The sequence below is a fragment of the Prunus avium genome, chromosome 3, assembly GCF_965620075.1.
Source record: "Prunus avium chromosome 3, drPruAviu1.hap1.1, whole genome shotgun sequence".
NCBI lineage: Eukaryota > Viridiplantae > Streptophyta > Magnoliopsida > Rosales > Rosaceae > Prunus > Prunus avium.
This window is the reverse complement of record NC_142286.1, coordinates 1,108,273-1,386,126: the sequence shown is the minus strand read 5'-3', so window position 1 is coordinate 1,386,126 and position 277,854 is coordinate 1,108,273. Positions and strand designations below refer to the sequence as shown.

General features: G+C 36.4%; 29 protein-coding genes, 3 long non-coding RNA genes, 6 other non-coding genes and 1 pseudogene across 59 annotated transcripts; 24 read left to right on the top strand and 15 right to left on the bottom strand.

Moving 5' to 3' along the window:
• The first annotated feature begins 12,744 nt into the window (after positions 1-12,744).
• Positions 12,745-17,062, top strand: LOC110752343 (glucan endo-1,3-beta-glucosidase 2). The gene is made up of 4 exons (XM_021952975.2): positions 12,745-12,935; positions 15,200-16,453; positions 16,570-16,597; positions 16,714-17,062. The coding sequence occupies exons 1-4, from the start codon at positions 12,854-12,856 to the stop codon at positions 16,862-16,864; spliced, it is 1,515 nt and encodes a 504-aa protein (XP_021808667.2). The 5' UTR covers positions 12,745-12,853; the 3' UTR covers positions 16,865-17,062.
• A 1,365-nt stretch (positions 17,063-18,427) lies between these two features.
• On the top strand, positions 18,428-20,905 carry LOC110752365 (small ribosomal subunit protein eS7z-like). 2 transcript variants are annotated; one of them, XM_021952998.2, is made up of 6 exons: positions 18,428-18,585; positions 19,159-19,247; positions 19,340-19,410; positions 19,487-19,610; positions 19,933-20,115; positions 20,455-20,905. In XM_021952998.2, the coding sequence occupies exons 2-6, from the start codon at positions 19,173-19,175 to the stop codon at positions 20,572-20,574; spliced, it is 573 nt and encodes a 190-aa protein (XP_021808690.1). In that variant the 5' UTR covers positions 18,428-18,585; positions 19,159-19,172; the 3' UTR covers positions 20,575-20,905. The 2 variants fall into 2 exon arrangements, with proteins under 2 accessions (XP_021808690.1, XP_021808692.1); XM_021953000.2 differs by having other exon boundaries at positions 18,498-18,585; positions 19,163-19,247.
• A 162-nt stretch (positions 20,906-21,067) lies between these two features.
• Positions 21,068-38,521, bottom strand: LOC110752364 (disease resistance protein At4g27190-like; annotated as a pseudogene). The gene is made up of 9 exons (XR_015834440.1): positions 38,250-38,521; positions 27,961-28,447; positions 27,551-27,645; positions 24,873-27,453; positions 23,780-24,205; positions 22,798-23,044; positions 21,785-22,606; positions 21,627-21,717; positions 21,068-21,534 (listed from the first exon to the last, which is right to left on the bottom strand). The product of XR_015834440.1 is annotated as a disease resistance protein At4g27190-like (transcript).
• LOC148295418 (uncharacterized) lies at positions 29,496-31,777 on the top strand. The gene is made up of 2 exons (XM_088250149.1): positions 29,496-31,255; positions 31,339-31,777. Exons 1-2 carry the CDS (start codon positions 29,496-29,498, stop codon positions 31,775-31,777), a joined length of 2,199 nt encoding a protein of 732 aa, XP_088106275.1.
• An 11,494-nt stretch (positions 38,522-50,015) lies between the features above and the next one.
• Positions 50,016-58,269, bottom strand: LOC110765098 (putative disease resistance protein At4g27220). Its single transcript, XM_088250238.1, has 9 exons — positions 57,580-58,269; positions 57,172-57,267; positions 54,440-57,075; positions 53,948-54,067; positions 53,229-53,526; positions 52,144-52,662; positions 50,706-51,539; positions 50,543-50,633; positions 50,016-50,440 (listed from the first exon to the last, which is right to left on the bottom strand). Exons 3-8 carry the CDS (start codon positions 57,034-57,036, stop codon positions 50,601-50,603), a joined length of 4,401 nt encoding a protein of 1,466 aa, XP_088106364.1. The 5' UTR covers positions 57,037-57,075; positions 57,172-57,267; positions 57,580-58,269; the 3' UTR covers positions 50,016-50,440; positions 50,543-50,600.
• Positions 58,270-63,299: 5,030 nt separating this feature from the next.
• Positions 63,300-65,062, top strand: LOC148295416 (uncharacterized). Its single transcript, XR_015834804.1, has 2 exons — positions 63,300-63,692; positions 64,767-65,062. It is a non-coding gene; the product is annotated as an uncharacterized LOC148295416 (long non-coding RNA).
• LOC148295417 (small nucleolar RNA Z122) lies at positions 64,201-64,278 on the top strand. Its single transcript, XR_015834933.1, has one exon. It is a non-coding gene; the product is annotated as a small nucleolar RNA Z122 (small nucleolar RNA).
• LOC110765105 (SGNH hydrolase-type esterase superfamily protein) lies at positions 64,526-66,477 on the bottom strand. The gene is made up of 6 exons (XM_088251276.1): positions 66,084-66,477; positions 65,857-65,984; positions 65,652-65,778; positions 65,418-65,530; positions 65,061-65,310; positions 64,526-64,974 (listed from the first exon to the last, which is right to left on the bottom strand). The coding sequence occupies exons 1-6, from the start codon at positions 66,322-66,324 to the stop codon at positions 64,763-64,765; spliced, it is 1,071 nt and encodes a 356-aa protein (XP_088107402.1). The 5' UTR covers positions 66,325-66,477; the 3' UTR covers positions 64,526-64,762.
• A 1,581-nt stretch (positions 66,478-68,058) lies between these two features.
• On the top strand, positions 68,059-72,089 carry LOC110765070 (alpha/beta-Hydrolases superfamily protein). Its single transcript, XM_021968119.2, has 5 exons — positions 68,059-68,965; positions 69,078-69,136; positions 69,262-69,390; positions 70,477-70,612; positions 71,566-72,089. The coding sequence occupies exons 1-5, from the start codon at positions 68,267-68,269 to the stop codon at positions 71,893-71,895; spliced, it is 1,353 nt and encodes a 450-aa protein (XP_021823811.1). The 5' UTR covers positions 68,059-68,266; the 3' UTR covers positions 71,896-72,089.
• Positions 72,090-74,924: 2,835 nt separating this feature from the next.
• On the top strand, positions 74,925-76,881 carry LOC110765114 (TPX2 (targeting protein for Xklp2) protein family). 2 transcript variants are annotated; one of them, XM_021968171.2, is made up of 7 exons: positions 74,926-75,075; positions 75,164-75,223; positions 75,780-75,821; positions 75,912-76,010; positions 76,077-76,136; positions 76,263-76,357; positions 76,507-76,881. In XM_021968171.2, exons 1-7 carry the CDS (start codon positions 75,043-75,045, stop codon positions 76,631-76,633), a joined length of 516 nt encoding a protein of 171 aa, XP_021823863.1. In that variant the 5' UTR covers positions 74,926-75,042; the 3' UTR covers positions 76,634-76,881. The 2 variants fall into 2 exon arrangements, with proteins under 2 accessions (XP_088106185.1, XP_021823863.1); XM_088250059.1 differs by lacking the exon at positions 75,912-76,010 and having other exon boundaries at positions 74,925-75,075.
• A 1,118-nt stretch (positions 76,882-77,999) lies between these two features.
• Positions 78,000-80,468, top strand: LOC110765110 (Adenine nucleotide alpha hydrolases-like superfamily protein). The gene is made up of 4 exons (XM_021968167.2): positions 78,000-78,368; positions 78,482-78,591; positions 79,869-79,987; positions 80,145-80,468. Exons 1-4 carry the CDS (start codon positions 78,194-78,196, stop codon positions 80,233-80,235), a joined length of 495 nt encoding a protein of 164 aa, XP_021823859.1. The 5' UTR covers positions 78,000-78,193; the 3' UTR covers positions 80,236-80,468.
• Positions 80,469-80,786: 318 nt separating this feature from the next.
• On the bottom strand, positions 80,787-85,523 carry LOC110765085 (glutamate decarboxylase 1). Its single transcript, XM_021968136.2, has 7 exons — positions 85,219-85,523; positions 84,878-85,082; positions 83,119-83,319; positions 82,604-82,818; positions 81,920-82,173; positions 81,748-81,800; positions 80,787-81,483 (listed from the first exon to the last, which is right to left on the bottom strand). The coding sequence occupies exons 1-7, from the start codon at positions 85,302-85,304 to the stop codon at positions 80,986-80,988; spliced, it is 1,512 nt and encodes a 503-aa protein (XP_021823828.1). The 5' UTR covers positions 85,305-85,523; the 3' UTR covers positions 80,787-80,985.
• A 4,642-nt stretch (positions 85,524-90,165) lies between these two features.
• On the bottom strand, positions 90,166-94,652 carry LOC110765083 (glutamate decarboxylase 1-like). Its single transcript, XM_021968134.2, has 7 exons — positions 94,417-94,652; positions 94,069-94,273; positions 92,355-92,555; positions 91,853-92,067; positions 91,440-91,693; positions 91,246-91,298; positions 90,166-90,872 (listed from the first exon to the last, which is right to left on the bottom strand). The coding sequence occupies exons 1-7, from the start codon at positions 94,650-94,652 to the stop codon at positions 90,375-90,377; spliced, it is 1,662 nt and encodes a 553-aa protein (XP_021823826.1). The 3' UTR covers positions 90,166-90,374.
• Positions 94,653-98,393: 3,741 nt separating this feature from the next.
• Positions 98,394-98,479, top strand: LOC148295415 (small nucleolar RNA Z103). Its single transcript, XR_015834961.1, has one exon. It is a non-coding gene; the product is annotated as a small nucleolar RNA Z103 (small nucleolar RNA).
• Positions 98,480-98,637: 158 nt separating this feature from the next.
• Positions 98,638-98,740, top strand: LOC148295414 (small nucleolar RNA Z103). Its single transcript, XR_015834959.1, has one exon. It is a non-coding gene; the product is annotated as a small nucleolar RNA Z103 (small nucleolar RNA).
• Positions 98,741-100,272: 1,532 nt separating this feature from the next.
• On the bottom strand, positions 100,273-100,734 carry LOC110765099 (uncharacterized). Its single transcript, XR_002527984.2, has 3 exons — positions 100,607-100,734; positions 100,471-100,524; positions 100,273-100,399 (listed from the first exon to the last, which is right to left on the bottom strand). It is a non-coding gene; the product is annotated as an uncharacterized LOC110765099 (long non-coding RNA).
• A 198-nt stretch (positions 100,735-100,932) lies between these two features.
• Positions 100,933-105,020, bottom strand: LOC110765100 (ABC transporter E family member 2-like). The gene is made up of 12 exons (XM_021968152.2): positions 104,900-105,020; positions 104,433-104,535; positions 104,260-104,345; positions 104,057-104,154; positions 103,857-103,974; positions 103,629-103,718; positions 103,093-103,397; positions 102,762-102,957; positions 102,480-102,665; positions 102,102-102,359; positions 101,741-101,986; positions 100,933-101,612 (listed from the first exon to the last, which is right to left on the bottom strand). Exons 2-12 carry the CDS (start codon positions 104,533-104,535, stop codon positions 101,493-101,495), a joined length of 1,806 nt encoding a protein of 601 aa, XP_021823844.1. The 5' UTR covers positions 104,900-105,020; the 3' UTR covers positions 100,933-101,492.
• Positions 105,021-105,287: 267 nt separating this feature from the next.
• On the top strand, positions 105,288-116,621 carry LOC110765101 (Protein kinase superfamily protein). Of its 3 annotated transcripts, XM_088250742.1 has the most exons (17): positions 105,288-105,583; positions 105,700-105,783; positions 105,974-106,114; positions 106,247-106,317; positions 106,925-107,018; positions 108,161-108,238; positions 110,120-110,186; positions 111,496-111,581; positions 111,682-111,732; positions 112,925-112,972; positions 113,679-113,799; positions 113,901-114,081; positions 115,282-115,419; positions 115,584-115,696; positions 116,074-116,145; positions 116,229-116,298; positions 116,473-116,621. In XM_088250742.1, the coding sequence occupies exons 1-17, from the start codon at positions 105,416-105,418 to the stop codon at positions 116,540-116,542; spliced, it is 1,653 nt and encodes a 550-aa protein (XP_088106868.1). In that variant the 5' UTR covers positions 105,288-105,415; the 3' UTR covers positions 116,543-116,621. The 3 variants fall into 3 exon arrangements, with proteins under 3 accessions (XP_088106868.1, XP_021823847.1, XP_021823845.1); XM_021968155.2 differs by having other exon boundaries at positions 106,251-106,279; positions 110,117-110,186; positions 116,229-116,621; XM_021968153.2 differs by having other exon boundaries at positions 105,289-105,583; positions 110,117-110,186; positions 116,229-116,621.
• A 6,571-nt stretch (positions 116,622-123,192) lies between these two features.
• On the bottom strand, positions 123,193-127,826 carry CICDH (cytosolic NADP+-dependent isocitrate dehydrogenase). Of its 4 annotated transcripts, none has more exons than XR_002527986.2 (17): positions 127,600-127,826; positions 126,717-126,760; positions 126,499-126,608; positions 126,110-126,147; positions 125,929-126,006; positions 125,794-125,847; positions 125,621-125,722; positions 125,376-125,467; positions 125,169-125,272; positions 124,998-125,066; positions 124,782-124,897; positions 124,650-124,684; positions 124,384-124,526; positions 124,174-124,296; positions 123,959-124,051; positions 123,537-123,611; positions 123,193-123,438 (listed from the first exon to the last, which is right to left on the bottom strand). XR_002527986.2 is itself a non-coding variant. In XM_021968158.2 (16 exons), exons 1-15 carry the CDS (start codon positions 127,646-127,648, stop codon positions 123,973-123,975), a joined length of 1,236 nt encoding a protein of 411 aa, XP_021823850.1. In that variant the 5' UTR covers positions 127,649-127,826; the 3' UTR covers positions 123,193-123,611; positions 123,959-123,972. The 4 variants fall into 4 exon arrangements, 2 of the variants coding, with proteins under 2 accessions (XP_021823850.1, XP_021823849.1); XR_002527985.2 differs by having other exon boundaries at positions 123,963-124,051; XM_021968158.2 differs by having other exon boundaries at positions 123,193-123,611.
• A 5,549-nt stretch (positions 127,827-133,375) lies between these two features.
• LOC110765121 (DNA repair protein recA homolog 1, chloroplastic) lies at positions 133,376-142,852 on the top strand. Its single transcript, XM_021968179.2, has 13 exons — positions 133,376-133,758; positions 133,947-134,038; positions 134,186-134,261; positions 134,755-134,817; positions 134,895-135,024; positions 135,192-135,277; positions 135,365-135,490; positions 135,799-135,903; positions 136,035-136,091; positions 136,634-136,696; positions 136,774-136,850; positions 139,394-139,466; positions 142,409-142,852. The coding sequence occupies exons 1-13, from the start codon at positions 133,525-133,527 to the stop codon at positions 142,514-142,516; spliced, it is 1,290 nt and encodes a 429-aa protein (XP_021823871.1). The 5' UTR covers positions 133,376-133,524; the 3' UTR covers positions 142,517-142,852.
• Positions 142,853-144,649: 1,797 nt separating this feature from the next.
• HDG8 (homeodomain GLABROUS 8) lies at positions 144,650-149,420 on the top strand. The gene is made up of 10 exons (XM_021968121.2): positions 144,650-145,632; positions 146,272-146,389; positions 146,492-146,683; positions 146,819-147,283; positions 147,399-147,500; positions 147,593-147,799; positions 147,987-148,167; positions 148,298-148,566; positions 148,669-148,758; positions 148,849-149,420. Exons 1-10 carry the CDS (start codon positions 145,514-145,516, stop codon positions 149,218-149,220), a joined length of 2,115 nt encoding a protein of 704 aa, XP_021823813.1. The 5' UTR covers positions 144,650-145,513; the 3' UTR covers positions 149,221-149,420.
• Positions 149,421-154,186: 4,766 nt separating this feature from the next.
• On the bottom strand, positions 154,187-156,238 carry LOC110765076 (transcription elongation factor SPT4 homolog 1). The gene is made up of 5 exons (XM_021968128.2): positions 156,005-156,238; positions 155,811-155,902; positions 155,653-155,708; positions 155,234-155,295; positions 154,187-154,337 (listed from the first exon to the last, which is right to left on the bottom strand). Exons 1-5 carry the CDS (start codon positions 156,095-156,097, stop codon positions 154,287-154,289), a joined length of 354 nt encoding a protein of 117 aa, XP_021823820.1. The 5' UTR covers positions 156,098-156,238; the 3' UTR covers positions 154,187-154,286.
• Positions 156,239-157,568: 1,330 nt separating this feature from the next.
• UGP1 (UDP-GLUCOSE PYROPHOSPHORYLASE 1) lies at positions 157,569-165,636 on the bottom strand. Its single transcript, XM_088250337.1, has 22 exons — positions 165,487-165,636; positions 165,291-165,378; positions 165,158-165,205; positions 164,906-165,000; positions 164,701-164,791; positions 163,407-163,467; positions 163,242-163,319; positions 163,112-163,162; positions 162,932-163,005; positions 161,643-161,715; positions 161,492-161,549; positions 161,312-161,358; positions 161,161-161,226; positions 160,438-160,470; positions 159,317-159,369; positions 159,176-159,251; positions 159,049-159,105; positions 158,852-158,935; positions 158,667-158,765; positions 158,480-158,584; positions 157,907-157,978; positions 157,569-157,802 (listed from the first exon to the last, which is right to left on the bottom strand). Exons 2-22 carry the CDS (start codon positions 165,356-165,358, stop codon positions 157,776-157,778), a joined length of 1,416 nt encoding a protein of 471 aa, XP_088106463.1. The 5' UTR covers positions 165,359-165,378; positions 165,487-165,636; the 3' UTR covers positions 157,569-157,775.
• Positions 165,637-169,876: 4,240 nt separating this feature from the next.
• RVE1 (Homeodomain-like superfamily protein) lies at positions 169,877-173,280 on the top strand. Its single transcript, XM_021968147.2, has 6 exons — positions 169,877-170,421; positions 170,794-170,913; positions 171,024-171,135; positions 171,315-171,376; positions 171,547-171,960; positions 172,056-173,280. The coding sequence occupies exons 1-6, from the start codon at positions 170,377-170,379 to the stop codon at positions 172,791-172,793; spliced, it is 1,491 nt and encodes a 496-aa protein (XP_021823839.2). The 5' UTR covers positions 169,877-170,376; the 3' UTR covers positions 172,794-173,280.
• A 1,325-nt stretch (positions 173,281-174,605) lies between these two features.
• Positions 174,606-177,296, top strand: EXPA13 (expansin A13). The gene is made up of 2 exons (XM_021968170.2): positions 174,606-175,257; positions 176,593-177,296. The coding sequence occupies exons 1-2, from the start codon at positions 174,764-174,766 to the stop codon at positions 176,897-176,899; spliced, it is 801 nt and encodes a 266-aa protein (XP_021823862.1). The 5' UTR covers positions 174,606-174,763; the 3' UTR covers positions 176,900-177,296.
• A 2,867-nt stretch (positions 177,297-180,163) lies between these two features.
• On the bottom strand, positions 180,164-181,977 carry LOC110765115 (Pmr5/Cas1p GDSL/SGNH-like acyl-esterase family protein). Its single transcript, XM_021968172.2, has one exon. It carries the CDS (start codon positions 181,694-181,696, stop codon positions 180,587-180,589), a length of 1,110 nt encoding a protein of 369 aa, XP_021823864.1. The 5' UTR covers positions 181,697-181,977; the 3' UTR covers positions 180,164-180,586.
• Positions 181,978-187,679: 5,702 nt separating this feature from the next.
• On the top strand, positions 187,680-195,557 carry LOC110765074 (Regulator of chromosome condensation (RCC1) family with FYVE zinc finger domain-containing protein). Of its 6 annotated transcripts, none has more exons than XM_021968123.2 (9): positions 187,680-188,016; positions 189,074-189,160; positions 189,639-189,728; positions 189,847-189,933; positions 190,062-190,256; positions 190,940-193,024; positions 193,411-193,557; positions 194,488-194,849; positions 195,242-195,557. In XM_021968123.2, exons 1-9 carry the CDS (start codon positions 187,966-187,968, stop codon positions 195,447-195,449), a joined length of 3,312 nt encoding a protein of 1,103 aa, XP_021823815.2. In that variant the 5' UTR covers positions 187,680-187,965; the 3' UTR covers positions 195,450-195,557. The 6 variants fall into 6 exon arrangements, with proteins under 6 accessions (XP_021823815.2, XP_088106943.1, XP_088106945.1 ...); XM_088250817.1 differs by having other exon boundaries at positions 187,681-188,016; positions 195,268-195,557; XM_088250819.1 differs by lacking the exons at positions 189,639-189,728; positions 189,847-189,933; positions 190,062-190,256 and having other exon boundaries at positions 187,681-188,016; positions 190,940-190,983; positions 191,103-193,024.
• Positions 195,558-195,984: 427 nt separating this feature from the next.
• LOC110765075 (putative glutathione S-transferase parC) lies at positions 195,985-197,286 on the top strand. The gene is made up of 2 exons (XM_021968127.2): positions 195,985-196,348; positions 196,619-197,286. The coding sequence occupies exons 1-2, from the start codon at positions 196,037-196,039 to the stop codon at positions 196,961-196,963; spliced, it is 657 nt and encodes a 218-aa protein (XP_021823819.2). The 5' UTR covers positions 195,985-196,036; the 3' UTR covers positions 196,964-197,286.
• A 3,103-nt stretch (positions 197,287-200,389) lies between these two features.
• NAC028 (NAC domain containing protein 28) lies at positions 200,390-205,119 on the top strand. Of its 4 annotated transcripts, none has more exons than XM_088250286.1 (7): positions 200,390-200,579; positions 200,722-200,997; positions 202,347-202,624; positions 202,751-203,098; positions 203,292-203,750; positions 203,985-204,066; positions 204,209-205,119. In XM_088250286.1, the coding sequence occupies exons 2-7, from the start codon at positions 200,841-200,843 to the stop codon at positions 204,922-204,924; spliced, it is 2,040 nt and encodes a 679-aa protein (XP_088106412.1). In that variant the 5' UTR covers positions 200,390-200,579; positions 200,722-200,840; the 3' UTR covers positions 204,925-205,119. The 4 variants fall into 4 exon arrangements, with proteins under 4 accessions (XP_088106412.1, XP_021823858.1, XP_021823856.1 ...); XM_021968166.2 differs by having other exon boundaries at positions 204,203-205,119; XM_021968164.2 differs by having other exon boundaries at positions 202,347-202,630; positions 204,203-205,119.
• A 1,837-nt stretch (positions 205,120-206,956) lies between these two features.
• LOC110765080 (plant/protein) lies at positions 206,957-210,505 on the top strand. The gene is made up of 11 exons (XM_021968133.2): positions 206,957-207,291; positions 207,395-207,500; positions 207,597-207,610; positions 207,797-208,015; positions 208,414-208,485; positions 208,582-208,668; positions 208,980-209,018; positions 209,380-209,484; positions 209,569-209,734; positions 210,103-210,212; positions 210,326-210,505. The coding sequence occupies exons 1-11, from the start codon at positions 207,049-207,051 to the stop codon at positions 210,410-210,412; spliced, it is 1,248 nt and encodes a 415-aa protein (XP_021823825.2). The 5' UTR covers positions 206,957-207,048; the 3' UTR covers positions 210,413-210,505.
• A 654-nt stretch (positions 210,506-211,159) lies between these two features.
• On the bottom strand, positions 211,160-215,601 carry LOC110765116 (putative ALA-interacting subunit 4). 2 transcript variants are annotated; one of them, XM_021968175.2, is made up of 9 exons: positions 215,354-215,601; positions 215,056-215,169; positions 214,477-214,535; positions 214,293-214,367; positions 214,071-214,187; positions 213,874-213,944; positions 212,357-212,654; positions 211,972-212,261; positions 211,160-211,462 (listed from the first exon to the last, which is right to left on the bottom strand). In XM_021968175.2, the coding sequence occupies exons 2-9, from the start codon at positions 215,129-215,131 to the stop codon at positions 211,393-211,395; spliced, it is 1,056 nt and encodes a 351-aa protein (XP_021823867.1). In that variant the 5' UTR covers positions 215,132-215,169; positions 215,354-215,601; the 3' UTR covers positions 211,160-211,392. The 2 variants fall into 2 exon arrangements, with proteins under 2 accessions (XP_021823867.1, XP_021823866.1); XM_021968174.2 differs by lacking the exon at positions 215,354-215,601 and adding an exon at positions 215,282-215,347.
• Positions 215,602-216,158: 557 nt separating this feature from the next.
• On the bottom strand, positions 216,159-222,186 carry LOC110765091 (sucrose synthase 7). 3 transcript variants are annotated; one of them, XM_021968145.2, is made up of 16 exons: positions 220,535-222,186; positions 220,225-220,448; positions 219,966-220,120; positions 219,569-219,761; positions 219,350-219,468; positions 219,056-219,272; positions 218,865-218,960; positions 218,595-218,768; positions 218,370-218,486; positions 218,122-218,288; positions 217,806-218,030; positions 217,150-217,716; positions 216,894-217,032; positions 216,716-216,795; positions 216,563-216,592; positions 216,159-216,465 (listed from the first exon to the last, which is right to left on the bottom strand). In XM_021968145.2, the coding sequence occupies exons 2-16, from the start codon at positions 220,408-220,410 to the stop codon at positions 216,450-216,452; spliced, it is 2,481 nt and encodes an 826-aa protein (XP_021823837.1). In that variant the 5' UTR covers positions 220,411-220,448; positions 220,535-222,186; the 3' UTR covers positions 216,159-216,449. The 3 variants fall into 3 exon arrangements, with proteins under 3 accessions (XP_021823837.1, XP_021823836.1, XP_021823835.1); XM_021968144.2 differs by lacking the exon at positions 220,535-222,186 and having other exon boundaries at positions 216,556-216,592; positions 220,225-220,527; XM_021968143.2 differs by lacking the exon at positions 220,535-222,186 and having other exon boundaries at positions 220,225-220,527.
• Positions 222,187-222,524: 338 nt separating this feature from the next.
• LOC148295413 (small nucleolar RNA Z103) lies at positions 222,525-222,610 on the top strand. The gene has a single exon (XR_015834960.1). It is a non-coding gene; the product is annotated as a small nucleolar RNA Z103 (small nucleolar RNA).
• Positions 222,611-222,767: 157 nt separating this feature from the next.
• On the top strand, positions 222,768-222,870 carry LOC148295412 (small nucleolar RNA Z103). Its single transcript, XR_015834958.1, has one exon. It is a non-coding gene; the product is annotated as a small nucleolar RNA Z103 (small nucleolar RNA).
• Positions 222,871-222,874: 4 nt separating this feature from the next.
• On the top strand, positions 222,875-223,399 carry LOC110765094 (uncharacterized). The gene is made up of 2 exons (XR_002527983.2): positions 222,875-223,217; positions 223,334-223,399. It is a non-coding gene; the product is annotated as an uncharacterized LOC110765094 (long non-coding RNA).
• On the top strand, positions 223,081-223,183 carry LOC148295411 (small nucleolar RNA Z103). Its single transcript, XR_015834957.1, has one exon. It is a non-coding gene; the product is annotated as a small nucleolar RNA Z103 (small nucleolar RNA).
• Positions 223,333-227,987, bottom strand: SDG40 (SET domain group 40). Of its 3 annotated transcripts, none has more exons than XR_015834476.1 (8): positions 227,722-227,987; positions 227,479-227,635; positions 227,258-227,389; positions 227,017-227,157; positions 226,577-226,849; positions 224,164-224,742; positions 223,497-223,667; positions 223,333-223,398 (listed from the first exon to the last, which is right to left on the bottom strand). XR_015834476.1 is itself a non-coding variant. In XM_021968146.2 (7 exons), the coding sequence occupies exons 1-7, from the start codon at positions 227,853-227,855 to the stop codon at positions 223,581-223,583; spliced, it is 1,503 nt and encodes a 500-aa protein (XP_021823838.1). In that variant the 5' UTR covers positions 227,856-227,987; the 3' UTR covers positions 223,333-223,580. The 3 variants fall into 3 exon arrangements, 1 of the variants encoding a protein (XP_021823838.1); XR_015834477.1 differs by having other exon boundaries at positions 223,502-223,667; XM_021968146.2 differs by having other exon boundaries at positions 223,333-223,667.
• Positions 227,988-234,989: 7,002 nt separating this feature from the next.
• PAO4 (polyamine oxidase 4) lies at positions 234,990-240,739 on the top strand. The gene is made up of 10 exons (XM_021968169.2): positions 234,990-235,667; positions 235,800-235,915; positions 236,043-236,131; positions 237,133-237,246; positions 237,578-237,665; positions 237,759-237,844; positions 237,925-238,027; positions 239,176-239,273; positions 239,551-239,980; positions 240,155-240,739. Exons 1-10 carry the CDS (start codon positions 235,616-235,618, stop codon positions 240,467-240,469), a joined length of 1,491 nt encoding a protein of 496 aa, XP_021823861.1. The 5' UTR covers positions 234,990-235,615; the 3' UTR covers positions 240,470-240,739.
• A 3,008-nt stretch (positions 240,740-243,747) lies between these two features.
• Positions 243,748-246,004, bottom strand: LOC110765078 (trans-cinnamate:CoA ligase, peroxisomal-like). The gene is made up of 2 exons (XM_021968130.2): positions 245,673-246,004; positions 243,748-245,550 (listed from the first exon to the last, which is right to left on the bottom strand). The coding sequence occupies exons 1-2, from the start codon at positions 245,883-245,885 to the stop codon at positions 244,039-244,041; spliced, it is 1,725 nt and encodes a 574-aa protein (XP_021823822.2). The 5' UTR covers positions 245,886-246,004; the 3' UTR covers positions 243,748-244,038.
• Positions 246,005-277,854: the final 31,850 nt, after the last annotated feature.

Genomic DNA, 277,854 nt, shown 5'->3' with positions numbered 1-277,854 from the left:
AAGTGCATCAATCATTTCAGATTTTATAAAACAAGTGTTGTATGCATTAGCCATATTGAATTCAGATTTTCACTTCCCCTAGGCCTATAAATAGGGAAGTTCTCTAAGCTTGTAAACACACCCCAAGGGGGGGAGCTCTCAAGCACTTCTCTAGAGCTCCCTTCCCTTCTCTCCCTCAAATTCTCTTAGTTTCCCTTTGTAGTTCTCAATTGTTGTAATAAGATCATTCTATTAAATTTTCTTTGTACTAAATATCAAACACTTTTCCTTTCTCTTCTTCTAAATTCTTCAAATACTCTCTTCTCCAAACACTTCCCAAACACTTCTCCCATTTCCTTCATCAAATTCTCTAAAGCTTTCAAACACATGTTCTTCCAAAATCCTCAAAGTTCTCAAACATCTCTCTACTTCCCTTCTCTTCCAAAAGTCTCCATGTCTCAAACACTTCACAAACACATTTCTCTTCCTTCCCTAAGTTCTCAAATTCTCCAAGTTCACAAACATCCTCCAAGTTCTCAACCACTCTCTTCCAAATTCTCAAAGTTCCTAAACACTCTCTTCCAAAATCCACAAAGCTCTCAAAACACCTCTCTACTTTCTTCTCCAAATCCTCCAAGTTCTCAAACACTCTCTTCCAAATTCCCCATGTCTTAAACACATTCCCTTCCAAAATCCTCAAAGCTCTCAAACACATGTTCTTCCAAAATTCTCTAAAGTTCCCAAACACTTTCTTCTCCCTCCTCAAAGTTCTCAAACACTTCCTTTCTTCCTCAAAGTTCTCTTAGTTTCCTTAATGTTTTCTTAGTTGTAATTTATTTTTCTTGGTTATGTAAATTCTTTTCTTAAGTTTTCAAGTTGAATTAGTTTCCAAGTTTCAATTATGGTTTTTGTTCTTATTCATTATGCTTATAAGTTAATATGCTAGTTTGAATGATTGATCACCATTTAGGCTTGCATGTTAGCTATCTTGGTTTGAATTAAGAGTATACACCATGCTTTAATTCGAATTGAACTATGAATAGGAAGAGTATGTATGGACATTCGACAACAGGGATTAGATACATACTTGGTTGTTTAAAATGTTCTTCTATGCTTAATGGGTTCCTAATGCTTAATTTTAGGTTAGACAACAAATGATCAAATTAGGGAATTAGGAACACAAGGTTATGACCACACACCATGGCTTAATCATACATTAGCTAGAATCAATCCGTTAATCTAATTGAACTTGGGAACTTATCTGCTTGAGTTAGTTATTTTCTTTCTTCCTTGTTTTATTTATTTCCTTTCTTTTTCATTTCTGTTTTGTGTAGGAAAAATGAATTGAATCATTCAATCACCAATCCTCGTGGGATCGACCTCGCACTTACATATGCTATACTACCAAACGGCTCGTGCACTTGCGAGTATCACAAGTTAAGGATGCAACTGAATCCATTTTGGTGCAGCTGTATCTACACAACAAGGAGAAATTCAGAGATATCAGAGAAAGAGAAATGGAGAAGACTAGAGGATTTCTGTATTGTGATTTCAATCAATTGTCTCTTACAAAGCATAGCCCACTCTTATGTAAACAGATTACAGAGGGACTTAACTGACTAACCACATAGCTTAGCTGCCTAACTAATACATGTGCTAAGTACCAGACTTGTAACAAACTTACTGACTTTCTAATCATAGTTAACATACTAATCATAGTTAACATTTTCCCTACTTAGGTAACTCTCTTAACCTAAGATAAGCATAATGTTGTGCGAAGATATGACCACATAGAACCTTGGTAAAGACATCAGCTAGTTGTTCATCGGTTGAAACATACTGAACCCTTTTTCTGCACTCGCTCCCTTACAAAATGGAAATCAATGTCCAAGTGTTTAATTTGGGAATAATATACTAGATTTGAGCTAAGAGCCAAAGCAGACAAATTATCACAATATGCAACTGGAGGATCTTGTAGATAAAGCTTTAAATCTTTTAAAACCTGTCGAATCCAAGCCAAATCAGCAGTAGTATTGGCTAGAGCCCTGTACTCTACCTCTGTAGAACTTCTTGAAACAGAGCCTTGTTTTTATGATTGCTGCCTAAAAAAATCACAAAGCCCGTTGTAGACCTTCGAGTGTTGATGTCTCCTGCCCAGTCGACATCACTATTTGCAGAGAGATTCATATCACCAGCTGTAAAACTCAGGCCATACTCTAGAGTAACTTGCACATATCTGAGAATCCTTTTCACCAAATGCCAATGAAGATTAGTAGGTTGATTTATGTATTGGCACACTGAGTTGACATAATAAGCAAGGTATGGTCTTGTAAACGTCAAATATTGGAGAGCCCCTACAATGCTTACCCAAGTCCTTCATTTCAAATACAGAACTTACTCATCAATCACAAGTTGAACCATCTTCTCATTAGAACCTGTGAGAATGATATCATCAACATAGAGTAAGAGAATTACAACCTCTGAATCTGAATGTTTGACAAATAAGCTAGGATCAGACTGTGAAGCTTGAAAACCTATAGCTGGTAAGTATCCGGTGAATTTGGCATTCCAAGCCCTTGGAGCTTGCCTCAAATCATACAATGATTTCTTAAGCTTGCATACAAAATCAGAATAACGTGGATCTGCAAACCCATGTAGCTGCCTCATAAACACTTCTTCTTCCAATTCACCATGTAAAAACGCGTTCTTAATAACAAGTTGTCTTAACTGCCATTTATTAATTGTAGCTAGACTCAATATTAACCTGACATTGGTGTGGCGCACTACAGGACTGAAAGTTTCACTAAAATCAAAGCCTTGCTCTTAACTGAATCCCTGAGCCACTGATCGGTTCATAATTGTATATTATTTCTTACCCTTCTAGCTTATGATTTGGTTATGTTTTTGAGTTAAACTTGTGCTTTTAATCCTTTTTGTGTTTATCTTTCAGTTAATTGAGCTTTAGGTAACAATGATGGCTTTGGAGAACATAATTCATTCAATTCAAGCATGTTAAGGCCTAATTTGGATGAATTGATGAAGAGCTTAAAGACAAATTCATTATGGCTACAGCCCCCTGCCAGTCCAGTTCCGTAGGTCATATTGAAAGCTTTGTTTCAGCAACCTACATAGCTCGGATGAGGCCGCATTCTTCATGAAAGTTGTTCCAATGGGTGTGTACTATAACATATCCAAAATTCAGCCCCATTGGATAAATATGGAGTCTGTTACCTAGCAAACACAGAGCCATGCTCAGGATGGATTTTATCAGCGCGCAAAATGAGTTAGCAATTTGTTTTGGCCTTAACTTCCTCCTCCGACCTTGGATTGGCCCAAATAATATATGGCTGGAAAGAAGACATTCTGAACTTCAATTTTGAGTGCTTAAAGTCCTAATTTGATTAAGAGAAGCCCAAGTTGTAAGCCCTTGAAGTTGCTGGTCATGCTGACCTCAGCATGTGCTGGTTGGATGCTTGGTCATGGTGAGCTAGGTATGAGCTATCATTTCTGGTTGGAAGCTTGGTCATGGTGACATGAAGATGAGCTAGGGCTGCTGGTGGGATTTAGTGGTGAAGTGCATCAACCAATTCAAGATTTTATAATACAAGTGCATCACCCAATTTAGATTTTCTAATACAAGTGCATCAACCATTTCAGATTTTATAAAACAAGTGTTGTATGCATTAGCCATATTGAATTCAGATTTTCACTTCCCCTAGGCCTATAAATAGGGAAGTTCTCTAAGCTTGTAAACACACCCCAAGGGGGGGAGCTCTCAAACACTTCTCTAGAGCTCCCTTCCCTTCTCTCCCTCAAATTCTCTTAGTTACATTTTCTAGTTTTCAATTGTTGTAATGAAATATTTGTGCTGAAATTCTCTTTAAGTCTTTCCAAGTTCTACTTTAATTTTCATTGTTATGTAAATTCTTTTCTTTAGTTTCAAGTTTGATTAGTTTCCAAGTTTCAATTATGGTTCATGTTCTTATTCATTATGCTTATAAGTTAATATGCTAGTTTGAATGATTGATCACCATTTAGGCTTGCATGTTAGCTATCTTGGTTTGAATTAAGAGTATACACCATGCTTTAATTCGAATTGAACTATGAATAGGAAGAGTATGTATGGACATTCGACAACAGGGATTAGATACATACTTGGTTGTTTAAAATGTTCTTCTATGCTTAATGGGTTCCTAATGCTTAATTTTAGGTTAGACAACAAATGATCAAATTAGGGAATTAGGAACACAAGGTTATGACCACACACCATGGCTTAATCATACTTTAGCTAGAATCAATCCATTAATCTAAATTGAACTTGGGAACTTATCTGCTTGAGTTAGTTATTTTCTTTCTTTCTTGTTGTATTTATTTCCTTTCTTTTTCATTTCTATTTTGTGTAGGGAAATGAATTGGATCATTCAATCACCAATCCTCGTGGGATCGACCTCGCACTTACATATGCTAAACTACCAACGGCTCGTGCACTTGCGAGTATCACAAGTTGAGGATGCAGCTTAATCCATTTTGGTGGAGCTGTATTTACACAACAAGTTTTTGGCGCCGTTGCCGGGGATCGGTAACATTGTTTGATTCTATTTGGTTTTCCTACTTTTTATTTATTTTTATCTTTTTCTTAACTGGACAGTTTCATGTTTTAAAGTTAATGATGTTAATTGATAAGTTGTGTTTGTAGTCCAACGGACAAGGACAATTGCCTGACAAGCAAGAGAACTGGGTTTGAGTCCCAGCTTACACAACACAAAAAAAAGGTTCAAGTAGCATGTTGATTATTTCTAGTTTATGGTTTCATTCACTTGCTCTTAATTAAATATCTTGTTCAAGTTTACATAAACACCATATGACTCTTGGACTGATTAGTGAATGAATGGGTAGATATTGAAGACAAACACCATGTTTAAATTCTACTTGGTTCTCTATTGTTCTTCTTGTTCTTAATGGGTTCGGAATTTGTGTTTAGACTAAACACCATAGCTAAATGCTTTTTCTGAATACTTGATTAAAACCACACACCATATGGATAATCATATTCGAGAAAGAACGAACTTCATAAGCTAGTTTGTTTACTTTGCTACTTGTTACTTTGAAGCATGAAATTGGACGTGTGTTGATTTTCCTTTCAATTTTAGTTTTTATTTCCTAATCCTTTAATTCTGTTTCAAGTTTTCTGTGTTTGTTTTAGCAAGTAATGTCAGCTTAATAAAAATGGAGAGAGATGGTAACTTCAATCATAAAGATAAGGAGTGTGGAGTAGTGGGAGAAGTCGCGACCTCCAAATGCATCATGCTCGACCTAATCGCTTCAAGGGGGAGTATTCCAATCTTTTCTCTTTAGTTGTTTTGTTATTATTTTAGTAATTTTAATTTTCTATTTCTTTTATTAAAAAAAAATTAAAAAGATTTTTTATATTAGCTGACTCGTGGTAACTCCAGTGAGCGTCTCCGTCAATACAGTGTCTAGGAGTTCTTTAGGCGACACCTTCGGTGTCTAAGAAGTTTGGGTTTTAAGTGGGACCTTTGTGACCCCTCCAACCTTCCCGGATCCCCTGGCTGTGTTTTCTGAGGCCTTAACTGGTCATCCATGAGTTGCTTGTATATTTGTGTGTTTTATAAAATAAAAAAAATACAAAATAAAAAAATTTAAAAAAATTGAAATTTGAGTTTTTATTTTTTTTATCCTTGTAAATTGCAATTTGGAACTTCTTTTTTATTTATTTATTTATTTTTCTTTGTGTGGTCAGTTAGTTGTAAATAATAATAAATTTAAAAAAAAAATCAATTTGGAACTTCTTTGTTTTCTTTTTTTTGTTTTGTTAAGTTAGTTTATGTATTTATTTACGTGGTGAATCTTCTTGCAAAGGCAAAGGAAAGAAAATAGGTGGCATTGCTACTGGAGGTTCAGAAACAGAGGCAGACATTGATCTGAGCCGTAATGACTTGAAAGGCCAAATAGATTCATCATGAATCACATGTCTGGAGATGACAAACTTGTCAGTGACTATATCAAAAACTTGCCAGTGACTATATCATAACACAAAACACCTTTATACCCTGAAGAATAATCCAAAAATACACATTGAGTGGTTCGAGGTTGAAACTTATGCACATTATACGGTTTGACATAAGGATATACAGTAGTGCCAAATATTCTTAAAGATTGTAACTCTGGTTGCTTGCCATACAAAAATAAGGAGCTTGCTGCTTTTAGGACTGACTTGGCATTCTATTTATTAAGTATACTGCATTTGTGAGAGAATGATACCAAAACTGTCCAGGCATATTAGCAGCAGTCAAGAGAGTTAGGTCAGTCTCTACAACATGTCTGTTTTTCCTCTCAGCCATACCATTCTGCTGTGGGGTGTATGGACATGTAAGCTAATGCAAAATACCATGACTAGTAAGGAAGTCAGTAAATGCTTTGCTAATATACTCGCTGTTGCATTCCTAAAAGGACACAAATTAATGTGCAAACAACCAATTAAAAAAACCCGCAAGTGCACGAATCTATCGAAGTATAGATTATGTAAGTACGGGGTCGATCCCACGAAGAACTTGTCGGTTTCCTATAAGTTCTAATTCGAGTACAAAGAGAACACTTAATTAACACACCACAAATGCACAAATGAAAGAGGGAAACTAGAAATGAGTAAAGAAGTGTAAAAGAAATTAAACAACACAAGAAAACTAAAGAAAAACACAAACAGCACTTTCTATCGCCATTTTATCACCACTTTATCACCTGTGAACAGTTCCGTGAACAGTGAACAGTGGCGACCGGTCGTGAACAGTGACGGCCGGTCGTTTTTGGGCAGAGTCGAAACTCAAATTCTGACGTGATGAGCGACCGGTCGTGAACAGTGACGACCGGTCGTTTTTGCACAGAGTCGTTTTCTCTGTTTTTCAGTTTCGACCTCTGTCCAGTTTTTGACCTATAACTTTCCAACCGTTTATCCAAAATTCACGATCTTTATACGGTTGGATTCAGCACAGAAAATGCAAGAACACAGCGCGGACCAAAAGTCCAAAACAATTACAGAAACAAATAAAATTCAGTAACAAAGACACATAACTCACACACACATTGGGGGGGGGGGGGGTTTGATTTGTTTGAAGTGACCTATTTCTATTGCATGAAAGTAAATGGACTTTAAAATTGAATAAGAAAGGCAGAGATGAATTATCAAAGAGTGGAATTAAAATGTAACAAACACTAGGGTTTCGGAATCCACCCTAAACAATTCTACCCAAGTTCATGAATACTCAAGTGATGAACTCTAAACGTGTTGATGAAGATGTTCGCAATCAAGACCAGTACGAGTGGCTCAAGACGCATTGATTCTCTCTAATGTACGTAAAGTGCAGTACGAGTGCTACAATACTTGTGCCTTCCCTATAATCGAATCTAGGTGTGCTTAGTACTTTGATTCAATTACAAGAAAAACCCATTAAGTTCAAAGAGAATATGAACATCACAAGAACCCTAATAGCATGGTGTTTACATTAGGTATTCAAGAAACCAATTCACATGGATGATTCTTACTTCATCCATTTATTGCTTAGGATAACATGAAGATACACATAATCCCAACAATCTCAAGAAGCATGCTTTCAAAGGTGATCGATCAAAGAAGAACATACATCAAGGATAGATTAATTTGGTGAATTGGAATTCATCAACAATAAGGTAATCATGTTTAGGGCTTCAACCTAAGCCCTAGCTATGGAGTTTAGTTCCTCATAATCATTTCAAACACAAATTCGAAATATAACTAGAAAGAGTTTACAGATTTGGAAATGATGAAAGCTTGAAGTCTTCAATGGTGGAAGTCTTCCCCCTTCTTCCTGCGGCTGCACCTCCTTCTCCTTCCTTAGCTTTTAGCTCTCCAATCTGCTCCTCAATTGTAGAATGATGGAATGACTTCCTTTCCCACGTTCAAGAGCCTCTCCAATATCAGATTGCACTTCCTTTTGCTTCCCTCTCTCCTCCTTTCCAGCTTTACTTTTAGTATTCTAATGCAAAGTCTTCACCCATTGTCTTCTTGTCCCCTTGCAAATGATGAAGCCTTGTCCTCACAAAGATGCCAAATGCTTCAGAAAATATCTCATCTACTAAGGTAAATTCTTGTTACCAAGTGTTATGGTAACAAGAATAATCAAGATGACACAATGGAGGTGAAAGCTGGCCAAAATCGGATTTCCAGATCTGTGGTGACATGCTGGATTGGTTGGATAGGCAATACTTGTCCAATGGAGCTCAAATTTGGATATGTTGTAGTTAACATCCATTGGAACAAGTCTCATGAAGATCATGACCTCATCCGAGCACCAGAGCATGTTGATCCCAGGCCAAGAAGTTGACCTACGAAAATGAACAAAAACAAAGTTTATAACCAATAATGCACTTTTAGCTCATTTTCATTCCAACCAAGGTAAAATCTAAGAAAACACAAAAAGGAAGTAAAAAGCTATAAAATGTCAAGAACTAACTCAAAATAGTGGGTGAATAACATGAAAAATCATGTGTAAAAATGAACCGAACACTCGCCACCACCATCACTTTGAAAATTCTGAATCTTAGCATTAAATTAAGTATGAACCAATGCAAAGAATTTGAGAAATTTGGAGAACACCTCAGATTTATTAAAAATGGGATATATCCATACAAAACTAGTACACTCATCTAAGAAGAGCACAAAATATCAAAAGCCATGAATGGACTTAAAATGGGAAGGCCCCCAAACATCACTGTGTGTCACATCCCGGATTGGCTCAGCCGTAGCACGATATTATCTGCTTTGGGCTTCGCCCTCATAGTTTTGTTTCTGGGAACTCACGAGCAACTTCCCAGTGGGTCACCCATCTTAGGATTGCTCTAGCCCAAACTCGCTTAACTTCGGAGTTCCCATGGAATCTGAAGCCAGTGAGCTCCCAAAAGGCCTCGTGCTAGATGGAGGTAGGCATGTACATATAAGGCACATTACCCCCTCTCCGTTGGTCAATATAGGATGTTACAATCCACCCCCCTCAGGGGCCTGACGTCCTCATCGGCATACTCGTACCACAAGACAGAGTGGCTCTGATACCATTCTGTTACATCCCGGATCGGCTTCGTTGTAGTACGATATTGTTCGCTTTGGGCCTCGCCCTCACGGTTTTGTTTCTGGGAACTCACGAGCAACTTCCCAGTGAGTCACCCATCCTGAGATTGCTCTAGGCCAAACTCACTTAACTTCGGAGTTCCCATGGAATCCGAAGCTAATGAGCTCCCAAAAGGCTTCGTGCTAGATGGAGGTGGGCATGTACATATAAGGCACATCACCCCCTATTCGTTGGTCGATGTGAGATGTTACACTGTGTATCTTAGAAAAAGGAATATATGTCTTAAAATGACTACTAGAAAAAGGCAGCTTGTGCATCTTGCCTTGAAGACATGAAGGACACAAATCAAACTGTGCATCTTCTGAGACAACCATGTTAGAATCTCTAAGCATAAGCTTTACCACCTCATTTGTTGGATGACCCAATCGCTGATGCCATGTAGTAAAACTCACACGCTGACCAAGATAAGCGGTTGGACTAGAAAACGAGAACCGGGCATATGGAACTTTACAAGGAATCGGATATAAGCCATTACAGCTAGAGCCTTTTAGAAGAATTACCTTTGTTATCTTGTCCTGTATACAGAAACCAGCAGAATCAAAGCTTATGATACAATGATTATCTTTGCATAACTGGTTCATAGATAAAAGATTTGTAGAGAGCTTGGGAACATGAAAAACAGAAGGCATTTTAAGGGAAGTAGAAGCACAAGACAAAGCAGTACTGACAATATTGTTATATTCAGACATTCACCATTCCCCACGGTCACTTGATCAGTGGAATCACAGGGCGTAACATCGTGCGGAGTAGAGACATCAACAACCATATGATGGGAAGCTCCATTGTCTGCAATCTAAACATGATATTCCATCTCTTGTCTCAAAAGAGTTGACATATGAGCATAAGCATATGTAGGCATATAAGAACTGTGAGCTGCCATAGCAGAGATAGTGAATGGTGGAGCTTGACCTTGATAGACATAATTTGAGTGATGGAAGCAATCCAAAGCACCATGACCCTTTTTACCACAAATTTGGCAAGCAATGATTGACCCAAACAGCTTAGAATTGTCATAATCATGACGATGATAACAATTCATGGCAGTATGGCCACGTTTGCCACAAATCTGGCATTCCGGAACAACAAAGAATTTGGAAGATGACCCCCTAAATCTTGCTTGATTATCAGAAAACCCTATATGAAAAGTGGAACATGGATGCTGAGTCTGTAAAACCGACCTCGTCCAGAGGCAAAACCTCTACCGTTACCATAGGCAAAACTGCGACCATTGCTAGAGAAAGATTGAGAACCAAAGAATCGATTATTAAAACCAGAAGCATCATGAGACCCCATATAGGCAACATGAGGAGTAGGAAGTAAACCTATACCAATAGAAGAAGAACCAGGATGCAGCAACCCCTGACCGTGAGAAGAGTTAGAAGACATATACAGAGCATGGTGAGTATGAAAAAAAGCTTATGCAGTCTGTTCAGCAGCAAGCAACCGAGCACGAAAATCTTTTAAGGAGATCAAAGAGTCACGAGCAATTAGAACAGTCTTGATCATGTCATACTCCGATGGCAAGCCATTTAATACTGTGATCATAAAATCATCATCTGAAATTGTCACCCCAGCAGAGGCCAACTGATCGCGAATGTGTTTAAGCCAAAGAAGAAATCGCTCAATGGAGTCGGCATCTTTCTGAGCAGTCTGCAACTCAGTTTTGAGATGATTAATCCGAGCCAGCGACATAGTAGCATAGCAGTTAGAAAGTTGAAGCAATGCCTAGCGCATGGTCTTGCTGCCAATGACATATTCAAGTGCCTCATCAGAGAGAGTGGCAATCAGAAAACTCAAGAGAAGTACACAACCAATCCCTATAAGCAGTAGTGACCTCAGAAGTGACGCCAATTTCATCAAGAATCGTGAATTTGGGAGGATGAATAATCGAGCCATCAAAATGGCGGAAGAGATCATAGCCTTGGCGCAGAGATTCAATTTGAAAGCTCCACTTAAGAAAATTGGCATCACGAAGACGAATTGTAACCATACCCAAGAGACCTTCAACCCTTATTGATGAAGACGACGCCATAAGAAGTGTTAAATCCCGAAGCGCAGCAAATCCCTAATGTCAAGAAATATTTGAAGAAAGAATTGAAGAATTGAAGAATTGAAGCAGGAATTGAAGAGCGGAAGTAAGAGAATCAAGAAAGAGCTTGAGTGATGCTGGCTCTTGACACAAGTGCTCCACGTCACCCAATATGTGTTGTCCACGTGCTAAGCTTGAAAATTCGCCACACGTGCGGGGGTGTGTGAGAATGTAAAAGTAAAAAGTCCCACATTGGAAAGTTATGAAACCTAGCGAGGGCTTATAAGGAGTTGAGCTACTCCCCCCCATTGCCAATTGGTTTTGGGGTGGAACCTCAACTTTCTTCATGGTATTAGAGCGGGTTAGTCCACGTGTGAAAGCCCAATGGCCACACATACTCCACGTCATCCAATATGTGTTGTACATGTGCTAGGCTTGAAAATTCGTCACACGTGCAAAGGTGTGTGAGAATGTGAAGGTAAAAAACCCCAAAACTAATTGGCAATGAGGGGAGTAGCCTAACTCCTTATAAGCCCTTGCAAGGTTTGAAACCTCATGACTCCAACTTTTCACATATTTACTCCTTTTTGCTATGTCTGTTCGGTTTGGGTTATTGTTGGTTCTTTAGGTATTCAAAATTGATTTGATAATCGATGTAGTTGGATCAATCCAAAAAATCGCCCAAATACTAAACAAGATTGGAGACAATTTTGGGCTCAAAAGTTGGGTTAGATAAGTCGGTTTGTTGGATGAAAATTCCAGCCATACTCATAGCACCTTCATAGTGTGGGGATCTAATTTATAATTCAAAATTTGAATAAGTAATTAAAGATGCATTAAATTAGGAGTTTTTTAAAATTGCTATATCTATTTTAAATGGCAAAATGAGTAATAAAATAGGAAAATTTTGAAATAAATCTCAATGAACCATACATTTACGGATCGATTCGAATTAATTGAGCATTGGATGGAATGAGTTGAACGAAAATGATCAATGAATTGAATGGAAAGTTGAAAGGACGGAAAATATGACCGTTGGGACCAGACCAGCTAACTGGGTGGGTCATATATTTCGGGGTTCCCGCTGCCGCTGGTGGGTGTCCTTTGTTTGTATTGCATGCAGATACAAAAAGCCAACAGAAAGAGACAAATATCAGTACAGTTCTACAGTACAATAATACAAAAATTACAAGACAATTGCAACAAAAACAACGTCGTCTGCAGTGAGTGCACAAAAGCAAAAGCAATCAGCTTATTTCTATTTGATTTCACAACGGTACCCAACAGCAACAGAAGAAAGAAAGATTCATTTAATTTCCAAAAAGAAAAAAACAAGAAGATCACTTCCAGGTCGTCCTTGGGCTCCTCCTCATTAACTTGGACTACCAACACCTCCTGCTTGCTTTTACTGTCAACTTTGCACTCATCATCATTACTGCTATCAGATGATTCCTTGACCGTTCGATTTGCTTATATTATTGCCACGTGATTTGTGGGCCCCCCCTCACTCATCCGTCAGAGTTCCCGAATTATATCATATATTCCCCTGCAACTTTAATCCATTCTTTGCTTCACTTTACTTCTTCACTTGGGCTTCTTTTGTTTCCACTCTAACACTCATCTCTCTCTCTCCATTGTTGGGTTTGGGTTTGCTTCAGATTCTTTAATGGGTTTTCTGGGTGGTAAAGCTACGGCTGGGTGGCTTCTGCTTCTACTTATAGCAGTTTCAGCTGCTACAGCTGATGAAGGTTGGATCTTTATTTGCTATTTTACTTTGCCGTGGTTTCTCTGAATGTGTTCGGGTTTTATTTGAAGGATTGGCCTCCACATTTCTCAGCATTGTTGGTTTTTTTATGTGACAATTTACTTGTTTGATGTTAATATTTAGAGTTCATGAATCTATGATGCTGATGTTTATCTAATTTATCTTCATATGTTCTCCCGGAGGCATTCTTTCACTTCCTCCCTCAAAACCCACATGAGTTTCTGTTCTTACAGGGGAAATTTAGTGATGTTCCGGAGGCAAAAAGAAGAACACAGTAATTTTAAAATCTCCCTCTTACAGGAAGAGAATCTGAGAGAGGAAAGTTAGGGTGTGAAGTGTCCTGTTGCATTTTGTTTTGTGTATGAGTTTGCTCTGCTTCACTTTGGCAGTGACAATGCTCCTGATGTTGTAGATAATCTTCCAACAACAATCCTTGCACTATTTAATATGCCTAAATGTACTGAAATTGCATTTTCACCATCTCATATTTGCAGTTGTTTTCAAATAAAAATCAAAGGCACATATGAGATTGTGCACATGAAGCTGAAGTTGTGCCATCTTCAGATACAGTAGTGTATTATAATAATAATATGACATTTCCATTGTCTTCCAGCTCATGGGGTAGTTTTTGTTACCCTTTTTACCTTGGTTTTAGCGCAAATGGTCAAAGTTTACAGAATTTGGGCACTTCTGCTTAGAACTTTGTGGATTATGGAGACATACCCTGCTGTATTCAGTTACTCAATATTATATAGCATATGGCCATAAGTATTGCTTCCTAAGTCTAGTGCCTGCTTGGATTAGTTTAGTGACACCTCGGAATAATGGTCTACCTAGTTTTTCTCAATAAAGCTAACCAAAATACACCCAGTCAATTTGCTTCGTTTTCTTTTGTTCCTCACAAGGCTCCCATTTTATTGCAGAACACTTTGTGTCTCTTATGACACAGGGAAAACATTTGAAACACGCCACAGGAATATTTGTAGGACCGAGTGGAATGAACAAACGGTGTTAAATTGTTACTTCACTTTGAGTTTATAAGGGACTTAGAGGGTTAAATTGTGCCTTAACATTGTATACTCTAAAGTGAATCAGTAATTCAAATTTATTTTTCTTTGTATATTCTTAATGTACCATTACTTTTTTCTTTTCCATATATGGTAAGAACGGGTAATTTATGAATTTTCACCCTGTTTCAAAATTTTGTATTACTAAGAGAGACAAAAGATAAAACTAGATGCATGACATAGTCATCTTTTGATTTTTCTAAAGTGAACGGATGATGATGTTTTTATTGTTTATCGTGTGGACACCATTTAACAGATTTTTGGTCTCCTATCACCATGATCAGATTATCATTAGGCAGTTTAATGAGAAATGCTAGATTCATGTCATGTAAATCTTTGTCTGGGTGAGCTTTGAAGACTAGATGTCAAGTTACGGTCTCCTATTTGATTCATTCTAGTAGTGCACTCCATGATCATAATAAAGGCTTGAGAATCTTGAATTTTTATTTGTTTATTTTCTTTTGGCATTATGATGTTTTATTTGATTCATTCCAGTCGCGCACTCCATGATCATATAAAGGTTTGATAATCTTAAATTTTTTGGCATTATATCAACCTAAATGGAATGTTTACTTTCTTTCTTGTACAATTTGTTCAGTGACTTATGCTACTTAATCACCTCAATTAGGTCCACTACCACTTTGGGTGATCATGGTGTTCACTACTACAGTTTTAATATGCGAGGGAAGGAAATTGGCAGGTCCTAGTGGATTTTATATTATCCAATCTTAGTCACAAAAAAAAATTGCATATACTTGATAAAACAAATTTCTATATAGTCATTCAGTTAAAACAGTCTTGAGTTCTTATACAGGTGTGCCTTGTACTGCATGCAAATCCTGGTCAATGGCTGTGTCATTTTGACATTTGGTTGTCTAGTTCTTGAAGATAATCTTCACAAACCAACCCAAACTTTCACCAAAGAATCTCTTCTCCTTCTCTATTAGACTTAGGCCTATTTTCGAAACTTTTGGAAATCATGAGTATTTGGTTCTCAAGAGTACTAAAGCATTCAATAGTGTCTAGGTTAAAATTTAACTAAGATTTGAAAAGAAGTTGAAGTTGTTCTGCTAGATGCTGCTTTCATTTCCTTCCATCTGTGTGTTATTACTTGAAACTTGAACTTAGATTTATGTTTTAGATTTATAACAAATCAATTACCGTGAATTCATTTTTGCAGATGTATTTATTGGCGTGAACATAGGAACAGATCTGTCAGACATGCCACACCCAACACAAGTAGTAGCCCTACTAAAAGCTCAGCAAATTCGACATGTCCGGTTATATGATGCTGACCGTGGCATGCTAGTTGCACTTGCAAATACTGGCATTCAAGTTATGATTTCTGTTCCTAATGAACAAATCCTTGGAATTGGTCAATCTAATTCCACTGCAGCCAATTGGGTATCTCAGAATGTGGTAGCACATTACCCAGCCACAAACATCACAGCCATAGCTGTTGGGTCAGACGTTCTTACCACCCTCCCAAATGCTGCAAAAATTCTTGTCAATGCTCTCAAGTACATTCAATCAGCCCTTGTGGCATCCAATCTTGACCGCCAAATCAAAGTTTCAACTCCTCTTTCTTCCTCCATTATCCTTGATTCCTTCCCACCTTCCCAAGCCTTCTTTAACCGTTCATTGAATCCAGTTTTGGTCCCCATGCTTACTTTCTTGCAGTCCACAGGATCGTTTCTCATGCTCAATATATACCCATACTACGATTACATGCAATCAAATGGTGTCATTCCATTAGATTATGCACTCTTCAAGTCCCTCCCTCCAAACAAAGAAGCTGTTGATTCCAATACGCTTCTTCATTACACTAATGTTTTTGATGCTGTGGTTGATGCAGCATATTATGCCATGGCTTTTCTTAACTTCACTAACGTTCCGATAATAGTGACAGAATCAGGCTGGCCTTCCAAAGGTGATTCTAATGAGCCAGATGCAACATTAGAAAATGCCAACACTTACAACAGCAATTTAATAAGGCATGTCCTGAACAAAACTGGAACTCCCAAACACCCTGGACTTGCTGTTAGTACTTTCATTTATGAACTCTATAATGAGGATACGAAACCTGGACCCATCTCAGAGAAGAACTGGGGATTGTTTGATGCAAATGGGACACCTATCTACATTTTGCGTTTGACAGGATCAGGAGCAGTATTATCAAATGATACTACGAACCAAACTTTCTGTATTACAAAGGATGGCGCTGATCCAAAGATGCTTCAGGCTGCACTAGATTGGGCTTGTGGACCTGGCAAGGTGGATTGCTCAGCTTTATTGCAGGGAGAACCATGCTACGAACCTGATAACGTGATTGCACATGCAACATATGCGTTTGATACCTACTATCATAAGATGGGGAAGACTCCGGCGGCATGCGACTTCAATGGAGTGGCTGCAATTACCACAACAGATCCAAGTAAGACTTCAACTGTACAGCATGCAACATTCTCCGAGTTGTAGGTTCTATTTCAATTTATTAAAAACTATTATCAGTTATGCATCAATGTTAACAATTCTGTTCCAATTATGCAGGCCATGGATCCTGCATATTTCCAGGAAGGTAAAATTCTGCTTATATATTACACTTAGCTAGATGAGCAATTAACTTATTTTTTGGTGGTACAAAACAATTATGGCACCATTTGAATCTTGATTATTATTATTTTGTGCTCGCAGTCTTGGCAAGAATGGCACCTTGGTAAATATCACAGCTCCATCATTGAATTCCACAAGTGTAGATTCTTCCGCCTACAACCTTCACAGCAATGCTTTTACAAGCATTGTACTGATAATTGAAATTTTCATCAGCGTTGCAGTTTTCTTGTAGGCAGGTTGGTATGTATATGTGGGTCTTGGAAGCTTTCAGAAATTTTGAGATGGTGCTCAGAGGGTGTGTTTCCCTTCACTAGGAGAAAAAGGGTCTACTTAGCAGGTAGTTTTAGGGATTTGGTTGACTCAATTTTGTAAAAAACAAAGCCGAATGGCCTGAGCTTCAACTATTAATTCATATTCTTTTAATTTGAAAGTTCTTTTGAAGTTCTACATTGAACATTCCTCAGCTGGATTAGATGTTTGACCCAAATTGCTCCTTGCTGCAAGAATTGGTTTTCCACTAGAATCTTGTATTATAAACTTCACTAAAGCATGATCTTTGTTACTGGTATGGTCATTGGAGCTTCAAATGTCCGCAGTAAAGATATTTCATTCTTCGACTAAGTGGTTAGAGAAAGCAGGAGGAAGCAGCTAGGTAGGCCATTCTAGCTTGATGTAAACATCCCATAGTTTCCAAAAAAAGCTTACAACCTAAACTTCTACTGATAAAAACATTCTATAGTTTCCAAAATATCTCAAAATAAGCAATTTTTTTGGGGTGCTTTGGAGGCCATGACAAGAAGTTTTTGGATTAATATCTATAGCCGGGTTGTTTCACAGCAACCACCATTACCAACCAATCTATCACATTTTCTAAGTAGCTGATGAAGATAACATGAATTTTTTACGAACAAGAAGCAATGCCTTGGGTTGGGGAACTTTACAATAACGAACAAACTACTCTGAATACAATTTTTCACTAATATTCACGAGGAACAAAGGTTTTTATTTATTTAAGCTGGACCAATTCAAGATAAAGTATCTTTTAATTACGACCCCTTGTTATAATTGACACAAATAAAACACATTTTGATTAAAATTACAAAGGTGCATAGTCGGGAATGTGAATTTGTTTGATTTTGTGGCTACACTTATAATGGATTCCTTGTTCGGTACATGTCGTTTGAATGAATCAAGCCTATTTATAGCTCATTGAAATTTATTTGGTATTTTTTTTAATGGTGGAGATTTGGATGCAAAAGTTGTGGTGTTGGGGGCTGCGGTATGAGTAAAAGACAGAGCTTTATTTTGTTACCTCTTTAAAGTACTAATTTCATCGAAAGTTCAGATGAAATTTAATGATATGGAACAAATTTTTTTGTGGACTAGATTGATTAATTTGCAAGTTTGCGAATTGAAAAGAGAACTTCTTGTTACATGTGCTTCTAGTTGTTGGATTGGGGATTTAGTTATTATTTTGGTTGTGCGTGATTCTCTTTAGATCAATTCAATATATTCATATTCAGTACATAATTACTTTATACTTTTGTTTGTTTATCAATAATATACATCGTTTATTTTCAAAAAAAAAAAAGAAAAAAAAAGAAAAAAAAAGAGAGCTTCTAACAAATTCACGGAGCATTCATGAGATATAAGTTATAAAGTGAATTTTTATTGGGTAATTTATCACTTGTATTAAAAAAAGAATTTTGTTTAATGTTGACAATTTGATGTTTATTCTAACCCCAAAATATATATGTTTTTTACCATGACACTCCAAAAAAAATATCAGTTGATCGCAGCCGTTCAGTTGTGCAAATAGACCACCCAGTCGTCCTTTCCATCCATCCGAACCATTTTTATTTTAATCGCTAGGGATTCTCTTCTCTGCCGAAACCAAACTAGGGTTTACAGCCACTCTGAGCAAATCTCTCTCGGCCTCTTGATCTCCTCGAGGTAAATCCAGTAACCAATCCGTTTTATTTTATCACCTTCAAATTATTTCCCTGTTTCCAGAGAAAGTGCAGGAATTATTTTATTTTATTTCTTCCTCTGCACCGAAGGAAATACTAAAGTTTGAATTCTTTAGCAATCGTACGGGATGATATATTGTTAGAAACTATGATTGGAAAATGTATGTTGGTTGGTTTTTGTGAAATTTAATTTAGAAGAAATTTTAGGTTGGAGCCTTTTGGCGTTGTCTCTGTAAATTGTGTTGATTGCTTTGTTTTCTTTCCGGGAAAATGTGATAAACCAACTGGCGTTGTCTTTGTTTGTGATTGAGATTTTGAAGGAGCTAAGCCCTTTGCTATTGCTTATACTGATACTGATACTGAAGCAATAAGCTAACCAGGGCTCATATTTTGTTATTCTGCTGACTTTGGAATTGATTTTAAACTTGATTCAGTTGGGTATGGGTTTTGAAAATGATTACTTTGTTTACTCAAGAGTGGTTGGTTAACCTACATTGTATTCTCGATTTTCATGTCTTTAAAAAAGTTGTAATTATGTTTCATTCCTATTGTTTAGTCAGATTTGTCAAGATGTATACGTCAAGGAAGAAGATTCACAAGGACAAGGATGCTGAACCCACTGAATTTGAAGAGTCAGTTGGACAGGTAAGATATGCAGCTTTTTATTGCGCTTTCTATTGATGAAATTGTTGCTATAATGTTTAGATATAATCATGAGTTGTTTGTTGTCTGTGCAGGCAATCTTTGATTTGGAAACAAACTCGGACCTGAAAAGTGAACTGAAGGATCTATATATAAATTCAGCTGTGTAAGAACTGTTTACTGAATGACTATTTATTGTAAACTGTTGCCGATTGTATGATTAATATTCCTCCTTTCTCCAGTCAAGTTGATGTGGCTGGGAACCGGAAGGCGGTTGTTATCCACATACCATATAGACTTAGGAAGGCTTATCGCAAGATCCATGTTCGGATTGTGAGGGAGCTAGAGAAGAAATTCAGTGGAAAGGTGATTATTTAAGTTCTTTGGTTCTCTGCCATTTATGAAATCTAGATTTAACCCAGACTAGGTGTTCTTCGTGATGTTTTTCTGTACTTGTTTCTAGGCACTACATTTTGTGCCTTACAATCAAGGATATTTTATTTTTATCTTTTAGTTCCTAGTTTTGATCTTCCTAGCTGACTTTTCTTATAGTCAACCCATTTTATTTTTTCTTCTCTTATTTCATTTTTGCTATAATTAAAGTGAGTGGATCTCTGATTCAGACATGTATTTATTTGCAAATAGTGGTTTTCTTTGGTGGTGTTTATTTTTGTTTGTCATGTGGTAGGATGTAGTTCTGATCGCCACACGGAGGATAGTGAGGCCTCCAAAGAAAGGGTCTGCTGCCCAACGGCCCCGCACTCGTACTCTAACTGCTGTGCATGAGGCAATGTTGGAGGATGTTGTTTTGCCTGCTGAGATTGTTGGGAAACGAACTAGATATCGACTTGATGGGTCCAAGATAATGAAGGTGAGCTGTCGAAGGAAAAAAAATATTGTTTGATATATAGACACACACACACACAAACACTTGGAAATGGAAAAAAAAGGGTTGATTAATGTTTGAAAGATGAAGGCTAAGAACCTTATACCAAACAGAAGATTTTGTTACGAAGATGTCCAAAGCCTGCCAATGGAATAGATGAATTGAGAACCTAGTACATTTAGGTGGGATGGATATTATAATTGATTTATTATGGATTTTGTTTGTTAAGTACCATAATTTTGTTTGTAAAGTACATGCATGGGTTGTCAGGGGCAGGATTTTGTTTGTTAAGTACCATAATTATCTATCTTCAATGCTGGGCAGGTTTTCTTGGATCCCAAGGAACGAAACAACACGGAGTACAAGCTGGAGAGCTTTTCTGCAGTTTACAGGAAGCTTTCAGGAAAAGATGTTGTGTTTGAGTACCCAATAACTGATGCATAGAAATATTGTGCAATGGCGCCTTCCAAATACCTGTCCCTTTTCTTTATATTTTCTAAGATTTTCTGCTCATTAGGCAGTCAACTCAAAATTTTGATGTTGAGGGCGTGGTGTGGGGTGCCTTTGGAAGTATTTTGGTCTCTTCAATATTAGCACATTTAAGTTGGGTGATATCAGTTAATATAGCATTTTTTGTTTTCTCTTAGACGTGCTTCTTTTCATTATGGTCATTGACAAGTTTGCTTTTAGTCTGGTGATTTTGTTTTGTTTATTTTAGTCTATTGACAATTTTTATCAATAAATATGCACTGGAAACTAAAGAAGTTTCTATGAACTAGTTATGGTTCTTTGTAATACAACCTCAGTATGTTTGATTCAGCATATTATGCCATGGCTTTTCTTAACTTCTCTAACATGCAAAAGTTTTGGTTACAATCTCTCAAGAAAATGTCGTTGAGATAAACTTCATGAGTTTGAGGGTTCAACAAAAGAGACATGTAAAAAAGCAGAGTACTGGAAGAAATACCAAGATTTATGAATTTAATTACAATTTATTGAATTGCACAAATCACAGAGTAAGCATTTCCCAAGCACTTGGTGCAACTGAACACAGCAGGAAAAAAACATTCAACAAAAGAGTTCACAGATGAAGCCTCCATTTGCAACCAGCACAATAGCAGAGCTGAGAGACAAACAAATCTCTAAAGCCAAAAGTAGAGACTAGAGAGGTCCCAAAACCAGCAGAGCTCCGATATAAAACACACTTCTATCACAAAGCAGTTATAGACATGGCATTGGAAACACAAGCATAACACAACAGGAACTGGAATGCCTCTAAATGCCAACACAAATCACACAACCATTTCCAAATTCTTGGGCTTGTGCCTTGAGGCGGCAGCTTGCAAGCTTGTATCGAACAATTAACATTAATCAGATCGGCAATGGCGGAAAGGGCAGGAACAGCTGGGTGAGGGTGGAACAGAGAGAATTGTCAGAACAAGTAAAAATGTATTTATTGAATGGTACCCACTACATACTTATTGAATGGTACTTACAGTGAAACTAATTAGGAATTGATGTAGTTCAAACTATGGAATATGGAGTCTTCCAGCACTAATTTGTATGGGCAATCAGCTGCTTTCCCCCCTGGAAATATATAGCATTACAACCAAACATACAACCAAACGTTTTATTAATATGAATGACAACTTACCGTTTCATTGGCATCATCTTCTTCTTCTTCCACTTCCTCTGTTATTTGTTGTCTTTCTGGTCTTGAACCACTTTGGATCAGTGACCCGTCAGGGGAAATCTTCAACTCAATCCGGCAACCGGAGACATCTAAAGAGTTTAAGGATGGGACTCTGACAGTGCAATTTCCTGATGAGCAAAAGCCTCGCAGACTTGGTAGATCATAAAGTTCCAAATGTTGCAAGGAACTGAAAGCAATCTCGTAATAATTTCCAGAATCTTCTTCATCTCCGTTGATTGCTACTATTTCTGTGATGCTTTCACAAGACCAAACTTGCAAGGTTTTGAGTTGGTGTAAACATTTAGCTACCGAGTAAGTTACTAAGTATTTCAGTCCCATACAGCCACCCACGTCTAAAGTCGTTAGATTGTGAAAGGATATTGTGGATGAAGTTAGATTCTTTAATCTGCCACAATCGTACACATTAAGAACTTCCAAGTTTGGAAAAATTAATTCGGAGTTATCATTCCCCAGATGCATCAGCTCCTCCATTTTTGTGAGAGACAAATTCTTTATGTGTGGGAGGGTCGTCCCAACTGCATCTATTTCCCCGCTACTAGTTCCTTCATACACAAATATTTCTTTCCAAGGAACACCACGAACATCGAGCTTTTCAAGATTATGTAATTTTTGGAGGAAATGAAATGACTGGGGGTGTGCACAAGAAAATTGAATCGCTTTTAGATTGATAAACAACTCTGCTGGGAGTGGATCATGCGCTTCGTACCAAATCTCCGTGTTCAAGTACAACGTTAACGTTTCCAAGCTGGGGAATGGATTACCCTGAAATAATATCAACGTCTGGATGTCATTGTCAACCCACTTGGCCAGTTGCATAACTAAATACTATATTCAGTGGCGTTAATATACAAAATGAAAAATATAAAAAAGCAACTCTATTTGTTAATAAATAAATATAGAACAAATCCGGATGTTATATAGAAATGCCGGGCAAATGAAACCGCAAAACGTACCTCCCCATTCAAGAAAAGTTTCGTAGTTGATGTGTCATATGTTAGTTCAAATACCGCTTGTAGTGACTTGCATTCTTGTATTTTTAAGCATTCAATCTTCCCATCATACTTGGCGCAAAGATATTAATTAGAGTGTTGCATCTCAAAACTTCAACTTTCTTGAGCTTGCAAAAGGAGCTTGCAAAGATATAGTCCTCAATACAGGTAGGCGACGGATGATCAAGCTCTCCAAGCTAGGAAATCCTACCTGTATATATATTCATCTCATAAACCTTTTGTCGCTAACGGCGGACGCATTAATTGGAATTAAATGCATAAAGAAAGGGAAAGATATTATAGATTGCAAAACATGTTATTTGTATGCTCTTGATTGTATCCACTTGTTGATACTATCTCTTTCATGATTTGACAACTATCTATCTCAAGATGTGTGAGTTGGACAATACTTCTAGCTATAGAAAATGAAAATAAGAATCTTAAATCTTCACATTGATCCAAGATCAAGCGTATTAAGTTGGTAATAAGATCCTGTGTATAGTTCACAATTTATGTTTAATTACGGAAATGACAATTTACATGCTAATTAGTTGTATAAATTCCAAAATGAGTAGACAAAAAAAAAGGTCTAATATGACAATTAACTGAAAAAGAAAAGTTGGCCTCAAAGTTTATTAATCTATTAATTTAAAATATAAGATATTCTAGTTGAAGTGCTATAGATAACACATTTTTATTGAAGATCATATTTCATTATAAACAGACTTTCGAGAATGGATCATGCTTTCGTCATGATTCATGAATATTGTACACTAAATAAAAGCTAACACCTTTTCTTTCTCAATAAAAAAACTAATAAATTAATATACCGTTTAAATGAATGGTAATTTGGATATAATTTCAATCCTAGTAAGAAACAATATGCATGAAAGAATAGCGAGAAATAAACGCTGAAAGAAAAACGAGAAATAAAGTCATTACTTACCTTGTCGTCAAAAAGAAAGTATTGTGCATCAGTCCCAATATTCTCCGTGGAGTCCCTGATCTCTTCAATTGCTTTGTTGATTGTGATATTTGTACTCATGGGATCAAAGATGAATGTCTCCAATTTAGAACAATCCTCTAGACGCAATATCTCCAAGGAATGAAAATTAATAGAACGACGTGCTGAGCAGAATCTGGTGAGGTTCGGAAGGTTTTCAAGAATTAGATTTCGTAGCTGACTAAACATGTTATGATCTGTATCTTCCTCACTGGATTCGTTTGTTGATGCTATCTCTTCCATGATTTGACACTTAGATATCGTAAGATTTTTGAGTTGTACAAGACTTCTGGCCATGGAAGATGAAAACAAGAATCTCAAACCACCACATTCATACACATCCAACCTTGTTAAGTTGGGCATCAGAACCTGCTCACCAGAATTCATGTTTAGTAAATAACTTAATAACATTTTTAGTAGTTGAATCTTATACAAAATAAAAATATGGCAAAATTGTAGTAATGGTCCATGGACTAAGACCAAACTTTACTCCCTGGACTAAGATCAAATTTTACTTTTCATCCCTCATATTGTTAAATTGTTACGGTGGTACTTTAATTGTCCCTCCACTTTCAAAAATCGTCCTTTCCGTTATCTTAGTCAACTTTTTCATGCATGTTTAATTACGAAAATGCCAATTTACATGCTCATCAGTGGTATAGATTCCAAAATGAAAAAAAAAAAAAAAATCTCTCTCAATAAAAAAACTAATAAATTAATATACCATTTAAATGCACATTTTTATTGAAGATCATATTTCATTATAAATAAACTTTAGAGAATGGATCATGCTTTCGTCATAATATGAATCATTGAATATTGTACACTAATTAAATGCTAATACCTTTTCTTTCTCAATTAAAAAACTAATAAATTAATATACCGTTTAAATGAATTGTAACTTGGATATAATTAAATCCTTGTACAACATAATCCCTGCAGAAAGAATGACCACAGTGAAATATATACAAAAGCAACTAATTTGTTAAGAAATAAATATAGAACAAATCCGCGCAAATGAAACCGCAAAACGTACCTCCCCATTCATGAAAAGTATCGTGGGTCCACCAATTTCATTCTCCAAAATGATTTCTTCGGCCTCTGTACTTTCGACTGACGTGCTGCCTTTGGAGGACAAACCAATAAGGTTTGGCAGTTTCCGCAAAGTCAAAGATCGTAACTTTTGAAAAGGCTGAGCTATGAGTTGGCCACAACATACAGTTTCCAAATTAACAAGGTTGTCAAGAGATAGTGACTCCAAGTTGGGGAAGGCATGACTCGAGTTAATGACAGCTGTAACTTCATCATTGTTTTGGACATGGAGATTCTTCAATTGTTTACCACCGTCACTTGCTAATATATAGGAAATAATATTTGCAGCCTCCATCCCATCCAAGTCCAAATGTTCACATCTCTTTAGCAGCAATTTTATACCTCGGCCGAATTGATTGTTCGTAGTGAGCTTGAGGTTTAACATGTTAGGGGAGGTTCCGTAAAAAAAGGAATATCTAGGCCAACAATCACCAATAAGTATGGTGTATATTTCTAACCTTGTATCCGAGAACATGTTTGCTGGAAGAAGCTTGGCATCTGGAATATGTAGATGTAATGCAGTTAGTTGACGCAATTTTTTCAGTTCTGACACGCTCGCATTACTTCTTCCATCATTTAAACCTCCTTCCCATTCCTTAAAGCTTCCCATTCTCAAGTCTTCTAGACTTGTCAAGCTTGATATAACGCCAGGTGAGATCCGTACAAGTTCAGAGCAATAACTCAAATCCAACAATTGTAGACGAGTCAATTGCCCTATTTCTTTGGGCAACTCCTTAACCTGGGATTGTATAAGGCTAAGAATTTTCAAGTTTGTTAGCTGTCCAACTAGAGCTATGTCCCCCAACACGCACCCATCTAAACACAAAGTTTGAAGATTTGTTAGGGATTGGAGAGATGGAGGCAGTGATGGGAAATGAAGTCTTGTTAAATCTAACACTTTGAGTTCCTTCATCTTTTCAAAAAAGTTGCAAGGGATTTCAAGCGAGTTGTCACTACTCCCCAAATAAAAAAAATTCAGTTCTGGGCATTCCCAAGGTACATCGGGAAGCTTGGGGATAGTACATCTTCGGAGAGAGATTAGAGAGCAGTCTTTACTTGGACTTTCATCCAACTCTGTATAAGCTCTTGATAAGACATGTTGATCTCTATATGCAATTCGGACAGCAACATCTCGTACAACATCATGCATTCTAAGAATCTTTAAGTTTTTTAACCAATGAATGCAATGCATTCCGTGCCTCTTCCACTGTGCGATCATCTTTAAACAAACCCAAACCTATAGTATATTTCAACAAGTCAGAGAGAGAAAAAGCATAGTTACTTTGTGCCATTATTCCACAGAGCAAGAACAACCACTTAAACTCCTTGCTATGCAATCGATTGTAACTCCACTCTATTATCAAGAATCCTTTTTCTGTCAATCCTTTTTCCTCAAAATTTTTGAAGTGCGTCAAGGTATGTTTCCATTCTTCTAAAGAACCCTCTCTTAAACCGCTTGCAACTGCAACAACTAAAATAGGCAAACCTCCGCATTTTTTGGCCAATTCTTTTGCTACTTCCTCTATACGGTCATCTTTAATAACAGCACCTGCCCTCTTCTCAAACAAACTCAAACTTTCTTGTTCAAATAAAAGGTCAAGCGGAAAATTCTTTTGTGTACCCATCTCATAAAATAAAACTTCCTTATCTCTAGATGTCAACAATAAATTACAAGTCCGGCCAACGACAAGTCCCACAGCCTCCAAATCAATTCTTCTCAAAACATCATCTAAAATTAGAAGAGTCTTCTTGTCTTTTATCCTGCTCCATAAACAATTTGCCATACTTTCCTTCACTTCCATACCTAACTTTACAGCAATTTCTTTTTGAATTTCCATGTCCTTTTTTTCTTTTACATTAAGTATTATAACCACATCATCAAATGACTTCTCTTCTTTAACTTGCCTGAAAACTTCTTTGGCGAGTGTTGTCTTTCCAACACCCCCCAATCCGTACACCCCAATCATGTTGGTATCAGGATTTTTCAGTTCCTCCATGATTTGCTTCAGCTTTGAAGTCCTTGATTCAAAGGCCATGAATTCTTGAGAGGGTATGGCACATATATCTTCTACTGGAGCTTCGTAAGAAACACTGGGAAACTCTTTTTTGTCATGGTGGAGTTTAATCTCTTTTGCCAATTTTGCTGATTTCCTGCTAAACTGATGATATGAAACCAGATTAGGACATACACCACGGAAACACTTTGTCTCTGCTTGGCCTTCATCTCCCAATAATTTATTTGCCTCTTGACTCATCTCAGCCGCTTCTGCCAGCCACTTCTGGACATCATTATGGACTATTTTACCTTTTCTTTCTTCTTCATTAACGGTTTGCATGATCCTGTCTTTGGCAGCATCTAAGTTCTCCAATTGGCTCCTCAGATTTTCGAAGTTTCTTTTATAGTGAATTAGATAACCCACTTGCCGCCCAACTGGTTCAACTGTGTACTCGATTATTTTAGAAATAATTCCAGTGAGGATGTCCATGGTTCTTTTTGTTTTGCCTTTGGAATGAGACCCTTGTATCTGTTGAATAAACGAACCCAAAAACAAGAAAATGAAAAAGAGTAAAAGAAAAAATATTAAACCAATTAAAATTAAAGAAGGAAACTAAAGGGCATACCTTAGCTTGTGAGACTAAGCTTAAATAGAAGAACACAGCGTATCAGCATGCAACACTTCTTTTTCGTTTCTTCAGTAAGCTTCTTCTGGAAACAACTGTAAAGTGAAAGTGTAATGAACATAAGTGAAACAAAATGCATGACTCTCAAATCTCGAAACGAAAAGAATAGTTGGGCCACAGTTTTCCTTTAATTTTTTGTTTTAGTAGTGTTTTAATTTTTGTAACTTTTTTAAATTTCTTTAATCGAAGGGTCAAATTTCTAAAGGAAAAAAATTAGTTGTATTTAATTCTGAAATATTTATTAATTAGGTTCAAATAAAGCTACCCATAACAAAATTAAGAACATAAAATTGCAGAGGAAATATATGAAGAAGGAAAAAAAAAACAAATAAGGAAATAAAAAGACGCACCTTATACCTTTCTCTCTGTTGGTTACGAATGAGGTCAGTTCCCTTCAAATTGCTATGGTTATGGAACCCCGGAGCACAATCGGTTTGGTGAATGAGACAAAGCTGAACTGCCACAACTTTTTTTTTTTTTTTCCCTTTGAAAGTAAAAGCAAAACGAAGGTGAAAATAACAGAACGAAATCAGGGTGTGAAACCAAAACCAGAAAATCTGCTTCTTTTTTTCTTTTTTTATAAAATGAATAAGGTTTTTTGGGAACAATGGCAAAGGAAAAGCGAAACGAATTGGAAAGAAATGACACAATGAAATCAAGGGACAAACGAAAACCAGGAAATCTGAAGGCAGTACTCTGTTTTTTGGTTTTTTGATTGGATTTTTAATTTGGAAGTAAAGCAAAAGAAATCTAAGCAGAAGCTGATTGCTGCAATGAAGAAACTGAAGGTGCGCAGGAGACTCTTAATCAGAAAAAGCAGTTGCTGCAATGAAGAAACTGAATCAGTGAGGGGTGGCAATCATGAACACAAAGAAACAAAGCGACTAACTGTCTTTCAGTACTATTGTTGTTTGGCTCTCGCACTCAATTATTGTTTTTCAATTAAACCCAAAACTGTGTTATAATTAAATGTAATTGCACTTCAATCTTGTTTGCTTCAGCTAACAAGAGTGGTAAAATGTGATTAATTTTGTTAACGTCAAGTTCACAACGTGGCATAAATTGGATGATGTCATATGTGTCGTCATCCATAAAAGAAGGCATGATGTCATGGTCACGTGAAGAAAAAAGAGAGCTAAATGTGGAACCAATAATTCAATTCTTATTATGATGCTATAGGGAATCCAATGAAAAACTTCAACTTATCGTAACCCAAAAAAGAAAAAAAAAAAATCAACTTATACAAAATAAAATGTATAAATAAAATGGTGTTATTTAATGAGTACTGAACCAACTTTATCTGACCACATTTAGGCATAAATTCTTATTTAATCATCATCACATCGGAATTACAGGTTGGTAGTTCTCTTTTGCCTTTGCTGATAGTTATGAGATGTCAACTACCACGTATTATTTAATTTCAACTATCATCACATGGGAATTTAATTCTGACCACATTTAGTTGGATTTACTTCTGAAATAATTAAGTTCAAATAAAGCTACACATAAAAAAAATAAAAACATAAAATAGCAGAGCACAAAGAAGGAAATAAATAGACGAAAATTAATACCTTTCTCTCTTTTGGTTACGAATGATATCAGTTCCCTTCAAAATGCTTATAGAACCCTGCAGCACAATCGGCCTAATGATGAGACAAAGCTGAACTGCTACTAGTATTTTTTTTCTTTTTTCTTTTTTCCTTTGAAAGTAAAAGCAAAATATTAAATATCCAAAATTTGTACGCGCCTCACGCGCGAGCGATTTTTCTTGGCTTTTCAGATCTCGTCCGTTCCGATCGACTCTTGCTGGAAACTGCCAGTGTGGTGGTTTCCAGGCAGTTTCTCTTTCATTTCTGGTTAATTCTCCTCTGATTTTCTTCTATTCATGGCAGAAGGCTCACCTGGAGTTTTCTTGAATCACCATCGTTTGCCTAAGCGAAGTCGAGCATCAGAGAATGCTGAACTTGAGTGCGATGTGGCTGATTCTGATTCACCTATGATGCAGGACCAGACGCCGATTGTTGACTCTGAGCAGGTATCTCGTTTTCACCTTGGTTCTGATAGTTTTCGTGATAAGCTTATGAATAAGGTGAATTTGACTAAGAATGTGGGTATAGATGTTAATTGTTTGGATGATGCTTATGAGGATCTCAATGATGAGGAGGATGTGATTATTTCTCGGGGTGATCGAGGCCCTAGTATTCAATTCTCTGATAAGGCAATGGATAGGTTATGTCGACCTTGGAAGAATGCTCTGATTATTAAGCTCTTGGGCAGGTCTCATACTTATAATTATTTACATGATCGATTACACCAGAAATGGAGTTTGAGAGGGGAGTGGAAATTGATAGATTTGGTGAATGACTATTTTGTGGTAAAATTTGAGCTTGAGGAGGACTTAAATTTTGTTCTCACTGGTGGTCCTTGGATAATAGCTGGTCAATATTTAGTCATGCAAAAATGGAGGCCTGGCTTTTGTCCAGCTACTGCACATATCACTCGAATGGCTGTTTGGCTTCGTGTCTCTGTTATTCAACTTGAGTGTTTCGATGTTTGGTCGCTGAAACGAGTTGGGAATTTATTGGGGAAATTGTTAAAGATTGATTCTCTCACCACTGCTCAAAATAGGGGCAAGTTTGCTCGATTGTGTGTGGAATTGGATCTCACTAAGCCTTTAGATGCTTTTGTCCAAATAAACCAGAACTGGTATAACATAGAGTATGAGGGGCTGCCTGATATATGCTATCTATGTGGGAGGTATGGCCATAAACGAGAGAAGTGTGAATTGAATGTTAAAGATGCTGAAACCGTTAATGGTGAGACTCCTACTGCTATGGGTGTTGATGTTGTGGGGGGTAGTTCGGTGGGAATTAACACGGCTCACTATGAGTCTGACCAGAGCTTGAGAGGTCCATGGATGAATGTTCCCCCTAGGCGCAGGCCTCAATCTAATTTTAAGGGAGTGGGAGGCAAGGATTCTGGGGTTAAAAATAAGGGCTCAAGGTTTGATGCTCTTAGGCAAATTAGTGAGAATTTTGGAAGGAATGAGGGGAATAGTAGTGAGTTTTTTGATCAGACTGGTAACAGACCAATGCAATCTTTCGTTACTGATTTGAATATGGGAAATAAGGTTTGGACAAAATCTAAGGGTAAAAAGTCTGTTGCTAGGCAGGCTTTGGAGGATATTTCGAACAAGAGCTTGCCTGTGAAGAACCGTGTGAATGATAATTGTCAGAATACTGGTGTGGCAATTAGAAATACCCCTGGAAATCGCCAGGCTGCTAGTGTGGCAAGTAAAAGTACCATTGGCACTTCTGATTCTATAGGAAGGGTGGGATTTCAAGGCAAGAAGAGTGTTGTTACTGGTTCTCTACCTGAGCAATTTGCGAGTTGGGACAGTGGACAACTAATTCAAAAGGAAAAAGGGTTGTATATCTTTGGGCATCAGCCACCCAATATAGGGGAGTTCGCTACTAGTAGGGATGACAACTCTGGTTTTGACAGTGATGATGAAGTGCTAATCCCTTCTGACAGTGAGGGTTTGGCTCCCACAGAGAAGATGGACCTTTCAGAAGGACATATTAGTTCACATGGTGGACAATTGGCAAGTAATGCCTTCACTCCTAGTGAAGGTATGGCTTTTGAGTCTTAATAAAAGGGTTTTAGCCCTTAAGGTTACTTTATTCTTTAATTGGTGTTTTTATGGATATTTGTTGCTGGAATGTTAGAGGAGCAGCAAGCTCCAAATTTAAGTCTAATGTGCTTGATTTGATTCGCACTCATCGGTTGGATATGCTTTTTATCTGTGAGCCTCGTATAAGTGGAGCAAAAGCTATTTCTGTAGTTAAGTCTCTTGGCTTTCCTTGCTTTGAAGTTGTTGATGCTGTGGGTTTCTCTGGTGGTTTGTGGCTTTTATGGGATGATTCCAGAGTTCATGTAGAAGTTGTTGGTACTTCTGATCAAACAATTTCTGCTTGTGTGGCTCGCAATGGTCAAGACCCTTGGCTTTTTACTGGTGTTTATGCTAGTCCTAATGCTGTCAAGCGAGTGAAATTGTGGGACTATCTCTCCTTTGTTGCTGCCAGTCATAATATGCCTTGGTTGATAGCTGGGGATTTTAATGAGTTGCTTGCTGTTGATGAGAAGTTTGGTGGAGCTCTAGAGTGAAAATCTAAAGGTTTTAGAAACTGGATTGATGGCAATGAGATGATTGATTTGGGTTATTCTGGACCTAAATTTACATGGAATAATAAGAGAGTCTATGCAAGGTTAGATCGAGCTATTTGTAATATGCAATGGAGAAGGTTATTTCCTGAGGCTAATGTTCAGCATTTGCCTAGGACTACTTCTGATCACAATCCAATCAAGATTACGTTACACTCTCGTTTTATTGTTTCTCCGCACTTAAGGCCTTTTAGGTTTGAAGCAATGTGGATGCAACATGAGAAATTCAATGAGTTTATTTCTGATGTTTGGGGACAAGCTGTTGGCTCGGCCTTGGATAAAACTTATCAGTTGGTTCAGCCTCTAAAAGATTGGAATGTTAATGTTTTTGGACATATTAAGAAGCGGAAGGCCTATTTGTTGGCTCGTCTTAATGGTATTCAAAAAGCTTTGTGCAGGGGTTCAAATGTTTTTTTGAGTAACTTGGAAATTTCTTTGATTGAGTATAATGGTGTGTTGGAGCAAGAGGCTATGTTCTGGAAACAAAAATCCAGATTACAGTGGCTTCAGGAAGGTGATCGAAACACCAAATTCTTTCATCTTACTACTATTATTAGGCGGCGCAAGAATAAAATAGAGAGATTAAAGAATAATGAGGGTGCCTGGGTTGAGGAAGCTCGAGGAATTAAAGGTTTGGCTATGGCTTATTTTGAGCAGTTGTTTTCTCAAGAGATTGTAGAGCAAAGAGACCTGACTTTACCTAAGTTGTTCCCTGGTATTGATTCTGCTGATTTGGAGTTGCTTGAGAAAAAAGTTGATATGGCTGAGATTAAACGAAGCTTGTTTGGGATTGGAGGTTTGAAAGCTCCTGGTGTAGATGGGTTTCCAGCTTGTTTCTATCAAGCTCATTGGAATAAATGTGCTGATGATATTTTTGCAATGGTGTCTCAAGCTTTTAAGAAGTGCAACATCCCTGACAAGCTGAATTACACTTTAATAACTTTGGTGCCTAAAGTGCAAAGTCCCCAGTCTATGGCCCAGTTTAGGCCTATAAGCTTATGCTCTACTCTGTACAAGGTTATTTCTAAAATCCTTGTGGCTTGTTTAAGGCCCATCCTTCCTGATCTTATCAGTCCCAACCAAGTTAGTTTTGTCCCTGGACGACATATTACAGATAATATCCTTATTGCTCAGGAGTTAATGCATAAATTTAAGTTGTCTAAAGGGAAAAAGGGTTTTGTTGCTTGGAAAATAGACCTCTCTAAGGCCTATGACAGGTTGAATTGGCGTTTTGTTGAGTATGTCCTTCTTGAATTGAGGCTGCCTGCTCCTTTTGTTAAGTTGATAATGAATTGTGTTCAGTCTGTGAGATATCAGATTAATGTGAATGGGGAACTGACTACTCCTTTTAGTCCAACGAATGGTATTAGACAGGGAGATCCGCTATCTCCCTATCTCTTTGTTCTCTGTATTGAAAAACTCTCTCATGTTATCTGTGATGATGTTAGTAAAAAGAAGTGGCGGCCTGTGAAATCTTCTCAGTCTGGCCCTGCGATCTCCCATCTTTTTTTTGCTGATGATCTTGTGTTGTTTGCGGAGGCTAGTGCTAATCAAGCTAAAATTATGAAGAGTTGTCTGGATTTGTTTTGCTCTGCGTCTGGACAAGTAGTCAATTTTGATAAGTCTGCTGTCTTCTGCTCTCCTAACACTTGTAATAAGGTTGCTAAGGAGATAAGTTTGATTTGTGGCTCTCCTCTTACTAATAACCTTGGCAAGTATCTGGGAATGCCTCTTCTGCATTCTAGAGTCGGAAAGCACACTTATAGTTCTTTAGTTGATAAGGTGCACAATCGCTTGGCATCTTGGAAGAGTAAGCTTCTTTCTTTAGCTGGCAGAGCTACTTTAATTCAAGCAGTTACAACTTCTATCCCTGTTTATGCCATGCAAACTACTAAACTGCCTATTAGTGTTTGTAATGATTTGGATCGGCTTAATCGTAATTTCTTCTGGGGCAGCAGTGAGAAGAAATATAAGATCCATCTTTGTCAATGGGATTTGGCTTGTAGGCCTAAAGGTAAAGGAGGTTTGGGGTTTAAAATGACTGCTAGTATGAACCAGGCTCTTCTTGCTAAGATTGGGTGGAGATTGCATTCTAAAGATAATGGTTTATGGGCAAAAATTTATGAGGCTAAGTATCTTAAAGGGACTTCTATTTTAGATAATTCTCTTGGAGCAAGGCAGGTTTGCTCCACTACCTGGAGGAGTATTATACATGGTACTCAGTTACTTATGCAAGGAATGTGTTGGAGAATAGGTCGGGGAGATGTTGTAAAATTCTGGGAGGATAATTGGGTTACTGATGTCCCTTTAATGCAGCAGGCTGGAGTTCTCACCATTCATGATAGCAAATGTTCTGTTTCAAGTTTTTCTAAAAATGGTTGGTGGGATATTGATAAGTTGCGAGTTGTTCTTTGTGAAGACCTTGTTCAACAGGTCATTAGTGTCCCTATGGGGTTTTTGGGCTCTTTACCTGATACTCAGATTTGGAAGGTTAGTGCTAATGGCAACTTTTCTGTTAAATCTGCTTATAGTTTATTCTTTCAAGGTTGTTCTTTTCCTGACTCTTGTTGGAAATCCTTGTGGAGTTTAAATGTTCCTCCTAAGCTACAATACTTTATGTGGCTGGCTTCTCAAGGCAAAATTTTATCTAATGATCAGCGGGTTCGAAGGCAGTTAACTTCTGACCCTTCATGTGGCCTTTGTTCTTGGCCTACTGAAACTGTTCTTCACATTCTTCGTGATTGTGAGCGAGCTTGATCTACGTGGAATGCTATCCTCCCTGCCTATGCTCATAATTTTTTCCTTTTAGATGCTCAGCCTTGGATGAAGGTCAATGTGCTTTCTACGGAGAAATGGAATGGTGATGTTCCTTGGAGTACTGTTTTTGTGTTTACTTGCTGGCATTTATGGTGTTGGAGAAATAAGTATATTTTCCAGAATGAGGATACAGTCCTCTCTAGTCCTAGACAAGTTATTTGGGGGGCAGCCCAAGAGTGGATTAAGTCAGCTTCTAATCGCACTAAAGGGGTAAATAAAGTTCAAATTCATGTTGCCTGGGAGCCTCCTAGGCTTGGACAGTTCAAACTGAATGTGGATGGCTCAAGGAGAAGTGTTACTGGTTGCATTGGTGCTGGGGGAGTCATTCGTGACTCTTCTGGTGACTGGGTAAGTGGTTTTGCTGTTAATCTAGGAAAAGGTCAAGTTCTTGAGGCTGAGATATGGGGTCTTTTCTTTGGTTTGAAGTTAGCAATTGAGGAAGGCATCAATTGTCTCATCATTGAAATGGACTCAGCTACTGCAATCAATCTCTGTCAGAATTCTTCTATGCTTACTGTGCATCCTTTAGCTACTCTGGTTAGGAGCTGTTGTGACCTTATGCAGCAGGTTCCCAGTTGTGCTCTTCAGCATGTTTTTCGTGAGAAGAATGGTGTTGCTGACCAATTGGCTAATTGGAGTTATCAAGTGGATCTTGGGCTGTGCGTGTTTGAGCATGCCCCTAGTTGGTTAAGTGCTTATCTTGTTGATGATTTGCTTGGAATTGTTCATTCTAGATTGGTCTGTTTAGACCTGTGTGTGTAGTCTGTTTCCTGGGGCTTTGCCCCCCTTCTTAATAAATAAAAAAAAAAAAAAATCAAGGGTGTCAAACGAAAACCAGAAATTCTACTTCTTTTTTTTTTTTTTTCTTTTTAAAAAATATATAATGAATACGGTTCTTTTGGGAACAATGGCAAAGGAAAAGCGAAACAAATTGGAAAAAAATGGCACAATGAAATCAAGGGACAAACAAAAACCAAGAAATCTGAAGGGGATATATATAAATATTTTTTATTTATTTGTTTAAAATTTATTTTTTTGGTTTTTTGATTGGATTTTTAATTTGGAATTAAAGCAAAAGAAATCTAAGCAGAAGCTGGTTGCTGCAAATGAAGAAACTGAGGGTGCGCTGGAGTCTCTTAATCAGAAAAAGCAGTTGCTGCAATGAAGAAACGAAAGTGCAGAGACACAGTGAGGGGTGGCAAGGGACACGTGTCAAATGTTGAGAAGAGTGGTGAGAGTACACTTTTGGTTAAAGTGGTGAGCAAAAATGCACCCATTATTTAATTTCAACAATCATCACATGGGAATTTCATTCTGACCCGACGTTGAGCTGGGTCTTTTAGTCTCGAAGTTTTGTTTTCCTTTTAATTTTGGTCATGGAATATTTGCAAAATCAATTAGGTAATTATTGTTAGATTTTTCAATATCCGTCAAAATCGTGTTGTACGCAAACGTCACGTTGTATTTGGTCACTTTGTGATGGCAACTTTGTCATTGTATAAATGAAACATAAATTAATTGATTAAAAGAAAGAAACTAGAAAATAAGAAATGTCAAAAAAGCAAAAGAAAAATATCCCTATAGCTCTTTCTAATTTACCAAGTGGGCTAAAAGGAGTAGTTAGTGCCAGTTTGGCATTGCTTATTTGGGATAATAAGTGATTTTTAAAAATTTTGAGAAGCCCAGTCCGTTTGGTAAACTATGAGAAAATCACTTATTGTTAAAAATTGCTGTGAGAGAAAGCTATAAGGGAAAGCAGCTAATGAGGTGCTTTCATTTTCTGATTATGCTGGAATCAGTTTCGAAGAGGCGCTAAGTTAAATGATTATGCCAGAATCATTTTCTGATTACGCGGAAATTAGTACCAACAACACTCTTAACAAAAAGTTTACCAAATGCCAAACTGCTTTCTCTCACAGCTGATTTCTCTCACAGCAAGTTTGACAGCGATTATTTTCACAGCACAGCAATGCCAAACTAGCAGTGTCATATTAATTTAGCTTATTCTTAAAAAAAATTGTGAAGACAAGACACCCCTCTAATTTGAAATCCCGGTTCCACCAATGCATATGGCAGGTGAATGTTAAGCCTGGTGTATTAAGTCTCACAATTAATACGAACTTGCACTCCAAATTATTCTCATATGTCTTCCAAACATTTGCTTGGAGGAGTGGAAGTTCAAATTCCATTATTACTTGCACAATTTTATTTCTTTTTTCCAAAGAAAGAGAGATAAATTTAACTCTAGTTTTATAACTATGATTTTTTTAAGGTTAAGTTTAACTAACATTATATGAGCTGTTGTTTTACATCATTATAGACCAAGACTTGGATATGTGGAATTGAAAATTCAAAAGTCATACGAAACAAAAATATTATCTAGAAAGCTTCTACCAATTGAGACTTGCGAATCAACCACCTATAATCTAATTCTAAGCACCATCCCATACGTTACGTATTTGATAACTGACAGCTGATGCTGATAATTATGTGTCCCTATTAATTTTCGATGTAATACAGTAAGCTAGAAAAGTATAAAGGCTTGCTGCTACTTAGCTATATAGTGAGCAAATAAAAGTTACCAACAGAATATGGTTGAGTCTTTGGTGAAAAATCTAGTGGCGGAGGAAACTTGTAGGCTTCGTTTGGTATGCATGACTATCATAGGCCATGGGATATATTTAGGGATTGTCATGAATTCGCTTGGGTTAGTCTAAGCTAGATAAAATTTGTCTTGTGTTTGGTGTATTCACTTGGCTTGGTCTAAGCATTATATCACACTGTGTTATCAATCAACTCATGTTATATTACGTGTATTTGTTTATTAATATTTAGTTGTAGGTTTATGAAATATCAACTTGTAGGGCTCTCCTATGGGGCCATTGACACATGGTTTCTTCTGTGTTTCTTTTGATTGGCTTTTATAATTTGAGAAGTGAAAGAAAGTAAACTTAAGGCAAAAGAGGTTGCTGCAATGAAGAAATTGAAAGTGCGCAGGAGAATTTTGATCAAAGAGGGTGGATGGCAATAATAATCTTATAGCAGGTAGTTTTAGCGAATAGTCCCTAAAAAAGTCTTATTGAACTTTTACTGATCAAAACATCCCATAGTTTCCAAAACACCTCAAAATAAAGAATTGTTTTGGGGGGGCTTCGGTGGCTATGACAATAAATTTTTGGATAGTTTGAAGCAACTACCATAACATGCAAAACTTTTGGTTACAATCTCTCATGAAAATTTACTTCATCAGTTTGAAGAAATATCAAGATTTATGAATTTGATTACAATTTATTGAATTGCACAAATCACAAAGTAAGCATTTCCCAATCACTAGGTGCACGTAAAGCAGGAAAAAACAAAATTAACAAAAGAGTTCGCAGAGCTGAGAGACATTAAAAATAAAAAGGCCCATTTCCTTTTAATTTTTTAGTTTTCTTTATTTCTTTAATCGAACGAACAAATTTGTAATTTACTAAACGAAAAAAATTAGTTGGATTTACTTTTGAAATAAAATAAAGCTACCCGCAACAAAAATAAGAACATAATTAAAATAGCAGAGGAAAATAAGAATAACAAAGGAGGACATAAAAAGACGCACCTTATACCTCTCTCTTTTCTTTTGGTTATTATGAATGAGATCAGTTCCCTTCAAACGAGACAAAGCTGAACTGCCACTAAATTTTTGGAAAGTAAAGAAATATATCTAAGCAAAAGCTGGTTGCTGCAATGAAGAAACTGAAGGTTGCTGCAATGAAGAAACTGAAGGTTGCTGCAAGAAACTGAAAGTGGGCCACTCTCTACAGGGAGGGGCGGTGCTTTTGCAATGACATCCAAAAGAACAAATGGAAGAATTTTACCAATTGAGACCGAATGTGAAGCAACATCCTCTTATTATTTCATTTTAAGCATCGTTCCATGCGTACTGTCAGATGTCAGATATTTTTTTAACCAAACACCTTTTATTCAATTTTAGGCATCATCTTAAGGTATTTAAAAGTTCACAGATGATGCGCGGATCGGAAAATTAAAGAATTGAGTGAATCATAAACCAAAGGAGGTTCATGGCCAAGGGTAAAGATGTCCTCGTTTGGCTTTTCTTGAACGAATCTCATGATCCTCTACCACACTTTCCTCGGTTTCTCCCTCTTGTTGTTCTAAGTCGTTGATTAATTTGTATGACCACAGATTTAAGGTCATTTCTTCAATTTGCTCTCCATTTCTAAGTTCCTAAGGTCGTAGCTTTCGCAGAAACAGAATTTATTCTAATAAAAAAGAATCTTTGATTTACAAACTAGTAGTCTTATGTTTGAATCGAACATAGTACCTTAGTAGTGTGTGTGAAACCTCCCTCTCTCTAGTTTAGATCATCACTTGTACTACAAAAACGTTTATAGAGGATGTGGTGAAATCTCTCCCTCTTTTACTGGAGTGTTTTCAATAAACTCTTTTTATATAACACGTTTATATGTTTATTAATAGTTTGTAGTAGGATTATGAATATGAACTTGTACCCCCACTTATATTATATTACATGAACTTGTAACACCTATGTGTTTGTGACACAACTTAAGACCCAATCTCTAAAGATTTTTAATTGTGCAAAAGGTTATTGTTAGAAAATGAAATGTTTAATATTAATACTAATATTTATATTTTTTTTTCAATTTAAATGGAATTCGGATACGAATCTAGTTGAAAATGAGACCCATTTCCGTTTAATCGAAGAAGTGAAAACCTAAAAGACAATACACAGTTCAGTTATTGTTTTAATGTTTCAATTTTTATATGGATAAGTATGTCATGCAGTGACAAATCCAAGAATATTTCTATGATTCAAAATTTTTAAGACAAAAAATACGAGTAAAAGTAAAAAGATACTATATTATTATTCATGATTCGTGGAAGAAAATATCTTCCGATTCCACTCTCCACTAACGAAACATCTAATTTTCAAAACTCTTCAACTTTTAGCATAATCATTTTGAACAATGTTTGCTTGGAGCATTAGTTTTGAGTATGTTTTAAGTTGTAACACATTCACAACCCGAGCTAATAAGATTATCCTAAAGCACTTGGTCATATGGGAATTTGTAAAATCTCATTTTTATTTAGAGATAATGTATTCCTACTGGCAAATTTGCTCTTTACCGTCAACATAATAAGATGGTCATCAGCCAATTGCTATAAAAGATGAGTAGACTTCCACTTAGACACAACTAGTTATATTCAAGAACCGAATCTTCGTTTCCACGGTCCATTTTGTTTGGCCTACATATGGTCAGTGTCAATGGTCCATACCACGAGATGGAAAGTCGCGTGTTGATTGGTTTGGAATTGAAAGGTTGCAATATTATTTATACTTTATGAAAATATGGAAATGCTATATGGAAATTTGAAATGCATTACGAAGTTGGGTTTTAAACGTGGATTAAATTATAGAATGATATGGTAGTACCACGTTGTTGTGTGTATCTTGGAGCTTGCCAATCCCAATATATTTCTAATTTGATTATTTTGTTAACAATTTTATTCACAAAAGCATATAGGATCTGAAAACGAACCAATTAGTCCAAAATAAACTGAATAAAAAAAAGTAGCAAATATAATTAGAGTAGATGTAATAAATGTGGCATATAGGTCACAGAACATACAGGGTGTGAGTAGTAGAAAAAGGGTGGCCGAATGAAAAAGCTGCGCACAAATTGAAGCTGGGTTTGAGGTCTCTCTGCTAATTAAATTGGGTATATGATAAAGTAATTGAAGCTATTCTCTGAGTAAAGGTTGGAAGGAGATGGCTGAGTCCACTTGTGCTGTCAACTTGATCAAATTACTATCTGCTGATGTGAAGTGAGAAATAAGAACCACATCTTCTTTAGAGCCTTATCAATAACTGTTGTTTGTTAGTACTACACTAGCACTCGTATGGGGCCATCGACACATTGTTTCTTCTGCTTTTTCTTTTTCGCATTAGCTGAGCTGTTTTTTTTTTTTTGGTCGAATGGCAAATTCATTGATAATCCACAAAAGGGCATGGAACACAACAAAAGGGTCAAGCAAGGAGCACCCGCAAAAGAAAACGCAACAGCACTACAGCAGGACCAGATCTAACTAAAACCCAAGCACAGGCATAGCATGAAGATCATGATCCCGCCGAAAGAAAATTAAACGGGCATAAGGCCAGCAGTAAAACGAAATCCACACATAACATGTGGTAGCAACACCAAATTGAAACAAGAAAAATTACAGAATATACAGACCCACATCACAGATCTACCACAAAAACCAGTAACTCTCAGAGCAGTCCAAAGGCACAAGAATAGTAACCAAGTAACAGGAAGGAGGTGGTGCAGGCACCAGAGTCGGAACGTTGTCGCGGCTCTACACACCTTCCGAGGGGTACGCGAGAGCTCGCGTTTTGGGTTGGCCGTTGAATCCGGATGATGAAGTCGGTTCGAAAGGGAAGTGGGGGGATCTGGGTTTTGACCATCAACAACCCAAGAAATCGCATCTTCGCCGGAATCGTAAACACCGACGCACCAAGGGAAACCCAGCAATCGAAGTGACGACGGCCAAAGGACAGCTCTGTGAAAGATGGAATGGTGGAGATATGAGGAATCTAAGCAATTAGGAGGCATGGAGCCCAGGCAGATCCAGGAATTTTCCTTACAGGGATCAACATCTAAAAGGTAAAAAAATTCTATACAAAATAGAAAAAAAAATTGAAACTATAATATTATAATTCTTAATTAATAGAAAAAATCACATTACAATTGTCCACATAAAATAATAAAAAAATAAAAAAACAACAACAATATTCAACCACACCATTCACTTTTAAAGTAAAGAAATCAAAGCTTCATTTTTCCATAGCAGGAGACTTTAATTTGGTCCTCTCGATATCTTCTATTGAGTTTTCACGCACAGCTCCATATATTCGATCAAAAGCTTTATATATGGTCAAAAACTTAATATGTTAACTTGTTTTTTAATGAGGTAATATTTTCATTATTATATTTTAATAATGTCTGCTTGCTTGCTTAATGAAAAAAAAAACTATCCTATTTTCTTATATAAAAAACTATTTTGTTAACAATTTATAAATTTTAAAAATTCAAATTCCATGGCCGGAAATCAATATCCTTCGTCAAGGCAATGAATTTGAAAACTCCAAATTCCATGGCCGGAAAAAAAACTATCCCATTTTCTTGGATGCACTACACAAGGCAATGAATTTCATTGCTGCTGTGCTCTATCCTTCGTCGTTTTTCTATATAGGAGAAGTACTAGTAAGATTACAAGGAAACTAATTTAAAACTCAGCTTATGCAGGGCTTACTTTACATATAGAAGCTCTGGCTTTTCCTAAAGAGAAATATAATTTGGATCAGTTAAAAACCAAAACTTATAACCAAGTTCGGTGTTTCAAAATCCCTTCATTTGTTTCCATCTTCACGTTTTAAAAAGGTGGGGGAAAGCAGCTTCTCCAATAAGTATCCCCTCCTTTTAAATTAACCCCTTACTGTGCGTTTTTTTTTTTTTTTTTTAAAACATGAGCCAAAACGACGTCGTTTTGGCCAGGTCTTTAAAAAAACCACTTAAGTGGAACGACGTCGTTTTGACATCAGTATAAAAAAACAAAAATTGAAGCTCGCTGGGCAACAAGCAAGCTTGCTTGCTCTTGGCTATGGCTGCTCCCTCTTTGGGGCATTTCATCAAACACCTTCTGGGCATTTGCAGGGGTCAAGTTTTTGGGTTCCTATGGCGGATTCCGAGCTTGCGGGGGTCAATTGACCCCTCTTGACCCTATGTGGATCCGCCACTGATGGAGCCTACGATACAAGCAGGGTATGCTTGAACGACGTCACCTGCTCTCATCCAAGGAGAGAGCATCGGAACCAGCAAAATGGGAACACCAAATGCCCGAGAGAAGACCTCGGTAGACCAGCGAATCACAGCAGGGGGTGAGGGGGGAGGGGAAAGGCCCTCCTCCCCCTAACAAGAAGGTGTCGGCGCTGGCTAAGCGAAGAGCAAAATCGCCAAGGCAAAGAGATGCGGCCCTAGGGTCTACAAGCTGAGCTGTTATACTTACACCATCTCCAAACGATGCCAAACCTAAATTTGTCCTCAAAAAGTACAGCTTTTCTATTCAGGAGTTCCACAACAATACTTTATGTCGTCTTAATTTACTTACGAACAACATAGTAATCAAGAATGATTAAACATTGAATGATGAATTACAAAGTGAATGGTTTTTTTTCTTTCTTTGTTCTAAAAATAAACGGTTTTGTTCATGAGATGACATGATGAAATATGCCCAAGTGAGTAGTTATTGCCATGCCGTATTAACTTACTAACCGATTAGTGCTTGAGCATCCTCATGCTTCTCATTAAATGGTCAATTTGATTCATTTGATTTGTTTTTCAAGGTACTTTGATTGATTAAATTGATTGCACAATCAATTTGTTTTAGTCTCGAAGTTTTGTTTTCCTTTTAATTTTGGTCATGGAATATTTGCAAAATCAATTAGGTACTTCTTGTTAGATTTTTCAATACCCATCCAAATCGTTGTACGCAAGTGTCACGTAGGTATGGCAATTTTTCCCACGGGTAAGGGTCTTCGCGGGGATTCGACCCTAATGGGTCGGGTATGAAGGACAAAAAACAGGTATGGGGATGGGTACGGGGAATTTTTTGGGTATGGTGTTCGGGGAGGGGCGGGGATGGTATTTTAATCCCCAACCCGAACCCTCCCCGTTTAGAATATATATTAATTTTTTGATGAGGTATATATATATATTATAGTATATATAAATATGCTATTAAAGTAATTGTACTGACTAAATTTTATATTATTATATTATGTACTTATATAATTTATACAATTCTTAAGTCAATTTTGTTATGTTTAGTCAATTTTGTTGGCTTGAATCACTTAATCACAATAGGAATTAGAGACAATTACTTTCATTATAATTGATTTGTAATTATAGGAATACTGGTTTGACCAGGATTGTATTTTATTTCCTTTTTCCTTATTGTAATTACTTCCTAGATAGGCTTGTATTTGTATCATAAATACCTCCTTGTGAGAAGAATGGAAATATACTGAATTATTCATAACCCTAAATTCTATTTGAGTAGTTTCTAATGGCAACTTTGTCATTGTATAAATGAAACATAAATTAACTGATTAAAATAAACTAGAATATAAAAAATCTCAAAAAAAGCAAAAAGAAAATATTCCCCCTCAGCCTAGCCCCTTCCATCCTCTCTGTTTTCTTCTTCTAGCACTCTGTTACTTTGTTTGGGGTGTTCTTCGTGATTGGGATGTCCTTCATTATAAGGCTTTCTGGTTCATCCAATCACACTTATTTAATGAGCCTTGCTATTTGAACCAACTTATCTGACCACGTGAGGGAGGAGGAGATATGAAAGGGACCAAGAACAGATTTAATGGGTCATTTAAAAAATAAATAATAAAAAGAGTTATAAAGATATAACATTTTATTTTTGATCTTTTAGTTCCTAGTTCTGATCTTCCTAGCTGGCTTTTCTTACGGTCAACCCATTTAATTTTAAAAAATATTGTTTGATATATAGACACACACACAAACACTTGGAAATGGAAAAAAAGGGGTTGATTAATGCTTGAAAGATGAAGGCTAAGAACCTTATACCAAAGAGAAGATTTTGTTACGAAGATGTCCAAAGACTGACAATGGAATAGATGAATTGAGAACGTAGTACATTTAGGCGGGATGGATATTATAATGGATTTATTATAAAAGTACATGCATGGATTTTGTTTGTTAAGTACCATAATTATCTGTCTTCAATGTCGGGCAGGTTTTCTTGGATCCCAAGGAACGAAACAACACGGAGTACAAGCTGCCAGCTGTGTTAGTGTTTTCAAGTATATTGGAAACAGAGTGAGAAGAAGAGGAATAGAAGAAGGAAGAAAGAATTGACAAAATCTCTCTCTGCTATTCGTGTAGCAGAGAACCTTCTCATTCTTTAGATTGCAAGAATTGGTACAGTATAGCTTACACTCTTGGTGTGAGAATATTACTGTTAAACAATGCCAGCTGGATGCATTACATCACAATGCAATCTCAGCCTTCCATTAAACTAACCGATAAACCTATGCCACTTGGATTAAAACCAAAATTACAAGAAAACAGAAAACAACCAACTTATGAAATCAGCTTGAGCATTTATAATTCAACACTCCCCTTTAAGTCTTGAGCTGATTTCACTCCAAGCATGCCTCTAAGATAATTGAATCGATCTTTGGCCAAGGGTTTGGTGAAGATGTCAGCCAGTTGCTCATTCGTGGGACAATATTCCAGATTAATAACTCCTTCTTGCAAAGCATCCTTGATGAAATGGTATCTCCTGTCAATATGCTTTGTCTTCTGATGGAATACAGGATTCTTAGTGATTGCTATTGCTGAGATGTTATCACAATGCAATGGAGTAGCTTCGGTTTGGAGCTCTCCAAAATCTTCTAGCACAAAACGAAGCCAAATGGCCTGTGTAGTAGCCTCTGCTGCACTGATATACTCAGCTTCTGTAGTGGACAGTGCAACACAGTTCTGTTTCACAGAGGCCCAAGAAAACACTCCACTCCTAAAAGTAAAAGCATACCCTGATGTACTCTTGCTATCACCAACTGATCCTCCCCAATCACTATCACAGTAGCCGATCAGAATTGATTTCCTGCCTTTCACATACTCTAAGCCGTAGTCTAGAGTTCCCTTGACATATCTCAAGACACGTTTAGCTGTTCCATAATGCCTATTTGTAGGACAGTGCATGAATCTGGCTAGCAGACTTGAAGCATACATGATGTCAGGTCTGGTAGCAGTTAAGTACAGCAGACTACCAACAATGCTTCTGTAGTGTTCTTCATTTGCAGCTCCACTTCCATCTTCCTTAGCTAGTTTCTCAATGCCAACAAGAGGTATGGTTACATATTTGCATTCAGTCAAGCCATATTTGTTCAACAAGGTGCTAGCATACTTCTTTTGATGTAGAAATATACTAGACTCAGTTTGAATAACTCACATGCCAAGAAAATGATGAAGTAGACCCAAGTCAGTCATCTCATACTTAGCCATCATATCTTCTTTGAATTCAGCCAACAGTGCTTGACTACTCCCTGTATATACAATATCGTCTACATAGATAGACACAATTAGGATCTCCTTATCTCCCCTTGCCTTGGTGTACAAAGTTGCTTCACTTAAGCTTTTCTCGAAACCACATTGAGAGAAATAGCTATCTCTCTCTCCATACCAGGCCCTAGGTGCTTGTTTCAAGCCATATAGAGCCTTATGCAGCTTATATACCTTGTCTTCTTGACCTTGAATCACAAAACCATCCGGTTGATCAATGTGGACTTCCTCTTGTAACACTCCATTAAGAAAGGCAGACTTCACATCAAGTTGATACAATTTCCAGTTCTTTTGAGCAGCAAGAGCAATAAGTGTTCTGATAGTATCCAATCTGGCTACAGGTGCATACGTTTCATTGTAATCCAGCCCAGGCTTCTGAGCATATCCTTTGGCAACTAACCTTGCTTTATTCTTTTGAACTGAACCATCCAAATTTAGCTTTGTCTTGTAAACCCATTTAACTCTAATCACTGGTTTTTCAGATGGTCTGTCCACCAATTCCCATGTTCCATTCTTTTCAATCATCTGCAGTTCATCTTGCATAGCCTTAAGCCAAGATTCATCCTGTGCAGCATCTGCATAGTTTTCTGGTTCCATGATGCACAAGTTACATTGTGCCAACACATCATCTAGTCTCCTCCACTTTAATGGAGAATGATCATAGGCTTGAGTTCTCCTTTCTTCACTACTTATATCATTTGGAGTGTGATGTGAAGTTGACAAATTTCCTTCCTGCAGATTCTGAGTTTGAGGTGTAGCCACATCATTGTCATCTGAATTTCCAGAATTGGCATCAAAGTCTACTTGATTTCCTACTGAGTATGATGGCATATCCGAACCATTGTTATCTGTCCAATTCCAAACACCTTCTTCATCAAATGTCACATCCCTTGACAATATCAGCTTGTTAGAAATTGGATCAAAGATCCTATAACCTTTTTCACAAATTGCATATCCTACGAACACCCCTTTTTTACTCTTTGGTTCCAGTTTGAGTCTCAATTCATCCGGCACATGAACATAACACAAAGAACCGAATATTTTCATATGTGCAACTCCAGGTTTCCTTCCACTATATGCTTCAAATGGAGTGATGTTGCTGAGGGCTTTGGTAGGACACCTGTTCAGCAAGTAAACAGCTGTATGCACTGCTTCAGCTCATAGGAAATAGGGTATTCCCTTCTCATGCAACATTGATTTGGCCATTTCAATAACAGTCCTATTCTTCCTCTCTACCACTCCATTTTGCTGAGGAGTATAGGCCATTGTGAGTTGCCTTTGGATGCCTTGAGCTTCACAAAACTCCACAAATTCTGCAGACAGAAACTCTCCACCTCTGTCGCTTCTGATGCATTTCACTTTGTGTCCAGTTTGTAGTTCAATCATAGATTTGAACTTCTTGAAACAACTGAAGGCTTCTGACTTGTTCCTCAAGAAGTATACCCAAATCATCCTTGTGAAGTCATCAATAATCAACATGAAATATCTGTTCTTTGAAACAGATTCATTTCTCATAGGGCCACACAGATCTATATGCACTAATTCAAGTGCCTTGCTTGCTCTTTGAGCTTGTTCCTTTGGAAATACAACCATGTGTTGTTTTCCCAATTGGCACCCTCCACACACACCACTTTGTTCTTCCAATTGTGGTAAGCCATGCACCATGCCTTTTTCTCTTAACTGGTTCAGACCTTTAAAATGCAAGTGACCTAGTCTCTTATGCCACATCCATGTGCATTGAGTGAAATTGGTTTTCATGAGCAGCTGGTTGTCAGCAAGAAAGGATACCGGATAGCATCTGTTACTCTTCATTGGTACTTTGATGATTAGATAATCCATAGATGGACTATCAAACACCCTGCACATTCCTTCTCCAAACACCAAACAGTATCCATGTTGATCCATCTGCCCAACACTGAGTAGGTTTTCCTTCAACCTTGGCAGATACATTACCTCTCTGATGTATTTCCTGCCCTTTTCTGTGTCAATCATCAGTGAACCAATGCCTGCTACATTTACAAGTGCACCAGTCGGTATTTGTACCTTCCCAGTCACATTAGTTCTCACATCAACCAGCAGTTTTAAATCTCCTGTCATATGATTGCTACAGCCGCTATCAACATACCATTCTCCATTGGCTTTGATTTCAGTGGTTGTGCAATTAGCATAAAAAAAATTCCCTGTCACCTCTCTTTGATTTACATAATTTGCCTTCTGCACATTCTTATTCACAGTACAGTCCCTAGCAAAATGTCCAAATCTATCACAGTTATAGCATTTTGGTTTTCCCTTGTATCTGCACTCACCAAAATGATGCTTGGAACACACCTTGCATTGAGGTTTAGCATTCTCCTGGTTTGTGGAATTGACATTCTGTGCAGGATAACTGCTCTGCTGTGAATTGCCTTTTGATTCCCATGGCTTTCCTTTAGAATTCCAATTTCCCTGTGACTTGGATGAACCAGACTGAGATCCATTTTTATTCTGACCTTTGGAATTCACAGTGAATTAGGCAAATGCTTTTTCATGTGTATCAACATTATGCATTTCAAACCGTTGTTCTTGACTCTTCAATATAGCAATGATCTCCTGCAACTCAATAGTCTCCAAACTTTTTGTATTTTCAATCACTAAACAGATAGGATCATACATTTTATTAAGGCTGATTAACACCTTCTGAACCAGCCTCTCATTAGACAGCACTTCTCCAAATGTTTTTATTTGGTTTATCAAATCATTCAACCGGGTGAGATATGCAGTTAATGATTCACCCTCATGCATCCTCATATATTCAAATTCTCTTCTGAGATTCTGAAGTTTTACTGACCTGACTTGATCACCACCGTGATACTCACTGTAGAGCAGACTCCACGCCACCTTGGCTGAATCGGCGTTGGCAATCCGAGGGAAGATCTGGTCAGAAACTGCATTTTGTATGATTCCCAAGGCTTTCGCATCCTTCATGAGGATTGCATCTGCTTTCTCATCATCTTCTTCCTCTGAGGTCTCCTCAGTTGCCTTCTTCTTCTTCTTCGAATCTGAAACTGGAATTCCCTTCTCTACCAAATTCCAAAGCCCATATGATTTGAATATGGTCACCATCTTAATCTTCCAAAACTCATAATTTTCACCAGAGAAAATTGGGGTTCTCACCTCTGAGCTTCCAGATCTAGCCATGATTGGTCTCTGATTCCTCCAAAAACGAGTTGGTTTCAAATTTAGAAGAAAACCCAAATTTCCCGATGATTTTTTTCTTTCACAGATTGAATGCCCAGCTATTAGACAATCCAACTTGGCTCTGAGGCCATTTTAGTGTTTTCAAGTATATTGGAAACAGAGTGAGAAGAAGAGGAATAGAAGAAAGAAGAAAGAATTGACAAAATCTCTCTCTGCTATTCGTGTAGCAGAGAACCTTCTCATTCTTTAGATTGCAAGAATTGGTACAGTATAGCTCACACTCTTGGTGTGAGAATATTACTGTTAAACAATGCCAGCTGGATGCATTACATCACAATGCAATCTCAGCCTTCCATTAAACTAACCAATCAACCTATGCCACTTGGATTAAAACCAAAATTACAAGAAAACAGAAAACAACCAACTTATGAAATCAGCTTGAGCACTTATAATTCAACAAGCTGGAGAGCTTTTCTGCAGTTTACAGGAAAAATGTTGCGTTTGAGTACCCAATAACTGATGCATAGAAATATTGTGCGATGGCGCCTTCCAAATGCCCGTCCCTTTTCTTTATATTTTCTAAGAACTTCTGCTCATCAGGCAGTCAATTCAAAATTTTGATGTTGAGGGCATGTGTGCGGCGTGCCTTTGGAAAGATTTTGGTCTCTTCAATAGTAGCACATTTAAGTTAGGTGATATTGGATAATGTAGCATTTTGTTTTCTCTTAGACTTGCTTCTTTTCATTATGGTCATTGACAAGTTTGCTTTTAGTCTGGTGATTTTGTTTTGTTTATTGTCTATTGATGATTTTTATCAAAGAATATGCACTGGAAACTAAAGAAGTTTCTATGAACTAGTTATGGTTCTTTGTAATACAACCTCAGTATGTTTGATGCAGCATATTAAGCCATTGCTTTTCTTAACTTCACTACGATGCAAAAGTTTTGTTTACAATCTCTCAAGAAAATATCGTAGAGATAAACTTCATCAGTTTGAGGGATCAACAAAAGAAGCATGTAAAAGAGCAGACTACTGAAAGAAATACCAGGATTTATGAATTTGATTACAATTTATTGAATCGCACAAATCACAGAGTAAGCATTTCCCAAACACTTGGTGCACTTACCAAATGCAACTGAACACAGCAGGAAAAAAAATTTAACAAAAGAGTTCACAAATGAAGTCTCCATTTGCAACCAGCACAATAGCAGAGCTAAGGGACATGAACCAATCCCTAAAGCCAAAAGTAAGGACTTAGAGGTTCCAAAACCAACAGAGCTCCGATATAAATCACACTTCTGTCACAAAGCAGTTATAGACATGGATGGCAACACAAGCATAACACAACAGGAATTGGAATGCCTAAATGCCAACACAAATCACACAACCATTTCCAAATTCTTCGGCCTGTGCTATGAGGCGGCCGCTTGCAAGCTGGGTGAGGGTGGAACAGAGATAATTGTCAGAACAAGTAAAAATGTATTTATTGAATGGTACCCACTACATACTTATTTAATGGTACCAGTATATACTTACAGTGAAACTATTTAGGACCTGTTGTGGTGCAAACTATGGAATATGGAGTCTTGCAGCACTAACTTGTATGGGCAATCAGCTGCTTCCCTCCCTGGAAATATATTGTTGAGCATTACAACGAAACATACAACCAAACATTTTATTAATATGAATGACAACTTACAGTTTCATTGCCATCTTCTTCTTCTTCTTCTTTTTTTTCTTCCACTTCCTCTGTTATTTGTTGTCTTTCTGGTCTTGAACTACTTTGGATCAGTGACTTATCAGGGGAAATCTTCAACTCGATCAGGCATTTCTCGACGATTAAGGAGTTTAATGATGGGACCCTGATAGTGAAAATTTCTGATGAGCAAAAGCCTCGCAGAATTGGTAGATCATAAAGTTTCAAATGCTGCAAGGAACTGAAAGCAATCTCGTAATAATTTCCTGAATCTTGCTCATCTCCGTTGCTTGCTACTATCTCTATCATGCTTTCACAGTACTCAACTTCCAAATTTTTGAGTTGCTGTAAACATTTAGCCACCGAATAAGTTGTTAAATATTTCAGTCCGCCACAACGATATACATCCAAAGTGGTTAGATTCCGAAAGGATATTGCGGATGAAGTTAGATTCTTTAATTTTGCACAGCTGTACACCTTCAGAATTTCCAAGTTTGGGAAAATTGATTCGGAAGTGTCATTCCCTAGATGCATCAGCTCCTCCATTTGGTCGAGACACAAACTCTTTACGTGCGGGAGGGTCCTCCCAACTGCATCTATTTCCCCGCTACAAGTTCCTTCATACACAAATATTTCTTTCCAAGGACCATTATAAACATGGAGCTCTTCAAGATTACGTAATTTCTCAAGGAAATGAAATGACGGGGGGTGTGCACAAGAAAATACAATCTCTTTTAAATTGATAAACAACTCTGCTGTGAGTGGACCATGCGCTTCATACCAAATCTTCGTGTTCTCGTCCAAGTCCAATACTTTCAAGTTGGGGAATGGATTACCCTGAAATAATATCAACTTCTGGATGTCATTGTCAACCCACTTGGCCAGTTGCTTAACTAAATATTATATTCAGTGGCGTTCACCTGGTCACCGGGGACCAAGGAATACTGTGGTCACCTGCCGTTAGATCTCATCCAAGGGCAAATAATGATTCAAGCCTTAATTAAATTAAAAAATATATTTTTTTTAATTATTTAAAAAAACTTCAAATATAATTTATACCGAAGTGAAATTACGCCTCACCCTTGCTCAGCCGCTTTCACTCTCCAAGAATTATTCATCTGATGTCACCGACTGAATTATTTTAACTTTCAAAAGTTTTTTTTTCTCTATTTAAATTTCCAAGTCTATATTTTGCTGTATACATCGGTTGAATAAAAACAATAGTCGAGATTAAAGGGAGTAGTATATATATATATATATGTCAGTAATTACTATTGTTTTTATTCAATGGATGTGCTTTAAATTTTTTGACAAGGTGGAGGCCAAAAAATCATTTTAATAAAAGAAAAATATGTAATACTTAATAGTAATAAAAATTGCAAAGAAAATATATGAAGAGGAATTTCGCTACAGGAGCAAATAGTGCAAGAGAATTATGTACCTTGTCAACTAACAAAAAAGGTTGTATGATTGATGCACCCGAATTAAATATTTTTTGGAATCTTGAATATTCGGAAGCAAAAATCTCCACTTTACCACATTGATCGAATCTCAACTCTTTGAGTAATGGCCACTTGGAAACATGCAGCCCCGGATAGAAACTCCTCATTTGGGGAAGATGTTCAAAGTGCACAAATGTTACATTAGGAAACACAAACTCCTCAGTTGGTGTCATTTCTACTCCTTCCTTGGCAACAATTTCCTCCAACTGAGTAGTTGATGTGTCATATGTTTGTTCAAATACCACTTGTAGTGACTTGCATTCTTGTATTCTTAAGTTGTCTAAAGCATTCAATCTTCCCATCATACTTGGCGCAAAGATATTAATTAGAGTGTTGCATCTGCAAACTTCAACTTTCTTGAGCTTGCAAAAGGAGTTTGGGGCAAGTTTGTTGTGCCATATAGTCCTCAATTCAGGTAGGTCACGGATGATCAAGCTCTCCAAGCTAGGAAATCCTACCTGTATATATATTCATCTCATAAATCTTTTTTCACTAATGGCGAACACATTATAATTGGAAATAAATGCATAAAGAAAGGGAAAGAAATTTATAATGCATAAAGAAAGGGAAAGATATTTTAGATTGCAAAACATGTTATTTGTACGCTCTTGATTGTATCCACTTGTTGATACCATCTCTTGGAAGGGAAAGATATTTTAGTTTACAGTTCATCTTTAAATACGGAAATGACAATTTACATGCTAATTAGTTGTATAATATGACCATTAACTGAAAAAGAAAAGTTGGCCTCAAAGTTGATTAGTCTATTAATTTAAAATATAATATATTCTAGTTGAAGTGCTACCGGTAACACATTTCTATTGAAGACCATATTTCATTATAAATAGACTTTCCAGAATGGATCTTACTTTCGTCATAATATGAGTCATTGAATATTTAAAAAACTAATAAATTAATATACCGTCATTGAATATAATTTCAATCCTAGTAAGAAGCAATATGCATCAAAGAATAACGAGAAATAAACGCTGAAAGAAAAACGATAAATAAAGGCATAACTTACCTTTTCGTCAAAAAGAAAGTATTGTGCATTAGTCCCAATATTCTCCATGGAGTCCCTGATCTCTTCAGTTGCTCTGTTGATTGTGATATTTGTACACATGGGATCAAAGATGAATGTCTCCAATTTAGAACAATCCTCTAGATGCAATTTCTCCAAGGAATAAAACTTAATAGAACGACTTGCTGAGCAGAATCTAGTGAGGTTCGGAAGATATTGTAGCTGACTAAACATGTTATGATTTGTATCTTCCTCACTGGATTCGTTTCTGAGTTGTACTATCTCTTCCATGATTTGACACCTGGATATCTTAAGCTTTCTGAGTTGTACAAGACTTCTAGCCATGGAAGATGAAAACAAGAATCTCAAACCACCACAGTTCTCAACACTCAACTTCGTTAGTTGTTCAAGACTATTGGCCACCGAGGCTGGAAATATATTTATCAACCTCTCGCACGCATCTATGTCAACAAAATCAAGATTTGGGCACTCAAAAGTTTTCAACTGAGTGGTTGACGTGTCATATGCTTCAAACACTCCTTCCAGTTCAAATACCACTTGTAGTGACTGGCACTGCCATATCTGTAATGTGTATAGAGCATTCAATCTTCCCATCATACTTGGTGCAAAGATATTTATTAGATTTTGGCATCTGTAAACGTTAACTTCTTTCAGTCTACAAAAAGAGTCTTGAGCAAGTTGGTTGTGCCATATTGTCATCAGTGGATATCTCAAGATGTTCGAGTTGCTCAAGACGTCTAGCCATGGAACAAGAAAACAAGAATCTTAAACCATCACATCGATTCAAGATCAAGCGAGTTAAGTTGGGTATCAGAACCTGTGTATAGTACACAATTCATGTTTAATTACGGAAATAACAATTTACATGCTCATCAGTAGTATAAATTCCAAAATGAGTTGACAAAAAGTAAAGGTCTAATATGTCCTTGTGGAGTAAAAATGTATCTGAAAAAGAAAAAGTGGCCTCAAAAGTTTATTAGTCTATTAATTTAAAATATAACACATTTTTATTGAATCATTGAATATTGTACACTAACAAATAGACTTTCGAGAAAAGTAGATCATGCTTTCGTCATAATATGAATCGTTGAATATTGTACACTAATTAAAAGTTAATACCATTTTTTTCTCAATAAAAAAATAATAAATTAATATACCGTTTAAATGAATTGTAACTTGGATATAATTTCAATCCTAGTACAACAAAATCCCTGCAGAAAGAATATGCATTATTTAAATGGATTATTTTCTCTGCAGTTACAACTGACGTGCTGCCTTTGTAGGACAAACCAATAAGCTTTGGCAGATTCCGCAAAGTCAAAGATCGCAATTTTTGAAAAGGCTGAGCTATGAGTTGGCCACAACATACAGTTTCCAAATTAACAAGGTTGTCAAGAGATAGTGACTCCAAGATGGGGAAGGCATGACTCGAATTAATGACAGCTGTAACTTCATCATTGTTTTGGACATGGAGTTTCTTCAGTTGTTTACCACTGTCACTCTCTAATATATAGGAAATAATATTTCCATCCAAGGCCAAATCTTCACATCTCTCTAGCAGCAATTTTATACCTCGGTCAAATTGACTGTTCGTAGTGAGCTTGAGTTTTAACATGTTAGAGGACGTTTCGTCTATATCAGGAAATAGCCAACAATCACCAACAAGTATGGTGTATCTTTGTAATTTTGTATCCGAGAACATGTTTGCTGGAAGAAGATTAGCATCTGGAATATGTATATGTAATGCAGTAAGTTGACTTAATTGTTTCAGCTCTGACACGCTCGCATTACTTCTTCCATCTTTTAAACCTCCTTCCCATTCCTTAAAGCTTCCCATTCTCAAGTCTTCTAGACTTGTCAATCTTGATATAACGCCAGCTGGGATCAGTACAAGTTCAGAGCAACCGGTCAAATCCAACAATTGTAGACGAGTCAATTGCCCTATTTCTTTGGGCAACTCTTTCACCTTAGATTTTACAAGGCTAAGAACTTTTAAGTTTGTTAGGTGTCCAACTAGAGCTATGTCTCCCAACACACACCGATCTAAACACAATGTTTGAAGATTCTTTAAAAACTGAAGAGACGGAGGTAGTGACGGAATGCTCAGATCAGATAAATCCAGCACTTCGAGTTCTTTCATCTCTTCAAAAAATTTGGAAGGGATTTCCCGAGAGTCATGAACAATATCCGTCTCCAAATGGAACAATCTTAGTTCTGGGCATACCCAAGGTTCTTCAGGAAGCCTGGGAATACTGCAAGAGTTTAAAGACATCCAAGTGCACTTTCTTAAAATATCCTTATGTGGCCATTCTTTCAGCTCATCTCCATATGATCTTGAAAATGCGTGTTTATCTTTAGAAGCAATCCATATAGCAACATCTCGAACAAGCTCATGCATTTTACCATCTCCTTCATTATTAATGTCTAACAACAGACAACAATCTTTAAGTTTTTTAGCCAGTGAAATCAGTGTATCCCGTGTCTCTTCCACTGTATAAACATTTTTAACCAAACCCAAACCCATACTATATTTCAACAAGTCACTGAGACAAATTGTACAGCTCCCACCTACAATAATTCCACAAAACAAAAACAATGGCTTAAGCTCCTCGTCATCCAATCGATTGTAACTCCATTCTAAAGCCGAGTATGCTGCTTCTTTCAATCCCTTTTTGTCAAAACTTTTGAAGCGCCTCAAGGCAACTTTCCATACCTCTAAAGTACTCTCTGATCTTAGAGCGCTTGCAACTGCAACAACTAAAACCGGCAAACCTCCACATTTTTTGGATATTTGAGTTGCTACTTCTTTAATAGGGTCATCTTTAACAACACCACCTGCCATCTTCTCAAATAAACTCCAACTTTCTTTCTCGCCTAAAACATCAAGCTGAAACACTTTTTGTGTACGCATCTCAGAGACTAGTTCTCTAGACGTCAACAATATTTTACAAGTTGCCATTGGGCGAAGTCCCAAAGCCTCCAAATTAATTGCTTCCCAGACATCATCTAAAATTACAAGACTCTTCTTGTCTTTTATCCTATTCCAGAGATGTTTTGCCCTTGCTTCCATATCCTGACTTTCCTGAACATCCATATCTAACTTTTCAGCAATTTTCTTCTGAATTCTTTCCCTTTTTTCAGCTTCTGGAAACTGCTTAACATCCAAAACTAAAACCACATCATCAAATAATTTCTCTGTTTTAGCTTGTCTATAAACTTCCTGGACGAGTGTGGACTTCCCCACCCCACCAATTCCGTACACGCCAACCAAGGTTGTAACAGGATTTCTCAATTCCGCCATGAGTTTGTTCACCATTGAAATCCTTGATTCGAAGGCCATGTAGTCTTCAGAGGGTGTGTCAAATATCTCTCCTAGGCGAGGATTGTAAGAAACACTGGGAAACTCTTTTTTTGCATGTTCTTCAATCTTTTTTGCCAATTTTGTTGATTTCCTGCTAAGCTGATGATATGAAACCAGATTAGGACATAACCCACGAAAACACTTTGTCTTTGCATGCCCTTCATCTCCCAATAATTTCTTTGCCTCTTGAATCATCTCATCCGCTTCTGTCAGCCACCTCTGGAGGTCATTATGGACCATCTTACCTTTTCTTTGCTCTTCATTAACGGTTTGCGTCTTCCTGTCTCTGGCATCAGATATGTTATTCAACTGACTCTCGAGATTTTGAAGGTTGCTTTTGTAGTGAAACAGATAACCCACTTGACGTCCAACTGGAGCAACTGTGTACTCCATTATTGTTGGAATAATTCCAGTGAGGATCTCCCACATGGTTCTTTTTGTTTTGCTTTTGCAATGAGACTCTTGTATCTGTTGAATAAACGAACCCAAATACAAGAAAATGAAAAAGAGTAAACAAAAAAAATTAAACCAATTGAAATGAAAGAAGGAAACTAAAGGGCATACCTTAGGTTATGAGACTGAGCTTAAATAGAAGAACACACAGTATCAGTATGCAACACTTACTTTTTCTTTTTTTCAGTAAGCTTCTTCTGGAAACAACTGTAAAGTGAAAGTGTAATGAAGATAAGTGAAACAAAAAGCAGGACTCTCAAATCTCGAAACAAAATGAATAGTGGGCCACAGTTTTCCTTTAATTTTTTGTTTTAGTAGTGTTCTAATTTTTGTAACTTTTTTAAATTTCTATAATCGAAGGGACAAATTTCTAAAGGAAAAAAATTAGTTGGATTTAATTCTGAAATATTTATTAATTAGGTTCAAATAAAGCTACCCATAACAAAAATAAGAACATAAAATTGCAGAGGAAATATATGAAGAAGAAAAAAAAACAAATAAGGAAATAAAAAGACGCACCTTATACCTTTCTCTCTTTTGGTTACGAATGAGGTCAGTTCCCTTCAAATTGCTATGGTTATGGAACACCGGAGCACAATCGGTTTGGTGAATGAGACAAAGCTGAACTGCCACAACTTTTTTTTTTTTTTCCTTTGAAAGTAAAAGCGAAACGAAGGTGAAAATAACAGAACGAAATCAGGGTGTGAAACCAAAACCAGAAAATCTGCTTCTTTTTTTCTTTTTTTATAAAATGAATAAGGTTTTTTTGGGAACAATGGCAAAGGAAAAGCGAAACGAATTGGAAAGAAATGACACAATGAAATCAAGGGACAAACGAAAACCAGGAAATCTGAAGGCAGTACTCTTTTTTTTTGGTTTTTTGATTGGATTTTTAATTTGGAAGTAAAGCAAAAGAAATCAAAGCAGAAGCTGGTTGCTGCAATGAAGAAACTGAAGGTGCGCAGGAGACTCTTAATCAGAAGAAGCAGTTGCTGCAATGAAGAAACTGAAAATGCACAGGAGACACTTAATCAGTGAGGAGTGGCAATCATGAACACAAAGAGACAAAGCGTCCAACTGTCTTTCAGTATTATTGTTGTTTGGCTCTCGCACTCAATTATTGTTTTTCAATTAAACCCAAAACTGTGTTATAATTAAATGTAATTGCACTTCAATCTTGTTTGCTTCAGCTAACAAGAGTGGTAATTTGTGATTAAATTTGGTAACGTCAAGCTGGCAACACGGCATAAATTGGATGATGTCATATGTGTCGTCATCCATAAAAGAAGGCATGATGTCATGGTCACGTGAAGAAAAAAGAGAGCTAAATGTGGAACCCATAATTCAATTCTTATTATGATGCTATATGGAATCCAATGAAAAACTTCAACTTATCGTAACCCAAAAAAAAAAAAAAAAATTCAACTTATGCAAAATAAAATGTACAAATAAAATGGTGTTATTTAATGAGTACTGAACCAACTTTATCTGACCACATAAATTCTTATTTAATCATCATCACATCGGAATTACAGGTTGGTAGTTCCTTTTTCCCTTTTCTGATATTATTTAATTTCAACTATCATCACATGGGAATTTAATTCTGACCCGACTTTGAGCTGGGTTTTTTGGCCCCATGACAACTTTTATTTGTTTTTGTGTTATGGGTTGATGTGAACTGATCGACATGGTAATATAACTACTTTAATGTGGGCCCAAAGCTGCTCTATGAATTGCGAAGAAGTTTACAAGTAAATTCTTTAGAGCATGACATCCTTTTTGCCCGGCAATATATGTATATGGGTGTAAAAATAGAGGAATCGGCCTAAATGCGAAAAAAAAAATAGAGCTTTACATCTTTTTTTAACATCTATGAAGCGGGCCGTGCATAAGGTAAAGTAGGAGAGATGAGAGGGAAATGCTGCAAATTTTCCAAATTTTCCAAATTTACACGTTAGAGCACTTCCACCCGTATGGGCAAGGGCAAGGTAAGTGTGGTCATTATTCATGTGAATAGTGGCAGCCCTTGCATTTTTGTTTTCACCTATATGGGCAAGGGGCAAAGGTAATTACTATTCACTTTAATTTATTTTCTATTTTTTTTATACTAAACGATTAATTTTGGTAAGATTTTCGATCGCCACGTGTCACTATTTATTATAAAATTATCATCTCAAATTTCAGATAAGATTTTCGGTTGCCACATGTCTATATTTATTATAAAATTCACATCTCAAATTTCATATAAAATTTTCGGATAAAATTTTTGGTTGCCACATGTCCATATTCATTATAAAATTCACATCTCACTGATCATACAATTGAAATATCTACTCACTCATCATGTAATTGAAATACTCTCGGTCCTCATAGCCCCACTTGGTTGAGTGCGTTGAGTGCCCCTATGACATCAGCGCACTAACCACTTGGTCTCCAAAAATCCCAACGTCTATATGATAAACGGTAGTGCTTCTCTCTCCGTTCAAAATCAACGGTTCAGATCTCGAGCAATTGAAATGCACTCATTCACAAAATCACAATTCCTCCATCACTACCAGTTCTTGTTGGATAAAAATCATTTCTTTTCTGAATTTAAATTTTAAAAAATCCATTAATAAGAAAAAATAAAATAAACTTAAACACACATAATTCATTTATAAAGTTAACACAAGAAAATTGAATATACATAATTGTATTTACATCTTCTCAATTTGAGTAAAAAAAATCACATTTACACCATCTGAATGTGCAACAAGAATGTAAAAATGGCCTTACACTTTGGATTTTACACCTCCCATTGTGAATGCTCTAACAAGTTATAAGTGAGCTTTGAATGTATAAATAAAATCGTATCAAGTGAGCTTTGAACTCCATCTATTATTTGAAGGAAATACTATAGTTGAATTCTTCAGCAATCATACGAGATGAGATATTGTTAGAAACCATGATTGGAAAATATATGTTGGTAAATTTGATATAGAAAAATTTTAGGTTGGGGTTTTGGCGTTGTCTCTGTAAATTATATTGATTGCTTTGTTTTCTTTCCGGGAAAATGTGATAAACCAACTGGCCTTATCTTTGTTTGTGATTGAGATTTTGAAGAGCTAAGCCATGGCTTCTTTCTATACCATATGTTGTTATACATATCTGGTTGGTACTAGAAATATCCTACCAGAAATGTCCTACCAGAAAGGGCATACCAGAAATAGCCCACCAGAAATGGCTTACATGATTACGTGAAAGTTCCCAGTCAAGAACTCGTTCTCAACTAAGAACTTGGGGGCTTGTTGTTATACATATATGGTTGGTACTAGAAATGTCCTACCAGAACTGTCCTACCAGAAATAGCCCACCAAGAATGGCTTACCAGATATTGCCTAGCCAATATGGCCTACCTGCAATGTCTTACCCATTTCAATATTGCCTAGCCAATATGGCTTACCCGAAATGTCTTACCCGTTTCAATATTGCCTAAAGCCAATATGTCCTACCCGAAACGTCCTACCCGTTTCAATATAGCCTAAACCAAGATGGCCTAGCCGAAATGTCCTACCCGTTTCAATATTGCCTAAACCAAGATGGCCTAGCCGAAATGTCATACCCGAACAATATGTCATACCCGAGCAATATGTGCTAGCCAACTCCTACTGCCTCAGCCATGTGCAGACCACCACGCACACCTTTGATAACAGATCACCACGTGCGTCCTGACATTTCACCAGGCCACTACCCCCTGTCTCCTGACAGCCCATGCCTTCCCCACGTGCTCAGCCTATACTCCACTGAGGATGACCCATGCCTTCCCCACGTGCCCAGCTCATTCTCCATTGAGGCTGACCTATGCCTTTGCCACTTGCCCATTAAACAACGGCAAGTGGCCCTCCTCTCCTGCCTATATAAAGGAAGAGACCCCTCTCCAGCAAGGGCTCGAATGCTCCTGGCCAAACCCATATCCGGAGACACCCAAGCTTTCCCTCTTCCTCTCGTATTTAGGCTCTCAAGCCTCTCTCTATGTATAATGTAATACCCGTCTATAATAAATACCAAGCTCTACCGTGGACGTAGCCCTATTCATGGGTGAACCACTCTAAATCTGTGTAATGTGTGTGATTGTCCGGATACCCTTTACCCGTACTAAATCACTCGTTAACACCATACAGTATTGTTTACTCAAGATGACTTTGGAATTGATTTTAAACTTGATTCAGTTGCGTATGGGTTTTGAAAATGATTACTTTGTTTACTCAAGAGTGGTTGGTTAACCTACATTGTATTCTCGACTTCTTCATGTCTTTAAAAAAGTTGTAATTATGTGTCATTCCTATTATTTGTAAAGAAATGACACATAATTACAACAATTTCATTCATATCATACGTCAAGGAAGATATGCCGCTGTTTATTGCGCTTTTTATGGATGAAATTGTTGCTATGACGTTTAGATATAATCATGAATTGTTTGAAACAAAAAGATGCACCTTATACCTTTTGCGCTTTTGGTAATGAATGAGGCCAGTTGCTCTTCAATTTCCTTTGCTTATAGAACTGCGAGTACGTAGTACTAAGAACTCTGATTCTTTCTCTGATTATAGCTTGGAAGGAGATGGCTGAGTCTTGAGACCACTTGTGGTGTACAGTTTTTTTTTTTTTTTTTGGGTAAAAAAAATGGTGGCAAAGTGTGCAATTACTTCGAGCCGGGGAGGGGTTAAGGTTAAAGCTCTCCCCATGGGGTTCTTTACACATGCGCAGCATCGAACGCAGGTCCTCACTGAGGAGCCTGCTAACATTCGGCCAAACATGGTGGACCTAGCCCCAACACCAAACCCACATGGGTACTTGTGGTGTACAGCTTGGATGGAAGGAGATGGATGAGTCTTTGAGCCACTTGTGCTGTCAAGTCGATGAAATTACAGTAAGCTCATGTCATGTGAAGTGAGAACCACGCCTTGTCAATAACTGTCGGTTGTTACTGCTACACTAGCACTGGTCGGATGCAGTATGGCCCATTGACCCCAGTGACACTTTAATGATCACGTTCACACATTGCTTCTTTTGCTTTTCTTTTTTGGTAGCTGAGCCTTGATCTTGGCAGCAGGCCATGCGATGCTTTGGCACAAAACGATACCTGGACTGGACTCTGGCCCGGTGCTACCTGGACACTCATTGGTTGTAAATGGATTTTCAAACTCAAATATAAATCTGATGGCATCATTAACCATTACAAAGCCCGACTTGTGGCCAAGGGCTACACCCTAAAGCCTTCCTCAATGGCGATTTGCACAAAGTCGTGTACATAGAACCTCCTCTCGAATTTCGCCAACATAGGGAGAATACAGTATGTCGACTCAATAAGTCCCTTTATGAACTTAAATAGGCTTCCAGGAAATGGTTTTCCAAATTTTTTGGTGCTATTCAACATGCAAGCTTTCATCAGTCAAATGTCAATTACTCATTGTTCACCAAGGTTCGAGATAATTCCTTTACTGCAATTCTTATTTATGTGGATGACATACTTCTTACATGGAATAATTTGCAAGAAATGGAGCATCTCAAATTTTTTCTCCTCAAGTATTTTTCGCATCAAGGACCTTGGTGATTTAAAATACTTCTTGGGTATTGAGTTCTCTCATTTCAAGAAATGTATTTTCATGTCTCAAAGAAAATACGCATTGAACATATTATAGGATGCATGTCTCTTAGGCAACAACACGTATCTCGTTCATCCGCAAAAGTAGATTATTGAGCCATGGCTAACACTTGTTTGGAACTCACTTGGCTACGATACATACTGCATGATTTGAGAGTCCCTTAGGGTAATACGACTCCATTATATTGTGAGCGCACTAAACATATTGAGATAGATTGTCACATCGTTCGAGAAAAGTTGCTTGCCGGACTAATCTCTCCTTCATATGTTCCTTCCCATGGTGAGTTCGTAGACATATTTACAAAGCCTTTGGGAAAGGACAACTACACTAAATTAAACAGCAAGTTGGGACTTCATGACATTCATTCTCCAACTTTGATTTGTAATCTTCTAGATTGCCATTTCTTTCTACGTTATTTTCACATTAGGTGGCACAAAATTTCGATGGAACAATAATGAATGCAGTCTCCTTCACTGCAGGCCTCGGGCTGCTTGATCTAGCCGAATGGGTTGATATTGTCCCTATTTGGGCTTTGAGCTCCGTTGTAAACTTTGGGAGTAAAAAAAATAAAAAAGGAAATTATATTTGGATAAGCAGATAGTGTCGAACCCAACGGCCCACGCAGAGTGAGGAGGTGATTTTGTAATTCTAATGAACATCGCGGACAAGAGATGAAATGCATCCATAAACCCTAATTTATGCTCCTATATAAAATCAACCACAAACAACTATGCAGCTGCTCAACGTCTTTCATCTCTTTGCAACTTTTCTTTATAAAATTTTTGGGTTATAAGATCTTAAGAGTCTTATTATTGGTATTTTTTGGTTTTCTTTGAATAGGAATTGCAGAAGGCATCTACTACTATGAACCTCTCTGCTCTTCTCTGTAGCCTAGAGGCTACGAAACGATGCGAAATTAAATCCGAAAGGATTGGTTCTTCTGGACTGGCAGGCTCTCATACTCTATTGGGTTCTGACCTTTTCTCGTAAGTCCCACAATTTTCTCATCTCCCAAACACCCACCCACCAGTCTATTGCTCGATGATGATTTCATTTGCTTTAACCACACCGAACTGAGAATTGAAGGCTTGGATTTACCCTCTTCTGATTTAAGTCAGGTAGATCAATGGCGGTGCTTCATGTACTTGGTATTGCCTAATGACTCTTTTGTCTAAGAGTGGTGGTTGATAAATATTTTTTTTATCTGACTCTTTCTTTTAGGGAAGAGAAGAAGGCTTTGCCAAGCATTTGAAGCCCTTCTGTTATTCTCTTGGCTTAAATCTTGAGATGGTTTTGCCCAACTCTTTTTATGTTCTCTTATGTGGAAAACTTTGGCCCTTGACTGAGAGCAACCAATCACCATTTCTATGCTAATTTTTGTTGTTTGGGATTTTTGCTCTGAATTTTATCATGAATGTTTTAAATTGTTTTAAATTTGGATGAGTAATTCAATTGTCTCATAATGTACTTTGTATTTTATGTTTGGCATGGAATTTTGGGGAATGATGATTAAACTGTGACATAGGCTTCTGCTATGCTGAGTTATGTTTTGCACGTCAGTCTGATCCCAAATTCTCAGTATAAAAAAAATGTGATTTGTGATTGCGAGTTTGGCAGTTAATTACCAGAATTCGTTGCGATTGTCTTATGAAAAAAAAAACACTAGGGGCTATTTGATTGGGGATTGCAAATCTCTGTTAAACTACGGGCTATTTGATTGAGGCTACTTGATATTTGTTATAGTTATTTGTATTGTGTCTTTTCCCTCTATTAAAGAAAATTTATACTAATTGTTTTGTGTAAATTACAAAAAAAAAAATTCCCTCTGAGAAGAGATTTAGAATAAGATATTCACCATTGTTAATTTGGACCTATAAAGAACCGTATTGTATACCCAACATGAACAAGGTGGACATGATTTTGGGCACACAGATGCCTTTTTGCATCAGTGTGCCGATTTAGAAACTCTCTGAGTTAGTGTGAATCCCTTGGTACATTATTGCCTGACTTAGGTCTATACTACTAGCAATATATGCTTTAGCATGACTGATGCTAATCAGTGTGAAGGTGCCGGTGCAAGGGAAGGGGGCTGAGGAAATAGTCTTGAGAAGAGTTTATCAGCAAGAACTGCGTTTGCTGCATCTGAAGGGTGGAATGCATCCCAGAATACGTAGTCTTTCCGGTTTTTACACATTTTTGAATTAGGCAAGCATAGCCCTCCGAGTGATGTGTCCACATTGCAACACGATGTATTAGAGACCTTGAAACCTGAAAGACAATGGATCGATTTGTATATGTTGTAAATTAATTTTTTCTGTAATTAATCTACCATTGAATATTTCTGTTTAATTTACCATATGCAGTAGGGTTGTTGATCAAGTCAAAAACATCTCCGTATGTATCTGCAAATGAGAGTTTTGCTTTTGGGAGGCGCCTGTTGAGAGTGGCAACGAGCTTTTGTACTTTGGAGTTGAATTCTAGCACCCACTCATTCACTCGCTTTAAGCATTGTCCTGTCTTTGATTTCACCCGCTGAGAAGGAATGCAGCCAAGGGGGCCGAGACCATGGAAGACCATCTTTCGAGCACCGAGTTGGTAGAGCCTCTTAACACAAACAATTAGGATAATAAACATAAGTTTTCTGGTTCTCCAAAATGTGGAATGTTGTAAACATGAACCAGAAACTCAGGAAGAAGAGAAATATTACTAACCGTAAATTGCCCCTCTAATGTGGTGATTAATAGTTCCACAAATTCATCGTAAGTGTACTGCTGACCATCAGCTAAAAAGGGTTGCAAGTAATTGTTGACATAATCATTGCTGCCTGAAAAATAAATAGAAAACAGTAGAGAAATTGAGGAAATGTTACAATATCCCCTGAAGAAAATGAGTTGTTTTCATGTAAAAGATATTTCATTTGGGTCATTTGTGTATTAACAGATTACCAATTCCAATGAAGTAGACGGCTTCACTGCAAAGCTTGGCTGCAGCCTCTCCCCCAATCTTAGCCTTGATGGCTTCCTTTGTCTTGTTGAAATTTTGTATTTGATCATCAAAGGACAATCTCTGAATCTGTGGCAGAGCCAAAAAAAACTCAATATTTTGCAAACTCCAGGGTCAAAATCTGATAAACAAAAGAAATGTGCTTACAAAATAGAGCCCAGTGTCATTGAGAATTCCTGCGCCACCAGATGCATAATTTACCCCTTTGAGCAGTGCATCATCATTTTGTGACACAGAAAGATAAGGTGGCGGTGATGGAATTCCAAGCTTCTCAGCTACAAAATTTCCAAAGGAAAAAATAAAAAGAATTATGAACTCTTGAAATAAAGGAAGTAAAGGAAAAGAAAAATATGGATGTGGGGTAATTGGACTACATATTATATCTCCAATGGTCCTTCCATTAGTGAACCTCCCAGTAGCTTGACCACCAGCATAATCCACCCCATACCATGGATAATTTGACTTGGCAAGAGAATACTGCAGATAATTGTTGTTCCCTACTTCTGTTAACGAATCACCGAAGACGAATGTCACGGGAGATGCTGCCGATGAAGCCACTGCTGCCATGGTTGTGAAAATGGTGATGGCTAAAACAATCCCCAACATTACTTCCATCTTTGAGCGAGTCTCTCACTCTTGTTAGTAAATAAAGTGGCAGTCTGTGAGGAGAATTTATAGTAACTTCAGAGGCAGAACATGGCCTTTTCCCTTTTCAGTGATGTCTAATTCCCTCAAGTTTGCACATATTAGGTGATTGATAATCCAAAACCATGGGAAACACTTGTTGTGTGAATGAGCTCAATTTTCTGAGTATTTGATTTGGTGGTTAGTGTATAATCTTCAGGGGTTGGCCAACTCAGCTGCTTTAAGTCAGCACCAATTTGATTTGGTTTGGTGTTTCCTTCAGGGTGGCTGTGAATATCATTCCAATTGCCTAGTTTAGTCAATGCTCCTGGTAAAGATACAAATAAGAAACCTCAAAGCAGAGAGCAAGTGAATTTGGAGACCCTTGCACTCTTCTCTTAACCATTTGCACTAAAAAATAAGGATTTTATATATTTTTTTATGCACTCACAAAGAGTGCATATATGAATGTTTGATTCTGGCAGGAAATGCAAACGAAAACCTGATCAGCTTTACTCATAAATTCTCAATAACTTGTAAGGGGCTTATATGGTTAAGAGCATTTACCTCTACACCCGAGATCCTCAATTCGATTTCCTCCCTCCCCAATTTGGTTTTTATAAAAAAAAAAATTATCAATAATTTAGCAATAAAAAATAGTTTAACCAACACCTCTTCGCTTTATTTGTTATTATAATATATTTTTAATCAACGGGAGGGATATGGGTTTAGCCTTTGGCGACAATTAGAAGATATGCTAGCATGTCATATCTAGAGAACATAGAATAGACAGAAACTAACTATGTTTGGCTTCGAGAACAATCGATGAATCATAATATTCCCACGTAAATGAGTTGTTGTTGAACGTACCACTTCCAAAAGCTATACACTTTCCAAGAGTTTCAAGAAACCTATAACTATCCCGTTGAACAAACAATCTAGAAATATATATATATATCATTCCATGACTATAAGCATTCGTCACAACAAATTTCAACCACAACCTTAACAAATATCCTTTAGGCTTTTTATTAAGATACGTTTCCAGTGATTCTCACATGACCATACCATACCACAATGATCATTTTTTTAATTTATAGGAAAAAAAATTGCAATTAAAAATCACTTTTCAAGAGGGAAGCTCGAACTTGAGTGCAGGATGGCGGGCGCTCACTACCCTACCCAACTATCCCACCTACATATGCTCCTCTATTGTAGATTTATTGAGGGAAAACCGAATAATATTTCATGCGAATTTCTTTAGCATGTTTTAGGTAGCAACGGCCAAAAATTCAAAATTTTGAATTCAAATTCATGGCTGTTGCATAAAATTCATATTTCGTGATAGTTTTATGTTTTAACATTTGTTTCTTTGTGTCTAGAATTGGTAATATTCTTTATTTAAATTTAACTAAAAATAAGAAAGATTAATTATGAAATAATGAAATTTGAAGGATGAGTTAGAGTAAGAAATTTGTTCTGCCACCGAGATTTGTAAAGTAGAAATAGAAAATTGAGGCATGGTTGGAGATTCTACCCAAAAATGAGAATATCTTCTTTTCTTTTTCTTCAAAAGTATGACTCATCAATCAGTGATGAGATGCCATTCACATTTATTTATTTTGTTAATGTGATCTTACATCCCTTTTTCCTTTTTCTTTGGTCGGAAATTTGGTCTTAAATATTAATCACGGCTTAGCTTACGTGTCCTGCCATTTGAATTATTTTTTGGTTTTTCAGAAGCGAAAAAAAGACACAAACGCATGTTAGCGATTGCCTAAGCCTTAAGACACGCACCCATTTCTCACTGTTTCACTGTCTCTCCCGCGTGAAATCCTCCATCGTCAAAATCTCATGAGCTCACAAAATTAATCGCAGACAAAACACAAAACCCACTTCACCAAATCTTCAACCTTGCCAGCTCAGCAGAGCAATGTCGGTGGCGTGCGGCATGGAGTGCGTGGTGATGGTGGGCTGTATGCGCTGGGTGTGGCGGCGCTGCACCTACATCGGCGCCGACGACAGCGCCACGTGGACCTCCGCCACTCCCCACGAGTTCGACCCCGTCCCCCGCATCTGCCGCTTGATCCTCGCCGTCTACGAGCCAGATCTCCACCACCCCCACTTCATCCCCACCGTCGGATTCCGCCCCAACCCCGACTGGGTCGTCAGGCGAGTCACCTACGAGCAGACCCACGGCCACGCGCCGCCCTACCTCATCTACGTCGACCACGACCACAAGGAGCTCGTCCTCGCTATCCGAGGCCTCAATTTGGCCAAAGAGAGCGACTACAAGCTCCTGCTCAACAACAAGCTCGGAATGCAGATGTTCGATGGCGGGTACGTGCACCATGGCCTGTTGAAGTCGGCGATTTGGCTGCTCAACGAAGAAGGCGAGACTTTGAAGCGGCTGTGGCTCGAGAACGGCTCTAATTACGACATGGTGTTTGCCGGCCACTCTTTGGGGTCTGGTGTGGCGGCTCTGTTGACTGTGATTGTGGTGAACCACAGGGACAGGCTGGGTGGGATCCCCAGGAGCAAGGTCAGGTGCTACGCGCTCGCTCCGGCGCGTTGTATGTCGTTGAATTTGGCCGTCAAGTATGCCGATGTTATATACTCTGTGGTTTTGCAGGTGGGTTTGTGGAGTTTTTGTCATTTGTGTTTGTTGAATGTGTTTTGTTTTTGTTTTGTAGATGTTTGTTATGGTTTTCTTGACTTGTGGGGTTGGTGATTGTGTTTTGTAGGATGATTTCTTGCCAAGAACTGCCACCCCCTTGGAGGATATTTTCAAGTCAATTTTTTGGTTGGTATTCTTTGAATACTGTATATTTTAATCTTATAATGTGACAAAAAAGAAAAACAAATATAATTAGCATTGTAGATTTAGTGGAGTGAATTACTAAGTAAGACTTTTGTGCTTTTGGACAGCTTGCCCTGCTTGTTATTTTTGGTTTGTTTGAGAGATACCTTCATACCAGAAGGTAGAAAGCTTAGAGATCCCAGAAGGCTTTATGCACCCGGCCGGATTTATCATATTGTAGAGCGCAAATTTTGCAGGTACCGCACCATGATCCTCACATTCTTATCATATTTTTTTCTTTGTTTATTGCATGATGCTAAAAATGTTGCCAAATTCTCATCGGAAATGAAACTTCCATTCCATTCAGTACTTATGGAGCCAATGGTAATGACCTTATTTGCAGATCCAGAGTGAATGTAATTTGCCTTATTTGCATCCTTAGCGTAGCATAGAAATTGTCACAGCTCTGTAATTCCTATACTTGGATAAAGTGAGGCATTCCCTCTTTAGGTTCTATCTAGGATGCTTAGTGCCTTTTCACGTGCATGGTCTATCTCACGAGAACATTAGTCTTTAGACTCATAGAGGCTTTGAAATCAATATCAGATTGTAAACTGGAACCAGATTTTTCTTAAATGGTAGAGTCTCAGTCAACGTCCTAGAGTTTTTTTAATTATTTTTATTTCTTATATGTGAAGTTCAAATCAAAGTGGGGGTGTGTTGGGCAACTTTAAATGCTGATTTTGGTTCATAGATTTCTTATATTGATACTTCTAGTACTATCTTAAGCCACTGGTTGTTTTCTGCTTTTGCCCCCTTTTCAGCTACAAAATAAAAATAGCTTTTCTGACTCTTAAATGATGCAATACCCTTCTTTTATGTCTCATAGGAGATGAGGAAGAAAAAAGGAAAATGCAATGATAGTACTTTGATCTGTCATGATGCTGCAATATTTTTTGTTATAAAAAATATTACCACTCAAAGCTTCTTTTTGTTGGCACTCTATGTAGGAGTATGTTTTGGTAATTATGATGAACTGTTGGCTTATCTATAACCGTGTTTGCATTTCCGGAAAAAATCCATTATAAACACCAACTATGAAGCTGGATTTTATACCTTACTTTGAATCGAGCAAATCTTCCTAATACTCATTTGCAAAGTTTTAAATTTAGAACAACTCTGTATGTATTGAAGGGCTTTTCTATGTGGGTTTGTGGGTGTGTGTGTATATGTATGTTAAACTAGTGTGAAGTCTACTTTTTTTATAAGACATTAATGTCATATTGCAACCAAAATTGTTGTGTTCATCCGATGATTGAGTTCCTCACCTCTTGGTATACCAGATGTGGGAGGTATCCTCCAGAAGTCCGAACTGCCATTCCTGTTGATGGGAGATTTGAACATATTGTCTTGTCATGCAACGCCACATCTGATCATGGAATTATCTGGATAGAAAGGGAAGCAGACAAGGCTTTACAAGTAAGTGGAGCATAACTTTCAACCTTTTACAATCATTATCTTCTCTGTTCTCCTTAGATTGCCGTGAATTAACATTGTTGATAAATAAAGTAACATTCATGTTCCAAATCTTACCATCTACTGATATTTTTGGTAGTTTCTTTTATTATTATTTTGGATAAGCATTATTTTGGGAACTGTTGGTGCAAAATCTACAATAGAACTATACAATACAACCATAATGCCTTGGGAAGGTAGCTTGAAAGTTTTGTTCCTATCTTTTTGCTGTGTTAAAACAAATTAAACATGCTTCTAGCTCAATGAAGATTCTGTGATTTGCACAGGAATGTAAAGAATATAAACATTCTCTTTATTCTCCTCCTCAAAGCCTCAAACTAACATCATCCCTAAGTTAGCCCTCTATAAGTGTTTATTAACTATCAGAAGGGTCCTAATGTTTGCAACTTTCTTGTATGGACTAAACCCATGTGGTGGATGCGTGTGCCTTAAGACTGTCTTTGGTTGTTGGAAACTGGACAAGATGTAAAGGAAAGAAGGGGTTATGCTAGTTTAAGCAGAAGATAGTCTTAGAGACCATCTTTGGTCTGATCACTCTTGCCTTCTTGGCAATTCAGATTTTGATATTGTGCCTTCATTTACTCCAACTGCTCGAGCAAAACGCTTTCACTTTCCTTTCCCTATAATTTGTTTCCTCCCTCCTTGCAGTACTGGACTTTGTTCAAATGCCAACCCAACTCCAACCCAACGCATGTGAAATTATTCAATTGTCAGAATGTCTTGCATTTTTTATGCTTGCTAATTCTGGATCCTTTTTGCCCAAGCATTTTGTATATGTGAACCATAATTTAAAGTAAAAGGTTGATTTGAGATTTGTTTCCTGATTGCTATTGGATTGTAAATGGTTAGTTTTTTCTGTTGAATAATTACTGAGTAGTGATGGAATTTCTCTTCAGAGAATGAAGGAAAGTAGTTCAGAGACCATAACAACTGCTCCCAAAGTACAAAAACTAGACAGGTTGCAGACCATTGAAAAAGAACACAAAGATGCATTGGAAAGAGCTGTCAGTTTGAACATACCTCATGCGGTAACATCCGATGAGGAAGCCGCCAAAGACCAAGAACCAGAGGGTCCAAAGAGTGAGACTGAGAGTAAAGACCCTCTGGACACAAAGTCAAAGTCCACCGGGGGAAGGGCGAAGTGGGATGATGTAATTGAAAAGCTTTTCAAGAAAAAAGAGTCTGGGGATGTACTGCTAAATAGAGATTCAAATGCGCCAGAATAGTGGTATTTTTTCTTTCAGTTTCTATTTGTCTTTCGTATTTGAGGTTTAGGTTTTTGTGAATATTTCATGATTCATTCTTTTGTAGTTGTTTACTTTCTACTTCGTTTTTTCGGGTACATTTCCTACCCGCTTTACAGTATATTAGAATTAGGATTTGTACATTTTATAGGTAAAAGAGTTGTGATTACATACAACTACAGGGTCCATGAGAGAATTACCATTGCAGAAAATACTCATATTTAGTCCTCTCAAACTCCTCCTTAAGATGCAGGCCACATCACATTTTTAGTCCTTGGGTTTTGGCTCATTTTTACTTCGGTTTTAGCAATTTCAATCATGTAGTTTTGTTTAGTTAGCAATCGAGTCCTAAAAGTATAACATTGTAAAAATAATAATAATAATAATAATAAAAAAAATAATAAAAAGACGAAATTTTTACATTTTGGGTTGATTGCAAATATTTTGGAGAGACAAAAGTACCTTCCATGTGGTGGTTGTATCTTGCCATGTCAAATTTCATCTATTAATTTTTAACGAAATCTATGATTTGGTCTCGGTTGCAAGCGTAACATGACTAAAGTCGCTAAAATTGAAATACTACTCAAGTTTTGAAGCAATGCATTGATGGCGATACCCGTAACCGAGGTTGGACTATTCTTCCCTTGATTTTGGAGATTAGGCAATTGGCAGTAAATTTCGGTTCTTTGGAGTGGAGTTGGATCCCTTGTACAGCCAATAGAGCTGCTCATGAGGCAGCAAGGATCGGAAATGGAGCGGTGGCGCAAGTTAGCTAGGTCGATAGACCACCACCGTCTCTGGTCAGCATTTTTGTAGCAGATAGTCTTCCTGGACCTCCAGGCTTTTGAGTTTCTTTGTTTTGCTGTCACGTTTAGATAATTTCTCCACCTAGCTGGCTTGTGGTTAGGTGGTATCTTTCTTGGCTTTGTTCTTGTCTGTTGTTTGCCCAGGGTGTTTTTCCCCTGTTCTTGAATGAAGATGCATTTCGTCCCAAAAAAATATATCTTGCTATGTCAAATTTCATCTATAAATTTTCAACAAAATCTATGATTTGGTCTCGATTGCAAGCGTAACATGACTAAAGTTGCTAAAATTGAAATACTACCGAAGTGTAACATGACTAAAGTTGCTAAAATTGAAATACTACCGAAGTGTAAAACAATAAGTCAAATTACGGAGACCAAAGATACAATTTGTCAATCCAACAACCAAACACCCACATAAACATTTAAAATCAATGACACTTCTAAGAATTCTATTGGTACTAGAAGCAAGGATGAGCAGGATAAGAATTGGTTTGGTCGATTAATCAGCTTGAAAGTCCTGTACAATTAAGGTAAAATGGGTTATCTTTTGCTTTTTCCATAATGGTTTGATAACTTGGATTTGCACACCAGAGAAACATCAAGTATATTTCCACTAAGACCTCAGGTGATCGAACCTAAGACCTCAGGTGATCGAACCTAAGACCTCAGGTGCACAAGTAAATACTTTTAATCACTTGAGCTACAAGCGATATTAGAGTGTTGCAGGTGTTGGTCAAGCCTTAGGGAAAAACTTAAGCCAACACATATGCTAATTTTAGGTGTTAACTTAGAAAGAGTTTAAACGTGCTGGTCTCTGTTGGAATGAGGTAATAAAATATGGACACCCTGCCAATTTTGGGGGTGGAATTATGTATAGAAGAAGCTAATAAAAATATCTAATGATGGAAACCAAAACTTCAAATTAAAGCATTGCATTAGTAGTTCGCTAATTAATCTTGGATCCATGACCTAACTAACTTTGTGACATGCTACTTAACGAAAAGCTGAGAATGGTTTTACTTCCCAATGCAATCAATCAAAGTAGGCCTTGTGTCTTTGGTTGGTTAACGGCTTTAATAAGAAATGCTTGAAAGTTTGGGGTTAACAACCTTTTGCTCATATTTTGATCTTCTTCTTTGGAATTGGAGGGCCATTGCTTTTTGTAAAACAGTGACATAAAAGCAACCCTGCAACGATTCATATTTGTCTGCAACGGTGCAACGGTACTACGTGCACTCACTGTGACTGATTAATATTAATGAGTCAACTCGATAACTCTACCAATTTTTTCCCCTTTTTTCACTTATATATATTCATATTTTCTATGTAGAGCATCATTTTTTTTATTAAATAAACATGTTTATTGATATTATCGAAAATGTGTCGGTAACGTGTTGGTATTATTAGTGACAATAAAAAATATCGACAATCCTTTCTTTAAATTAGTATTGTTAAATTTTTTAACTTGGACCATACATGAAATCAACTTAATCAATATTCAAGATTCAAGATTCACAATTGAAAAAACAACACAAGCCCTTATAAGATTAGCCCAAGTGGAGTGGTGAGGGTAGATGAGGACATGGGTTAGGTTTAGACTAGATCAAGAGTTGAATTGGCTTCCATTGTAACAAAAAAACAGCAACACATAATCCATGGACATGGGTTAGGTTTATCTATATACTATGTGTAATTTATATAATATATTGTTTTCATATCTCTTTGTCACTATTGAGTAATTCAGGCTTTTGATCACTTGGCTACTTCATTTAGCTGTGTTTTACCTCTGGATCATTAAAAAAAGGCTGACCTAATTCAAAGCTTGAGGTTTCGATTACCGCTAGTTATAGTAGCTAAGGCAGTAAAATTGCAACAAAAATTACTGAACGAAAGACTGGTCTGGCTTACTTGACCATTAAAATGTACTAAAACAGTTCATATTTATGATGATAGAATCAAGCAGTCAGCATATGATCATTATCTGAGTAAATGAAGTGAATTACTCTCGTATTAACTAAGTTTTTTAGTTAGCATAGACATTAATGATGTGAAGCAAAGGCAGAATTTTTGGATTTATTATATGTTTAGTTTACACCAAGAGGAGATTTGAAGGAACTTAAAACTTAAAAGGGTTTGACAATAATTTGCATGAGAGGGAGATTTAATCAGAATGTTTGGTACCTGAGATTGAGAGAGAGCATGCAAATTCTTTGATGTTGCAACCGAAACAAGCACTCAAGACAAGTACCAATCTCCAAACCTTGTTATATATAAACTCATCACTTCCATTAATTAGCATGCACACCAAATATATTTACACATTATGTTGAAGCCATACACCAAATCTACTCTTAAGGTAGTCTTGCTTCTTTTTTAATTTATTATTCTCTTTCTTTTTCTTTTTCTTTTCCTTTCTTTTAATTGTTCTCTTTTTGTCAATGAAGTTTGTGAAGACTGCTTCTCAGTCTCCAACAAGTTCATGGAGCTCAAATTCTGGAGGAATGGTGAGATCAGACATATATTACTTCTAATAGCATGTTCACCTATTGATTAATCAGCTTAATGAAGGTTTAAATACTCTCAAGTGTGAAGAGTGTCTCCAAGTGTGAACTTGGTCTAGCCTCTTCTTAAATATATTCATTATGTTTACTATTTAGATTTTCTTATAAGTGATATTAGAAGAGCGGAGAATCAAACACAAGACCTCGAGTGCATGTACTTTAAACTAATTAAGCTACAAATTCCTTACTATTTAAAACAGTATTGAACAAATAGCTAACTGGCAGTGTACTTCCTTAATAATTTTAGTAATAAAGCTATTTTGTTGGGGTCAAGTGGCATGAAGAATATGGAAAGTTCTTTCATTTCTCCTAGTTAAGATTTCACGAGGTCACATCCTCAACAGAACAGTAAAATTATACCTACTTTTAGTAAAATTTATCATTACATATGCATGACGTACTTTGCTTTCTTGGATCCTTTGCTTACTCTACGGGCTTTAAGGTCTTTGGTAATTATTCCTCCTTGTCATTATCACTAATAGCCTATCTTACTTTACAGCCAAAATATGAAGGCAAAGAGCGGCTCCATGACAAATCTAAGGTAAATTTTGTAATATAAATCTCTCTCTCTCTCTCTCCCTCTCTCTCACTCTCATGGTAATTGTGGTACCTTGTCTATTATTATTACTAGTCTTCTCAGAAGTCTCCTACAAAAGAAAATACCAAACCTCAAGAAATTAGACTCCACACTCAACAAAGAGCAACCAGACGAGCAACGTTCAACTACATGGTGAGTCTAGATTAGACCCCCAACTGAAGTGTTTCTTGAAATTTAGCTAACGTGTAAAATACACAGGTTGCAGCCAAGCTGAGCATCTTGGAGCAGCGGAGAAAACAAGAAGAAATGTTGCAGAAGGTATATGCATGCCGCGCATAGATCAATTTTAATGAAAACTTTCTTTCTCCGGTTATCTAAAATTATGTAAGCGCATGCAAGAGAGAGCAACATTCTGACGCAAAAGTGTTATTATAAACTGAGCAGATGATAGAAGAGGAAGAGATTCGCTTACTGAGAAAGGAGATGGTTCCAAGGGCTCAATTGATGCCCTTTTTTGATAGACCTTTCGTTCCCCAAAGGTAAAAAACAAAACAATTTATTCCTTTTGTGCACGCCTTTTTTCTTCTATTATTCAAAACGACTCTCATTTAAGCAAGTCCGGTAAGCATTTCTCGAGATTTAATTGCCATATACCAAATAATGCGTTTTCTTTTTGGTTGGATTGCAGATCAAGAAGGCCCTCGACAGTTCCTAGAGAACCAAGTTTCATGAGCAGAAAGTGCTTCGGCTGCAACTCTAGCAGTGGCTTCTACAATTTCCAACACACAACTCAACCTATGAACCCCATCAAGTAGCCGACCATATATACTCTAAGCACTACTGCGAATTAATAGATTATTTCTTAATTAGTATACAAACTCCTCCTGAGCATGCTGCCTTCATGCATATAACGCCTTTAATTTCTTCTTTTTGAGATCCTTTTTCTTGCGTAGTTGCTAAAATTCCAGTGTAACTGGATAGCTGTAATCTAGTTGACCCTAAAGGGGAATTGCTAGTGATCATATTCTCCACAGTAATCAATAAAGTGAAAGTATTTCTTGTTGCTTTGCCTTTTTGTTTTCTTTAACAAATTAATGAATTGCAAACATAATGGGATCTTTTCAAAACTATTGTGTAAATAAGTAACTAATTATGGCTTGCATGCATACAAAAATGCTATGCCTAATGTGGATCAACACACCTTTTTCAAAATATGGTTGTTTAACAACACATCCAAATGATAACCATGCTCAACAAACACTAATGAAACCTCCGTCATCAAAATGCACCATCCCTAGTGGCCGATCCAGGATTTGAAAGATAGCTGGGCAAAACTTACATACTTGGAAAGGAATAAGTTGCCTGTTATTTTAATTTTGGACCGGGCCATAACATATGTAGCTTCTTTTCTTTTGGAAGAATTTGGGCCGGGCTATAGAACTGCCACTGGGCATCACAACAGATGTAACATGAGGATCCAGCCGTACAAGCCAGCTAGCCCAAGCAAGCAAAGACCAAGGCTGACTCAAATAGATGTGAGGCATATTCATTCATATAGATGAACGGATACATCAGCGTTTGTTTTATTCATTGTAAGTTTTAAAACGTAGGTTTTTATCGTTATCATAGCATATCTCATCTAACAAAAGAAAAAGTTCTTGTCTAAATTAATTTGTTAGTATATTTATATTCTTTGAGATTTAATATTTCCGATATTACAGTTCTTTTTTTTTTTTTTATAGCTAATCGACATGCATGCACAGTGTTGTTTGGATAAAGAAAAAAATAGAGTTACTTTATTAAAGAAAATATGATTACGAAAAGTCATACATATAATTACATGTATATGTTACAAATCACGATAAATTGTGACGAATAAAACGTTGACATTCGAGATGCAAGAATTTATACATGGAGAAGCTTGTTGTGCTTGTGAGTAACCATTACAAAAGTATATAAAAAAAAATATGTCTTGAAATTGAGCATCGGTTAAAGTATTTTCCACCAAGAAAGATTCTAGGTATTAAAGCACAAATCAGTGGGAGCATCATGACTAATGGATATTAATGTAAAAGAGCAACTTGCACAGGAATTTTTGCTTTATTCTTGTACTTCGACTAGAAGTAACGTTTGTTTATAGGTCTCTCTATGTGTATATATATATATGGTAGGATATATATTTCAGAAAAAGAAAAGAGGCCAACTAGAGAGAGCCTTCAAGAACCTTCTTCCACCTTCTGCAACATGCCAACATCCACGGTAATACTACCTAAGTATTATAGATAGGCCAAACTATAACCCAAAACAGAAAAAGAGAAAGAAGAAAAAATTCTTATTATTGAGAGAGAGAGAGAGAGAGAGAGAGAGAGAGAGAGATGGGGAAGGCACGTAGTGTTGGCATAGGCATGGATTATTCTGCAACAAGCAAATCGGCCCTACGATGGGCAGTCGATAATCTGATACAAGAAGGAGATCGCATCATATTAATCCATGTTGAGCCTCCCAAAGCTACCAATACCAGAAAGCAGCTGTTCGAGGACACTGGATCACGTACGTATATATATGTCTCTCTATTAATTCTCATATGTAACAATACACATCAATCAAATTACATTTATTCTCTGTTTTATTTTTTTGTTCTTCTTCGTTTTATGTGTTGGCAGCTTTGATTCCTCTAGAAGAATTTGTAGAGACTAATGTCTCAAAGCAGTATGGACTTACTAGCGATCCGGAGGTTCTTGATATTCTTGATACAGTTTCTAGAACTAAAGGGGTATGTATGCTCTTAATCTCCTCTTTCCTATTGTAAATGACATTTTGTCTTCGGAGCAATTTTGTATAGCCCAAGCATACATATACAAGTATAGAGAAGTATATGTACAGTACTTGTCCTTTATTTATTTATATATATAAAGAATGGATTGCCGATATTGTATTGATAACTTTGATGTCATTGTCAAATAACAAATGTACCAACATGTTATCGATACATGTTAATTCTTTAATAGTAAATTGAGCTTAGATCCATAAAATTCATTTTTAATCACTTACAGCAATTCCCTTTATTTTTCTATTTAAAATATCCATTTTTTTCAAATAAAACCCGATGACTAGGATCCAACTAAGTAAGTTACCTAAGATCCAACTAAGTAAGTTACCTAATCTACCTTAAAATATGTTTTATTATATTTTTCGGATTCCAAAACTACCCCTATTTACAAGTTAACGTGTTATGCGGTAGGTGTATATTAAGTCTTGGTTTCTGAATTTATTATTTTGATTTTCTCCCAACGAATTAGCCTGCAATTCAATACTATTTTTATTTGGGTAACTGCAATTCAATACTTTTTATGCATCAGTTTTGATTATGAATTTACTTATTTTTTGAATAATATAACCAACTTATTTAACGCATTTTTGAAAATAATGTACCTAATATTTTATAAAATAATTTACCTATTATCAATAAAAGATAATAGGTAAATTATTATCAATAAAAGATAACGTACCTCTTTTTTTTAAATACATAGTGTACCTATTATCAATAAAAGATAATAGGTAACTGTGTGTAGGTACATGTCATACAGGTAAACTATTTTTATTTAGAAAATTGTAGGTACATTGTAAAAATAATATACATGCCATTTATATATAATAAAAAAAATCCCTATGAGTACAGTAATTATTTTTATTATTACTTGTTATCATATCCAAGAGACTATAGACTGTTTATTAGGAAAAGAATCAATGTACAGTTACAAAAGAAGGAATTAATGAAGGTTAATGGCACATATTGTAATTTAATTGATAATACTAGGAGAATTATTATCTTAAATGACAGCATATTTCAAACTTGGGTTTATCTTAAACATTTAGAAATGGTTGAATTTATATCTAGAAAATAAGAATTACTTGGGTGTTTCCCTTAAGATACGATATGTTATCGATTTTGACACATCTTTGTGCATGCAGTACAAAAGTTATAAGATAACATTTTCTATTTTATGTGTGTATAAATAAGCACTTAATTTATATTTGGAATGTGAATAGGCTAAGGTTGTGGCCAAGGTTTACTGGGGTGATCCAAGGGAGAAGTTGTGTGATGCTGTGCAAGATCTCAAGCTTGATTCGCTTGTTGTTGGAAGCAGGGGCTTAGGCCTCATTAAAAGGTGACCACTCTCTAATTTCCACTGATTAAAGTTAACTCACATTCTAAATTAAACCCCTACAGAACAGAGGTCTCTTAAAACATCAGATCTGGTCAACATTTTAGTCAAAGGAATGTACTATCTGATTAATTGGAAATTTGATGCCTAAACCCTGCAGGGTGTTGCTTGGCAGTGTTAGCAACTATGTGGTGACTAATGCTTCATGTCCAGTTACAGTGGTCAAGGGCACGACATCATCCAAACCCTAAATCGTACTCATTTCATGATATCTAAAAGCTTAGGTCTCTATCTGCAAAGAAGGAGTACTTGTACACTGGAAACTTCAAGGGATATAAGGCCTTTGATCGATGTGTTCTTTTTCTTTTGTTATTTTAGTTGTTTTTATTTTCTATTTTTTGGATTGATGGGAGTGGACTTTATGATTGTTCAACTTTATTTACGCTCTTTGGCTAAGTTTTTTTTATATATATTTTTATAATTACTATTATTCCCTTATAATACATTTCAATTTATGTATTCTTTTTTACCCAGAATCTCGAGTGTATTTATTTACCTAGAATCTCGAGTGTAGGGATAATTTTGAAGAGTTTTCGGTGTCTAATTAATCAAGCTCACAGTGAGGCAACATGGGCCAAATGAGTCAATAAGCCCAAATTTCTCTATTTCACAATTTGGTTGCTTTTTTTCATCAACAGAAGAAGGAGACTTTGAACTCAAGGCCTCTTCACTATTTGAGAGAGAATTATGTTAGACGAGGAACTAACTTGTCACAAATTTGATTGTTGATTGCATCAACATATACAAAATAAAAGGAGGTAAAAATACTCATTAGGCATCAAATTTGAGCAAAAGAATTTGTCACATGCAATACAAAAAGGACGCTCACTCTCATTCCAACTGAAAGCACATACAAGTACAGTTATAATCGAAAATGACAATTACACACTCAATTTTAGCAAAGTTAATAATTAATTAGAGTAGCAAAAACCAGACACTTTCTAACAAACAACATTCATCTTCTGCTTCCTGGCCGTAACAAACTTCCTCCAAATTGTTGTGATCTCCCTTGTCTTTTCCAAATCACTCTTCTTACTCTCAAGTGCCCTCGTCTCTGCAGGTTGCCCATCCTTTTCGTCGGCAGCCTTCACATTGGAGCTAAGCTTAGATGGAAGTGTGTCTAGTTCATGCAACACTTTCTGGATATCATTCACGAGGCGCTCCGCCAAAGTGCGAGAGAAGTCTTCTCTAATCACGACGCGCAAAACTGTGACATGTTGCGCGTCTGGGGGCATGGTGTAGGCAGGGACGATCCATCCGAAGCGGCGAAGCAAGTCAGAGATTTCAAACTCATCATGGCGGTGGTTGTCCCTCAAAGAAAAGGCCACCAAGGGTACCCCTTCATCTTTAGAGACTATGTTGAAGCGCTCTGTCTTCTCCAATCCTTCTTTTAATACTATCATGTTTTCACGACAATTTTCCATGACATTCCTGTACCCCTGGTTTACATGCACAAAATTCAATTAATAATGTCATACATATCTAAAGATGATATGATCACCAAGCTGTTTTAATGGATTATCGATAATTCTCATGAAGTGGTTACTGTAAGCATTGCATTCGTGTATTTATGTTATCACAATTAGATGTCTTAATAGTTTTCAATTAGTCTATTTACAAGAATAATATTTGAATGAAGATCACGAAATTGACCATTTCTCGACAAACTATCTTATTCATTTATAAATTATTAGTGTACCTACCTCAAAACCCAAGCGAATCAGTTGATAATATTGAGCAATAACTTGGCTGGAACCTGCATTATGGAAAGCATGAAAACTCAGTCTACAGTTGGACATTTACCAATGTGAATAATGTATTAAAACTGCTATGATATATCAATAAAATAATGAAGACAGTTTAAAGAGTAGGTACCTTTAGAGAAGTTGAGGGTGAAGGTAGGTTGATCTGCTCCGAGATAGTTGATATGGAAGATGAGTTCCTCAGGCAAGTCCTCTTTGTTCCTCCAGATGACCCACCCAATTCCTGCATACACAAGTCCGTACTTGTGCCCACTAACATTGATGCTCTTCACTAAGGGCAAACGGAAGTCCCACTCAAGTTCTGGGTACAAAAATGGTGCAATAAACCCACCACTTGCTGCGTCTACATGGATTGGAGTATCCCATCTGCGCAAGCGAAAAAAAATTTCAAAGTTAGGTGTTGTACACATGACATGAGTAATGTTATTTAGACTACATCAACATTACAGAGTCAGTAATAGATACCGGACCTGCCTGTGTAAATGAATCCCGTTTTCTTTGAGAAGAGAGGGTTGGAAAAATGATATATGTGTCGACTCGATCCAAATTGTCTTAATTTGTAAATATATATATTTGAAGAGCTTTCTCATTAATTTTAAGAGCACCGACTCTTATTCTAATATTTTGAATTCCAACTACTGTGACAACATATTTCATTCGATTATAACTAAGTTTATTACCATGTGAATGTCTTTTATTTATGCATAATAAGTGATGGTATGTGTCACATCAGTAAATAAGATAAAAATTGAGAGAGAGAGAGAGAGAGAGAGAGAGAGAGAGAGAGATTATATACCCAGTTTCCTTGTTCTTCTCTACCAAGAGATCATTCACGCGCTTAACATCTTCGAATTCTCCATTGAGAGTGGAGCCGAGGATAGCAGCGACGCAGATGGTGTTCTCATCAACCATCTCCACTGCTTTCTCAGGGTCCATTACATAGTATCCTTCCTTCAACTTCACCTCCTTCAACTCCACCTCAAAGTACCTTGCAAATTTCTCCCAGCACACCTTCAATCCATAGGAGTAACAATATTAGTTGGATTGATTGCAATGTTAAAGGTACTAAATTTTTGTAACATTCGATTACTACTTAAATCACATTACATTATATGTGATAGATGATGTTTTAATTATCAACTAATCATAATAAATAATCAATGTAACAAGTCGATTACGTACATGTCACATAATTCAATTCACTAATGTAACGATGTAGTTTAAAAAAGAGTGTCCCTCCCTAACATCAATCATTGTTGAATTTTATTTATTAAAATTGATGAAATAAATATGATGAGCATATATAAATACCTGGACATTGGCTCCGGTGACAATGTTGGGGTTGTCAATGGGCTTGCCCTCAGCTCTCCTCTTGTTCTGCCACTTCCTTTTGAAAGCTAAGCCGGCCAACATGATGGCTTCAGAAGAGCCCACAGTTCCCACTCCAACTGCTGACTCTGACTCCTCCAATGGGGCATTGAATAGATGAGCTATGATGTTTACGCACCGATTCTGTGTGTTCATGTATATCATGCGCAAAAATACAACACATGATTAATTATCTCTAAATAATCTGTAAGTTGAGATTAATTTTTAATCAAGATACAAAGCTCTCTTAATTAATCTGTGTTTTGAGTGGTTAATCATATCAATTAACATGATGATTGATGACAGGCACCGGTGTCATCCATCAATTGGAATTTACACAAAAAGCTCTTTCCTAGAGAAACGCTACAAAAATGACAGCCTAGAAGTTGGAAGATACAATTAGTTTGTCGAATTATGTGGTAGATAAAATTCACTTACTACATCAATTATTATGATCAACTCCTTAATTAAGACGAAACATGCTGTTTTTAGGACTTTGAGATTTCCAAATTCAAATCATCCTCTTTGTGCACTACTAAAAAAAGTGGCAACACTCACCATTATTTGATGACATTTGTGGCCGCTATAAAAGGCACATTAGTCACTTTTTGTTGACTTTTTTGGTGACTAAAAAGGCTTTTAGTCACATTTTTTTTGCTTTTTTTAGTAACTAAAGCCTTTAGTAACCTACACAACAGTCACGGTATCTGTTGCCACTCTTTTTTGTAGTGGTGTCCATTGAATTCAACAGTGGTGTCCATTGAATTTAACCGATCAAAGGGGAAAGGCGTTGCTTTGAGGAACTTAAAACTCTGTGTCAAAAAGGTAAAAAGGAAAGAAAAGAAAACAGGAGAGAGAGGGAGAGGGAGAGGGAGACAGAGAGACAGAGAGACAGAGAGAGAGAGACATTGTCCCACACACTGATTGAACGATATGGACATCGTCGGCCAATGAGAGAAGAAGAAGATATGCAGATGAATGGGGTTGCCGCTAGATCCAAATGTGATGGATGGAGAAATCAATGTACGCGTCTAAAGGAAGGAGATAATAGTGTGTACGTGGTAATAAGAAAATTATCTACAACAATATCAGAAATTTATGGACCATCCATTCCACCTAAAATTTCTACAACGAGTGCCAATTTATTCCACACGCATCTCGGCATAAACTGTGGACCCAATCAACTCTAATTGTTTTCCTGCCTTTCAACTTCATACCATCCGTTTTTCTTACCGGAAAACAATATCGATTTGATGTGTGGTACGGTGATGGTGATTCAGTCTTATTTGATGTCAAAATCAGTCGGTCATTACCGACCAAAAAAAAAAAATCCGTCAGCCTACCACATGGGAATATTAGGTACACAACTCAGAAACTGAAGCACTTACCTCCAATGCATGTACGTACGGGTAAATAAGGCAATTGATTTTAGAGTTGTCGCCACAAATCAGGCCTTAGCATGTGGAGGATGGCTGGCATCTCACTCCTCCTCATTTCTATAATCTATTTTTTTTTATCTTTATGATATTATACGTTAATTAACACAAACATGTATAATTGTGTATTAATTCTCACCTACTCCACTCAGGGTACGTTTTAAATTACGAAGAAAATGTGATATTAATGATAAGAAATTGTAAAACGGGAATGGATCCAAAACAACGATGATTTGATGAGGATGAAAAAGAAGATATGGGGTTACCTGGAGCTCAGTGGTGACAGGGTATTCATCCATGTCCACGTAGTTCTTGTTGATGGAGGCCATCATCAGTTTGTCGCACTCAGGCTCCATCCACGTCGTTACGAACGACGCCAAATTCAGCCTCGGGTTGCCGTCCAACATAAGCTCGTCGTTTATGATCTGGTATGCTGCCTCCTTTGGGATCGAGTTTTCCGCCATTTTGAACCTGCATGATCGATAAATATCATCCATCCATCCATTTAATCAATTCATCCGCAATGACATCGATGATGAAACTAAATATCGAGACTTTTGTTGTTGTTAAAGTGTTTTATGATGTCAGACTATGAATTTAAAATTACCTGGGAAGAGAAGTTCGAACGTATCGAGAAGCGAAGGTTGAGTGGACGAAGACATCCGACTCCGATGCAATTTTTGAGAGAACCATGGTGATGGATTGATAATGGTGTAGTAGTTTCAAAGGGATCTAGAAATGCGACTGTGGGTATGGGTTTTGAGCAGGGAAGAAGATCAATCTAAAGAAGTCACAAATGAAGTAGTAGTATACAACTATGGAAGGGAAGAGTGGACCCATGGTTTTGGACTTTTTGAACCCATTCAAAGTCGGGAGTCAGCTCTATAGACTCTCCCACATCAGTATTCAGTGCCGCAGGAGTAGTTGGGAAGGTTCGTCAAAAAATCTAATAATTGCCCAATTCCATTTAAAATTTAGTTGAATCATTTTTTTTGGTTACATTGGAGTTAAAATGGATTCGAACTGCTGGGGTGCCATGGGGAGGGGTAAGCCACCACCACTGTGGTGGGAACCATTGACAGGTGAATCAATTTGACTGCAAACATTAAACCAGTCAAGTTTTCTTGCCAAGTAGTTTGGATTGGAAAGAATTGTAAAAAGGAAGAGTTTCAGTTATACCTCTTAGGTTTGTTCTAATTACAATCATACTTTATATGTTTTATTTATTTTACTTAGATCATCTCCAACAGTAGTAGTAAACTAAATGTTTCAAATCTTGTTAACTTATGTGGTAATTTGAAAAGATTTATTGTTATTTTAATAATTTGTGTCGTATTGGATTCTTCAATTCAATTAATGCGATGTTATCAAAGAACTATAGTATGAAAAAAACGGTTTTGAGTAAATTTCGGATTTCACCTGCGCTTCATGTTCAACGTCTTTAGCGGCGTAGGCAAATTCCTGAATTGCTGTTGTGCATATCTCATCTAACAAAAGAAAAAGTTCTTATGTCTAAATTTGTTAGTATTTATATTATTTGAGATTTAATACTTCCGATATTACAGTTCTTTTTTTTTATAGCTAATCGACATGCATGCAGCACAGTGTTGTTTGGATAAAGCAACAAATAAAGTTACTTTATTAAAGAAAATAGAATTACGGTAAAATCACACACATAATTACATGCATCGTTACAAATCACAATAAATTATGATGAGTAAAATTTTCACATTCTATATGCCAGAATTTATGCATGGAGAAGCTTGTGAGTAACCATTACAAAAGTGTATAAAAAATGTGTCTTGAAATTGAGCATCGGTTAAAGTATTTTCCACCAAATAAAGATTATAGGTATTAAAACACAAATCAGTGGGAGCATCATGACTAATGGATAATGTAAAAGAGCAACTTGCACGGGAATTTATGCTTTATTCTTGTATGTACTTGGACTAGAAGTACCGTTTGTTTTTAGGTATCTCTCTATGTATATATACAGTAGGGTATATATTTCGGAAAAAGAAAAGACGCCAACTAGAAGTACCGTTTATATTATGTCTCAGACGATGTTTTAATTATCAACTAATCGGAATAAATAACAACTGTAACAAGTTGATTACACATGTCACATAATTTGATTCACTTAATGTAAATATTTAGTTTTAAAATATTTTTATTTATTTATAAAGAATGGATTGTTGACATTGTATTGATAACGTTTGATGTCATTGTCAAATAACAAATGTACCAACATGTTATCGATATATTATCAACAATATTGATACATGTTATTAATTCTTTAATAACAAACATACGATATATTACGATATATTTTAAGGCTATATTTGGCCTACAACCATGGCTGGAGATGGCTTAAGGCTTTAGACGTGTTCTTTTTCCTTTGTTACTTCAGTTGTTTTTATTTTCTATTTTGTATATCATGAAATGTTTATTCTATAGGTTTTGGATTTATGGGAGTGGACTTTATGATTGTTCAACTTTATTTATGCTCTTTGGCTAAGTTTTTTTTATTATATATTTTTATAATTACTATTATTCCTTTCTAGTACATTCCAATTACTGTATTCTTTTTTTTTAACATACAATATTAGCGGAGGGGTAAGGGACGGACCTTTAGTTTGGCAAACCTGGGCTACAGCCCAAGTGGCTTCTTTTTTCCAGCCAAACAAATAAAATCCTAGCTCACCTAATTTAAATAACCTAATCTAGTTCTCTTATGGCTCGTTTGGTACGTCGGACTGTACTGACTAATTTCTGTTGGATGGTATTAATCTGTTCCGGAGAGTACTGACTGTTTATTCATAATATTATAAGGCGTTTGGTGCTGTTCCGGATAAATAGTCTGACTAAGTTATACTGTGTTTGGTGATGTTCCGGATAAATAGTCTGACTAAGTTATACTGTGTTTGGTGATGTTCCGGATAACATCAGATCAGACTATTTTAAAAATAAATAAAAAATCTTTGATAATTTTAATGGAAATTGAGATTCAAATGACATGAATTTTTTTTGTGTTAAGATTCATATGACAAGATTTGTTTTTCAATTGTTTTTGCCAAGATTTTTTTTCATATAACCCATTATCATAATTGTAGTATCTCATAAAAATTCCAACATACTCGCATACGTTAATAAAAACAGTACCAAATTCAATTGACATAAATAATGGAAAGTTCTCCTATCCATCCTAATTTGGTTCACACATTGTATGTCATCAATTCCTATAATGCTATCTAAATAATTTGACCGAGTTGCAATCCTGAAAAACCTTTGACTCCTAATGGCATTCCGTTGTTGGCGTCGTTGTTCCAAATTGTAGTTTGTCATGAACCACATCATGCACCAAACCATGATATGCAAGAACCACAATCTAATAATAAAGTATGCCACAATCTTTCTTTCATCCATATCTAGGCATAATATAAAGGAAAAAAATTTAGTAAAAGTAATATAAATAACCATGCATTAATTTTAGCAATATAAATAATCATGCATTACACAAGACTACATGTAAAATTAGAATAATACAACAATAAGTAGAATTCTACACATGACAGAAGACTACAAAATACCATCCCGCTTGCATATACAGAAATATATGTGGTTTAACTATTAGAATTGTATTATGAATATTGATCTGCATATGTCTGTACTGGACATCAAAGTTTCCATGTACAACAAGAAGAAGGAGAAAGTAACAGAAGAACAGAAGCATTGCAATCAAAAGAGCCAAGGCCTCAATCTTGGGAATCGTAAAAAGAAAAGGAAAAGAGAAAATTTATCAATCAAGAAAATGGTTCAAGAGGAAAACATCATAAATGGCCCATGGTTGCCCAAAAAAAAAAAATGGTTCCTAGAATTCAGGTTCATACAATTTTAATTTTGTAATTTTGCTCTCCTAATCGTCAGGTATGTATGTATTCAACTAAACTACCAACACTAGCACATTTGTTTGTTTTTGGACGAAAACTAGCACTACTCTGTTTAATACCAACAATCTAAATATTCCCACAATGTCGAATCAATATATCACATACAAAGAAAACATTCGATTAAAAAAAATGTCAAAAAAGAAAAATTAATAACCTAATTTCCACAAAAATTTAATAAAAAATTGAAATATATAAAGAACAGAGAAGAAGTAAGAAGAAGTATATTAGAGAGAGTATGAAAAAGAGAGAGAGTGAGAGATGGATACCTGGAGAAGAGTGAAGAAAATAACTTGTGGAGAAGATAGCAAAGAAGAACCCTAGGGAGAAGAAGATGAAAAGAGCGTCTGACTTTTTTCGTAGAACGCATGTTCTTTTTCCCTAGCTGTATAATTAAGCGTGTATTATCTAATCCGGGGTGTGTGGGTTGTATTAGTTAGTCAGGTAAGGAGAGTATTAAAAGCCCAACCCGTATAAAATAGTCGGGTAATTAAATAATACAAGTTGACACCAAACACCTGACATAGACTATTTACTCCTATCCAAAGTCTAATACGGTGTACCAAACGAGCCCTTAGTCAATAAAAAGAAAGGGAGGGGGGGGAGGGGTGGGGCCTAGGCTATAGCCCAGGTGGCTTCTGTTTTCCAGCCAAAAAAATAAAATCCTAGCTCACCCAATCTAAATAACCTAACCTCATCTAGTTGGGGTGTGGGGGAACTCACATACAACACATAGAAAGGAAAAAAAATAAAATAAAATAAAATATATAAATAATTAAAAAAAAAAGCACCACCCTACTCTCACATGTAGAGGGAAAAAAAAAACACGCTCTTGTTGCTGCTGCACTCACCTTCAACACTTAATTCAAGTGAACCAAGTTCCTATATTCGTCATGTAAGCTTCTCTCAATTTCTTGATGCTTTAATTTGAGGATTTTTTTGGAGTTTATGAAGTATCAATTAGGATTTGCAATTGACACTTATGAATTATCAATTAGGATTTGCAATTGGGGCATCAGTTTCAGTTTATGAGTTATGAATTATCAAATAGGATTTGTAATTGATTTTATTGTTCTTGCTGTATATATATATATATATATATATATATATATATATATATTTTGTTATCAATGATATCACATGGTATTGTTGAGTTTTCTATCTACTTAGTACCTAAATTTGGCCCACCCCATTTTAAAATCATAGATCCGTCCCTAGGAGGGGGGAAACCGAACCTAGAACCTCAACTATACGGATAAATACAATTATTGTATTCTAGCTTAGCCAATGAATACTAGGCTTCTTGAATTTATCATTTTTGGAGGAATTGGTTTCTACATTGTGCGTTTAAAGCTTGATTATGAATTTTGAGGTGATTGATATTTTTCCTTGCAACTAACTCAAATTCCCCTTCACCGCGGGAAGAGTTTTCAGTGTCTAATCAGGCTCAAAGTGGGCCACAGCCCAAATTTCTCCATTTCACAATTTGGTTGGTTTTTTTCATCAACAGGCGAAGGGGACTTTGAACTCAAGGCATCTTCACTATTTGAGAGAGAATTATGTTAGACCAAGAGCTAACTTGTCACAAATTTGATTATACAAAATAATAAAGGGGGTAAAACTACTCATTAGGCATCAAATTTGAGCAAAAGAAATTGCCACACGCGATACAAAAAGGACGCTCACTCCCACTCCAATTGAAAGCACATACAAGTACACACTCAATTTTAGCAAAGTTAATAATCGAAAATGACAATTACACACTCAATTTTAGCAAAGTTAATAATTAATTAGAGTAGCAAAAACCAGACACTTTCTAACAAACAACATTCATCTTCTGCTTCCTGGCCGTAACAAACTTCCTCCAAATGGTTGTGATCTCCCTTGTCTTTTCCAAATCACTCTTCTTACTCTCTAGTGCCCTCGTCTCTGCAGGTTTCCCATCCTCTCCGTCGGCAGCCTTCACATTGGAGCTAAGCTTAGATGGAAGTGTGTCTAGTTCATGCAACACTTTCTGGATATCATTCACTAGGCGCTCCGCCAAAGTGCGAGAGAAGTCTTCTCTAATCACGACACGCAAAACTGTGACATGTTGCGCATCTGGGGGCATGGTGTAGGCAGGGACAATCCATCCAAAGCGGCGGAGCAAGTCAGAGATTTCGAACTCGTCGTGGCGGTGGTTGTCCCTCAAAGAAAATGCCACCAATGGTACCCCTTCATCTTTAGAGACTATGTTGAAGCGCTTTGTCTTCTCCAATCCTTCTTTTAGTACTATCATGTTTTCGCGACAATTTTCCATGACATTCCTGTATCCCTGGTTTATATGCACAAAATTCAATTAATTATGTCATACATATCTTAAGATGATATGATCACCAAGCTTTTTGTTATAGAATATCGAATATTATCATGAAACTTCAATGTTTAATGAGAACATTGCATTCGTCTACTTATCTTATCACAATATGACGTCTTTATAATTCTTGATTTGGCTAATTTTTTAGAAGAATGATCTCTGAATGCATATCACAAAATTGACATGTAGCTTGTTAACTATTTGACATGGACATTTATTTGGTAGCTTGCTTGCTTAGTGCGAGAGGCAACGCTAGTGGACTGTTTCTTGATAAACTATCTTAATTAGAAAAAATCTTCAAATTTCATTTATAATTTATAAGTGTACCTACCTCAAAACCCAAGCGAATCAGTTGATAATATTGAGCAATAACTTGGCTGGAACCTGCATTATGGAAAGCATGAAAACTCAGTCTACAGTTGGACATTTACCAATGAAGACAGTTTAAAGCTGGAACCTGAATAGTGTATTAAAACTGCTATGATATATCAATAAAATAATGAAGACAGTTTAAAGAGTAGGTACCTTTAGAGAAGTTGAGGGTGAAGGTAGGTTGATCTGCTCCAAGATAGTTGATATGGAAGATGAGTTCCTCAGGCAAGTCCTCTTTGTTCCTCCAGATGACCCACCCAATTCCTGCATACACAAGTCCGTACTTGTGTCCACTAACATTGATGCTCTTCACTAAGGGCAAACGGAAGTCCCACTCAAGTTCTGGGTACAAAAATGGTGCAATAAACCCACCACTTGCTGCGTCTACATGGATTGGAGTATCCCATCTGCGCAAGCCAAAAAAATTTCAAAGTTAGGTGTTATACACATATGTAATGTTATTTAGACTACATCAACATTACTGAGTCACATCAGTAAATAAGATAAAAACAGAGAGAGAGAGAGAGAGAGAGAGAGAGAGAGAGAGAGAGAGAGAGATTACATACCCAGTTTCCTTGTTCTTCTCTACCAAGAGATCATTCACGCGCTTAACATCTTCGAATTCTCCATTGAGAGTGGAGCCGAGGATAGCAGCGACGCAGATGGTGTTCTCATCAACCATCTCCACTGCTTTCTCAGGGTCCATTACATAGTATCCTTCCTTCAACTTCACCTCCTTCAACTCCACCTCAAAGTACCTTGCAAATTTCTCCCAGCACACCTTCAATTAATCCATACAGTAACAATATTAGTTGGATTGACTGCAATGCGTTTTCGTAACATTCCATTAGCTACTTAAATCACATTACATTAATTATATGTGACAGACTGTGTTTTAATTATCAACTAATCATATATAATAAATAACCAATGTAACAAGTACATGTCACATAATTCGATTCACTAATGTAATGATGTAGTTTAAAAAAGAGTGTCCCTAACATCAATCATTGTTGAATTTTATTTATTAAAATTGATGAAATAAATATGATGAGCATATATAAATACCTGGACATTGGCTCCGGTGACAATGTTGGGGTTGTCAATGGGCTTGCCCTCAGCTCTCCTCTTGTTCTGCCACTTTCTCTTGAAAGCTAAGCCGGCCAACATGATGGCCTCAGAAGAGCCCACCGTTCCCACTCCAACTGCTGACTCTGACTCCTCCAATGGGGCATTGAATAGATGAGCTATGATATTTACGCACCGATTCTGTGTGTTCATATATATATCATGCACAAAAACACAACACATGATTAATTAGCTCTAAACATCCAACATAATGTGTAAGTTGAGTTTAATTTTTAATCAAGATACAAAGCTCTCTTAATTAATCTGTGTTTTGAGTTGTTAATCATATCAATTAACATGATGATTGATGACAGGCCTGGGTGTCATCCATCAATTGGAATTTACATAAGCTTTTTCCTAGAGAAACGCTACAAAAATGACAGCCTAGAAGTTGGAGGATACAATTAGAGGGACTGTTAATTAATCTGTGTTTGTCGAATTATGTAGCACTTACTATATCAATTATTATGATCAACTACTCGTTAAGATGAAGCATAATGCAGTTCTTGCTTACGTGACGCAATGGTTTGCTATACTTTGTTAGACACATCTTTCTACTAGTCAAGTTAGGCTCTTTTAGGACTTTGACATTTGAAATCATCCTCTCCGTCCCTCCTTGTCTATTTGAGAGAGAGAGAGAGAGAGAGAGAGAGAGAGAGAGCCCATTGCCCACGCATCTTGGCATAAACTGTGGGGTGGACCAAATCAACGCTAATTGTTTTTCAACTACCATCCTTTTTTCTTTCTTTTTTTTTGTTTGGTATTATTTTGTTTCTTTGAATTTGTCATCTCTTTCAATTTGAAAAGAGAAGCGTCATGTGAATAAGAAATATTTTATGTTTTTATAGACGGGCCAATAACTAGTTTAATGATGCTTTATCATATTACTAAAGTTTAACTAACTTTAGAAACAAAAACTAGCTGATGATGCTTTAGCATTTTAAAAAAAACATTATCTTAGTCATTTTAGAAACAATAAGTCAAATCCTAGGAAAATAATTGAGTTTCCCGAGTTTACTTTTTTCTCTAATTTTGCAACTAAAAAAGTATAGTTTTGTCAATGACCCACTAACGTAGTAATTTAGAGTAATTGATTTCCCAAACAAGATTTTAGATTCGAATCCTAGCATCCTTGTAGTTTTATTATCATTTCTCAGTTACTTTATTGGTTTGAAAACAAAATTTTACACTGCATGATATGTTGTGGGCTCTTATTTGATATCACAATCCATCAGTCTATCCACAAAGGGAATATTAGGTAGAGGTAAAAAACTTTCTTTGCCCAGTGGCCAGCACAAAATAGTATGGCTCAATCATTTCAGGTGAAATTGCGATTTTTATTTTGTGGCACTTTTAAAAATAAGAGCTAGTTGAAGGCTACAGGCAATACAAAAGTCTGTTTAAGAGTTATTTTGGGGAGTTGTCACCACAGCCAATCATTTATTAGCATGTGGAGGTTGGGTGGCATGTCACTCCTCGTTTCTATAAAATGAACGACGTTGCCAACAGGGCATTTGCTTTTCAAACAATATTATATGATAACCTTGACCAATTCCCACCCACTCGGACACTCGACTCATGGTACGTATTAAATTATGAAGCAAATGTGATATTAATTATATGGATATGGATCCAAAACGGGATATGGGGTTACCTGGAGCTCAGTGGTGACAGGGTATTCATCCATGTCCACGTAGTTCTTGTTGATGGAGGCCATCATCAGTTTATCGCACTCAGGCTCCATCCATGTGGTCACGAACGACGCCAGATTCAACCTCGGGTTGCCGTCCAACATAAGCTCGTCGTTTATGATCTGGTACGCTGCCTCCTTGGGGATCGAGTTTTCCGCCATTTTGAATCTGTATGATCGATCAAAATAAATATGAATTCATCAGCAATAACATCGATGATCAAATTAAATATGAATCATACATACATAAAGAGAGAGATTTCTTTTGCTGTCAAAATGTATTATGTCGTTAGAATGTGAATCTAAGATTACCTGGGGAGAGAAGTTCGAACATATCGAGAAGCGAAGGTTGAGTGGACGGAGACATCCGACTCCGAAGCAGTCTTTGAGAGAACCATGGTGATGGATTGATGATGATGGTGTAGTAGTTTCAGAGACAGATCTAGAAATGCGGATATGGGTTTTGAAGAAGGAAGAAGATGGATGTAGACAAAGTCACCAAATGAAGTAGTAGTATACAACTTAGGGAAGGGAAGAGTGGGGCACATGTATTTATAAGGAAAAACAATTCCAAAGGAAAAGGTTATTAAAATAATGTATTATTCAAAGTTTTAGAAAGTTGCCAAGTTGGAACATGGACGGTGCGTTCCGACCTTATGGTGTTTTAAAATAATAGTATAATAGTAACAAAGGAGACGGGTATGTTCTCTATGAGCCTGCCTCAGCCTTACCCTTGGTTTTGGACTTTACTTTTGAACCCATTCAAAGTCGGGGGGGTCATTTTATAGACTTGCAGGAAAAGATAATAAAAGTCGTGTCGTGTAGAAGGTTTGGTTTAATCAGTCAATAGCATTAGCAAACACAAAACAGAGTTGTGGGACTTGTTTTTATTTTATTTTCATAGTTAATTTTTTTTTATTTACCCAAAAAAGAAAAAAGGGGAGGTCTATTCAAGCTCTCCTTCATCAGCGCTGAGTAGTGGGGAGGGGAAGGCTTGTCAATCTCTCTAATTGGAAAAACACGGCAATTAATCACTTTCTGCTTTTGTTATTAAACTGATCAGTAATATGCTGAAAAATAATTCTCATATTTTATTAGATTGGAGTCGACTTTGAAGGTGACTTTTATTTATTTGGACCCAAACTTTGAAAGTGTCGGACCAAAAATAAAATAAAAATTAGGTATTAATCATAAAAATCTTTACAATAAGGATTTGATACGTAGAGTATTTCTGTTTGGGTTTTGATACATATGAATCAAATTTTGTTTTTGGATTTGCCCAAAGAGGACCAGATTCGTTGGGCTTGTCTAAATTAGAGAGGTAAAATACAATTTTTCCCTTTTTGTTTAAAAGCCTTGGCCAAATCAGATCTCATTCTCTTTTATACGACGATGGAGCTCTCTTCAACTCCTTGTCGCAATGAAGCCATTGCCGTCTGGATCTGCCATCTAAAAGCAAGCCACCACGTTCGATTCCTTACTGGGTGGGAATGACGACGGCATCAGAGCCGCGTCCATGAAGTAACCCAAATTCATCAAGCAACACTGTCTCTTGCAGCAGCGTCTGCCTCAACTGGCATAATTGTGTTGTACTTTAGTGACTTGAGCCATTGCAATTTTGGAGAGGAATGCCAAAAATACTAGATGGCAGTTGCAATTTCTTCTCTAATTATGCTCTGGCTATTGGAAGCATGTTAGACCACTTGTTTGTATAGGCCATAGGATTTGATTCTGGTGAAACTGTAGATGTTGGCGCTAAATCTGAACAGATAGAGATGAGTGCAACTTACAATCGAGATGGACGATCGAGAGATCGATTGAATATTGGATGCCGATTCTTCCCGTCCTTGGATGCTGATCCTGAATAGAAAGAAGTCGAGACTCGTAAGGTATATGGAACCGGTGTGGAACCAGCCTAAGACCCTCCGATGCCGAAGTAAGTTTGTTGTTTTAAGAGCTCTTGCTGTTGACCATATAGAAGTATAAAAGTCAAGCTGAAAAAGTCTTACCCCTGTATTGTAGTGGAAGGGGCCTATTTATAGAGGGCATTTAGTATGCTCTTAGTACTCATTTTCGATGTGGGACTCGTGGGAAGGCCTTCTGAGGTCGACACGAGTCCTTAGATATTTTGGGCGGGTACTTCGAGGTTGATTCTCTACAATCGGTAAGGGATGCCGATTGTAGACGAGTTGGGCGCGTAATGGCTGATCGCAGCTTTGAGACAATGCCATCGGTGGCCGATGCCGATTGTCCGAGGCCTTGGGTACTTGGGCGAGTTTATGAGATCCACGTGTCGTTGTACGAGTGGAGGGTCAGATATGGTACAAACAGTAGACAATTGGAGATGGTTTATGCAGAGGATATCGGATGTCTTGTTGGGTTTTTTTGGGTTTTTTGAATTTTTGTATGAAAGGGTATTAACAATGTACTTATATGACATGGTAATAATAATGTACTTTTATGATATGGTATTAACAATGTACTTCGGGCTTTTTGGGCTTATTTTGGGTTTTTTTAAAGTTTTTTGTGTTGGGTTTGTTTTAAGTTAATCAATGACAGTCATGTAATTTATAGGAATTTCAACACTCATTTCTTATGTAGTAAATGGTTTTTGGGTATGTTTGTAAATTACATTCCATGTGAATTTTTTTAATATATAATTTCAGGTATACTACTAAAGCTCCCATCATTATATCCATGCATGTGTTGTCCGTGGAAAGATTAAACTTACAAACCACAAAAGTATTCAGCTAAACGAAAAAGAAAATAATATTTTTTGAGGTTCGAATTTAGAAATAAATTTTATTCAAGCACGTTTGAAGTAAACCCCATATTTTATGGTATGGTCGAGTACCAGGCCAAAATACATCTTGGTGTGTGATACTTAAATATCTATGTAATGGTGGTTACAAAACGAATATTTATAATGGAGACATAATTCCGTTGAGGCAAAATTATAGAAAGAGATTTTCTAAATCACTTATCTAAATATAATAGCCAAAGTTAAATTAAAAGTCCAAAAGGTACTGCTGCACTAAAAACGAGTTGGGGAAATTATATTAAATTTTGCAAGAGTGGCAACATTGGATCCATAAACTTTTAATGAAGCCAATGATGCAGGAATTTGGATGAAATATTTAAGATTTAGATGGCAGGGGGATATTGACAAAAAAAAAAGAGAGTTGATATCCTTAATTTTTTTAAAAAAAATTATGGGATAAATTAAAAGTTAGATATAAGTTCATAAAGCATTTCACCAGTTTAGCCCTTAAACAATAACAGATTGCGATGGTTAACCAATCCAAAGAAAACAAGACTAAGTCAAATTGTTATTGGCCCAGAAAGAGCAGCCATGTCGTTTTCTGAATATCAACCTATTACCTAGAAGGAGAAGGGTCCAATTATCGGAAAGAGAAACGTGGTAAAGCAAACGTTGAATTGAATGGAGGCAGGCAGGGAGACATCCGACTCAACTGCAATGTTTGAGAGAAAGTATATGGTGTATTGAGACACACGAAGGCAAATACCAACTTTGAGGAATGAAGATGATCAGTCTTTGCATTCAAAATGAAATTGTTATCTACGAAAAGAAACAATGAAAGGTGTTCAATTATTCAAAGTTGCCAATTGCCGGCCGCTTCCTTCTCAAGTGATGAGAAGAGGCATAAGGGGGTGAAGGAATCCCAATCACAGGCACCAGAAAATTTGGATACATGACTCGCCATTGTGTGTGCTGCAAAGTTGCATGTGCGAGGACCAAAGGAGAAACAAATAGATGTGAACTGTTGACAAAGTTGCATTCTAAGTTGGCGTCAGGACAACTTCCATCAAAATTTATGGGCTCACCCCTACTTGAGTCTTCGGGCCGTAAAAGGGCCGAGGGTAATTGCATAGCAACGCTGTCGTTTTGCCATACTTGGACCGACATAACTCGGCCTAATGAAATTAGGGTTTCCGAGCGCAGGTCGAGACCCTATAAATTGAACCACATCCTTCAACCTTCTCACTGTCTCACGCACCGTCTCTGCCCCGTCTCTGCCTCTGCATTCTCGGTTCACCTTCATGTTAGCTTTTTTGATGTTGTTTCTTTTGCGTTTGCATACTTAGTGTTAGCATTTTTAGGGTTTTAATTTCGGCGTCGAAAAACTGATATCCAGCTCCTCCTGAGTAAGAATGGGCTCTTCGTATGAGCCGACGCAACAGTTTTGTGTTTGATTTTTTTGGTTTTTGGTTTTTGGTTTTTCCTCTTTACTTTTGTAGTGATTCATATTGGAGGTCAGGGATTTGGGATTGAAGTGATGCTACTTTCCCCATATGATCGAAGCAGATTCAAACTTGCGCTATTTTTAATTTCCAAGCCAGAACTCTGATCTTTCCCAAATCCCAACAACTCATTGTTATCTATTCTTCTTTTTGTTTCTTTGTCTTTTGAAATTTCAAATCTTTCTTCAGTTTGGGTTTTTGAAATTTGGTGTTTTTGTGTTTTGAATGATTTTTATTTTTGAAATTGGAAAAAAACCATAGAAAGAAAAGATGGAAGTGATGATTATTTCCCCAAATGATCGAAACTGAACAAACTGAGCGACTTATATCTCTGTATTACACAGAGACACCAAGCCAGGTGTTTCTGATCCATCTTTATTCTTTATATCAGATCTCTGTCACTTGCTTTTGAATTTTGAATTTTGGTGTTCATATAATTGGTTAAGTGATCAATTTTCTTTTAAATGCTCTGCTAATCCCATATGATGCTCCTTCCTTCATCATCTCATCATTAACAACTTTGCCTTTGAAATCGTCTGCCGACAATGGCAACAAATTCATGCAGGCTAAGTCATCAACTTTCAACTTTCAATCTGGTTTGTGTTAGATTCAAGGGATGCTCGTATATTGTTACTTGATAATTGGCATCCAAAAGTTTTATTTTAATAATTGGCTTTTGATCATAAAATTTCCTTAATTCTTTCCCTAGGAAGCATAATTGAAATGTCTGTTCTTCAAGTACTCAGAAGTTTCATCATTTTTGGTTTCTTTTTTCTTTCGATTTTGCTGTTTTCGGCAAGAATGTGATTTTTTAATAAATATAAAGGTTTATCTGACAGGCTGACCTGGCATGTCACGTGGGTGAAACAATGTTTTATAAATTAAAAATTATTAAATTGAAAAATCATGGAAAGTAAAAAAGAGAAACTAAAATTTTGAAGAACAAAAATCAAAATCTGGGATTTGGACAGGGGATGGGGAGGAGTGGAAGGGAGAAGGGGAGCGGGTGAGTTGTAATTATTTTTTCCTCTATTTTTTCTTTCTTTTAGTTTTCCAATTATTGTTTACCGAGGGTTTAGGGCAGCGAGTACAGCCGTCCGGCTATACTATTCATTGTAAAAAATAAAAACACCGGAGCACAGCCGTGCGGCTATACTATCTTACAAAAAATAAAAAAAGGGAGTATAGCCGTGCGGCTATAATATTTATACACGAAAAAAGAGGACCCCCTTGCGATTAAGCCCCACGTCTCAAAATAAGTATAGCCGCCCGGCTATACTATTTTAAAAAAAAGAAAAACTGTGTATTTTATATAAAATAAAAAAATAAAAAAAAAGAGGACCTACAACTTAAAAGTTAGGTGACTATATAATATTTTAATATATATTATTTTTATTCAATAATATGTGAGAATTATTTGTATAATAAGTTAATTTTGTGTGTCTTATTGAAACTTTTGTTAAAAATACGTGTATTAAACATGAAAAAGTCCTAAGTTCTTTGTAAGGTAATTACTCTGGGTGTCTTAAACTACTCTTATCGATAAATGAAAATCGAGGAAAAATATTTATAATAAAAAAAAGAGATCCCAATAAATTACTTATTTTCGTTGGGTGTCTTAATTAAATTTCCCCATATCCCAAAAGCCCCAAGACCCAAAGCCCTAGTCTTTGATTAATATAATTATTATTAATCAAAGCCAAGCCTATAGCCAAGTCCATTAGCCCAACTCTCCAATGTTAACCACACTTAACAAACCATCATAGTGCTTTGTTTATAAACACCTTTATAGGAGTGGATTTTCGATGTGGGATTTTCCCAAAGGGCACCTCAAAAGATAAACCTACAGAGAAATCCATATTTTTATTGTTGGTGCAATGTGGAAATATATTTAAAGAGTATAGCCCTAGTCTCAAGTAAAGATATATACCAAACACCAATTTCAGTTTCCCAGGTCCTTTAATGACAGCATCAGTTGCTCGATACTGATCACCGAAAGCATGTCTTCCAATGCATATTGGCTTTGTCCAGCCTGGAAACAGCAACAATCAACATGGTTCTACTCCAGTAAAAATATAGAGCCACAACATGAAATTATCATACCTGGGATAAGGCGAGGGATGTTTTTGCAAAGAATTGGTTCTCTGAAAACAGTACCTGTAGAAAAAGCCCGCAGCCATTGTAATTTAGCCAGAAAATTGTTCAAAAGATGAAAATGTATAGTTGCCAGTTCACTAACCATTCAAAATATTCCTAATAGTGCCATTGGGACTCCTCCACATACTCTTCAAGTTAAACTCCTTAACACGACCTTCGTCTGTTAATTACAACCACAATAATATGGAATTCGTCCATTTCTCAGTGCTGACTGAAAATATTAATCTGCAAAGTTTTCAGCAATTGTTTGTGCGTTTCTTTTTTATTTTATTTTTAGTTTTAGTAAATCCTGTTTGGTTGCTACGTAAATTGAATGTTGGTTGTTGATAGTGGTTTAGTTTTAGTTGTGCAACACTTTTAAATTTTTGTGATCAAAGGAAAAGTAAGGAATTTGACACGTTTTATTGACTTTGCTGAAAAATCAGCAATCTTTATGAAGAAAGAAACCTATCAAGTATACTTAAATTTTGAGATAAATCCTTGATATTCTGAGAAGTAGATCCATCAATTTATAGCAGCAAGGAGTTGTAACTGAAAAGAAAAAAATTATCAGCAACAATATCTGAACACACTCTGGTTGCTACCAACCATAGGAGCCAATTCACAATCCATGATTGAGACTGAAGTAGTCTGTCACCAGGTACAGGATCCCTGCGCAGTGAAAAACCTCGGGATAGTGTTTGGGATAGATGGGGAAAGCCATGTGAGGACATATCTGTAGGGCACACGAGTGTTGATTTTTATGGTGTTGGCCATAAGAAGCAAGATGGGAAAGTCCATAACCAGCTAGCTCCTGCTCTTGGTAAGAGGTCTCACGGTTACCCTGTTGAGACAGAGAGTGGAGAATGGTCTGAAGACTACTCAAAGCCTGGTGGCTCGAGCTTAGTCGAGTCCCGTCCCATAGCGTCCCACCCTTGGAGTTGGAGACGGGGAATTGTTGTCTCGAACATGTTGGACAGTGTTCCAGTTTAGTCGTCCAAGTAATAATAGGACCCAGCAGCTTTTTGCTCCCTATCCTTGGTTGAGTTCAATTTGTTGATTCTTGGGCGATAGTTTGTAGGGTCACGTCTAAATGTGATATCCAGTTGCTGCAATGCCACATTGGAAAAACAAAGAGAGAATCAAATCGTAGAACAACAAAAATTACATTACAGTCAATTGGAGGACAAAGTATATGCAAGGCAAGGAGGTAAATTAAACAAGCTGCAAGACTTACAGATAAGAAGAGATTCATCCCAGTCAACAAAGATTGTGGAGAATTTGCAATACAATCAACTGATGGCTTTCCTTCATAGACAATAACTTTGTCGGCCAAGTAAGTAGCCATAATGAAATCATGCTCAACCACGAATGCGGTTTTCTTAGCGTGGAGGATGAACCTCTTTATGACTTTTGCTGCAACGATACGCTGCTCAGAATCAAGATATGCACTTGGTTCATCTATCAGATAGATGTCTGCAGGCTGCAATATCAAGCAAAAAGTAGGCTGCATAAGTTAAGTTCAAAGCAGATGCATCATACTGTACACTTAATTTGTTATTGCTGTAAACTTAGGTAAACTAAAATCAATCAGTTACCTTTCCAAGGCATACACATAGAGCAACCCTTTGCAGCTCTCCACCAGAGAGTTTGGTAACATCTTGATCCATTAATTGCCCAATTTGGAGAGGCTTCATCACGTCTGTCACAAACTGGGGATGTGTACAAGAATTGCGAATTTTTTCATGAAGCATGTCTTTGACTTTTATTGCACGCTTTGTATTAATTTTCTGGGTTTTGTAGGAAACATGAAGCTCAGGTATCTCCACATCAGAATCAGGTTTCAATAGGCCAACCTACAAATTGAACAAATCAAATGTATGCAATGACTCCACGTATATATCAAGATGAAATTTAATTTTAACATATGATTGAATTGATTAAAAAGAGTGAAAATGTTAAGGACTAGTACGTACCAGCATTCTCATAAATGTAGTCTTCCCGGATCCATTCTCACCCAACATCACAATAATTTGAGAATTGCTAAATTCGCCCTCTATAACTTGAAGCTTGAACTCTCCCAACGTTTTAGTCATCGATGGGTATCTATACCGTGCATATGTCTCAACTTCCTCACCGCTTTCTTGTGGAGTCTCAGAAACCTAAACAAACAAGACAACAACATGATTATATATCTTAAAAAATATTGATTAAGCGCTTAAAACCAGCATTTTCATTGACAGAATTTATTATCTTACCTTAAAAGTCAAAGATTCATCTCGGAACCTTAGGTTTTCTGTAGGAACAAATCCCGCCAAAAAGATGTTGATTCCTTCTCTAACTGAGAAAGGTAGGGTTACAACTCCATATGCACCCGGCTTCCCATATAAACAACAAATGTGATCTGATAAGTAGTCTAGGACGCTCAAATCGTGCTCCACAACGATTACATAGCTGAAAATGTAAAGCAAAGCAAAACATCCATTACTTAAACATGCCCAATGTAAGCAAGAAAAGACCCCACAAATATAAGCAATGAAAAAAAAAAATTGGGGCAAGAAGAGAAGAAGAGAGCTATGAAAACAAAACCTATCAGGCCTGATCAAAGATCGGATGACTTTGGCAGCTTTAAGCCTTTGTTTCACATCAAGATAACTTGAAGGTTCATCAAACATGTATATATCTGCCTTTTGCGAAGCAAGAAAAGCAACAGCGAATCTTTGAAGCTCCCCACCAGATAAATTGACTACGTTACGATCTAGAACCTGGTTTAGCTCAAGATCAACAATGACTTCTTCCATCACACCCCTCTCATCTTTCTGTTTGAGCAACTCCCCTACATTGCCTTCAGCTACTTTTGGAATGTGGTCAACGTATTGGGGTTTTATAACAGCCTGTTTAAAGGAAAAATAAAACATATTACATAAAACAGCAAAGGAAAATAAAAACATAATATATAAGTGCCCGACTATGCAATTAACTGGACTAAACAACATCAGACACAGCATAAGTGTCGGAAACAACCCATGTTCAACATAGAAAAGCGCAAGAACAGAAGGTTAGGTAAAAAGTGAAAAACAAAAACAAAACAAAACTGGTAACGACGAAATAATCTATATACCTACCTTCAACTTATCTTCCAAGAGACGAATAAAATAACTTTGCAGCTCCGATCCTCGAAAGTAAGTCAAGATTTCCTGCCAATTTGGAGGATTCTACACAAGAATAAAAAGCAAATTATAGTCATTCAAAAGAATTAATTCATCAAACAAAACTTGAGAAAAATGATCATATACTAGAAAAAGGGGAGAAATTGGAAATATGAAAAAACGATGATATGTAAAGAGTATTACATTGAAACGACCCAAATTTGGTTTGAGCTTGCCAGCCAAAATTTTGAGGGCAGTTGACTTCCCAATGCCATTAGTTCCAACCAAACCAAGAACTTCCCCTGGCCTAGGGACTGGTAACCTGTAATTATGTATAATTTAGTTTCTGTTAACTTAAAACACTAAAACCTGAAACTGATCAAAGTGGTAAGGAAGTAACTGACCTGTGTAATTTAAAAGAGTTAGACCCATAGCGATAGGTTGTGTCTTTGTCCAGTGCCTTTGGCAAGTTGATGATTTCAATTGCTCCAAATGGGCATTTCTACATGATCATAGCCAGAATGAAAACAATGCCACCTTTAAAACACAACTAGAGTAGATAAAAAGAAGATGAAAATAAGACAAACAAAATACAATCTTCACTGACCTTAACACATATACCACAGCCAATGCACAACTCTTCGGAGATACGAGCAACCTTGGACACAGGTTTGACCTCAATGCATAATTTACCTGCACATTTATGGTTAATAATAGATAACAAGTAGCATTTATGCATAAGAAGTCCATGTACAAAAAGAAGTAGCATAACATACATACCAGTACGTACGACCGGGCAAGTCCTCTTACATTCCTGGTTACATTTTTTGGGCTTGCATTTGTCAGGGTTCACTATTGCTATGCGAGTCGACCGATTTTCCATCTAAAAGGTGAACAAAATGTTAATGATATGAACCCCACATGAATAAATCAAATAAACTTATAAAGAAATTCAAACCAAACTAGCCACCTGAACATGATCGGTAAAGTCTAGAATAATAAATATACTTGTAGGAAACTCTCAGTGCAAAGTAAGGGCAATACTAAATGCCTCATTCAAGTTACAACTAAAAATTTTGAAAGATGAGGAGGTGGTCTTATTTCTTACTTGGGCTCACTATATGATTATTATGACAAACAAAAATCGTTACATGATGATCTCGAAAACAGAGAAGGAGTTGAAAGAAAGAAACACACATGCAATGCAGTTGAAGATTGAGAGAGACAGGACTTGAAGAGGAACTTACTGTGTGTTACTGTAGATGAAGATAGCTTTGATAGCTTTGATAGCTTTGAGAGAGAGAGAGAGAGAGAGGATGATTGATGAACGAGATGGTATGCGAAGGCTTATGATGAAGAATATTATTTATACGAAACTCTGATAACGTGTTAAACAAGTTTCTTTTGTTTCCTTATACTTTTTGGTTTTTAATTTTGAAATGATTGGGATTTTTAAATCAGTGTTGGGTTAGGATTGCAAGTCAGTACCTGCACTGCACAAAAGTTAGCACAACAGTGAAATTGCGATTTTGCCCCCACTTAGATGGTGGGTCTCTGCCTTCGGTTTTGGAGGCTTATGAACAGTGACGATACCATTTTACCCCTGAGCTCTCTTCTCAGCCTTACACCCTTCCTCTTCGTTTCCTTTTCGTGTGTTTCGAGAAATATATCGATCAATTCCGATTCCTTCTTTTTTATTGATTCTTTTCCGATATAATTGAATGGTCTGGCGAGTCCAGACAGAAACACATTAGACTCGGGCAATGCGGAAGGCCAAAACCGCACTCTGCTTAATCACAGCCACTGGCCTCACCTTTCATGCCTTCAACCCCAATTTTCTATCATCTTCCTCCGATTCCTTCCCCAACTTTCCTGAGAAATTACGCGCACCAATCCATGGCGTCAATCGATCTTCTCGCGCAATCGCCACCGTCCGTTTCCTCCCTTTTCATTCTCCATTTTTGTCTTTTTTTTTTTTTAAAAAAAAAAATTCTTCCCTTTCCGTCTATCTCTTTCACTGTTCATAATATGTTCCTGAAAGTTGCAGATTGCTTTCACTGCTGTTGACTACAAGTTCACTTTACATGGACTCTCGGTTGACTCTGATGAGTATCGTCAGAAGCTATCTGAGGTTGGTTGCTTGGTTGCTTTTCTTTTCTTTCTTACTATGAAGTATGAAGTATGAATCATTGAATTTCCTCAGGAACGTAAGTTTCTTTCAGAAGAAATTAGATAGATTTTGTAATTGTTTGCTTCTAGTCTGAGAACCATTATGAAGGAGCTTCAGTTGTATATCTTATGAATATGATGATGGAATTTAGGTTCATAGAAGGTCCGCCACGAGAATTCGGAAATTGTGTGAGGTCAATAGAGGGTTCTATGTGAAAGCTGGCCAATTTGTTGCAGCTTTGCGACAGGTTCCCAAGGAATACTCATTAACTCTTTCCTCATTGCAGGATCAGGTATGAATGAACTATGTGTTTATATCTGTTTCTTTATATTCCGTTTTGTTTTCTAGATAAGGTGTATATTCATGTAGGTGGGAATTAATCTAACTTTATGATATGGTGACTATCTCGTAACTATTGGCTTAGGCAGTTCCTTATCATTTCAAGGCTATTAAAGAGGTACTAATCCGCAATCTGGGACCCGAGCTGTCAGATATGTAAGTGTTTTGTCACATTGCAGTGTATGCACCAACTTGTGGGAACCCAGATAAAATTTTTAAATAGAAGGAAAAAAAAAACTTGCAGACTCTTAAGACTTGCTATTAATTATGGAGTGTTTTGTGTTGGAAGGGATTATGAAGGATCATAAACTTTGGTAATATATTGGGGTTCCTTAGTTTGTATAAAATGGTGGAAGGCATGATAAATGGTGTATGCCTTCTTCCTTTTTTGGTTTCCTTATTCTTTTTTTTCTTTGTAACTGTTATAGCATGTATGTTTCTTGCCATTTACAAGTTTGTATCATGTGCTTTATAAGTTATTGCATCTTCTCATTGTGTTTCATCAGTGGAACTCTATACTTGAAAGTTTTATGACTTTGGGATCTTTTTCTAACTCGATGAACTTCCACATTTGTCTTGTTGCAACTTTTTTTTCCCTTTCAATTGCTATATGAAGTATAGTCCTTGTCAAAAAAAAAAGAAATTTTGGTTGGTAGCATGTGCCTTAAAAACTTTTCCTTCTTCTTAATGTGTTTCTGCAATGGAACTCTGTACTTTAAAGTTGAAAGGGCTGTTATTTTTCTGACTTTTGCATTTACCTCAGATTTTTGTCACTCGATGAACATCCGATAGCTGCTGCATCTATTGCTCAAGTACACCGGGGAGTTCTTAAGGGTCATCAAGAAGTAGCAATTAAGGTTGGTGAGCAGACTAAACCTCTGTTTTAGTAAATTTCATTAATTTTAAGACAACTGTAATTGGTGAATAAACCAGTAACTCTTCTTCGAAACTCTTCATTTAAATTTGAGTTCATTGGGAGAATATGAAAAAAATTGAAAGGGGTGTGCTACACTCTCATGAGATTTCTAAGTGGAACTTTTCAATTCTCAAGAAATGATAAAAGCTTGGTTAGTGGTTTGACCAAATTCCTAAACTTTTAGTTCCTGTGGACATTCTTCCTTAGAACGAGGGAATCAAATTCCCAACTTTTCAACATAGGAAATGTTTAATGTCATTTATTCAATTTAGAAATATAGAATCCAAAATGAAGTTATTTTACCAATATAAGAACAAGGACTTTATGATCTTCCCTTTTTCGCATTTCCTAGACAAAACACTGCTGCAACCACCCAAGTTGAGATACAAACTATCTACTCAAGTTACAAACTAAAGAAGCTTATAAAGACAGACACTGAAACACCAAATAACAATAACAAGGACACCAAACTCTTTCTATCTTGGAATGCTGTGTTGAATATCATAATCTTGAAAAGCACAACATGAAGGAACACACACATTTCAATTCCCTCTCTCAAGCCATGACCAATATTAACTCAAAGTTTCCTTTGTAACTCTCACTAGCCATTCTAGGGGAGGTTGATTTAGAAATTTCTAGTCTACACCCTAAATTGGATGAAACACCAGATATGTGAAGGAGCCATAACAACATACTGTCACCCTGAACAAGCCAAAACAAAGATGAGATGGATAAAACAGTGCAACAGTAGTTCAAAATTGATTGTTAAACAGGAAATTTCTTGGTGGCAAAACAAAGGTGAGGTGGGTAAAAGAGTGGAACAATAGTTCAAAATAGTTTCACAAAAGTATAGTTACCTTTTTTTCGGTCAGAAAAAAGAAGAAGAATAGTTACCTGAATCCAGGATGTCTGATAAAATTATCCATTCCTTAACTTTTTCTTATACATTAAAACAAAAGAAACGTGTATGCTTTTCTTTTCTGTGATCCTTAATACTTTTGCATATAATGTTTTTTTGCTTCTCAATAAACACGTATTTATGACTGCAATGGTTATTAATTAGTTTTATCATGTGGATAATAGGTGCAGTACCCGGGGCTGGAGCAGCAAATGAAAATAGATGCAACAACCATGTATTTTCTTTCAAAATCCCTTGCTTGGGTACGCACTCAATCTCGGGACATTTATGTGATATATTGTAGTTGCAGTGAATAGGTTTTGCCTCTCCTAAAGGGTCATTGAAGTTTCTAAATAGTGTTACTCCCACAGAGATGTGATTTGTGGAGTTGCTGTGCAACCCTAGCCAATCAAGCACCTTATGCTTGTTAATGGCTTGTTATTCATTGACCTTCAATTTTGGAGTTGGCACTTGGCAATTTTTAAACAAACCAGTTTCCAGGCCAAGCGTAACTAATATCATAGCTTCGAGCCCTTGAGTGGGTAGGCTTATTTGCAGCCTTAGGTTTTATGATACTATGTTAAGTGCTAAGGTATGCTATCAATTTATGTTCTAAAATGTGCTCAATTACAATTCTTGAGTTTCATCTGTGTATAACATGTATAATATAAAGAAAACTTAGGCCTTTCTACTTTTCAACATTACATTTAGAATTTGTAGTCCTATGATTTTCTTTAGAAAGTAAAGAAAACTTAGGCCCTTTGTTCTCCTAATTCTTTGTTTCAGTGTAACTTGGACATACATTATTTACTGTAATGTGTTTTGAATGATTGTAATTTACTAGGGGAAATAAGTAGACTATCAGGAAATCTGAAATTTTCAGATGAAAATGAGTTGGCCTGCACAAATACTTAAGGGAAGTCATTTCACCCACCTGTAATTATCACACCAAATTGGTCATCCTACTCCCCCATTTACTGCATCCTACATAACAGGTTACACTAATTTATTTCTGCTCATCTATTTTTGACAAGCACAACAAACCTTTGTTGCGATTTATGTCATTTTTCTGTGGTTGTACTGTTGTATACCTGGTTTCTTTGAACACAAGTAACTGCCTGTTGTGAAATCGTTTAAGAATGGGAAAGACAAACGAACTCAGGAAACCCAAGGAAATAACCTAGAAGATAAAAAACACCAAGATTAATGTGGTTCAGCTATGTGCCTACGTCCATGGGGCAGAAACAACAAATCTCCACCATATCGATAATGGGTACAAAACAAATTATCCTATCAAGCCTCTAGATTCAAGACTTGATTAACAACTAGAAAGAACAAGAAAACAAGGAAACGCTATTATCTCTTTTCTTCTCTCTCACACACTTTGTCCTTCAATATTCTCTTAATCTAACTCCTTGAGTGGTAATCAATTGTTTTGCTCTCCAGTCACACACACACACTCTCTCTCTCTCTCTCTCTGGAATGATATTCCCGCTCACTCTCTTTGGAGTGCAATTCTGAATATTGTTCTCTCTTGCTTGCTGATGTTGATGCTTGTAAACTAGCACATCGGATCTCCTTATATAGCAACGATAAAGGCCTTCATCAATTAGGTAATCTAATCCTAATAGGAATCTGATTACCAAGCATATTGAACCCTCTTCAATTGGGAAAACAACTCCAACTGGGAATATGATTCTTATTCTCCAAGACGATTAGTCCTAACAAGCTTAGGAAACTCATCGTGGGCTGAAAAACCCAGCAGTGCCAAGATGTTATTGCTCTGTATCATATGTTATGTTTACTAATAACTGGCTTTAGCATCCGAGCAATACATTTTCAAACAATTTTCAGCCCTTTTATGATATGTTATGAACTGTTCCTAAAATGTTTTTTTTTTTCGATTGTAGATTTGAAACAATAAAGCGAAATTTAATTTCTTGTCTCCATATAAAATAATTTTTTCTGAAAAGATTGAAAATATATATGGTTCAAGGTCTAAATGTTTGATATCAGGTAGCTTATTTTCTTTTGTTTTTCCCTTACTGGCTTTCTGTCTCTTGGCAATGTTTTTTCTTCTTTACTCCATAGTTTGCTGGATGCTTTTCAATTACTTAAAGACCTATTCTTTTCCCATCCAGCAGTTTTTCCCAGAATACAGATTTGAGTGGCTGGTATCTGAATTCGTACGGTCTATTTCTCTCGAACTTGGTGAGTTGTCGGATGACATTGGTAATTAGAAACATATAATTTCCTTTTAGAAAGTTCTCATTTTTGCCTTACCTATGGTACTTTTGTTTAAGAAACAATTTTTTTTGCCCTACATATAGTACTCTTCAGTTAACTTTTCTCGTATCAGGACATTCTAGAGAAATTAGGGGGTATGAAATTTATAAATAATATTTTATGACCTCTACTTGAAATGTTTTTGTATTTGTGATTTGAATACACCAAAAGTATCTCCTTTCAGTCCAGACAAGCTAGAGAGAGAAACTAAACCCAGACTCGAGACATGGACCCCGAATCCAGACTGTGGACTCGGGACATGGGACCTCGAACCAGAACCTCACGTCTACAGTTTGGACCTGGAACCAGAATCCTGGACTTGGGACACCATAACCTGTACCCTAAACCTGAACCCTGTATAAAATACACCACATTGGTGATAACAAACATAGATTCTACTCTTTAGGCATTTTAGCATGTAATTTCTTATGAGCCATCAACCATGCAAAAATCTGCACTTTAATGGGTACACCAGCCAAATAATCTTAAATGTCTGAAAACTTGATCAATAGGATTTTATATGAGAGAATGAACAAAAGTACTACCTGAAGTTCAAATGCATATCAATTTCTCTGTCAGATTAACCTGGGTTCAGGGAGATTATTGACAGAGACAAATTTTGAGAATTTTCTATTGTTCAAGTTCCTTCAAAAGTTAAATTCCAGGGAATGCTCTAGAGAAGGGGAAAAGGAAGTTATGTAAGAAAGGATTGTATTGTGATAGTTTAGAGTTGATGGATATAAATGAGGAAACAAATATTGAAAGAATAATTCATCATGCCAAATATCTTCCCAAAATTGACTTTTAGCCCCATTAACATTAATCCCCAAGATGCGTATTTCAAAGGACTCCTAAAGGAACTTCTCTCTACAAATTGAGAATCTCACCTATTGGATTAGACTCGGTTCATGGTCCTAATGTTTGAACACCATTATCAGTCTTGCTCAAAGGAGAAGCAGCACAGCCATTTTAGACATTTATTTTCAATAAGCTTCCAATTATCCCTACTTCCTAACACTTAAAAAATATGATTATTTCACTGTTCAGAATAAATGGGCAAGATAGCACCCAAAAAAGAAATCAATTTAAAAGCAGTGGTACAGTAAGCTTGGACAGACAATTGCCATCATATGATGATTTTGCTGCATCAAGCATGATCTGAATTTTAGTCTTCACATCATTATTGAAGATAGTGAAGACAATAATGGTTTTCGTCTCTTTAACTGTTCGACAGACTTTATTCAGGAGGCTAGGAATTCTGAGACAACTGCCAATAACTTTGCCAACAACAAATGGGTCAAGGTTCCTCGTGTATTTTGGGTATTATAGCTGGCATACTCCTCTTCATTTTTTATTTAGCCATCTGTGGAATATCTTTAATTTGGCAATACAAGAAGCTGACCACCATATATGTGTCCAGGACTTAACGACTCATCAAGTTCTGACGATGGAATTCTGTACAGGGCAGAAGGTATAGCCTTTTGAACTTGCTTGTGTAGTATGCATCTATGTATGAATTTGTTAGAGTTCAAAGATTTATCAAATTTTGTTGACCACCCACAACTGGCACTACTATCTAGTCCCAGAAACTTTTTCTAAAAGCAAATGGCTGGCTAGAGTATATTGCGGAAAAAAGTTGAAAATTTCTCTTTTTTGGGTAATCAACAATGGCAACCCAGGGATGGTGGATGTTAGGACCTGGGCCATGGTGCCCTAGAAATATGCCATGTAGGTCTAGGGCAACCTGTGTATGCTGACCTGTAAGCTTATAACACTATAATATTAGACTTGGCTACAAGTGTAAATTAGTGTATATTAGGGTGTAAATATGCCAATCTACCATAAATTTTCCATGAAGAATTCGTAAGTTTGATGGTTATTAGTTTCTGGATATTGGTTGAAGTGGGCCTTTTGTATATACTGTCTTGCATGCATATTGTTATTCCCATTGACTAAATCAGTACGCAAGTATCAAATGGACATAGTGCAGCTCTGTTAAGCTTAGAACTTGTGTTCTATGATTTGTTATGTTGTCGCTAAATCAAGTAGAGTGGTATTGGAGGTTAATTAGTGGAAGAGCGTTATGGGGTTAGGATTTGAATAGGTCAAATAAAGATTCAATTCCGATGGCTGTTATGTTGCTGAAATGGTAGTGATTGTAGCACTGCAGAAAATCAAATAATGGACTAGAAGAATATACATATACTTGGTCTCCAACACTTCTACTTTGAATTCATTGTGTCAATACTTACAGGCTACTGGCTTTCTTAATCCTAACAAGACTAAGACTCCAAGATAAGAAATTGTAAAATGAAATTAGCAACCCATAAAATACCATGAAATCCTTCAAGCAGAGTGTTTTACATTCCGAAACAACTAAACCTTTAGAAAACTCAAAGTAAACCAGTGACTTGCTTAATAATAATTACTGTAGCCTAAAATTTCCTAAGAAGGATAACAAGCAGTCCACCATTGAATTTAAATAACTTTTTGAATGGTTTTTATTATTCGTTTTTTTTCTTCTGTAAATCTGCCTTTCATTATCTTTCAACGAGCTTGTTGCCTGTATCACTATCATGTTACTGATGCTATTTTTGTCATATAATGTTTTCCCACTGTTCTGTGCTACTAATGCCACTAACAATAATTTCTTTAGAACTCAGGTTGATGATGTTGAATATCTGAAGGAAAGGAGAATACACCCAATGAAGGTTGGTTTTCAGTGATAGCTACAGATTTTATTTTTATATTGTAAGGCCAGGACAAACGAAACTATGTGAATGCCATTATATGTTTGGGGGTTGAATTTGATCTCAGCCAATTTGATATTAGGCTGCTTAAATAATCTGAGCTGGAGCTTGGTTTGGTGGCTGACTTTTTAGGGGCTTGAGGCAGCAGTCTTCTAAGCTTTTATGCACGCGTATGAACTAAATCAGATAGACAAGATTAAACAGAAATAGTGAATGAGGATTATGAGCCTTGAGCCTAGTCAAAATATGGTCGGGCAGGATAGAGTTGTTTCTTTGTAATCCAATTGGGCTTGAGAAAATCTAGTTAGGCCAGTATCGGAGCATTGCGTAGAACCAAACCAAGATACCAATGAGCATTTCAGCTCATTTCAGCCCCTATGTCTTATTCAAACTAGATTTATAGCATAAAAATCTTATTTGAAGTATGTGTCTCTGCGTGTGTGTGCACCATCACATCAGGTCATACATCTCTATGCATACACATTGATAAATCCTTGTGCAGTTAAGAAAATGTTTTTTTAATTGCTTCTCTTTATTTTGTGTCAGATCACCTTTTTCTTTTTTTCTTTTTTTCTTTTTTTTTTCTGAATTATCTGAAATGCCTTATTTGGTAAAGCCAATTGCAGTTAGGATAATGATTTTTAATTCTGATTAGTTTGTATTATAGGTGGCAGAAGTGTTGTTGGAAGTGTTTGCTGAAATGATTTTCATCCATGGTTTCCTGCATGGAGATCCACACCCTGGTAACATATTAGTTTGTCCTGAAGGTCAGAATGGCTTTTCATTGGGTATGTGCTGAAAATAACCCCTGTAGGTAATTGTCTCAGTTGAAAGTGCTTGTATTGTTGGGCTTGTGATATGATTTACTGTCCACAATTTGGCCATGCAGTTATTCTAGACCATGGAATATACAAAAAATTGGATGAAGGATTTAGGTTGGATTACTGTCAGCTCTGGAAGGCATTAATTCTTCTGGACTCAAAAAACTTGCAGCGTTTGGGTGAACGGTTTGGTGTTGCGAAGTATTCTAGATACTTTCCTGTCATTTTTACGGGAAGAACTATTGACAGGTGATTGATTGCTTTTTAATTTTCTACTTTTTGTCAGTGACTAGCCAGTTCTGCTCCCTAGAAATATAAATTGCACTCACCGTTTTAGGTTTACCTTGATACTTGCCCTTTCCACCTATTCATCCTTGCATGTAGGGACCTTGAGCTTAAATGATTAATATGTCTATATGTGAAAGAAAATTATTGGAAGTACATTGTGTATTTGGGTGTGGGTGTGAGAGCATCATCTTCCTCATTTGCAGAAGGCCACACAAAGGATTTTCACAGGAAAATAAAAAAGAGAAGAAGGATATGAAAGAAAGAGGAAACACGGGAGAGAGGAGAGAGAGGAATAAATTAGAAAAGTTATTAACTATTGGTATTCCCAGTGCACATTAATTAAAGAAATAAAAAACCAATTTATCATTAATCTCAGCCGTTCAAAGTGCCTCAATCTAATTGCTTAGAATGTGTGTCAAAATGTGGGTAAAAAATTGTGTCGCCCGATCCTGACCCTATATATACAAGGCCCTTCATAAAGGGGATCCCGTTCCACTGTAGATGGAGTGGGATCTATAGCGACAACCATATCGACCCAATATTAACTATCAATATGCTGTCCATATTATTGATACTATCAACTGGCGGAGAGTTTTCATGAATGTTTTGCTAGTTTTTATCCGTTTTGGTGACAGGGTTACATAGTTAGGGTACCACCCAAAACTCGAGAGTTAAACCTAAAATATAAAAAATTAATGTTGCCGTGGAACTGGCAGAAAAAAAATTTGCACCAGCCGGGCGACTGCCTGCCACACGGGCCTGCGTCCGTTCCTTAATGAACTTTCGTTTAAGAGAAAAACTCTCTATGTATACAGTATATGTATACAATCTCTCTCTCTCATTCACTGGTGCATGCATTTGTATGTATGATTGTGTCTGTTGCATGTGAGTATGTTTTAGAAGTGACAAAGATAGTGGCTCAAAGAGATATACTTATACTAGATGCACCTGTTTCATGTGTTAATCCTCATAGATGATATTCACTTTGATGTGAGGCTAGTTTTAGTACTAAGGATCTATCCCAAGAAGGATTTCCACTTGATACTGAATCTATATCTTCTTTTCGTTTTTATATAATTAATATATCCTGCAATAAAGCATTTGTGATCATGTTAACAAAGTACAATGGTGAGTTAATTGCATTTTTACCATGTGTTGCAGTAAATCGGCACTTGGGAAGGCAATGTCAGTTGAAGAAAGACGTAATCTAAAGCAGGAGCTGAAGTCCCTGAAGATGGAAGACATATCTTCATTTATGGAATCCTTGCCATCAGACTTTCTCACAATATTGCGTACTGAGTAAGTAAAAGAATGAAATCTCTCTACGTATATGCCTCTTGATATTCTTAACATTCTTTATTCCTGTAACTTTATCTCCATATCCAGTGAACTACTGGGTTCTATCGTTAGCAAGTTGAGATTGTTCAAATCTCTAATTGCTGTATTTTTATCTCCGTATTCAGTGGGCTGCTGAGGTCTATTGTTAGCAAGTTGGGGGCTCCACAAAGAGTCAGGTTGCTAGCCTATGGCAAATATGCATTATATGGTCTTTCTCCAAAGTTGAATCCTGAATCTGGTAAATTTTGACGTATAATACCATTTACATTTGTCCAATTGCATTTCTTTTTTACTTTTTGGGACGGCGCTTTTTAAGTTTAAGCTGGAAACTCATTTGCTGACTCGGAAACAACTTTTTAGTAAGATGGAGAAGGCAAACCTTTTAAAAGAACAACAAATGTTCGAATACAAATACTGAACTCCAACTTGGGAATCTAAAACAACGTGCATCATGTTAATTATTTGTACTGAACATTTAGGACCATTTAGGACTTAATGAAAACCGATACACCACAATTTTAGACCACAATTCTAGAGTTAGTTTTCAACCATATCATCTTCTGTTACATTGTAACTCACCATAATTTATTTCCTTAATTCTGATTATGCTTTCAGATTTTGCTCCGAAAGTTGTGTTCTCCCGATTGAAGGCAAATGCAAGTTACTATAGGTTAAGGCTTATTCTTGGTAAGAATGCATTTGATTGTCGTCTATCTAACAATCTAGTTAAAAAAAAAATCGAAATGACTAAAATGCTGATCAATTTTCAGAGGTTCTACAGCTGCTTTCATGGATGGCAAAGGTCAAGCTTCTTCTGTATACTATGTATGAAAAGATAAGGTTGTGCTATTAGGGGAATTTTGATTGTTTCCTCTTGTTAGTGATTTCTTCTACCTAATGTGAAGTTCTTTTGTGAGGTGTCTTTAATTTTTTTTGGCACTTGTATAGATCAACGTATGTTTAATTTTTTGGTTACATTGGAGTTCGACCCTACGGTTCGAACTGGGGTGCCATGGGAGGAAAGGGGAAGCCGCCACCACTGTGGACACACACAATGCTGTATTTTTGGACATGGAACGGTTGATCTTTCTTTTTCTTTTTGTGTAACATAAAATAAGATACTTTTGGTTATCAGTTGAGAAATCAAATTGAAAATATATAGATATATGGCGTCGATTATCTTATTTTAGCCCTTCAAATAAAAAGATTTCATACCCAGAAACTAAAATATAAATGTTTTAGGTTTCTAAATCAAAATTATAGATGTTTGAAGATCTAATTCAATGTGACCAAAATGATTCGATGGATTTTCTAAAATTCATTATTAAAAAAGAAAAAGAAAAAAAAGGATCCGTCTAGTGTCAGGAACCCGCCTAGTGATTAGGCCTAATAGTAATTGATAATGCTCTAAATTACTTTTATAGATTAACGAAAATTCAGAAAACAAAAAAACAAAAAAAACAAAGGCAATCGCCAAGCCTTGGGCACCGATGTAGTACAAGTCGAAGGTTCTTTGATACTTAAGTTAGCAAGTGCAAGGCACGTAGTAATTTTGGTAAAGTAATGGTAAAAAGTGAAAAGTAGTTATCCTTTTACTTGGGTAATATTCCCCTTTTTATAGAGGAATGAGAGTGAATATTTGTATAAAATTTCGATGTGGAACTTTGTGCAAATCATTGTAGTGCTGTCACGTGTCAGCTTAGGTTTTGCCACCTGGAACTTCGGCAGGCAATTACCATTTCTAGGGAAGATGTTTTCGATAATTAAGATCATGATGATGTCATCGATATTGGGATTCTCTAGAGTGTTGTCCTTTTGGCATGCTGTGGACCTTTCTGCGCACCAGTCCCCAGTGCTGAATGTACTCGGTTGATTATGGCACAAACAAATTTTTTCTTGTTCTTTTTTTGTGGGAATGTTTGCCTTTGATCTACCTCGTTCCCTCAAGTGCTACTAAATTCTTTTATTGCACACATTATTTGTCATAGAGAATTGCATGCTGAGTTGGAGTGTTACTGATAATTGCTTCACTTTTCAAACAACACTTTACATGAAGAATACTACCACCTCTCTTGCTACTATACACGTAAATCTTTATTTGAAATTGTTGTTTTGGTTGGCAAAGAGATTGCAAAATCACCATCTTGCATTTTTGTTACAACAAGTAAGAAGTAATCTTAGCTTCTCACATTCGTTCAGTGAAAAATAATAAAATAAGTACGCGTTTTATTCGTCAAAATTTTGGCAAATTACAACTGAAAAGTTCGTCCACTATATAATATTTTTATTCAATTATAAGTGAAAATTACGTGTATAATAAGTGAATTTTGTGTGTATTATTGAAATTTTTGTAAAAAAACATGTGTATCAAACATGAAAAATACATACATACGTGTACAATACGAGTATTGTACGTTCCTTTTTTAAAAAATGTGTATTTTACCAAGTGTTTAAGACATGTACATCAAACGGATGTATTATTGAACAATACTTACTTATGTGTATAATACGAGTATTAAAGGTGAAAATGCTAAATTCTTTATACGGGTAATAACTCTGGAAAAGTTAAAAATTAAAAGGGGACGTTAGAGACTCGCATAATTCTCTAATAGTAATGGATTATGCTCTAAACTACTATTATCGGAAAACGAAAATCAAGGAAAAAAAAAGATCCTAGTGTATATATATATATATATATAAATTGTATAGACGTCCGACTATACTATTTTAAAACTAAATAAATAAATAAAATGGATATACCCATGCGGCTCTACTATTTTATAAATAAATAAATAAGCCAAGTATAGCCGCGCAACTATACTATTTTATCATAGAAGTGTAGGTGAGATTGGTCCCGACGTCATCCACATTATGGCCTTGTGGACTCAACTGCCATTCAATGGAACTCGTGGTTGAAAGTAACACTATCATTAGAACTCAACCTACCTACCTCCTCCAATGTACTCTCTAAACCACCCCTTTAAATAAAATTTAGGAAGTGAAAAAACCCACCTCCAACTATGCTCCAACTCCTAAAATAAGGAGACCTCTAGGAGCTCCTAAATTTGAGAAGAGAGAGAGGACTCCTAGTGGCTCCCTATAATTAAATGCTGCTTTACTTTAATGTTATTTTAAGTATTTATTTCATGCCAACTATTTTTTATTATTATCTTATATAAAGAGGGAACATTTATGCTAAACTTAAAAAAGAAATAAATCATTTATGATTCCATATGAAGCATTGTTGGAGTTGAAATTTTATAAAAAGCTCATAAAATAGCTTTCTAGTGTCTTTAGCTAAATTTTAACTAAAAATTAAGGAGCATGATTGTAGATGCTAAGAAACTCTCTATCAAACATAATCTGAAAATGACTAGAGCCTCCCAATAAATATCGTCATAGAAATGTAGGTCACGTTGATCACCGTGCGAGAATAAGAGCATCTCTATCAGAGGATGTAAATGATGACGTGAATAACAATTACACATCCAGACACCTAAAATTAAACTCGAATGCTCCGAAATGTAATGTCAAACCTACATCTCATCAGTGAAACACTAATTTTACATATTTTTTAAAAGAAATTTAAAAAATAACATAAACACTTCTCCCGACGAAATTTCGTCGGCATAGATCTATACCGGCAAATAGTTGTCGGATTAGGTTTCTCCCGACAAAATAACCTATGCCGACGAAATTTTGTCGGGAGAGGTCTAATAGACTTGTCCCGACAAAATTTCGTCGGGAGAGGTCTTTTAAACAAAATTAAATATAAAATTAGGATGTCTAGGTTAATTAATTTTTCAAAATTTTATTTTTAGAAATTAAATAACAGATTTGACTAATTTAATTAGTTAAATTAGTAATTATATTTTCATTATTATTTATTTAATTAGTATTAAATATTTTAATTAATTTCATGAATTATATTACTTAATAAATAGTAATTCAATTTTTCTTTTTCTTTTTTTCCTTTAATATTCACTAAGTAAATAATAACTAAAACATAATTACTAATCAAAGTAATTAAAAAGGAGAAATACATATTGTGCTACTTAAAGGGTTCGTAAAATAGTATAGCCGTGCGGCTATACTTTTTTCAAAAAAGTTTATAAAACTGCGTATAGCCGTGCGGCTGTACTATTTTATATATAAAAAAAGAGGACCCCAATCATTAGGCGCCACATGTCAATACAATTCTACCTTTTTCTAAAAATTAAAAACACAGACTATAGCCGGCCGGCTGTACTAATTTATTTATTTATTTTTTTTTAAGGACACTCCAGCGATTGGACGCCACGTGTCACTATATTATTTTTGGAAAAAAAAAATCGTAATATTGCCGCACGGCTATACTATTCTAAAAGGTCTATATATAAATTAAAAAAGGAAAAGAGGACCCTTCAAGTTTCATTAGCTTGTACTTTATAGATATTAATTTGCTAGTTTCAACATATCCAAAGTAGATATTAATAAGTCACTATATAATATTTTAGTATAATTTTTATAACATATATTATTCGTATTTAATAATATGTGAGAATTATTTGTATAATACGAGAACTTTGTGAGAATTACTAACACATTTGTAAAAAAATATGTGTATTAAGCATTAGAAATACGTATGTGCATGTACAATACGACTATTGTACGTTTGCTTTTTAAAAAATAGTAGACGTGTATAGAATACGAATGTATTATTGAAAAATACGGACATACATATGTATATATATATATATATATATAAGACTATATTTTAAAGACACTAATTTTACATATTTTTTAAAAGAAATTTAAAAAATAACATAAACACTTCTCCCGACGAAATTTCGTCGGCATATGTCTATGCCGGCAAATAGTTATCGGATTAGGTTTCGCCCGACAAAATAACCTATGCCGACGAACTTTTGTCGGGAGAGGTCTAATAGACTTGTCCCGACAAAATTTCGTCGGGAGAGGTCTTTTAAACAAATTAAATATAAAATTAGGATGTCTAGGTTAATTAATTTTTCAAAATTTTATTTTTAGAAATTAAATAACAGATTTGACTGATTTAATTAGTTAAATTAGTAATTATATTTTCATTATTATTTATTTAATTAGTATTAAATATTTTAATTAATTTCATGAACTATATTACTTAATAAATAGTAATTCAATTTTTCTTTTTCTTTTTTTCCTTTAATATTCACTAAGTAAATAATAACTAAAACATAATTACTAATCAAAGTAATTAAAAAGGAGAAATACATATTATGCTACTTAAAGGGTTCGTAAAATAGTATAGCCGTGCGGCTATACCTTTTTCAAAAACATTTATAAAACTGCGTATAGCCGTGCGGCTGTACTATTTTATATATAAAAAAAGAGGACTCCAATCATTAGGCGCCACGTGTAAATACAATTCTACCTTTTTCTAAAAATTAAAAACACAGACTATAGCCGGCCGGCTGTACTAATTTATTTATTTATTTATTTTAAAGGACCCTCCAGCGATTGGACGCCACGTGTCACTATATTATTTTTGGAAAAAAAAAATCGTAATATTGCCGCACGGCTATACTATTCTAAAAGGTCTATCTATACTATTTAATATATAAATTAAAAAAGGAAAAGAGGACCCTTCAAGTTTCATTAGCTTGTACTTTATAGATATTAATTTGCTAGTTTCAACATATCCAAAGTAGATATTAATAAGTCACTATATAATATTTTAGTATAATTTTTATAACATATATTATTCGTATTTAATAATATGTGAGAATTATTTGTATAATACGTGAACTTTGTGAGAATTACTAACACATTTGTAAAAAAATATGTGTATTAAGCATTAGAAATACGTATGTGCATGTACAATACGACTATTGTACGTTTGCTTTTTAAAAAATAGTAGACGTGTATAGAATACGAATGTATTATTGAAAAATACGGACATACATATGTATATATATATATATAAGACTACATTTTAAAGACACTAATTTTACATATTTTTTAAAAGAAATTTAAAAAATAACATAAACACTTCTCCCGACGAAATTTCGTCAGCATAGGTCTATGCCGGCAAATAGTTGTCGGATTAGGTTTCTCCCGTCAAAATAACCTATGCCGACCAAATTTTGTCGGGAGAGGTCTAATAGACTTGTCCCGACAAAAGTTCGTCGGGAGAGGTCTTTTAAACAAAATTAAATATAAAATTAGGATGTCTAGGTTAATTAATTTTTCAAAATTTTATTTTTAGAAATTAAATAACAGATTTGACTGATTTAATTAGTTAAATTAGTAATTATATTTTCATTATTATTTATTTAATTAGTATTAAATATTTTAATTAATTTCATGAATTATATTACTTAATAAATAGTAATTCAATTTTTCTTTTTCTTTTTTTCCTTTAATATTCACTAAGTAAATAATAACTAAAACATAATTACTAATCAAAGTAATTAAAAAGGAGAAATACATATTATGCTACTTTAAGGGTTCGTAAAATAGTATAGCCGTGCGGCTATACTGTTTTCAAAAAAATTTATAAAACTGCGTATAGCCGTGCGGCTGTACTATTTTATATATAAAAAAAGAGGACCCCAATCATTAGGCGCCACGTGTCAATACAATTCTACCTTTTTCTAAAAATTAAAAACACAGACTATAGCCGGCCGACTGTACTAATTTATTTATTTATTTATTTTAAAGGACCCTCCAGCGATTGGACGCCACGTGTCACTATATTATTTTTGGAAAAAAAAAATCGTAATATTGCCGCACGGCTATACTATTCTAAAAGGTCTATCTATACTATTTAATATATAAATTAAAAAAGGAAAAGAGGACCCTCCAAGTTTCATTAGCTTGTACTTTATAGATATTAATTTGCTAGTTTCAACATATCCAAAGTAGATATTAATAAGTCACTATATAATATTTTAGTATAATTTTTATAACATATATTATTCGTATTTAATAATATGTGAGAATTATTTGTATAATACGTGAACTTTGTGAGAATTACTAACACATTTGTAAAAAAATATGTGTATTAAGCATTAGAAATACGTATGTGCATGTACAATACGACTATTGTACGTTTGCTTTTTAAAAAATAGTAGATGTGTATAGAATACGAATGTATTATTGAAAAATACGGACATACATATGTATATATATTCTCTTATCCGGATGTCCGCACGTTATTATCGTGCGGATCCTATTGTAAACAGGCAGGAAAACAGAGAGGGGTAGTACAAAATACACTGCGTCCGCACGATAATAACGTCCGGATGTCCGCATAAGAGAATTTCTATATATATATATATATATATATATAAAAGTTCTACATTTCCATTTATGCTTACATCTCCAAACGGCGGGTTCTGCATGGAGAAAATAGGGAGAGAGTTTGTGCTGTGCACTTAAAATCAACATTTTACTCCTGTTGAAAGATCTTATACCTAATGTCTACGGTGGTAGCCGTAGGGCATGGAGATCGACAGGCTTAACCATTCGATGTCCTTTTCTGGATATGGATTTACCAATGACTGTTCAAATCTGTTTACCAGGAAATCAGACTCACAACCTCTGTTGGTTTTAGTAATTCCGAGTCTAAAATTTGGTTATTCAAAATTTGGGTTTTAACAAAGCCCGTAGCAGGCAATTTTTGCAGCAGGAAACTAAAAATTTCAATTGGAATCGCATAGCTTTCCTATCTCTGCTGCAATGGGAATCGAAATCTGACTAATGAAAAATATCAGAAATGTATTGCATGGTTCTAAATTTCAAATGAACTTCAGACCATAAGTCTGTTCTTGAAATAGCCAAGAAAATATCAGAACAATTACACACTTGGGCTACAAACCACAGAGGTGTGATTTTCAAATGTCATTTTCACAAACAGAGCTTCTAAAACTTGATTTCTTGCTGGAAATCACGATAATTGGCTTAGCGATGAAAAAGGTCAAACTTGCTTACGGAAGCAAACTGATGAAGAAAGAACATTCAAATCAGTAAGAGTCGAGCAATCAAATTGTGCACAAGAAACTAATACACTAAAAACAGATAGAGTCAACATCTCTAACCACCAGAGGGAAAAGATTCCGCCTTCCATTATTTCTTTCGAGAGTACAAAAGGACAAGTCCACAGTTGTCTAGCCCTGAAACAAAACCCAGCACTCATTAACTTAAAAAGAAATGCATAAATGCAAGTATCAAATGAGAAAGATATTTCTAAAAATGAAGAAAAGAAGGAGAGGGTAAGACAGTTTCTACAGAAGACATGAAAATCACAAGGAAATAAGAGCAGCTAACAATATCCAAATGGCAATTCATATTTCACATCAAATTCAGACCATGTGTATTAAAAGTTTCCACCTAGACAGGTTTTAGCTAACACTATTTTACATAAGCATAAGATAAATTTTCTAAACAGCAGAAAAAATAAAGCATAAAACGGCAAGGAAGTAACATCCAATGCATAGAGTCAAGTCTGCAAACCCCTCACGTACAACTATTCTTTCAAGAAAGCCTTGCTCTGAGTTCCTCTGCCACAGCATCAATGAACTCTTCTGTATTCAAATAGTGGTTCCTAGCAAGCCTGCAGCATACATAAGCATGTTATAAATGAAATCACTGCTCATATAGAGACACAAAAAAACATAACCCACACACCAGCAGAGACATACATTATGAAGATATAATAATTTTTTTGATACTTACTTAGGTCCATGAATAATGAGTGCAAGATCCTTGGTCATTTTCCCAGATTCCACAGTTCCAATGCAAGCTTCTTCCAGTTTCTGAGTGAAATCCAAAAGCTTCGCATTGTCATCCAACTTTGCCCTGTCAAGAGGACACATTTAATAATTTTAACAATGAACCTTATATCCAAAAGGAGCACTAACTTGGAAAGTAAACTTTATAACATACCTGTGTGCAAGCCCTCTTGTCCAAGCAAAGATAGAAGCTATGCTGTTTGTACTGGTTTCACCTCCTTTCTGGTGAACCCTGTAATGCCGAGTAACTGTACCGTGGGCAGCTTCTGCTTCTATAGTCTTTCCATCTGGGCACACCTGTAACCAAGAAATACCCTAGTAAGTGAAGTACAAGGATTCACATGACAAAAAGAATGTCTTGACAGAGGGCGGGAGAGGGGATGGGGGAGAGAGTATACGCATGAAACAGTTATAACATACCAGTACTGATGTCATCAATCCAAGAGAGCCAAACCCTACAATGGAACCATAAGTTAAAAATTGCATTCCTCTGCATGCGAAATCTTTGATGATAGACAAAACAAAAGTTAGCTGACAGTCTGCTATACAAACCTTGAGCTAAGAAATCACTCTGCACATCTCCATCATAATTCTTGCATGCCCAAACATACCCACCATCACTTTTAAGTGCATAAGCCACCATATCATCAATGAGACGGTGCTCGTACCTTCCAATCGAATAAAATATAGTCAATAACACAATTTAACCCGAAGATCCACAATGTTAAATAAAAATTAAATAAAATCATCAGGCTCTTCAGTCCTTACCATATGCCAGCAGCCTCATACTGTGACTTCCACTTGGCTTCATAAACTTCTTGAAATATGTCCTTGAATCTTATCTCATTAACAAACAAAAATATAGATAGGTCAGAGAATGATAAGTCAAAATGTTAAAGGTTAAATACTTAAAAACAGCGTAATTTAGAATCTGCATACCTTCCATCATACTTCTTAAGAATAGTGTTCTTTGTGCTAAGATAAAGAGGCCACTTTTTCTCATAAGCAGTGGTCATGGAAGCCTCTGCAAAAGCACGGATGGACTGCATGCCGAAGAAACACAAACAACAAAAGGAACAAACAGAGTGACTCACAGATATCAAGAGATTCTTTCAACGGAAACACGAAAGGATTAGCAAACCAAACCTCATCGGTGTTGTACATGGCCAATGCTACTCCCCCCTCACCTGTGAAGTTGTACACCTCTAGTTCTGTTTTCTCATCCTTTCCTTCTGGCACTGCAAGCATTTATCAAGTAATAAGACAAGAAACTAAAGGAATGTAAAAACTTTTTTTTTTTTTTTTTTATCAAGACATACTTTGAATAGATAATCCTAACTAGATTAAATTTGATGTATACAAATCTCCTAGTCTCAAGTAAAGATATATACCAAACACCAATTTCAGTTTCCCAGGTCCTTTAATGACAGCATCAGTTGCTCGATACTGATCACCGAAAGCATGTCTTCCAATGCATATTGGCTTTGTCCAGCCTGGAAACAGCAACAATCAACATGGTTCTGCTCCAACAAAAATATAGAGCCACAATATGAAATTATCATACCTGGGATAAGGCGAGGGATATTTTTGCAAAGAATTGGTTCTCTGAAAACAGTACCTGTAGAAAAGCCAGCAGCCATTGTAATTTAGCCAGAAAATTGTTCAAAAGATGAAAATGGATAGTTGCCAGTTCACTAACCATTCAAAATATTCCTAATAGTGCCATTGGGACTCCTCCACATACTCTTCAAGTTAAACTCCTTAACACGACCTTCATCTGTTAATTACAACCACAATAATATGGAATTCGTCCATTTCTCAGTGCTGACTGAAAATATTAACATGGCAACAAAAGTGTTGAATTCTTCAGTAGTGTATACCTGGAGTGATAGTTGCACATTTGATTGCTACATTGTACCTAAAATACCAAGTGTTAGAGATGCAAAATTAATACCATAATAATACGTGAAAATAAAAAACATACTTTAGGCTCTCTTTTTTCTTCTTTTTTTCCCACTGGTACACAAACATATGATGTGAATTGAATGCACTCGGGAACTGAATTCTCTCACCCTCCACCCTGTCTTTATAAGGTGCAGGAAGGAGGTTCCATAAGGCCAAAAGGGTGGCATAAACCAACTTTCGGTACTGCCTAATCACCATCCTAACTCACTAATCACTAACCCACACTACATTAGAGATAGAAATGTTGACTTCAGAGATAAATATTCATTTGTAGAACTTTAAGTAGAGATGAAATAAAACGTACTTAAGAGTAGCCTCTGCACTTTCAACAGTAACTTTATCATCAGTGTCATCGCGATGAGGAAGACCAAGGTCAAAGTACTTGATGTCCAATTCCAAAAAGGGTAAAATAAGCTGCAGATACAAGTAATAAGCATATAAGCAACCAACATCTTGATCAGAAAAAGTATATATTGAGAAAAACTAGTATTGATGGAGCCCTTAAGAGTATGATGTAGTCACCTTATCCTTTATGGATTTCCAGAAAATTCGAGTCATTTCATCTCCTGTACCAAAAGACATATTGTATGAGAAAGGGGAAGGCGAAATATCATCAACCCATGTACACATGGTATGTGATTTGTAACATATTATCTTCATAAAATTTTGAATGAATAACCAACATTGACATATTTTAGGACATTGGGAAAATAAATATGAGACGCAACCAATCTAGTGTTATGCACATGTTATCAATAAATTAGGAATATTCAACACATAAATTCAGGAAAACACTTGAATCGCATTTCATTTCATTCATTCAAGTTCAACAACAGTTTTAGAGGCTCAAACAAAGGCTCCGCATAGGGAAAGATAGAGATTCACTAGTCCCCGGAAATTCCAATTACAATGTCGTTTTATTTATAAAATCCACAATATCAAAACTTCATCAAACAAATCCTCTCTAAATAGATCTAATTATTTTGTACAGATCTTCAATAACAAGTTAAAGGGTCGTCATCATGATCTCAGATAGCCGAATTAGTAGTTTTACAATTATCTTTTTGGGGGAAAAGATTCAGGTACTGTAAAAGATCATTACAGGTTTAGGGGTTTTCTTTTAATAAACTTTTTACTGAATAAATCATGGTAAAAAGGAAGATGAAAAATAAAAGCCACCACCTTTTCAGAGGACAAAAGCAAACAAACATTTTGGAGGCGGCAAAAATGAAGCTTAGCAATCATCGAACAGAACTATGAGATTGCTCATAGAAGACTAACGAATCAGAAGCAATCAGTACAGTTAGATGGGCAGATAGGCACGGAAATGGATCGGTAAAATGATCAATTAGTGCAGATAGGCCATGGAAACAATCGGATCGTAGCAAATAGATGAAAATCTCACCGTCCATCTCCACGATGGGGTTGGCCACCTTGATCTTCTGGAAAGCCATTGTTTTCTCCTTGGGACGATGGGTTGGATAGGTAGATAGGAGGGTAGATAGGAATGGAATGGAATGGGATCTGCGACTGTTTTTAAAGGCAGAGAGTGGCTGAGTGGTTTTGAGTCTCTTTGACTGTGAGAGGCACACACTTCACAAAGAACACGGCACTCTCCCACCACAATCGATATGCTCTTTTATTTATTTATAAAACTTAGGAAATGCTCCTGTCCGATCCACCTACCAGCTTTTCGCATACTCAACAATTTAATTGGAAAATTTTAAATTTGATAACAATGCTAAATGAATGTATTTCAAATAACTCGATGGAGAACATATATAATCGATTTGTTTTCTTTTTCTTTTTTCTTATTTAAATCTTCGCTTAGATGGATTGTAATAGTCTATGCGAACAATTTTAGTTTATACTATCATTTTATAATGTTATTTATATCCATAGATTTGGACCCCTTTATTTGCATGAAGTTTAAGTTTTGTTTGAAGTACAAAATCCGAATCACATGGACATTAATTGTTAAATAAAATGAGATTGTTCAAAACTATAATTTGAGTAATGGTATGTGACACAAGAGAGTATGAGATAAGTAATCTTTGAATATTTAACTATAACATATATGAGAATTTTTATTGACATTCCTTATGACTTTACCTCGGCTTTGTTGAATGTTACTAATCATACTTCCCATCCTAGTGATCAAACTAATCTTATAAGTGTTGGAAATTGGCTCAAATGTAGAAGAATTTTGGAATTACCCATGTGAGTCAAAGTTAGTTGCCCATGTGAGTAAATGTTGGCTTACTATGAGGTCAAAAGGGGTGGATTGTTTGGTAGCCATCCATTGGTAAGTTTGGTAGCCAACAAATGAATAGTTGAAGCTTGCATTCACACTCTTGCATCTTTGGCTATAAATTGGAAGCAAATGGTTCCATTTGAAGTATCCCACCAAGTGTTGAGTAGAAGAGGAAAATAGCAAAGAAGGCATCTTGCCAAAGAGAGAAACATTTCTCTCTAGTTGTTCTTTGCTTTGTATCATTGTTTTCTCTTCAATTGTTGTGAGAGTGAGACTTGGGTGTATTTGGGGCTTTGGGTTTTCTTGAGTGATAAACACTTTGTATACTCTCTTTGAATATAGTGAATTACTCCGTCGTCTCCAAACTGGATGTAGGCATTGCCGAACCAGTATAAATCTTGGTGTTCTTGTTGGTGTTGTTTTGTGTTCCATTTATCTCCTGCTAGTTGTTGTTTATTTTTTACTCACAATTGGTTGACGCTTCCGCACAACAAGTGGTATCAGAGCTCCAGTTTTCGACTGGGGTTTCGTAGGAGTGAAAAATTCGTCGAAGCTACAGTTCTGTGAATAGTGTCGGTGCTACAGTTCCGTGAACAGTGAACTGCTATAGTATCTGTGAACAGTATTGTATCTGTGAACAGTGCTGTATTTGTGAACAGTGCCGAGTAGATGGCTGGAGATAAAGACGAACTTGTGAAGGAGAAGGAGTCGACATCGTCTTCGTCGGCACCTACATCCAATAGACATCCTATCGCTACTACAAGGTTAGAGGTTGATAAATTCAATGGCTCTAATAATTTTGGTATGTGGCAATGTGAAGTTATGGATGTGTTGTATCAACAAGAGTTGGATATTGTTTTGGAGGATAAACCCAAAGAAATTGATGATAAGCAGTGGAAGAGACTTAATCTTCATGCTTGTGGCTCTATTCGATCATTCCTTGATAAGGAGTTGAAATACCCGTATATGAAGGAAACTTCTGCTAAGGAGTTATGGACGAAATTGGAGGAGAAGTATATGACCAAGAGCGCAGAAAATCGGCTCTTCTTGAAGAAGCGACTCTTCCGATTTCAATATCGTTCAGGTATTTCTATGCACGAACACCTCAATGATTATAATAAAATACTTGCTGATTTAGCAAACCTTGATGTGAAAATTCCTGACGAGGATAAGGCACTATGTTTGTTAAATTCATTGCCCGATGATTATGATCATTTGACAACTACTTTGTTGTATGGAAAATCCGAGGTGAAACTTGAGGAGGTGTCTGCGGCATTGGTGAATCATGAGTGTCGTAAAAAGGACCAGATGACTCACAATTCACAAACCGAGGCACTAGTTGTAAGGGGTCGAACAGAGGAAAGAAAATCTGGGAAGCGGGGAAAGTTTCCTGCCATAGACGAATGTGCCTTTTGTCGCCAAAAGGGTCATTGGAAGAAAGACTGCCCCAAATTGAAGAACAAAGAGAAGGAGAAAGCGGATTCTGAAGCAAATGTTGCAAAATCTGGAGATGATGATTTCGAGTTTGCTTTGGCTAGTTCATATGCTGATGGTCACTCCGAGGAGTGGATTTTGGATTCAGGTTGCACCTATCATATGTGTCCCATACGGGAATGGTTTTCTAGCTTCGATGAGCTGGATGGTGGAGTTGTTTTGATGGGCAATAATAATGCTTGCAAAACACAAGGGATAGGCAAAATCTGTTTGAAGATGCATGATGGAACAGTCAGAGAATTGAGTGATGTTCGGTATGTACCGGATATGAAGAAGAATCTCATCTCATTGGGAGCTTTGGAATCCAAGGGTCTCAAGATCACCATGAATGGTGGAGTTCTTAACGCTGTGTACGGGGCATTGGTGGTGATGAAAGGTACAAGAAGAAATAACTTGTATTTCTTGCAGGGGAGTACAGTTATTGGTGGAGCAGCTATCACCAAAGCTACTGACGCAGATAGCACAGACACCACGGAGTTATGGCATATGCGTCTTGGGCATGCTGGTGAAAAAGCGTTGCAAGGATTGGTGAAGCAAGGCTTATTGAAGGGTGCAAAGGCATGCAAATTGGAATTTTGTGAACACTATGTGCTTGGTAAGCAAACTAGAGTGAAATTTGATACCGTTATTCACCACACTAATGGCACTCTAGATTATGTTCACACTGATGTTTGGGGACCTTCCAAGAATGCACCTTGGGGAGGTTGCCATTATTTGGTCTCCGTTGTTGATGACTTCTCTAGAAGAGTATGGGTGTACACCATGAAGCGTAAAGATGAAGTCTTGAAGATATTCCTGAAGTGTAAAGAGATGATTACGCAAAGCGATCGAAAGATCAAGACTCTCAGATCAGACAATGGTGGTGAATATAGGTCTGATCCTTTCTTGAAAGGTTGTCAAGATGAGGGTATTGTGAGGCACTTCACGGTTAGGGAGACACTGCAACAAAATGGGGTGGCGGAGCGCATGAACCGTACTTTGCTTGAGAAAGTTCGGTGTATGTTGTCTAATGCTGGATTAGGCAAGGCGTTTTGGGCTGAGGCAATTAGTTATGCAAGCCATCTCATTAATCGGTTGCCGGCTGCTGCGAACGAGGGCAAAACGCCCATGGAGGTATGGTCTGGTAAACCTTGTACTGATTACAAGTATTTACACATATTTGGTTGTTCTGCTTACTACCATGTCAGGGAAAGCAAGTTGGATCCAAGAGCAAAGAAAGCTCTGTTTATGGGCTTTAGCACTGGCATGAAGGGATACCGACTCTGGTGTCCAGATGAGAAGAAATTTGTTGTAAGCAGAGATGTGACTTTTGATGAGACTGCTATGGTTAATCAGAACAAGCATGAAGGTGAAATTGAAGCTACCAAGACCATGAGTAGTTCAAAGCAGGTGGAGTTACTAAAAACTCCAGTTGTTCCAGTAAGGTCTGATGAAGAGGAGGCACCTACCCAAGAGCCTCCACAGCAACAAAATTGGGTGTATGCCAAGAAGATGGAATCCTTGGAAAAGGATAATGTAAGATTCGAAGCCAGATTGGTAGCTAAAGGCTATGCTCAGAAGGAAGGCATTGACTACAATGAGGTACTTTCTCCGGTAGTAAAACATTCTTCTATTCGTATTTTGTTGGCTTTGGTTGCGCAGTTTGACCTGGAGTTGGCTCAACTTGATGTCAAGACTGTTTTTTTACATGGTGATTTGGAGATCTATATGTCTCAGCCAGAAGGTTTTAGTGTTGCTGGAAAGGAAAATTGGGTTTGCAAATTGCAGAAATCATTGTATGGCTTGAAGCAGTCTCCAAGACAATGGTACAAGCAATTTGATAAGTTGGAGAAGCCAGTTTCGTTGTTCAAGTTTAAGCATTGCTTGGACTTGATTGGAATTCGTAAAACTTGTTGATTGCCCCTTGGGGGATTGGGAGACGACCATTGGGAGTGTTACTATGAGAGTTTGTTACATGTTGAGCCAAGGTGGAGATTGTTGGAAATTGGCTCAAATGTAGAAGAATTTTGGAATTACCCATGTGAGTCAAAGTTAGTTGCCCATGTGAGTAAATGTTGGCTTACTATGAGGTCAAAAGGGGTGGATTGTTTGGTAGCCATCCATTGGTAAGTTTGGTAGCCAACAAATGAATAGTTGAAGCTTGCATTCACACTCTTGCATCTTTGGCTATAAATTGGAAGCAAATGGTTCCATTTGAAGTATCCCACCAAGTGTTGAGTAGAAGAGGAAAATAGCAAAGAAGGCATCTTGCCAAAGAGAGAAACATTTCTCTCTAGTTGTTCTTTGCTTTGTATCATTGTTTTCTCTTCAATTGTTGTGAGAGTGAGACTTGGGTGTATTTGGGGCTTTGGGTTTTCTTGAGTGATAAACACTTTGTATACTCTCTTTGAATATAGTGAATTACTCCGTCGTCTCCAAACTGGATGTAGGCATTGCCGAACCAGTATAAATCTTGGTGTTCTTGTTGGTGTTGTTTTGTGTTCCATTTATCTCCTGCTAGTTGTTGTTTATTTTTTACTCACAATTGGTTGACGCTTCCGCACAACAATAAGATGGAAGCCTCCCTTGAGACTATTGTGAAGCTCAAATTTGATGGCTCTCTCAAAGCTTCATCTTCCTCGTTTGCTTTAGGATTCATCTTTAGAGATACACAAGGAGTTCCTCTTATTGCTAATACTTACCATTTATGCTTCGCAGATGTTCTTATTGTTGAAGGATTTGTGATGAGGGTGAAGGAACCAAACCTCAGGTGGCTTCTTTTTTCCAGCCAAAAAAATAAAATCCTAGCTCACCCAATTTAAATAACCTAACCTCATCTAGTTCTCCTAGTCAATAAAAAGAGGGGAGGTTGGGGGGGTGGGAGGGGGGGGGGGGGGTTGGGCTATAGCCTAGGTGGCTTCTTTTAAAAAATAAAATCCTAGCTCACCCAATTTAAATAACCTAACCTCATCTAGTTGGGGTGTGGGGGAACTCACACACAGCACAGCAAAAGAAAAAAAAGAGAAAAAAATAAAATAACTCACACACAGCACATAGGAAAAAAAGAAAAGAAAAGAAGAAGCACCACCCTAACCTCGCATTAGAGAAAAAATAAAATAAAGAACACTCTTGTTGCTATTGCACTCACCTTTAAGACTTAATTCAAGTGAACCAAGTTTCTATATTCGTTATGTAAGTTTCTCTCAATTTCTTGACGCTTTAATTTGAGGAATTTTTTGGAGTTTATGAAGTATCAATTACAATTTTTTTGGAGTCACACATTTTTATTTTGAAGATATAGAAAAGTTATTATTTGATTATTTTTAACTTTAAGCCACTATTTCAAAGGAGGAATTTATTTCCCACCCCATTTGGGGCCAAGAAATAAATAGGATTTTTTGTCAGGTTTTTTTTTTACTAAAATGTAATGTGGGGCTTTTGACTAATTTTCGCCTAAAAAGAAAGAAAGAAAAGGAAATAGGTTCTGGGTATTCTCACGGTCACATTGCTAGCCTTTTCCCCATCTCTTCATATTTCTCTCTCACTATTCGTTCGTTTGGGCGCTGCTGCATCTATAATTTCATTTTTTATAGAGTTTTAGTAATGGGTTTAGTGTTCAGAAGCAACAGCGGAAGCATGAGATACTTTTCGACCCACTCAAACTCACACTCTCACTCGCAGTGCTTACCTTCTCCTCTGTTATTCCAGTCTTCTCTCCCACTGCGCTTCAACGTACACTCAATGGCGGTGAAGCCCATCAAAAGAGTTCGTTGTGAGCTCCAAGCCAAAGTCAATGGTGCTCTTTCTGCTGACTCCGACCCCCTCTTCATTGACCGAGTATGTTTTCAAAACCCCTTTGCGCCTTTTTACCTCAATGTTCTTTTTGTTTCCCAGAAGCAGAAAAATGCTGTTGAAGAGGCACACAAGCACAAAAAAACTATAACTTGCACTGTTGGTTTATGACAAGCACTAGAAAATGTGAGCTAAAAGTTGATAAATTCTGATGTTATGGTTTTTTCTTTCAGCAAAAAGCACTGGAAGCAGCAATGAATGATATAAATAGTTCATTTGGAAAGGGTAGTGTTACAAGATTAGGTAGTGCTGGTGGAGCTTTGGTGTATGTCCTTCTATCCTTGTCATATCATTGTTTGTGTTCACTCCCTTTGGCCTTTTTTCAATTTTAAGCAGCATGATGGAGCATAAGACCAGCTGCTTGTATGATTTAGGATGGAAAGTAGATTATTTGAGACTTTATTTATTGCAGTGAAACTTTTCCCAGTGGCTGCTTGACATTAGACCTTGCCTTAGGTGGTGGCCTTCCAAAAGGGAGAATTGTAGAGGTATGTTTCCATTGTATGTTTTCATGCTTCATCGTTGTATCTATCATTCTCTTTTTCTTTTTGCTTGTTAAGTTACGCATGCATCTGTTGGGGATTGGAATTTGGACCCAAGAACTCACTTTCCCTTCACCCTGTTCTGAATGCGGAGAGGTTTTGTAAGGCCCAAAGGCCAATTTCTGTTTCTCATTTGATTTGATTTGATTTGATTGTTTTCCTTAACACTTCTCATGATCAAAGATGCATTGTTTAATTGGAAAAAATTAATTTTTTAGTGGTAATATATATATCCGGTAATGTTCCTCGCAAATGGTATCCTGCTACAGTTACTTGATCCAAGAAAATGGCATCAAATACCATATGTATGCAGAGCAAGGAGATCTGGAAAGTTGGAATCCTGTGGAAGGTTCCACAAAAATAAAGATGAAAAATAATAGAAAAGGATGTAGGTAGTTTCCTGTACAAAACAATGATCTATCATTGTATTTATTTTCAGATATTTGGACCAGAAAGTAGTGGAAAGACCACTCTAGCACTCCATGCAATTGCAGAGGTGCAGGTATAGTTGTTTCAACTGTCATCTGAAATCTTTAGCTTCCGTTTACTGACCAATGGCTTTTCAATGGTAATATGCAGAAGCTTGGAGGAAATGCTATGCTTGTTGATGCAGAACATGCTTTTGATCCAGCATATTCAAAAGCGCTGGGGGTAGATGTAGAAAATCTGATTGTCTGCCAGCCTGATCATGGCGAAATGGCACTTGAGAGTAATATATCTTTCTTGTTTGTATCATCGTGGGAACTTTTTCTGACAAATGTGTGTTTGTGGGATCGATGCAATCATTCTGGAAGTATTCAGAATGGCAGTAGCGTGATGCTTAAGAAATAAATTTAGTGTATGCATGATGTATTGATTGGTTTTCTGTCATCTCAGTTGCAGATCGTATGTGCAGATCTGGTGCCATCGATCTTATCTGTGTTGATTCTGTCTCGGCTCTCACTCCACGAGCAGAGATTGAAGTAACCTTTTATTTTTATTTTATTTATTCCTTGGTAATTTTAAACTTAAGATATGCAATTGCTCATATCTGATCTTGCTACGTACAGGGTGAGATTGGTATGCAGCAAATGGGTTTGCAAGCACGCCTTATGAGCCAAGCTTTGCGCAAAATGTCAGGAAATGCGTCTAAAGCTGGATGTACTCTAATATTTTTAAATCAAATAAGATATAAGGTAATTTCAATTAATTCTGTTCATACATATCAAATAAGATATGGATGGTATGTAAAACAATTGAGATTGAGTGCCTATGTCTTAGCAGCTGATTTTGAGCCTTTAAGCTTTCAGATATTTATGATGACCCATACTTGGGTCCGTTGCAATAATTGAGTGCCTAGGTATAAGCAGCTGAATTTGAGTAATTAATTTTTCAGATTTATATGATTTCGATTCTTCCTTCAGGCTTTTTTATTAGTTATTTTCCCCTAATCACAGTTGTTTCACTTCCAGAAACTAATGGCATCGTTCATTCATTTTGCAAGATTGGTGTATACTATGGTAATCCAGAAGTGACATCTGGAGGAATTGCATTAAAATTCTTTGCCTCAGTTCGGCTTGAAATACGTTCTACAGGGAAGATAAAGTCTGTAAGAACAATAGCCATTGTTTCTTATTGCATGACAGCTATTTGATGGATGAGTATATTTATCTGTGTAGGTAACCGAATAGAGTTTGATCTATATTGTTTGCTCATACAACGTACTTCTGTACTGATTAGGTAAAGGGAGATGAAGAAATTGGGGTTCGGGTTCGTGTAAGAGTGCAAAAGAGTAAGGTAATTTTGAGTGCTTCAAAATGGTTTCTGCATCTGAGGGTTGTACACCATGTACAGAAAGAACATTTTTATTACTTTTGCCCTTATGATTACTTAAGTAGTAATTGCACTTTCAGTATAAATTTCATAACTGGTATAAAGTATGACAAGTTGTCTTGCCATTTCTTAAAGGTTTATGTCTAATTTCTCAAAGTTTTTTGTCCCAAATCTACACTGTGCTAGAAGTGCAGCCTGTGACCATGAAAACTGTTGTAACAATCGACAAATTGTTAAATTCCCTTTTTTATTTTTCTGATATTATGAAACTGCTTCCATCCTTTTTGTGGGCTAAATGATTTTGTTATGATATTTGATTATGCTTTTGGAGGAGAGACTTTTGTTGACTACAATCTCCTGATTCCCAGATTTTGCCAAACCTTTAGTAAAAATTAATGATTGCAGTTTATTATATCTTTTATTTAATTTGTTTCATCGACTTTGTTATGTTTCTAGTTAAAATAGCTCATGTTTTGAAAGATGCTTATCATACGTAGTTGATGTAGGTATCAAGGCCATACAAACAAGCTGAATTTGAAATTGTTTTTGGAGAGGGAGTTGGTAAATTGGTCAGTATCGCAACAAATTTAGTTTTCCCCACTCATAAGGTGGAAACCACACTCTGTTTTGACTTTCTTTCTTTCAGGGTTGCATTTTGGATTGTGCTGAAACTATGGATGTAGTAGTGAAGAAGGGCTCTTGGTATAGCTACGGGGACCACAGGTTTTTACTTGAACTTATATTCTCGGCTTTTAGTTATATTCCTTGTTATCTGCTACGAAGTGTCCTTAAAGACTATGCAGTAGGATACTGGGTTTAGGATATTGCTTTTAGTTCTATTTTTAGTTGTTGAGTCTTGTTATGATATTGGGTTATCCATAACTGTTTAAGATAATTACTCAGTCAAATAGGAGTCTCATTCAAAATTCTATTCATGTGCACTGTAATCCACATTGTTCACAGAATCAGACCAGCCCAGTTTGCTTACTTTTCTCAATTCTTTGCGACCCCAAGTAAACCCCCTTCTTCCTCAATTGAAATCCTAAAAATCTAAATATGTCCAACCTGTTCAAGGGCATACGGCCATGTGCAGTGGCATTTTCTTGAGTTCCTGTCGGTGTGGAAAGGTTTCAGGTGCACATGAAGGAAATGGATTAGGGGTTGTTTGAAACTTGGATAATTTTTTTGAATTGATTAATGGGATGCAAAGGGGTAAGTTTGGCGCATTAAGTGGTTTGAGACAAGGAGATGCACTCTCACCTTTATTCACGCTAATTGTGGATATACTAAGTAGAATTGTCAGTTATAAGGGAATGTGTGGAGATTGCTCGTTAAGGAGACCACTTTGTCAGGTCTGAAATCAATATAGCCAGGCACCTTCTGAATTCACATGAAAGTATGGGGTGCTTTTTAGCCAGGCTCCTGACAGTTTTAAAACGTTTAAACCTTCCCAACCCTGAACTGAACTTCCTCCCACCACAACGTAGAAGTATTGCTAAAAGATCTATGGTGCAACCACATGTTCTCAAATCTAAACGGTACTGGATCCTACCTAAATGGGACTCATGTGCAATGCAATTGGGAAATGGTTTGACACAACTCTAGGCTGCCTGTCTAGCTTTTGGGTGGCTCTGCTCCCAATGTGGTTAGACAAGAAATCCATTCAATCTTGATCTCACCAATCTATCCTTAACATTAGACCAAGTGAACTGAGCATTGTGTAATCTAGTATGTTCTGTTTTCTTTAAAAAATCCTTCAAAACCTTTCATGCTTCTAGTCACTCTTCCCACAAATTATTCCTCTCACAAAATCGGACACAGACAGATCATACAGCCCCATAAACCACCACTCTCACTCACTTAAAACTTAATACGTACTACCAACAAACTAAGTAGAGGCCCAAAATAATATCTAACGCAAATACTGATGTCACATCCCATGTTACTATAACCCCTCTCGACCTGCCACATGATGGAAAAGGACCCAGGCTTTGAACCTCCGCCGCCACACTTCCTATCAGTCTTCTATATTTAAATTTTTTTTTTTCGGTTTCTTGTTTGACAACAAGGTGCATGTCCCAGAGTCTACAACTCTTTGTTGAGCCTCCTTTTACTTCTAGACCCTAGATCTCCTACGCTATAGCTTATAATTTCCTTTAAGCTCTAGCAACCCGGCCCTGACTCTTTGTGCCCCTTATCAGCATCAAAATGGAACCATTGGTAAATTCAATTCACTTGTAATACTTTCTAGCATAGCTCAATTCTCTTTATTTAACCCAAACTGACCACCACCCTCAACTGCCCTGACCCTTAACATGTACACCTCAACTATTTGTGAGATCACAAAGACACTATTGGTGTCAATCACTGGAAAATTTTCCGGAATGCTACTGTCTCTTGGTAAAAGTCCCAGCTCCACAGAGCAGTAGATGATTCTATCAGCCCCTTTTTCTACAATCAGACTGATGCTCAGCGGAAGGAGCAAAGGTTTATTAAACCTCAAATTTGTTTTCTTCTATACAGGCACACAAACTCCTATCTCTTCCTCATCTGAACCATATTTGAAGACTTGTTAAGTTTGGAGCAGTGTCTTAATTCCCAGAAAGTGGCCAGGGAAAGCACATGCATGATTCATTCTCCTATGAGACAAAATAAAAGTAATGAAATCCATGATGGCTACTGCATACCTCCTTTTAATTTCTTAACAATGAAGTCCTTTGCTTTTGGAAAAATCAACCATTTCCCAGCTTGAATCTTGTTGAATCTATATACACATGCAGTCCCATATACCCTGATGTTCTAAAAACAAATTGCCCAAGTCAAAAACAGATTTCACTACATTTGAAAGTCTTTTGAGCTCACTGAGTTCCCTGTCATCAGAGATAGTATCCAGAATTCAATCCTTTTTAACATTATTTAACCTACCAGTAAAGCATTTTATTATTTTCTTGTGCACAAGAATAGGCAGAAGGTGTAGCCTTCTTTGGTTTCTGTATTTTCACTAAAAAAATGACAGGATGTTTTATAAAATCCCTTAAATTTTAGATATAGCTACTAGGTGAGATGAAAGGAGGAGATTTACCTCCTACTCTGTGCTAAGATTCTCATTCATAAAACAGAGAATGTGATTAGACTTCAAGCTTTAATTCCCGTAACTACTCTTTTGTTCATGTAAGGACCTTGTTTATTTGTTTTAGAATAACTCAAGAATCCTCTTGTGTAACTGTTCCTCCCTAATGACTGACATTTGTTTGTGATTAAAAAAGGTTAGGACAAGGAAGAGATAAAGCATTGCAGTACTTGAGAGAGAACCCTCTTCTTCTTGATGAAATAGAGAAGGTGATCTTTCTGATTTCTCATGATGCAATTAGTTTTCCTTTTCTCCTTAATTAATACATTGTTTAATTTTATGTATTTCTAGTGGTTAAAACAATCTCACAATGTTTGAATTCTATATTGCTTCACTTTCAATCAATATGTGCAAGGAATCAAATGAAACTGCAGTTCATCATCCTTTACATTGCTCAATGTCTTGGAAGTTGTGGGTTTTTATGTTTTCTTTTTTGGGGGGTTTTTTAGTGTGGGAAAAGAAGCTTTTAGAAAGGGAGAAAAAGATCATTGTTTTGCAAATTCAAGTCGCCCCTTTGTTAGCTTAACTTGGCCGTTTATAACTTATAGAGATCATTTATTCAATGGGCATTTGTTAGCTTAGAATAGGGCCCATTTGATAGAACTGATTATTAGACTGTAAATCCCCGAGTAACAAACTGTCATAACTGGGGATAAAAAAAACTTGAACAAATTTAAAAAGAAAACGAAGGGGATGTTTTCTTTTGGATTTGAACAGTGTGGCATCCTGCATGCGGGGTTCCTGCACCCAGAGCTCTTCGTTTGTGTATATATATAAGTATGCATATCTATTATTATGTAAAACAAAATTGCATAAGAAACCCTCAACATGTTATTGGAGCATGTTTTGTTTTTGTTACAATTGTAAACTTTGCTTCTATCATGAATCAATTATTTGGGATTCAAATGTTGGATGGTCAAATTTTAAAAGTTGGAAGCATGATGTAGAAAGAGTGCTTAGGTACGACCTTTAGGAAATCTTAATCTCCTAAGCTGATGAAGTCTTACAGTAGATGAGTAAACTGGATATGAGTAATGAGAAGGTTTGATTGGAGGAGTCTTATGGCCATGATGTTTTCTATTCCAGATAATGTGGAGGATGGTGTCATAAAATCAATAGTGCTATGGAGTTTTTAAAGGCTCTTGCGGGAAAAAAAAATGCCTTTGCATAAAACTGAAAAACACATACTTTGGGGGATTCACTGATTGATATTGAGGTGAATTGGACACCTTGTCAAAGTATGCACTCATTTGTATGGGGATGGACAGCGTCGGTGGTGTCTAGAGAGAAAATGGGGTCTTATAGAGTATACAGAGAAGTAGACAAGGATGTGAAGATTGAGTAGAAAGTTTTTGTATTGCAAGTCTATCAAAACCAAGAGGAACAGCTACCAGAATTACCAAAAGGAACAAACTGCAGAGTTACTTCAAGAAGGTTGACCTTTGTCCTGCCTATTGATTGAGAGATGGCTGGGGCAGGGAATAAACTTAAGCAGAACTAGTTCTTCAGAAAGCATTGCGCCACTGACTCAGTTTTCTGGTTTGGACTATATTTGAACAAGAGGGGTATTTTCTGAATGTGGTAAAAATACAGGGTGTGTGCTGGGAAGCAACATCATAATTCCAGCAGGTCAGGTTTTGGATGGCAAAATATTTGCAGAGTTCCTAGAGAGAGAATCTTTAGTGGAGATATGACTAATCCAAGAGCTCAGAATGCTTCATTCAGAGACCAGTTGGATAGAGGTGGTGCTAGAGAGATTATAGGTAAAGAACAAGGGAAAAAGGTTCATCGGTGGAAACTCTTCCGCAGGAAATTTTGCAAGGGTTGCAAGTGCAAATTACTAACCATGAATATGCGGGGCAGGAAAAGTGTGGAACTGTGTAGGGACGAAAGCATGTTCTTGACTCGTGAATGTAGATTTAATAATCCATTATTAAGATGCTTGTAAAACCAATTCAACTTTATCCTTTCCAAAACAACAGATCGCTGTTGTGTTTTTCTCCTTCTTTTGTAAAAGTGAGTAGGATGCTTCAAAGATAGGAGATAACATAAGGTGATGTATCCAGATGTCTTTTACAGTTTCCTATTATAATGGATCAAAACATTCAACAATGATTGTGATCTATGTAGTTGGTACTTAGAAACTGATTTCATAACAAAAATGTTGTTAACTTGTTCGAAGTAAGATTTAGAGTGATGGAGAATCAAATAGGTTTGTTTATAAATGTAGCAGTCAAAGAGGGGTAAATTGTAGTCAGAGACTGTTGTCAGCAACAAGGAGGCCTATGTCTGGAGGAAGTAGGAAGAACCAAAGGATGGGTAGCACAAAATTCCATCCATTCAGCCTGAGCCCGAAGATGATAGTCATGATAGGGTTGGATTAATGTGGACATGCTAGTGGAGGCAAGCGATTAAACAGTGAGTCTGTAATCAACTCCAACGCACTGTAAGTTTAAGAGGTAAGAGTTGAAGAGGAAGGTTTAGTTGTTCTAGATCCCGAGGTTTAGATGGGTATCAAGAATGAAAATTAGAGTCAGATGTAAATATCAAAAGCGGCCTTGGAAAGTGAAAGAGGGTAGAGATTGGTAGGGGATTGGGCCATTTACTACGAACCCAGACTGAGTATGCATGAAATACAGCCTGGGATGGGGTAATTAGACACAGATTAGTGATATTGGGCTAATTTTAATGGGAAGCTTAGCTCTGAAAAGGAAGGCAGAGAAAGAAATTACTGGAGTATTTTATTTGATCGAGTCATTTCCTAATTCTGCAGTAATTTACTGGTTCTGCATAATTGCACTTGGCTATCCTGAAAATGGGTAGAGACTGGTGCTCTTCATACTGTGAAGTCTGAACACAATATGATAGTCTAGTGCAAGTCCTATCACTAGTCCATCATATTTTGTTGTCAAATGTTCACAATAAACTATATTGAGGAAAAAATTATCCTTTTTGAGGGGCACTATGTGTAAATGTACAAAACCTCAGAGGTCAACATAATTTTACTTACAACTATAATCTGATGAAAAGTTTCATTATGTCTTCTTGTGTGTGCTTTCCACAATTTTTTCTCATTCTTTGAAGGTAGGATATGAACTGGAATGTGCTATTATTTGGGAAGAAACTGAATCACTCTTGAATGTACATGCAGATAGTTCGCTCCATGATAACAGATGGAACTGGACAAGTAGGCACACTGCACACGAGTAACTTGCAAATTCCCCAACAGGATGAAGATGATTTTGAGGATATCCAATGATAATCAAGGGTTTTGGTGTTCTTACTTTCTTCTATACTACTGTAACAAGACAACCAGCATTGCGAATTGCAAACAGCAGCAGTTTGCCCCACTGTCTATGCATCAAATGTAAGACCAGGGATGGTTAACAAGTTGACATCAGTATCCGCCTGATTCAGTGCCAGACCAAAAATGTTGGTAGATATAAAGGGAATGTATTCATTTTGTAATTTTGAGAGAACATGAAAATTATGGGAAAGAGGATGGGTTGGGGGTTGGGTTGTGTTTTGAACTAACAGGCTTAAGTTATTCCCAGTTGTCATTTCATTTATATGATAATTTTCTTCAAATATGAAATTCAGATTCACAGAAAGTGCATTAGACTTCTGTAGAGCAACACTGTAATGAGCTTCATAAAAAATGGAAACAGAAGACAAAGAGTTGAACAAATTCTTGCACAATGATATAACTGCACTAGGCAAATAAAAATTGTTTCATGCTTCATGTGTGTAAAACTAAATTAAAAAAACTTTTTAGGAGTAACTGAAGTGACTCCAGGACCTTTGCTACAAACGAAAGTGAAGTTAAGGGACCGTGGAAGCCATTTTGAAAGTTGCGGGACTAAAGCTCAAGTCTATACAAAGTTCAGGACCATAGCTCCTAATAAAAGGCCTAATATATATAGAGAAAACAGAGAGAGAGAGAGAGAGAGAGAGAGAGAGAGAGAGAGAGAGAGAAAAACACTGAAAAAGCTATTAAATATTGTCATTCCCGAAAAGGGAAGAATATAAAGGTGTAATAGTGAAAAAGTTATATTAGCATTCATCTTCACCGTTAAAAGTGGTAAGATCTAAAAGTCTTAAGTCTTAAAAGTGTGACCAAACTTGTGTTAAAAATGTGTCCTCCGATCCTAACTCATATATACGCTATTCTTGTATAAAAATGTGTCCTCCGATCCTGACTAAAAGTTTTGAAACGTAGATAGTTAAAAGTGCCAAAATCGCTATCCTTATATAAAAGTTGATAACCAGTGTAAACGTATATGTTTTTTTTATGTCTCTTGAACTTGAACTATATGTATATAATAAGTATACATTGATGTGCTGGGCCAAATACTTGGGTGTGCCTCATTGTTTTATAAACATGATTTTAAAATTTTATTGATACGTATATCTTACAAATAAAAAATCTTCAAAATGATTTTTATTTTAACATTTCTAAAATATATAAATTATATTATTATTTCAGTCAGTGTGCCTTACGTGTAAGCAAAACATTGGCCCGTCCATTTGCTCAAACATTCTTGGCCATTAGGTAGGGCTGGGCAAAGCCTGTTGAAGATAGAGCAGGACTGGTCGGCCAGTTCAACCGTTAGAGCTGAAAAAGCCCACGGTTGGGAAGGGTGTGGACAAGCGTAATCATAGTAGTTAACTGATCTTTTAACAAAATGTATGAGATGAGGCAAAAGTGAGACACAAAGTTAAAATACAAGAAGTAAAGTGAGATAATCGAAAGTACATGAGGTAAAATAATAATTAAGTCTTTAAATTATAAATAGAGCACTATTCAAAAGAGTAGTTAAGTTACAATGAGAGTTGTATGTCAGCTATTCTAACTTTAAAAAACTTATGTAAGAGTAATTACTCTTAATCATTAGAGTAAAAAATCTTGACGTCTTTCATATAAATAAGTAGAAGAAAGGTCAAACAATACTTTTCAAACCTTAAGTATGGATCATGTAATAATATTGTACGATCTTGCGTCTACATCAACCAACTTGTCAACCAAATAATAACGTACGATCTTGTGGTTACTTTAATAAATTTATGTTCCAATAGACTCTTCAATGCAATTAATGCAATGTTATGAAAATTAATGAAAAATATGAAAACATGTGAATAATGTCTATGTATTTACTACATGAAAAGAAAAAGTGCATGTTTTTAATATTTTGGTAGGTTTTATTTTTCCAAAGTAAAATTAAATGTTTTGAAAGCCAATGTCAACTTACAAGATAGAGAAAGAGGTTGCAGCTTTGATTATTGAGTTTGATAAGGCTGTTGGAGAGAGTTTTGATGATGTGACTCACCTATTTTAACATTCCAAAGTTGTTGAATAGGCTGTTGGAGATGCTCTAACGTTATCATAATGAAGATGACTTTTGTCCATGCAAACGCATGAACAAAATCATGGAGAAAGCCTACTACAACAGGCCTTCATCGTGGAAAGTTGAAATTCGTTGCTGAAGCCCAATGAGGAAGTGACAACAAAACATACTTCCTCACTAGAACTTTTAGGGAGATACTCTCAAGTAACATTCCCTATTACTGTCGATCTTGTCCCATTATCGTTAGCAAATACTTTTTGATTGTCTTGATTATGCACACACTATTGATATCATCCATTGAAAAGAAAAGAAATCATTTCTTAGTGAGAAAGGGTCTTGTTCATAATAGTGGTCTGAGAGCATCTGAACATTCAGCCAAGACTTTTACTGGCTTTGCCATTTGGCAATGAAGTTTGGAAAGTCATGTGCCTTCTATATCTGTTAGAAAATCCAATTTGCAGACTTGGTAGTTTTGTTAAAGACAGCACAGAGCCCCCTCGATTCTTGTTGACCTCATCTAGTATTTAGCTGTTACTCTTGGGTGTAGTTCATTACTCATTAGGTGTATGAAACCAGAACAGATTTAAAAGTTTCCATAAAACCCAAATTCATAAGGAAGAAATCCAAGACAACCCAGAATCATAGAAACCAAATAACGTAGATATCTCTGTCCTAATTGGGCTAGTTTCGAAATTAATTTGGTGTCCTTATATGGGATTTGACCAACCTCAGATATTCATATTTTTTATCTGGATGTTGTTTGGATGGCATGTGTGAATTAATTCCTTGTTAATTTATACGTCCATATATGATGTGTGTGTGAGTTTTGTGTGTGTGTGCCTCTTATTTGGTTTCAGAAAGAAAAGCTTTTGTTTTGTGTGTGGTTTTGTGTTTTCTTAATGTGGTAGAGAATGGAGTTGCCAAAGGGAAATGCTGGAGTATCAGGTGATGAACAAGAACCATCGAGTTCTCGCAGGGCCAATAAGAAGTATCATCGCCATACTACTGAACAGATACAGCGACTTGAAGAGTGAGAATCAATAACTGCTTTTTTTATACCTCAACTCATGTTAGGACAACAACTTGACTTGACCTGAATGTTTTTTTTTTCTTTTTGTTTCAGTTTAATTAGATCATTTTCCTGAGATGTGTTTCTTGAAAATTATGGTTTTTGTGGGATGATTTTTATTTGTTTATCAACTTTGTGGAATTGGATTTCTATAGGATGATATACATGTCCAACTTCTGCCTTCTTTACTTCATAACATAGATCTGTTTTTCCAAAAAGAAAACAAAGAGAAGAAAATACATGTGTAGATAGATATTAAAGACGTTTTTGCATGTACCGTTTTCTGATATGTCTACACTCTCTTCTAAATCTTCTAGTAAGAGATTTTTTTTTTTCTTCTGGCCCTCGCTAGTAATTGGGTGTATATCCCAAATCAGTGCTTGTTTTGAAGGTTTTCTTCAAAGATAGACCTTGATCTGCATTCCAAGAAATTCTTCGTCTTTTATACCTTTTGCTTCAGACATATCTATCTCTCAAATCATATGATATTTGAAATTAATCCTTGGTATCTACTTTTCACCAATATTAGGCTTTTTCGTTTTTTCTATCCCCTTCTTTGTATCACTTCTTCAAATGATAATGGGGTTCTCTTTGGTGAAGATTATTCAAGGAGTGCGCCCACCCCGATGACAACCAGCGTCAACAGCTGAGCAGGGAGTTAGGGCTTGAGCCAAGACAGATCAAGTTCTGGTTTCAAAATAAACGAACACAGACAAAGGTTCTCCATTTTTCTCACTTCGACGACGTGCATGCTTAGCAATTTGTTTTTTCATTTTATTCTATATTGCATGTGTAATGGTGAATCTTTCTGTAATTTCAGGCTCAAAATGAGAGAGCAGACAACGGTCTTCTTCGCATAAATAATGAAAGAATTCAATGTGAAAACTTTGCATTCCGAGAGGCCCTAAAGAATGTGATTTGCCCAACTTGTGGTGGGCCACCGTTTGGTGAAGAAGAGAGGCAGCTTTGTTTGCAGAAACTTCAGCTGGAGAATGCTCAATTGAGAGAAGAGGCAAATATTTAGAATATAAATAATTTCTGTCTATGCACTATAATTTAATCAGATCTTTAATGTAAATTATTGTTCATTATATTTATAGGTGGATTCCCTTTATTGATGTCTAGTTAGGAATATTTTCTTTTGCAGCATGATAAGGTAGCCAGCCTTCTTTCCAAGTATATTGGGAAACCAATATCACATATTGATTCGTTGGCATCCGCTGCTGGATCCTCATTTGAGTTCTCACCAGGAAGTTCCATGAACCAAGGGATGGGAAGCCCTCCCCTTAGTCTCAATCCTACCAATCCTACAGTTGCTAATAATGCTGCATTAGCTTATCAATTAATAGAAATCCCTGAAATGGAAAAGACACACATGGCAGATACTGCTGCCAGTGCCATAGAAGAACTGCTCAAAAATTTTGAGATCAATGAGCCCTTGTGGATCAAATCGCCGGGTGACGGGAGATATCTCCTCAACCGCGACAGCTATGATAAGATATTTCCAAGGCCGAACCACTTCAAGAGCTCCAGTACTCGTGTCGAGTCTTCAAAAGATTCAGGAGTAGTGTCCATTAGTGCAGCGCACTTGGTTGACATTTTTTTAGACTCCGTTAGTGCTACAACTCTTACTTTCCATTATTTCCTATATATTAAGCCACCACCATCACCACCATGTAGTGCTGGTACGATCAAAGAAGTTTAAGCACAATTGTTTAATTTTGCAGAGTAAATGGGAAGATCTCTTCCCTACAATTATCACAAACGCTAAGACGATTCAAGTACTTGAAAGTGGAATGGTGGGAAACCAGAGTGGCCGCTTGCAGCTGGTATGTATAAAGTCATTGTTTTGTTCAGTTTTTAAATTATTTTCCTATAGTTTATCATGACTAGTCATACAAATCAAATTGCTTTAACACAGATGTATGAACAAATGCACATTCTCTCTCCATTGGTGCTGTCGCGGGACTTCTACTTTCTTCGCCATTGTCAGCAGATTGAAATAGGCACTTGGGTGATTGTGGATGTGTCGTATGATTTCCCCAAAGAGACTTCTGCATTTCAAACTCGATCATGGAGACTTCCTTCCGGATGCGTGATTAAAGACATGCATAACGGATGTTCCAAAGTAAGTAGCTTCGTCTCTTTAACCATATAATTACATCTACATGCGGCACTAGTACTAGTTCTGAGAATACGCTTGTCAAGCTAATGGGAAAAGGCCAAGAGAACATCTCAGAATTCCTATATTCTTAGTTTAAGACATTTTCTACTTGGAAGAGTCGTGTCATAAATATTGGCTGCATCCATGATAGGTGACCTGGATCGAGCATGTCGAAGTAGATGACAAGACACAAACTCATCGGCTCTATAGAGATCTTATATGTAGCAATGTTGCGTACGGCGCTGAAAGATGGATTGTTACGCTTCAGAGGATGTGTGAGAGATTTGATTACTCAATGGACGAGGTTGCACCTAGTTGTGAGTTTGGAGGAGGTAAGCCTACCAGAAAGAAAAAGAAAAATCTATTGGGTTAATATGTGATCATATGTCTAGTTCTCTTTTCTTTCCTGATCATTTCGTAATGGTTTTGAGTTCTGATGAGGACATGTTATCCATTGTTTAGTGATTACTACGCCCGAAGGGAGGAGGAGCACAATGAAGCTTTCCCACAGGATGGTCAAGAACTTCTGTGGAATGTTGAGCATGGCAGGTAAACTTGATTTTCCTCAATTATCAGAAGTGCACAACAGCGGGGTTCGAGTCTCTGTTCGTAAAAACACAGAACCAGGACAGCCCAACGGCATGGTTGTCAGTGTTGCTACTTCTCTTTGGCTTCCTCTGCCGTCTCAGAATGTCTTCAACTTCTTCAGAGATGAGGAAACAAGACTTCAGGTTTTTAACTAATAAAACGATCCTAACTTTTGTTCATATTTACCACTAATTAGAGGTTGAAATGTGACCTTAACAATGAGCTTAACTTGATTTGTCTCTCAGTGGGATGTTCTCTGTAATGGAAATCCAGTGCACGAGGTGGCTCGCATTTCAACTGGAACTCATCCCGGAAACTGTATATCCATCATTCGGGTAATTTCCTTTCCTTCTTCCAGAGATTTATTTATCCATGAAATATGGGGAAAACCAAAATTCATTTCATCAATGGTTTTTGTGGAGCAGCCTTTCATCCCTACAGAGAATAACATGCTGATGCTTCAAGAGAGCTACATAGACTCTCTGGGGGCCTTGGTTATATATGCTCCAGTTGACATACCAGCTCTCAATATAGCAGTATGTGGGGAGGATTCTTCCAAGATACCTATACTTCCATCGGGGTTCGTAATCTCTGGCGACGGCCATCCCGAAACTGGCCCTGCTGCAAGTAATGGCAGGTCAGGTGGTTCACTTCTTACAGTGGCTTTCCAGATACTGGTTTCCTGCCCCACATCTTCAAAGCAGCTCAACATGGAGTCAGTGGCAACTGTCAATACTCTTATCAGTTCCACCGTTCAAAAAATCAAGGCTGCTCTCAACTGCTCTGGCTTGGATTGACCTATTAGTGGTCTACCTGTGGCTGCTATGCTAAGAATAAAACTAGTCCGTAGGATTAGGCTGAGAAGTTTTTCTTTGTGACAGAAAGCAGCAATGTTAGGCTGTTCTTAGACTCATTTCCAAATTTCATTTTGGATAATTGGGTTTTTTTTATGAGGACATGTTTGTTTTTCATCCATGTAATGACTTGACATAGGGACCTTCCTATTTATTAGGCTGATTTACCACATTTTTCATACCACATTCATACCACCTCTCTAATAGAGGTGGAGCCCACCAATACAATGGGGCCCACCTCTATTAGAGAGGTGGTATGAATGTGGTATGAAAAATGTGGTAAGCATAGCATTTTCCATTTTATTTTCGTTTTGCTACTATAAAATAGATAGCAGCACCATCCACATGTTGCGAACTCAGTAGAATGTAGTACCACGTGTTAATCGCCACACGTGGTAATACCGTATTACTGTATAATTTATCCAGCAGTTGGAGCTGCTCACCTCCCAATGGTGAGAAGGCCTAATTATATGGTTAAAGAAGCGAAGCTACTCACCTTGGAGCACCCATATGGTTAGAGAGGCCAAGCTACTCGTTGGAGCATCCCATTAGGCACGTCTTCAATCATGCATCCAAAAGAAACTGCTCACAAAAGTATTGCGTGGCCTGAAAATCAATAAACATAATATCATTAGAATTAATCTCCTTTGAATAGACTATGATAATACCAATAACCAACTATTATACCTGATGCACTTATTTTACACTATTGCTAATTATATATTCTCAATTAATGAGACAAGCTTTGTTATATTTGGCTATCCAAAACCAATCTAAATAAGACATACAAATTACTCCATTTATATGTATCCGTCATATGAAAAACTAATCTAACACCTTTAGGTGGTTCTTAAACATTGCGATGCAAATCAATTTACTTATGATGTTGAAAACATAATAAGGTTCAACACTTTTTGTTACAAGTTTAATTACTGTTTTACCACCTGTAACGGACTTGGTCTCACTTTACCCCATGAAACTGAAATTTTCTCACTTGACCCTCAGAATCTCTAAACATTGCTGAAATTTTCTCACTTTACCACTCCATCCACAAAACCGTTAAAAACCGTTAAGTGTGTTAATGTGGTGTGGGCATTTTAGTAATTTTAGCTCCTCCTCTCTCTCTCTCTCTCTCTCTCTCTCTCTCTCTCTCTCTCTCTCTCTCTCTCTCTCTCTCTCTCTCTCTCTCTCACCTCCATCACACCCCACCCCTAACCCCAAACCACCACTCCACCCCCTCCCCTCTCTCTGGAAGGGAAGAGAGAGGCAAAGAGACAAAAAGATAGATAAATAGACAGAGATCGGTGCGGAAAGGCATAGAAGTTGATTTGGGTGTCTTGATCATATTTGGGGATGGGGTGACCGGAAAGGGAAGAGGGAAGTGAGGCGGCGAGAGGGGGAAGTGGGAGTGAGGTGGTTAGGATGGGGTGGGTGCTTTGGGTATAAGAGTGAGCATAAAGGGAAGAGGGGGAAATGGGGAAGATAGAGGTGAAGGGTGGTTAGTTGATGTGGAGGGGAAGAAAAGGAAAAGAGGGTTTGTTAACCCTAAAAAAAATTATAATAGCCTTTTATTTAGGCTTTTTTACTATAGTGCCCCAGCGAACTATGGTCAAATCCTACATTGCCCCCCGGAAGTTGAAGTGGCCCACTTTTCCTCCTTGACCTAGGTTTGGTGTTCCACTTTGTCACATGCCATAATCTTCATTTATAACTCTGTTAGTTTTGATGATGTGGCATGGCTATTTCAGTCTTTTTACCACGTGGCCCTTTACCCACAATCTGAACTTTGTAACGTGGTAAAAGTAGTGCCCACCCCCTAAACCTTTCTTCATCTTTTTTTTTTCCCTTTTCTTTCCTTCCACAGCTCTATCTCTCCTTAAATTTCTTTTTGCAGACAATATCTCTCACTTGCTTTGCCTAATGGCAAAAAGGTCTGCAAACCTTAAAATTAAGCTTCCCCAACGAAAACGAATTGAGCCACAAACCCTCTGGCCACAATACAATCAAGAGCGATGTAGAGCCCCAAGAAGATGATGACGATATCTCTCAAGAAGATGATGATGTTGATGAAGTAAAGTCGAATGATGGCGTGGAATGTGAGAAAGAGTTCGACTTCACTGTCTCTTCTAGGTCTAGCCATGACCGTATGGACGACCCCAGCCTCACTATGTCTCCCTTCAACGACTTGTTATTTAAAGGGAAGCTCATGCCCATTGAGCCCTCATCGATTAAGTTCAACCCATCTGAAGATGCACAGGCCACATCAGCACACTTAATGTTTTTTTGGACGAAAGTGGTAAACTGAGAAAATTTCAGCATTGTTTAGAGATTCTAGGGATTAAGTGAGAAAATTTCAGTTTCATGAGGTAAAGTGAGACCGAGCATCTGTTTCAATAGTAAAACAATTAATAGTCTAAATGATGATCAATCGATAAAGAACGCTTGTGCATAGTCTATTCAACATACATCACTTCACATCATTTCATGTATAAAAAAGGAACATATGCATACAAATAATAATTCCCTCATTTACCTATTCAAGCCTCAAACTAAAAAAAATATAAGGTCTGTTTGTGAGTGCTTCTGTAAGGGCTAAAAGCGTTTCTGATAGCGTTTGGCAAAAATATTTTGAAGTGCTAATGAGTCATAGAAGCACTTTCTTGAGAAGCATTTGGATTTCTTATGAAAATTTCAACGTTTTTATAATAAAGCGGGTTTTGCTAGAAGCCCTATGAGCATAAGTGAATCCTAAAAACGAACTCATAATCTTTCATGATTTAGCACAGTGTAAAAGTAAAACATCAAATTTAATCACCATAAAAACATAATAGGTATGATTTAATCAATACAAATCAAAAGCTAAAATCCATAATGGGAATATCATGAAAGTTTCAACCATAACTCTAATATGTAAAGCAGAAATCCAAGATCCAGAATTTGATAGTTTTTAAAATAGCTTTCAATCAACATATAAAGAAAGAAACATACCTTGGCCCATGATTGCAAACTTAATGGAGAAGAAGATTTGAGTTAGACTAGTTTGTTTATGAGGTGCCGATATAGAGGAAATAGGTTTCACTCTCTTCGCTTTTGTAATTTATAATCTAATATTTATAGGCAGGAGGATTAGTTTCCTAGTAACCCTAATTCTTCAAGTATTAGAGTCTGTGACATAAAGGTCCCTGATAATTTTCTAAATGACACGCAAACCTTCCGCTTCTTTTTTTTTAACAAATAAGGACATCCAACATATTCTCTTTACCAACCGAGGACATTCAACATTTTTTTTTTTACATGAACGCTAATTTACATTCTACGTGTCCATGATTTCGACTTCGATCTCTTGACTTTTTAAGTCTCATGTTTGTAGAAGAATTTTGATGATATGTGTTTGGTTATGTCACCCTTGATAACCTTTCTTTGAATTGAGTTATAGAATGAGCGTTGAACATGATCTTTGGAGAATTTGTTGTTGAAGGAAGATCACAGTTACTCCGAATATGATGGACTAGAGATCTTAATAACCAAACACATGTTGGCTTCATGGAGCTGTACAAGAGTTTCCAAATGATTAGAGGATGTAACAACCAAAGTTTGTTTGGTGGATCGCCATGAGATCATTGTATTGCCAGAAGTAAATACATAACCAGTTTGGGAGTTACTCTTCTGTGAATCCTTGAGATATCAAGAATCTACATATCTCACAAGGTTTCGGTTGTGTTTTCATATATATATATATATATATATATATATATATATATATAGTCTTCTTCTATTGAGCATTGAGGGATCCCTCAAATAAAAGGGACACCATTTAGGGTACCCTACAAATTTTTTTTCAACAATCCAAACCATCTATGTTTTAGGTCTTCATTCATAGATCATTGCAAAAAATTAGACAAATCAGAAACCGTTTTGATATCCAATTTTGTCCTACAAAATCAATGAACACGATGCTTCAAGAAAGTACTAAAATTTCACTAATTCAATTGAGTGGTCAAATGATATCGGATTTAAGTGGTTTTTTGTAGAGATAATCTTTGAATAAGCATCTACAAAATAGACAGTTTGGATTAGTGAAATACAATACGAAGTGGGACCTACAAGAGTGTCCCTCAAATAAGGGATCCCTCAACTAAAGCTCTATATATATATATATATATACTGAATTTTAGTCATGTGTTTTCATATAATTCCATTTATGATAGTGGCATATACTGTAAATTCCTTAAAAATTATGGATATGTTAATTGCGTACTTGATGAGAGTGAAAGAGTATGCGGACTACTTCCATTACATCTTGATGAAAATGGACCTATATCTAGGAATATACTAATGTTGAAGGCAGGTAAGGCCAGGTCCAAACCAGAAGCAAATTTGCTAATGTTGTGATTCTTTATGAATCCATCCAAGGATCCGTAAATTCTCTTTATAACTTATTTGGGGCAATATCAGATAACAATAACAAAACAATAACAATAATGCTACGGGCACTACATTACTGATTACTCATCAAGTCCGGAAATAATCTATGGAGTATTACTTTCTGGATTTGTTCCAATTTCGCAAATATTGTTTTAACATATAATGGCCGTGCAATAGGTATATAAATTACTTCTTTTATATGTAACTCATTGGATGCGAGCACATGCGCGTGCGCTTCATATTCCATTTGCATGCGGCCTTGCATTTTGTCAATTGAATTGTGCTAAAGGAGATGCACCATAATATATATATATATATATATATATATATATATATATATTGTGATTCTTGGCCTTGCATTTGGTCTATTAATTGGTGGCCTTCATATTTGCCCAAAATAAGGAGGATTCTACTACTCCTAATACTGCATTACAAAGGGCCTACTTTGATCACTTTAGGAGAAACTCCTACAGAAAACATTCACTTCCGACAACCAATTGTTTTCATAAACAGGCATTTGCCAAAAGTCTTACAAATGTTTTTCAACAGGGATTTGTTCTTGTTTGGTCCGATCAATTGGTCACTCATGCACGCTTTGGTGGTACATATTGCACCCGCTCATCTTCGCATAAATTCTGCAAAAAGATGAACCAAGTAAAGAAATCAGCTAACACATTTGTAACGGATCCGAAGACAATGGGAAAAAAAGAATGAAAAAATCCAAAGTCATACAATTAATGCTGGAATTTCAAACCTCCCAATACACTCAATCTCTATAGGTTTGGAAAGTAAACAAGACACATGGAAACTGTCCATGAATATCTGTACACATGGCCGGTTTAAGCTCCAATGCCAATGACAATGAAATGGGAAGGAACAAACGGATAATGAATTAATACTTATATAATGTGATGTCCAAACACTGAATTACCCCATTTGGCTTTCATGGTACATCTATCAATGTAACCATGACCGCGAATGGGGTCATTACAGAACTGATCCTCATGAATGGTAAAACCATACAGCAGCTTTCACAATATAAACAGATTAAAGGACCAATTTACACATCACGAGAAGGAAAAAGGGCAGGGAGAATCTAAACCATTAGATATGCTCTGTGGCTCAACGATTGACAAATAAAAGAAAGAGAATTTTCCAACAACAGCACTGTGTCCTAGCTATAGTTTCTTTTACGGTTACGATTAACTACTTCAACCATGAATATATAGAACACATTACAAAAGCCAGTCATATCTGGCTGGACTGTTAAACAAAGTTCCACAAGCTGGAATTCTTTCTTTACTCCTAATGTTATGTACGAGACAGAGTTTTCAAGGTACTTATAAATTCATTTGAAAGATCTGGTAGCTAACTAGCTACTGGACAATTATCCCAACCAAAAACCCACAATACACGAAATGATATAGTTAAATGAATTGACCACTTTAACAAATAAAAAACAAGTGCCCGCTACCCAATTTATTGGAAATTTATATAACTAACAAGCAACATAGCAAAAGCATTGTGTTACCTGCAAATCCTCTGATAGAGCCTCTGAAACAGCAAGAGTGTAGACGCCAGGGACAAATTTTCCTGCAAAAAAATTAAATTCCAAAGCCAGTTCCAGATATGTAAATCAAATGCCAGATTGAAGGCATAATCTAGAGCATGGAAAATTTCTAAAAGCAAAAAATGGAAGCACAGGGTCATTTAGAACTTCAGGGTCAGCCACAATGATATCAAGTGTTAAAAGAATGCATAAGAGACTCAACAATAGATTTCAAGATGAACTATTTCACAAGCAAGCAAATTCCAGAAGAAAAGTAGATTGGGACCAAGGAAAGAAGAGTAAAAGCAAAAGAATGATTCTCAAAATCACTTATTTGTGTGGATGAAAAATCTAGAAATGAATAAATTTATGAAACAAGACGAGCTGAAAGAAAAACATACCAATTCGGAGCCACCTTCCAGCCCAACTCCTAGATGGATCCATCATTGAAATTATCCTGAAACCCAAGCAATACGAACATGCAGGTCAATTGGCGATGACCAAAACACAAGAAAGAAAATCAAAATCGTCTCAGAGAAGAAGAGTACGGACGACCAACCCGTTAAAATTAGGGGTGGTGCAATCGGAGATGCGCTCGTTATCATCGTGCAGATTGAAGAAAGGGCAGTTCTCACATCCCGATTCCCTGAACTGCATTTGAATTTGTATTTGTGTTTGTGTTTGTTTTGTACTCAAAGAAAACCCTAAAATCTCTGAAATATCAAAAACCAAAAGCAAAACTAAAACCCTAACCTGATCGTACGTCTTGACGAGGCGGCAACGAAGACAAGCTCTAAGCTCGTGGCCAAAGCTGGTCGGAATCTGGGCAGGTTGTGCGTTTCTCATCTTCTTTCAGCAAAAATAGACGCTCGTACACTAATTACTTTTGCTTCTTCTAATATCAAAATAATTAGCACAAGCAGAGAGGCACGCTATAGAACGGTTTTTTAAAATTATTTTTTGGGTACAGTACAACCTTCTAGAGTGTCTCTCCTTTCCTTCTTTCTTTTATCACTTTAAAAAGACTTGTTTTTTTTTTTTGGGTGAATAAAAAGACTTGTTTTTTTTTTTTTTGGTTACAATAAAAAAGACTTGTTTTCACTTCAAGCAAATGCCTGAAAACAATTGGTTGTCGGAAGTGAATGTTTAGGAATTTCTGTTGAAGTGATCAAAGTAGGTGTTTGTAATGTAGTATTAGCATCTATTTGAGAGTGCTTCTAGAATGGGTAAAAGCATTTTTTGATAATAAAAAGTTTCAGACAGTATTTAGTAGAAAAATTAATAAGTATTTGTGGGTTGTAGAAGCACTTTGGATTTTTTATGAAAATTTCAACATTTTTGTAATAAAAGTGCATTTACTAAAAGCATTTATGAACATAAGTATTTTCTAAAGAAGCTGTCCCAAACGAACCCCTTAGGAGCAGTGTAATCCTCTTTATGTTGGGAAAATATGAAATCAACCAATGAACAGACAAAATGCAAGGCCAAGAATCCTTGCATATATTATATGGGGTATCTCCTTTAGTACAATTCAATGGATAAAATTTAGGAGAGACCACATGCAAATGGAATATGAGGCACACCCACATATGTGCTCACACCCAACCAGTTACATATATAAGAAGTCATTTATATGCCTATTGCACAGCCATTATATATTAAAACAATATTTGCAAAGGCTGAGTTTTTTGGAACAGATCCAGAAAGTAAAATCCTCCATGGGTTATTTGAAGACTTGATGAGTGATATTTAAGGGGGTTGCATTTTTGTACAACATTTGAATTCTGCATGATGTGATAAGTAATGTGGCCGTCCATGGTGTATTATTGCATCTGATATTGCCCCAAATAAGTTATTATATGAGAATTGAAGGATTCATAAAGAAGCACAACATTAGCAATTTGCTTCTGGTTAGTACCAACATGCGAAGTGTAAAAACATCCTCCTTGTGTACACCATCTGGTTTTTACTAACATCAACCCCGTGTTATTACTAAATAATCCCTAAATGACATTTAGGGTCATACTGCTACATTTTATAATGTAGCTGGATGATAAAGTTGATATTTAAACTTAGGGTATAAGATTAGTAAATAAAAAGACAGATAAAATAGAAGATCTTTCTCGAACATAGTATCAGGCAAGCGATTCGATGGTAGTATGTATAGTTTAAAAGGATGGACAATGACCAAATCCTGCTTTGCTATGGGCGGCCCTACAAAGAATATTCAAACTACTTTCTCCTTCATTGCCTAATTATGACACGGATTCGAAGTACAAAGAAAAAAAAATGCCAATTATGAAGAAACACCAATACATAACTAAAATGTTATGCTCTGCCTTGGCATTAAACTTTCATTCATAAACGGTCGGGTTAAACATGGAAACCAGAGACCTTGACCAAACTCATATGCAACAAAAATAGTAAAACATTTATTTCCCTATCAGAATAATCAAGCATGGCACAACCACAGGACTTGATCTTCAACTTGAGTATGCTCTCCGATTCATCCAGGACAAGGAACTTAGAGGTCCTCAGGGCCATTGATATCCTGCACAGAAGTGCAATTAACCGGCACATCAAACAGTGACCGACCATAATCAACGTAATCGAGAAAAAGTACAATGGTCTAAATCCAAACTGACTGTGTTTTACCTTGTTCTCAAGCATGGCATTATCAGGAATTTCCAACTTCACCCCAGATTTTGCTGTGATAGTTACTTTCCCCTTCATTAAATAAAAACAAAATGGCAGACAACATTAATATGCCATACATAACAGTGGTACGAGAAAAAAATCCAACATCCATAATCAAGATGAAGTTGGGCATGGACCATTGAATTATCGTCTACGGAAAGGGTGAAAGGTTTCCAGAAGAAAAATGAAAAGAGATCAATAACGGACATGGATGGTTAATAATCTATGTTGCAATCTAGTAGACATGGACAAGCCACAAACCATATAGAAGAGTTGTGGTGGGGGGGAAGCAAACTATGACCATATACTTGTCTGCATGTATGTAATTAAAAATTCCACCAACATCAACAATTCTCCTTTTTTTTTTTCCTTTTAATCTCCCGATCCAATCAATTATAACTTAACTGAAGGTCAAATATCAATAACTTTTCATCGAAGTCAAATACTAAATTCGACCAGGATATTGGTGGGCATGGCCTCAAAAAAAAAAAAAAAAAAATGCAACTTTTAAGTGACTGGGTACATGCATACCTTGAGAACAACACCAGCACCGAACCACACATCACCAGACACCTTAAGGCTATCGAGCTCAAGGATGCTGGGAATTGACTTGAATCGACTCAAGAAATTGCCAACCTATAAGGAAAGAAATGATCACAATCATTACCAAGAAGCAGCAACATCGAAAAGTCATTAGATCACTACATTAAATACTCACCTTCTTAAATTCAGGCCCCAGTTCAATAGTTGGATTTGCTGGATTTGTTCTAGCTTTGTTCCGGATAACAAAGCCATCTTCTAAGGTATAAAGGTCAGACTGCAAAAGAAGATAGATACATGCATTAGACAAGCCTCAAATCATTAGTAAAGATCCAAGATCTAGAATTGGGAAAAGAAGGTTACCTGGACAAGAAGCAAATCAGAAGTTGCCTTCACTGGAAGAAATCGAGATCGAGGTACATTGATACCAATAGCATGATTAAAGAACTGGTCATAGGAACGAATCATTAAAATTAAGAATTAAAAGATCAATTCCTATAGAAAATTGAACAACAAGCTTTAACTATCGATAACATCCTAAAATGAATTGTATTCAGTACCCTGATTGCTGCACCAGCCGCAGTTTCTAGCTGAAGAACTTTGACTCCATCCACTTCCTATAAACAAATCCAAGCATCAGAAAACCAGAATCTTGGCACAACGAGGCTTCATATGAAAAATGTATACCTTTGGGTTTGGGATAATTTCCATCTTAAGTGCATCAGCTTCCACGAGCCTTTTAATTGCATTCAAGTTCACCCACCTGAATGGTACTTTGTTAGCATACAATTGATGGATGTTTACACGATTTGGGGTAACATGACTTACAAATTATTTGTGTTGAAAATTTTGAACTTCTCTATGGACTTGAATTCATTGACCTGTTTCAAAGAAAGCACCCCATATCATCAACTATAAACTGGGCAAATCTGTATTGTAAACAGGAATGTGCCTGTATCATCCAATGAAAGGATACAGGTACAACACCTAATTTCCAATAAAAGGAAGCAAACCAAAGGCCAGGTCATTGTTATCAATTGTCAAGGATGACAACGCATCACTCAAGACAGCATCATGATGAAGATAGAAATGGAGAATAGTAAAAGGGATAAATTGGCACTTGCAGTGAATCAAGGAGGAGCAATTTCTATTTTCAATATGTAGAAAAACTTATTGTAATAGATAGAACTGCATGTTCTATACAAAACTTTGAGCTCCATTTGTACTCTATTTATTTAGAGATATCAGAAATGAGGTTAAAATGTGAGTGTTTTACATTACATACAACTTCTTCTACATTGTTCTCCGATTGTATGAACCATGATTAAGTGGCATGTAGTATCCTCATCTTTTACCCTACTGAATGTACTGCTTATTGTCACAATTCAAGGCTTAAAAAAGAAATCCAACCATCCATCCTATTATCCATTTATTTAGTAGATTTGTTAGTTTGCAATCTTCTTATCAACAGCTATGTTCAAATGCCTACATCTCATCACAGAACTTGCAGTGAATTATTCAGCTCTACCAGTCCCACCACACTCAGTGTTGGCACTTTCAAGCATTTTGTCAATATTATTTTAGAAAAATATATTAAATTCTTGGGTCGAAAACTAATGATAAGATTGATCGGTTACAATCCTAAAGCAATCAACATAAACTTATTTCTACTTAGTTAATGCCTCATCGTAAATATTATTTCTTTATATACTATCTTATAAAAACTAGTAAATCATTCTACACGAACAACTGCTTTGTTACTTATCATCTCGTCTGCCTCCCCCTACTACTTCAGTGGTTCAATTAGCGTACAAGTGGGAATTCTAGCTATATAGTAACAGCTGCTATCTGTAGTGAGATTAGTAAATAACTGCTATTTGCAGCGAGAACAAGATGACAAACTAAATATAAGGGGGGATTGGCAGTGAAACAATAGAAACACGACTTACATGTGCATCAGGGACTTGAGCAATTTCCAGGAGCTGCACAAGAACATCAGATAAAAGGAAAAAGGTCATGCATAGCCAAAGTTCTCAAAAATGTTGCATCATAATGGAAAGAAGATGCATTCACATTGAGTTAATGCCATTCTTTAAAAAAAGGGGTTAACCAGGAGAATCTGCCAGCTGACCAATCAGATTTTCATTTAAAGGCCATTTGCTGAAAAATAGAGCCACAACAGGGGAACTGGGCCATTCAACCGTGAATTAGGTTAACCAGCTCACAGTTCTTGAGAACCAGCCAGTTCAACTAGATTGTCTTCACAAAATCCCATTGTTTTGGGTGATCAAGGTTTGAAACTGACGTTTATATGTGAAATCTAAGGTCATTCACTACTAAATCACTGCCACATCTGTTGTCCCATAGTGACACTTTTTATATTATCTCTTTATTTCAACAAACTACAATGAAAAGGATATTATTTTGTTATTAAGAAGACTAAACTTCTAAATATTTGAAAACGTCTAATTAAAAAAAAAGATGATGAAGAAGAAGAAAATAAAGCGCTCATAAACGAACTTCTTGAAATAAAAATAGCTTGATAAAAGTACGCACTGAAGAGATGTGGAGTGGCCACCAAAGTTTAGTAATAATAATTTCTGCTTCATAAGAAAGAAGTCAAAATAGAAAGTTTTCAATATATCATAGCCCAATGGATAAAAAATTTGTACCTGAACCCTTCCCTCATAAGAGATCAGAGTGCCACCCTTCACATCTGCCAATGTTTTTGGCGTCACCTGCATAAATAAGAAAGATATGTAGAAACTACTTTGAAGATAAAACTTTGAAGATGAAAAGGTAATACCAATAACCTTTTCATACCTCCATGCAGTATTCGTTCTTTTTGTGGATCAAATGATTTAGAATTTCTATCGCATCCAGTCAAGGATAATAACATCTAAAAGGACTTCTTTTATCAAAGCGAAAGAATAATATATCACACACAGTGAAGAACCATAATCTAGAAAGTAGACGTGCCAATCTGAACCAAAAATAGGATACTCAAATCAACAACAGCACCCAAGTTGTCCGAGTTAGCTACAAACACATACTCCTTACCCTGAAAAATAGAGAAAGATGCAGGTGCAGGAAAAATTATACCTGGGACATGAGCAAATAATAAAATGATCACAAAAGGCATCAAGAGACCAACCTGTGACAATAACAGATCAAGTTTGCCACTGTTCTTTAGGGATGGGAACACATCACCATGGCCAGGAGGATACCTTCATGTGCATACAATGATCATGAGCAGAAAGAATGGGGCGTTGCATGAAATTTCACTCGATATAAAATTAGATTCCTACCAACTATCAATTACAGGGCTTAGGTGTTTTTTTATCTAAATCACTACATCACAATGACAAGCCAACTACCAAGGAAAACAAAACGTTCTAGTGTTAAATATGCGAGTGTTAAAGGCAACAATGTTCACGCAGGTTCATGGTCACTCAAACTACTAGACAAAGAATGAACACCAAATTCTCATAATAAAAAATAACGAAAAAGCTAGTTGCACCACAGAAAAGTCCTTTTGTTAACATGTGTAAAAGGAAAAATGTTCATGAGGGCTCCTGGTCACTGAAACCACTAGAGAAAGAGAGTAGACAAAATATTATATCAATTTGTGCCATAGAAATTTTTCCTTTTCCCTATTAACTACACTGGTTTTGACCCAAAAATAATAATTACACCAGGTTACAGGAAAGCTCATAAACAAAACTTAGAACCTGCTCTGTATCATGCACTTTGGATAGGAGTTGGCCTGAAATATATGCGAGGGGAAAAGAAGAAAATGATACCAGGAGTGATTATTGGCTAGTAAGGCAGGAGTTGTACAAGAAATGCATGCTGAATTTAGTTGTATGAGTTGATAGAAGTTTGCCCCTGAATGTCTTCGTTGTGGTGCCCTTTTTTATTGATATCATAAACTAGTCTAACAATCCCAAATGATATCAAAAGAAGGTAAAAGACAATATAACAACTAGACTTCCTTCAACATATGAGACATACATAAATACACATGACTCATGGCGACATCATAACATAATTTTAAACTATAACTGAAAGTTGAAAGAGCAAGGATCCACCATAGTTGTGCAACAATGTTTAATTGGTTTTATCAACAGCAATTCGCATTAACCATTTCTGAAAATTCACAACGACCATATCAATGCTTTCATTTCATAACAACTAACTTCCTCGAACAAAAAATAAAAATCATGTCAGACATGCATAAACACACACAGAGATATGATTGGCCCCACACACACATGAAATCATACACGTGTGTGTTTGAATACCAGACTGGAATCTCAGCAAAAGTATTAACAGATCATCAGGCGCGGATTATATATGCTCCAAATACAAAAAACAGTACAAAACTAAAAGCTAACTGGGAAACAATTGTGCATGAGCCCCAGAGTGAATAATAAATTATACCATCCATCCTTGCCAGTCTGTCCTTTGGATGGAAGTGGCGAAAAATCTTCAACAACCAGACGAGGATACTGACTCTGCACATCCAAAAAATATTGGAAAAGGTATAAGTTCAATGTTTTAAGTATTCAGTATACACAAGAATAAATAGTAAAGCACATGATCAAGAAAGGTACCACAGACCTGGTTAAAAGTATGAATCTGAACATTTGACTTGGTGTACTTTTCTACAATCTAATGGAGGCAAGACCTAGTTAGCTCATGGGTAAAATGAAAGGATGAAATAATAAACTACAGAAGTAAATACTCAAACCTTCTGTGTATCATCATGAGTGTTGAATGAGTTCATCAAAAGCAGGGGAACACTGCTCCCATATTTGTTATTGAGAGTCTGAAAATATTAGCTGCGTAAGCTGATATAAACATTGAGAGAGAGAGGCAGAGAGAGGCAGAGAGAAGGAAAAGACAAAAAGATAACCTCAATCTGGATGACAATTAAGTCCAGAAATGTCAACCCATTTCGAACTTCAATGACAGACCTGCATGACAAAGAAAATGAACCTAGAATCATTGATGTTATGGACACGAGTTAGACAATATACAGAATAGCACCCCATGACTGGGTCTCTTTTGTGTAGATGAACCAGATTTTGAACCAGAATTAGATTAGTATAGCAGTATCCATTACAGAATTCAAGTCTGGCGGATCAACAAAATTGCAACAGGCATTGAATGCAAAAGAAAATTCAATATCCAAGATCAGAACTCAAATAACATATACACTTTTTCATCCATATCTGATATTTAAAAAGTAACTTTTCATTTAAAGCAATAAGAATATATAGCTTTCATTACCAAATGAATATATAGATTTAAATTATCAAACCTTACTACAAGGTTCTGGTCTGGGTTGGATTAGAACTAGCCAGTGTTTGGTTTGATCCAATTAAAACTTGACATCAGGACACTAAAATGTTAATCCAAATATAATCAGGATGGATTTAAATCTTTGACATGATGCATTAAAGCACATCCACCAGTAGAGAAGTTCATCTACGAATTTGAATTATTCAATGCATTTTCAACGTGAAGAAATATTGCAATATTGAAGCAACAAAACAATAAAGCAAAACACCTTATATAGTCAGGTACAACAAATGGAGGCCAAGTGGGGATAATCAAACTACTCCATAGTCCCTAGTTTCTTTTGCAAAGTTAAAAAATAAATAACTGAGCCACAAGTTAATTGTGTAATGCAGATATGAAAAGGCATAACATTTTTAAATTAAAAAAAATTAAAAAAAGGTGTTAGAGAGATTTCCTCTTCGCAATCAAAACTGATTGTGTAACTGAAGATCAGAGAGATTTCCTGTTCTCAATCAAAACTGATTGTGTAACTAAAGATCAGTTTTGATTCTTTGTAATTATAGTCTTTAGTGCTGTTTATAATTTCTTGTAACAGTCAAACAAATCTCCTATATACAGCACTAAAGACTATAATTACAAAGAATCAAAACTGATCTTCAGTTACACAATCAGTTTTGATTGAGAAGAGGAAATCTCTCTGATCTTCAGTTACACAATCAGTTTTGATTGCGAAGAGGAAATCTCTCTAACAAAAGGTAACATTCTCCTACATCAGGAATCCCAAATCTAAATCAGCCGGTAAGATTTTTTGCATGGAACTGGTAATGAAATAACAATTGCCACCTTAACGAGCCATACATAAACAAGAAAAAGAAACGTAATCAAAATGAGATTCGAAGGCATACTTGGGGCCAGTGCAACCCATTGTTGTTCCCAAACCTCCATTAAGCTTTAGCACCACAAGTTTGTCCAAAAGCTTCTTGATCTCCGCAGGATCTTCATAGATCAAGAATTCAAGAACCATAACCATAAGCATTTTACAATTCACAAATGTGGATCGCTAAATAAACAGAAAAATAAAAATGAGGGAAAATTTAAGATTAAGATTACCGTCAGGAGTAGGTGCCAAGCCATCATAAGGGACCACTACTTCATCAGTAGGAGTCTGGATCTTACTCCACTCCACATGTTCTGCTTCTCCTCCACTGTTACATGTTGTTGGATAACATTCAGAAAGATTAAATCAACATACACAAATTCATTAAGATTTGAGTCTCGAACTGATCATCATTTTCTCATCAACCAAACAGACAAAAAAAAAAAAAAAACAAATTCGATTCGCTTCACTTCACTTCACTTCACCTGACATAACGAGAGACGAGGTTGATGAATCCGTTTTTCTCATTCTCGCTGCAAAAACGAACAAAATCAAGCTCAGATCACAGAGGAATCAGAAATTCACCACTGGATCCAACGAGAAACTAGACTAGCGCACCTGATTTGGCTCAGAGAGCCGACTTCAGATTTGAGCTTGTCGATGTTAGCGGTAGCCACAGCAGCCATTGGTGAAGGGCTTCAAAATTCTAGAGAGAGCAAAAAGAAACGAGAGATGTGATCTTCGAAAGTCGAGAGAGAGAGAGAGAGAGAGAGGTGATGATATTGATACTGATATTGATATAAGCTGTGTGAACCTTGAAGAATGAGAGTGACTTTGAGATTTGGAAATTTCGGGAATGTGTTTGTACTGTAGGACGTAGGACTAAAAGAGAGATTTGGCAAAGTGTCTATAGTAACGTAAAACAGTGGTTGGTTTCGTTGCGTAGTGATTTTTGATTTTTAATTTTTGTGGGGTAAAGAGGTTGTTGGTATTTATAATAAAGATGAGTTTGGTTTTTGGGCAACGAATATGCAGGCGAATATGACGTTTTGGTTCCGCTTCGTCTAATCTCAGAAAAGAGTGGCGCCTCTTTTACGCCAACATTGACACCTCACTTTCCCCCTCCCACCAGTTTTGGGTTGCCACCTATCTAATCTGACTGTCTGAACAGTTGTTTCTCTCTCTAGTTTCCAATTTCCAATTCTATTTTGCTACCTTTGTCAATTATTCTCTTTTATCTTCTTTTTTTTTTTTCTATGGAACATCTTGATTATCAGTTGTTCTACTACTATCGCATTGGGTGAATAAATTTGCATTCTATGGATAACTGTCAACCGTTGATGCAATAGAATCGTATCACTCATCTACCGGAACGATAGCCCCGAGCCCATATACATCCTAAAGAGGAGTAAGGCTCATGGGCCCGCCAAGATCTCCCTTCAAGTTGGCCCACGTGCGTTGTAAGGCCCAAAAGCAAACTTACCAACTTATATGTAGCCCACAATTGATAAAGCCCAAACAAGCAAATACTTGTAGTACATGTTTTATATTTGAATCCCACTCCATGCTCCATCAGAAATTTGGCCCACATTACTTATATGTAACTTACCTAACTTCACAAGTAGTACCATAAGTAACCATTACTTCTTAATGTGTAATATAATATTGTTGAAATATCCTCAAAAGCCCAAAGCTTTTCAATCCTTGAATAATACATTTTATGGTCGCCTATTGGAGATGGATGTCGAGGGTTGTGGGGAATTCGTACGTCTGCTCAAAAGACCTTTGGCACCATGAAACTAAGAAAGAAGATAGTCATAGTATTTGGGCACAAACGTGTGGTGTGAGTCAAATAGTCTATGATGTCTAAGTTAATTCGATTGTATGGAGAGAAAAATAGAGTTTCTTAGTTCAAGGAACAATTATCTTCGTTAAGAGGTGTAAATTGGTTTATATTTAGCTCTTTGGAGGCTGGTTTATTGCCGTGAGAAGCTACGTTTTAGTGTTGATAGAGGTGTGACAACTCGTTAATATGTACGTTAAGTCAATTATTTGTTTAACATGGGATGTGTGAGATATTTACCCAAAATAGGTGATCCCCTTAATTATTGATGTTGCAATTATTAGGGAGATCTCAAAGATTTAGGCTAATCTTTTAGAGGCGTGCAACTTAAGAATAAGTTATATTAGGCTCGCTTCCACATGAGCTTTTATTTGACAAAAAGGCCTTAATGGGTCTTTCCATGTCTCATGGACTCAAGAAGAGCCTATGCTTCTCATTACCCTGACAAAGGAAGAGACATATGACAACCATAAGCAATAATGGCCATTGCTCATAATTAATGGGCGTAAGATGTATCACATCTTCTCATGCCATTAACCAAGGCAATTTGGTTTGTGTGGTCGCCTTTTAGTTCACACGACACCTTATTAAAATTGATCTACCATATTATTTGAGACCTAAATTGGCAAGTTCGGAATGAAGGGAGCATAAAGGATCAACAGTTTCAGGGAGAAATTAAAAAGACGAACACTTGGGAGAGTATTCTTAGGAGTATTGCCCTAGCTAAAAGATAAAAAGAAGCAGTAGCGAATACAGAGGCAGAAAGAAGATTCTGTTATTGAGCTCCCCCAAGCACAAGCAGCTCCCTGACTTGGGCTAGCGCGCCCCTATTAGTCAAAGCTTTGATTTGACCCTAGCCCCTACCCTATAGTTTGAAACTAGCTATGAATCAAAGAAGCTAGCATAGCATAGCATAGCGAAAATATGCTCGACTTTTGAATTTAAAATTGATCTACCACATTATTTGGGACCTAAATTGGTTTACAAATTTGATTTCTCTATCATTAGGAATTCAATTAGGTGCCAAATTTGATAACTTCGTCAGTTTTGCTTATTTGGTCAATTTTTTTTTCCTATAAGTAATCCCTACATTGATATGTTTGATGAAGATCTCTTGTACCTTATAGAGTCTAAGTTCTTCAAGCTATAGAAAGCTATAAAGCTCCAAACTTTATGAGTACTTTGTAAATTCTTTATAACTATGAACCAAACTGTTGCAAGTCTCAAACTAGAAAAATTGAAGTGCAATTTGAACTCACAAACTGTTTTTCAAAAGTGGCACAAAAAGCCAATTACGTCGGAACACAATGCCAACTTTTTTTTCTTTTAATTTTAGCCACAAGCTCAGCAAATCTTATATCTTAACCCATCTCTTTCATCCAATCTAGAAAAATAATGCTTCTGCCACTAAAATCGGTTTATTGTTTTTCTGCCGATTTATTATTTATTATTTTTGTCCAAAACTGATATATAATTGGTCATAGGTGTAGTGTAGGAGAGAGAGAGGAAACAAAAAACAGGGGAAGATGATGACGCAAGTATTATGGATGGCTGAAGCAACGTCCAATGAGAAAAACGTCAGCTGGAAGCCAATATGAAAAGAAATATTAAAAAAATAAGAAAAAAGGGTCACCAGTTTCAGCCACAAAGCGAATATCTAAAGCGAAAGATCTTGAGCCTCTCGTTGAATTGTTGACTGGAGGCTTCCTTCCACGATCTTCGACACCTGGCGCTGTGCAAAACAGCTCTATCAAATGCGCTTAATTTACCCAAATACCCTTACAAAACTTGTGGACAGAAACTTTTTACTATTATAATCGTGGGTCCAGCTGCGCGTGAGTGGCCGAGAACCATCCATGGTCCCTTGCACACGTGGTGGAGGAGGTGGGCTGGGGCGGTCAGTGGCGATGACGTGGCGAAAAGCGCAGAAAGAGAAAGTGCACCTGAGCTCAAACTCTACCTCATCTTCTCTTTCTTTTTTTCTTTCTCTATTTGGGTTTTTAATGTAATCCACAACTCGTGGCCTACGCCTACCGTTGGTCTCTCTCTCTCTCTCTCTCTCTCTCTCTCTCTCTCACTCACTATTGTATAGGCTGCAGATATTTTTAGCTTTTCTCCAGGCCACAAATATCGTTTGGAGCTTTTTTTATTTTAACTATCTTATTTTATTTTTTTAAAAATTTTTTTATTTCTCCACACAGAGGTTGCTCCTCCACTTGTTGGTGTAGGCAATAAAGTAGTGTACTCGCGAGTCGCTACCTATAATTTCAGACGACTAAACTTTTTTCTTTCCTTTTTTCTTTTTGCTGAGCAACTTTGGAACTAAATATTTTATAAAATCAAATCTCAACTATATTTCAAATGTCTGTACTCCTAAAGTTAGACATAATTGAAATCTTAATTGAAGGAATAGATACTGATTGCATTTATATTTAGAGTATTAAACTTAATTAAAATTTCCATCCAAAAACAATTTATAATTCACACCATATATCAAGCAACTAGTTTTATTAAAAAATTAAGAATAATAATAATAAAGTAATTAAGCGTACAACACCTAGAAATAGGAGAAAAAGAAATTTATACGTGGTGAGAAATGAATTCATCTAATAAAAAAAGTGATGGTTTTTTCTCATATATACTGAATTTTTTATACATAAAATGTGATTTTAAACACCTTAAGCATCATATTTCGGATTCTCCTCATTTACTTGAAGTTTCACTGTTAGGATCTCATAAACTTTTAATATAAGCTTACCAAGACAGTAAAATACATTCTAAAGGTTAAAAATTTGACTTTTAAAAATAAAATTGCAATAATAACAGATGTAAGTAAAATAATCGTCACATTCTCAAAACTTCTTCAGTATAACAATACTACAACAAGTCAATCCGTTTGGATGAAATACAATAGACCTTATATTTATTTATTTATTTTTGGGTTAAAAGACTTGAAACTTCTTTAATTTTTCATAAAAGACTAATCGATGGAAAAAAGAAATCGAAATTGTTTTATCCAATAATCTTGCACTGGATAATGAATAAGATATGGAGATAGAAGTGACTTGGCTGAAAGCGCACGTGTGAGCCAGAACAGCGCGACTACGATAATGGTAATGATTTCGCTGCGCGTACAGCTCCTGTCCCTCGTGGCTATTTATCCCGTGGTGGCTGAATTTCTCGCACCCAAAAAAGTCACTCTATATATCATAAAAGCGGGGAGGAGACAAGACAGGCGGCTGCCATGTGGCAAGAGCCTCCGTCGTCCTGAGCCACAAGATTCCATCGAATTCTCGAGTGTTCCGTTTCACAAAACAAAATTAAAATTCATCAATAACAAAAAATAAAAGCAGAGACTGATGCTGACGTGTCACCACCTGGTTTCTTCTTTTTTTCTCATCACACACCCACAACCCTGCACTATTCAACTCTCGCTCCTCTCTCTCTCTCTCTCTCTCCTTATTTTGCTTTTTTCTACCTTCCTCCTTCTTCTTCTGGTTCAGTTTTATCCACTTGGGTTTTGCTCTTTCCTCTGTCCAAGTGAAACCCAGTTCTTGTTTTCTTCTTGAAAGAAAGAAATCGTTTCCAATTTTTGAGGTCCTGTGAGCTAAAAGCAATGGAGTTGTTTGACCAAAAACCTGGCTTTAGATTGTGAAAGTCTAGTTTGGGGAACAAATAAAATGGACCCAAGGCCATATAGAATTAGCTGTCTGAACAGAAAGAGTGTAAATTTATGAGTATTTTCTTCTTGTATGAGTGTGGGGAAGATAGAGACAAGGGTTTGTTTTGGTTTTTGCTTGCTAGAGGAGTGAGGAAAAACGGTGTCGTATCTCACAGAATTGAGGAAGAGGTCAACTTTGCATGGTGGGTGGATTAATGCTCTCTCCAGATATGGCTGCTGCTCAAGTATGTATGCACAATTTTTTTTTACGTTTTATGTTATAATATAACTGGCGCACTCTGTTTTAGTGGTTATGTGAAATTATTGATGGATCGCTGAAATTTCCATTTATGTTATAATATATCAGCTATCAATTTTTATATATACACTTTCTTAATTAACTGTGGATGCTTCTCATTTCTATGGGATTAATTAAATTTAGAGAATTTCTGACAGTGCTTTGAAGGGGTAGATAAATTAAAATAACCCCCCGTTTATTTATTTAATTTAATTTAATTATATTGAAAACTGAGGAAAATTTTGTTGTGTTGGGTGGTGATTGAAGAAGAAGAAACATTTTTGATCTTGTATTGTTGTTTCTTGGTTATGTTATGTAGGATCAATATGATGGTAGTCGTTCAGAAAGTGTTCTCTCAGCAAACAATGGGGTTTCATTTAGTGCTTCTGGGCTCCAGTTGAAGGATCAGTTCTCTAATGGAAATGACTCTGCTCCCAAGGTTTTTCAATTTTTATTTTTGTTTTTCCATTTTCCTATTTTAGTTTTCATTAAGATTATGATTAATTGTTGTTCAACATTCACTCACTTGCCTTAACTTGGTTTTAATAGGCGAGAAAACCATACACAATCACAAAACAAAGAGAGAGATGGACAGAGGAAGAGCATAAGAAATTCCTCGAAGCTTTGAAGCTGTATGGTCGAGCCTGGCGAAAGATAGAAGGTATATTTGCATTAAAAGTATCACTGGCAATATATTAATTAGTTGAGATTAGAGTTGAGTATGTCAGCTGTGAAAGCTGGCTGGAGATGCATGTCACTTGGTGGAGATACATTAAGATATTACTTAACAATCTTATCATCTATCCGCGTTCCACTGAAAATATTCTGTCTGGATGACAGAGCATGTTGGCACCAAGACTGCAGTTCAGATTCGAAGTCATGCTCAAAAGTTCTTTTCTAAGGTTTACTGCTCTTATTCCAGTACCCCCCATTCTCTCTCATAGTATCTATAATCCCATATATTAATGTAAGTTAAACTTTATTGGCTCAAGGCATGCAAACCATACTTGAAGGGTTGATGCTTTCGTGCTTGATGTTGCTCTCTGACTCCTCAAGTTTGTATTTGTCGTAGGTTGCTCGTGACTCAAATGGCAGCAACGTAATCTCGGAAGAGCCCATTGACATCCCTCCTCCTCGACCAAAACGGAAGCCAATGCGTCCTTATCCCCGAAAACTTGTACACCCTGTTAATAAAGAGACCTTTATTGTAGAGCGGCCAACAAGGTCTGCATCTCCAAATTTATCAGTTTCGGAGCCAGAAAACCAGTCTCCAACATCAGTATTATCTGTGATTGGCTCAGATACACTGGGTTCCGCTGATTCAAATACACCCAGTCGTAGTTTATCACCCGTTTCATCTGCTGCTGATGTCCATGGTGTGGACTTAAATCATTCTGAGCCCCCCAACCCATCACTGGAGGAAAGTGGATCTACATCACCAGCTGTAGCAGAAAATGGTTCACTTCCTAACATGCAATTATCAATGGTATATGCTTATCCTTTTGCATATCTGTCCAATTTATTATGAGCCTTTTATGTGATATTGATACTCTACTGGTTGTGTTTGGTGAAAATGTCCAGAAGCTTGAGTTATTTCCCACGGATAATGTTGCTGCTAGTGGAGTTTCAGCTGAGGAGGTATCCGCACGAAGCCTTAAACTCTTTGGAAGAACTGTATTGGTCACGGATTCCTACAGACCATCTTCTCCAACCTCGGGAACTTCAAAATCACTGCCTTCTGATGTGAAAGAGGAGAAACCTGTGCAGACATCAACACCATGTAACTTTACAGCTACAGAATCTGCATCTGGGAGTGTGGAACATGTTTGGGATAATTTTCCCTATGGAGTACATCCAGGCATGTATTTTATGCAATTTCAGAATCAGAACTCAAATCTGGTAGAATCTGGTTCTGCTTATTCTGTACCATGGTGGACCTTATGTCCAAAATTGCCATTTCCTTTTATTCCATTCCATAAGCCGCAAGCAGTAAAAGAACATTTTGATGGTAATCTTGGAGATCCTAAGGAAGTTGAGAAGGAAGGGTCTTGGACTGGTTCAGATGCTGGATCAGTCAATGATGAGGAAAACGGTGACAAATGTCTAGGTATTGAGACTGAGGGTAAAGAACAAGAGCCAAATTCGGTTCTCCAATTTAAGGCAAGTGCAAACTCAGCCTTCTCTGAATTAAGAGCAAGCCCTAGCCCTGGAAAGTGTAGAAAAGGATTTGTACCGTATAAAAGATGTTTGGCTGAGAGAGACACCTCTACAATAGCAAGTGAAGACAGGGATGGGAAAAGAGTCCACCTTTCCTTGTAATGTCCTGCTATTGAGGTTTGTCGTAGAATCTTTCTATGTTAGTCAAGAGGTCTTTTTTCACAGAACAAGGAACTTGTTTCCGGTACCGTTTAGTTTAAGATGTGATCAGTTTCAGCTGCTGGTGGATGACTCAAAATGGGAAAAATTAATGTGGTACCGTTTAGTTAAGATGTGACCAGTTTCAGCTGCTGGTAGATGACTCAAAATGGGAAAAACAGTAAGTAGCATTTCTGTGGCCTTGCAGATTCTATTATGGTAGTTCTGGTTTTGACCTCTCAACTGTGTAAGGCAAGCTTGCCATTTCTTGTATGTTTCGTATCTCCATGCTTTGCTTTTACAACCAGCACTTGGTACTACAAGCTTTTGTATTACTTTCCATTCTTTTTCCTTCTTTGTAACTATGAATTTCATATAGTCTCAGTGTTAACATTTATGAGTTGAAGAGAAATATTCTTCGAATAAAGTGTTAAACTATTTGAGTATTGAATATAGTTTCTTTGCAGAGAGTGAAGGAAGAGAGCAAAACGTGAATAATCAACTATCTTGTGCTTTGTTAAGACAAGCTTAAGTTGGACCTTTTTTTTGGGGGTCAAGAGCCTAAGTTGGACTTTGATGATCACGTATATGCTTAATGGTTAAACACCATACTTTGGGCTTTGGAAAAGAATGAATAGAAATTGGCTCTTGGGTTTCTAGCCTACTTAAGTCGCTGCACCACTTGGCATTTTTCCTCTCCCAACACTTTTTTTTGTATTTCTAATTTTTTTATAGCGAACAAATATAAATAATTCTCATGGTGTAGGGATAAACGATGTTAATCACTTTTTACATTTTTATTTATTTATCAAAGATAAACTTCAACAGTATAATCAAAGAGATCAATATGATCTAAATGAATCCTACTACCACCACCATCACCTAAAGAAATGCCTACACGGCCACCATCACCACTACATTCGTAACAGATCTGGGAAAAGTATAATTTCCAACGATCAACCTTCCCATAATAGCGAACGAATAAACAAAAACAACAACCCTGTCAAAGAATAATTGGGTGATTTGCAGCAATCTTCGTCAAAGACGATGTAGACCTAAAAGAGAACATGAGTAGTGTTAGAGAATAAATTTTGGGAGAATGATGTGATTGAGAACATAGCCTAAAAGGGGTGATGGGAAACTTAAATACGAGCATTGCTCAGAAGAAATCACCACAATGGGCTTCTTATTCAAAACATCCCAATAGACTTATTCACTAACCCAAAAGGAAAAAATGAGAAGAGATGATGGGGAGAATGAACATTAATACTTCTTTCTCCTCCCCCCTCTATGAATTTTTTCCTTTAGGACTCATAGAGAGAGAAAGCAGCTAGAGTTTTTTTCTCCCATCAACGATGTTAACTACTTAATCTACAAACGTCTTGCTTTTTTCTTTCTTTGCAATGAGTAAAAAGGATTATATGGTTTGCAATATAATATTTGTTGTGTACCGCATAAGTTGGTGTGACAACTTTGGGCCATATTCTCTTGCTAATTCTCAAATCCCTTCAAATAGTGACAATTTAGGCACTTCACAAAGGTATTATAACTCAAGCAATTAAGAATACTTATAACAAGAGAATATGGCCCAAAGTTGGAAATAATAGTGATTCTTTTCTTTCATATTTATATTTATATATATATAAAACATAGGTGAAAAGGACTTTAAAAAATAGACAAAACTAATGGTATGGTGTGAGCCCCACCGCGAGTGACAGCGTCCCACGAGGTGAAAAGCAAAAAACATTACAACTCACTCGAGACTTCCGTCTATTACTTCATTTATTGGTATCTTTGGCACTGTGTCTCTTTCTCTCCTCCATCATTCGCTCTACTCACTCACTCACTCACTCTACTTCCTGGTAAGAAGAAAGCAAATTAAGAACCACCAAGACAACACATAAAACAAAAACAACAAAAAACCACATCAAGAAATGTCACCAACTCTGCAGCAGCTGCTGCTCCTCCTCCTCCTCCTCACACTTCTAGCCTCCACAGCCCTCTCCCACTTGCCTTCATCCTCCGTCACTACCACCACCTCACTCTCCATCTACGACTGGCAGTCCGCACGCGCCACCTACTACGCCGCTTCGGACCCCCGGGACGCCGTCGGCGGTGCCTGCGGCTACGGAGATTTGGTGAAGGCCGGCTACGGCATGGCAACGGTGGGGCTGAGCGAGCCTCTGTTCGAGCGCGGCCAGATCTGCGGCGCGTGCTTCGTGCTCCGCTGCGTCGACGACATGCGCTGGTGCATTCCGGGCACCTCCATCATCGTCACCGCCACCAACTTCTGCGCCCCTAACTACGGCTTCACCGCCGACGGTGGGGGCCACTGCAACCCTCCCAACAAGCACCTGGTGCTCCCCATCGAGGCCTTCGAGAAGATCGCCATTTGGAAGGCTGGCAATATGCCCGTCCAGTATCGCAGGTAAAGTTGGTTATTGTTTGCTTATTAATTGGTTTTTGGGGCTTCCAAATTTGTTGCTTTCAACTTTACTCTTTCTTAGTTTTAGATTTGAGACCAAAACTAATAAATTCCGGAAAATAAAAAATAAAAACGGGACTTTGGCATCACATTGTCTTAAATGTGAATTTTTTATGAGAAAAAAGAAAATATGAGCAGAGTGAAACTGAAAATGGTAACTTTTGGATTCAACAGCGAGTTTTAGAGAGGCAAATCGGGTAGCAGATCAAACCCTAATGGCCTATATAGGATGCCGAGGTAGTTTTAATCGAATACGAACCCTAAAGAGATACGAAGATGAATAAGGGGTCTTAATCAGAGTAAGAATCTTCGTGGAATAGAAAGATGATAAAGAAGGTTTGCTGAGGCAACTCTAATAGAACAACTTCACACACACACTGGTCCAGGATTTTGTGGCATTTGGGTACATGGGAATGTATTTGGATCTCTCTCACCTTTGGCACCAATGAGGCATCTTACCTCACATGACTCAAATAGGCTGCTAGTTGCAGAAAATGAGGAAATACTGTCAAGACGAGTTTCATGTATTTGAACAATGCAAATACTAGACTGCGGAATTGAAAGGTCCATTTTTGGATTTTTTCTAAAAATAGAAGACAATAAGAAATCTTGAAAAATAAGATTTGTGTGAGTCTAAAGAAGGCTTTACCAAGTTGTAAACCTAGCTTAACTCTATATTTAAGTTCTGGAATAAGTCGTACCACTTGACATCTACAGTTGGGAACACATATGATAGGGAGGAATAGAGTAGACTAGACTAGCAAAATGCCTACATTTCATGTGCATTCAAGGCATAATATGGATGTGTTGTTTAACTTGGAGGAATAATGGGGACTATCTTTAAGAGGTTGATGACTAAAACTTACAACCCCCCCCAATCCTCTTGAAAATGGTGGGATTAGAGGGATAAGTTTTAGTCATCAACCTCTTATGAATAGTCCTCCTTCATCCTCCAAATTAGACAACAATATCCATATTATGCCTTAAATACACATGAAATGTAGGCATTTTGCTAGTCTAGTCCAGTCCTCCCAAACAAACGAGGCCTAGGAGTCTAAAATTCTGTGTGATGTTAATTTTATGACAAAACCCGTGTTTTTTTTGGTGCATGGTCGAATCAGCACTTCCAGTTGTCATACTTGGCATATGTACTCAAATCTCTGAGCTGTCAATGTCATCCCCCAATTATATGATATTAGCCTAAAGCATGCTTAACAACAGACAAATGCCTTCTCTCATCCTGAGATATCTTGTTCTTGTTAAATCTGTTTGAAACAGGATCAAGTGTAGAAAGGAAGGAGGAATTCGTTTCACCATTGATGGTTCTAATATCTTTATCTCAGTGCTGATCACCAATGTCGCTGGTGTTGGAGACATAGTTTCTGTGAAGATCAAAGGTTCAAGAACTGGTTGGCTTCCAATGGGACGAAATTGGGGCCAAAACTGGCATGTCAGTGCTGATCTAAAAAACCAACCTCTTTCTTTCGAGGTCACTAGCAGTGATGGGCTCACAGTTACATCTTACAACGTAGCTCCCAAGGCGTGGAACTTTGGACAGACCTTTGAAGGGAAGCAGTTTCCGTGAGCATCATTTTGACTAAATAGTGTTAAGGGAACCATTTTCCTAATCTTCCTTTGTTATATTTATTCTAGTTTTCTTTCAGTGGAGAATTAGTTAGATTGCGGATGATATTGTTGTACAAAGATATATATCAAAGCTTAGTTACTAAAAGGCACCAGAAAGTGAACTTGGATGCTTGAGGTCTAAGGTTGAGGAGTATGTCGATGCTCAGGACATGCAGCAGAATAATCTTAGTTGTGTGTCCTTGGGTGAGACCAGGTAGGGGCGTGGCGAAAATGAACTGTTATAGGGGCTTGGATATCCATTGATGAACATTGGTGCCCTGATTATGGCAGTGTGCTGGTGGGGCTTTTAAATCTGATTCGTAAGTGCTGATAAATTGCTTGGTTTTGGTTCTGAAGATGGTGGTTTCCTGACTCGATTGAATTCGTAGGTCATGATATCAAACTTCTTGCAGAACTTTCGTTGAGCTTCATGTAGATTTGTTAGGCATGTTTGGGACAGTGTTTGCTGTTCACCAAGGGGGCAGCCTAAGCTACCATTTGAAAAAGAAAAAAAAAAAAAAAAAAAAAAAAAAACGAGACTTGTCGTCTCCAAATTTCTACCATTAAAATCTTAATACATATTTTACCCATATCTAGCATTTGATTGATGCATTGATTTTTCAAAAGTTCGATTAAACAATCTACAGTGGGAACTCAAATTCAAATTCCTCATTTCCAATCCGTCCAAATGGACCTTTAAATTGAAGTTGCTGTCACCAACTTGGAAGGATTTTATACTTTTATAAACGAATGATTTATGAAATACACTTCATACCAAAACTCTTCAGATTGCAAAGAGGACCACATCATTAAGTAAAGGCGCAAAGTCCCTTTCCGTCCCGATGGTTTATCGGATTTTTCACTCTCGTCCCTATGGTCTCAATTCTGACAATTTAATCCCATGTAGTTTGATATACTCGCGACATATTCTCGAACTCTTCACAATACACCCACTAGCAAGTTCAGAAATAAAACCTTAGAGATCTTATTAAAACATGATACCTCTATCTTTAATCTAATGAAACGACCTGTCATGAGTGCTACCACTTCGTGCAAGGGACGTGGAAAATTGCCGTACCACTCCCCATCTCAGCTCCAACCGTTCACACCAGACATTTTCTTTAGAAAGGCTTCTTCACTCATTCCACTCACCTAAGTTCCAAACACGTCTCCCCATTCTAAGCATAAATTCCAATCCTAAACGCCAAAAAGTAAAAAGACATGGATTTGAATTCAACCTTAAGTATCACTGTATCAGTATCAGAAAAATCATCACACTAGTATAATTGGCTGCATGACAAGGACATAATTCAACCGAGAAGAATATAATTATAAGGGCCCTGCTAAGTGTTCCATAAAGAAACCACTCCACTCTATTATGTAAAAACAATTGATGCATATATCAAGTGATGAGCAAACATCACATAAGCATCACATAACCACAAAGATCGCTGTTTCCAAATCTCTTACTTGCATCATATAAATCACCCACCAGAACCCAAGCTGTAAAATAATAATTTGACACCCGAGATTTCTCTTCCACATCACTGACAGAACCAGAGATAAAGGACAGAGGATACACCTAAAAGGTACACTCAGCAAAGTACTTACAATACCTATTGTGTCTGTATTATTGAGAGTTGAAGTAAGTTCAATGCTGGTTCTAAAATTTACTTTTTCGCCATCCCAAAAATACAATATTGATGATGATCCTTAAAAAATGAGAATCTTTTGCAGTTTGCGCATGGTGTATATGAATCTGTTTAGAACAATCTAAAAATGGGATGAAAAAGATAATATTTTGTATATATGGATGCATATGGTAACAAATTCATCATGATGTTATGCTCTGTTTTGTTTCAACTTCATGAAAATTTTATACTCTCTCTCTCTCTCTCAACAATCATTGCCCTTCAAGTGTCCTCCAAAAGTGCCATAGAACCCTGTTTTTCTGCGCTGTAGAAATTCCTGCTTTAACCTATAATTTCAAATCTTAATTCCAGCCCCTAAACCCTAAACTACTCCTATCTTAAGCCATTAACCGAAATTTACCAATATATAACACCTACCTCACATGCGTGATGCACCAGCAAGATTTGACCATCATATTCAGCACTTGATAGCTTTCTCTCTAATTTTTGTGTAGTCAGTTCCAATATTGTTGCCATATTATCCAATAAAAATATTTGTTTATAGTATAGTTGGAAAGAGGCTTGATGTATGCTTCATTCTATCCCTTCTAGATTCATCTGGTATAATATCATCAACATAGGACAACTTCTCAATTCTTCATAAAATAACTAGAGTGTGTGTCTGCCCCAACATCCTCGAATCTCAAGTTGAAGTGAAAGAGCCATTTGCATTATCTAACTAATAAAAAGTAAATTGAGATTCCTACTGTTTGTTGAATTTGGGAATTATGTTTGCTGCCAATTGTTTTAGAGTAAGAACAACACAGAAATTTAAAGAAAAAACTACGAGAAAACGTAGATACTACTAGCACTACACTAGTAGGGTTCTAGGAGTCGCTCCTAGACCTTGCATCACACCTAGGGTTATATTGCACCACACAATCCTGGAGAGAAGCATATACTTGCTAGACATAGAGTTCTGTAATGACCTTAGGCTTCTATGTCTTTTGTACTCCCAACCGACTTTACTTTCAGGTTTCCATCACAATAAAGGCATAAAAGAATAATGCCAAAAAGATATTAACAACTATGAGTTCTAGGTTTCCCATTACAATAGAGACTAAATAAAAGATATTAAACACTAAAAAACAAACTCTTGGGTTGTCACTGTGCAGCTGCAATACAACCCAAAAAGAGAGACAGGTATGACTGAGGTTTTGCCATCCAATAATACATAAGTTCCAAGCTTACATTCTTACCTGGAGGCAAGCAATTTGATTCCAAACACAGCTAGCTCAGTCATGTTGTAATATTTTGGGAGGTGTCACTAGTGTTCTATACAAAGCAATATTATAACTGTTAAGCTATCTCTTAAAATTTCCTCACAGTAGTATAATTTCTGTCATCTTTAATAACTTTTCCTAAAGAGCACAGTACTTTTATGAATGCCGAGTCCATAAACCTTGTAAACAAATAGAAGCTGCAAGCTTCATGTGCATTGGTCATACGTTCATAAGTATTACTTCAAAATATGCTGCACAACCACAAAACTCACTCCAGACTTAAAGACAACACTGAAGGCACAACACAAGTGAATCAACAAAAACTTCCATATCTGCTGTAATCTACAACAAGGCGGAATGGAAAAAAGGACATGTATTTCCTATCCAGGTAGATCTTTTTGAAATGTTTCACTTCAACATTAGATGTGAATTGTCCGAGTATAGACTACATAATACAAGTGGATGTAAGTATATTCAATATTCAAATAAATGCAAAGCAGATACAAATGAATTTCAATCTCAATTACTATCTCACATAAACTATACTGAATTAATCCAATTCCGAGGCCAAGAGAGAAAACCTGGCAGAAACCGTAGATGCAAGATAAGAGGAGGTGGAAGAGAAACCAACCAACCTCTCACAAGAATCAAAAGCTCTCACTGTATGAAATCGAACCACCGAGCCGGAGCAGACCATTATACCAAGAGAAAACAGAGAACAAAAGAATCAAATCAAAGCTTCTGATGAGATTCGATGAGCAATGCATGTAGCATGATATGAAGTGCAGCTTCGTAGACAGGCATATCATAATGCATCCCATCAACCGTGCATCGAACCCCGCAATTCCAACTCAAGGACTCAATGTCCAGCAACAACAGGGGACCACCGGCTTTGCGCAAAATCTTACTATTGTGAAGCTCCTTATCATACTCACCACGCATTGCATCAGTCATCTTCTCCCTCTTCTCCTCTGTATTCAACATCGAGTTTATCAACGTGGGCATGCCAATCCAAAACAAGTGGGGCGATCGGGCCGAAACAGAGCCGGAGCCCGAGCTCGTTACCGGCCTGTCGGAGCCGGTATCTGGCGAAAATGGCAACAAAGACACAGAAGCACTCCTTAGTGATTGTAATTGAACACCAAAATCTGATGCGTTGGTGAAGTGAAGCATGTGCCAGAGCCCAGAACCCATCACCAACACATCTGGGTAGTTGCGATTTCGCTTGAAACCGTTGACCAGATTGGTCAAATTGACAGTGTAAGGAGCCCAGATGAAATCCAATCGCATCCCAATCTCACCCACCACAATCTGATAATCACTGTGCCTCTTGAACAGATCTCTATTAACCTTCTCCAGAGGCCCAGAATCCAAAACCAGACTCAACAACGAAAGCGCCACAAGCCTGGCTTGAGAGTCACCAGCCACCACAACCCAGGATCCGTTGAGCAGATCAGAGGCGTCAAAACGCCCTAGTTTCTGAAAGCCGCATGCAGAAACGGTTGAGGAAGAAGCCCAAGCCCACGACTTGTCGTAATTGACGGTGTTGTTGTCGAGGGGGTTGAAATTGTGGGAGGGGGTGACCTCCCAACCGACGTCGTGGAGGTGGGAGAGGCAGGACTCACGGCGGTTCTCGAAAACGACGACGGAGGAGACGGTGGTGACGAAGTCGTTGACGGAAGGGAAGTAAGGGGTGAGGTGGACGCCAATGGCGAGAGTGATGAAGAGAGCGCCGCTGAAGAAAAGCATTTTGTTGCGGCTGAGATGATAACCGGCCATGCCCATCGGAACCAGAACCACGACGCAAGCAGCCAACACCCCCAATTGCACTGCTCCGATCATATTACGATTATTTTCCTCGCTATTTTTGTCATCAAACCAATCTTTCTAATTTGTATTTCTTTCTATTCTCAAGCTTCTGATTTGATCTGACCAACAAGATTTTGAATTTTCGATGCCTTGTGAATCAATCAATCTTCCATTTACTCTTTTAAAAATGAATTGCCCTGTCTTATTATTTGACCGACTCTGAAAGGAACGTCACAGCCAACAACAAACAAAGAGGAAGAAGAAGAAGAGTGCGCGTTGTGTGTTTTCTGTGGGATGAGATTTCGGGATCGAAGGGGTCGAATAGCAGACAATTTGCCTCCTCATTCGTGGGGTGCGAAGGGAAATAGAGAAAGATTGGTGGCTTTTTCCTATTTGAGGTTTCTTTATGGTTAAAAGTGAAATTTTCTCAAAATGACAACTTATAATTTTAGCCCCTAAAGTTAGTGAAGTTGCACTTTGACCTCCTGTAGTTACAATTGTCACGATTTTAATTTATGTAATTATTAATTGTAATAATTCAAGGACAATGCCATAATTTTGTCATTTTCTTGACATAATTAGCTCGCGAGTGACACGTGTGGGAGTAAATTAGACTCTTTTTCCTTTTCATTACTTTATTTCGTTACGATTAACTGAAACTCTCTTAAGAAAATTTGTTTGCAATTTCACTACTTATTTATTGTTTTATGATCAACTATTACTTTTTATGTAGAATAGCTTATTCAAACCATTGAAAATCATTTATGTAACTATTGGAAAAAAAATTTCTCATAAAACACAACTTTTCTTGTGTGTGATTGTAGATACGTGGGCCTCTCTCTCTCTCTCTCAATTAGGAAAAAAACTTACTTGGGAATAATATTGTTGTACTATTCTCGACTAATAATATTATAACATATGGAAAAGTTATCCTACATGTAATTGCGATAACAAAAAATACCATCCCATTACATGAAAGTATTTCTCCTCAACTAGACACCCCCGAGCCCCATCCCCAGCATTGCAATTGTTCATCGTGAATAGGTTGCCCTATCATTACCCAAAAACAAGAAAGCCCAAATTATGTGAACTGTGAGTAGCACACAAGTCAAATTCAGGCAGCCCACAATGGGCTAAGTTATGTATAGCTGGGCTTGCCATAACTGATCTTAAGTTGATGAATTTTTATATACAAGTTGTGCACATTTTCATGAGCTCATCCAATATATTTACGGTAGGAAATAAGGGGTCTAATTGCTATATTTTAAACACAAAGAAATTCAGAAATAAAAATTCAATAAATGTTCAAATTTAATGCGTATGATATGAGCAAAAGCAATGCTAAATGTACATATAAATTAGATTAGAAACATCTGAAACTTGGTCAAGGCGAACGCTTAATATTCCGTTTTTAAGACAATTTACACCCCAATACAGTGCTTATGGTTGAACACTCTCTCATTTGGATTCAATGAGACACTAGAATAATTTCTAAGCACTACATGTGTTTGAATGTGCCAGTGTCAAAAGTTACTTATAACATATGTGCGGGACTTGTCTATTTATAAATATTGAAGTATCGTTTTCCAAAATATGCGACTTATCTAAAAAGGCGAGTGATGCATCTCTTCACTTAAAAATGCATTATTTCAAACTTGAATAGTCACATCTTTTCAATTATAATTTCCATTTTTAAAATAGAAAAATTAATAAATTTTCCAACATTTACCATCACTCTTGAATAACATGAAGCAATCAATGGGGTATGACTCATTGGTTGAGCTCTTCCACTTCCACTCATGTATTCAGAGATTCGAAACCCCTAGACACTCAAATGAATATTTGTGTAAAACCCCTTCCTAATCGCTTGTACTAAACATGAAGGCAGCTCACATTTATAACCACAACACAGGAAGTTGAACCAAATAGGGTATTTTCAAGCTTAGCTCAGTCAAAGAAAGGGCTATGATTCGGTCTCAGTCACTTTCTCAAATGTGAGTGAGTCCAACTATAAGATATCTAACTTTGTTTCTCAAGAATTGATTGAAATGATACGAATCACTCAATCAAAGACATCATACAATAACCAAACTCATGAAATAATACTCCTTCCAAATTCCAATAGTACGCATAATCAGAAAACGATAACACTAGTCCTAACAAGTCGAGGACATTTGATGTTGATTGGGCAAGTAGCCATGATCATACAGTCTACCTGCACTGCACTAGTGACCTTATTATCTAGATTCATTCTTTTTTGAGTGATTTGGAATCGATATGTTCTCAACATATGCATGGTATTTTATTTTCTATTTCGTCATAATTAGCTAGCCCTAATATGCATATATTGCTTCAAACTCAAAATCCATGCAAACATTTTGGATTCAAGAGGCAATAACAAAACATATATATATATATATACTACCTATGTTCATAATGATCAGCAAATAAGTTGATCAATATGTTTATATCAAATACCGTTAAAATATATTTTTATTAAGCTGAGCTAGCTTAATTAATACGATATCTTTAGGTTAACTTGAGGTAGAGTATTAAGGAGAGAAATGTGACTACGTTTTTTTTTTGGGTCATGCTAGGGAGACCAACTTGGGATACCAACTTGTGTACCAACTCTCTAATAGAGGTGGAGCCCACCAATACAATGGGTCCCACGCTCTATTAGAGAGTTGGTACACAAGTTGGTATCCCAAGTTGGTCTCCCTAGCATTTTCCTTTTTTTTTTATCAATGCAGAAGATTCATGCCACTAAATCAAGAGCTAGTAAGAAAAAATTGTGGCTAATTAATTTGATTGAATGTAGGGGTCTCTTGCTCTTGCTGACCTCCTCTATTATTCTTCTTGTTACATGTCCATGTCTACGGATTGTGATGATAAGACATCATGATCAGGCGGTAAAAGAGCAAGTGTTTTGTAGTTAGCTAGGCTTTGCCCATTCTCTTCTAAATACACTTGAGAGCTACCAAATCTTATCTCAGATTCAAATAAAAAAACATAGAAACGAAAGAAAACGTCTAGATTGAACTGTCAAAACAAAGGTCCTACATGTGTGGCAAACTGCCATATGCACAACTTTTGATGCAGTTTAGTATAAAGACCAGCTTCTCATCCTAGGTCTGTATTTCTATCTACAAAACTCTATCTCTTTCTCTCTGTCTCCTTCCCTTTGGGTATGGAATTTTAATTTTCTTTAGCCATCAGATGTTGAAGTGAAATTGAGTGAATGCTTGGTGTTGGTGCGGTGGGGAAAATTATACTAACCCTAAAATAAAAAAGGAGGTCTGGGAAGTAAATTATCAATTGGGAGATTGTATTTGTCTTTATTCGTTTTCAACTTTGATTAAAAGGTGGTGTTATTTGGACCATATTTACTGATTATATTGCTGATTGTATTGGGAAGTAAAAAAATATTGACTATATTGCTGATTGTATTGAGAAGTAAAAATATATTTTTACTTCAAGTTAGTGTGTAAGTAAGAGTATTCGAATATACTTTTAGAATGAATGAATTTCATGTTTTCATTTTTGTTTTTATCTTTCTCATCTTGGAATGATTTTCATGTCTGGGAATAAATGGAATGTCGAACATGCATGCATCTTCTACTTTTGGCGAATAATTTCTGTGAAGGTTCTTATTAAGAAGATTTGATATATTTGTTAATTTTTATAGAGGTCTAATGCTTTGATTGGTTTTCTTTTTTGCTTCAATAGAGACTACAATCGGAACCAATATGTGTGGGAATTTATATTCTTCAACATGCCCCTTCACGTAACACTCATTCAGGGTGTGGCCGGTGGTTGGGTCGGTGGCCACACCCAATCAAGGTGTGGTCAGTCTGGGTCGAGGTCCCGCTCTGATACCATATTAAATTTCAAAGAGACAAGCATGTAACCCACCACTAGCAACACTGATATTGTCCCCAACTTAACCACCTACAAAGCCCAATAGCTGCGAGGTTTTATCACAAAAGGCTTTGGTGGTATTAGGAGTGGAATCACTTATTATAAGTTGTAATTTATTTAGTCAAATTTCCGATGTGGGACTTTATATTCTTCAACAAGTTTCGGCTAATGTGAGCTTCATCTCTAATGTTCATAGATTCTTGATTCAAGAGGCAAGAACAAAACATATACATTAAACATATGCTCATAGTGATCAGCAAAGTTGGTTAATATGTTTATATCAAATACAGTTTCAAAAGCTTCTTATCAAGCTGAGCTCAATATGATATATTCACATCAACTCGAGGTACGCATAGTGTTAAGGAGATAAATGGTGGTTAAGTTTTTTTGATCAACGAGGAAGGGGCATTCGAATTTGAGATTTCTTCCAACATTATAGGAAGATGCATACCACCACTAAATCAGGAGCTAGTGAATTCATGTAGGGGTCTCCTGACCTTCTCTATTACTCTTCTTGTTACTTGTCCATGTCAAGGGATGTGATTAGATAAGACATCATGATCATAGGGTAAAAGAGCAATTGTTTTGTAGTTAGCTAGGCTTTGCCCATTCTTTTCAAAATACACTCGAGAGCTACCAAATTTTATCTCAGATAAAAATAGAAACGAAAGAAAGCGTCTAGGTTGAATTGTCAAAGGTCCTACATGTTGTGGCAAACTGCCATATCTCAATGGACTTTCTGTAAACCCAACTTTTGAAGCAGTTTGGTAAAGGGACATGCTTCTCATCCCATCCTTGCTCTATATTTCTAGAGTTACAGAAGTCTATCTATTTCTCTCTCTGTGTCTCCTTCCCTTTGACTACGCATGCATGCTTGTCAATGTCATTCAAAACAAAGATGGGTATTTTGAATACTTTTTTGGTTGGACTTAGAAATGGTCTATAATTTCAGATCTGTTTGTATACGCTCAATTTTAAACTTGGGACATTCACTTCCAAAAATGCTGCTATCTCTAAGCATTCTTAATAAATATTATCGTCATTCCTTTTAATATGTTCTCAAATGAAAATTAAACTAACCCTAAAATAAAATGAGATATGGGAAGTAAATTTATCAATAGGGATATGGGAAGTAAATTTTACTGCTGATACTGTTGCTAGTTTGGGGCATGGGCTAAGTCCTTCTAGGCTTTGGGAGGCGAGGCTGCCTCTGAACTGTTCGATTCCTTTCTTTTTTGACTTGTTGGGGCCTGCGTGTCCTCATGGCTTTTGTTTGTAGTTCTTTTTTCTGTTATAAAAAAAAATAAAAAAATAGGGAGATTGTATTGGTCTTCATTCATTTCCAACTTTAATCAAATCTCCAATTCCCCTTCATTTGTGTAGGGGTGTTGTGGCCATTTTGCGCCCATTTTACTAAATCACAGAGACTCAAATCAAAGAAAATGAACACAAAATAATCGTAATATCTCTGTACATTACGCACACGTAGATGATCTGATAAGAAATTGACGGAAATAAGAGATTTAACGAGATTGCTAATGAATGTAGATATCAAGGATATTCTGTTAACAATTAAAACCACAATATACTACTTTGATATATAGGATAGGATAAACAACATGTATCCTTCGTAACTTTAAGAAGAAAAGAAAGTATAAATTAATAATTAAAACCTTATTTATTTAATTAAAGAGTCAAAATTGTCGATCAAAACAATACTTCCTCGTATCTTTTGATTTCAATTTAATTCATTCATCCCCTAACTGTACTCCTATGATTATGCTTCGTTAAACCCACACCTTTTCCCATTAAGAAAGCACTATATAGTTGCTCATTATAGAATCAATTTTCATAAATTCCTAAGAAATGTAAGATTATATTATTTTTATGAGGCCCTATAATATGAAGAAAAAATAAAATAAAAAAAAGATGAAGAAATAAACATAAGAAAGATGCACAAAGGATGCGACAATTTAGCATGTGGTAATAAAGCTAGACCTAGACTCCTGAATGAAAGAGCATGTGATATGTTGTACACGTGCATATGTGTGGGTTATGGTCTTCTTCTATATAATATTATATGCTCTGCCTCTCTGCACAACTTACGAAGAGAACAAACAGTAATGGAAGAACAGATTCACTTAAGCACCTAAAAAAGAAAACAAAACCCAAAAAAGGAAACATAATCTCTCTCACTCTCTCTCTTTTTCATTTTGCTTCTATTGTCATTATTATTGCTTGTAATTTTTAAAAATGCTCTGACCCTGCATTCTTGGTTCTCACACATTCTCTGATTCTGTGGGGGAAATTCAAGTCAAGGCCTTCTTCTCTCTCTCTCTCTCGCTCTCTCTCTCTGTCTGTCACTCTCTCCGAAATAAAAAATGGGTGATCATTCTTTGTCCACTGCTGCCTTTGACAGAGCAGTACAACAGGTTTCATCTTGTTATCCTTGTTTCCATTTTTTCTTTTCTCATCACCAAAAGGTTCTTTTCGTTTAACATTTCAATTTCTCTACTTCTTTTACATATTCTTTTCTTTTGAATGATGCAATGTGGTTGAAGTATATTTGTGTCTTGTTTTTTCTATTGAGTATTTTTGTGGTGCAATTTACTTTTTTGTAGAGTTTCTGAACCTTAAATCAGTGGAGATATGTGTATCAGTGCGGAGCTGGGTTGGAAATTCTTGTTTTTTTTTTTTGTTTATTATTTATTTTTGTGTGGATCATTTGGGGATTGCTTTTGCTTAGGTGCTAACTCTGAAGTCTTCCAATCTTAGTTTAGAAACCCAGTACACTAAACTGGTTTTGTATAGTTTTTATTTATAGTGTCCAATGGGTTTTGTATGGTGTTTATAAAGAATCTTTTTTTTTTTCCATCCTTCAGAAAGAATCATATTGTAATTGTATTTCTTTATGTTATAAATTACTTTGATATAAAGATATCTTGTGGGGTTTCAAAAAGGTTGCCAGTTGATATGAATCAATGCAACCAACAGCCGCGGAATGGGGAACCATTTGTTTCTTGGCATACCATTATTTTTCAAGGTTGTAATGACATGTTTATTGTTAAGTACCTAAGATGGTAATGGAGGTCCTGAAATGATATGCAACTTTATTTCTGATCAGAGAATAATCCTTAACACATCCATTTTGTTCTGCTTCTAAGATATTTTTGGATCTTTGTTTATCATGTGGTTCCTCATTCTTTATTAGATTATCTAAGTTGATTACTAAAACTTTGGGAATATACCCTTAATCAAATCATGATCAATAGGGAGACGTCTTTAACGACATAGAATCCAAAGTTTCTTTGATGATTCCCTCAAGAATACTGCAATTTTTATGTAATCAGTTGAAGACAAAATAGAGTAAAGTTTTTGATATCTTGCATCGTAAGCTGTTGGTAGACAAAGTACTGCTTCTAATATTAATTTGCACTGAATGTTGCTTGCTTTATTTCCTGTAAAAATTTTGTTTGTAATTTTGGACAGGCAATTGTCTCTATGAAGAAGGGTGCATATCTACTGAAATATGGACAGAGAAGGAAGCCCAAGTTCTGCCCCTTTCGGCTTTCCACGGTATGGTTTTGTACCGTAGGATTCTTCTCTTTAACCAATATGCACTTGCAGATTTTGTGGTTTTCACTATGGACAATCTTGATGTATTTCTAGATCAATGTTTCTGAACTCTGATTAAGCTTTCTGCTCGAAGTACATTTTTCAGAACACAACTTAAGTGTACTTTTACCATTGTCTTTTGGTTGCTAACAAGGGTATCCTCACCACAGATGAGAGTAGGTCCCCAGTCATACCCCAGCTAGTACGTTGAATGAACCACAGAAAAATCCCATGGGGCTGGCCCTCATTGGTTTAATTAAGATTTGAGACCTCCAGTTCCTAAGCCATGCTATGGAACAACTTATTTTATAAACCTTTTCAACACCTTGTATTTTTTCTTGGCCAAATGCAAAAACTTCAGAATTAGCATAATTTTTGTTTCTTTCTTTACATAATAATATATAGCCAAATTTCAAAATTTTTTTTTTCTGGATGTCAGGATGAGAAATTTTTGATATGGTACTCTGGAAAGGAAGAAAGGCAATTGAAATTGAGCTCAGTCACAAAGATTATTCCTGGACAGAGGAGTGTATGTAATTCAGATTGATGTCAGATTTGGACTTGTGCTATTTAAGTCTGAACAATTTTCATATTGTTTAGAAATATACTTCTTTCCTTCATGTGATAGGTGGTTCCACTTATCACAGGTTAGTTTTCGGAGGCAACTTGAACCAGAAAGGGAGTGTCAGTCATTTTCACTTGTCTATGCACACGGTGAACGCTCACTTGATCTGGTAATCTTAGTAACTATAACATCACAACTGACTTCTCAATTTGAGTGGTGTTTCCCCATTCAGTTTAGGTGGTAGTTCTGCTGCTCATTGTTTCTCACTAAATTATTTTTGTTGTTCATTTTACATAGATATGCAAGGACGAAGCCCAATGTGAATATTGGATTTTAGGGTTGAGAGCTTTAATATCCCGGTGTCGCCATCCTAGACCACTTAGCAGTTTGGGGAGTTTCAGACAGGTACAAAGTTGTTTAAATAGTCCAGCAGGTCCTCTTAGAAGAAAGCAAAATCTTGGAGTTATGGATGATGCAACCGAATTTTCCCAGGTTTTAAAACCTTGCCTTTTTTTTTCCTGGTTTCTCCAACTATTGTTTATAATTGTTAAGTTATTCAGAAAGCTTCCAAAGGTATTAGAGGTGGTAATGGCAAATCTGCAGGTAGTTCCAACAGTAAAAATAATAAAAACTGAAAGTAACTTAACTAACTATTTTGTGGATTGGGTTGAAGCAGTTCAGTAAGTAAGCCCAGACCTCAATTTGTGACTAAAAAGTTCACCTGTTCGTGAAATATCAAATTGGATTTGCACTTGGGTTCACTTTAAGACAAAATGGATGCTTGTATTGTAATGAGAGTTCATCACAGTATACTTGGTTTAAGGATTAGCTTGTTTTACAAGCAAAAACTGGATTGCTTAGATGAAAAAGAATAGTTTGGAATTATTGTTTTCTGATGGTGTTTAATTTGGTTTTTGGAGATCATGTTAAATTACATAAAATCTCTACATCCAAAAGCAATTTATTATAATTTATCGGGGTATCGGAGGGGGTTTTGTCTTCAAATCCTGTCTTTGTTCCTTTCCTTCATAGAACATTCTTCCCTTGGCTTAACTGATATTTGTTGTCATAACTGGATTTAAACCATCTCATATCAATATTTCATTTTTGGTCTTTATTTAGTTAAAACCATGTTCAGAGATGCTCTTGTACCCATCTTTGCATTTTTTTTGAAGGTCCGAAGCGTATGTGCAAGTCCTACTCTATCACTTTCAGAGAGGTGTTTTTCTGATGGCTTATCTTATTCTTCTGATAGTTTTTATTCATCGGAAAGAGTCCTATCAAGTATGCAAAATGTAACGGATATCTCAGTTCCAAATTCTCCACATATTGAATCAGATCATCTCAAGAGGCGGCGAATTTATTCTGACGCTGGCTATGAGCCTCATAGGTTTGTTTCCTATGCTTTTGGAACTTCAAGAATTGAAAAGGACAATATTTTGAAAGATGTCATGATCTGGGGTGAAAGTATTGGAGGGAATTTAGATTCTGCGGTCAGTAGGATTATTAACAACAGTGGATTGCATGTAGATGCTGTATTGCCTAAGTTATTAGAATCTACTATGATGTTGGATGTACATAATATATCTTTAGGAGGGAAGCATGCTGCTATAGTTACCAAGCAAGGGGAAGTATTCTGCTGGGGTCAGGCTGATGGGGGAAGATTAGGGAACAAAATCAATATGGATGTGAGCTACCCTAAACTAGTTGACTCCCTTAATGGGATCCAGGTGAAATCTGTCTCGTGTGGTGAATATCAAACATGTGCTCTGACACATTCTGGTAAGCTATATACATGGGGAGACACAAGTTGTGGTGACAGTTTAGCGGGCAAGGAGAAGACTAGGAGTCAGTGGTTACCGCAGAAACTTTCTGGTTCTTTAAATAGCATAAATATATCAAATGTTACTTGTGGGGAATGGCATACAGCTATAGTGTCCACCTCAGGGCAGTTATTTACATATGGAGATGGAACTTTTGGGGTTCTGGGGCATGGAAATCTTGATAGTGTTTCTCAACCAAAGGAAGTTGAATCTCTCAAGGGTTTATGGGTAAAATCTGTTTCATGTGGATCATGGCACACGGCTGCTGTAGTTGAAATCATGGTCGATCGTCTCGGGTTGAATTCCATAGGTGGGAAGTTGTTTGCATGGGGTGATGCAGATAAAGGAAGGCTTGGACATGCGGATAATGAGAGGAAGCTTTTACCAACATTTGTTGCTCGGCTTGTGGATCATGATTTTGTTCAAGTTTGTTGTGGAAGAATGTTAACCGTTGGGCTTACAAATAAAGGTACAGTTTATACAATGGGAAGTGCAGCACATGGGCAGTTAGGGAATCCACAGGCCAAGGATAAATCAATCACAGTTGTTGAAGGGAAGCTTAAAGAAGAGTTCATTAGGGAAATAGCATCAGGTTCATATCATGTTGCTGCTTTGACTGCTAGAGGAAGTGTTTATACCTGGGGAAAGGGGGCAAATGGACAGTTAGGATTAGGTGATGTTGATGATCGCAACACACCCACTTTTGTGGAGGCGTTGAGAGACAGGCAGGTAGAAAGTATAGTTTGTGGATCAGATTCCACGGCAGCAGTCTGCTTACACAAATCTATTTCTGTCAATGACCAGTCAACTTGTTATGGATGTAACCTGCCTTTTGGGTTTATTAGGAAGAAGCATAACTGTTATAATTGTGGTCTTCTATTCTGCCATGCATGTAGCAGTAAGAAGGCTATGGATGCTTCGCTGGCACCCAAGAAAGGCAAGGCTTTTCGAGTCTGTGATCCATGCTTTAACAATCTGCAGAAACTAACACATTCATGTAGATCATTCAAGCAAGAAAATCATAGTACAAAACAGCTATCGACAGAAGAAAAGGCAGTCCCAGATAGGAAGGAAGAAAAGGCTGGAGCAACGCCCAAATATGGTCACTTGTTGTCTATTAAACAGGCTTGTAACAAGGAAAACAAGTCTGGAATGAGGAACACCATGAAGAACCATGGAGGTGACCAGCAGCATCTAGAGCCTGTTTCTTCTTTTTCAAGCGAAGTGCCACGATGGGGCCAAGTCCCATGCCCTGATCTATTTAAACCATACTGCAGAGAAAATTCTACAGCACTTGACTCTTTGTCCAAAAATAATTCATCTTCTGTGCTCTCAGTGCATTCAGATTCTGCTCTTTTCAGCTCCACTAATGCAGAGAAATGCATATCCATGTCGGATGAGATGCTAATTGAAGAAATTCAGCGGCTGAGAACTGAGGTGATTCCATCTTTTTAATTTTCAACACTAGACAGATGCAAATATGATATATATATATATATATATATATATATATATATATATATATATATATGCGGTTGTGCTTGTTTATAACATTTTTGTTTCCCTTATTCTTTGAGGTTTGCACACTCATGCAAACATGTCAGTGTTATCCAATTCCTAGTTTAAAACTTACTAAAGTAGTGCAGAAATAAGACTTCCAGTCACCTTTTAGGTATTTAGGTAGGTTTTGTAAGATATACTAGTTTATATAAAGTTCAATTTCTTAGTTTTATTTTACAATGTTTGTATGTTACCTGCTAGTTGTGTACAAATATGTTCATATACTATTTTGGATATGTTTTTCACCACTTTACTCAAATTAGGCAATAAGCCTCCAACGGAAATGTCAAATTGGAAGCCACAAGATTCATGAATGTCAACAGAAAATTGAGGAAACATGGTCCCTTGCAAGGGAGGAAGCGGCTACGTGCAAGGCAGCACACGAGATTATAAAAGCTTTGGCGTTAAGGGTAATTTCTCGTTGTTTCTCCTAAAAAATAATCGGTTATATAAAAGGCTGCAATTTTTTACTCCATGAATTTTCATTTTGCTTTTGAAGGAAGTCCATGTCTTCTTTCGATCACTTAAGTTTCATTTTTGTTCCATCTGTTACAATGTCATATACTTCTCAATGCCATGAAACTTGTAGACATTATCCTTGAAAAGCTTATAATTTGGTTGTCATCCTGTTTCTATAAGAAATAATTAATTTTCCCTGGAATTCAAAGCCCCAAATCTGTCTTTGAGTCATGGCAAAACACCAATGCAGTTACTTATCAATATGATATTGGGTAATGTAAGACCATGACCATAATTGTCCACATCCCCACTCAAATTCTTATATGGACTCTATCATTTGATATCGATCATATCTAAACCTCGTTGATTGTGTGTACTACTTCAAGTGTTAGAGTGTTCCCAAAATGTTTAGCATCTTGCAATGTGAGATGAACTGTTAACTTTCCTTCTATTAATACTTTAGATAACTTTGAAAAGCTAGACATTTACAGGATGTTTTTCTGATACATAAACAATGAGAGTTGCTTCAAGTGACTTTAAGCATAAACTTGTCTTAAATACAGCTGTTGAGAATCTTATATGGTGTGCCTCACTCTCTTCTCTTTCGGCCTTCTAGTCACTGGACGGAAACTTAATTTAAATTATTTGAAAATACATCCAAGCCTTCTGCAAGGGGACATTTGATGAAATTCTAGAAATCAAAAAAATTCCTGGGACAAGTTTTATGATGTGAAGTTCTTGAATCATGAGTTTCTATTTGTGCAATCTTGTTTTACAGGACAGATAAATGTACTTCTATATTTCAGTCTGTGATCGTGGTATATAAGTTTTTGTGCAATGCAGTTAGTAAGCCAATAACTTATACAAATTATTTGCTGCAGCTTAATACTATGTCAGAAAAGGTGTCTGCTGGAAGGGAAACAAACGATGTGGTTGCTAAAATTGTTCCTCAACTCACGCCATTGAATACCAATACATCAAGTCGTCATTTACTTCCTCAAGTAGATAGTATACCTGATACTCCTATTGGGTTCTCTGATACACCGAAGTCCTTGTACAAGAGAGATACTTGTCTAAAGAAAGGCCGGCCAGAGGAGGATTTACATCCTGCAAAAACAGAATCCCAGCAAAGAGAAACTAAAGCAGTGAAGCTTGAATGGGTAGAACAATATGAACCTGGAGTGTATATCACGCTTGTTGTTTTGCCAAGTGGACAGAAGGGGCTAAAGCGAGTGAGATTTAGGTATTTTCTATCTGAATCATTCCATGTTTGTTTAGCTATACTTGTGCATGAATGATGTCTTCTGTGAGAGGGAACAGAAGCTAAAATGTATAAGGTTCTGAATCTTTAACACAAGTTTATGTTTAAAATAGTCAACGGTTTAATTTGCTTTCAAGTCATTCTCATCCTCTAGAATATTAACTGGTATTCATCTTCTCTTTACTTTTTAAAAATAAAATAAAATCATTCCTAGGTGTTCAGTCGGTTACCTTATTATACATGAAGATCATGTCTTTATGTTATCATGGAATCAATTTTAACTGAATCACAGTTGCTACTTGGGGTTGTTACCTTATTATACATGAAGATCATGTCTTTATGTTAGCATGGAATCAATTTTAACTGAATCACAGTTGCTACTTGGGGTTGTGTTTTGCAGCCGAAAAAAGTTCGCTGACAAAGATGCAGAAAGATGGTGGGAGGCAAATCAAGGTTTGGTATACCAGAAGTATGACATTGAAGAGGGATATGAGAACTCAAAAGAAATTTAATTTGAAGGGCTGGTTTTTAGTTGCCCTTTATATTTGGACTTGTATAGCTCAACAGCCAGCTGATAGGTGAGATTTTTAAGTAGATTGTGACATGCGCAGTGAAGAAATTTATTGTATGGTAAGCATTGGGTGCAATGTTATTTATTTATTTGATGAAACAACAGAAAACTACAAAGAAGATCCCTGACATTCCAATACTCCGAAAATCATTACAAATCTTGACTGCCACACGGTACACGGAAAATTAGAAAACCAAACATAAGGTTGAGTATAGTTATGTCCCAATATGGGTTGCAATTCATATGAAGTGTAAATCTCATAAATAGTGAGCCCGTCTCTCTCTCTCTCCCTCTCTCAAGATGTCAGATGGCCGGCTTTGCCGATGCTACATACTCCAAGACAAAGCCTTTGTGCAAGCATAGTAAGCTCCAAAGTTACAAACACACAACGCTACTTGACATATATTAAATTATGAAACTTACAAGAGCCTAGCCTCTTTTCGAAGGGCAAAACAAGAACACCACTAGGCCTTACGAACATCGAAAACGTCATCTCCAAACAATACACATTCCTATAAATTTCCACATCTACCTCATTTTGATAACACAGTCTAAAGAGAACAATCATATAGAAGAGATCGAAGCACTCATAGCAAAGATGTCTGATGTCATTCTTTTGGACTGTTGGGTGAGTCCCTTCTGCATGAGGGTGAAGATTGCCCTGGAGGAAAAGGGCATCAAGTATGAAGACAGAGCTGAGGATCTCATTGGAGGCAAGAGTGAACTGCTGCTCACATCGAACCCGATTTACGGGAAGGTGCCGGTGCTGCTTCACAATGGAAAACCATTGTCTGAGTCGAGCATCATCGTTGGCTACATTGATGAGACCTGGGCTTCACCACCACTACTCCCATCTTGCCCTTATGGTCGGGCTCAAGCCAAGTTCTGGGTTGACTTCATTGACAAAAAGGTTGGTTTTCTTATACTTTTTATGGTCAGCAATCTTATATTTCGATGTTGCGTTTCCCACTCCTACAACTCATAGGACACTTTTTTCCTTTTGGTGTTTAATGAGGTTTCTCTTTTTGTGCTCTTTGAGTTTAAGAACACAAATATTTGTGTTCTGTCAATAGCCACGGTGCACCCACATATTATTTGTTGAACAAATTTTATGGCTCTATCTATATATAATATAGCATGCGCGCATGTCTAACTTCATGATATTCTTGTACACATGAAGTTGTTCGATGCAGGCGGCAACATATGGAAAACCAAAGGAGAAGCACAAGCGGTGGCTGTAAAAGACTTCATAGAGATCTTAAAGCAGCTGGAGGGTGGTCTGGGAGACAAGGATTACTTCGGTGGCGATAGCTTTGGTTTCGTGGACATCATAGCGATCGCTATAACCAGCTGGTTTAATGCATTCGAAAGGTTTGGCAACTTCAAGGTTGAAGACCACACCCCAAAGTTTTCAGCTTGGATTAAGAGGTGCTTGCAGAGAGAGACAGTAGCCAAAGTCATTCCAGACCCAGAAAAGGTTTATGAATTTGTCCTCTTTCTCAAAAAGATGAACGGTATTGAATAGAGATCGAAATCGGCCAACTTGTTTGATGGATCAAAACTGTAGTACTTTGTGTACCTGGGGTCTCTTTCTCTTGCAGTCTACTTTTTTGTGTTTATAGTCTTGGGTAGGCCTTCCTTGTCTCTCCCATATATGGGAAGAAAAAGAAGTAATAATAATCATTTTCCTGGATCATCTCCAATTGCTCTAATGTGTACTCGGATGGAGTTCATAATATAGGAAAATGAGTCTTCTTAGGGGACAGTCTTTTGACAACTTTGTTTTCATCAGCTAAATAAATTGAACTTTTTGACTGTGGATCATATTGTAATTTTTCTTCTCTCTATCTAATGTTCAATATTGCAGTGTTTTTTTCTTTTTGGTGTCCATCTCTCGCTAATGTTTAACTTTGTTTCCAGCTAAATAAAAAGGTTAATTAATTTTAATTACTTCATTGCAAGTGAAGTGCTTCATCTGTTTTCATGCATTCCAAAACTTCCTTTGGATTAATGCTACGTACACCAAATTTGCACACAGCATCTTTGAGTTCCAAATGATATCTCCGTCCATACTTCAATGGAGGTTTTGGCCTAATCGAACATATATGAAAAGCTTATAATTTGGTTGGTGTCATCCTGTTTTTAGAAGAACCATATTTGTTTTTTTTCAATACAAGCGATAGTCTAAATTAAAGGGGAAGCAGATTTCTCACATGCATACATAACTAAGATGCAATGGGATTCGAACTTGAGACCTATTATCTGCAAGTCAAGGTCCTTTTTCCTTGAAAGATGCCTTATATTTCCTGTCTTTGAGATTAGACATAAATGCAGTTACGTTATAGCCGCTCCCGTTTCGGTGCCTTCACAAGTTCACAAGTCTTCGCTCTCAAAGTTGGGTTTCGAAAGTTACCACTTTTGCCGTCTGTGGGTTGGTTGGGCCTATAGATCTCTAAGCAACCATAAGCCAGCCTGGACCCTTTTAATTGTTGGATTTCCCTTTGCATCTAAGGAATATTTGGTCCGTTCATGCCAATATGCTGGAGAATTTTAAATGTCAATCATCGAAGTTTTTTTATAATACAAATGATAATCTAAATTAATCTAATCTACATGCAGGGGATTCAAACTTTATCCAACAGTTAATTAGTAAGAAATTTATTGTATGAGCAACAAGTGATCAAGTGATCACTGGTGTATAAGTCACTTTTTTATTTTATTAATTGGGATTGGGGATCTGAACGTGAGTTGTCGCCCTGGCACCAGTTATAAGTACTGTATGGTTGTCATTAGCAAGTCTATGGATATAAATTAGTGTTTTCTTAGGTTCTTCAGAATCATGTATTGTGGCTTGAATTTGTAATCAATCATATTGAGGGAGAGAGCAAAGGTGAAGAACTTGGCACTAGTGTGGTATTGCCCGAAGGTTCTCCGATGCTTAAGTTTATAGTTTAGAATAGAGTACGGAAGCATTTTGATATAGTAAGGATACAAGTGTCAAATTACTATTACTTGGTGCATTGGGACGAGAGCCTTATTTATAGAAGAGAAATAGAGAGCACCTTGGGTTGTCATATCCTCGGCAAGCCATCCTACCGGTCTGGTTCAAGGACACATGGGAGCTCTCGGGTGAGGCCAACAGTCCCACATTGGGCCAGTCCCCTTGACGATGCCCGGTATGGGTCTTAATGGATGAGCTGGATCAGGAGTCCTTTGGTTAGGGTATTGTTTCCCGTGTATTACCCTTGCCGAAGAGCAGTCAGATAATGATATAAACAATATTCTATATACCATGAAGAGTTATAAGTTTGAGAAAAAAACTAGAGGTAGTTGATGAAGAAAAAAGAATTGAAAAGACGGAATTTTTTTATTTATTTTAAAGTTCTTGAAAACGTTATTTAATATGAGCTTGTAACTTTTGACTTTGCAATCAAAATCCGTTTTGTGGAAATTAATATATTGAGCATGGATCGATACATTATGTAAGGTATTGAGTCATCCTCTTCTATATCGTCATATCTCATATGAATCAACTTCCATCCATCTCCGTCCCAAGGACACTTGTTGTAAGTCGTGGAGTTCTACTCCATGAACGCAACCATACACAATTGGGCTTTGATATCTGTTGACGTCAAAAAATGGTTCTCTGACTTTGAGGGTCAACTTAGTAATTTTATGCCTTCGGTATCCTTGATGCCTTGGTAATCAACGTGATCTGCAATATGAGCAAACGCACGGTAAGACCTAGGGCACCGGTGTGGTACCGGCCGAAGGCTCTCCGATGCTTCAGTAAATTCGGGATTAGAAAGTTCAACTGACAGATCAATAGGCTTGTATGCCGTAAGTTCTGATCACCTCTATTTTGGAGTGGTTGGCCTCTTTTATAGGCATTGGGAGGTGTGCACTTTGTTGATAATTTCGATGTGGGACTGTGGACGTCGCTAGGGAGCATGCCACGTGTCCAGGGAGAGGGCGTTGCCCTAACGGAGAGATCGGTAGGTAGGATGCCGAAGGCGTTTCTGACCAGGCACGATTCCTTCCACGTGTCTTGTTCTCATTGGCTGTTCATTTCGGGTATAAACAATATCAAATTGATAGGTGACGGGATCAAATCCATCGATGCCAAGCCAAGTTTTCTCATATTCTTATAAATTTAGCATAAACTACGTATCAATTACATGGCTACGCTTATATAACATGAAAACTCTTTTTAGGGAGAAATAATCTAAGAATTTACTTGAATATTTGGTTACCTTTCTTAGGGAGAAATTTTTGTATGTTTCGGGTACACTAGATTGCCATCCAATATACATAAGACATGTGGTTTGGACCCTACAACTAACTGCACTGCTTTTTAAAATAAAAATAAAATATTTGCACATATCCTACGTATATTAGATGGTACATTAGCCAACTGGTATACTTGGAACATACAAAAATTACTAATTTTTAGGAGCTTAATGGCTTGATTAATTCCTGGTATGGTCTGCGTTAAAAAAAAAGGTAAAAAAGTAAAAACTGTTAGTTGGATAGCTTATACCAATGACTGGAAAAGACAAAAGGAAGATACTAATTAATCATCTAATCGGGTATTAGAAAAGGAAAAAGAAACTAAGGAAGGAATGTGGGGACGGGCAGATGAGCATGTGAAAAGGACAGTCTTGAGGTAGAACGCCGCCGAAATTCGTTTCCGCCAGTTCTCGTTAAGAAATATACTTGTTTCCACAAAAGGCTGGTAATGCCTCCAATAAGATACCACCACGTGGAGTAGAGGTTCCAAGAAAGGACAAGAACGAAGCATGGGATCATTTGGGAGAGAGAGAGAGAGAGAGAGAGATTAAGCAGCTTCCAAAGAACGATAGGAAGAATCATGATCATGTTGATTGGTTGAGGAAAAACAAATGTGTAAAGTTAAAGTTGGGGAAATATCAGGGGGGGTGGGGGGTGGGGGTGGCAGCCTCCCCATCTTTATTTTGCTTTTTCATTCTTGCCTTTTTGTTCTCTTATTAACAAAACCCCAAGCAACCCCCCCACATTCCACCTCTTTCTTTCTCTCTCAACTTCCACACACTCCTTCCTCTTTCTCCCTCTCAATTCCCAACTTTGGATCTTCATCTTCTTCCTCTTCCTAGCTAGCTAAGGTTTGTTTGTGTGTGTATAAGCATATACGTACGTATATGTACATACGTGCAATATATCACGTATGTATATAGATATGCATGGTGCATTTATTTAAAATTGTAACATTCTAATAGGGTTTTTGTGGCTAATTGATTTTTACAGGGTGTTGTGGTGCAATTCTTGATTATTTTGTTGATGAGCGTTGTCATCGTCCGCACTAGCTAGCCATAATATTTGTGCCCTTTTAGGACAATTAAGAAGAAGAAGAAGGTCCATATTTTATGGCTCCTGTTTCATTGCCTCCTGGTTTTAGGTTTCATCCCACAGACGAAGAACTGGTTGCTTACTACCTCAAAAGAAAGATTAATGGCCGTAAGATCGAATTAGAGGTCATCCCTGAAGTTGATCTCTACAAGTGTGAGCCATGGGACTTACCAGGTACTTCTTTTTCTTAATTCCATTCTTCTACTCTTGCTGCTACTGCTGCTGCTGCTGCTTCTTCTTCATCTTCTTTCCTTTGTTTTTTTTTACTACATTGTTTTACCACCTTTTTTCTTTTCAATTGTTTTTCTTTTTCTTTCCGGTCATTTTGATAATACTTTAATTAATGCTTTAGGCTCGATTTCTGGAATGTGGGAAATGATTAATTTAGGAGAAATACAAACCACCTTAATTAGAGTCTTTAAAAATTGTTTGCTTCTCCTAAAATACTCTAATCCTTAGTTAAATCGAATGTTTGCATCCAATTGGTGCTCATTTCATACGCCAACAGTTTTTAGATTGATTTGGATTAGGAACATGAAGAAGAAGAAGAAGACTCTATAATCGAATTATTGAGCAAGACCAAGGCGTGATTTATAAGATGAATTTGATATAATACCAAAACGCACATAGACCCTATAAAGAATACCTTTTCCCTAAATATGATCACACAAAATAACCTAGGCATGCTTATCCTTCTTTTTGTTCAACTATGCTCTTATTGGGAAGTACTTAACCATGAATTTAAGTACTTTCTTTACTTCTTAGTCAAATATGCTGAGCTTTTTAACAATTAAATACCCAGTAGGGCTTTAAATAGGTCTAATTTATAGACCAAAAAGTGCTTGAGACACCGACATATGGTCCCTCCATCTTTACGGTTCCTGTTGTGAACACCAAGTTTTATATATCTAAGTGAGACAACATTATGGGAGACAAGTCAAAAAGGTATAGGCTAGCATATGGAAAAAGAAAAGGATTGCTTTGTGTTTGCGAGAGGTATGAGTTCCAAGCAATGCTTTCCATGCACTTCTTCCTTCATACCATTTTAAATTCTTTCATTGCATTTTTGGAGCTTAAACTTGTGAGTGACGTGTTCCCAAAAGAGATTCTGGTTTATAATAAGGACCCTTAAAAGAACAATCATGCAGTCTTTTTTTTTTCGTTTTTGTCAGAACAATCATGCAGTCTTAGTAGTATTATATAAAGCTTTCACATTATTATTAAAATATATGTTGTAAAACCATGCAATATGGGATTTAAATTGAATAATCTAGATGATAAATGGAGTCAAAAAAGGTAAACAAATTATTTTATGTGGTTGGTGTGGTACCTTATTATTTTGGTTGTAACTTTTTTCACGAGTGATGCTGAAAGATCACACCTCCAGATAATCGTATGGTGTGATTAGCTAATATGATTTAGAAAATGTGGTTTTTTTATATCTCAATTAGACTTACTCATGTCAGTGCTACGGCCTTCTTTTCATTATAACTAGGTTAACCAAATTGTAATTATTAATACAGGAAAGTCATTACTACCCAGCAAAGATCTGGAGTGGTATTTCTTCAGTCCGCGAGATCGAAAATACCCTAATGGATCCAGGACCAATCGTGCAACTAAAGCTGGATATTGGAAGGCCACCGGAAAGGACCGCAAAGTAAACTCACAGACGCGCGCGGTAGGCATGAAAAAAACCCTAGTTTATTACCGGGGGCGGGCACCCCATGGGATTCGAACCGATTGGGTTATGCATGAGTATCGCCTTGACGAGAGAGAGTGTGAAACTGCACAAGGCTTGCAGGTTCAGGTTCTTTTCTAATTTTCTTTGTCAAAGTCCACGGTTCATATTAATTCATTTTCATTACAAAATAATTCCTACAAATTACTAATTTGATTCATCTTTTCGAAACACATATGTAATGTGCAGGATGCATATGCGCTGTGTCGTATTTTTAAGAAAAGTGCAACGGGGCCAAAGATAGGAGAGCATTATGGAAGCACAAGTACTACCAATTACCAACTTACCAGTGATCACTCATCAAGCGTTGAACTGTATTCTGATGGTGGAAGATGTGAAGATTTCGAAAGCTCCAGTTATCCGATGCAAATGAACGCATGCTCTTCTTCACCAAACTTTGTCCATACATCCTCACTTGACATGGCTAGAAAAAGAGATGGAAAATGGACACAGTTCTTATCTAAAGATGCATTTAATTGCTCATCCTCATTTTCTTCATTTCCCAATCATGGAAATGTTCCATACCCTCCATCTAAGGTATTACTAATTTCCGTGTCGATATATATTTTCGGTGTTAATTATTTCAAATAAGAATTGTACATACATGTATAATAAATGGTTCAGATCGAGAGTCCAACAACATATAATATGTATGTACGCTAGACTTTCTGGCAAACTAATATTTCCTTAAAAGGGTTATAGTCCCTTAACACCATTTCCTTGTTTGCAGGTTGATATAGCATTGGAGTGTGCAAGGCTGCAGCATAGGCTCTCACTTCCTCCATTAGAAGTGGAGGATTTCCCTCAAGTTGGACTCAACGACTTCAAGACGATGCAATATTCAAATCCTGCAGTTGAACCCACAAGTACTGAGACTGATGCACTGCAGGAAATTCTCTCAGTTGCACATGTTTCTCAAGAAATGATCAATCAGTCCAGTAATCTTGCTGATCAGACATGGGGTGGAAACTATGCTGCTCCAGCCAATGACTTTAGCTTTATTGTTGACAGAGATGCTCATTATGATCAGATTACTGATCACATGAATTCTATGAGATATGCGGACAAATCATGGGAAAATCCATACATAAGGTCAATCGAGATTGGAGATCTGGAGGATGATTTTAGGATGGAGAATACAGCTGAGAATCTAAGATGGGTAGGAATATCAGACAAATATCTGGAGAAGGTACCTTTACAATTTAACTTAATTATCAACTTCCAATTCATCATACTTGGCTTGCTTAAAAAATAAAACCAGCTTATTGAAAATGCAATTTGACTAAAAGTCATGATCTCTGGGTGACCTTAGGTGTCAAACATTTAGATACAAACATTAAAAGGTGAGGTAGAATTTTTTGTTCATATACATGTTATTTCTTGATACTGATTTACGTTTTCCTTTTTTGTCAATATTCGATAGAGTTTCATGGAAGAAAACAAGGTAGTTCCATTAGAAAACATTTCGAGTTTTCGAAGGGAAGAGCAAGAGCATGAGGTTCAAGGTACATATGAGAGCTTTAAGTCGTATATATTTTTCTTTCCACATTAGCGGTCAATGAGTTTTAGCTCAATTACCATGAGATGAGTGAGGTGATGGTAGAGATCTTAGGTTATTTAGTTACGTACATTTGTTTCTAGTTGCAGGAGAAACTGGGGATCAAAGTGGCATGATTAAGGAATTCAACGATAGCGAGACGAATGATGATTTCTCACTTGGATTCATCAATGAAGACCCAAACGATAACTTCCTCAATGATGGCGCCATGGATGACTATTCGCCTTCTCCAAGTTTCGAAGTCATCGAAGAAATTCAAGTTAACCATGGCATGTTTGTTTCGACTCGTCAGGTGGCCGAGACATTTTTTCACCAGTTAATGCCTTCACAAACAGTTAAGGTCCATCTAAACCCAGTGTTGGGGCACAACTTCATTGTAGAAAGAGTCGATACACAAACAAAATTTGAGAATATAGGCTCTTTCTTTGAGAGTTTCAAGGCTTTTGGGATGGACAAGTTTGTGGGAGTTAGCAAATCCACAAAGCCATGGAGGAAAGTTGCAAGCACTCTTGTTTGTGCAGTTACACTTCTGTTGATGCACATCATTTATTTTGGGCAACATGTGGAAGGTGAAAAATTGATGGATGCATTCACCACAACCACAACTGCTGCTATAGTGGAAGAAAAAGGCAATTCTAATGTTAGCAAGAAGAAGAAAGGACTTGGATTAATTAAGTGGAGCAACAAAGAAGAAAAGGTTTGCTTGGTGAATATAAGAGGTGGGAATAGTTGTAGTGTGCTTCTGAAGAAGATAGGGGTTTTCCTCACTGTTTCTTTGGCTCTTTGTACCATGTGGGCTCTTTGAACTCACCATTTTATTTCGGTTCTAACCATAGTTTGTTTGTTTGTTTGTTTGGGAGAGGGGGATAATTCAGCCTAACCCATAGCTACACTTTTCTTAAATATATCTTTACAATTAATTGTATTTTATTTATTGACACAAAGTCATGTAATATTGGATATTGATTTATACTAATAGAGATTTCTTTGCTTCTTATTATTATTTGTTTTTTCATGTATACATGTGTGGCAACTATATTTTGGGCTTGTTTGGGAGTGCTTCTGGAAGAGCCAAAATAGCTATCTGACACCCAATAGTGCTTTTGACAGAGTTTGACAGAAAAATTTAAAAGTGTTTTTAGGTCGTAAAAGCACTTTCTGAATAAGCACCTACTATGTGCTTCTTCGGGAAGCACTCCAAATGCTTTTTCAAGAAGCACTTGGATTTCTGATGAAAATTCTAACATTTTTATAATAAAAACGCTTTTGTCATAAGCGCTTATGTACTTCCTAGAGAAGCATTCCCAAACGATATCATTTAAAGCCACTTTAAGTTACAAGAGAGGTCATATCTTTATAGCAATCTATCAAATTAAGTAGCATAGCATTTGTCATACTCCTAAGAGCTCCTACCTTTATCCTGTAAGGGCTTACTTGTAATAAGCATGGCAAGTAATAACAGAGCTCATATCTTTATATTGTGATATATCAAACTGGATAATAACATATCTGTCACATATACTCCAAGGAGCTCCTGCATGCCTTTATTTTGTAAGGGCAAGTATAAAACCAGCGAGGATTCTTAACACCTTCACGGGATCTTAACGTGGGGATTGAGGGCTTACATGTGACCCTTTTGTTTTTGGCCGCAGAGGTCACAGAGTTATATATTCTTTTTATACTTTTCTTTTGTCAGAGTTATTTTAATTCGGCTCAAGTATATGTTTAACTGATCTGGTTGTGTTTTTTTTTTTTTGGTCGAAACTGATCTGGTTGTGTTGGAGGAGCCATAATGTGCAATAAAACCTACCCTCTCTGTCTCTCTCTCTCTCGAGGGTGTAGCATCCAAAAGTGTAGCTGAAACCTATGAAGACCACCGACAGCCCCATTACTAATTACCAGTGAAATTTGAGGTTGTTATAAATTTGTTGAACACTGAAAGACATTCGAGCATCGACCCACAACATAGGGCATTTGAGCATTGGGAGTATAAACATTTTGTTGGGTTGCTTGAGCACATGACAATTTTCACTGTTGGAGATAGTGGAGGGTTGTGGTGTATATATTGGTGCAGAGTGCACATGTCATGTATAATCATGGTACAAGATAAAAAGATTAGCAAGTTTAGAGAGCGTGCAGCAAAGTGATGAAAAGAAGATGACAAATATGGAAGGCAATATGGGTTCACGGGTCACTAACTATTGTGTCCCAATTATCAGTTGGTCCTGCACATCCTGCCAACTCACACTCACGACCCAATTCAAGTAATTTATTGACCTCACCTCCAACTGAGAATATCATCCCATGACTCTCTCTCAACCAAATTGTGGTGGGGGCAATTGAGTGGCCAGCTGATCATGTGTGCTCCACTTCAATTGATGATGTCATCTTAACTCCCATAGTCCCTGAATTCTACCGTATTGTCTCCAATTTAACTACTTAACTTATCTCAACGTGATTACAACTATAAATCCATTATTTTGGAGTTTTATCTTATCTCAAAACACCCCGATATAATTTAGGAATAACTACTACTTCATTATGTTCAATCTCTTTCTTATGTGAGACAACTGAATTTGATTCACAATTCCTAATAGCACTAGTGAATTGCACTAGTTATTTTAGTTGTTCTCACACGTGTGGATAATTGTCCGTCGTCAATGAAAAATAAAATTACAGTTAAGTAATGTTTGTTGTTACTAATCTCAAATATGATCAATTAGATGGAATGGAAATCATTCACGTAGGTCCCACATGAAATCAGAAAATGACATTCTTGAAAAGCAGGAATGGGATTCTAAATTACTGTCGTACTTTTTTCAGGGATAGTTTATCATGATCTAAAAGAATGCTAACTAGCACATCCACCACGCAAGGACTATAGAGAACTAGTTTTTAGGAGGCGCACCAAGTTTTTGTTTCATTTGGCATGGGTTCATCTTCTTCTTATTGTTTCACCAGTTGGGTGAAAAGCTTTGTCTTCTTCTTCACTGTGGTCTGGCTTTTCTTTGGCTATGGTCGCCATGAAAGAGTAAATGCGGCAACAACTACCGTCAAAGTGAACAGCATCACTTCAAAGGTGGAAGACGCAGTTAGTTTCCATATATATTATGGACAGACCTTCAAAGTCATAAAAAATGCCATTGACGGCAAGAGCTACCTTCTCATCCAGGTACTTTCTCTTCGTACATAATCCTAGCTAGTAGGGGAAGCTGGTTACTACTCTACATGACTTTTTTTTCTCACTTTTTTTTTGGATGTAACAAAAACAATAGAACAATTCAAGGATGGCAGCAAGGACAAAATATTGCACCTCAAGGATCAAATCTTTTGTTATCCCATTATCAAACTATTCAATCGATGCCGATTATAATTTTCCAGGTATTGGTTACTAACTCTCCATAACACCATTTATATATTATTTTCTGATTTATGATCTTTTGTGTTTATTTCTAAAAAATTCTTGTAAAATTGCAGTTTCCTTTTTCGAGGTGAGGATCGTCCAGCTCCAATGAGTCGTAATTCTAATCTGTCTTTTCTCCCCTCCCCTTCTCCTTAATTTTCTAATTTTAATTATGTTTTAAGTATATCTTCCATATGTGATCACGGCACCATCTTCACATATATAAGGATTTTATTACAATTTTCTTTTTTGCTGTATTTTGTTATATATGCAGCTCCTGGGATTACTTGGGAGCTTGAAGGGCATTACATCAGACTCCGTGGCTTCTCAATGTGTGTTGAAATTGTATGAAGCTGGAGAAATTGAGGTGATTGACAAAAGTGAGCCACAACAACTAGCAAAATTTGCAGCACATTTTATTACCTACACTGACCAACCACAAGCTTGCAATTTTGCCTCTTTTGTTCCTTATGGAGAGGATAACCCTTTGCAGGTAACCAAATGATGTACACAATTTTTCCTGAAAAGGTGAAGTTTATTAGCAACCCCTAGCTATTTATTAGTCTATAAGTTCAAATTCCTCCTCATTTCCAAATGTTTATATATATATATATATATATATATATATATAGAGAGAGAGAGAGAGAGAGCGCTTTAGATGAGGATCCCTCAAATACTTAATTAAGGGATATCTTTGTAGGGTCCACCACACATTGTATTTGAATGATCTAAACCGTCTGGAATCTGGATAATTAGTTTGTTTTAAATATCTTGTTAGATTGGTTAATATGGTAATCAGTAGCTCCTACTTTGATTTTTATGCTTCATTTTGGCCAAGAAAAAAAACAAGGTTAAATACTTAAATCTGATTCATTCCCTATATTTTGGTAGAGAGCAGAGTGGATCAAGTTCTTGGGAGTGTTCGCAAACGTTGAGAGCAGAGCAAATCAAGTATATGATGCAGTAAGTACGAGACAACTAAGGAAAACTAAATAAAATATTGAAAACAGAGTAAGTATGAAACATTTGTTGCACTAATATTTATATTTTATTATGCAGGTTACACAGAGTTATCAATGTTTGACCAACCTTACGAAAGGCAGGACTTCATTCAAACCAACAGTAGCATGGCTGCAGTACGAAAATGTTGGTCAACAAACTTTTAGCATGACAGGGTTATTACATCAAATAGGGAATTTTCATAATTGCATAATAATTAATGTCATAGATTATGTCACTTTTTAGCTAAACATATTATCATTGCACTTTTTTGTTACTATTTTTTCTTTGGTTTTAGTTCTTTTACTATTTTAAATGAAAAGGGTAATTGTGTTTATGAGACAGTCAAGCTGTGGTAAATTCACTCAATTGGTCCAAAATAATAATAACTCACCACTAAATCCACAATAATTACTTCTTCTATATGACTTATTAGTTAATTAGATTTCCTTTTTCAGGATATATGGTCTTTTACAAAGGAAACATACAAGTTGAAGGTAAGCACAAGATATCAGTAATTTCTGTAATTCTCCTGTCAATTATCATTTTTGTGAATATATATATGTAGGAAGCCCTTAAAGAAACTTTTTAATTAGAGCATTTTACCCTTCCTAAGTTTACCAACTTTGGCACATTTAGATCTTAATTTTAAAAAGTTACAATTTCAGACCCGACGTATGAATTTGGCACAATATCGTCAATCCGATACTCAATTTTTACAGATTGTTAGACGGAGGCTTGATATGACCTAAATTTAGCTTTTGGAGTAGTAAAATGCAATTAAGCCTATTTTTAATTTCTTAACTAGAAGTTTACTACTTTTAACCGACATTTGCTCGTTAAACTTGGAACTTGCAGTATGTGGAAGACGCAGGTGGTGAGAATGTGGATGATTCTATCAACAAGATTACCTACAACATCTCTAGTCCTGACGATTTGGATCAACTGCATGCCATCCTATGTGTGAGTTGAAACACATATATATGCATATAAATAAATTATGTTGCTTAATTATGAGATTAATGTTAATCTTCTTTGTCCATGTAGACCGTGGATGTGGTGATTGACGAAACATACACTTCAGATGCAGTTAATTACAATTCATCAACGTTTCTCCAAAATATAAATGTGGAAGATCATTCTTGTTTTGTTTTTCTCTCTAACCAAAGCTTGTGGAGATACGATAAAAGAATTCTAAACTCAACTGCTCTTGGTAAGTGTTGCATCTCACTACATTTCCTTTTCCCCTTGTTTTTGCTTTTTTATTATTATTATTTTTTTAATACAAGCGATAGTCTAAATTATAAATGAATGGGGAGTTTCTCACACACACATTGCTAAGGTGGGTTCAAACCTGAGACCACTAATATGCAAGTCAAAATCCTTTTCCACTGGATTAGACCTCTTTGGCTAATGTTTTTTTTTTTTTTAATGAAGTGAAATAGAATTAAAATTTAGTCTTAGGCAATTAAAATACAGTTGCTTTACATTTTACTTGGTTATTATTTTGTACTGGAAAATTGTGCATAATTGGCATCCCTCTCTCTTTCCCTGTATCTTTGTGTGCATTTTCATGTGAAGACTGGTATAATGGAGCAGTCTCCCAGCCACAACTGGTTTTAGCAGATCTTTTTGAAGTATTCTTCCCTACCGGAAATTATACAACAACATACTTCAGAAATATTGCAAAGGTATTAAATCATCATATCATGTGCTAATTAATAAATAAATGAAATCGCATAAAATAAAATAAAATATATTTTTTTGGTATATACAATTTATTACATCTGATCTGAACATGCAGGATGAAGGAGTTGTGCACATTACTTCTGAAATGTGTGATAGGGATATTTCCATAGCAATGGAGCCAACAATACCAGCTTGTGGATAACTACAACTATTGTCACATTTTTCCATTCCCATGGCCACTCAAGTTTTTCCTTCTATTTTTTTGGGGAGTTAAATTAAAAGGCTCTATTTTTTCCCTTCTTTTTTTTTTTTTTTTTTTCTTTTGATAGCTGCAGCAATTTCATTGATGAAAGGACAATACAAGATAACCTCACAGAGGGCTATTGCAAATTTGAAAAAAAAACGTTTTGTTTTTGGGGTACAGATGGGGGCCTAAAGCCCCAAACCAAAAGAAACTAAACATAAACTAGATGAGGTCTAGCAACACCTCGAACATTAGCAGCTAACATAGCACTAAGAAAAGCCGGAGCCTACGAAAACACATGGAGACCAGGACCAAAATCATAACTCTGCGCAGCCAGAGCATCCGCATCACAATTTTGTTCACGAAAAATATACTTGATAGAGCAGCACCAATCCTCATGAATCTTCATTTTGCAACAATTGATAATACTAAAAAAAATGATTTCAATTTGACAAGGCTAAATAAATCTCCCCTTCTTTTTTGGGTTTCTTTTGTTTTTCTTTAATATTTTAAAGTTTCTTATCATTCCTCTCTGCCCATATTAAGAGACTTTTAAATTGACCAATCTAGTGGGCCACTTGGTGTAGAGGGAGAGTTTGGCTCACTTTTCCACCGTGGTGCCATCCCATGTGCAATACCGTTCCTCTTGAAAAGTTCATAATTAAAAGCTAAAAGAAAAACCTGACCTAGTAAAACGCAAATCCAAAATCAAAATTTATGCAAGGCCATTCCTTCTTGAAAAGTTCCTGATATCAACAACTGTAATGAAATATATACACTTACTGATCAAGCCTGGGTGCTTTTAACATTATCAACAAAATAAACCCCAAAAAAGAAAAACGGTTGGATGTTTTTAGAAACAGATATAAATCTCGATCTGGTCCTATCACTGATGACAAAAGAGATTGTCCAGCAAAACCTTGTACTAGTGGATACTCCTAGCTAGTAAATATATGTACTCCTGATGCACTTCTGTTCCAAGACAAGTAGGATGTATCCCCAAGAGGCCTGCACAAAAATGCAAAAGAAATTTCAAGCACGTCTCACTAATAGCTTGCAACATCGAAACAGCACACCCGATTGTGCTCGATTAACCAGAAATCAACTACTCAACTAGTTAAAGCATATTTCACTTTCTACTTCAAATTTTTAAATACCGATTGCCTAGAGGAAGTGGTTCTTTACAGCAAAAAGACTAGTGTAAATTTACTGTCAATGTGATCCTGAAGTGGCAAAATGATAGGACTTTGTCAACCAACTTAATGTTTAGACTTGCATATTTAGTTTGTAAGGCTCATCAGGAATGGAACTGGACGGGGTTTGCCTAAATTTTTTGGCATCCGACCCCCATTTAAAATACAAAATTTAGTAATTTACCATATACTTAAGCACTTACATAATTCAAGGACAACAGCTTTTTCCCAATTATTGTTTTTATTGTACAATCTGACCTTTGAAAAGCGAACCAAAGTTTTAACTGATCATAGTGCTGTAGACTTATGAACCAATTCACGTACCTTGGCTTTATCAAATATAGAAGTATGAAGCTTATAGCCAAGAACAAACAGAGTCCGCCAACAGTAAGGTATGCTATGCCTAGCAGATAATTCTTTCCACCAATCCAGCTTGCGGTTGAAAGTACGAGCTTCTTGTTGCCACCGAAGCTGTAGGTGTTATAATTATTCTCTATTGTTACAATTACTACATCATTAGCTTCAAGGTCCACTTCTATCCTCCCATATAGTTTTCTGAACGTTGGCAGTGCTGCAGTCCGCATCCAAACAATAAGATCTTCTTGTTCACTCAGCTTTTGCATGCAGAACCAGAGAACAATATTAACTTAAAGCAATAAACGAAATAAACTGTAGAAACACTACAAGACAGATAGGTGCGAAGATTTACAGGTATGCTAGAATTCAGTTTTGCTCCTCCAATCAAACCCCCACTCTGGAAATTTTTAGGATAGACATCCGAGCCGAACTTATTCCCCTTGTCACTTTTCCATGTGATGTCCTTTTTGTTGACCCCCAGTTGTTTGTTTTTCACTGAAAACTTGTATGTGTCATTAAACAAACTCCATGCAATCAGACCACAGGGAACAATTGCACCATTTGGTGAATTGCGTTCAGGAGCACAGTTGCTTGTTGTATTCTCATCAGACTTGCTCCGCAACTGACTGTCACTCCTACTTTTAACATATCTGGAAACAATATTTCACAATAAGAAACAGGGTCGTAGTATCTCAGAAATTTAGAATTACAAGAGAGGGGGATGGCAATTTGTAATGTGGCATTTTCAAGTTCCAATCAAATCTTCCTGAAGGATGCATAGAGCATTCAGTGAACTTCATCTAACAGAAAAACAATTTCCAAAATTTTAATTTTCTCTTGAAGAAAAACCATATAAAGTGAGAAGCTGGGTAACTATTTTTTTATTTTTCAGATGTTTGGTACACTACTGGCTAAAAGAAACAAGGTTTCAAACATTGTCCTAACTCAAATACTTCTATTCAGATTCAGAATATTACGTATACTCCATGGGTCACCATTAATGTACCCGAATACTCCTGCTTTAAATCTTATCTCTTCTCAGCCACAATCTTTTACCCTTCTTACTATGAGTATTTCGATGTGCTCTGGCCCTCTAATAGCCCTTTAAACAGATGCTTTTGATAAGAAAGCTATTTGCTATCACAATATCAAGAAGATAGAATTTTCGGTTTTCCGCAATTTTCACCTGTCTTAAATAGTCTTTCATTCCATTACTAATAAACTCTCTTATTTCATCATCACAACATCCAAAGCTCTAGCTGTTTCCAACTGTGAATCCCACACCTAAGCAAATGTAGGCAGGTTTCTCTAAGCTGTCATTTCTCTTTTTCCCGATAGGAAACAGAGGAAGGTTTCTCTAAGCTGGCCTAAGTCAGCAGAACATCACTCTTCTTGAGCCTAAGGCTCTGTTCCTCTTAACTCAATCTAGGAGTCTTCATCTGTAACACTGTTTGAAATAGGAAACCATTGAAGCACTTACTTAAAGGTTCGATCATATATTGAAACCAGTGAAGCACTTATTTATTTGGAATCTGGATTCTGCTTGTTGTTAGAAAGTGTATTGTGTGCTTTACTGTTTAGCTTTCATTGATGTATTGCTGTGGTGGACAATTCTATTTCATCCTGCAAGTAATAATTGCTTGCAGGATCTCTAGACACTAAGATTTCTCAAAAGCATTAAAGTCCCAGGCTTCCCAGCTTACGCTGAGGATAGTTTAAAGCTTGTCATATTGTTCATTTTTTCTCTCTTTGGCAAAGTTTATCAAACAGAAACTAGGCCCCTTCCATGAACTTCTTAAATCAAGCAGCCATGTCCATTCCACATACTCTATAAAAGAAATGATACATGACAAGAAGAATTTTACATACCGGCGATGATTCTGATAGAAATGATCAAGCTGGTAGTAGATGTAAACGGGAGATTTCATTTGTTTTGGAACCTGAAATACCTCCAGTAAATGTAGATTATCATAAGTATATATTCCCAACCTAGAGAGAAGAGAGAGACTATGAAAAATTAAGCCTGAACTTTATTATATATAGCAGTAGCAGAGGATTGAACTTACAGTTAGTCTCCTAATACAGGTCTTGTTAGTTTTACTATTCTGAATAAATGCAAGCTTATCGTCCGTATATCTAAGAGGAACACAATCTTTGTCATAGTGGTCCACAATTTCCACCACCTGCATGTAAAAGAAAGCAAATTTTAGTTTCATGGTAAAATTTAACAGCAGCCATTGATTGAACTTCACAATAAGCACTACATAAAGGACAATGAGATATATTACACGCTCTGATGCAAATAAGGAAGCAAAGCCAATAGGGATAAAGATAATGCCGATTGTGACAAATATAGAAATGACCTGAAATAATAAAAAAAGAAACGTATTTAGACAAAAAAATGTAAAGTGTCCAAATTGAAGCAAAACCTATAATTGAGAAGAAAAATTCAATACAACACATATACTTTACCCATCCTGGTGTTAAAATTGGTTTGCAAGCTGGAAGCTCTTGCTGTGTGAACTTGGAATCTGGAATATATATCAGAATGCACCAAGCATATGACTTTTGTTAGAATAATGCTGTAACACCATTAGAAAAGGATTGAATTGAACCATTCAGACTGCAGATTGACAATCCAACTCCAATGTTAGGAGAAAAGAAAAGAAAATTAAACTGTCAACAAATGGGGTTACAATGGGGCCCTCAAAATCAAATTCTTATTCAAGGACCAACAACCATGTTTTGATAAATACATAGAAAATATGTTGGCTACGTTCCTACAAGAAAATGCTGAAGTTTCTGCATAAACCAATTGGATTACCCAATAAAGCACATGAAGTTTCCTTGAAAGAAAATGTTACAACCACAATGAAGCATCCAAATAAATGTTTTTTATATTTTATTTTAACAATGGAATTCAAGAAAAACCGTAAACAGCAGAAACCAAAATAAATTTGTATTATAAAAAATAAAATAAAAATAAAAAAAGCCATGCATTTATGCTAAAATGGAAAAATGAAACAAAAAGGAAGTTAGAAAGGTACGAACATTTGGGTCTTCTGGACTTCCTTTTGGTAGAGGAAGATGAGGCTCCATCTTTGCTCATTGATCCTAATTTATCCATCTCCACGATCCCCTTCCTCTACAATGCCACAACTCCCACTACTCACACACAGAAAACAACAGAAAAATTGTTAAAGGGAGTAATGTGATAGATCAATTGAGCCAAAGCAAAAGAACCCTTTTGAAAATTTGGCAACTTTCTTTCTCTTACTACAAATTTCGAATCATGGAAGGAACAAAATGCCTGCTTTGTTTCATTTGTTAATCTGAAATTGACACTTACCTTCTTTTCTTCTCTTTTTCTTTTTCGATATATTTTTTTATTTTTTTTTTGTTTTTTGTTTCTTTGTTTTTTCGGGTAGTTGCTGCGTAATTTGGTGTACAAGATTGTTAGGAGAAGAAAATGGAAGGAAGGATGCGATCTCATTCATGTGTGTTGCGTTTTGGTTGGTTTTTCGTTGTTTTGCACGAGCGCAGGTGCGCAACCACCGGTCTTCTACTAGCTAAATCTCGACCTAGTCCTACCACTCAGTCACTCCCAAGTCATATCATATGTTTATTCTTAGGCACTCTCTCTCTCTCTCTCTCTCTCTCTCTCTCTCCAAACCAAACAAACACCGCCCTTTGTCGGTTGGATTCCTCATTCTCTTCTCTGCTTTCCATTTTTCGTACTTGCTTTCTATTTTGCTTTATTTATAATTCGGTTGGGTTAGGGATGGTAACACCTCTCTCTACAAACCAATGAACTTGGGTTCAAAATGATAAGACCATTTACTCATTAATGAAAAAATTATATATACCATTTCAAGTATATAACATGTTTATGTACATCAAACTATGATGATTTACTATGCACACCAATAACATGTAGTGGACAATTATTTCATTGACTGTTTATGTTTACGTTTTTTATTTTTTGGTAGAGTTATGATGATTTGTGATGTCTTCGCAGTTTGGAATTGGATATTGGGTGGAGAGATATTTTTCTCTCACGTTTTTGTGAATTATTTTTTAATATACATCAAATTATGATTTGGAGCAAAGAGAATTTTTCCTTTAGAGAATGAGCCAAGTAGTATCCAATAGGGTGCAAAATGGCACGCATCATTGAGCAATGTCCATGATATTTTTATTTCAAGAAGGGTGTAGTGAGTAGAGGATCATGAGCAAATAAGGGGGTCTACATGGAGCCACCCTTGCAAATATTAAATTGAAAACCAAACAAACCGTAATTTTGGTATTACATACAAACAAATCTTCATCTTCATTGATCACACAAACAATTATTCTTCTTTGTAGTATAATATGGAATGTTGTTGGAAACGCTGCTGGGTAGCTCAAATTGCAATCTCAACCAGGCTCCCTTGTTTGACCTTAATTTAGGCTCCAAACATCCTGAAAGTATATATGGTAGAATTTTTTTGAATTGTTATGTGGCTTCAGTGGAAAGAAAGATAGAAAACAAGACAATTGTAGGGATCTTACTCTTTACCTTTGCAATCGAGACTGTGAGCGTCTTGTGCTGCACATCAATTATGAACAATATATGTTATTAGTGCCCCAAGAGGTAATATTAACATATGCAAAATTATATTATGTGATCATGTTCAAAGTCTTCCTCTACTTTGCTTTTAGATTAACATGCCTTGGTGTGGGCTGTGATTTGGCAGTTGGCTTTGGCACTGGTTGTTCAGCCTCATCACTTGGGATAGGCACATTCTTCACCTGCAAAAATGCCAATGGAAAGAAGTCTCTAAATCTTGAACATAATAAAATGAGAATAAATATGAGATGCATTGTATTATATAAGCATAATAACATACCAAGTTCCGATACTGGAGATTAAAGAACATCTGGATGTATCTTTGTTTAGCTTGTTTCTGCTCTTTGTTCAACTGCCTCCAGAAAGTATAAGTGCTCCCCATGTTCAACACCTTGTTTGCATATATCTTCCAAGTGTAGCTACAAAATTAAGATAACTTGTTTTAAAAACCATAGGAGAAGATGTTGGTTTTCTGATACTGCACATTTCAATATGAATGAACTCAACCAAACAAGTAGGGATTCATGTGTACTTACCATTCGTATATTCGCTGCAAACCTGCTTTCGAAAACCTGTCCCAGTATGTAGCATCAGTCTTGGACTTCTCAAAGAAATCAGCAATTTTGTTGCTTGCTTCATCACCATTGTTGGGATCAATATGGAAACCGGAGATCCCATCCACAATGATTTCAGCTGGGCCTCCTTGGTTGGTTGCAAAGGTGGGCAGTCCACAGTTCATTGCCTCTATGACAGTAAGACCAAAAGCTTCATAGAGGGCAGGTTGCACAAAAGCTCCCCTTGTGTCAGCAATACAACGGTAGAGTTCTCCATTTCGGTTCCTATCAGTCTGTGCAGCTATCCATCTGATCTGGCCCCTAAGCTGGTACTTTTCTATCAGTGTATGCATCTTTTTTATTTCTGCAATTTCTTCTCTATCTTTTGATTTTGAAGGGTCAAAGAACCCCCCAACTACAGCAAGGTTAACCAAATTTCTCAGCCTCTTGTTTTTACCATACCACTCAACCAAACCAGTAATGTTTTTAACAGTGTCAAGCCTTGCCATTGAGAAGATGATAGGTTTCTTCCTGTCTGCTAGAAATCCTCTGTTCCAAAAATGGTTTAGGTAGATGTTAGATTACTAGTGATCTTCATTTGAAGTCTAAAAAGAATGATTTGTTATTCCAGAACTTACATATGTTCACTGTTATCCTCTTTACTATACAGCAGTTCTTCGATGGCAGGATGAAATGATGTGAGCCGTTTCTGCTTCTCTGTATAGGGGAAATAGACAGACTGATCGGCCCCCGGTGCAGCAATGTTAAATTTGGGATCAAATACATTGATGCCTGAAACAACTCTACAGAGCCCTGGCAGTGTAAATGCAGTATGGCTTTCGTATTGTCCTGGTCTGTCTTTGCTGCAAACAACATCCAAGTACATTATAAACTATAAATGCATTCATTTGGTAAGCCCTGTCATATATAGGTATAATAGTTGTTTTCTCTAACCTTCCTGCAATTTCCTGGTATGTGCTTGCTATGACAAAATCTGTGGCATTCATTGAAATTGTGTCAGCAAGAAATTGGCATGAGAAGTGATACTTAGGATCTAATTCCTTCCACTTGATGTCTGAATCTTCATATTTGGTCTTCTCCAAGGCATGAGCAATAGTTGCCTGGTTTTGATGTGCTAGGTTAGTAGATATGAAGTGGGAGAAAATGTGTTATGTGTATCTATAAGCTGAATGAATACTGACCTGAGTAATCCCTAGTTTATTAGCCATGAGAGATGCCACTAAATTCCCATCACTATAGTTTCCAATAATAAGATCTGGCTTTCCTTCCATAATGTCGAGGACTTTTGCAGAAGCATCCTAGTAATTTGAAAGAGATGGAGATTAAGAACAGAAAGCACATTAAAAAAAAAAATTCAATTAGTGAACACTGTAAGAGCATGGATTAAATTGTTGAGGGAAACATGCCTGTGCAAACAATTCAAGGTAGGGATAGATGTCAAAACGAGAAACCCAGCGCCGTAGGATCCCCTTTTCTGTCCTAAATGGCACCCTAAGAATGTTAGAGTACTTAGTGCCATTGATCGGTTCCAACTCCTGGTTGCACTTAGTTCCCTTTGCTTCAGGTATGAGTCTTGTTACCTATCCAAGCCAAGAATGTAGTTAGATAATACTAACTAGTAACTAGACCAAATGGCCTTCATGAGGAATTTTTCCATTGTTGTATATGAAACTCACCACAAGAATTTGAGGCTTCACAGTAAGCCCTTGTTGCTTAATTCTGAGGAGCAGTTCCTCTTCCAGAGCTTGCACTTGATCCAGAATATAAACTACCTGTTTTTAATAGCAGGATTGAAAAGCTTACAGCTTAGTAACTAATGCCAACCCAAAGAGACTTAGCTTATCTGATACAGTATTTAAATTTATACCTGCCCACCGGTGTCTGGCAAGCCAAGAACATCTGCTTGGCCAAAGTAGCCATGAGGAGAGAATATTACAACATTGAATATTGTTGGAAGTCTGCTGAAAAACCTTTCCAAGTTCAACGGGTCTGGAGCTTGTAGTACTTCTGAAAGTAGTTTCATTGTCTCCTTAGTTCTTTCTGCGGTATCTCCCCAACCCTTCTCAAAGCCCCACTCCTTGAACCTGTAAATGAATGACTTTGGTTTCAGATTTCAAGTTACATGATCCACCAAAAGATAGAAGATGAGAAGTAGAGTCACCTTAGTTCGAAATTGTGGTACGGCATGTCTTTGGGAAGCGCTGAGAGGTACACTTCTGTTACAATCAGTGCCGTCTGAAGCTTTGAGGCAGTGTTGAGGTTCTCATTTAGAATAAGATTCTGTGAATTCAAAATCACATAAATACATTTCAGACCTTGTAATTAGAATGAAATTTTAATTTTTATGTTTCACAGAACTAAATTCCTGGCATTCCCATACTTCTCCTTCATGATTTAGTGAAAGTAAATAATCCACAAGGGGCTGTGCATTCTCCAATCTCCCAGCTAGCTTTGAACTGGTGAACTTGGAAACAAAATTGAGTCCATTTCCAATAGAGGAAGATAGAGTTAAGTGAGGAGTTGAGAAGTCAATTGCTCGAAAATCCACCTCCAATGCATTTTCATCATTTGACCTGCAATGTGAAAGTGTTAACATCACCCAGTCCTGAGCAACAGGATGAGATTTCAACTTCACATGTTTCAATAGCTTGCCTCGTAAATGTTTTGATGCTGTCTCCTCTTTTTTTTTTTTTTTTGGGGGGTAAGAAAAACCTATGTATGTACTTTATCACCTTTATTGAGATACAAAAAGCTGAAATAATTAAAAATAGATGTACCATTTCTCATCATATAAAGTTTCTTTGAATTTCAAGTAGTCTCTGACAGTGATGGACTCAACTGAGAGATCCTCAGAACTGACTTTAACAAATTCCCAATACCCTGGATTTGGTCTTATGGCAAAGACAACAAATGGAGGAATAACAACAGCTTCCTGTGGATAAATATTAAGCAAACATATCAATATATCAGCAAACCAATAATTTATAATTTCACATTCTAATTAGGCCCCAAAAGAAAGAAGGTATAATTAGAAACCTGAGTTGAACACAAAATATAGCCAAGCACTCCCTCCAAGACTTGGTTTCTTTCAACCTTGTCATCTATGACTGTCTCCATTTCACTCATCAAATGGGGAAGCTTCATTATCCTTTTTCCTTTCTCAATGTACTTAGCAAAGCACCTCTTCATATGGTACCGGCTCTGCCTCAGGGCTTCCGGCATGCTCTCAGCTATGGACTCGGATCGTTTGATGGCTGCTCCTGAAGCCATATTGAATAAACTATTGTTTTTAAAGAGACAAAGGCTTCAAGTGTTAAAGAGATGAAGTTGTTTGAGGTTTGGTCACCTTATGTTTCTGCATTTATAGGCTAAGGAATTCATTACGTATGGTGGATGCGGCTGACTTGTTGATGATTGCAGCTTGCTTTTGGTTTCGTCAAGCGCTTAGAAATCTTTGCTTTTTTTGTCATGAAATGTGTCGAAAAGAAAAGTATAAGAAGAGAGATTCACCAAGTGAGGGAAGGAAAAAAAGAAAAGAATCTGATCTCTAGCAGAAGATATTCTGGTTTTAAAGTAGCCGTTTCTCTCTCACGAAACTAATGGTATCATTCTTTCCTTCTTTCTGTCTTCTTGCATTAGTTGGCGTAAGTAAGAATATGGAAAAAGAGGGAAAGATGGCATCTTCATAATAGCTGAGAAATTTTATTGGTTTGTACACTAATCCTAAACTTAAGTAAATAAGATGTGCGACGAGTTGGTCTGTATTCCAACTCCATAATTCCAACTTATGTTAGAAGGATGTAATAAGGGGATTCAAACTCACGATCTAAAAAAACCGTGGGTAGGGAGTTCATGTAGGGTGACATGGGAATACATATGGTCATTGGGCACAAAACGTGGATAACCTACTCCGATGATACCATATTAAAATGTAAGCATTCAACTCAAAACCAATTGACAATAGGTGAAGAGACTCAAGATCGTTTAAATTATTAGCACGACCACGTTTTTCAATATGGGCTAAACGTTACTCTAGTTTGTAGAAAATGACAATGATTATTGGGAGAAAGTTCGTCAAGAAATTAGTTCCTTAATATTTACTAATCTCCACTCTTTGCCTTACCTATCTGTTGGAAAACAACATTTACAAACTGAGTTGCTATGAGAGAACCAAGCCCTCCACTTGACATAGATTGATTGGTGTTGAATTGGGTTAATCAGATGCATTGCTTTATATCCTATACAACGATAAAATCCACGAGACCATAGGAAACGGTTGAAAAACAGAAGACTTATCCTTGCAAATAATTGACCCAACGAAAGGCTTGTTTGTCAGAGGGAGAAATGCAGAGCTGCCTGCATTTCCTTCCACACTTCTTCCCTCCCTATTTCCCCTTGCTCATTAGTCTACTTCATACTCTAGTTTGGTTACAACTATGTTTAAGGAAAATTAAAGCAATTGTTTTGACAATATAAAAGTATTTTATTTTGTTGAACCTATTTTAACTAATTTGCTACTTTCTTTCAATAGTGCTTTTGTTACAATGAAAAGATTGAACTCTTGACCTAGCCTAACACACACACACATATTTCCCCATCCAACCTCACCACTTGGCCTAACCCAATAGCTCACTTCAATTACCTAGCTTAATCCTACCCTAATTTTCTTAGGGCATGTTTTGAAGTGATTCTAGAAGGGCCGGAATCACTTGTGGGGAGAAAACGTTTTTTTCTATATAATCGCCTGTGATTTTAAGCGATTCTTAAGAGAAACACCTCCAAAATCATTCCCAAACAAGCTCTTATTTTCTTTGTGTTTTTTAATCACCTAGCTTAATTTTTGAATTTCCACGACCAAAATATATATATATTGTATGTCGGCCCGTGACCTATGGTCCAAAACACGGTGGTCAGGACCTAACGCCATATAAAATTCTGGGCCTTATATATGGGACATGGGCCAGAAAAGAAAAGGGTGGCGTGCGTGCGCGGGAACAAAAAGCCTAATGAAATTAGGGTTTCCAAGTGGAACATGAGAGCCTATAAATTCAATCGCCTCCTTCCAACACTCTTCACTTTGTGTTTTCGCATAGATAGTGTTAGTAGTTAGGGATTTGAATTTCGGCGTCGATTAAACTGATTACCATCGCTCTCTGAAAAAGAATGGGCGCTGCGTATGAGCCGACGCCAGAGCTATTCGGTTTCTGCGAATCATTGAGGGCCTTCCTATGATTGGTTCTCTCGCAGATTCGGACAAAATTTACGTCTTTATTTTTCGATTTTGTACTATTGCTTCGTTTTAAGTTTGTGTTTGTGTTGAATTTTAGGGATTTGGGATTGAAGTGATGCTACTTTCCCCATATGATCGAAGCTGATTCAAACTTGCGCTATTTTTAATTTCCAAGCCAGAACTCTGATCTTTCCCAAATCCCAACAACTCATTGTTATCTATTCTTCTTTTTGTTTCTTTGTCTTTTGAAATTTCATATCTTTCTTCAGTTTGGGTTTTGATATTTGGTGTTGTTGTGTTTTGAATGATTTTTATTTTTGAAATTGGAAAAAAACCATAGAAAGAAAAGATGGAAGTGATGATTATTTCCCCAAATGATCGAAACTGAACAAACTGAGCGACTTATATCTCTGTATTACACAGAGACACCAAGCCAGGTGTTTCTGATCCATCTTCATTCTTTATATCAGATCTCACTGACTTGCTTTTGAATTTTGAATTTTGTTGTTTACTTATTGCTCCTTGAGAAGCACCGAAATCTACATTCTCTGTTCTTCCTTTTGTTTCTTTGTCTTTTGAAATTTCAAATCTTTTTTCAGTTTGATTTTTCAAATTTTGAGTCTTGAATGTTTTTTTATTTTTGCAATTGGAAAAAACCATAGATGGAAGTGATGATTATTTCCCCAAATGATCGAAACTGAACAAACTGAGCGACTTATATCTCTGTATTAAACAGAGACACCAAGCCAGGTGTTTCTGATCCATCTTTTAATGGCTTGCTATTTTTTATCTTTTCTTGGTAAGTAGTTTTCCTCTAAGTAGCTTGAGTCTGTATAGCATTAAATCTGATTTTAAACCTTCTGTTATGTTTGTTTTTCTTTTCCTGACCCTCACTCTCTCTCTCTCTCACGACAGGCCACCACCACCAGGCCTCCACCCGCTAAGCCAGTTCCAAGTGCTTTGCTCCATGTGCGTAGGAGCTTTGAACAAAAAATACAAAAAAGAGCCAAGTTAAGTACACAACAAGAAAAATCAAGTATAAATCTGTACCTATATTGAAAGAAAATCAAGAGTTAACCTGACCGTTGAAAAAATGAACTACGAGTCTTGTGAGAAGTGACGTTATCTTGGACACACTCCTTGGAGGCAATTTTAAAGAGAATCAGTCGATGCATAAACCCATATAAGTTGGCCAAACTGACACAAAAATGGAACTGCTAACGCCCGTGGTTGCAGTGGGTTTCTCAAACTGTAATACAAAATCATGCATAAAGAAATTTATAAAATGGTAGAGGCACCTCCATGAAGTTTACAAGACGGAATCAATATATAGGTTTTGGAAGAATAAAAGAAATCAAGAATCCAATGGTAGAAGAAGAGAGAGAGGCAGACGAAGGTTTGGCTGGTGAGTGAGTATAAGGTTGAGAAATTAATGCCCCACATGAATATTTGTAATCGAATACTTTTTGTTTTTTGGGTACGAAATAATCGAATACTCTCAAAACCAAGAATCGGATCAACTATGGGGTGACTTTTGGACATTGATCAATCACTGCCTAAGTTTCTCTCAAACCTCTACCCCTTGACTCAATATATAGGAACAAACTAACACCCAAGATTTTATCAACATCCCTCATGTCAATATCTTCTCCTATCCAGCCACATACAACAAAAAATAACAATATAAAGAAACTGGACTTATTTCATTTCTGGGATGAGTTATTTTGATGAAATAGAGAACTTACTATTTCATCACAATAAGCAATGCAATCGACCAGGATTTTCTTATAACTAAGCCTCCACTCCACAGCTAATCTCCACCTCTCCTTTGACTCCATACTACTTCTTTCTCCCTTCTGAAGAACATTAGCTTTAAAAGCACAAATCTCATCTCTACAAGTGGATGACACATTGTTGAGCTCCAAAGGGGCATCAAGATTTTGGATTTTGTCAATGGCACTTAATAACAAATTATCATCTTCAAAAGATGTTGGCAGATTCTTCAAAATGGTAGTGCACTTCTTTGAAATCCATCTCAAGATAAACATCTCATTTTGAATTGAGAGCTGGAGTCCTGAATAAACAAGGTGTCCAACAGACCTCCGCTGGTTCTGTGGGGTTGCCCATAATCGCAAAGTAGACAGTAGCGCAAAAGATGGCTTCCCATTCTGATGGATGAATAATGACTCCTTTGGCCACGAACAGGACGAATATATTTCAGGTTCCAAGGGGATAAAAACTTTGTCATTTGGATTTTCATTTAAGAGAAAGCCATAGTGCTCAAGAAGCTCCAGATTTGTATACGTTCCATAGCTTAAAAGGACCTGCAGACAATAAAGTATCATTTAAATCCAAACCTCTCGTCCCAATCTCAAAAATCCAACTCTAGACCTAAGATAACCCAATGCAATCAAATGGCTACCTGTTGTCCTATATCAAGACAGTGGTAATAACTTTCAAGTGAATAGTTGATAACAATTTATTGAAATTGGTAGTAAGAGTATCAAACAGAACTGAAATGATACAGCCTTAAAACATTTTTATCTTTCTTAGAAAAGTGACATTTCATATTTGTTCCACCAGTGATAATCCATGGATTACATTTATACAGTACACCGTGTTTCATATCGTGGGCAGAGTGCAATGCATCTCAGACTATGCAGTGTTTCATAAGGTGGTAACCATACATTGCATGTTTGAAATCTAATTTAGTTCTCGAAACCTAAACTAACTTTTCCTCACTTTTTACAGAACAAAGAAATTTAAGATTTCAATGGACAAAGCAACACAGTAAGTGGCTGCTAACTGAAGCCATTTAACCATTTACAGTAGTTATGATAAAACAATTAATTTCTTTAGAAGCACTTTACAGTTTTTGTTTTTGCTAAATGCATAATCATATTATTCTCAAGAAACTTCTAGCATCCTAATATTTAAAGCTCAGTTTCTCGAACTAAAAAGTTTCTGCACTCTGAAAGTATCATGGAATTATTTATGAACCTATGAGATTATGATGCATCAATCTTAGCCATTTACTTTCTAGTGATTGTGGAATCAAAACAGACCAGATATCTACGAAACCATAAGAGAATGAACCTTGCCCTACAGAGTCCACGTAATTCCTTACACGTTACATAAGAGAACTACAAGCTACTGCTAGCAACAGAGTGAACTGAGTGGCATTACATGATATCAGAGAGACAGCTCAGATACCTAGCTAATGCCAGAGAGCACTACTATCCCAAATTGTATCACCAGAGATATTCTATAGCACCTGCAGCCAGACTACTACTGCAACATATGCTTGGAAATTCTTGAAAACTTTCATCAAAATCAAAGCATCCACAACTGATTCTCTTTTCAACAACTCGCCAAAAGCACCATTACATCCTCCAAGCTTTTGAATGCTCTTCTTCTTTAAGTTTTCCTTTTCCCCCTTTTCTAACCACTAAACACTCCTTAAACTCTAATTCGTCCATCCACCCACATGTTAGACTACCTAAATCGCAAATAACATAACTTGTTTCACATCACTATTTGTAGGGCCACTGGTAAAAACCAACTTTAGAATTTCCTTTGCCTCTTTTTAGCCCCAAAATAAAGTCCCTTTTCTTACCCTTTGAGAATCCCAAAATCCTAAGCAATGGCACTAGCTTTGTTAGAAAAGGAACATCCTCTTCAGAAGCCAAAGACCAAACATGATGGCCTAACTCTGGCAAAATTGTGCTTTCTTACCCAAAGAGAAATTTTTATGGTAATCAAGAGTCAGTTCATTGATGTCTTTTTCAAATTTCATTCAAGAATAAGTTAATTTTTAAAGATAGACTAAATATCTAATCTATGTTTTGGGGCACCTTGAAGAAACAAAGATGGACTAACCTAATAAATGACCACAAAATATACACGCACTGTGAAACTATGTCAACTTTACATCCCATAACTAAAGGAAAATTTGCATATTGAAGGGCCAGAATGTAAGGGATGTAAATCACTTAACCATTCTCAGCTACTGGTGAATATTAAGAGAGATGTAAATCATTTCAGTGTAGTTACATGTCACCCATGAAAGTAGAAAAATGAAATTTAGAATGAGTACCAGAAAGCTGTAATGCAACAATAAACTGTATCTTGAATAGGAGACAAAGAAGCCCATATTACCTGCTCTCCTTTTTTGTAACTTTTCTTAGCATAGAAGCAATATGCATCTACATCCTTCTCAAACCCTCCATCAGTTAATCTTCGTGAATCAGAAACAAGCTGCTCCACATCTGCCATACCCGAAGTATCCTCATTCACTAAGTCATGCATTGTATGCTCCATACTTTCACAACGAGATGGCTCTTCTCCAGGTGCAGAGTAATTAAATAAGTCTCCCACAGGACATAAGCACCCAGCTGCATCCCATGGTATATGCAATGTCCTTGAGGATATCTTTAAAGGAGATAAACAATTTAACGATTTGAAGCATTGGTATATTAATTAAAAAGAACAGAAGGTCCAATCGTTACTCCATAAAACAAGTAATAGAAGTGATCAACAATGTGGATTAAACAATCAGAGAAATATAAGTCCTCAAACCCGGGAAAAAGTATACTCACAGTTGCAGAAGCCCAAAGCCATGCTTTAAAGGTCAGAAGTTGAGGCTTGAGCTTAAGTTGTTTCATGAGCGCATTAGCTTCTTTCCACTCATATTCAGCCTTCAATGTGGCCTTCTCAGCAGCCCAGATAGCATCATCCACCTAGAAACCATATCAGATATTGCAAAAGCAAATTTTCAACACAAATTCTAAATCCTGATCAAGAAAAAGAAAAACTTAAGTGAGCAGAATGTAACTGAACTTGCAGAGCTTGCTTCTCAAATTCACCAAAAGTTGCTAAAATGTCATAACTGCGCGGTAAATTCATAAGGTAAGGGTGCCACCATGAAATCTTCCCTTTACCCATTTCATAGAGTAAACAAACAGCCAATATCTGCATAGCATGAAATGATAAAAGAATTTAATTTTATCAAAAACAGACAATTGGGTTATCAATACAGCAAAAGAACAAGTAAGAAAAACCTGGGTAGGGGACAGAGAGTGATGGGCATAATCATTGACAGAAAGGGAGAGTTTTTCATCTTTCAATAACAGACTTTCCTTTGTCATCAAAACTGATTTTGGAACTTTGAGAAGTAACTCTCCTTCTCTAAGATCACGGGCAGCCCCCAAACCTCTCCTGCAGCATTTTAGTGAGTTGTGAGCAGAAGTTGCTTAATTTACAGAGGGCTAGCGATTGTGGATATTAATCTAGTAATTGCATACCCGCCAGCGCTAGGAAAGTAGGAGACGGAGAGAGAGTGACCCAAACACGAATCCCCGCAACAAGTTGAGTCTGATATTCCAATCTCTGCTGCCCATTTCAAAAGCCTTTCGAGGTCTCCTTGTCCTTGCTCCATCTCCCACCCTACCCCTTTTTTCTCTCCTTTCAGACTTCTGTTACTTGTTAATATTTGTCCAAAAAAATTGTTTGTCTATCTAGCTAGTTAATAACATTTTCAAAATTTTCAGTTCTAGCTGGTTGTGTACAGGCTTCATAACTAATGCGTTTGTCTGTCTACTTCAATTTGTTTTATATTTATTTGCGTTTGTACTAGAGAAATATGTAAGTCCTCCAACCCAAGAGGCTAAACCTAAAATATCCTAATTATTGCCTTAAAACCTCTCCTAACCCAAGAAAGTGAAGGGGCTAAAAATTTACCCGAATACCAGTCTAAGTATTGCCTGGACCCAAAACTATTCAGTGGAGCCCACCAACATATGGCACAACCTATGTGCATTAGAAAAGACAATGGGGCCTGCGATGGGGCCAGCGTTGGTGGCTTTGTCTGCTGGCCCAGTCCACGTGTCTGCTCCTGGTCAAGTGGCGGTTGCAATTCAAATATCTTTTTTTTTAATTTAAAAAAAAAATCTAATAGTAACTTTTAAAAAAAGACTGGCCCACGCTGCTAGCTTTATTACAGCTTAAAGTGACCGTTCAATTCAAATTTCCTTTTAAAAAAATAATAATTTTAATAGTAACTTTAAATCAACGATCTAGATTAAATCTAAGCTATTTTAACATTAAAAAAAAAAAGATTCAACGGCTGAAATTTAAATCCAACAGTCAAAATAATATTTTAAATTAATCCAAATCAGATCCAACCCCAAAACTCACTCTAAACTCTATAAATACTCACCCATTTCTCAATTAATCTACCAAAAACATTTTTTCTATTTCTCAATTAACCGTGAGAGGGAAGATCGCCATCGCAATCTCATGTCCACAACGATCCAGGAGGGCCAGAGCAAGACAATATGAGCTGGAGCCAAGCATTACATACGAGTACAACCAAGATAGGCAGACTCTCTCTGATTACATAATTCGTCATAATAGAGTTCGATCTCCACATGTGCATCAGAGTCTCCAACATGATTTGATCAATCAACTTTGGATGAGCTTTGGAGATGGTGAATGAGGTCGACAATTGTTTCAATTCTCCTTTTGTGTTTCAATTATCTTGTGTGTTTATTTTTGGAAAAAAAAATTAAATTTATGGAATTTCAATTTTTTTTAGGTCAAATTGTTCAAAAAATTGAATTATGGCGTTATTTAAAAAGATTAAATAAAGAAAAGTTTTCCATTAAAAAAAAAAATTAGACTTAAACCATTCTTAAACAATTTAATAAAGTTGTAGACTTAAAATTTGAGTTCGGAGGGTTGGGAGAAAAAACGATTTGAGTCCAGACAAAATCCAAATAGTTACTTTTTGAAGGGGGAAAATTTGGGTTTAGCCCCTCATGGGTTGGAGAAGGCCTTATTATACTTTAGGCATGGAAAAGAACTCATGATGGCCAATTCCCCACTTAATTCATAATTATTTAATTATTGGTCAGTTTCTTGGCTTCGGTAACGGCTCCAGGATTTTTACCCTAAGATGTCAACATGTAAAAGTTCCCAAATTCTTTTAGACGATACTTCTTTATAATCCTTTATAACGGATGCACCACAGATCAATGAAGCTATAATGAATAGACTGCAATAGAATAATCTGTTCTTTGAATATGACAGTGTAGAGGCCTGACAAAAACCAGTTAGACAATATTAAAATCTTGGAAGCTAAGCTAACCAACAACAAATGTTGAGCTTTTCCTTCCCAAACTTTGGGAAAAAAAAATTCAGTGATTCATTACTCCAAATTCCTTATAACAGTGGAACTCTCTCGCTCTTTAGTAAATTTTCATGTCCATGTGCCGCCAGCTATGATAAAAAAAATAATTATAACTCAGTCTCAAATTCAACGTCTCCTCTTTGGGTTATTTCAACAAACAGTTGGCAAGCAACACCTACCAAGGGGTCAAAGATCAAAGCTTACATGGAGGTAGGCCTCATCATTTGGCCTGGGGGCCCGTCCGGCCCATTGAAAAAAAGGCCAGCCCGACCCGTTATGGGCTTTGAGAGGGCCCGGCCCGCTTGGACTTGGGCCGGACTTGGGCTTGGGTGTTTGAAGCCCGGCCTGCCCACAAAAGCCCGGCCCGTTAGGCCCGCATACATATATAATTATGTATAAATAAGGGTTTAGGATTAGGATTACATCACTTGAATGACAAATCCCCCTCTTTAATTTTTGTGTGTGTGTTACTTGTTATAAAAATTATGTTTCTTTCCATTGAATTCTACTCATTCTTAGTTTATAATTGGATGATTAGCACATTAATTTGTGTCATTTATTAATACAACAATTATATATATATAATAAGGCAAACAACATATCATATCACCAAACATAATTATACCACCAAATATAATCATACTTTTCTTTAACACATCACCAAACATTTGCATATTTATTCATACCATCCTTAATTTTTTTTTTTTTTTTTACACTTATTATTTTTTAGCCCATTTTGGCCAGGCCCGTTGGGCTTAGCCCGGCCCGGCCCGACCCATTGACGAGCCCTACATGGAGGACTTCATACGGTCACAAGGTCAAGCGATTTCGTTTTGTCCCATCCGTCCTTGCTTGCTTGGTGTGCAAGTTTTTTTTTTCTTCTCTATTTTACTATATTAGAGTTTTTACTGTTAATAGTGCCACACTCATAATTAATATAATCTCTTGACTTATTTCCAAGGGAAATTCACATGAAATGGACGCAATGTATTACCCAATATAGGGGCCCAAATTATTATAAAAAAAACCATACATGAAATGGACTTTAAAAACACAACCAAAGCTCATTTACAGCATAACAAAGAGGCTTCGAACTTCCTATAAATTACAAAACTGCCATAAATTTCTTACAACAATCCCAACCCCAAAACCTCATAAAAAAACCCAAAACATTCAATAGGGGGTTTTTAGGTTCAATGGTCCCTAAACTTTGACCCGATTCGTATTTTGGTCATTCAATTTTCAAAATTGTTCCCTTAGTCCTTCAACTTTCGTTTCGTTAGGACAAATGGTCATGCGTCAATTTTATTAACTTTTTCTGTTAAATTTGAGCATGTGCATGGCACATGGTGTACTATTAAGGGTCAAAATTGGAAATTGCTTCACTCTTGGGAGAAAAACTTCCATGTCACAGGGATTCCATAGTCAGCATCCCACATTAGTATCCCCATCCAATAAAATACTAACATATGGAAACCAATTTAAGTTTCAATTTAAAATTTTACAAATATTTTTCGCACCCATTTTCTCCTCTCTCTTCAACACCTTCTCTCTCCTCCGTCCCCTCTCTCTCTTCAATCAATCCTTCTCCATCATCACCCACACACCCCAAATTCCTCTTTTCCTTTTCAATCACTCATCTTTCATCACCCACACACTATATATGCTTTTTATAATTTTTATTTTATTGAGTTATTATTTGTGACTTCTGGAAATTTTGGACATGGTGGAGTTTGAGAAAGATTTGGGTTGGCTTGGGTTATATGGAGGAATAATGTACAGTTTAGGGGAGAAGAAGAAGAAAATGGGTGCATAAATTAAAAATAATACAAAAATACCATTGTGTCCCTACATTTAACAAAAAAGATAGCAAAATTGAAGGTTGAACCATTTGTCCTAATGAAAGTGAAGTTGAAGGACCACGGGAACGATTTTGGAAATTTAAGGACCAAAATGCGAATCGTGTTAAAGTTCAGGGACCATTAGACTTAAAAACCCTTCAATAGGGCATCAAAGTAATTTAATAATAAAAATTAGGGTTAATTACTGTAGACGTCCTTGAGCTATGGCCCCAGTTGCAGTTGGGTCCGTGAACTAAATTTTGTGGCAATTTAGTCCTTTAAGTTGCAATAAGTTGCAATTAGGTCCTGCCGTCCAACTCTGTCAATTTGTCCGTCAAAATGAGGGGTAAAAGCGTCCTTTTGAGTCTGAAGAGAAAAACTGAAAAAAGTGAAAAAATAAATAAATTAAAAAAATAAACTTTAAAAAAAAAAAAAAAAAAAAAAAGAAAAAAGAATCCATCTCTCTTTGGCTCTGTCTCTCCCTCTCTCTCGCAACCCAACCTCCACCTCCTAAACCCATCTCAATCTTCATCTATAACACCCAACCCCCACCTCCCAACTCCAACAAGAGACAATGGTGGTCTGGTGACCCAACTTTTCAGTTCCGTAGCTCTCAAACCAATCGAAGCTGCTGCATGAGCTGCTCGATTGCACATCTAGGCACCCAATTCCAGGCCACATCATCCAAACACAAAGTCAGATTATGAATTTCATCAATAATTGGCGCGATGACCCAAGAGTTGTTGCCAATCCTTCCACGCAAAGCAACAATTACCACCTTGCAATCAGATTCTAAAATAATCTTCCCCATTCCCCTTTCTTTTGCAAAGGTAATTGCACAAAGGCCAGCAGCAGCTTCCGCAACAAGGGCTGAATCGCAGATGACAGGGGAGAAGAGGCCCCCACACCAAACTCTATTTAAATCACGGATAACCACTCCAATACCACCAGCACAGGAACCCGGACTCCAGGCATCGTCAAAATTAACTTTCAATCTGCAAATCAATGTTTACTATGAGGTTGCGCACCATCCGATCTGCAAATGAAGCTGGCCATCGTGAGGTTTACAACATGACACAGAGATGACCATCGTGAAAACTCCAATATACCTCCCTCTTGACTCTCTCTCGCGCTATATTCTTGTTTGATTATTCTTCAACACTTTGCTGGGATTTGATCAGAGTTTCCTGATTAAGCCCCCTCAGGTATCAAAAACTGTAGAAATCGAACAAAAACTTGCCTGCTTTGATACTTTTACAATCAGGAGTGAATTGGCTGGGCAACTTAACTCACTTACCATTTATGCTTTTCTGCTTCCTCCTTTAAGACCCTCCTTCCTCACCCACTCTTTTAACATCATTCTTCCCCTCTGAAACTTACTTTCTCGTTTTCTCTTTCCTCTTGCCTTTTTCCCTGTTCGCTGCTTGTTTTTTAGTCTTCCTGCTTACTGGTCCTCTTTATTCTCTGCCTCCCTTTGTGGGGTCTCTGATTCTTTTTCCTTCCGATGCGAAGATAGAGAGAGAGAATCAAAGAGCCTTCCCGTACCACCACTGAAAAAAGAACAAATCTTGGACTTGAAAATGGACTCTAGTATTCTATGTCCAATCAAATACACTGAGCACCGAAACACCATAAAAAAATTGACCAAACCCCGGAAGAAACCAACAACAGAGTCTACCTCTTCATCACGGATAACCACTCCAATACCACCAGCACAGGAACCAGGACTCCAGGCATCGTCAAAATTAACTTTCAATCTGCAAATCAATGTTTACTATGAGGTTGCGCACCATCCGATCTGCAAATGAAGCTGGCCATCATGAGGTTTACAACAGGACACAGAGCTGACCATCTTGAAAACTCCAATATACCCCTCACAACAAGAGCACGTGACACTCACATGGTCAATTTCGACAGATTCAGTTACGGCAGGACCTAATTGCAACTTATTGCAACTTAAAGGACTAAATTGCCACAAAATTTAACGGACCCAATTGCAACTGGGGCCATAATTCAAGGACGTCTACAGTAATTAACCCTAAAAATTAAATTCAATAGGGTCAGCTGTCATTTTTTGGTTTGTTTAGAGAAATTAAATGGTGTAGGGTTTATCTTTATCACTAGTGCTAAAAATGGGTGTATAATTAAATATCTCTATTTCCAAGGGCTAGCAAATTTGGGGATAAACAACAATTGCTAAAATTAGTTTATATATTAATAAATTAACACTAATAACTTAGGACATTCCCACACATCTAATGGACTAAAATGAAGATTTCTGGTATTTTGTTGATACCCAATCCTACTAGGGAGGACTACATGAGTACAAAACAATTCCTCAAGGGAGAAAGCCCACATTTGAGGGCAGAAATCACTAGAGAACCCATTAGTTGAACCCAATTAGGAACAAAGGTCAAGATGAGTCATATTGTGAATCACCTTACTTGAGATCAAAATATGTGAGGTGCCATAAGAACCAGATATGATTGCACTTTCACGTGACATAACATTATTGATCTGAAATAACAAAACAGTGTTATCCTCGTTACAACTAAGTTTTTCTCGTCCTTCACACCCCTCGAGTCACAAATGCAACATGCGCGATGTTGTCATGCACCCGCCCAAAGGCCTAGAGGCGTGAACTAAATTAGAGGCACACCATTGACGTTAGTATTCCCAAAAGGGGTCAGCATACGTCAAAGTACCAGACCTTGAATGGTCAACCATCAACGACTCAGAATATGCCACGTTTGCTAAATGCTACCAATGTATTGTGTTTGGTAAGCACAACCTTGGAAAAATGTATAAAATTGCACTATCTCATGAATGGAGGAAAAATAAAATCTTTGCTTGTTTGGTATAGTTTTCTCATGGTTTGGAAATGTATTTATTTCATTTCTTTTATTACAATATAACTTCCATTATAAAGTATTATGTGATTAGCATTTCCTAGCGAAATTAGAAATTGTTTTGGAATTGGCATAAAGTACGGTTACCATTAGGTAGAAAAAAAGGAAAGAAAAGAAATTGTTTTATGATTGATACCCAAAGAAAACGCAAAGTTCAAATTTATAAAATTGAACGGTGGCAACGAAAGTGAAGTTACGGCGACAAAAAATGTACTTAGGAGGAATTCAATGATACCCATAACACGGATGCTAGGACTCGAAACCATAACCTTACCTGAGGGAGCAATTACTCTACATTACTACACTAGTGGGTACTTTATAAACGATGTTTAAACTTTGAATGCAAGAAACGGATACACAACCTCGATAAAGTAGTCTAAAACTAGTCTAATGCAAGTCTACGGAATTCAATAGTTGATGAATGATGAAAATTAAAGGCGGCTTGCCTTTGCTTACCAAAAATAATAAAAAAGGAAAAAAGATAATGGCGGCTTGGCGAATATTGATCCATGATTAATGAGGTTGACGTGGAGGCATATACGTTGAGTGGCCGTTCAATTATAATTCAAAAACCGCCAAAAAAAGTAATTACAATATAAATAAAAGAATTATTAACAAGTAACAATCCGCAGCCACTGGATAGGCTTTGAACAATTTGGGTCCAACTTGGGACACTGCTGGATCTGAGCTTGAGACACCCGTATATATCCTAATTGCCCATTGGCCATGGCAATTGGCAATTTGGGTGGTCTTCTTCTGTCGTGTTCATCGTCTGTCGACAGAAAAGGGAAAACGCAGGATATGCTATATTAGCTGGTCCTGGTGGCATCGATCCTTCCTTGTATAATTTTATGCCATATGCTTATAATACAAGGGAGAGAGGGAGAGAGGGAGAGAGAGAGAGATAGAGAGAGAGAGAGAGACCCATCTGCGCAATCAACTTACCATATTAGACAGACGATTCTTCCTCTTCTTCTTCTTTGTTGGTGAAATTCAAGTGCTTTAAATTGGGGTGGGGATTTGGTGTGAGCATATGTGACATGATAAATGTCATGAGCTGGTTTGAGAAGCTGCGTTGTTCTTGTTCTTCTCCCAATCTCAGCCGCATCATTGCCTTCCTTCTCATCTTCATTCTTTATCATTCTTTCCAGTTAGTTTCCAAGATTCCTATACACCCTTCCCTTGAAAAATAATAACCAAAATCAAATTCCTTTGCCATTGGATTTCATTTAATCATTCCATTCAAGTTTCCCATTTCATGCCAATCCCAATGGACCCAAAAGATTTTTTCTCTACTGATTTTCTGGAAGGTATGTTTTCTTATATTCTCCACCAATCTCTGTCTCTCTTAATTTGAAGTTGCTTTTGACATTTTGGGTTCTTGTTCTTTTTTGGCAAGCTTGTTCTTTTTGGTCTGAAAACTCTATGTTTGTGTTGACCAGGCTCTATTTCGTCTCACATTGGGAGGCAGCACAATGCTTGCCCTTCTGTTATTGTCATTGGTGGTGGTATATCAGGGATTGCAGCTGCACGTGTTCTCCATGATGCATCTTTTAAGGTCAGTGATTTGCAATTATTAGTATTATATATATCTGAGGATGTTTAAACTCATGATGGGTCTTGGAAAAAATTGTATCTTGCTTGATTTCAACAATGGCTTAGCTTTACTGTCATTATTTTGTCAGGTTATCTTGCTGGAATCACGAGACAGACTTGGTGGCCGGATTCATACTGACTACTCATTTGGTTGTCCAGTAGATATGGGAGCATCATGGTAACTTCATTGCTCGTAAATTTTGGGAATGCAGGACACCTCTTTACAATTTTCCTCTGCTTTTACAAAATTGGTTGGGTATATAGCTGTACATGTCAATGAAAAAATTGCCCATAGGCAGTGCTTTGGTTCATGTGGCACTATTAATGTGTTTTGTTGTTTAATTTGCTTGCTCTATCTGTTTTGTTTCCAATTCTCTCTACTGCCTGATTAAAATTATCCACTGTTGCATTACAGAGAATCTTACAAACATGAAAATTTTAGTCAAAAAGAGTTTTGTGGATTCTCCATAGATGTTGGTCACCCTTGCCGAGTTTACTGTTTTCAACAATGAGAGTCTTGTTACTATTGGCATTCCCTCTTCCCTGTTCTGCCTTGTGCTTGCCATAGTTCTTTTGTCTTTGCGGACAAAACAAACACAGAAGCCTTTCTTTCTCTAGCCACTTGTATACGAAAGTATGTAGAAAAATGCATATTTGCTTGCTGGGCCACCCATAAGATAGGATTCTGTGCATTCACAAGTATGAATCCGTTGTGTGCAAAATCTTTAGTGTTTGCCGTGTAAATGCGTGCACAAATCTGCATGTGCGCACCCAAGTAATCGCAAGGGCAATAAAGCAATAAATTTCTAGATGTCACAGAAAATGAAATGACATTGATGATGTGACTGGGATGTTGTATGGCCTTAGCATGTGAAATATTTCTACTCTGATCCTGACTAGATGTCGTTTATTGAAGATTTCATAAAGAAAATAAATCCTGGCAGCAAGACACTCATTAGCCTGCATCTTTGTCATATTTTGTACCTTCATGCTAGCTGAGTTGAGATGAGGGATGCTTGTATTTACATAGCCAAATGCAATGCAATAATGTTTTATTTTTGTTTTCTCTCTCTCTCTCTCTCTCTCTCTGTTGTAGCCGTGCGTTGCATTTGAAGAACCAAAGAAGAATTGATGGCTTTATTAACTAACAGTCTAATACTCTCTTCAATTTTATTTCAGGCTACATGGTGTTTGCAATGAGAATCCCTTGGCTCCACTGATACGCCGTCTAGGACTTACTTTATACCGTACGAGTGGTGACGACTCTGTATTGTATGATCATGATTTGGAAAGGTAATTACATCCTTGCTGTGTTAACGAATTAATTATCAAATTGATCTAAATGAATTAATTTATGGATTTAGAAGTGAGATTGGTACATTCACAGAAGACCATGAAGTTTTATTTTATTTTTATTTTTCAATTATTTTTTGTTGTTGAAATTTTCATCTATAAGACTCTAGAAAAAATTGAATTCGTGGCTTACCTTTTGCATACTTCAAAATTTTGTCTTCCAGCACGTGCAGCAATGATATTTTGATTCTTAATGCAGTTACTTGTACATTCAACATAGCTTGTATATTCAGTCTGAAGTATTGTCTTGAATATCTGGATTCCCTTTCAGCTATGCACTTTTTGATATGGATGGCCGCCAAGTTCCTCAAGAGATGGTCATTGAAGTTGGTGATACTTTCAAGCAAATTCTCAAAGAGGTAGAATCTTTCAACTGAATTCTGCGTGTTTTTTTGTAATTATGAATCCAACACTGCTGAAATCTGCAAACTACTCTTGTTTAATTTCTCTAGACCGAGAAAGTACGGAATGAGAATACTGATGACATGTCTGTCTCTCAAGCAATTTCTATTGTGATGGATAGGCATCCAGAATTAAGGTATTGGAAATAAATTAAATTAGGACACATTTTATTGCAGTATGTTTCATTTTTACTGACTTTACTTCTGTCTTCTGTAGACAAAACGGACTTGCTCACGAAGTGTTACAATGGTACATATGTCGAATGGAAGCGTGGTTCGCTGCAGACGCAGATGTGATATCGCTAAAAAACTGGGATCAGGTTCAATATCTAAACTTTTCTAATTACTCTTGGTGGGCTGGCCTCCTTACAATTGATTCCATGGGAAAGAGTGCAGTTTTAGTAAATACCTTGGGAAAGAGTTCTCTAATGGTGAATGAATTGTACTTGATGAATAATCAGAGTTACAGTGCATGTATTTGGAACAGTATGATTACCCCTCACCTAGCTGTTCGTCTTTTGAAAATCTGATAGTTTATATGTTTATATCATTATCAGCTCTTGAGTTCCCCACCATTCATGCAAAGAACGTGGATTTTCTAAACCCTCTCCTTCTTGATCTCCATAGGATTGATTTCACTGGTACTTGGATCTCCATAACAATTTGCTAGTGACCTACTTGGCATAGAGTGGCTTTATCCAAGTTTAAATGAATCCAACTAAAATCAAAACTCACTTTAACTCATCTTTTCTTTTCTTTTCTTTTCTTTGTTTAAAGCTTTACATGACCAGGGTGAGGTGGGAATGATTGCTTTATTTAAATAATAAACAGTTTCTACCCAGGAAGCTGAACTAGTTTTAGAGCAAGCAAAGTGCCCAAGATACACTGATAATCAATTAAAAAGACTAGTGAGTTGATCTTACTTCAGAAATATCGACCCTTTAAAAACACAAAAGTCATTAAACTATAATGCAAAATTGTTAGCTTCTTTAAGACTTCATTTTGGGAATTGAGTGTCTGTTTTGTTCTCCCAGAACGTGCTTCTAGATTTGATGTCGAATTCTGATCCCCAATGGTATTGCACTGCACATTGGGAAGCATGTCTATAATTTAAATTTATAAATCATGTCATGTTCTGGTTTCAATGGCTTGAATATTTTGAACCAAGGAGCAAGTCGAAATGCTAAAACCATACTCCAGTTTGCCACAAATTCTTTCCTGGCCTTTGTGGCTCATTCAGTCTTTTACTGCCAACATTATCTACTAGTGTGATGCATGGATCAGTAGCTGTATGTCTGTGGCTCATTAAGAGAGCGAATCTTTTTGATTTTATCTTGATATATAGCCATATGTCTGTGGGAATTTTTGTGTTAGGCAGGTAATTACTGGTTGGATGCATTTTTAGTCGAGGTAATTTTTAGTTATCTTTGGATGAAGGCTTACACAGTTGAGGGTCCTTGTTATACAGGAGCATGTTCTTTCTGGTGGCCATGGACTTATGGTGCAAGGCTATGACCCAATAATAAAGGCTCTTGCAAAAGATATTGATGTACGCTTGAATCACAGGTATGCGTGCTTGTACCATACCAGAAAAATGTGTTTACTTCAGTCGGTGTTGGGTGCATTGTGAGTTATACAAACAAAAAAATTGACATAATGCCTTTGGGGTAGCGACATATATACCTTTTGATAAGGTGAAAGACATACTAAATCGGAACTCGCATCTTCTTTGCTATGAATTTCTTAGTTATGTTTCTTAATGCCCTTCCTGCCACCTTTTGTTAAATTTTAGAATTAGTTTCTTCAGTCTTTGACAAGCTTTAATTTTTGTGATTATAAGCAGGGTTACAAAGATATTAAATGGGCATAACAAGATGATGGTCACAATTGAAGACGGAAGAAACTTCGTTGCTGATTCAGCTATAATAACAGTACCCCATGGGATTCTTAAAGCCAAGATGATTGAGTTCGAACCAAAGTTGCCTGAGTGGAAGGTTGATGCAATTTCAGATCTTGGGGTGGGCAATGAAAACAAAATTGCCTTGCGATTTGAAACAGTTTTCTGGCCAAATGTAGAGCTCTTAGGCGTTGTTGCACCAACTTCTTATGCATGTGGTTATTTTCTCAATCTTCATAAGACCACAGGCCATCCGGTCCTTGTCTATATGGCTGCTGGAAGGTTTGCATACGACCTTGAAAAATTAACTGATGATGGTGCAGTTAGTTTTGTTATGTTGCAGCTTAAGAAGATGTTACCTGATGCAACTGATCCAGTAAGTTCATTAGTTTCAGCCAGTTTTGGTCAATCTATGTATTAGTTGTTCTTGGAAATTTTGTCATATCTAACTATCAGAAATGGGACAAAATCTCTTCTCAATGTAGGTGTTCTGTAGTTGATATTGATACGAATATTGTCGACTTACCTTTGATTGGTTTGTCTGTAACAGGTTCAATATCTTGTATCACGTTGGGGAACAGACCTGAATTCTCTTGGATGCTACTCGTTGGATTTGGTTGGAAAGCCTGGAGATATATATGATAGGCTTCGAGCACCTTTGGGCAGTCTTTTCTTTGGAGGTGAAGCTGTTAGCATGGACCACCAAGGATCTGTGCATGGAGCTTACTCAGCTGGAGTTATAGCTGCTGAGGACTGTCAGAGACATCTCCTAAATAAATTTGGTAGACTGGAAAGGCTTCAGCATGCTTACATTACTGATGAAGTCCTCGAAGCAACAGTTCCCCTGCAAATCTCAAGGATGTGAACCATTTTTTTTTATACATCAAGAAAAATAATATTAATAAGGCTTTACCATTGTTGGTCTAATTCTGTCTAACATTTCTTCCCAAATTGCAAAACACAGACGGGCTTTCTAACAGTAGGCCCCAAAATTAACATGGTAAAACGTTGGTAGTTTGAAGCCCTGATTTCCCTCAATGTACCATTGCTAGGCCTGTAAACAAATCGGATTTGAGGTGAATTGATATATTCCAAGTTCGAATCAATTTATAATGGGATTATTGAATTCTGATTATATTTAAATTATATCGATCTCATGTTTTTTTAACATAGGTTTTTGGGGTCAAGACCTCTTAACATAGGTTAAGCTTGTGAAAACTAGCATCATGGATTCCCATCCTACATCGTGGAAGCTAAATCTGAAACGAAGGTATCGTACCACAGTAGGGGGAAGAAGACATTAGACACTAGGGCCACTAGAATGTATGTGGTGCTAATTGTAGTTTGGTTTATGTCCTATGGACAAATAGTTGTTGCCGGCAGTGGTCACTCTCACTTTGGCGGTGGCCCCATTCAAAATCTCCCTACATTCATTGCTAAGTTGCAGCCAAATCAATTTAAGTGGTGCAGTTTGATTTGGTTTGATTTAAATCATTTCGAGAAACCAAACTATTAGGACCAATGCTCTTACTTTCATGTGAAATGAAACATCACAACTTTAAACTTGAAAGTTGAAAAAAATTCATCACATTAATTTCAAGCACATAGAAAACCAACATTGCAGTCACCATCCTAATTTCTAAATCTCTAAGGGCTCGTTTGGTATACAGGATTGGCTTGGACTGGCTTGGACTAAATTTAGTACCATGTTTGTTTTATCTAATCCTAGTCTTAGATGGGATTGCTAATACCGGGCCCCCCAAAAACACCTCCTTAGGAGGGGACTACTAATCCCATGTGAAAAGGGAGGATTAGTTAGTCCCAATGCTCACTAATGTATAAAATGCATATATTATATTGTAAAATTAATAACATATATTATTATTATTAAACTTACTTACACATATACTATAATGTACATATATACATGTATATACACATAAATATATCATATATGTATATATGTATATATATATATACATACACATATATACATATATATTATATATTATATATTATAATACATATATATATATACACGTATATATACATTATACACGTATATATACATATATGTGTATATATATTATACCCATGTATGTATTATAGTATACATATACACACATATACACACATATACATTATATATGTATTATATATATTGTAATATACATATATACATGTATATACATGTATATATATATGTATGTATGTATTATACCCATGTATATATTATAATATACATATATACACCTATATACACATATATTATATATGTATCATGTATGTATATATTATATATATATATAATATACATATATACATGAGTATAATACATACATATATATATATATATGTATTTTATAATATATATATATACATGTATATACATGTATGTGTACATATATATATACATACATATGTTCATATTATTTATAATATACATATATATATATATATATATATATATATATATATATATACACATGTATATACACATATACATGTATATACACATACATGTCACATATATTATAAAATACATATGTACACATACATAATACATGTATTTATACATATATACATATACATAGATAGTTTTGAAGAAAAAAAAAAATCTAGTCCTAGTCCTAGTCCAAGCGTACACCAAACGCAGGATAAGTGTTATCCAACTTAGACCAAGCCAAGCCAAGCCAAGACAGTCCCTAAGCATAGTCCATGTCAAGACAGTCCTGTGTATCAAACGAGCCCTAACATTCTAACAACATTCAACCTTTCACCAAGGTAACAAACTAATCAATAGTGCTCAAACGCTAATCGTTTAGTAAATTAGTATGACACTAAACTACTCATTTGGACACAATCGACAATGTAATCTCATGATCTATACTGTTAATTTATTAATTAGGTCACAATTCAAGGATCATTCTTACAGAACTTCAATCGGAAATCATTTAGCAATCTGATCAGTTTGAACGATTCACAAGATTGTATTTGTCTTCCTTATTAAAACATTCCTTATTTTTTAATTTGGGAGATGAGTGCGGTAATGTTTTTAAGTTTTTGACGGGACCAAGTGATTTGTATAATTTCTCCTACAAAATTATGAAAAATTATGAGAGGATCCAAATCCTATGAATAAACTACACTTGCCACCCTCCACATGCAGTTTAGTCAAATCTTTGCCCACTCTATTTTTATTTTTTTTTAATTGAGAAGTTTCCAGAACGTTTAAATTGTTTTAAACTTCTAAAACATTTAGTTAAAGGGGTTTTACCAGCAGATGCAACCTTATCTATTGAAGAAAAAAAGTTTGTGAAAGAGAAATAAAAGATACAATATTGATTTTCTCTGTTTGTTTAATGAAAGGGATATATATTTTTTATAGCTCATGGCCCATCCTAATAGCAATTGAACCCCAAATTGTTATCGGTTCACAACCACTTCACATTCTCATGGCCTCAGTGTTAGTGGGATGGGATGAATCGTGGATGCTCATCATTCTGCTATCTTCTTTCGCTCGATCATTTGTCCTGCCTTTTTCTGCTTTCCTTTTGCTCCTTTCCCGCGTTGCAATTTTATTTGCAGCCTTTATCGAGTTGTTTTTTGTGCAAATTTAATTTCTTTATTTTATGAACCAAATACGGCAATCTCATTGCAATGAATAATAGATAGGTCATTGACCACAAAGTAAAATAAATATATATAGTACATAAAAATGGGTCCATCCATGTGAATAATGCGGATAGATATTTTTTGTGTTTGGTACGAATTCCTTCTCCCAACTTAACTTGTGTACTTTGATATCATCACACTCGGAAAAGAGCTAGAAAACGACACATCCTTTTTTGTACGAAAATATTAACGGATTACAATAGTGAGTTTTGCATATGGAAATACATTAATCGTATTTTGTTTCTCTTCTCTCTTCATAATCACAATTGCATTTTGTTAATTATATATATATAAATGATATTCTACTTTAATTTAATTTAAACTATGAAAAAGGGGATTTGAACTCAGATGTAAAATAGGGAGCACATTCTCTAACTAGCCAAGTTGCCATAACGCATTTTGTTTTTAATTCGTGCATGTAATAAGTGTTGGGAAAGTTAACCAAAAAGCTACTTGCAGATGAAGCATATGACTGGACTGTAGGCAACATGTATATCATTGATTGATACTAAATGACTAAGAATTAAATTAGAGAGCAAATGGTTGACTAAGTATATAAATTGACGTCTTAACTTAATCTAAGACAGAATAAAACAAGTTGTGATTAAATAAGAAGACTTAGCTCAAAAAGAGGAAAAAAAAAAAAGGAAGACAACCACTCTGCCCTCATCAATTTTTTTTTAAACCCACTGTACAAATTTTATTCTAAATATATATTGTTCCTTAATACACTCAAATTAATAATTAAAATAAAAGTTTTCAAAGACGCGACAAAGCCAGAACCTGCTGATTTTGATAGTCAGAATCCATGACGGTTTGTGAATTTTCCGACACTACGAAGCCCTTTGCCCGATCCCTCAACTCATTTTTGAGAACCTTGCCCGTTGGGTTCCTGGGAAGTTGGGGCAGAAACTCCACCTTCTTGGGCAACATAAAGTGAGGCAAGTTTTTCCGACAATACGCTATTATTTCAGACTCAGTGGTGCCCTCAGCGTTGCTTCTCAGAGCCACAAAAGCACATGGACTTTCGCCCCATCGAGGGTGAGGCATTGCAACTACTGCTGCCTCCATCACCTTTGGGTGCCCATGTAACAAGTTCTCCACTTCCACACTGCTAATGTTCTCTCCTCCTGATATGATCACGTCTTTTGACCTGTCCTTTATCTCCAGGTAGCCGTCCGGGTGCACAACCCCGACGTCTCCTGTCCAGAACCATCCGTTCTGGAATGACTTCAAGGTCTCCTTACTATCCTTGTAGTACCCTTTCATGATACTACTCCCGCGCAAAACAATCTCCCCCATGGTCTTCCCGTCATGGGGGACACTCTCCATTGTTTCCTTGTTCTTCACGTCCACGTCAGCAAGAGTCAATATGCTTATGCCTTGTCTTGCCTTGAGCTTTGCCTGGTCGTCCCGAGGCAGCTTGTTCCACTTGGCCTGCCACTCGCAGACCAAGGCAGGTCCCGTTGCCTCGGTTAGGCCATACGCGTGGGTCACTTTGAATCCCAGCGGCTCGATTTTCTCGAGCAGTGGGGCCGGCGGAGGTGCTCCGCCTGTGAGGATCTGGACGGGCACTGCGAGATCACGGCGCTCGTGCGGTTTGGCGTCGAGGAGGATGTTGAAGATGATTGGGGCGCAGCACATATGGGTGACCTTGTGGCGGTGAATGTTGCGGTAGATGTCGTAGGCGGTGGTGTTGCGGAGGCAGACATTGGTGCCACCACGTGCGGCAACGCCCCATGTGAAGGTCCAGCCGTTGCAATGGAACATGGGAAGTGTCCATAAATACACAGGCTCACTCCCCATTTCCCAACCAAGGACCAGGCTGAGAGTGCTCAAGTAAGCACCTCTGTGGCTGTACACAACGCCTTTGGGTTCTGACGTCGTTCCGGAGGTGTAGTTCAAGGCCACCGCGTCCCACTCGTCGGCGACCTCCACAGAGACAAAACCGGGGTTGCCCTTTTTGATGAGCTGCTCGTACTCCAACTCGCCGAGCCGAATGCCTGTGGGGGAGTCGATGTCGTCGATCACGATGACCAAAGGCATGGATGGCTCATGAGTAGCTCCGGAAATGAGGATCCTGAGGGCCTCGCGGGCCAGGGGGACGAACTGGTAGTCAACGAAGAAGACTTTGGCCCCCGAGTGGCGGAGAATGGAGGCGATGTTTTTGGCATCGAGGCGGGTGTTAACGGTGTTAAGCACAGCCCCGGCCATGGGCACTGCGAAATGCATTTCATACATTGCTGGAACATTAGGAGCCAACACTGATACCTGGAATAAGCAGAACAAATTAAATTTATATTCGGGAATTAATAAAAAACAATGCTAGGGTCACCAAATTTGTTAAATACGGTAACATCAACTCGGAAAAGAGAAAAAGGAAGAACACTTACAACATCATGCTTGACGATGTTAAGAGAAAGAAGGGAGGAAGCGAGACGGCAGCAACGATCGTAGGTTTGGCCCCATGTGAAGCGAGTGCCTTCATAGATGACTGAGGTACGGTTAGCATAAAAGGCAGCAGCTCTCTTGAGAAAAGTTGTAGGGGTGAGAGCTGTATAGTTAGCCTCACATTTGGGAAGCATGTTCATTGATTCAAAGGCCATTTTGGGTAAGCTTCTTCTTCTCTAAGTCTGGATAATTTTATCACAGAGAGAGAGAGAGAGAGAGAGAGAGAGAGAGAGAAGTGGTGGATAATTTGGTTGTGCGAAAGACGTGAGACTCAGAGTGTATGGAAGGAGCAATTTATAGTGAATTGCAGGCTCCGAGGGTCCATGTTGTTTGGGTGGGTGGTGGTGGGAATGGAAAATGATGGTGGATGCTGCGCGATGCTTGTGTGGAAATTGCTAAGATATTACAATTAACAAAAGTTTGAATGCAAGAAAACTATTGACCTTTTTTAAAAAAAAAGAAAAAAGAAATTTTTTCCGGGACAGTAACCTAATGGGTTTTCACACCACCCATGACCCCCCATGGGCTGCTTGACTTCTCCACTCGACTGGAATCCTTTTCACTCAAAATGTGTGTCACTACAGACAAACTACTGTTGCGTGGGCGAGAATCTTTAGACTATACCATAATTTGAAATTTTCGTGTGGGAATTATTATTATTTTTTGGTTAAAAGTGTACAGTTTCTCTAACATAGGGTTTAATCAGATGTTTAGGGTTATTTTCTGTATATTTGAATCGTTGGTTTTCTTTTTATGTGAAAGGGATATTCGAATTTCAAACCTCTTCTAATATTAAGAAAAAAAAATATCGCTAAACTAAAAAGCTATTTAGTGGAAGTATCTAAGCACTAAAATAATGTGGAATAAAAATGAACCCAGCAACTAAGATCATAGTACGAGTAACGATATCATGTTTCTTTCGTTGCATGTCAAATCTCACATTTCAAGGACCACCTGCCCCTGAGATCATGTTTCTTTGGTTGCAGGTCAAGTCTCACATTTCAAAGGACCACCGATGCTATTTTAAAACCGAATTAAATTGAGTGATTTTGCTAAAACAACATAAATTGAGTTCTTTTTCACACATAACAACCTTGTAAAGTATTTTTAAAAACACATTTAATGTCAACAACCTCCTTGAAATAAAAAAATAAAATTACGTCAACAGCAAATATATAAGAATTAAACCCACTAGCAGCTCTCTGCTTACTGACTTTAGCCATGAAATTTTGTTTAAATATAGTAAAACATGGAAATGGTTGGTTCGTTGGCCTTGCAACTTGCCTGCTGCGAACAGATAATATTTTACTCAAAGTTAATATTTTCATGCTTGACCTGAGATTTGTTAACTAACGTTGTATTTTATCAAGGTCTCTCCTATTCAATTTGCAAAAATGGACTTGACCCTTGAATCAAAGGATCGTGTAGAACATTTACTCCAAGAAAATTCATGTGGAAATTAGTTGTTAAACTCAACTCATGCTAGGAATTTTTATGTTGTTTGGTTTGACCCTTTTTCTTTTTGTTTGAATCTTCGAGGGATCCGCTCGTGCCTTTTGAATCTGTGGGATCTGCCTCTTATGAGGCTGCGCCGCCTGTCTTTTGCCGGCTGAAGAACATGAGAGGAAGAGATCGTTCAAATGAGAACTCCTATACGCAAAATTTAGGGTCTGCTTGGGACTGTTTGCTTATGAGAATTTTTGGAGCTAGGTGCTTCTTCATTCATTCCAAGTACACGATAGAAATATGCATAAAATAGTGATTATTTACTTATTCATTGCTAAGTAGCATTATATGATATTTGATTATAATATCTAGATATATTTTTTTTTTCCACAAAAAGAAGTTTTATAGAATTCTCCTAGAAAATCTTAGTGACTCCAAGAATATCTTCTTTTCTTTTTGTTGAACTTTCCTAAGAAAGTTTAAGATGGAATTTCCAAGAAGTTGTGTTTTAGTTTATGAGAATTTTCCAAGCACTTTGATGGAGGGAAACAGCTTCTCCACTTGAACAATTATTGTTCTTTCTAAGTTGTGATGATACAGAAGAAAGATTGGGTAGCTAGGTTCCTGCTTTTTTCTCTGTCCCAACAAGACTAAAGGCACCAAATTAAAAGAAACAGAAATTGAATCCTATAAGTATCTAACTTTCTAATGGCACGTTTGAGAAATTGATGAAGAATAGTATAGCTAGTAATAGTTTCCAAACGCTTTTTTTCTTCTTTATAATGGTAAATTATTTTTGTAGTATACAACAAACCTGAAATATTTTGGTCCGCAAAACCTGAAGTTTTGATGAGATCTATAATTAAAATTTGTCCCCTTATATGGCAAAAAGAAAAATATCTGAACATGTGGATTCTGTAGGCAACGTTCAATGCAATCATTCATTCATGTGGTTGCATCATCTTTTATTTTTTTGCCAAAGATATGAAAGGGACTGGGAAAGCTCACACACACAGGCAGTGGCGGACCCACCACTAGTAAAAAAAAACTCTTGCGCGACCAAATTTTGCGCGACGAAATACAATTCGTCGCTCAAAGTGACTTTGCGCGACGAAAATTAAACTTCGTCGCTCAAAGTCTTATGCGACTAAATTTTGAGCAATGAAACACAAATCGTTGCACAAAGTCACTTTGCGCGACAAACCCTTGCCCGACGACAAAGCATCGTCGCTCAAAGTAACTTTGCCCGATGAAACACTAAAATTCGTGCACAAAGTCTTGAGCGATGAAGTGTGGTTCGTCTCGTAAAGTCTTTACAAAAATAAAGAAAATAAAAAATTATTTTTAAAAATCTTTGCACGACTTTGCGCGACGAAACAATAAAATTCGGTGCACAAAGTCTTGCACGACAAAGTGTGGTTCGTCTCGTAAAGTCTTTACAAAAATAAAGAAAATAAAAAATTATTTTTAAAAATCTTTGCATGACTTTGCGCGACGAAACAATAAAATTAGGTGCACAAAGTCTTGCACGGCGAAGTGTGGTTCGTCTCGTAAAGTCTTTATAAAAATAAAGAAAATAAAAAATTATTTTTAAAAATCTTTGCATGACTCTGCGCGATGAAACAATAAAATTCGGTGCACAAAGTCTTGCGCGACAAAGTGTGGTTCGTCTCGTAAAGTCTTTACAAAAATAAAGAAAAAAAAAATTATTTGTAAAAATCTTTGCATGACTTTGCGCGACGAAATAATAAAATTCGATGCACAAAGGCTTGCGCGACGAAGTGTGTTTCATCTTGTAAAGTCTTTACAAAAATAAAAAAATAAAAAAATTATTTTTAAAAATCCTTGCATGACTTTGCGCGATGAAACACAAATATTCGGTGCACAAAGTCTTGCGCGACGAAGTGTGTTTCGTCTCGCAAAGTCTTTACAAAAATAAATAAAATAATTTTTTTTTTATAAGAATCTTTGCATGACTTTGCGCGACAAAATACTAAACTTCGTCTCGCAAAGTCTTTACAAAAATAAATATAAAAAAAATTTATTTTGTTAGAAAAATATAATATTGTAGTTCGGATTGGGTTTTTGTTAGAAAATATATTTTTTAAATTGACGATCAGATTGGTTCATTGTATTCATATTGGGTCAAGGAGTGTAGCTGTAAAAAATCATCAAAATCGAAATTGAAATAACCGTTAAATCGTGATTTTTCGTTTATAACCGTCGAAAAGTTTTGTCCTATTACTTGATCTCTGAATGTTTATTTTTTCTGATTTTTGGCATATATGATCTCGAAGTATAAACAAACAAGTTTGATGGTTGGATCGTTGAAACTAGTTTCATAGAATGCGTATGCCATCAAAACAATATATTCACTAACAATTAAGAGTTTATTTATACTTTCATTAAATACAACATAAGATTTTGTGGTATCCACTAGTGTAAAAATTTTAAATTGAAGATCAAATTGAGTCATTGTATTCATATAGGTTCAAGGAGTGTAGCTGTAAAAAATCATCAAAATCGGAGTTAAAATAACCGTTAAATCGTGATTTTTGTTTATAACCATCGAAAAGTTTTGTCCCATTACGTGATCTCTGAATGTTTATTTTTTCCGATTTTTAGGGTATATGATCTCGAAGTATAAACAAACATGTTTGACGGTTGGATCGTTGAAACTAGTTTCATAGAATACATATGCCATCAAAACAATATATTCACTAACAATTAAGAGTTATTTATACTTTTGTTAAATATAACATAAGATTTTGTGGTATCCACTAGTGTAAATATTTTAAATTGACGATCGAATTGGTTCATTGTATTCATATAGGGTCAAGGAGTGTAGCTATAAAAAATCATCAAAATCAGAGTTGCAATAACCGTTAAATCGTGATTTTTCGTTTATTACCGTCGAAAAGTTTTGTCATATTACTTAATCTCTGAATGTTTATTTTTTTCCGATTTTTGGCGTATATGATCTGGAAGTGTAAACAAACAAGTTTGACGGTTGGATCGTTGAAACTAGTTTCGTAGAATGCGTATGCCATCAAAACAATATATTCACTAACAATTAAGAGTTTATTTATACTTTTATTAAATATAACATAAGATTTTGTGGTATCCACTAGTGTAAATATTTTAAATTGACGATCGAATGCAGTCATTGTATTCATATAGGGTCAAGGAGTGTAGCTGTAAAAAATCATCAAAATCAAAATTGAAATAACCGTTAAATCTTGATTTTTCGTTTATAATCGTCGAAATGTTGTCCTGTTACTTGATCTCTGAATTTTTATTTTTTTCCGATTTTTGGCGTATATGATCTCGATGTGTAAACAAACAAGTTTGACGGTTGGATTGTTGAAACTAGTTTCGTAGAATGTGTATGCCATCAAAACAATATATTCATTAACAATTAAGAGTTTGTTTATACTTTCATTAAATATAACATAAGATTTTGTGGTATCCACTAGTGTAAATATTCTATGGCGGCATTTATCCTGATTGGTGATCTATGCCGTTCGGCCTCCCGATCCAATAGTCTATGGCGGCAATCGAAATAGACTTTCTTTGGCACGTGGGGTTTATCCTTTGGTGCCGGAACCACTAACCGCTTGGAGGGCGCATGCGTCACCTTTGCCACCTTTTTACCCTTTTTCTACCGATGGGGTGTCTGTAGACTCTGAGAGGATTGATTAGTCTGAATGTTTTGTGTTTGCTGATGGTTAAACAATTGTTGTGTTTCGTCTACTTTGGACGAGAGAAGATTGTTGTGTTCCTGTAACTTAGCCATGTCCTACCGAAGAGCCGTTATCTGAGCTAGGAGCTCGGCCTCGGCGGTGGTTTGGATTACAGGGGGATTGCCCGTCGGCGTACAAGGGGGCAGCGCTGGGCTAACCCCGCCTTGCCTACCGAACGGTAGACCTTCTGGCGGTAAGAAATTAGATTTTGATGTGGTCCCCATATCGTAGGGATAAAGGGTCGATTTGTTTATCGATTTCCCACAGACGACGCCAAACTGTTGATGCGGAAAAGTGGTTTAGTACTTTTGGGCTCAACTTAGTGATATTAGGCCTTCGGAATGCTTTGGGCCTCGGTAGAGCGAGTGATCTGCGAGATGAACAAACGCTCGGTAAGACTTAGGGCACCGATGTGGTACCGGCCGAAGGCTCTCCGATACTTAAGTAAGTTCGGATTTAGTAAATTAAACTGACAGATCAATAGGCTTGTATGCCGTTAGTTCTTATTACCTCCATTTTGGGATAGTCGCCCTCCTTTATAGGCCTTGGGAGGTGTGCCTTTTGTTTAGAATTTCGATGTGGAACTGTGGACGTCGATTGTGAGCATGCCACGTGTCCCGGGGGAGGGCGTTGCCCTAATGAACGGATCGGAAGGCAAGATGCCGAAGCCAACCTTAACCAGGCTCAATTTTATCCACGTGTCTTGTTTTTACTGGCTGTTCATTGTGGTATAAACACAATTCAAAACTATAAGCTCCGTTTGTTGAAGTCTCTCTTGCGGCAATCAGATTCAGACCCAATCCTTTTGCAAGGTTTGGGATTTTTTTGCTTATGTTGTTGTTCTCTTCTAGTTTTTCTTTCTTCTATTTGTTTCTCTTTTTTTTGTTTTGTTTTATAATATGTTTTTTTTCATATATATATATATATATATATATATATATATATATATATATATATATATATATTTTCAATTACAATTGATAAAGTAACATGCATTTTGTAATGTTATTTTTTTTAATGAATTATTAATGACATTAGTATTATTTAAATTTTAAGGATATTTGGTTCTCTAAATTTTGTTGTTGTTGAGCTTTTAGCCTTTTAAAATTGCCCATTTCCTGAAAAATTCCTAGATCCGTCACTGCACACAGGTATCACGGGGGCTTGAACTTATGACTACTTTAAAAGCACACCAAAGATCTGGGCCAATCCAACTAACATGCCATGCATTGGTTAGTGTAGTTGAATCATCTAGGTTACAACCTTTTGTTGTCTTATAAGAAGTTCCAAATTGTCAACTCCGTAAGGTAATTGAGTATGAGAATACGAAGTTGGTAATTGGTTACAACCTTTCTATGCTTCAGTACTTGTAAAAGCCAAGAATGTATTAGTGAACAATAACAGCTCAACTTTTTACCTTAAACCTATTTGTTTAGACTTCAGTCCACATAAATGTCTATTTTCGTCACCTTATTAGTAATTCATCCATGAAGTCTGAAGCCTGCAAAACAACATTGTGTATGTTGAGAGCGTGAGTCCCATATGAAACAAATTGTAATATGTTGATATTACATATGGTGTCATATCAAACTCAATTATGGAGATCGATAGAACCATTCCTTTCTTTTTCTCTTTGTTGGAATCGATAGATCCATTCTAAATGGATACATGTTTCGCTTTCATTAGATTCGAAAGAAAGAAAATAAATAAATGAATTCAAAACAAAGGCTGTTACAGTTACCGGTGCAAATTTTTTTTTCTTTAGGGACAAAAGGCAACAAGCGATTGGGGAAGAGGGCTTTACACAAATATTTATTCAGTGTCCGAGAATTTCGAACCTCTGGCTATGAGTGAAGGTAGAAGAGTATTAAAACTTTAATTATTGTAAGTATTAATGGAGTTTAGGTAGGGGAAAGTTGCTAGCATTCTTTGGTAATAATTTATATTTATAAATTGAATGGTGTGCTGCTTTGAATGACTCCAACGATGATGGCTCTTATTCGGGGCAACCCTTGAGATTTATGGGACCTGTACAAAACTATAAATAAATTAAAAAAAAAAAAAAAAAACACAATGAATTGATGCTATAAAGCAATTTTTAACATTAAAATTCATCATCAACTAATATGCAAAATTAGTCACAAATCAAATTCATAAAAGTTTTAACGTTTCAATTTGACCAAGTTGAATACCAATAAGTTCGGCATAAAAATAAGCTCCTTCGCTACTCCAATGACCGATCTGTGTATGATATAAAAAACATTAATTGTCAATCACCAATAATTGAACACAAAAGTCAATAACAAATCAAATTATCTTACATCAAATTGAAAAGTTTGCAAAACTATCAAACAATCATTCCCATAATATTAAATATGCAAACATGATAATAAAAAAATATATGTAGCATAATTTTCAACCATGTATACTTTGAATTTCAATACATAGCTAAAAGTTGAGATTTCAATATAAATATTTGATTTTGAGTGGCCTTAATGAATTTAGGAATTGGCGCTTTTGATTCTCGGTGTTGAAATCCATGTATTTGAAAAAAAAAAAAACAAAAGAATTAGTCAAAGGGCTGAAAAAGAGAGCCAAATAGAGAGATTGATGATCACTACTTGCCAGAAAATAAGAGTTAAAAAGGAGAAGAAATGAAACGTCATATTTGAGATTGCTAAAAATAGTTGCAGGTGTGCGTAGTACGAGTGGTTTGTTGTGATCATGTGTTACGAGTTTGTGTAGTATTTTGCCTTTCTCCAACTTTTCGTGACACACGACACGTGTGTGTTATATAGTGGAGTTTGTGTAATCCCATCGAAATTTAGTTCACAATCGAGTCCCCCATTCATCAAAACAAACACAAAATACCCCTCTTCTTATTGAGATTTATTGCAAAATAATATCCTAGTGGGCCTTCCTCATCATATGTTTTCTTTTTCCTTACCATTTTCTTTTTCTCCTTTTTAAATTCCCGAGCAGGTAAAGAAAGTAAACGAATAGCACAAGATGTTACATTATTAGGGGGAAAAAAACAATACTTGCACACCTTTGACTATGAGTAATGAGACAATACAATACGGATCTACACCACCCATTCTTAAGTGTTTCTATTTTTTCAAGCGAGCTAAATGGCAATCAAAAGGTCTTCTAATATTGTTTGGTAGAAAAATTTAGAAAAGCTTCTTAGTCATAAAAATGTTCTTTTGGAGAAGCACTCCCAAGTGCTTTTTCAGGAAGCACTTCGATTTCTTAAGGAAACTTTCAACATCTTTACAACAAAAGCACTTTAGCTAGAAACAATTATAAGCAAAATTACTTCCTAGAGAAGCAGTCCCAAATGAGCCTGAAGCTTTTCAAGCTTTAAGTGTTTTATCACTTTTAGGTTTGAGACAAACCAGTTAATTTGATAAACATATGAAAATATCGCATTATCTCACACTCGTCAATCATCAACCTAAAAAAGTCTTTGAAGTTTTAAAGCTTGGATATTAGAATTCCTATCTCCTCCTGCAACTACGAAATGCCTCAGAGCATCCACAATGTGCTCTCTAAACCACCTTCTTAGACAAATTTCAGGGAGGAATTGAAAAAATATAACTCCAACCATGCTCTCTATCCACTTCCTAAAATAGGGAGACTTTTAAGAGCTCCTAAATATGAGGAGAAAGAAAGGACTCCTAGTGGCTCCCTATAATTTTATGTTGCTTTTTTTTTAAATGAGTATTTTAAACCTTTACTTAATGCTAATTATTTATTTTTATAGATATTGACCAATTAAAAAAGAGTTATAGCATTTATGAGTACCTAAACTAGAGAGTGTGATTTGAGTTAAAATTTTATAGAGAGCTCTTATAATAACTTTTGTGTGTTTTTAGCTAATTTTTAACTAAAAAATAGGGAGCATGATTGTAGATTCTCTAATGACAAGAAAGGTGAAGCTTGGTTGTGTTCAACATACTAACAATTATTAATTGTTCATTACTTAGAATTAACTTAGATTTCTAGATTTGAAATTTGGAGAAATATTATGAATGGAATCTACATTTGAAATTAGAATATCGCTTATATTAAAAAAATAGTAATAAAATTCCAAAACGAAATATTGGCTACGACTCTACGACCATCTTCATGTTTTAATTTAGAACTTGTAAATGACTTGACATTTGAAAGATCAAGATGGCTCTTATTAACACCGCAAAACAGCTGAAAGAGCAGCCATCCCAGTCAATTACGTTTTAGTGGGTTCCAATAATTATTCAGACTAGAAGAAAGAAAGAACGCCGTTTTCTTTTTCTCTTTTTCATTTTTTTTCCTTCTTCGTTAACCCAAACAAGTAAGTTTCATACACTTTCTCCAACTCTATTTGGACTCATGTGTGGTTGATAGTAATTTTAAAGGCTTATTAGAATTAACTTTAAAGGTTGACAGTGGTAATTATGTTTCTTGCCATGACTTTTTAGAATTAACTTAGAATCTTGCCGCCTTTTTGGATGTGTTCAATAGGATTTTTTAAAGTTTATTTAAATTTGGATGTATTCAATCATCATTTTAAAAGACTTTATAAAAATTTGGGTGTATTCATAAAATCATTAACTTTAAAGGAATAAGAGAGTCTGGGATTTCGATTGATTATATACTAATTTTAGGTAATGACAAAACTTTGCTTCCCCCTAGAGATTTTGATAGGGGTATTGTGACTATCACCACCACCCGTTCTACCACTACTACCATCTTGTCATAGTCATTATCATCACCATTATCACCACAACTACTGCTACCACCACCACCATCACCACCATCAATTTGGTTTCAATTCCAATTCATGTGAATTTAGTAAACAATTTATAAGGAATTAGTACAATTCCATATGGTTTAGTAAACAACTTCAATAGGAATCCGGAATCTAACTCTCCTCAATCTAATTCCTTCTCAATTCAATTCATCCTAATCCGATTACGGATTAATAAACATGCTAGTTATGTTTTGTAAAATATTAACATAAATTTGTATATTTTGAGTTAATGGCCCCCCAATAAATTCATGTTAATTTTTTTGCCCCCCAATAATTCATGCTAATTGTTGTGGCAACCTTTAAAGGTATGATCAATCTCATATTACTCATGGAAGCTATAGATAAAATTGCATGTTAATTTTTTTCTATTTTTCATTGGCATGTGGGTTCCATGGTTAATCTATTGCAGTTGCATATATTACAATGAACTAAATCACACCATTGCAAGTGAGATTTTACTGTTTTAATTCAATTTCATGCAATAAAATTGCATAGATCCTAATTATTGTAGATGCTCTTACTTATGTATATTCCAATTTAATTACTAATATCATGCGGCCTAAGATTTGTTGAGGTTTCTTTTTCATAAGGTTCTCCCTTCAATTTTGCCAAAATGCAATCGACCCTTGAATCAGTCATGTAGAAATTTGTTGGTAAGACTAAATCAACTCGCATGCTAAGAGTTATGACAGGTATATTAATCTGCTTTTTTGTTTGACCGAAGAACACGAGGGAAAGAAAAAGAACAATTTCCACATTCGAATTTCGAAATTTATTGTTATCATCTTCACTACATGAGTATGCATACAATAAAGGGTTTTTCTCCAAAAGGAAAGATGTATGATATTGAAGTTGGAATTCTACTTGAAAATAGACTAATCACCAAAACAACTTTATTATTGAATTCTACAAGAAGAATATCCTATTTCTATAGTGAAATCTCCAAGAAAAAACTTGTATTTAACTTTCCAAATAAAGTTTTGAGGCTGCAATTTCCAAGAAATCTTTCTTATTTTATGAGAATTTTCCACCAACTTTTTGCCACCAGTCACCTTGTACAGTATACTTATTCTTAGTGACGTCATGCTGCAACAAAAAAACACAAGACCATATAGTAATTGTATGCTATCTTGTACAAGACGTACCGATCCTGCTGTTTCATGGAAAATAAGTCTTGATGCCGTCACATGTGTCATATATCGCGTGTTACAATAACATTACTCCTTATCTTAGCTTTAAATCACACATGAATAATTTTAATATAAGCTATAATGACAGAGGAATGTGGTGTTTTTATTTGCTCTTGCGATGGTGGCAGATAAACTGTTATATGTTCTATTCGTTTATAACTCAGTCCTTAATCTGTTTTTTTGGCCAGATATAACGCAGTCATTTTTCGAAGATTCTGTTAATAAAGAAAACTTCAAAGTTAGAGAATGAAGACATATATTTTTTCTCTTGTTTCAAATTTCGGTAATGAGTATAACAAAATTCAAACTCCTAACACGAGAGTAAGATTTTTGTGTTTTTTTAATTTTAAGTATAGATAATTTAGAAGGTACGTAACATGGAAAAATTCAACCCCAATCCCCACGGGTCCTTACCCTCAACCACATCCCAAATGATAATATATTTTTTTTCATAAACGTAGCAATTTTCATTAATGAAATTGCTACGTCTATAAAAAAAATACACAACCATTACAAAACAGTGAACAAATAATTTCGCATCAGGAATTGAAAGACAAATACCAAACAAAGAAAAGAATATGTTATTAATTAATAGAAACCAACTTTTGCCCACCTTTTTTGTCTTTTTTCCACGAAACGAAATATTGGCTACGACTCTACGACTATCTTTTATTCTTGTTTTAATTTAGAACACGAGGGAAAGAAAAAGAAATTAAAAAGAACAATTTCCACATTCGAATTTAGAAATTTATTACATGAGTATGCATACAATAATGGGTTTTTCTCCAAAAGGAAAGATGTATGATATTGAAGTTAGAATATTCTACTTGAAAATAGACTAATCACCAGAACAACTTTATTATTGAATTCTACAAGAAGAATATCCTATTTCTATAGTGAAATCTCCAAGAACAAACTTGTATTTAACTTTCCAAATAAAGTTTTGATGCTGCAATTTCCAAGAAATCTTTCTTATTTTATGAGAATTTTCCACCACCTTTTTTGTAACTGCTTCTCCATTTGAACAAATGTTCTTTCATTCGATTCGATGATACACAACCTTTACCTGTGTGTGTCCCTACAAGGCTACGCACTGGGTGGCAGCCAAGCGACCAAAGTCATTCCAATGGCATGCTTGGAGTTTAATTTGCATGTTGCCTAAAGTCATTCATGCATTGACGCAAACAGCCGAAACTTGTCGACGAAGGATACTTTTTGTGACAAATTTGACTGAAATTTTGCAATTGATAATAGAGATGGTTGTGCAAATTGTAAAAACAAGGAGGCAAATTTGAATGGAATCTAGATTTAGACTATTGCTTGTACGAAAAAACTAATAAAATTCCAAAACGAAATATTGGCTACGACTCTACGACCATCTTTTATTCTTGTTTTAATTTAGAACTTGAAATTGACTTGATATTTGAAAGATCAAGCTGGCTCTTATTAACACCACAAAACGGCTGAAAGAGCAGCCATCCCAGTCAATTACGTTTCAGTGGTTTCCATTAATTAATTAGATTAGATGAAAGAAAGCCTTTTCCGTTTCCCCTTCTTCGTTGACCCAAACAAGTAAGTTTCATGCACTTTCTCCAACTCTCTTTTGGACTCGTGTGTGGTTGATAGTGGGTTTCTGTAATTCCATCCAATTCACAATTCCTGATTCCATTAACAAAACCAAACATTAATAAATAAAGCCACCTCTTGTTGAAAATCTACATAGCGCTTGTGTGCTGTCATTCTTCTACTTCTTCTTTGTTTTTTCTTGTTAATTTCCAGACACGCAATGCAAGGCACCTTCCTCCTGTTCACAATTTATAAAATACGAGTAATTATGTAGTGTAAGAAAATGATCGGTGTGACTGTGTCATCGACACGTGTTGTTATTAATCTATTTATGTTATAATGTATGTATTTATTTAGAATAATAACACATAACCGTGTAACTGTTACACTCAAAAAATTTCCTAAAGTACGCCTTCATTCGTTAAAAACTTTGAAGTTGTGAATATGTGAAAAGGAAATAATATCATGTCTTCGATGGCATCCATCTATAATCACAAATCAAATTACCTAAAAAAACAGGGAAAGAAGCGGATAGTACAACCACGGACGTTTGTCATACACAAAGCTGAGACAAACGCATGGAGATTTATCCATGGCTCCCAAAAAAAGACATGCTTTTGGTTGTTCAGAGAGGGTTCAAGTAAGTCAGATTGATTTTCATATTCATAAAGAAACTTTGACTTTGACTTTGATTCGGTTTCTTTTCTTTTTGCTGATTGGGTAATTAGGATGATAAAAGATTGTTGGAGCATAAACACAAAGAACAGGAAGAAAGAAACAGCATAGACGATTGCAAAAGGTTGGCAACGTTCTCAACGCGCATGAAAATGGGTTCCTTGAAAGATCTTCATGCAGAGATTTTAACAAATTGATGCCTTTTCTATTTATAAAACATTCATCTATTTCCTCGTATATACGAATTTGTTGTAGACTTGGTTGTTTGAAATTTGTTTTAATGGAAAAAAAAAATTATACTAATTCATGCATTGTCGAAGAATATGAAGTCCCACATCAAAAACTTAATAAAATTAAAAACATCATAAAATGAAGTCCCACATTGAGATACTATCGATGTTGGTATAGTAGGGGTCACGTATATATCCGTGGCTCTGAAAATTTAACTTGGTAAATGCAGAGGTCTTGTCACTGTCATCATAAGTTCTGCTACCAACCTTTTCCTTGGAGAGCACACCTTGTACAGAAGCTCTTCTCGCAAAAGAGAAATGCTAGCAACCTTCTCTCTAACCTTCTCCTTTGGACCTTCTCCCCTCTTTGCTTGACATGTGTCATTCTCTCTACACTTAAAACAATGCCATGAATATATTATACAAGCTAACTTTTGCTTTCCAAGTTTACCCTTATTACATGTATTCAATTTATCCAAAAAAAATTCTCAACTTTCTTACCATCTTATTATTTTTTTTTATAAAGAAAATATCTGTTTTTTAAAAAAAAAAACAGGAAATGTCCCCCCTTTTTTTTTTACATCAACTTTAGACTTTTAAAAAAAAAAATCTAAACCCTTTGTGTTTTATAAATAAAATAAAAAAAGGGACATTTCCTCTTTTAAGAAAAAAAGCACATATTTTCTTTAAAAAAATAATTTACGTTAAAAAAAGATTAATAAGATGGTAAGAAAGTTGTGAATTTTTTTTGGATAAATTGAATACATGTAATAAGGGTAAACTTGGAAAGCAAAAGTTAGCTTGTATAATATATTCATGGCATTGTTTTAAGTGTAGAGAGAATGACACATGTCAAGCAAAGAGGGGAGAAGGTCCAAAAGAGAAGGTTAGAGAGAAGGTTGCTAGCATTCCCTCTCGCAAAAACCAGGAAAGGAACAAGCAAACCATTACTGTTTTCTTTGGGGCCAGATGACTGCTGATGACTTGGTTGCAAGCTTAAGTGTCCTTTTGGCACTATCAGAGTGGTCCCAAACTGGTTCGGACAATAATAGCCGACAAAGTTCCCAAAAGTTGCTTGGATTTGATAAGTGAATAAATCTAAGAAATGTTGAAGGAGTAAACCAAGGAGGAGATGAATGATTTTTCATTTTGAGCAGATTTAGAGGGATAAATTATAAAGTGTTGTTATCCTACCATTTTGTGGGGATTAGATGAGATAAGTTTTCTTTAATTTGGTCTATAATTTTTCATTTTTCCTTAAATGTACTTTAAATATAGAGAGTTATCAAATTCAATACTAAGCACCAAACAGCTCTATCGTACCGAAGACAATATGAGATTCTTTTGGACAGGCTGAAAACACCCACATTATAGAGAACTATTTTGCGATATCAGTACAAGATGAGGCTATGGCAGACAGCATCATCAATGAGGGACCCTGGTTAATAATTTCTTGATTCTCTAGCTGATTTTCTTTTCTTCTTCTTTACTGAAGAATTAATCCCAGAGCGAGATGGCTTTGGCTCTTGTTTTCCTTTATGATATTGTTTTTTATATGCTTGTTCTTTAATTTAGAACTTTCAAACGACTCTAACATTTGAAAGACCACGATGGCTCTTATTACAACCAAAAACCAACTAAAATAGCAGCCATCCCAGTCAATTACGTTTGAGTGGTCTATCTAATTAGTTAGATCAAATGACAGGAAAGCCTTCTTCTTTCTCTTTTTAGTTTTTTTTTTAAAAATACTTCTTCACTGACCCAAACAAGTAACTTGGACGCTTTCTCCAATTCTCTTTGGACTCAATGTGTGGTTGATAGTGGGTTTGTGTAATCCCATCCCATCCAATTCACAATTCCTGATTCCAACGGGTCCCCCATTGACCAAACCATGCATGAATAAAGCCACCTTTTGGAGCACGCAATCCTCCGCATTATATGATCTAAAATACCACCATCAAATTGTGTTATCAATCTATTCATGTTATGAAATGTGTATTTATTTGTTAATACTATACTTTAAGTCTATGACATATCAACTATGTCGTCCACTCATAGCAACACGTGGTTGTGTGATTGTCACACTCGAATTTTTTTTTCTCATATTACGCATTCGTCGGCTAAAAAATCTGAAATTATATCATGTCGTCTTGTTCATATAGTATGATCAACGTCTTCATTGTTTTAGGACATTGCTTGCCTCCTTCTCTGGCAAAAAATATTTTTTTTTGCAAATCACAGTTTGACACATATGCAAAAATAATTCATTACAAACACACAAAAAAATTATCCACATATGTCAAACTAACTATGATTGGAAGAAAAGTAAGAATTCCTGCATATGATTGATAGAGGCAAGTATTTTCTAATGTTTAATTAAGTGAAGTACTAAGTCATGATCACCACCACTTAAAAAATGATTTCCTCAATGAAAAATATATTAACTTTTTCTATTTTGGGGTTTAAATAAACCTATGTTGTAACGTGCAAGTAAAAAACAAGTACTTTGAAATGGTATACAACTACCATTTGTTGACTTGGGATTTTTATTTTATTTTTAATAATAGAGGATTAGTCGAGATTAGCTCCTCAATAAAGAGCTATACTTGTTGCGACATAGTTCACCTTATACTTGTTGTGACCTTAGGCCTTTGGAGAGGCCCTTGTTTGTAATGTGCTTTCTTGTTTTACATACAATTAAACATATAAAAATAATACAACCACCATCTATAGTTAGAAATCAAATTACCCAAAAGAAAAGAAAGGGAAAGAAGCAAAGAACACAACCACCAACGTTTGTCATGCACGAAGCTGAGAGAAAAGCATGGAGATTTGTCCGTGCTCCAAACAAGACATGATTTTGGTTGTTCAAAGAGGGTCCACGTGGAAGTCAGATTGATTTTCGTTCATAAGGAAACATTGATGTTGATTTGACTTTGACTTTCAGTCCGGTTCTGTTCTTATTATTGAATGAACAAATTGGTTAATTAAGATGACAAAATATTGTTGGAGCATAAAGACAAAGAAAAGGTTGGCACCGTCCTTTTCACCCAAAAAAAAAAAAAAAAAAAAAAAAGGTTGGCAACCGTCCTCACCAAGGATGAAAATGGGTTTCTTGAAAAATCCTCATGCATAGATTTTAGCAAACATTCTCATGCCTTAGATTTTAGCACAAATATTTCTGCATTGTGAGAGCATCTCTACAAGCATATTTCTTTTTTTTTTTTCTTTCTTTTTTAAAATTAAAATTTAGTTAAAAACTCACAAAATTTGAACTACAATACTCTTTAATTTAAGAAGTCATAAATACTATAATTATTTTTTAATTTAAAATGAATGGCCCATATCTATAAAAAAATAATTAGCATTAATTAAAATATTAAAATATTCATAAAACAAAGTGGCATTAAATTATAGGTAGCCACTAGGAGTCCTTTCTCTCTCCTCAAATTTAGGAGCTCTTAGAGGTCTCCTTATTTTAGGAGGTGGATAGAGAGTATGATTAGAGTTATATTCCTCTCTAAAATTTGTCTAAATAGGTGTTCTCACAAATTACTAAGATTTTCTCGTGAAATAACTTTTTTTTTTTTTTTTGGGGTTAAGAAGTATATCAATTGGAATGTAAACCTTGAAATGTGAAACAATGGACAGTTGGGACATGAAGGAGTAAAATGAGGCGACAATGGATTCTGGGTGAGAATCCCCAACCAAAGTTCGGGTATGCTTCGAGACTCCACGGTGGGCTTAAGAAGAAGAGGCCTAACTGGATTTGTGCCTGGTTGATAAAGTTCTTGGTGGACCTTTCAAACTGAGCTCTGTACAGGAATCAGGAAATTGTGGGCCTTTTTTTTTTTGGGACAAAAATTGTGGGCCTTAGTCAGCAAGAATCTACTCACCTAGTTCAGAACAAATTTGAGCCCACATTCTTGGCCGTGGACAATTTTCCACATGAATTAGGGGTCATTTGTTATGCATTACTGTCTTGGCATGGACTAAGTTTAGGGACTGTCTTGGCTTGGCTTGGTTTGGCTTGGTCTAAATTGGATGACACTTATTCGTTTGGTTTGGTGTATGCTTGGAGTAAGACTAGGACTATATTTTTATTTTATTTTTCAAAGTGTATATATATATATAAAACACGTAAGCAAAATGAGTCGTTTATTTAGAACCAATTCAATTAATTCTTCTAGTTCAAGTACCAGCCTAAGCCAAGTACCAGATATAATTAATGAAGAACAATTAGAATTTGAGTCTTCTAGTTCAGAATTACATTGTAATGATTGGAATATACCCAAAGTCTCTAGTAAAGAAATTTATAAGCAAAAATGGTCAATTAATGCATTCAAGACTACTACGCATGTTAAAACAGTAGAACAAGTCTATGTCTTAGGAAAAGAACATGAAACATGTCAGTTACTTAATTTAGATGCAATTAAAAATCATAGAAAAGAAGGTAATAATTTTTTACATATAGGTCTAGTTCAAGTTGCAGTTAAGCCCTTAACTAAATTAGGTTTAAAAGCCGCAATTTTATTAAGTTTAAGAGATGCCAGATTTAATGATTACCAGGAATGAGTCTTAGGAATTATTGAGTCAAGTCTATGCCATGGTCCAGTTCATTTTGATTGTTATCCAGATTTTACAGTAAGCCTTAGTGATCCTCATATTTTAAAAGTTTTAACTTTGAATATTAAAACTCATGGTTATAATGTTTTACCAGGTACCCAGCCTTTAGCTTTAATTTATAGAATTTATTATAAAGTCACAGGTACTAATATGAATTTCCAAGCCTTAAGCAAAAGCCCAAAGAACCAAACGCTTTTAATTCAGAGTCATACGTCTTGTGCAAATATCAAAGTTCCTCAAATGATTAGATGGTCAGATGTTAGTTTACCTAAAGATTGGTTTTTAACCACGGAATGCCCCCCTAAGGCAATTCAACGAAGCCTTAATGATTTAGATTACATTCAACCATATTTAGACGGTACGGTTAAAATTAGTTTTGATAGGCCAGTCAAGACCACAGTCCAATTAGAACAGTTACCTACGCCTAGTCAATCTTTTAAGCCTCTAGCAAGACATTCGTCTGCAGAGTCATCTTCAATTACAGAAAGAGATTTAGAAGCCGATAAAGCCCTAATTGATTTTAAAATTAATGAATTAAGAAAACAAAAGCAAGTAGTTCAACCAAGATACGGAAAAGCCCCTACTGCCCCTCCTGAGCCAATTCAACCAGAGTCACCTACTCGCACAGATTTTGAAGGTTCCACCTTTGATGTTTGTGATGCCCAGTTAAGAGTTCTTAGTAAACCATTTAAAATTCATTGGTCAAAATTAGAGGCCCATTATTGTGCTCTTGAAAATAAGTCAAGGAAAGAAAATTATCATGTAACTTTCCCCAAAGACCAAAGAAAAATAATTTTTAATGGTTGGAAAGATTTCATGAAATCCACTAAGTCAGAAACCTATTACCTAGACTATATAGAAAGTCATCATACAAGTCAAAAAATAAAGACTTTAACCCAAGAAAATTGGGAAAAAGAAGACAACACCAAAGTCATCTCCACACATCCTCCCGTAGAAACAATAGTCATTAATCACAAGAATGCTAAAGTCATTGCTAGTCCTTACAAAATCCCAGATTCAAAAGATGCCAATAAAATGGTAATAGAACAAAATAATTACACCAACACAAGGCTAATAGTCATAGGAAAACAATTAGATAAAATAGAAACCAAAGTCGATAAGTTAATTCCCCAGGAAATTACTCTAAAGCCTAAGAAAGAAAAACCTTTAGTTAAATTTCAAGAGTTAAAACCAAAGTCTTCCCTTAAAGTTAACCCAACAATGAGAAAAATTGAAGAAATGTTCAAAGAGTTAACCCCGGTTAAGCCAAAGCCAAATAAAGATAAAGATAAAGGAAAGGAAGAAGAAACCTCAGTTAGAGTTTTACAATTTGAAATCAATTCTGATAGTGAGTCAACTATGTCTTTAGAATCAGTTTCTAGTCAAGAGTCAGAAACTAGTAATATCTCTAAAATTGAACAAGCCTTTAGTAATCTCCAAGTTAACCAGGATTCTCAAAGTCTTAAAGTTAGCAGGTTAATAGGAAAAGTCAACCCCACAAGCCTTACCAAAAATTGGTACCCTAAGCCTACACCCCCAGATGTCCAGTTTGAAGAAAGAACCCAGAGTCAGTTCTCAGTGTCTTCTGATAAGCTATATGAATGGAATATCGATGGCTTGTCCGAACAGGAGATACTTAATAAATTACAGCATATGTCTATGGTAGCCAATAGTTATGCCACTAATCACCAGTTAAGACAGTCAGAAATAGTTTCCCTTTTAGAAACAGGTTTTACAGGAACACTTCGTTTCTGGTGGGATAAGCATCTCATAGAAGACGCTAAGCTTAGAATAATCCATGCCTTTAAAACAAATGAAGATGGTTATCCAATTTTAGATGAGAGAATAGGAACAAGTATAGAAGATGGAGTCAATGTCTTTTTATATGCAATTATTGAACATTTCATAGGTACACCCAGTAGTACAACAACTAGAATTCATGACTAGTTAAGTAATTTACGATGCCCTAAGCTAAGTGATTTTAGATGGTATAAAGATATTTTCATTTCCAGAGTCATGTTAAGAGATGATAGTAATCAAGCCTTTTGGAAAGAAAAGTTCATAAATGGTCTCCCTAACTTATTTGCCCATAAGATTAGAACAGTCTTAAGCAATGAGTCAAGTCAAATTAATTACGATGAGTTAACCTATGGTAATATAATCAGTACAATTAATCAAGTTGGTATGAAAATGTGTGTAGATTTAAAAATAGGAAAATCAATTCAAACCGATAGTAAAAATGCCAAATATGAGTTAGGCAATTTCTGCGAACATTATGGTCTAGCCCTGGTCCCGCCGTCTAGACAAGTCAAAAGAAGCCATGATAGACGCTTTAGTAAAAGACGCCATTATTCCCGAAGGAGGGATTCCTTCAAAGATGATAATGAATTTTATAGTAAAAGAAGGTTTACCCCTAGGAAAAACAAATGGTCAAAAGGTTATTCAAAAGGTTTTAAGAAAAGCCCCCGACAAGGTAAAAAGAGTTACTTTAAGAAAAGCACAGATAAAAACAAAGTCAGATGTTACAAATGCAAAAAGCAAGGTCATTATGCTAATGGGTGCAAAGTTAAAGACACGGTTAAACAGTTAAAGTTAGCATTCGAGGATGAAGCCAAATTAATTAAAGTTCTTGAGTTAGCAAATACTGAGTCAGACCCTATGCCCTCAAATAGTTCAGTTAACTATAGTTCAGATGGTTCCCAGTCCAGTTCACCAAAAATCCAGTTTGGTTGTAAAGATAAATGTTGCAAAGTCTTGAGAAAAGCAATTTGTGTTCTTACTAAACAAGAAGAACAAGAAGAGTTACTAATTGAGTTAATAAGTAAAGTCCAGGATCCCGAGTTAAAAGCCGAATACCTTAGAAAGCTTAGAAAAGTCATAAGCCAAGAAGAATCCAGTTCTAGTAGTCAGCCTAAGATAAGCCTTAATACTACTCTAGAAAGGTTTAATAAAAAGAAAGAAGTCACACTTCAGGATCTCCAGTTAGAAGTTAAAACAGTTAAGAAAGAAATTTTAGAATTAAAACAAATAAGCCAAAAGTTACAAACTGAGAATTATGGAATTAAGCAGGATCTAGTTAAATTACTAGAGTCTAGGGCAGAGTCTAGTAATCCCTTTGGAAAGTCTAGTTCTGAGTCGGAACCTGAGTCATCCGATAAAGAAAACAAAGTAATCAAATTAATTAAGCAAATTAATTTTAGAAAATGGTACTCTAAAGTTAGCATTTTTATTGGTGAATTTGAGTTAAACACAGTAGCCTTATTTGATTCAGAAGCAGATTTAAATTGTATTCAAGAAGTTCTAGTTCCAACCCAGTTTTACAAAAAGTCAAAAGAAGTCTTGGGTACAGCGTCTGGTAAAGCCCTGAAGTTAAAATACGAGTTACCTAACGCCCATGTATGCCAAAATAAAATATGCTTTAAAACGTCTTTTGTGTTAATCCAGGATATTACTGATGAAGTAATTTTAGGTTTACCCTATATCTCATTACTTTACCCCTTTCAGGTAGAATACGACGGAGTTACCTCAAGCCAATTAGGAGAAAAGGTTAAATTTGAGTTTTTAACCAAGCCAGAGTTACATAGTCTTAAGTTACTACAAAAGTCAGCAGTTTCTAAGTCAGTCAAGTTAATCCAGAGTAAAACAAAACAAGTTAATTTTCTTAAAAAAGAAATTAAGTTTAAAAGAGTAGAACAACAGTTAGCCGACAGGTCACTACAGTTACAAATTAGTAAATTTGAAGAAAAGTTAAAAAATGAAGTTTGTTCTGATTTACCCAATGCCTTTTGGCACCGAAAGCAACATGTAGTTACTTTACCTTACGTCAAGTCATTTAGTGAAAAGAATATTCCAACCAAAGCCCGTCCAATTCAAATGAGCCAAGAATTAATGGAATTATGCAAAGCCGAAGTCACGGATCTAGTCAACAAAGGAATAGTTAGAAAAAGTAAGTCACCCTGGTCTTGTCCAGCTTTTTATGTCCAGAAAAATGCTGAGCTAGAAAGAGGAGCCCCACGCTTAGTTATCAATTATAAGCCCCTTAATTCAGTTTTAGAATGGATTAGATACCCAATTCCTAACAAAAGAGATTTAGTTAATAGGTTAGAAAAGGCAGTAATCTTTAGTAAATTTGATATGAAAAGTGGTTTTTGGCAAATCCAAGTTAAAGAATCAGATAGATACAAGACTGCATTCGTAACCCCTTTCGGTCATTACGAATGGAATGTTATGCCTTTTGGTTTAAAAAATGCGCCTAGTGAATTCCATAACATAATGAACGAAATTTTTAATGATTACAGTCATTTTTCCATAGTTTATATAGACGATGTGCTAATCTTCTCTGAGTCAATTGAGCAACACTGGAAGCATTTACATAAGTTTTTACAGATAGTTAAAACTAATGGTTTAGTTATTTCAGCTAAGAAGATCAAGTAATTCCAGGACAATGTCAGGTTTTTAGGTTTCAACATAAGTCAAAGTAAAATAAGCCCAATCAATCGAGTTATCCAATTTGCAAATAAGTTTCCTGATCAAATTCTAGAGAAAAGCCAGCTTCAAAGATTTTTAGGATCTTTGAATTATGTTTCTGATTTCTATCAAAATCTGAGAAAATTATGCAAGGCCCTGTTTGATCGTCTCCAGAGCAATCCTCCTGCCTGGACTCCGAGTCATACAGAAATAGTTAAACAAATCAAAGTTCATGTCAAGTCACTTCCATGCCTAGGTATTCCTTCAGCTAATGCTTTTAAAATTGTTGAAACAGATGCCTCTGAAACAGGTTATGGTGGTATTCTAAAGCATAAAATTAAGCCCGATTCCCCTGAGCAAATTGTTCGTTTTCATTCCGGAGTTTGGAGCCAATCTCAAATTAATTATAGTACTATTAAAAAAGAAATTTTATCTACTGTATTATGCATAAGCAAATTTCAAGATGATTTATTAAATCAAAAGTTTTTAGTTAGAGTTGATTGCAAGTCAGCAAAACATGTTTTAGAAAAAGATGTTAAAAATATAGCTAGTAAACAGATTTTTGCACGTTGGCAGGCCATTCTGAGTGTTTTTGATTTTGAGATAGAATATTTGAGAGGTAGTGAAAACAGTATTCCTGATTTTCTTACAAGAGAGTTCCTGCAGGACAAACAAGCAGAGCCATGTCAAGCAAAGAAAAAGAAAAAGAAAAGCAGAAAATGCAGTATGCTCATCCAAGCCAACCAAGTCCAAGTCAAGCCAGAGTCCTCCCAGCTACCTTGATGCCTATGCCAATTAAGCAAGAGTCATCTTCCCAACTTGTGCCATTCCCAGGTTATTCTCCAATTCCAGTTAATAATAGGTTTAATCCCTTAAGCCAGTCTTCTTTACGCCCTAATTATTAGTCAGTTTTAGTTTCTCAGTATGATCCTTTCACAGTTAACCCCTCTGTTTCAGCTCCTTCCCAGAATCCAAGCCCAATTAAAAGGACAAATTATGCCGCCAGAAGCCATAGTCATCTTTTTGTTGTAGAGTCTTACCTTGAAGAATTAGTTGACCCAGTTAGAATTGCCAGAAAGTTCTTTCCTCCAAATCTTCATTATTTTCCAAGCCATCCTTCAAAGTCAATTAAGTTTTACCGAGATATCCTTTATGAAACCCAGTCAATAGAAATTAGGCCAATCAAGGATAAGGAAACAGATGCTACTATTTATCATTCTCTCTACATACGCAATATTCTTACGCCTGAGCAGTGGAGCAAAAACCCTTATGACCAGTTACCCCTTCAGACAGATCCCCAATTAGGCCTTACTTACAATTATGGTGATTATATTGATGACTGGTATACTATTTTTTATCATCAGCACCCAGATTTCAGTCATTCATGGTTCCTCAATTTTGATGCCAAATTTAAGCCTCAGTTCCCTTACTGGTTTCTCCAATGGTGGAATATTCATGGCCCTATTTGGGAAATCTTCCTAGTTGAGCTCCAACAGTCATTCAATTATTTTAGTCAAAAGTACAAATTAACAAAGTCAGAAAAGTTCTTCCCTATGCTCCTTCATTTTGTTGCCAAGTACAAAGTTCCTTGGATCATGAGGTGGAATTACCAAGTTAATTGGGAAACAAGAGTTCTAAGCCGCCATTTTGCAGTTAAATGATGGGGAAAAGTCAGGACTGATAACATAATATGCCAAGTTAATGCACAGTTCCCTCCTCTCCATGTGCCAGCTAAGCCAGTCAATGATGCCTCCCCAAGCAGTTCTAATGCCTCTCTCAAAGGAAAGTCTAAAAAAGAGTTAACAGAGTTAGCAGAGCAGCTCCTTGCCCAAGTTTCTCAAATGCAGGATGAAGATGATGAAGATGCCAGTCCAAAGTCTGAGTCTTCTTCAAGCCAGATTCCTAGTCAACCCTTCAGTCAAAAGCCGAAGCCTAGATGGACAGACTATGTGCCTGACAGCCAAGACCCTTATGATCTGAACGAAGACTAAGCCTTTCAGTCAAAACAGCCGAAAGCAAAGTTGCAGAGTCAAAAAGCAAAAGTTAAAGAAATTCCATCAGAGTTAAAGTAGTCGAAAGCAAGATTTAAAGCAAAAGTTGCCTCAAAAGTCAAAAGATGCCCCGACATCTGAAAGCTAAAGTCTCTTCACCCAAAGACAAAACAAGTTTCACCTAAGTTAAAGTAGAAGTTAATTCAAAAGTCATTTTGTCCTGTTTTGTATGCCAAGTCTTTAAATAGAAGCCCCGAGTCATTTGTATCTTCAAGCTTTGTTCAATAAGCATTGTATTTTCTTTCAGTTTTCAAAGTTCTCTCAGAGTTAGTAGACCTGAGGCAACTACAATAGTTGTGAGTGAGAGTGGAGTGTGAGTGTCCTGCGTGACATTGCTTGCTTTCACTGAATTAAGATTTCTGTAAGTTCATACTTTGTTTTCAAAGCTTCCACAGTCAATAATATTTCCAATTAATATTATTTTTTGTGTTTATTTTATAGTCCTTCAAATTCTAATTTATGTTAGTCCAATTATTTTCATTAATCTATATTCTTTATTTAATTAAACTTAGTGCCCTCATAGTTTTTTATTTATACAATTTATTCTCATACGTCCATTTTCTTTTAAACTTATGATTAATCTTTTAATTTCAATTTATGTTTATTCAATAATTTATTTTATTCATTATTTCTCTATTTTTTATTTTTTAGTTGCTCAAGTCATCTTCCAAGTCAATTACTTAGTCATACTCTTTATCCTCTTCCGTAGTTAACTAGTCCCTTTCCTCTTCCAAGTCTTCAAGCCATTAAATACATAAGCCAACAAAAGTCAAGTTTTCCACTTATTTCCACCTATAACTAGTTAAAAATCCTTTTTAATCTAGTTCTTCTAGATTATAGGTCCTAGTTATATATATATTACATATATTATATATATATATATTATAATATACATATATACACAGATATATATTATATAATATATATCTATGTATATATGTATATTATAATATATAATATATACATATATATTATACCTATATTACATATATGTGTATATGCATGTGTGTGTGTATATATATATATATGTATGGGTATATTATAATAATAATAATTATAATCTATCTATATATATAAAGCAAAAGGTAGAGAATGATAAAACATTCAAAATTCCATAAAATGCCCTTGGTTAATGTAAACATTAAGAATTGAAATTATTAATTAAATGAGGATAATATGGTAAATTCACATTTTTTCATATTGAAAAAAATTAAAATTAAAAGAAAAATCAGATAATGGATCTTATTTTTATGGAACACAACTATCCATTATCTTTTTTAGTTCTAAAATAAAATAATTTTTTTTTAAAAAAAGCATCTCGCAGGCGCAAAAGCGTGTGCGGAGAGGCTAGTATGTATAATATGTGTATATACGTGTATATAAATGTATATTATAGTATATGTGCATATATGTATATTATAATAATAATAATAATATACTTGTATATACATTTGTATATTATAATATATATATATATATATATATATAAATATAATATACATGTATATATGTGTATATATATTATAATATAAAATATATGGGTATATTATAATAATAAGGCTTATTATCACAAAACGTCCCTAAGGTTTGCGAAACTATCACATTGCGTCCTTTATGTTTTTTTTGGTCATTTATGGTCCTTAAGGTTAATAAGTGTCCTCACAAATAGTCATTGCCGTTAGATTCCGTTAAAAAGTTTGTTAAGTTGATGATGTGGCCACATATCCAATAATATGATGCCACGTGGATTAAATAAAATAAACATTTGAAACTTAATTTTAAAAAACTTAAAAGAAAAGAAAATATATTAAAAACAAAAAAAAAAAAAAAAACCACCATCATCTTCTAAATCGCACTAAACCCCAAACCCCCACCATTCTCCCTTCCCCTTTTTTCTCCTTGCTCCCACCCACATCTCCTCTCTCTCTCCCTCTCACACCTCCAACAGCCGCACCTATCCTCACCCACCCTCCGCACCACTGCCCCGCCCTCCTCCTTTTCTCTCCCTTTTTGTCTCTCTTCCATGCTCTCTTTATTTGACAGCAACCAACCTAAACTCCACCTCCCCTCCCCTCCAAGCAAACCCAGACAACCATTAAGCCCACCCAACCCGCTCATTTGGCCTTTACTAACCACCATCCAATTTTGGTCTTTGGTGGTGGAGATTAGACGGGCAGTGGGTGAGGTTCTTGGCATATCAAGGTTTGTGTTGGCTGTAGTGGGTGTTGATTTGGGATAGCAGGTTGGGATATGGAGGAGGCTGTATATGGGGGTTTTTTTTTTTTTGGACGAAGGATGTGGGGGTTGGTGCAATGGAGGAGGTGGTGATTTTTTTGTTTTTGTTTATAATTTGAAATGATTTTTTAAAATGTATTTTTTATATTATGCACGTGGCGTCATATTATTGGATATGTGGGACCCACATATGTGCCACATCATCAACTTAACAGACTTTTTAACGAAATCTGACGGTAAGGACTATTTGTGACGACACTTATTAACCTTAAGGACCATAAATGACAAAAAAAAACATAAAGGACGCAATGTGATAGTTTCGCAAACCTCAGGGACGTTTTGTGATAATAAGCCTAATAATAATAATATATGTTATTATTATTATTATAATATAATATATGGATATTATACATTGGTGAGCATAGGACTAGTTAATCCTTCCCTTCCACATGGGTGGTTCAACGTTTTGGAGTTGTCTCTCAAGGTGAAGGTCTTGTAAGAATTGTTTTACATGAAGAGATAAGAGAAACAAAGGGAAGAAGTCGGATGAAGCCGGAGTGGTAGAGGATAGCGATGGTGAGCTTTTGTTTACTGATAGGATTGTTAATAGTGATGCACTTGCTATCTCTTCTAGGGTTTCATCTTCTAATTGAATTTTGGATTCCGGATGCTTATATCATATGTGTTCAAACAAATCTTGGTTTGACATGTATAAGGCGGACAACGACAGCAAAGTTGTGATGGGGGACGACTCGGTTTGTAGAGTCAAAGGAACAGGTATAATCAAGGTGAAGATGTATGATGGCGTGGTTAGGACATTGGGTATAGTTAGGTACATACCAAAGTTAAAGAAGAATCTCATATGCCTCGGTACTTTTGACAAGAATGGCTATTCCTACAAGGACATGGGAGGAAAACTCATAATAATCTCAAAGGGTTCACTTGTGGTATGAAGGGAGAGATTCAACCTAACTGTCTGTATCGACAATGAGGTACAACGGTGACTGGTGGAGCAACTATATCTACCAACAAGGACTCAGAGGATGATACTCAGCTTTGGCACTTGAAGCTAGGGCACATGAGTGAGAGAGCCATGCAAGAGTTGTACAAACGGAAGTTTCTAAAGGGAGTGCATAATTGTAAACTTGAGTTATGTAAATTATATACCACGGGGAAGCAGTCAAAGGTGACATTAAAGCAACAAGACAAAGAGAATAGGAGCACAGGGGTGTTCCATTATATTCACTCGGATGTGTGGGGGCTCGCGCCAATTAAGTCAATGGGTGGAGCTCGCTACTACGTCACATTCTTGGATAATTTTTCTATGAATGTTTGGGTCTATTTCATGAAGTAGAAATCCGAGGTCTTCACCAAATTCAAGGAGTGGAAGATAGAAGTAGAGAACCTTCTGGAAAGGAAGATCACGATCCTAAAGAGTGACAATGGAGGAGAATATAAAGATAGTAAATTTTTGGAGTTTTGCAAAAGCGAGGGTGTCAAGGGGCATTTTATTGTGAAGAAGATGCCCCAACAAAATGGAGCCATAAAGAGGATGAATAGAACTCTCTTGGAGCGTGAGAGGTGCGTGAGGATTCATGCATGCTTGCCCAAGACATTTTGAGCAGAGGCGATTAACCATGCTTCTTATTTGGTTAACCGGTCGCCATCAAAGTATCTTGATTTCAAGTGTACGGAAGAGGTATGATCTAATAAATCTATTGAGTATACTAATCTTAAAGTATTTGGATGCAGTGTCTATGCTCTCATACCTAGTGATGAGAGAACCAAATTGAAACCAAAGTCTCTTGAGTGCATATTCCCCGGCTTTGAGAGCGGTGTGAAAGGTTTCAAGTTATGGGATCTAGTGAACCAGAAGAAAATACTCAGTAGAGACGTTGTGTTTGATGAGAAGACCATGCCTATAATTAAAGTCAAGAAATCGGAGGAGAAGGAGGATGTTGTTGGAACAAAGACAACCGTTACAATTTCACCAAGTAGGATGTTCGGGGATACTCTAAGTATGTAGCCAATTGAAGAAGTTCATGAGGTGATGGAGTCTGATACGGAAGTGGAAGAATGTGGGCAACAACAACAAACTGAAGATGATGAAGAAGAAGAGGCTCAAGATTAGGTGGAGCCGTCATCTATTGCTAAGTCTAAGCCTAAAAGAACCATCAAACCTCCTCAACGGTTTGGGTGAGAGACAGACGCAGTTCACTATGCACTAAACATGAGTGAAAGGGATCCAACCACGTTCCAACAAGCAATTAAGAGTTCGGAGCAGGAAAGTTTGATGAGTGCTGTGATGGATGAGATGGAATCTCTACATCAGAACTCCATTTGGGAGTTGGTTCTAAACCCAAAAATCGAAAGGTGATTGGCTGCAAGTGGGTATTTAGGAAGATGACGTTCCTCCATGGAGACTTAGAGGAAGACATCTACATGAGTCAACCTCAAGGGTTCGTTGAAACAAGTAAGGGAAGTTTTGTTTGTAGGTTGAAGAAGTCTTTGTATGGGCTCAAGTAATCTCCAAGACAGTGGTACAAGCACTTTGACACCTATATGCTGCGAATTATGTATAGAAGATGCGAATTAGATTTTTGTGTGTACTCTCATGTGTTCAAGGATAAGAAGATCATCCTGTTGCGACTCCATGTGGATGATATGCTAATTGCGTGTCAAGACATGTCAAAGGTTCGAGAGTTGAAGATTCTACTTGGGAAGGAGTTTGACATGAAGGATCTTGATCCCGCACAAAATATTATAGGAATGGAAATAAGGAGAGACCGAGATGTTGGCAAGTTATGGCTGTCACAAGGCAAGTAAATATCTAAGGTTCTTGAAAGATTCAACATGTTGGATTACAAGCCTGTGTCTACTCTTTTGGCGAAGCACTTTAGATTAAGTGCCTAAGAAAGTCCTTCTAGTGACAAGAAGAAGGATGAGATGAGTAAGGTTCCGTATGCAAGCGCAGTAGGGGGTCTCATGTACGCAATGGTTTGCACATATCCCGACTTAGCTCAAGCTATGAGTGTGGTTTCAAGATACATGGCAAATCCGTGCAAACAACATTGGAATGCGTTGAGGTGGATTTTCTGGTATTTGAAGGGCACCAAGAAGCTTGTGATTTTGTTTGAAAGACAATAAAGAAAGGCATGTGTGTCAAGTTATGTGGATTCAGATTATGCGGGAGACATAGACAAGAGGAGATCCACCACGGGGGATGGTTTCACTTGTGGTGGATAATCGATTAGTTGGAGAGCGGTGCTACAATAAGTTACTGCCTTGTCTACTACTGAAGTGGAGTATATAGTGCTAATGGAGGCTTCTAAGGAATCATTATGGCTGACACGATTGGCTAAAGAGTTTGAGATAGCTCAAAACTTTGTGGTAATACAAAGTGACAGTCCAAGTGCTATATGCTTAGTCAAAAATCAAGTGTTTCACCAAAGGTCTAAGCATATTGATTTACGGTACCACCAGATAAGGGATTAGGTGAACGATGTAGACATTGCAATAGAGAAGGTTCATACGGATAAGAATGCTTCGCATTGCTTGACCAAGCGAGTCACAGTTGAGAAGTTCAGACATTGTTTGAGCTTGTTCAATCTTGTTACATACTAAAGATTGAGGTGGAGCTCTTGGGAATTACTAGGACGGTTTCTAGGAGGTTTGAAAAGGTTTAGAGGTTCAATAATCTACACAAGGTGTTTAAGGCTCGCCAAGGTGGATATTGTTGGAGTTGGCTCACTTAAGGATGCAAAAGAAGAAGGAAGAGCTGCTCTTGGCAAGAAAGTGATTGATCATCAGATTTGGGCGATTTATCGCTTTTGCTAATGAAGCATTTTCAGCTAATGAAGTCACAGTTCTTTTACACTAATGGAGGCTTGATAAACGATATTTCATGTTGGTGTATTAATATGGTGCTTTTGAAGTTAGTTTGAAAAGTTAAATACAATTAAGAGATTCCTAATCCACGCATTAGCAGATGCACCCTCTAATTTTTTTTATTTTTCTTTGGAGTTGAGGTGGAGTTCACACTACAGAAACACAGATGTTGATACAAGAATTAATATAAAAGCTTAAATGAATTAGATTTTTCACTTGAGGTTAATTAATTAATTTTTTTTGTTCTTTGGTGGGTTGGTTTTGTGTTCCTATGCAAGAGGAGGAGGAGACAAATCTTAATTTTTTTTTTCTCTCAACAAAATAAAGGGCATGAGAAAATGTCAAAATCTATAATAGAAATGCAATATCCAAAGAATGAAAAGCAGTCCAACCAAGAAGAACCATCAATGGATGAATATTGAATGCATAAAAATTTATCAGGTCACAAGAAGAACCAAACCAATCAATCTATTGCTTAAACAAACCAGAAATGAATAGTCAGAATTTGATATTTGCAGCTAAATTTTTCAATTTCGGGTTTCAGGCGCTAGGCGGGCGTCTAGGCTCTAGGCGGGTTAAGTGTTATTTTTTATTTTATTTACATTTTGTTTTCCTGACTTTAAAGAAAACCTAAATTTTTCCCCATGTTTTATATCAATTATGGTACTTTATCATTTATATATCCTTTTATTTTGCATGATTTATGTATAAATTTATAATTTATAATACAAAATAATTATATAAAAACAAGAGAAATGCCTGGCGATTTTTCGAACATTGGTCAATCGACTTAGTTACAACTGTAAGTGTATGTATTTTGTGATTTTCTTTTGGCTTCCCTTGATAATTTTGTAATAGGACAATCATTGTAACTTCGCAAGCTCTAAGTTTAGATTAAGAAGTACTTATCTAGATGTTCTTATCTGGCTATATTCTGATGGACAACGATGTGTTTGACAAAGGTAAATTCTGCATTGCACTACATTGCATTTACTAAATTTATGAAGATTATGACTAGTCATCTTTCCTTCGTATGACTAGTCAACCTTTGCATCAATAGGATTTCCAGCTCACTGATTCCAACTGGATCCTAACCATCTTTTTTGTTATATTCTGCGAATTTCTCAGCTATCATGTGTACTATTCTGACCTAGGAATTTTTGGGTAAAAGCCAAAGAATTCCTCATTTGGCAGCCGTCTTTTTTGTGGGAT

Bases quoted from the DNA above. Each gene is read 5' to 3' on its own strand.
- LOC110752343 (XM_021952975.2), top strand. From the start codon at position 12,854: ATGGGTTTTCTGGGTGGTAAAGCTACGGCTGGGTGGCTTCTGCTTCTA. The intron at 16,454-16,569 runs GTAAGACTTCAA...CCAATTATGCAG, and splicing joins AATTACCACAACAGATCCAA to GCCATGGATCCTGCATATTT. The intron at 16,598-16,713 runs GTAAAATTCTGC...TTGTGCTCGCAG, and splicing joins TCCTGCATATTTCCAGGAAG to TCTTGGCAAGAATGGCACCT.
- LOC110752365 (XM_021952998.2), top strand. From the start codon at position 19,173: ATGTATACGTCAAGGAAGAAGATTCACAAGGACAAGGATGCTGAACCC. The intron at 19,248-19,339 runs GTAAGATATGCA...TTGTCTGTGCAG, and splicing joins TTGAAGAGTCAGTTGGACAG to GCAATCTTTGATTTGGAAAC. The intron at 19,411-19,486 runs GTAAGAACTGTT...TCCTTTCTCCAG, and splicing joins CTATATATAAATTCAGCTGT to TCAAGTTGATGTGGCTGGGA.
- LOC148295418 (XM_088250149.1), top strand. From the start codon at position 29,496: ATGGCAGAAGGCTCACCTGGAGTTTTCTTGAATCACCATCGTTTGCCT. The intron at 31,256-31,338 runs GTCTTAATAAAA...CTGGAATGTTAG, and splicing joins AGTGAAGGTATGGCTTTTGA to AGGAGCAGCAAGCTCCAAAT.
- LOC110765098 (XM_088250238.1), bottom strand. From the start codon at position 57,036: ATGTGGGAGATCCTCACTGGAATTATTCCAACAATAATGGAGTACACA. The intron at 52,663-53,228 runs GTAAGTTATGCC...ATATATATACAG, and splicing joins ACTTTCTTTTTGACGAAAAG to GTAGGATTTCCTAGCTTGGA. The intron at 50,634-50,705 runs GTAAGTTGTCAT...ATATATTTCCAG, and splicing joins AAGAAGATGGCAATGAAACT to GGAGGGAAGCAGCTGATTGC.
- LOC110765105 (XM_088251276.1), bottom strand. From the start codon at position 66,324: ATGGAAGTAATGTTGGGGATTGTTTTAGCCATCACCATTTTCACAACC. The intron at 65,779-65,856 runs GTAAGCACATTT...GCTCTGCCACAG, and splicing joins ATGACACTGGGCTCTATTTT to ATTCAGAGATTGTCCTTTGA. The intron at 65,311-65,417 runs GTTAGTAATATT...GTTTGTGTTAAG, and splicing joins CATTAGAGGGGCAATTTACG to AGGCTCTACCAACTCGGTGC.
- LOC110765070 (XM_021968119.2), top strand. From the start codon at position 68,267: ATGTCGGTGGCGTGCGGCATGGAGTGCGTGGTGATGGTGGGCTGTATG. The intron at 69,391-70,476 runs GTACCGCACCAT...TTGGTATACCAG, and splicing joins GTAGAGCGCAAATTTTGCAG to ATGTGGGAGGTATCCTCCAG. The intron at 70,613-71,565 runs GTAAGTGGAGCA...ATTTCTCTTCAG, and splicing joins AAGCAGACAAGGCTTTACAA to AGAATGAAGGAAAGTAGTTC.
- LOC110765114 (XM_021968171.2), top strand. From the start codon at position 75,043: ATGTTGAAGCCATACACCAAATCTACTCTTAAG. The intron at 75,076-75,163 runs GTAGTCTTGCTT...TTGTCAATGAAG, and splicing joins ACACCAAATCTACTCTTAAG to TTTGTGAAGACTGCTTCTCA. The intron at 76,358-76,506 runs GTAAAAAACAAA...GTTGGATTGCAG, and splicing joins AGACCTTTCGTTCCCCAAAG to ATCAAGAAGGCCCTCGACAG.
- LOC110765110 (XM_021968167.2), top strand. From the start codon at position 78,194: ATGGGGAAGGCACGTAGTGTTGGCATAGGCATGGATTATTCTGCAACA. The intron at 78,369-78,481 runs GTACGTATATAT...ATGTGTTGGCAG, and splicing joins GTTCGAGGACACTGGATCAC to CTTTGATTCCTCTAGAAGAA. The intron at 79,988-80,144 runs GTGACCACTCTC...TAAACCCTGCAG, and splicing joins GGCTTAGGCCTCATTAAAAG to GGTGTTGCTTGGCAGTGTTA.
- LOC110765085 (XM_021968136.2), bottom strand. From the start codon at position 85,304: ATGGTTCTCTCAAAAATTGCATCGGAGTCGGATGTCTTCGTCCACTCA. The intron at 85,083-85,218 runs GTAATTTTAAAT...TCGATCATGCAG, and splicing joins GTTCGAACTTCTCTTCCCAG to GTTCAAAATGGCGGAAAACT. The intron at 83,320-84,877 runs GTAACCCCATAT...ATGAACACACAG, and splicing joins CTGTCACCACTGAGCTCCAG to AATCGGTGCGTAAACATCAT.
- LOC110765083 (XM_021968134.2), bottom strand. From the start codon at position 94,652: ATGTGCCCCACTCTTCCCTTCCCTAAGTTGTATACTACTACTTCATTT. The intron at 92,556-94,068 runs GTAACCCCATAT...ATGAACACACAG, and splicing joins CTGTCACCACTGAGCTCCAG to AATCGGTGCGTAAATATCAT. The intron at 91,299-91,439 runs GTACCTACTCTT...TCCATAATGCAG, and splicing joins CACCCTCAACTTCTCTAAAG to GTTCCAGCCAAGTTATTGCT.
- LOC110765100 (XM_021968152.2), bottom strand. From the start codon at position 104,535: ATGGAAAATCGGTCGACTCGCATAGCAATAGTGAACCCTGACAAATGC. The intron at 102,666-102,761 runs GTAAGATAATAA...TTGTTTGTTTAG, and splicing joins ATGAATCTTTGACTTTTAAG to GTTTCTGAGACTCCACAAGA. The intron at 102,360-102,479 runs GTACGTACTAGT...TTCAATTTGTAG, and splicing joins CTACATTTATGAGAATGCTG to GTTGGCCTATTGAAACCTGA.
- LOC110765101 (XM_088250742.1), top strand. From the start codon at position 105,416: ATGCGGAAGGCCAAAACCGCACTCTGCTTAATCACAGCCACTGGCCTC. The intron at 106,115-106,246 runs GTATGAATGAAC...CTATTGGCTTAG, and splicing joins TTTCCTCATTGCAGGATCAG to GCAGTTCCTTATCATTTCAA. The intron at 110,187-111,495 runs GTGAGTTGTCGG...ACTGTTCGACAG, and splicing joins GTCTATTTCTCTCGAACTTG to ACTTTATTCAGGAGGCTAGG.
- CICDH (XM_021968158.2), bottom strand. From the start codon at position 127,648: ATGGCTTTCCAGAAGATCAAGGTGGCCAACCCCATCGTGGAGATGGAC. The intron at 126,761-127,599 runs GTGAGATTTTCA...CTTTTGGTACAG, and splicing joins CCCCATCGTGGAGATGGACG to GAGATGAAATGACTCGAATT. The intron at 125,468-125,620 runs GTATATATCTTT...AAATGCTTGCAG, and splicing joins GAAACTGAAATTGGTGTTTG to TGCCAGAAGGAAAGGATGAG.
- LOC110765121 (XM_021968179.2), top strand. From the start codon at position 133,525: ATGGGTTTAGTGTTCAGAAGCAACAGCGGAAGCATGAGATACTTTTCG. The intron at 135,491-135,798 runs GTAATTTCAATT...TCATTTTGCAAG, and splicing joins TAAATCAAATAAGATATAAG to ATTGGTGTATACTATGGTAA. The intron at 136,851-139,393 runs GTTTTTACTTGA...TGATTAAAAAAG, and splicing joins TATAGCTACGGGGACCACAG to GTTAGGACAAGGAAGAGATA.
- HDG8 (XM_021968121.2), top strand. From the start codon at position 145,514: ATGGAGTTGCCAAAGGGAAATGCTGGAGTATCAGGTGATGAACAAGAA. The intron at 147,501-147,592 runs GTATGTATAAAG...GCTTTAACACAG, and splicing joins AGAGTGGCCGCTTGCAGCTG to ATGTATGAACAAATGCACAT. The intron at 148,759-148,848 runs GTAATTTCCTTT...TTTGTGGAGCAG, and splicing joins ACTGTATATCCATCATTCGG to CCTTTCATCCCTACAGAGAA.
- LOC110765076 (XM_021968128.2), bottom strand. From the start codon at position 156,097: ATGAGAAACGCACAACCTGCCCAGATTCCGACCAGCTTTGGCCACGAG. The intron at 155,709-155,810 runs GTTGGTCGTCCG...CTTGGGTTTCAG, and splicing joins ACCACCCCTAATTTTAACGG to GATAATTTCAATGATGGATC. The intron at 154,338-155,233 runs GTAACACAATGC...ATCTTTTTGCAG, and splicing joins CTCTATCAGAGGATTTGCAG to AATTTATGCGAAGATGAGCG.
- UGP1 (XM_088250337.1), bottom strand. From the start codon at position 165,358: ATGGCTGCTGTGGCTACCGCTAACATCGACAAGCTCAAATCTGAAGTC. The intron at 163,468-164,700 runs GTATGCCTTCGA...TTTGTCATGCAG, and splicing joins ATGGGTTGCACTGGCCCCAA to GTCTGTCATTGAAGTTCGAA. The intron at 161,550-161,642 runs GTTGGTCTCTTG...TCTATTTTTCAG, and splicing joins TTGATCTGTTATTGTCACAG to GGTAAGGAGTATGTGTTTGT.
- RVE1 (XM_021968147.2), top strand. From the start codon at position 170,377: ATGGTGGGTGGATTAATGCTCTCTCCAGATATGGCTGCTGCTCAA. The intron at 170,422-170,793 runs GTATGTATGCAC...TATGTTATGTAG, and splicing joins CAGATATGGCTGCTGCTCAA to GATCAATATGATGGTAGTCG. The intron at 171,961-172,055 runs GTATATGCTTAT...GAAAATGTCCAG, and splicing joins CTAACATGCAATTATCAATG to AAGCTTGAGTTATTTCCCAC.
- EXPA13 (XM_021968170.2), top strand. From the start codon at position 174,764: ATGTCACCAACTCTGCAGCAGCTGCTGCTCCTCCTCCTCCTCCTCACA. The intron at 175,258-176,592 runs GTAAAGTTGGTT...TGTTTGAAACAG, and splicing joins ATGCCCGTCCAGTATCGCAG to GATCAAGTGTAGAAAGGAAG.
- LOC110765115 (XM_021968172.2), bottom strand. From the start codon at position 181,696: ATGATCGGAGCAGTGCAATTGGGGGTGTTGGCTGCTTGCGTCGTGGTT.
- LOC110765074 (XM_021968123.2), top strand. From the start codon at position 187,966: ATGGGTGATCATTCTTTGTCCACTGCTGCCTTTGACAGAGCAGTACAA. The intron at 193,025-193,410 runs GTGATTCCATCT...TACTCAAATTAG, and splicing joins TTCAGCGGCTGAGAACTGAG to GCAATAAGCCTCCAACGGAA. The intron at 193,558-194,487 runs GTAATTTCTCGT...TATTTGCTGCAG, and splicing joins TAAAAGCTTTGGCGTTAAGG to CTTAATACTATGTCAGAAAA.
- LOC110765075 (XM_021968127.2), top strand. From the start codon at position 196,037: ATGTCTGATGTCATTCTTTTGGACTGTTGGGTGAGTCCCTTCTGCATG. The intron at 196,349-196,618 runs GTTGGTTTTCTT...GTACACATGAAG, and splicing joins TTGACTTCATTGACAAAAAG to TTGTTCGATGCAGGCGGCAA.
- NAC028 (XM_021968164.2), top strand. From the start codon at position 200,841: ATGGCTCCTGTTTCATTGCCTCCTGGTTTTAGGTTTCATCCCACAGAC. The intron at 203,099-203,291 runs GTATTACTAATT...CCTTGTTTGCAG, and splicing joins TTCCATACCCTCCATCTAAG to GTTGATATAGCATTGGAGTG. The intron at 204,067-204,202 runs GTACATATGAGA...ATTTGTTTCTAG, and splicing joins GCAAGAGCATGAGGTTCAAG to TTGCAGGAGAAACTGGGGAT.
- LOC110765080 (XM_021968133.2), top strand. From the start codon at position 207,049: ATGGGTTCATCTTCTTCTTATTGTTTCACCAGTTGGGTGAAAAGCTTT. The intron at 207,292-207,394 runs GTACTTTCTCTT...CAAAAACAATAG, and splicing joins AGAGCTACCTTCTCATCCAG to AACAATTCAAGGATGGCAGC. The intron at 210,213-210,325 runs GTATTAAATCAT...CTGAACATGCAG, and splicing joins ACTTCAGAAATATTGCAAAG to GATGAAGGAGTTGTGCACAT.
- LOC110765116 (XM_021968175.2), bottom strand. From the start codon at position 215,131: ATGGATAAATTAGGATCAATGAGCAAAGATGGAGCCTCATCTTCCTCT. The intron at 214,536-215,055 runs GTTCGTACCTTT...TATATATTCCAG, and splicing joins GAAGTCCAGAAGACCCAAAT to ATTCCAAGTTCACACAGCAA. The intron at 212,655-213,873 runs GTATGTAAAATT...TATTGTTTCCAG, and splicing joins TTCTATCAGAATCATCGCCG to ATATGTTAAAAGTAGGAGTG.
- LOC110765091 (XM_021968143.2), bottom strand. From the start codon at position 220,458: ATGGCTTCAGGAGCAGCCATCAAACGATCCGAGTCCATAGCTGAGAGC. The intron at 218,961-219,055 runs GTATAAATTTAA...TATTAAAAACAG, and splicing joins TGCCAGACACCGGTGGGCAG to GTAGTTTATATTCTGGATCA. The intron at 216,796-216,893 runs GTATGTTATTAT...GCATTTTTGCAG, and splicing joins ATCTCCAGTATCGGAACTTG to GTGAAGAATGTGCCTATCCC.
- SDG40 (XM_021968146.2), bottom strand. From the start codon at position 227,855: ATGGAGCAAGGACAAGGAGACCTCGAAAGGCTTTTGAAATGGGCAGCA. The intron at 227,390-227,478 runs GTTTTTCTTACT...CATGCTATGCAG, and splicing joins ACTCTCTGTCCCCTACCCAG to ATATTGGCTGTTTGTTTACT. The intron at 226,850-227,016 runs GTGAGTATACTT...TCTCCTTTAAAG, and splicing joins GGCTTTGGGCTTCTGCAACT to ATATCCTCAAGGACATTGCA.
- PAO4 (XM_021968169.2), top strand. From the start codon at position 235,616: ATGCCAATCCCAATGGACCCAAAAGATTTTTTCTCTACTGATTTTCTG. The intron at 236,132-237,132 runs GTAACTTCATTG...ATTTTATTTCAG, and splicing joins GTAGATATGGGAGCATCATG to GCTACATGGTGTTTGCAATG. The intron at 239,981-240,154 runs GTAAGTTCATTA...TGTCTGTAACAG, and splicing joins TACCTGATGCAACTGATCCA to GTTCAATATCTTGTATCACG.
- LOC110765078 (XM_021968130.2), bottom strand. From the start codon at position 245,885: ATGGCCTTTGAATCAATGAACATGCTTCCCAAATGTGAGGCTAACTAT. The intron at 245,551-245,672 runs GTAAGTGTTCTT...TGCTTATTCCAG, and splicing joins ACATCGTCAAGCATGATGTT to GTATCAGTGTTGGCTCCTAA.